The sequence below is a fragment of the Semicossyphus pulcher genome, unplaced genomic scaffold (genome assembly GCF_022749685.1).
Source record: "Semicossyphus pulcher isolate SPU_LCO1_2020_fin unplaced genomic scaffold, fSemPul1.0.p SCAF_8, whole genome shotgun sequence".
In the NCBI taxonomy this organism is placed as follows: domain Eukaryota; kingdom Metazoa; phylum Chordata; class Actinopteri; order Labriformes; family Labridae; genus Semicossyphus; species Semicossyphus pulcher.
In genome coordinates this window covers 24194468-24482825 of record NW_027211759.1, presented here as the reverse complement: position 1 = coordinate 24482825, position 288358 = coordinate 24194468, and the positions used below count along the sequence as shown (strand labels likewise).

Here is a 288358-nt window from a genome sequence, read left to right as displayed (position 1 = left end):
CGTTGCTGGCCCGCTCCGAATTCTTCCACCTGAGCCGACTCTAAGTGTCTTCAGAACCCATATCCTACAAAATGGACGACCATCTCTTCTCACACCTTGCCATTACAGCATCAGGTTAAAAGAAAAACCAAGCTACGGCGGGGAGCACAGGTGTGGTCAACTCACACGCTCATCAAAGCCTATGCCAGCTGAAGACCAGCTCCGGCTGGCAGTGTTTGAACATACAAGAAATGACAACAAGTGTGATATGTCTTTTGAGGATAGGATCTTTCTAAATATTATGGAGAAAGAAGTCCATCAGGATGAAAACAACACTTGGGTAGCTGTTATGACCCTGCTAACCTCAGGGGACGCTGAGAAAGCTGACGTGGCGCTCGCAGAGCCGGTGCCATCGGTCACCTCCGTTTCCACTGATCCTCCCATGTTGCTGGGGATGTCGGCTGAGGAGCTCAGACTGACCCTCCGCGTTAAAGAGATGGAGGTGAGGAATCGGGAGCTGGAGGTGCAAGCTATGCACCTGAAGGTCAGAGCTTTGGAGCTGGAACGCCAGCCCGGTGTCGCCAGTCAGTCCAGTCAGCAAACGCCACACTTCATCCGCAAGCAGTTTTGATGTGAGCAGACACATTGCTCTTGTTCCGCCATTCAGGGAGTCTGAGGTGGATGCTTATTTCAGTGCTTTTGAGAGGATAGCGGTTGCTCTGAATTGGCCGAAGGACGTTTGGTCCCTTTTGCTCCAGTGCAAGTTAGTGGGTAAAGCTCAGGAGGTTTGTGCCAGCCTCACAGTTGAGCAGAGCTTAAATTATGATGTGGTTAAAACTACTGTGCTGAGGGCATATGAGCTCGTGCCTGAGGCTTATCGACAAAAATTCAGAAAAAAGTGCCAACCAGACATATGTGGAGTTTGCTCGTGATAAAGGGGTCCTTTTCGATAAATGGTGTCAGTCCAACAAAGTCAGTCATTTTGCCAAGTTGCGTGAGCTTGTGCTTCTTGAGGATTTTAAAAAGTGTCTGCCGGAGCGCATGGTCAAATATTTGAATGAACAGAAGGTTGCGTCTCTGGCTGAGGCCGCAGTCCTGTCTGACGAGTTTGCTCTGACGCATTAAAGTGTATTTTTGACATCTGCACGCCGCGATTCGCCAGTAATGATTCTGCCACCGGTGAAAACCGGCAGTGTTATTACTGTCACAAATCTGATCACTTCATCGCAGTCTGCCCTGTGTTGAGACAGAAAGAACAGGCCAAGAGTAAAAGTCCATCGCCAGTGGCCTTGATTCATTCAGAAACAGTTGTTAGCCAGCATGAACAGCCGACTGAACGGCTGCCTAAAGAGGTTGATGATGACTTTAAGCCATTTGTGACACGCGGTTTCTTTTCGTTGACTGGCTGCGAGGTGGACAGAGTCCCGATTACCATTTTAAGAGACACAGCGGCAAAACATTCTGTGGCTCGACGTGGGGTCGTGCCGTTTTCTAATACGTCATATTGTGGGTCTGATTTGTTGGTGTGGGGACTTAAAATGAATGTCATACGTGTGCCGCTTCATAATATCACTGTCTTCTCCCCCTTAGTGTCTGGCCCGGTGCGGGTTGGCGTGCGGGATCAGCTGCCTATTGCAGGGATCGACCTCATCCTCGGGAATAACTTGGCAGGAGACAAAGTGTTCCCTAGCAGTCCAGAGGAGACAGAAAATCCCGCTGCTGATGTGTGTGTTGTCCCTGCTACGCCTGACATGCCACCTGTTTTCCCCTCGTGCGTCGTGACGCGTGCCCAAACGCGTAAGTTTGAAGAAGTGACTGATCTGTCTGATTCGTTTTTGAGCGCTTCTGATAACTCAGTTAGTCCCTTTTCCGAAAATGACAGTGTTCCTGTCTCTGTTGATGTGCAGCTCGATGAGAAGAATTTGTGTTTATCTGTAGATAAAGTGGAACTAATTAAGGCTCAGCAAGCTGATAGTACGTTGGTTGACTGCCTCTCTGCGGCACAGAAGCAAGAAAAGACAAAGCTTGTGTCTTACCTGTTTGAGGATGGTGTGTTGATGAGAAAATGGTCCCCGTCAGTTGATGCGGAGTGTGATGTGGGAGTGTATGCAGGTAGTTGTGCCAAAAAAGGTTCGCCAACAGGTGTTGAGTTTGGCCCACGATCACGGTTTGTCTGGTCATTTAGGGGTTAAAAAAACCTACCATCGGGTCCTCCGATATTTTTTTTGGCTGAGGTTAAAGTCTGACATCTCCAAATACTGTCGTTCCTGTCATGTCTGCCAGATGACAGGAAAACCGAACCAGGTTATTCTTCCGGCCCCCTTACATCCAATCCCAGTAATTGGTGAACCATTTGAACAGGTGCTAATAGACTGTGTAGGGCCCTTGCCAAAAACCAAGTCCGGTTTCCAATACCTGCTCACCATAATGTGCGCAGCCACTCGTTTTCCTGAGGCCGTTCCGTTACGCTCGTTAAGGGCTAAAGTTGTGGTCAAAGCCCTTGTTAAGTTCTTCTCCACTTTTGGGTTGCCTAAGCGCATCCAAACTGATCAAGGCTCCAACTTTATGTCCAAGATGTTTGCTCAGGTCATGTCCGAGTTGTCCATTAAGCACCATGTCTCCAGTGCGTATCATCCACAGAGTCAGGGCACACTGGAGCGTTTCCATCAAACGCTTAAATCCATGCTTCCTAAATTTTGTGTTGAGTCAAGCCGGGAGTGGGATGAGGGACTACCACTGCTGCTGTTCGCTATTCATGAAACCACACAGGAGTCGCTTGGTTTTAGTCCGGCTGAGCTGGTTTTTGGGCACACTGTGCGCGGCCCGCTTCGTTTGCTGCGCGAGAGGTGGCTTGCAGACAGACCCAGTTCCACGCACAACATTTTGGACTATGTGAGTTCGTTCAGAAAGAGGTTGCACAGTGCTTGTGAGCTGGCTGGTAGTTCCCTCTCCACTGCCCAGTCCAAAATGAAGGAACATTATGATAGGAAAACTCTCAGTCGCCACTTTCAGCCAGGTGACCGAGTGTTGGTCCTATTACCTGTGGTTGGTTCTCTTGGGGCAAAGTTCTGTGGTCCTTATGAAATAGAGAGAAAGTTAAGCGATACAGACTATGTTGTTAGCACTCCTGATAGAAAGAGAAAGTCCCGTGTGTGTCATGTGAACATGTTAAAAACGTATGTTGCTCGTGGGAATGATAATGTGCCACCTATTAAACCTGTAGCATGTGTCGCCCCTGTGGTGTCCCCCTCATACAGTCCGGAGGAGGACGGGCTGCGTGAGCTGCCAATTTCAGTTCAGAGTGCTCGCTTAGAAAATTCTAAGTTTTTGGAAAATTTGGAGGGGCATTTGTCATACTTGTCTGACCCTGCAAAAAGTGACATTTGTTGCCTCATTCGTAGCCACATACCGCTATTTGGTGACAAGCCCACCCAAACGACTGTTCTGCAGCATGATGTGAATGTCGGTGATAGCAAACCCATTAAGCAGCATGCGTATCGCGTCAACCCGGTGAAGCGGGCTGCGATGCGTAAGGAGGTAGAGTATCTCCTAGACAATGGTTTTGCGGTGCCCAGCTCTAGTCCGTGGAGTTCCCCCTCTCTCCTGGTCCCAAAATCAGACCAAACTCCTCGCTTTTGTAATGATTACCGCAAGGTGAATGCCGTCACCCAGCCCGACTCTTTTCCTTTTCCCCGTATGGATGACTGTGTGGATCGAGTGGGATCGGCCAAATATGTGACCAAGTTAGACCTCCTTAAAGGGTATTGGCAGGTGCCCCTTACCAAACGTGCGTCTGACATCACAGCTTTTGTCACCCCTGACCATTTTCTTCAATACAAGGTTATGCCATTTGGGTTAAGGAATGCGCCTGCCACTTTTCAAAGGCTGATGAATACAGTCCTTTCTGGTGTGGAGAACTGTGAAGTTTATCTGGATGACATTGTCTGTTACTCCTCCACCAAGTGTTTAGACGGTTCGAGGCTGCTCATTAACATTGAACTTAGCCAAGTGCGAGTTTGGAAAGGCTGTAGTCACTTACTTGGGTAAGCAGGTGGGACAGGGTCAAGTGCGCCCTGTCGGCCAAAGTCCAGGCCATCCTGGATTTTCCTGTGCCAGAAACGCGGCGGCAACTCCGTCGGTTTCTGGGTATGTGTGGCTACTACAGAGGGTTTTGTAAAAACTTTGCTAGTGTAGTTGTACCCCTCACTAGCTTAGTTAGCCCAGCTGTGAAGTTTATGTGGACTGGGGGGTGCCAGGAGTCTTTTGTTTCTGCCAAGGCTCTCCTGTGCAGTGCGCCTGTGTTGTCAGTGCCTGTGTTTGTGCGTCTCTTTAAGATTGAGGTGGATGCCAGTGCTTACGGTGCAGGTGCTGTCCTGTTGCAGGAGGATGATAAAGGCATCGATCATCCCGTCTGCTACTTCTCTAAGAAGTTTAATAAACATCAGGTAAACTACAGCACAATAGAGAAGGAAGCCCTTGCCTTGCTGTATGCACTACAACATTTTGAAGTGTATGTTGGTTCCAGTCCAGTTCCTGTCGTTGTTTATTCTGACCACAATCCCCTCGTATTTTTGTCCTGCAGCAGCAAGGACCAGCGCATAAGGCGCTGATTGTGGTTGCGCATGCAGGATTATAATATTGAGATCCGCCACATTAAGGGTGTGGATAATCTTGTGGCCGATGCGTTATTGCGAGTAAATTGTTAAGGTGAGGTTCGTGTTGTGTTCAGGGCTTTATTGTAGTGTTTGTAATATATTCAGGGGGTCAAACATTTCTTTTAGGGGAAGATATGTTTGATCTTAGGTGGGGGGGTGTTATGACCATGGGTCATATGGTTTTGCTCTGTATTTTTCAGTAACATAAATGTAGATAATCCTCCCTCCCAGTGGGAGGTGCTGTTCTTTTTTTGTGTGTGTCTCCCTTTTGTTTACCAGGTGGTGGTTGGAGCGCTGATTGGACAGCAGCTGATCGGGACAGCTTTTAAAAGGATGGCTGCTGAAGAGTTCTCCCTCTCTTGGCCCTTTTTCCTGACTTCCAGCCAGACCACATGTATTGTGTTTGTAAATTGATGGTGGAGTGTTAATTCTTTGTCTGATTGTTCAGAACCAGATACATTTTGTTATAGTGCAGTCCTGGTAGGTAGGGGTGAGTAGCCTTTTTCTTTGGGAAACCTTTTTCTCCTGTTTTGTGTTAGGGAGGCAGGTAAGATCCCTGTATTTTCTTTTATACTTATTGGTGTTGAGGTAAGTTAGTTGCAAAAAGAGATATTTTGTTTGTTGTTTTGGCCGTGCTCACCCTGAAAAGAACTACCTGTTTGTGTTAACAATAAATTGGTGTTGGCCTGCATATTCTGGTCTTAGTTGTTTCTGGGAGTTGGGAAAAGGGGAGAGCATTTTTGGTTCGTTCAGGTTACCCCTAGACAGGGGCGTAACAGTAGCTCCTTTGCCATTCAGGTCGCCTCGTCCCCTTCTGCCTAACAACAGAGAGCAAGTGTGAGAGACTTCCTAAACCATTCTGTGTTTGTATATCTTGACGACATTTTGATTTTCTCCCACAACCTCGAAGAGCACATTGTGCATGTGCGACAGGTTCTGTAGAGGTTGTGGGAGAAAAATGTGAGTTTCATTTCTCTTCTGTCTCCTTCCTGGGACACATTCTGGAGAGCGGGCAGGTGAGGACAGATCCTGCTAAGGTCCAGGTGGTGACAATATGGCCTCAACCCGAGTCACGCAAACAGCTCCAGAGGTTCCTTGGCTTCACAAATTTCTACCGGCGTTTCATCAGAAACTACAGTCAGGTAGTTGCCCCGTTAACCCAACTCACATCTCTTTCTGTGCCTTTTGTATGGTCTCCTGCGGCTGAGGAGGCTTTCATGGACCTGAAAAGACGCTTCTCCTCGGCCCCCGTCCTGGTTCAGCCAGATCCTGCCCGCCAGTCCGTGGTCGAGGTTGACGCATCAGATATTGGTGTTGGTGCAGTACTGTCCCAAAGAGCCACAGGTGACAACAAGCTACATCCCTGTGCATTATTTTCCAAGAAACTGTCACCTGCGGAGCGAAACTACGATGTGGGAGACCGGGAACTGCTTGCTGTAAAGTTGGCGCTTGAGGAGTGGAGACACTGGCTGGAGGAGGCGGACTCACCTTTCACGGTATGGACTGATCGTATAAATTTGCCTTACATTCAAAGTGCTAAACGGTTGAACTCTCGCCAAGCCCGGTGGACTTTGTTCTTTGGCCGGTTCAAGTTTAACCTTACTTACCTGCCAGGGAGCAAGAATGTTAAGCCTGATGCCTTATCCAGACAGTTTCACAATGACAGGGACAGTCCACCTGTGCCAGACACCATCCTCCCTCCATCTTGTATTATCGGCTCCCTGACTTGGGAGATTGAGTCCTTGGTAAGGACAGCTCTGCGTGCTAACCCAGATCCTGGTGGTGGTGGTCCCCAGGGTCGTAAGTTTGTGCCTGTCTCTGTCCGCCCTCAGGTCCTCCAGTGGGGTCACACATCCTGGTTCGCCTGCCATCCTGGTACTTTCCGCACCTTGACTCTGCTACAACGCCACTTCTGGTGGCCAACTATGTCATCGGACACCCGTGAGTATGTCAAGGCCTGTACTGTGTGTGCCCGAAGGAAGGCGACCCATCGGCCACCTGCTGGTCTCCTCCGTCTGCTCCCAGTGCCCGGCCGTCCATGGTCCCACATTGCCTTGGATTTCCTGACTGGATTGCCACCATCCCAAGGTAAAGACACTATACTAACTATTGTGGATCGTTTCTCCAAAGCTGTACATTTTGTGGCCCTTCCTAAACTGCCCTCTGCTGCTGAAACTGCGGTATTGTTGGTGAATCATGTGTTCCGGATCCATAGGATCCCAGCAGACATCATGTCAGACAGAGGCCCCGAGTTTACGTTAAAGGTGTGGAAGGAGTTTTGCCGGGCACTGGGTGCTACAGTGAGCTTGTAATCGGGGTACCACCCTCAGTCCAACGGACAAACAGAGAGAGCCAACCAAGATCTGGAGACTGCTCTTCGCTGCATATGTGCTCGGAACCCAGCCTCATGGAGTACTCACCTCGCCTGGGTGGAGTACTCACACAACTCCCTAACGTCAGCAGCTACTGGTATGTCACCATTCGAAGCCTTGGTAGGCTACTTACCACCTCTGTTCCCTTTCCAGGAGCAGGACATCACCGTACCATTGGTCCAGCTCAACCTTCACAGGATCCGCAGAATCTGGAGGGAGACCAGAGCGGCTCTCCTGTGCACCCAGGACCAGAACTGGAGGTTGGCTGACCGGCGGCATACTCCTGCCCCAGAGTACAAACCGGGACAAAAGGTTTGGTTGAATGTGAAGGACATTCCTCTCAGTGTGGCTTCAAAGAATCTCTCTCCCAGGTTCAGTGGTCCATTTGAAGTAGAGACCATTGTGAATCCCGCTGCTGTTTGCCTCAGGCTCCCTGCGTCTTTGAAGATCCACCCTACCTTCCATGTTTCCCAGTTAAAACCTGTCTCCACCAGTACATTGTGCCCTCTTGCCGTCGCCCCACCACCCCCCCGTCTTATTGAGGGACGCCCGGCCTTCACGGTCAGTCGCATTATGGATGTTCGACGCCAATACCTGGCTGACTGGGAGGGATATGGACCCGAGGAGAGGAGTTGGATTGCTCGGGGCCTAATCCTGGACCCCTCTCTCCTCGCTGATTTCTACCGGACACACCCCAACAAGCCTGGTAGACCGTCTGGACTCGGTCATTGAGGGGGGGGGTACTGTCATGATCCTCATCATGGCAGCCCTCCCTTCTCCCTATGTGTGTGTGTTGTCATTCCCTGTCTGTATTCCTCCTGTGTCTCTCCCCCTGTCTGTTCTGTGTGTGTGTGCAGGTGGGTGTGGTCCCCTTCCACAGGCAGCGCCAGGTGAATCCACTCCAGTAATCAACCCTTCCATAAAGCCTCTGGATTCCCTCCTGCTTGTCGCCAGATCGTTACTTCAGTCTACGTGGTTGTTTGCATCCTGGCTCCTCTGTGTTTTTGCCTTTGTGTCCTGTTGTTAGCTTGTGTAGCTAACACCTCTGTGTTCTTTCCACCTCGCCGCAGATTGCTTTGCTTGCCTCCTGATCTCCTGTTTGCTTCTGCCCTGCCTGCCTGTGGACCTGCCTGCCTGTTGCCTGCTCTCCTGTGTTTCCCCCCCTGAGTAAGTACACTCAAGAGACGGACCTCACTGCGCTGTGCCGCAGCGCCGCCATTACCCCGTGGCAGACGCCACACAGAGACACTCTCACCCTCACCTTCACTGGTGACTTCACGAACCACGTCAGATCCTGGGACCACGCACCACCCCTCCCCCTTACACTTGTTTTTTCACTTTAAAAATTAAAGACTTGTTATTTACTGTTTAAACCTGTTGTTTGAGTCGTGCATTTGGGTCCAGACTCCATCAAGTCTCAACACCTCCACGGCCAACACATTAGAACCAGCCTGACTACCATCCAACCCCCATCCTCATTCTAACACCTAACCTTCAAACTCCCTGGTCCTTTCAACCATCTACCGCCCCCCCAAACCTAACCCCGCTTTTCTCTATAAGACTTATCTGAATTTCTCACCCAACTCTGCTCCATCTCACCTTCCATCCTGCTGCTGGGCGACTTCAATATCCACATCGACTCCACAGACTGCAAATTAGCCATAGTATTTCTGGACATACTCAAATGCTTCAAACTCACACAACACATCAACTTCCCCACCCACAACCGCGGGCACATTCTAGACCTGGTATGCTCTACAGGATTAAGCATCAACCACCTCTCCAGCTCTGCCTCACCATCTCTGACCACCTAGCCATCATCATGAACATTGATATCCCCATCCCAGAACCCAAACACTCATGCACCATCACTTTCCGTAACATCAAGTCTATTTGCCCCTCATCCCTGTCAACCGGCCTTACTGAAAAACTTTCAATCCAGCTTCAGATCCCACCACAGCACAGAAACTGCCTTAATCAAAGTCACCAACGACCTTCTCCTCGCTTCTGATACTCACTCCCTCAATATCCTCATCCTTCTCGAACCTCAATGCTCGGTGAAGGTTCGGTGCTTGGCCCCCTCCTCTTCATCCTCTACATGCTTCCCCTTGGTCACATCATCCGCCGTCACAGCCTCCATTTCCACTGCAATGCCGGCGACACCCAGCTGTACATCTCCACCAAATCCATCACTGCTTCCACTCACTCCACCATCACTAACTGCCTCACAGAAATAAAAAACTGGATGCAGGCAAATTTCCCTCAACTCAACAGCAACAAATCTGAAATCCTTCATCGGCCCCAAATCACTCACTTATCTAGCCCTGACTTCTCCCTCTGCATCGATGGCTTCACTGTTCCCGCCTCCACACACGTCCGTAACCTTGGTGTCATCTTCGATCAATCCCTCTCATTTCAACGTCACGTCAACCCCTCCCTCTCATTCTCAGCAGCCGAAACACTCATTCACGCATTCATCATCTCACGTCTGCACTACTGCAACAGCATTCTCTACGGCACCCCCTTCAAAATCCTCAACAAACTACAATACATTCAAAACTCTACCGCCCGTCTTCTCACCCACACCCGCACCAGAGATCATATCACCCCAGTCCTTCTGAGGCTCCACTGGCTCCCCATTCAACAAAGAATCCAATTTAAAATCCTCCTCATCACCTACAAGGCCCTCCACAACCTAGCCCCCCCCCTACCTCACTGACCTCCTTCACCAATACACTCACACCTGTAACCTCAGATCCGCCAACAGCAACCTCCTCACTCCTCTCACCCGATCCAAGCAACGGACCTGGGGGGACAGAGCCTTCTCTATTGCTGCCCCCTCCCTCCCCCATCAAAACTGGTCTGAAAACCCACCTTTTCAAATCTGCTTTTAATCTGTGACCATCTGTGTTTTTTTCTCTTTTATATATACACGTTTTAACTTTATTTTTCTGCACCTTGATTGTTTTATACTGTATATTGCTTTTACTGTCTTTGCTATGTTGTTTTTACATGTAAAGTGTCTTTGAGTACCTTTTAAAGCACTATATAAATAAAATGTATTATTATTTATTATTATTATTATGTCAGCCATGACCAGGAAAAGTGATGTCCGGAAGTACTTTGACAAAAAAGACAACGATAACGTGCTGTGCAAGTTATGTGGTGTTAAACTTATATCATAGAAATACTAGTTCGATGCTTCACCACATGCGCTTAAAACACAAGGAGAAGCCAGGAGAGACAGACAGTCAGACAGTTTCGTATCACATCATCTGCTAGCCCTGTTAGCAGACGTTGTTGTGATGATACCAGAGTGGAGAAAATTAGCCTGCTAATAACGAACATGGTGACTTGAGATATGATCCCATTAAGTGTTGTGGAAGGAGAAGGCTTCCTTGAGCTGATGGTGTTTGTTGAGCCAGAGTACAAGCCACCATCAGGCCGGAAAACAGCTACGAGAGTGGAAAAAATGTGAGTTACATGCTAAGCAACACAGAACAGAAGTCCATACAGTGCGCTATGACATTCAATAAATGCATTTAAAATTGCACTGCTTTCCATTGTTGGCCATTTATTTACATTAATGTGAAGTGTTAGATAGTAGTGTTCTGTTTCAGGCATATAGCCTACTATTTCCGGGCCGGGAGGTCCGTGTCCAACATATGTTTTTTTAACAGTAAAAAATATATATAATTCGAATACTCGTTCATGAGGTAATTAGATTACTCGAACGTTGAGATTACTGGAAATGCCCATCCCTACTTACCACATTATTATGCTTTGCTAGCTAAATAGTAGCTTCATCATTAATCTCTGGTGTAGCTCACTTACCCACAGTTGGCTAAATATATTGATCTGTGTTTTAGCATTTTTGGGGGTTACTATTACTACAAAAGTGGCTTTTGCCAGCGACACCAACAAGGTATCTTGTGCGCACAAGATATATTTATCACCTTTTGGGACTTCAGGGGCTCCGTAGCGTGGTAAAGTTCTAAAAAATTCCAAATTGATCTAACCTTGTATCTAATGGTTGTCAAATTCACTCTGCCTTGAAATGACTTTTAAAAATGACCAATTGGCTATTAGTATGTAAACACAAAAGGACATGCACACAATGCCTGTCCAGATGGCCGCGAGGGATTTATTACGGAGTGTGTTCCAGTGTGACTTCTCTACGATGGAGGCCTACCTGCCGCAGAAGCACAGGGTGTCCAGCTTGTTTCTGTGGGGCGGAGTCGAGCCCTGTGCTCACCACCAGCCTTTCCTCTCACGCCTTGTGGCAACTTTAGCGACCCCTCTCGTTGCCGTCAGGCTTGTGTTTCTCCGGGCCTGCAGGGGGTGCAGGAAGCCTGCAGCCCTTACAGCCACGTGGTGTTGAAGGTAGTCCGAGTTCTTGAGCTGGAGTCGCTTTATCCGCTCTTCCAGGACCCAAGCCTGGATCTCCGCATCATCCACCTGGTCCGAGACCCCCGGGCTGTTATGCTCTCTAGATTGAGAACAGCGGGAAACTTCCAAATAGATGACCCAATATTTTGGAGCAAAGAAGCATACCAGCAGCAGAAGTGCAGTATCAAGTCGTGGAGGAGACATGCCGCAGCCATGTGCGCATCAACGAGAGGGCCATCCTGACGCCCCCTCCTTTCTTAAAAGGCCGCTACAAATGTATGAGTTTGTAGGTCTGGAGATGACCACACAGTTGGGTCACACAAAGACAACAATCCCTTTAAAGTTTCGCCTCGAAATGCTACTGACGTCTCCCAGGCTTGGCGTAGCATGCTGTCGCATGACAAGGTCAAACAAGTCCACGAAGTGTGTGAAAGGGCCATTTCACTGTTCGGTTACAGGATGGTTCACAGTGAAGAAGAACAGAAGAGCCTGGACATAGACCTTCTCGTGCCAAGGAAACCGTATCAGTTCAGCTGGTTGCCCACTTACAGAATATGAAGAAACATTTAAAAAATGAATCACTTTTATTTTTTCTTCATAGGATTTATTGGCTGTACAAGCCTTTAATGAGTTTTACCAGACAACACTGGCATAACGTCCAAGGTTTAAAGTCGAGGTTAAATGAAAAATGTCATTTCATTTCTTTTAGATCAGGTAATAATTGTGCATCTATTTGACAATATCGGCCAAAAAAAATACAGAAAATCAATTTCTTCGTATTCTTATATCAAAAACTGATCATTTTTTCTTCCTGTAAAACAAAATATCACGTGTGCTTACGTAAGCTTGTACCAACCAATTTCAACCAGTAATATCATGACATCCACCTGTCAATCAATCTGCAACATTTAGCTGCAGAGCACCAAGAACGCTCGGTCAGTTAGCTAGCTACTGCGCTGTGGAGAACGTCTGTCTACGCCCACTTCACATCAAATCAAATCCCTCTTATTATATGTCCCGCCTGCACATCCTGTTTCACTCGGAAATACGTCACGATACAGAAGCTAGATACTCTCGAAATGCCGTTTCATCTCGACTTTAAACATTGATTTGTGACAAATACAAAGGCTGTACAAAACTCAGATTTTTCTCAATTGAATCTGATTTGGCTTTTCAGTAAAACACTTTGACAAACAGAATTTACGTGGCATATGAGATTTTTTTAAGTGCGACTCATGGACATTAAAACATTTTCCAGCTGACTACTTTACTTTAACTAATATTTGACCCAGATGAACAGTTTCAGTCAGCTAGTGAGCTAATGTTAGCAACTCGGATTGAAGCCCCCAATCCCCATCAAGGAGCATTGGAGAAATGTAGATTTTTAACTTGAAACGGCTTTATTCAGTGTTTTTACTGTTTTTATCTTCGGGTCTGTTTGTTTGGAAGAGAAAATAATTCTTTCTCAGGTTAATGAACTCTAAAGGGTCCTTCTGAGACTTGGTTTGCTTTATGTGTATTTGGGTGAAACCCAAGACACAGAATGGAGGTTAAAGGTTACATTCAGTGTTGGGTAATGCCTGACAAAGTAATCTGTTAGAGTACTGCGATTACTTTTTTGTTTTAACGAGTAACGTAACGCGTTACATTTATATATTCTGTTACTAAATTCCTTTTTCTTTAAAAGTAACCTGTTACCATTTCCATTTGTCACCACAAAAAAGAAAATCCCCGAAGCACTGTTTCTGTTTCTCTCCTACTTCTTGCAGGTAGCTGCAGAAGGTAAACACAGCTGTGTCAGTGCACATGCAATGCAAGCTAACTCAACTAGCGAGATGGCAGAGAGGACAGCCTTTTCTTTGTGGAAATGTTCCCATTATTTACAATTTTTGGGGAAATTGACAAGAGCAACATAGCGGTTAAATGTAAGTTGTGTCTGGAGGATAAGTGCCTGTCATCTGCGAAGAGCTCTACTTCTGAACTAGATCTGCTGCTACTATCTGCTGCTCCGCAACATTGATGGGACTAAGAGCCTGTGTTGTATTGTTGTCATTGAAACAGCTGTACCTAATACTGTATGCGTCTGCCCAGTTAAATGTCAATTTGTTTTCACAATAAACAGCTGTAAAGGTTATATTGCCTTCCTGTAATTAGGCTACAGAGCCTAAACTAGGCTTCAATGACGGTAGAATCAATTAATTCAAAGGTAAACGTACAGGAGGCTCCTGACAATATAACCCACATGTGTAAAGAGTTGCCGAAGGGTCATTTTTAATTATTGTAATGCAAAAGTAATCTAACGCATTACTTTTCTCATTAGGAAACGCAGTAATGTAATGAGTTACTTTTTAATGCCAGTAACGAGTTACTTTTAAAAGTTATGTTACCCAACACTGATTACATTGCTGTGAACAAACACAGATAGCATCATGTTACAAAGGTAAACCTGTTAAACAGCTTTCCACTTTGTGTTCACAGTATGTTCATCATGTGGGCTCATTTTGGTGATAGAGTTGCTTTCGCCTGCTCCAGAGCCTGGGTTCAGTATTGTTAGGCTGCAACCTAACTGGCACCCCGGCATATGCTCACACCGTTATATTCTGACGGGCACAAGTTTTGGTGGAGGTGATAGATCAGAGAGTAGTCAGAGAATAATTAGCTATGTTGTATTCATCCAACACAAGAATTGCTGCAGATGTGTCAGTCTGAGAAAACCAGTGCTGATAATTCCATTCATTTGATGCTCATTGTTTAAAGCTGAGCACCATGCTAGTGTCCTCTGAAGGCCTTTTCTTTCCTGTCAGAGGATGTGTGTTAATGTTATGGATCTACATCTGCGATATGTGTGTATGTGTGGAGGCACACGTCCACTGTTGGCCAAAAAATGCAAAGACTCACCTAAAACCTTGTATTTTCTCCTAATTCTGTGTGGAAACTAAACTTACAATTAAAATGATTTAGTAAAAGATTTTAGGCTTGAACCAAGAGGCCTGGAAAGGCAAATGAGAAAATGCCTACAAAATGTTACAGTTTCATTTAGCAGACGCTTTTGTCCAAAGCAACGTACATCTGAAAGTTAATATAACACAAGGAATGATCAAGACAGGAGGGAACAAAGTCAGTAAGTGCCAACAAACAGCTTCAGGTGCGACCAGACATAGGTGCCGACAGGCAGAGTATAGGGCTATTTAAATAATAATAATCATCATCAGCAACATCGTTAATGTCATCATCATCATCAATAGCATCAATATCATTAAGTGCAGAGGTGTTCATGAAAGAGCTGGGTCTTTAGCTTCTTAAATGTGGAAAAGGACTCTGCGGACCGAATGGGTTATTTTTCCTTCATAATAAAAGCTTGGTTTGAGACTAAAAGGATGTGAAATCCTAACTTATTACAGATTCATATTCTGGATCTTCATCACTTTGAAAACTTTCCTGGGTGCTGCATTCAGGGACACTTCCAACACTCAGGAATAGAGAGTACTACTAACTACTTTCTTACAATAAAATCTTTGCTGACAGCTTAAAAAATCTTTTCAGGATGGGCCTCAAATTTGCCAATGACACATGGAATATGATTTTTATTTATAAAAAGTTTTAATTTTCAAAAATAATCATTAAATATTAAGTGATTTGGTATAAATAAAAGTGGATTTTAATTGTATGACAATTATTGATTTTTTGAGTAAAAAATTACCCCTTGCTTGTTAAATGTGAAAACAAAGGTGAACTATTGTAGTGTGTTCCAGTCTGGAGATGATCTCACATGACAAAACCTTAATGACTGGTTTACTGTTGCAACATAATATGATTGTTAAGCAAGCCTGAATAAATGTTTGAATGGAACCTGGATCTGTGGCTTAAATATTGGCAGCTGTGGATGAGAAGTGAGCCTGAATGATTGGGAGAAGGAGGAAGAAGGATCTGTCATGATGTTTGATGTTTACCTCTAGGGTTAAAATAACTTAACCGTTGTTACTTTTAAAAGTTACGTTACCCAACACTGAAGACGACTGCCTGGCTGAATAGTTTGTTTATCCTCTGAACACTGTAGTCTTCCCACTGATACTCATGGCTGTTCTCTGCAGCTGCACGGCATCCTGAAACAACCCTGAGGCTTGTTGAGCTAATATTCCCTCATGAAGACAGCTGAACACCAAAAGCAGCTTTATACGGCATGATTAACTTGGGTAACTGCATCCTCAGAAATGAGCAGAACAATAAAACCTTGAAATATAAAAGCTTGCATCTGGGACAATCTGACGTCAGGTTTTCAAGTTTAAACAAAAAAGGAGAGGACCCAGATGCAGACTTAGCAGAAATAAGTTTAATCAACAAAAGGAAAAAGGCAGAGCAAAAGGCTTACTTTTGGATCCAGGTAACAGAAATAATCTAAAGGAAAAGGTCCAACAAAATATCCAAAAAAGTGAGAAACAAGGAGAGTCCACAAAAAAAATCTAACCAAACTCACAGGGGAAAACACGGGAGACTTCACAAAAGGTTTCTATACGAAAGACGATGACGAACTTGAACAGGAGGGTAGGCACACACAGAGGGCCTTTCTCAAAACCCAAGAATGCAAAGAACAGACTTGTGTTCTCCGGGGACCGTTCTTGGAAGAATGAAGTCACAAGCTCACAAGCACACGAAACACTGTTGATGGTTTGAGACAATGCGTTCTTCCGGGTGTTGCGCAATAACCCCGGCAGCCTGTGGCGCTCCGAAGCCAGGTTTTAATGCCCAAAACAATCAGCCTATCCTAAGCTCAGCTGGGCACTAGTGTACACTTAAACAGAACTGTAAATGTATAATAGTAAAGCGACAGTCCCTTCCATACTGCTTCAGTTGTTTAATTACATTGTCATTTGTCCAAAGTGCTTCTAACCCCAGAAGCCAAGTATTTCCTGTACACCACAAGTCGACATTACATTACAAAAATACATTTATTTTTCAATCAGTTGGGATAGGTAAAAAGAATGGCATTAAATAACTATATTAATAAGTAGTTTTATGATTTCATTAAACGTAATACTATATACTCTATACACTTTACATCAAGAGGTTTCCACTCAAATACTTTGAACAATACATCAAGTAGTGACGTTCCCTCAACTGAAGCCACACGGATGGAGTCATGAACTTGAGGTGGCTGTCGCTCTCTTCTGGCTTGTTGTGTACCTCGTACAGGGTCAAAGCAGACATCTTTGCTGTACCACAGTGGCAGAATAGCCTGTGGTGTAGTGTGGAGGAGATGATGGCCATCCTTCAGAGGATTATTAATTTCCCAAGGCGAGATGGAGGAGGTGTGCTCAGCTCTTTTCTTTAGTTATACTTTAGGGTGTGTGAGACAGCAAGGGGACATTTTCTAGATACTTACATTGACAACACAGAATTGGTCCATGATGCCCTTGTTTACCAGGGATCTCAAATGTACAAAGAGTCCCTCTGTCCACCAGCTGGCTCTCTTCTTCTTAAGGACGGGGTGTACCCACACCTGCAGTATCCTGTCACCCTCATGACGCCATACCACCAGCGTGTAGAAGGTCAGAATACACAGAGTAAACATATTTTGTAACATTTGTTACATTGGATAGGAAGCTTTACACTGATGTTGTATAACCTTTAACAAGCACCAGGAACATTGTTGAGCGTGCCTTCTGCATGATGAAACCTGCTGGAGAGCAATCTCCCTGATGGCTTTAGAGATATTTGCCCCAACAGTGACATCACGGCAACCTCAACAACCTCCGTCTGTCAGCCTGGGATATTGTAGAGAACGAGGAGGAGGAGCAGGAACCTCAGGTGAAAGATTGATCAGGGGAACATTACTGATGATCAGCAGCTCTCAGGAAATAACGTCCGAGCATGTCTTGCTACACAGGTGTCAGCTCCTGACTGAGGGAGCATGACTGTAGCTGAGGTGGTAAACCCCAGAGTTAAAAGTCCAGTGAAGGGCCTGTGAAATTTAAATAAATGAGTTATCATTATTATTTAGTTAGTTATCCAAGTTAAAGCCTCAGGACAGAAAGTGTCATATGTTGTACAGACTGTAAAGCCCTCTGAAGCAAGTTGTGATTTGTGATTAGAGGCTATACAAATGAAACGAATGATATTTCTGCCTTCATACAAATCTGCATTTACATACGATAACACCATAAGTATCACTTTATCTATTTGTTTTGCCTGCCGCTAGAACTTTGCACGGTTTCATACCACACTAAAGTTAATATATGAATACATCATCAGTATCGATCTCATATCTATTAACCAGCTTACAATTTTAAAAAGGTTTCTTATTTTCAGTGGTATTGCCTAAATTTACAATTTGTTTTTGCCTTGACATAAGCATACCCGAGACACGAAAATACAATATGATCTGAAATCTCCAGCATTTATTTCTCACCTCAAAAAATTATCAGAAGTGTATTGAGTGATGAAATAGTGTACGAAAATCATAAAAAAAACCTACAGTTTTCGCCTTCTCCTCTGCTTCTCTCCGGTCCTCGGCTTGGATGCGGAAATGTATGCTGGGATATTTGTGCTGACAAGTTAACACAAGTAACCAACTGATGCATCCTCCGTGAAATGGGCATGTCAAGAACACTTCCGGTAATATTTACTGTTCTTGACAAAATGCAAACTTGCGTATTGGGACAGAACTTGGGCCACATAGGATGACGCTTCACGGGAACACAAGAACAGACAAGAACGCGTATTGAGAAAGGACTAGAGACTAAATACATGCGGGATAATCAGGGACTAATCAGCACAGGTGAAAACAATGAGGGCAAAGATCATACATGGCAGTTTGGTGTATTGAAAGTAGATTTTCCTGCATCAATGTTTTACCCAAAGTGATGTAAATGTAATTGATTGTCTAAAAGTAACATTATAATGTCTGTGGTTTCAAAAGTGAAGCCAGTGCAGAAATGCTGTAAACCTGCATTTCTTTCTAAAGACTGGCAGGGAGAGACCTCACTGGTTGCAAATAGAAGTCCAAGTTTATAGAAGCAGATTAGAAAATGAGCCACCCTGGTCTAGTGCATCTGTATTCTCTGTGTCAGTTTAAACAATACATCCTGTTGACATTTCAAATGACTCACCCAGAGGGCATAATTACATGCAAAACAAGCAAGTTTGGATTTGAGTGTCAATTATTCTATTGTCTTCAACGCTGAGGACAAGAGGAGACACGTCTTACTGTTTCAGGATAGTACTGTATATGTAACAGCATCCTTACTGCGACAGAAGGTAGGCTTTCTCCTGTTGGAGTCTTATTTTGATATTGAAGCAGGTTTTATAGTTGAGTTCTGCAGTTCTGTGTTTTCAACATTAGTCCAGGGTTTTATTTAAATTTGCTTTAATTGACTCTTTCTTAGCAGCCTGTTGAACAATCAAAATTAGGAAGGAGGAATTACAAAATGCTGCAGAGATTTACCATCGGGTTAAGATGCCAGACAGTTTCTCAACATCATTGAATCAAAGGCAAGAAATGAAAACCTCAAGATGTATACATGTTTGTTTAGACCTGAGTTTGAATTTGAAAATGTTAAAAAAGTGATAAGCCTAGTCAGTCCGTCAAAGTAAATTCTATGTCATGGAAACACCTGAGCTTAAGTGTCAGCTCTTTAAAGGTATTTCACCTGCTAAGCAAACAAGCTCTACGGCTACATGCAACAAGAAGCACTATTATAAATTATTTAATTATGCATAACAATTTATTAGATTTAAATCCATAAATTTATTTGTTACATTTTGTTTAACAACGTTTAACAAATGAAAGTACTGTTTAAGTCAAGCCTGAAGTTGGCTTGTACATTAAAGAAAGCTTCCAGTCTCTTTCATACAGCGTGGCATATTGCTCATTAATGAAACACTGGTACAGATCCAGACTCCATGTTGTTGGATATGTGTATTCCTAGCAAAGATATGAAACGCTGTAGAGTTAAAGTACAGTAATTGTGTTAAATGCACTGCACTGTTGAGCCAAATAAGGATATTAGAAATAGAGCTGAACAGATCTGGACTTTGTGGGATTGATGCTGATATTAGAGGAGAAAAGTTCAGTAGGTACCATTATGGCAGCTGGTAATGAATTTTTCAGATAGGCTGAAAATGGAGATTTTTTATGTGGCTTGTGCACAATATTCTACATTAGAGAATATTTAACATTTCAATTTAACTGATTTTACATGAATTCATCAATCAAATATTTTTTATTGCAAATGTGTGAAGGGATAGTTAGATAAATTGAGACCCGCCAACTTCCTCCCTTGTCTCCAACAACCTGTGGGATAATTTTCATGTAAAGCACTTGGGACGGTTTTTCAGGGAAACAAGAGGATGTGCATATCTGCACGTTCGCGAGTACCTCTGCTGAGAGCTCATTGTATGCCACTACAGTCAACATTGTGCAACAAGAGACAACGCAAGCTGTGAAACGAAGATGGATGCCAACAAACGACTGGCACCCACAACAACACCAACGCAAACTAAACACAAACAAAAATAAGTTTTATCTAATGAAGCCCGTCTGACCAAACAGGAATGTGATCGACGTCAGGGGGAAAACTAGAATCAACATAGGCAGGCCCATGACCTTCGACCTGCAGCGTTATCTCACCGGGTGCAGCATTTTTCTCTCACAGCACAAGTGCTTCATCCTAGCTCTCTCCAGCCGCCCTGCCCTGCCTGGCTAATGTTTGCTAATGCTTGTGATGATTTGCTGGTTCGCCTGCGTTATTTGCCGTTTGGTTATGAAGCACAATGCCAGAATCATGCGCATCATCCAGCTCTCTCCAGCCGCCCTGCCCTGCCTGGCTAATGTTCGCTAATGCCGTTAGCAAGCACAATGCCGGAGTCATGCTGTGTATTTAAGTTAGAGCTAGTTGGCTAACCTATCTGAGTGTGTATGTCAGTTATCTAGCTTGACACAAAACTTCGCCAGCTAACATGACAAACAGTGTTGATTTTGTAGATTATGTAGCAGAACTAAGAAAATGTGTCTAACTACAGATTGTTTTCTATTAGCTAATATCATTGGCATGATACCGGTCAACGAACACGTCTTGTCAGTGAAAAGTAAACAGAGCCAATGAGTTCCGACACTGAGCATGCTCAGTTTCGTGTGTCTTCGGCAAAAACCCTGGATGCTCAGTCATGCGTGTGCGTGTCCGCTCAAGCGCGTACAAGAAGGTTGACTGCAGTTTCCTAAACGGCCGACCGTGTGTCGCTAGGAATGAGGATTTTCTGAAAGTTAAATATAGCACCTTTAAATATTAAGTGATTTGGTATAAATAAAAGTGGATTTTAATTGTATGACAATATTTGTTTGACCTCATTGATCTTGTACAAAATGATCCCTTGCTCGTTAAATGTGAAAACAAAGGTGAACTATTATAGTGTGTTCCAGTTTGGAGTTTGGAGATGAGATGATCTCACATGATAAAACCTTGATGACTGGTTTACTGTTGCAACATAAAATGATTATTAAGCAAGCCTGAATAAATGTTTGAATGTAATCTGGATTCTGTATGTTCTTATAACAATCCAATACTTCACTTTTTGATTATTGATGACCGAACATTTTCATGTTTACCTTCTTTCACACACACTCAATCGCACTAAAGACACATGTGGCACATGTAGAGGGCTGCCATCAGGAATTTATGTTCCAGCTCATTCCACACCGTCAGTAAAGTTGAAAGCCCTCATAACATGAACTGCTGAGGTGTTAAAAGGTGTAATGAAACTTCCCACATTTACACGCAATATGTTTCTTCTTTATTATCCTCGTTACATTCAGGATCTCAGATTGAGTTTCTGTTTTGTTGCTACTAACTTTCATTTTTTCAAACCTTTATTTGTTTTGTGTCACTTAACACGTATGTAACCCCTCATTATTAGTACACAAAATAATGATATTGATTTCATATGAGGAGCATTTTCATATTTAGAACCATTGTTGCAAGAACATTCAGTCATTAGGAATGTAGAAAGTGAGCCACTTGAAATAAAAAATTACTTTGTTCCCAGTGTCCGTGGATGTGCTTCCCTGTGGCCCTTTTGCTAAGCAACATAACAACACATTCTACACCCGTAATCCAGCTAACTGTAGTAAACCTGGAACATCAAACTCATGCAAGATTGCTCAGAAAGAATTTTAGCTTTTAACTTGCATTATGTAAACTCATATTTCTTATTTAACCTATGCATTTCTTTATCATTCTCTCTCCCTCGCTCTCTTTCTTTCCTGTCATCGCTTCAGCTCTCACATTCACCCTCAGTCCTCTCTTCTCTGCAGCATAAAAGGAGTAACATCCACATCGGGCTCCTGCAGCTGACAGTGATCCAGAGCCATCATGCCGAGCTGTAAAGTGAACCTTCGCACCATGATATTAATGGTGATCCTGCAGGGGGCAGCAGTGGTGCTGTTCTGCAGCTGGTACGTGGAGCTCAGTCCCAACAACTTTATGCCCTCCAACGGCAAAGTCCACGTCTTGGTGATTTCGTCGTGTCGATCGGGCTCGTCCTTCCTGGGTCAGGTGTTCAATCAGCACCCGTCTGTGTTCTACCTCTTCGAGCCAGCTTGGCATGTGTGGACCCGCATACCGAAACTGGGTGCACGGATGCTCCAGATGGCCGTGAGGGATTTATTACGGAGTGTGTTCCAGTGTGACTTCTCGACGATGGAGGCCTACCTGCCACAGAAGCCCAGGGTGTCCAGCTTGTTTCATTGGGCTGCGAATCGAGCCCTGTGCTCACCACCAGCCTGTCCTCTCACGCCTCGTGGCAACTTTAGCGACCCCTCTCGTTGCCTTCTGGCTTGTAATGCTCCGGGCCTGCAGGGGGTGCAGGAAGCCTGCAGCACTTACAGCCACGTGGTGTTGAAGGTAATTCGAGTTCTTGAGCTGGAGTCTCTTTATCCACTCTTCCAGGACCCAAGCCTGCATCTCCGCATCATCCACCTGGTGCGAGACCCCCGGGCTGTTATGCTCTCTAAATTGAGAACAGCAGGAAACTTCCATATAGATGACCACATTATTTTGGAGCAAAGAAGAATACCAGCAGCCAAAGTGCAGTATCGAGTCCTTGAGGAGTCATGCCACAGCCATGTGCGCATCAACGAGAGGGCCATCCTGACGCCCCCTCCTTTCTTAAAAGGCCGCTACAAAATGGTCCGCTATGAGGACATTAGCTTCAACCCAATCAAAGAGATCAATGAACTTTATGAGTTTGTAGGTCTGGAGATGACCACACAGTTGAAGGAATGGATCTACATGTTGACCAGTGGAAAACGGGAAGACAACAATCCCTTTAAAGTTTCGCCTCGAAATGCTACTGATGTCTCCCAGGCTTGGCGTAGAATGCTGTCGCATGACAAGGTCAAACAAGTCCAGGAAGTGTGTGAGAGGGCCATGTCACTGTTCAGTTACAGGATGGTTCACAGTGAAGAAGAACAGAAAAACCTGGACATAGACCTTCTCGTGCCAAGGAAACCTTATAAGTTCAGCTGGTTGCCCACTGACAGAATATGAAGGAACATTTAAAAGATTAATCACTTTTATTTTTTCTTCATAGGATTTATTGGCTGTACAAGCCTTTAATGAGTTTTACCAGACAACACTGGCATAATGTCCAAGGTTTAAAGTCGAGGTGAAATGAAAAATGTCATTTCATTTCTTTTAGATCAGGTAATAATTGTGCATCTATTTGACAATATCGGTCAAGAAAAATACAGAAAATCCATTTCTTCGTATTCTTATATCAAAATTTAGATCACTTTTTCTTCTACAACATTTAGCTGCAGAGCACCAAGAACGCTCGGTCAGTTAGCTAGCTACTGCGCTGTGGAGAACGTCTGTCTACGCCCACTTCACATCAAATCAAATCTCTCTAATTATATGTCCCGCCTGCACGTCCTGTTTCACTCGGAAATACGTCACGATACGGAAGCTAGATACTCTCGAAATGCCGTTTCATCTCGACTTTAAACATGGATTTGTGACAAATATAAAGGCTGTACATAACTCAGATTTTTCTCAATTGAATCTGATTTGGCTTTTCAGTAAAACACTTTGACCAACAGAATTTATGTGACGTATGAGATTTTTTTAAGTGCGACTCATGGACATTAAAACATTTTCCAGCCGACTACTTTACTTTAACTAATAATTGACCCAGATGAACAGTTTCAGTCAGCTAGTGAGCCAAAGTTAGCAACTTGGTGTAGCGGTAACTACCTTTTTGGATTAGAAATTTACTCTCGTTGAAAGGGGCACCACCTCCGATTAGGAGGAAATTAAACAGATAGGATTACAGGAAAATGTATCAGCCTCGTTATCTTTTTAGTAAGATCTGAACACATTGACCATAGTTCTGTAATGACAAATATAGACAGACAACGACTTTGATCAGTAAATGAAGACCTTTTATTTATAATAAAATGATGATTAATAAGTGAATAAGTGAGCATACAATGAATATAAACACTTAAAGAAAACTGTTACCTGGTTATGAACTAAAGCACTAACTTGACGATAGTGACAAAGAATATGATTTGATTTAGTTTATGGCGGATAAACGGACGGGTCGGATATCACGTAGATCTCTAAATTTGGAATGGTGAAATTTCAAAATATTATACGCTACATCAACTTTTGATCACAGCAGTGTCGGGTGTTTTATGCCTACTTGTTGCAGCGTTGTCAGAGGGCTTCTCCGGTGGGTTCCAGCTGTAGTTCGCTCCAGTCGGCGGCGTCAAGGGCTCCGCAACGGGTCTCCACCCGGTGAAAGGCCGTCACTGCCGGTCGACGAATGCAAGGATCGAGGTTACTTTAGCTGGCCCGAGCATCCACCACGGTGGATCGGTAGAAGTCTCTGGTTAACTGCCTGGGCAAAACACGCTGGTCCCGCGTTCAGTGCTGGTAGTCAAAAGCCGAAGGCAGACGAAAACTTCTTAATTAACTCGTTTAAATAACTTAAAAGTAATCTCGCCAGCCGGACGATAATACCTTCAAAGTATAAAAGCGGGCTTTACTGATGTAGAAAAAGAAAGAAAATCAAGCTTGCTGAGCTGGATACAATTATGCGTTACTTTGACGGTCGAGAGGTTAAGGAAAGTACGAAACAAAAGAAGGTCCGGAGAAAATAATTAAGGTTAAGAGGAGTATATATGGCTCTTTGGTGGACCGTGAAAACCAAAGGGAAAAAGAAAAAGAAGCGCGGACAAAAGAAAGTTTGTGGTTTTATCAATGTTGTGACTCGTCACTTTGTGGGCGGTCTCGGGCTCTCATCTTACCGCTGCAAACTTTCTTCGTTTAAAATAAAGGAAATTTCCTATATAATCACGTAGTTACTCGTTTACTTAATTTTCGCACAAAGTAACATTCTTTATCACTTGTCAACAGATGTTAAGCAGTTGTTTTTAAAACACACATTAAATGAAAATAGGAACATAATCATGAACACAAGATAACTACGGCAAACATACTTTATAAGCATTATAGATTATTAAACGGTGCATGCAATTCCTAATCAATTGGTTGCCAGATCTAACTTTAGCGTTACTACACTAAAAGAAATAGGGGTTAAATGACTCGTTTTAACAAAGATCGCCGGATTATTAATAATTCACAGACGTATTTCAACATGTCCACTGGATGGCAGTATGACCACACGGTAGAAGTTACAGTATAATTGTAATTTTATATCTCAGTGAAAATATAACAGAAGCGGGAATTTAACCATTTTGCAGGGAAACACAAATTGAGTAACATGAACTTGTTTCCTGAATGATTGGACCACAAGTTTACCTTTATTCAGAACTGATCAAAAAGTACTTCAGAACACACACACACAAGAATGCTCTTAAATTTATGACTGGCGTCTGTTTTCACAGTGAGAGTAGGAGAGAGGAGGAGGTGTTGGGTGTGTTTATGTTGAGATGAGAGAGAGAGGAGAGACAGATAAAACATGGGAAAGGCAACCATTGTTATTCAGTGTCCTTATCAACTAATTCTTTTTGAGTCTCCTTTTGGTCGTGTCAGAGGGTACAGTCTTCTCATTCGAATGTTTCTGTGTTAATCCATTTGATTGTGAACAAAGACAATTCTACCCAGGCTCGACCAAAGAGGTCTGAGGGTCGTTGTTGATTCACCCCTTCATCTCCTAAAGGGTGGTTTCTTGAAGTGTCCGAGGACTTGATAGTCCACTGGGAAATGTTACTTTTGTCACCTTTATGACTTTGAGTGTAAAACCACTGAGAAGGTTCCAGGATGTCTGGTAAACATCCTCCCCGGTGTTAATCCAAAGGTCCATTAGTTGGAAAGGAATGCATTTAGAGTTAACACTCACCGATAAATGGCTATCAGTATGGCCACACTAGTGAGGTCCACCTCTGTCCTCGCTACATCGGATTGAAGCCCCCAATCCCCATCACGGAGCATTGGAGAAATGTAGATTTTTAACTTGAAACGGCTTTATTTAGTGTTTTTACTCTGTTTATCTTCGGGTCTGTTTGTTTGGAAGAGAAAATAATTCTTTCTAAGGTTAATGAACTCTAAAGGGTCATTTTGAGACTTGGTTTGAAAAGTTTTGGCAAAACCCATCATTTTGAGTCATTACAAGAATACTCCGATGCTGTATTTGAGCTCATGGAGAAAATCCTGAGAAATGCTCCTCAAGCTATACCCAATTCCGCTATTCTATTAAGAGACCAGTTTGTTGAACATGTTAATGATCCAGATCTCCGCAGGACTCTTAAACAGGTTGTTCGTTCTAAACCAACAGCCACGCTTCTGGATGTACGAAGTGAAGCTATCAGGTGGGAGAGGGAAGGTAGACCATCGGAAGGTAGGCCACGCAGTTTCTCCGTCCCCTCCATTTGTGCTGCTCATACATCTAGGATGTCAAATGACGTTAGCAATAATCCAGCTCCATTGGAGATGGCTGAGATAAAAGACATGTTAAAAAAACAACAGGAGCAACTTAATCAACTCTTTGCGCACCTTCTGCAGTTACAGAAATCCTCTAGATGGCCCCAGCCTCCAAATAGTGGCCCTATTATCTTTGGACGCTGTCAGCAGCCAGGTCATTTTGCCCGTAATTGCGACAATGAAAGGGTTACTCCTCAGGTTCAGCATCCCCAGTCCCGTCCCGCGCAAAGGCTGACTCTACAAGATCAGCCTTCGGAAAACTAATGCCCTCTGTTTTGCAGAGCCACAATTCAGAATGGTTCATTGCAGGCTCAGGTCTTCAGGGCCCAGTAGATGAACAATCTCTCTTCCAACTCGTGAGCCCCTGTCCTCATGTCACAGTACGTATGGCAGGGGTAGAAGTAAAATGCCTCCTTGACACCCGTTCCATGGTCTCTACTATCAGTGAGTCCTTTTTCCAGCAGCATTTTAGCAAATCTCCTCATGCATGCCACTGGTTAGAACTCAAAGCAGCTAATGGACTTGCCATTCCATATGTGGGCTATGTGGAGCTTGATGTTTCTGTATTGGGCACAGTCATTTGTAAGAGGGTTATCCTAGTTGTAAAGGGCCCCCCGGGGTCCTCCCCGGACACTGATATTCCTGGTATACGTAATACGTGAATGCTATGTGGAGTTGTTTGGAAAATATGCTCCAGCTCTTTTTGAGGTCCCGTTTACCAAAGAGGCTCCAGAAGTCTGGAAGCGAGCTCTACAGAAGTGCCATGAAGCCGGGGTCAAGACACCAGCACATGCCAGTGGAGTTGCTAGGGTGAGGGGGAGACATCCAGTATACATACCGGGGGGGACAGTCAAGTTGGTAGCAGCAACCTGTGTTCAGAAATGTTTTTCCTCTGCCCAAGCAGTTCTCTTTGAACCTTTTACTAAACATGACTCCCTCCCCTCAGGCTTGCTAGTATCACCTGCCATGGTTACAGTACACAGAGGTACTACATACATCCCGGTGGTGAATATTGGAACTACTGTCACTAAACTGTACCCCTGTTGTCCTCTAGGGGTGCTGAAACAGGCCGAGATAGTGAGCTTACCTGCAGGCATCAGTGAGGTCCCCAGGGAGCCAGAGGGGTTGGGTACCACCACAGCCACCATCAGGTCGCAGGCAGGGCAGGTGAGCAAAATCTCAGACACAATTGAGTCCCTTAATCTGAGCAATGTTCCAGAAACAGAACAAATTAAGGTCAGGTCACTCTTAAGGAAGCATCAGTCAGTCTTTTCGGCTTTTGATGGGGATTTGGGCTGTACGAACCTTATAGAGCATGAAATCCCCTTGCTGGATGATGTGCCTATACGGCAGAGGTTTAGGAGAATCCCCCCATCAGATTATGATTCTGTGAAGGCCCATATCAACAAGCTCTTAGAGACCCAGGTGATCTGAGAGAGTTGCAGCCCATGCTTCTTCCATCGTTCTTGTTAAGAAAAAGGACGACAGCCTGCGAATGTGTGTGGATTATCATCAACTCAACAACAAGACTCGCAGGAATGCCTTTCCTCTAACCCGGATAGAGGAGTCTCTCGATTCTCTGTCCGGTGCACGCTGGTTCTCAACGATGGATTTGGCTAGTGGCCCCTGTTTGGCTTGTTTGAATTGAACCACATGCCCTTCGGCCTCTGTAATGCACCAGGCACCAGAGGCTGATGGAACAGATTTTCGGTGCTCAACACTTTCAGACCCTGTTACTGTACTTGGATGATGTGATTGTGTTCTCATCCACAGTAGATGAACACCTGGAATGCCTTGACTTGGTCCTATCCCGCCTGCAGCAGGAGAAGCTGAAAGTGAAACTGGAGAAATGTTGCTTCTTTCAAACAGAGGTAAACTATCTGGGGCACGTGATCTCAAAAGAGGGGGTGTCCACAGATCCAGGGAAGATCTCAGCAGTTGTGGAGTGGTCAAGGCCAACCAGTGTTACAGAGTTAAGGTTAAGTTCTTAGGCTTTGCTAGTTATTACCGACGGTTTGTGGAAGGCTTCGCCAAGATCGCAGCCCCTCTTCATCGTGTAGTGGCCAACCTTGCAGATCCACACACTAAAAGGGCATCTCGGAAGTTAGTTGGAGAATCCTGGACTGACCAATGTGAAACGAGTTTCCAGGACCTCAAGTCCAGGTTAGTGAGTGCCCCTGTGCTGGCTTATGCTAACTTTTCCCTACCTTTCATTTTGGAGGTGGATGCCAGCCTCAGTGGATTGGGGGCAGTGCTCTCACAGGAACAGGATGGTAAAAGTGAGGCCGGTGGCTTTTGCCAGCAGATCCCTGACCCGGTCAGAAAGAAACATGCCCAACTACAGCTCCATGAAACTTGAATTTTGGCCCTAAAATGGGACGGACAGAGAAGTTTCAGGGGGAATTTGTTGGGCCAAAAGTGTGTCGTATGGACTGACAACAACCCGCTCAGTCACCTGAACACCGCAAAGTTGGGTTCAACAGAGCAGCGGTGGGCAGCCCAGTTAGCTGCCTTCGATTTCTCCGTTCGGTACTGCTCAGGCCGCTCTTCTGCTAATGCTGAGGCCCTTTCTAGGCAGCACCACGTTGCCAGTGCACTCCCAGATTTGGAAACCACCCTTCCAGCAACTGCCCTGCCTGAGTCCCTGATGTGCCAGAAGACCGAGAAACCACTACAGGTGACCCAAATGTCGATGTCTGTTCTCCCTTCTTACTCACCTAACCATCTTCTTACTCTCCAGCATACAGACCCTGGGCTGGGGACTTTCCTTCAGTTTTGGCAGCACAACCGTGCCCCTGACAGAGGGGGACGCCAGACTCTTTCCAAACCAGAGCGGGAACTGGTACGCCAGTGGGACAGAGTGGTGGAAAAGGAGGGGCTTCTGTATCCCCGTGTCCTACGACCAGATGGAGGGGAGGAAGTTTACCAACTGCTGTTACGTGTTTCTTTGAGAGCAGAGGTCCTGCAACAACTACATCAGGGTCACGGACATCAGGGGTGGGAGAGAACGACTGATCTGGTTAGACAACGGTGTTACTGGCCAGCACTGTACCGAGATGTCAAGAAATGGTGCCAGCAGTGTGACCGGTGCACTCTGGCCAAACCTGTACACCCTACGGTGAGAACACCTATGGGTCACCTGTTGGCCTCTCGACCAAACCAGATTCTGGCAATTGACTTCTCCTTTTTTTTTTACCACCCCCAGGGGAATGGTCAGTGCGAAAGATTCAATAGGACCCTGCATGGCCTGTTACGAACCCTGCTGCCTACCAAGAAGCTGGATTGGCCAAACTATCTCCCACATGTCATCTTTTCCTACAACACCACCACCCATCAGACCACTGGTGAGTCACCAGTTATCTCTTAATGTTTGGTCAAGAGCCAAAACTCCCTGTCGAATTTCTCCTTGGCAGAATCCAGGAGCCAGTGGAGGGTACTGTCAACGACTGGTTACGTGAACATCAACTGCGCCTCCAGACTGCCTTTAATGGTACCAAGGAACGTATCCAAGCAGGTGCTCGCCTCAGGAAGGAGCTCAATGACCGACATGTGTCCGGGAGCAACCTGATGGAAGATGAAGTGGTCTACTTGCAGGAAAATAGAGTGCGAGGCAGAGCCAAGATTCAGGACATTTAGCGTCCCAGGAAGTATCAAGTGGTTAAGGTGCCATCTGGTGGTGGAGCTGTGTACTCTATCACACCCCTGGATAACTCGGGAGAGACCAAGCATGTTCATCGAACTCTATTGAGGCCAGTTCCCCTAACCACTCCTCTTACCTGTGATATCAAGGTGGTGAGTGGTGGATTGTCTCCAAACCTAACAAGGAAATAACAGTAGTTCTTGGCCCATCTGCGTCTCCCCCTCAGCTATCTACACCAGCAAGGCCCACAGTTACCACCCCTCCACTGAGTAGGCAGGATGCCGATCCTATGGAAGGCTCCAGTGGTGTTGGAGCGAGTGCAGTCCCCCTTCGTAGAACTCGGCGTGAGACAGCAGGGAGACACTCCAAACCCTCACCATCTCCCCATGGTGATGGGGAAAAGAGGAAGAGGGGCTGCAACCTCTCAGATTCCTGGGTCCAGTAATATGATATCTGTTATTTCTAGGCTTTGGCAATAGCTCCCCTAGGTCCCTGTTTAGTTTATTGACGGGACGCCAATAGAAAGTGGGGGGTAGATTGTGATGGGTAAGCCTTCCCCTTAACATTTTGCCCCACCCCGTAATCATGACGAGGAGGAAAGAAACAAGTGTCAGCTGCCCCCAGTTAGTAGCCCCTTAAATGAAGCCATTTGTGGCTCGATGCGAGCTCACCTTGCCATTCCTCCCCTGTTGCGGTCGGAGGAAGATTTGGACAGTACTGCTTGCAGCATTAGAGTACGGTGTGAGTGTGTGTGTGTGCGTGTCGATCATACAGAAGCCTAGTTCGATCACCATAACTCGCAGGCTTCCAGGTATGCGTTGTTTGATTTAAACTTGAGATAGTTCAAATATGATTTGTACCGCTAATTATGTGTGCATCTCGCAATAGGAACAAGGACATGGTGTTGGCGTCCCTCATCATCTAGCGGTGCTGTACTTGGCCAAGGTAATCGGATAGAATCGCCTTGTGCTTCTCCGTTTATTTAAATAACAATTTTCTTTTTAAAAATATTTTTTTTCTTTTGCCCTATTAGGAGGAGCTCGGTTGCCACTGCTGTTTTTGTCCCTTAGTTAGTTCCTTTACTTAATTTCTTATTCGTTTGGGTACTTTGCATTTTATTTAGTTTGCTTATTTGTTTAACATTGTTTATTTACTCGAAGGTTTTGCTTATTTCTGCTTATTGTTGTTCTTGCTGTAGTACATTTTTTCCCCATTAAGTAGAGTGACACCATTTGGCTGATGTAAGGGAGGGCTTCATGGTATTTTATTCTTTTGTGAACCAACTGTGTGGGAAAACAAGAGGGGACAATAGTTCAAGGTCTCTATTGCCTTTTTGCCAGTTAATAGGACGGTTGGGTTGCCATATCTTACAGGTGGTGGGCACTGGGTGGAGGTTCTTTGTTGGGTCTGCTTCTTTTTGTGTGTTTTTCATATTTGGGGTTTCATTTATTATTTGCATGATTTTGCCGTGTCTTTTAACCGATGTGTTCTTTTGTCTTACAGTGTAAGTGTAAGAAGTTGTGTGCATTTCTGGTGGTGGTGAAGCACTCTGGAATCCCTCTTTCCCTCACACTCCTCCACCTGTGGGTTTCCCTGGCCCCCTTCCCCCTGTACTGGTAATGTGGTCAGCCTAGTAGATCTTTTTTTAAATGCATTTTAACTAGTATTTTTGTAATAAAGAAATATATTTTCTTAACTTGGCCTCTTTTGCAGCCTTAATCAATTTCTCTGATTAAAGTTAAAATAAAATCGAATTGATTTTGGAACTTGAAACTCACGTCTCTGCTCCTCCTCTTTGTTATAAGAACTTGTGTATTCTGTGAGTATTCTTTGGGTGAAATTACCAGAGTGGCGTTGTCAGGCTCTTGTAGTCTGGAGGCTTTGTTAGCCGCTAGGTTACACTTACAAAGCTACGAGGTTGGAAAATTAGTTACGCACATAGGTTACGCATCGCTTAAAAATAGAATGACTAATCAACAGATGGAGTTGTTAACATCTACCCTGACAGAACTGGAAAATAAACATAAACCTTCACCCAGAAATGACTATTCATATCAACAGTTAATTAAAGGTGAATCTGAACTAAATTCCCTGATGAATGAAAAGTTGAAATTTGTCCTATGCCCGTCTTCTCCCCCTTTTCATAATTTTCCCTTTTCAGTTGGCAAAGTACTTGCACGCAGACTGCAGAAGGAAAACACCTCTAGAATAATCCCAGCTATAAATCAGACTACCTTGTTATTGGAGATCCCCAAGGTATTAATAAAAGACTCAAGGCTTTTTGAAAAACTACATAAAATTTAAATCACCATCAAAACAGGATTTAGATTCATTTTTTAACAGTCAATTTACCTGTATTATCCCAAATTGAAAGAAATAATTAGATAAAGACATTACAAAAGTTATTAAAGCAATTAACTCTTCGTCCAGCAATAAAGCCCCTGCAGGGAAGACGGCTTCTTAACAAACCTCTGTAAGAACTTTGTTCATCTTTTGGCTGAAGAACTTCTTGAAGTATACATTTAGTCTAAACGTTATAATACATTCCCCCACAATATGAACACATCAATAATAAGAATAAATATAATAAAAAAATAATAAGACCATAAGATCCTCTGCAAAATAATGACAACAAGACTAGACAGTGTTTAAGCTCATCTGGTACACAAAGATCAGATCAGATAGCTGGTGATAATATGCGCAAATTAATACATACTTTATCAAACCCTGCAATTGTTGCCTCCCGAGATGCTGAGAAAGCATTTGACCGCATTAACTGGAAATATCTATTTAGAACTTTAGAAGAATTTGGACGAGGTCATAACATTAAATACATATCATATCTATAGTAACCCAACAGCGAAAGTGTCTACAAACTGTTTGATATCAGAAGGACTCCCTCTGCATAGAGGGACTCAACAAGGTTTCCCCCCCATCACCCCTCATGTTTATCCTTTCTTTAGAACCATTAGCCTGTCAAAAACGTTCCAACAAAGAAATCCAGGGTATTCCTTTTAAAGATCTTTCTATTAAACTTTTATTATATGCTGACGACATTCTGCTAACATTATACAGAATCCTGAATCTTCACTTACTCGTAAGGTTAACTAAAAAGCTTCAGCCAGCTGTCAGGCTAGAAGATGAACTGTGGGAAATCTGACGCTATGCCTTTGAATAGACACTGCCACAAAGAATGCTCACAGACAGTACCCTTCAAGTGGTCTCTTTAGGCTTGTTCGAGATGACTGCCGGCTCGCCTCGACAACAGGCGAGAGTAGCCGGTTGCAGTCGGGGGAGGAGTCATAAAGTCGGACACTTCTTTGTTGACAAGTTTGCTGCTCGCCTCGTCAAGCATCTATAATACCAACACCTCACTGTAAATTGAAGTGAATAAAGTCTTTTTTGTTGTTGTTGTTGTTGTTGTTATTATTATTACTATCATTATTATTTTAATTCGATTTAATATTAAGTTCTCATTATACTTTATTCAGGGCTTTTGATTTCGATATAAACGTCATTGTATGTATCTTTATTAAGACAGCGTTCATGAGGCATGAGTAAAGCATTACAATGTGAATGACAGTACTTTGATAAACCTGTTTGGTGTCTGTCTGACACTTAATTAAGTTTAATGAATAATGATGAATAAGACAGAAGTCTCATCACTTCCCTGTGGGGGGTGTCAAGGCTTTATTCAGCCAATAGGCGCTTCACTCAAGCCAGAGCAAGTCGTTTCCCATCATGCATGGAGTTGTGCAGTCGGTGGAGAGCAACTGCGGCGCCTGGCCCAGAAAATTGCAGCCCCACTCCCGCGGGACTTCAAAGCCTCGCACAGTCGGTTTTTCAGAGCAAGTCGGACAACAATCTAACTGTCATGCATTATGCCTGGCAAGGCGGCGATCGATTCTGCACAGGCCTCGCTCATCTCGAACAAGCCTATCGTGTGTCAGTCGGGGCTGGGCGTGGCCTTGCTGACTTCATTCTCAGAACAAGCTTTCACACCTGCCACTCATCAGCTAATCAAGCCACCTACACTCTGCTCTGTATAAAAGCCCGGTTGAGACAGTCATTCCTTGCCAGTTCGTCCATTCACCACATGTGGTATTCGACCAGGCTGCTCTTTGAAAGATTTTTGAAAGCTTTTTGACCGTTTATTTGTCGTATTGACTCTGTGTTTTTTGTGCTTATATCCTGCTTCTCCTGCCGTCTCCGCGCCCAGCTCCTGTCCTCAAGCCATTCTGGTCTGCCTTGCCCTGCTCAACTTCAGCCTTTCAGTTTGGAATAAATTACCTTTTGTCAACCTGCATTTGCATTTCCAGTGTGTTTTGCTGTTTGTACGTGGGTCCAACCTTTTGGTTACATTATAACATCAATAAAAATTAAAAAAATAAAATATATATCGATATTTTGATCTGGAAAGACTTGCCACTTTTGCTCTGGGAAAAACAGACACATTAAAAATGAATGTCCTACCACGTCTAATTTATACTATTACTGCTCTTCAACTCCCTACTGACAATGCTTACTTTATAAAGATCAACTCATTGTTTTCCTCCTTTATTTGGAATGGTAAAAGAGCCAGAATTAGTATGGGCTTATAACCACAATATAGACAAAGAAACAAGAATAATGCTCACTAGTTATTTTAAAATATTTCTTAAATCGATGTGGTTCAATCCAAAATCCATAATCCGGTTATTCAATTCTCTTGGGAAGCGGCAAAATATTTGCATAATCACTTAAACTTCAACAGCAACACCACAGCAAAGCAAGTGGTCATGATTGAGCTGACTGTCCCCTGGGAGGACAGGATTGAAGAGGCCAGTGAGCGCTAAAGGGCCAAATATTCGGAGCAAAGGCTTGAGAGCCCGCTGTGAGCCTGTTGAAGTTGGGTGCTGGGGTTTCGCTGGTCGCTCACTCCAGCATACACTTAAACTCCTGGGAATGAAAGGACTGGAGGACTCATCCTGGAGGCAGCAGAAAAGGCCTCACGGTGGCTGTGGATCTGGAGGGAGGATCCGTGAATTAGTGCGCCACTTGGACATAAGTCGGCACTGATCACCCCCGGCTGGGTCACCCGGGTGAGGGTGTCTGATCATCTAAGACCAGAAACACCCAATGACCACGGGACTCATCACTGAGGATATGTCCAAGTAGCACCAGCAGGTGTATATGTAGAACGGAACCACAAATGTAGAATTCATTTTGAATTAAATACAGAATTAAAGCCATAATTTCTGTTTCTACACTGACCTGCCAGTTTATATTTGAAAGTCATGAAAGTAATAAATATTTACATGTAACATTTGGCTTTTTAATTTAATCTTTAACTGAGAGCTACATGTGGAGTCACAACATCACAACACAACACAACATAGAAAGAGGACAAAATCATCTCAGCTGTACATCATTTATGTTTGGAGTCCGTTAAGTTGTGTGGAAAAAATTTTAACTTTTAATATTTAAGTCAACTGTGAATAAAAAGAGAAAAGCTTCAGCATGTAAAAACCCTGTAAGAACTTGGGCGTTGTATTGGGTAAAATAATGTTATAATAACCACATCCCCCCACAAAGTTGCAATTTCATTTAGCAGACGCTTTTGTCCAAAGCGACGTACATCTGAGCGTTAATAAAACACAAGCAACGATCAAGACAGGAGGGAACAAAGTCAGTAAGTGCCAACAAACAGCTTCAGGTGCGACCGGACACACAGAGGATTTTAATTGTATGACAATTATTGATTGTTTGAGTACAAAATTGCCCCTTGCTTGTTAAATGTGAAAACAAAGGTGAACTATTGTACTGTGTTCCAGTTTGGAGATGATCTCACATGACAAAACCTTAATGACTGGTTTACTGTTGCAACATAATATGATTGTTAAGCAAGCCTGAATAAATGTTTGAATGGAACCTGGATCTGTGGCTTAAATATTGGCAGCTGTGGATGAGAAGTGAGCCTGAATGATTGGGAGAAGGAGGAAGAAGGATCTGTCATGATGTTTGATGTTTACCTCTAGGGTTAAAATAACTTAACCTTTGTTACTTTTAAAAGTTACGTTACCCAACACTGAAGACGACTGCCTGGCTGAGTAGTTTGTTTATCCTCTGAACACTGTAGTCTTCCCACTGATACTCATGGCTGTTCTCTGCAGCTGCACGGCGTCCTGAAACAACCCTGAGGCTTGTTGAGCTAATATTCCCTCATGAAGACAGCTGAGCACCAAAAGCAGCTTTATACGGCATGATTAACTTGGGTAACTGCATCCTCAGAAATGAGCAGAACAATAAAACCTTGAAATATAAAAGCTTGCATCTGGGACAATCTGACGTCAGGTTTTCAAGTTTAAACAAAAAAGGAGAGGACCCAGATGCAGACTTAGCAGAAATAAGTTTAATCAACAAAAGGAAAAAGGCAGCGCAAAAGGCTTATTTTTGGATCCAGGTAACAGAAATAATCTAAAGGAAAAGGTCCAACAAAATATCCAAAAAAGTGAGAAACAAGGAGAGTCCACAAAAAAAATCTAACCAAACTCACAGGGGAAAACACGGGAGACTTCACAAAAGGTTTCTATACGAAAGATGATGACGAACTAGAACAGGAGGGTAGGCACACACAGAGGGCCTTTCTCAAAACCCAAGAATGCAAAGAACAGACTTGTGTTCTCCGGGGACCGTTCTTGGAAGAATGAAGTCACAAGCTCACAAGCACACGAAACACTGTTGATGGTTTGAGACAATGCGTTCTTCCGGGTGTTGCGCAATAACCCCGGTAGAGACGCATCCTGTGGCGCTCCGAAGCCAGGTTTTAATGCCCAAAACAATCAGCCTATCCTAAGCTCAGCTGGGCACTAGTGTACACTTAAACAGAACTGTAAATGTATAATAGTAAAGCGACAGTCCCTTCCATACTGCTTCAGTTGTTTAATTACATTGTCATTTGTCCAAAGTGCTTCTAACCCCAGAAGCCAAGGATTTCCTGTACACCACAAGTCGACATTACATTACAAAAATACATTTATTTTTCAATCAGTTGGGATAGGTAAAAAGAATGGCATTAAATAACTATATTAATAAGTAGTTTTATGATTTCATTAAACGTAATACTATATACTCTATACACTTTACATCAAGAGGTTTCCACTCAAATACTTTGAACAATACATCAAGTAGTGACGTTCCCTCAACTGAAGCCACACGGATGGAGTCATGAACTTGAGGTGGCTGTCGCTCTCTTCTGGCTTGTTGTGTACCTCGTACAGGGTCAAAGCAGACATCTTTGCTGTACCACAGTGGCAGAATAGCCTGTGGTGTAGTGTGGAGGAGATGATGGCCATCCTTCAGAGGATTATTAATTTCCCAAGGCGAGATGGAGGAGGTGTGCTCAGCTCTTTTCTTTAGTTATACTTTACGGTGTGTGAGACAGCAAGGGGACATTTTCTAGATACTTACATTGACAACACAGAATTGGTCCATGATGCCCTTGTTTACCAGGGATCTCAAATGTACAAAGAGTCCCTCTGTCCACCAGCTGGCCCTCTTCTTCTTAAGGACGGGGTGTACCCACACCTGCAGTATCCTGTCACCCTCATGACGCCATACCACCAGCGTGTAGCAGGTCAGAATACACAGAGTAAACATATTTTGTAACATTTGTTACATTGGATAGGAAGCTTTACACTGATGTTGTATAACCTTTAACAAGCACCAGGAACATTGTTGAGCGTGCCTTCTGCATGATGAAACCTGCTGGAGAGCAATCTCCCTGATGGCTTTAGAGATATTTGCCCCAACAGTGACATCACGGCAACCTCAACAACCTCCGTCTGTCAGCCTGGGATATTGTAGAGAACGAGGAGGAGGAGCAGGAACCTCAGGTGAAAGATTGATCAGGGGAACATTACTGATGATCAGCAGCTCTCAGGAAATAACGTCCGAGCATGTCTTGCTACACAGGTGTCAGCTCCTGACTGAGGGAGCATGACTGTAGCTGAGGTGGTAAACCCCAGGGTTAAAAGTCCAGTGAAGGGCCTGTGAAATTTAAATAAATGAGTTATCATTATTATTTAGTTAGTTATCCAAGTTAAAGCCTCAGGACAGAAAGTGTCATATGTTGTACAGACTGTAAAGCCCTCTGAAGCAAATTGTGATTTGTGATTAGAGGCTATACAAATGAAACGAATGATATTTCTGCCTTCATACAAATCTGCATTTACATACGATAACACCATAAGTATCACTTTATCTATTTGTTTTGCCTGCCGCTAGAACTTTGCACGGTTTCACACCACACTAAAGTTAATATATGAATACATCATCAGTATCGATCTCATATCTATTAACCAGCTTACAATTTTAAAAAGGTTTCTTATTTTCAGTGGTATTGCCTAAATTTACAATTTGTTTTTGCCTTGACATAAGCATACCCAGCAATCTCATGCAAAAACACAAAAGGCATACTCACTCCAATCCATTTCTGGAGGAATTCCTCGGTCCCGTGGAGAGGGTCTCACGGGCAGCCTGCTGTTTACTGATGGTTTCCTCAGATGTCCCTGTATGTAAGTGAAAAAGTAAACATTATCCAGAATGTACAGACACGAAAATACAATATGATCTGAAATCTCCAGCATTGATTTCTCGCCTCAAAAAATGATCAGAAGTGTATTGAGTGATGAAATAGTGTACGAAAATCATAAAAAAAACCTACAGTTTTTGCCTTCTCCTCTGCTTCTCTCCGGTCCTCGGCTTGGATGCGGAAATGTATGCTGGGATATTTGTGATGACAAGTTAACACAAGTAACCAACTGATGCATCCTCCGTGAAATGGGCATGTCAAGAACACTTCCGGTAATATTTACTGTTCTTGACAAAATACAAACTTGCGTATTGGGACAGAACTTGGGCCGCATAGGATGAAGCTTCACGGGAACACAAGAACAGACAAGAACGCGTATTGAGAAAGGACTAGAGACTAAATACATGCGGGATAATCAGGGACTAATCAGCACAGGTGAAAACAATGAGGGCAAAGATCATACATGGCAGTTTGGTGTATTGAAAGTAGATTTTCCTGCATCAATGTTTTACCCAAAGTGATGTAAATGTAATTGATTGTCTAAAAGTAACATTATAATGTCTGTGGTTTCAAAAGTGAAGCCAGTGCAGAAATGCTGTAAACCTGCATTTCTTTCTAAAGACTGGCAGGGAGAGACCTCACTGGTTGCAAATAGAAGTCCAAGTTTATAGAAGCAGATTAGAAAATGAGCCTACGTCTCACTTGATTTATTACCTTAAAACATTTTCTAATTAGTGTATTGTCTAAACCACTGCTTTCAATTCTTCCTCAATACAGCAACAAGAACATGATCCAAAAATTCAAATAATCAGCAGCCATATGGTTAAGATGGTGAATTTTGGTGATTCCCCCCCCCCTAAAATCTGCATGGTACGGAGCCTCTGAAGTCCCAGAGGCTCTTGTGCACACAAGTTATTATATTGTGCAAATATAGCAGTGTAAATGATTCCACGTCCATTGTCATTATTTGCCTCTATTGTCCAGTAATTTTCAATTTAATCATGTTGTGTGAGTATGTAATAAGCTATTCTAAAATAAATTTCAATGAGTGCATTTTCTGGGTTAACTATTTATCCGTATGGTATGTTTGAGAGAATCTCCAAATTCAATATCAAACGTTTTTTGATGATATTGATTCACTGATTTGCTTTGCTAGCTAAATTGTAGCTTCATCATTAATCTCTGTGGTGTAGCTCACTTACCCACAGTTAGCTAAATATATTGTTCTGTGTTTTAGCATTTTTGGGGGGTTAATATTACTACAAAAGTGGCTGTGAGAGACGCAATATGTTTCTGTAATTATTTGAATGAATGGATTGTTGGAGCCTGGAGAGAGTTGGCCCACACAACTGCGACACAAACAAGTTATGAACTTGTGCGCACAAGATATATTTATCACCTTTTTGAACTTCAGGGGCTCCGTAGTGTGGTAAAGTTCTCAAAAATTCCAAAGTGATCTAACCTTGTATCAAATGGTTGTCAAATTCACTCTGCCTTTAAATGACTTTTAAAAATGACCAATTGGCTATTAGTATGTAAACACAAAAGGACATGCACACAGTGCCTGGTATGGTCTAGTGCATCTGTATTCTCTGTGTCAGTGTAAACGATACATCCTGTTGGCATTTCCCCCACAGGACATAATTACAAGCAAAGCAAGCAAGTTTGGGTTTGAGTGTCAATTATTCTATTGTCTTCAACGCTGAGGACAAGAGGAGACATGTCTTACTGTTTCAGGATAGTACTGTATATGTAACAGCATCCTTACTGCGACAAAAGGTAGGCTTTCTCCTGTTGGAGTCTTATTTTGATATTGAAGCAGGTTTTATAGTTGAGTTCTGCAGTTCTGTGTTTTCAACATTAGTCCAGGGTTTTATTTAAATTTGCTTTAATTGACTCTTTCTTAGCAGCCTGTTGAACAATCAAAATTAGGAAGGAGGAATTACAAAATGCTGCAGAGATTTACCATCGGGTTAAGATGCCAGACAGTTTCTCGACATCATTGAATCAAAGGCAAGAAATGAAAACCTCAAGATGTATACATGTGTGTTTAGACCTGAGTTTGAATTTGAAAATGTTAAAAAAGTGATAAGCCTAGTCAGTCCGTCAAAGTAAATTCTATGTCATGGAAACACCTGAGCTTAAGTGTCAGCTCTTTAAAGGTATTTCACCTGCTAAGCAAACAAGCTCTACAGCTACATGCAACAAGAAGCACTATTATTCATTATTTAATTATGCATAACAATTTATTAGATTTAAATCCATAAATTTATTTGTTACATTTTGTTTAACAACGTTTAACAAATGAAAGCACTGTTTAAGTCAAGCCTGAAGTTGGCTTGTACATTAAAGAAAGCTTCCAGTCTCTTTCATACAGCGTGGCATATTGCTCATTAATGAAACACTGGTATCAGATCCAGACTCCATGTTGTTGGATATGTGTATTCCTAGCAAAGATATGAAACGCTGTAGAGTTAAAGTACAGTAATTGTGTTAAATGCACTGCACTGTTGAGCCAAATAAGGATATTAGAAATAGAGCTGAACAGATCTGGACTTTGTGGGATTGATGCTGATATTAGAGGAGAAAAGTTTAGTAGGTACCATTATGGCAGCTGGTAATGAATTTTTCAGATAGGCTGAAAATGGAGATTTTTTATGTGGCTTGTGCACAATATTCTACATTAGAGAATATTTAACATTTCAATTTAACTGTGGAGTCAGATTGTGCTCTGCTGGACAAACTATGTAATGAAACCATTTATAAATCATCCAAGCTTTCCTGCATTATATGTCCAATTAAAAAGGTTTTCAAAATTCTGCATTTCAGAAGACGTTTACGCTGATATCAATATATCTTTAACAGGCCCAATATTGGTCAGGCTTTTCAAAAATAATTTCAAATAAGGATGGGCATCATGACTCACTAAATTGTCAAATTTGCCAATGACACATGAAATATAATTAAAGCAATTCTTACCTTTCTGGCATGTCCCTCAGCACTTAGTTAAAATTTGAACAAGAACAACTCCGCCTCCCTTCAAAGTCCCACCCTCTTCCCCCTGCCTGACCTCTGACGCTCCCCCTCCCTCCCTCCTCCTCCATGCATCCCTGACGCGTGCGGTGAGAGAAGTAGCGCGAGTGAAACGGGTCAATGGAGTCGGAGTCAGAGTCAGAGTCAGAGGCACAGGTAAGTGAAAACTAACCAACAGTAATTAAATAATATTCAATTCTGCATGTGGTATAAAATAAAATTCCCTCCCTCGTAACGTTTAGTTACCTTTTGTAGTCTGACGAACTACCAACGTTTCTATCGTGATTATAGCATTTCATCGCCTGTTTGTTTACAGTCAAATGCGTCGTTTTTCGGCAGAATTAATATTTTCTTGCTGTCATAACGTCTTACCTTGCCTGAATTGTCCCGGTAACGTTTGTCATTAAATTCGGAGCAGTACAAGCAGTTTTGTTTACAGGTTAACTTTGTTGAGAACCTGTTTTGTCAGCTAACGGTAGCTAACGGTAGCTAACTTTAGCCCTCGTTCAGACGTTTAGCTTCAACGTTTTTTTCTTTTAACTTTATGTTATATAGTCACAAAGTAAAAGGCTTTTTTTAAAATTGTGGTGCTTCTTGGAGGAGAGTGTGGTTGGAGATCCCGACTACGTTCCGGATCTTCAGAGGCAGGGGCCGACAGCAGCAGCCTACAGCAGGAACCAGCACAGGAGGTGTAAGAGCCCCGAGAAGGGCAGGTCCTTCCAGGGGCTGCCAGGGTAGAAGCAGCAGGGGCCGTGGGGTGATGCGGAGTGGGGAATCTGCTGAGGAGAGGCCCGGAACCAGCAGACAAGCTGCCCCAAGATCCACAACAAGAGCCAGACGGAGGGCACGTGGACCTGCTGTACTCAGTCCTGACGATCTCATCCGAGTCCAGCAGTTCATATAGTTTTGTATTTTTTCTTATTCACGTTGTTCAATAAAACCTTGCATTGTATAATTACCTTTGTCTTTTTACTCACATAAAGTAATGTTTAGTATGCTTTACTTCCATTATGACCCTTGTTTCATATTCCCACTTCATCTGAATGAACTGCAGTGAATTACTAAAATCAATTTTTTTGAAAAACATTTATTATTGTACACAGTTTATCATTTTTTTTACAGCTGTCTTCTATAAGAAATTAGTTATTTGGTCCCAATAAAAAAGCAAATAAATAACATAAGGCACTTGCAAGATTACTGTTTAGTAATGCAAACAAATCTTTTAGATGTAACATTCAGCTCTTCATGAGTTCCAGGGGTACCAAGTCTTGGCTGGTGCTGGATGTCCTCCATTACGGTGAGAGTGGTGTACCTTGACAAAGAGTAAAAAAAAAATAGAAACGTGACAGGATATAAATTGCATAAACGCAAACAGGCTAGATTGTATATAGATCTTAGGCTGCTTTGGCACAGAGTGATGTTATCACAATGTACAGTAAGTGGAGCAAGTGTATGTATCAACTTACTACAATTTGAAATTCCCTACTGGTAAATAGTACTTCTTCCCAAGGATGGAAAAAGTCACAAACATAGACAGGTCGGTCTTATTTACACAGATGTCAGCTAGCCAGCATTATCTATTAGCCAGAGAAGTCTTCTAGCAATGTGCTGAACTAGCTCTGGTTACTGTACAACCAACCAAGTCAAACGCAACCCCGGAGTTATAATACTAAAACTGGGTTAATGACAACTTCACAATAAACACTGAGGCTAACGCTGAAGCTAACGTCACCGGTAGTGTAACGTTAAACAAACCAAGCTGTGGAGTCATTTTGTTTACACTACCGGTGCTAACGCTAGGCTAAATTTCCCTGCACAAATAACATAATATTACAGAACTACAGTAACTGGTAACTGATGTTATCACATGTAATGTTGTGTTTTAGGATTAGGCAAACTTAACGTACCTGTCCAGCAGAAACTCCGCGACCATCTCATCTCTTTTTAGCTCCGGATGTAGCTGCATTAGCCTCCTCCATTGATGGAAAGCAGAGCCAATGTTGACTCACGTCTTGCCTCTTGCCGCATCAAGCTCTTTCTTTAAGGCAGCTTTTTGTGAAATAGTCTTTTTTGTCCTGATAATTTTCTCTTTGGGGGCAGCTGATGATGGAAGTGGCGGCTCGCCTTGGTCAGTCATTGTCAGGTCTCCGTTCCTTGCTCTCTCTCGCCGCTCTACTGCGCTACCAGAGAGGCGCGTGACTTGAGAGGCGCGCGACTTGCGAGCCGTGACAGCGGAGCAACTGGGAGGGACGCAGCGACGGATGACAGACAGGAAGCTCGGCAAATCAATTTATTCGGACTGAATAAAATGATTGGTCAGACTTTTATCAGAAATATATGAGAATTAAATATTGATGAGTTTCAACGCCTAGTTGATTTCTTTTACATTTTATTGTGCTACACGCTTATTAGGAGCATTTTATGATTACAAAAAAAAGCGTAAAAATGCCAGAAAGGTAAGAATTGCTTTAATGTTTAAAAATCAAAGTGGGGATGGAGTGGAGGCTACAAGGACTCGAGTTAAGTTTTCAGTTTTAGAAATAATTAAAGGGGCTATATGTAAGATTTTACATGAATTCATCAATCAAATATCATTTTTTATTGCAAATGTGTGAAGGGATACTTAGATTAATTGAGAACCGCCAACTTCCTCCTTCCTAGTTTGGAGTTTGGAGATGAGATGATCTCACATGATAAAACCTTAATGATTGGTTTACTGTTGCAACATAAAATGATTATTAAGCAAGCCTGAATAAATGTTTGAATGTAATCTGGATCCTGTATGTTCTTATAACAATCCAATACTTCACTTTTTGATTATTGATGACCGTACATTTTCATGTTTACCGTCAGTAAAGTTGAAAGCCCTCATAACATGAACTGCTGAGGTGTTAAAAGGTGTAATGAAACTTCCCACATTTACACACAATATGTTTCTTCTTCATTATCCTCGTTACATTCAGGATCTCAGATTGAGTTTCTGTTTTGTTGCTACTAACTTTCATTTTTTCAAACCTTTATTTGTTTTGTGTCATTTAACATGTATGTAACCCCTCATTATTACTACACTAAATAATGATATTGATTTCATATGAGGAGCATTTTCATATTTAGAACCATTGTTGCAAGAACATTCAGTCATTAGGAATGTAGAAAGTGAGCCACTTGAAATAAAAAATTACTTTGTTCCCAGTGTCCGTGGACGTGCTTCCCTGTGGCCCTTTTGCTAAGCAACATAACAACACATTCTACACCCGTAATCCAGCTAACTGTAGTAAACCTGGAACATCAAACTCATGCAAGATTGCTCAGAAAGAATTTTAGCTTTTAACTTGCATTATGTAAACTCATATTTCTTATTTAACCTATGCATTTCTTTATCATTCTCTCTCCCTCTCTCTCTTTCTTTCCCGTCATCGCTTCAGCTCTCACATTCACCCTCAGTCCTCTCTTCTCTGCAGCATAAAAAGGAGCAACATCCACATCGGGCTCCTGCAGCTGACAGTGATCCAGAGCCATCATGCCGAGCTGTAAAGTGAACTTTAGCACCATGATATTAATGGTGATGCTGCAGGGGGCAGCAGTGGTGCTGTTCTGCAGCTGGTACGTGGAGCTCAGTCCCAACAACTTTACGCCCTCCAACGGCAAAGTCCACATTCTGGTGATTTCATCGTGGCGATCGGGCTCGTCCTTCCTGGGTCAGGTGTTCAATCAGCACCCGTCTGTGTTCTACCTCTTCGAGCCAGCTTGGCATGTGTGGACCCGCATACCGAAACTGGGTGCGCAGATGCTCCAGATGGCCGTGAGGGATTTATTACGGAGTGTGTTCCAGTGTGACTTCTCTACGATGGAGGCCTACCTGCCGCAGAAGCCCAGGGTGTCCAGCTTGTTTATGTGGGCTGTGAGTCGAGCCCTGTGCTCACCACCAGCATGTCCTCTCGCGCCTCGTGGCAACTTCAGCGACCCCTCTCGTTGCCTTCAGGCTTGTAATGCTCCGGGCCTGCAGGGGGTGCAGGAAGCCTGCAGCACTTACAGCCACGTGGTGTTGAAGGTAGTTCGAGTTCTTGAGCTGGAGTCTCTTTATCCACTCTTCCAGGACCCAAGCCTGCATCTCCGCATCATCCACCTGGTGCGAGACCCCCGGGCTGTTATGCTCTCTAAATTGAGAACAGCGGGAAACTTCCATATAGATGACCACATTATTTTGGAGCAAAGAAGCATACCAGCAGCCGAAGTGCATTTTCAAGTCCTGCAGGAGGTCTGCCGCGGCCATGTGCGCATCAACGAGAGGGCCATCCTGAAGCCCCCTCCTTTCCTAAAAGGCCGCTACAAAATGGTCCGCTATGAGGACATTGCCCACAACCCGCTTGAGGAGATCAATGAAATGTATGATTTTGCAGGTCTGGAGATGACCACACAGTTGAAGGAATGGATCTACATGTTGACCAGTGGAAAACGTGAAAACAACAATCCCTTTGAAGTTTCGCCTCGAAATGCTACTGATGTCTCCCAGGCTTGGCGTGGCATGCTGTCGCATGACAAGGTCAAACAAGTCCAGGAAGTGTGTGAGAGGGCCATGTCACTGCTCGGGTACAGGATGGTTCACAGTGAAGGAGAACAGAAAAACCTGGACATAGACCTTCTCGTGCCAAGGAAACCTTAAAAGTTCAGCTGGTTGCCCACTGACAGAATATGAAGAAACATTTAAAAAATGAATCACTTTTATTTTTTCTTCATAGGATTTATTGGCTGTACAAGCCTTTAATGAGTTTTACCAGACAACACTGGCATAATGTCCAAGGTTTAAAGTCGAGGTGAAATGAAAAATGTCATTTCAATCCTTTTAGATCAGGTAATATTGTGCATCTATTTGACAATATCAGCCAAGAAAAATACAGAAAATCCATTTCTTCGTATTCTTATATCAAAATCTGATCATTTTTTCTTCCTGTAAAACAAAATATTACGTGTGCTTACGGAAGCTTGTACCAACCAATTTCAACCAGTAATATCATGACATCCACCTGTCAATCAATCTGCAACATTTAGCCGCAGAGCACCAAGAACGCTCGGTCAGTTAGCTAGCTACTGCGCTGTGGAGAACGTCTGTCTACGCCCACTTCACATCAAATCAAATCCCTCTAATTATATGTCCCGCCTGCACGTCCTGTTTCACTCGGAAATACGTCACGATGCGGAAGCTAGATACTCTCGAAATGCCGTTTCATCTCGACTTTAAACATGGATTTGTGACAAATATAAAGGCTGTACATAACTCAGATTTTTCTCAATTGAATCTGATTTGGCTTTTCAGTAAAACACTTTGACCAACAGAATTTATGTGACGTATGAGATTTTTTTAAGTGCGACTCATGGACATTAAAACATTTTCCAGCCGACTACTTTACTTTAACTAATAATTGACCCAGATGAACAGTTTCAGTCAGCTAGTGAGCCAAAGTTAGCAACTTGGTGTAGCGGTAACTACCTTTTTGGATTAGAAATTTACTCTCGTTGAAAGGGGCACCACCTCCGATTAGGAGGAAATTAAACAGATAGGATTACAGGAAAATGTATCAGCCTCGTTATCTTTTTAGTAAGATCTGAACACATTGACCATAGTTCTGTAATGACAAATATAGACAGACAACGACTTTGATCAGTAAATGAAGACCTTTTATTTATAATAAAATGATGATTAATAAGTGAATAAGTGAGCATACAATGAATATAAACACTTACAGAAAACTGTTACCTGGTTATGAACTAAAGCACTAACTTGGCGATAGTGACAAAGAATATGATTTGATTTAGTTTATGGCGGATAAACGGACGGGTCGGATATCACGCAGATCTCTAAATTTGGAATGGTGAAATTTCAAAATATTATACGCTACATCAACTTTTGATCACAGCAGTGTCCGGTTTTTTATGCCTACTTGTTGCAGCGTTGTCAGAGGGCTTCTCCGGTGGGTTCCAGCTGTAGTTCGCTCCAGTCGGCGGCGTCAAGGGCTCCGCAACGGGTCTCCACCCGGTGAAAGGCCGTCACTGCCGGTCGACGAATGCAAGGATCGAGGTTACTTTAGCTGGCCCGTGCATTCCACCACGGTGGATCGGTAGAAGTCTCTGGTTAACTGCCTGGGCAAAACACGCTGGTCCCGCGTTCAGTGCTGGTAGTCAAAAGCCGAAGGCAGACGAAAACTTCTTAATTAACTCGTTTAAATAACTTAAAAGTAATCTCGCCAGCCGGACGATAATACCTTCAAAGTATAAAAGCGGGCTTTACTGATGTAGAAAAAGAAAGAAAATCAAGCTTGCTGAGCTGGATACAATTATGCGTTACTTTGACGGTCGAGAGGTTAAGGAAAGTACGAAACAAAAGAAGGTCCGGAGAAAATAATTAAGGTTAAGAGGAGTATATATGGCTCTTTGGTGGACCGTGAAAACCAAAGGGAAAAAGAAAAAGAAGCGCGGACAAAAGAAAGTTTGTGGTTTTATCAATGTTGTGACTCGTCACTTTGTGGGCGGTCTCGGGCTCTCATCTTACCGCTGCAAACTTTCTTCGTTTAAAATAAAGGAAATTTCCTATATAGTCACGTAGTTACTCGTTTACTTAATTTTCGCACAAAGTAACATTCTTTATCACTTGTCAATAGATGTTAAGCAGTTGTTTTTAAAACACACATTAAATGAAAATAGGAACATAATCATGAACACAAGATAACTACGGCAAACATACTTTATAAGCATTATAGATTATTAAACGGTGCATGCAATTCCTAATCAATTGGTTGCCAGATCTAACTTTAGCGTTACTACACTAAAAGAAATAGGGGTTAAATGACTCGTTTTAACAAAGATCGCCGAATTATTAATAATTCACAGACGTATTTCAACATGTCCACTGGATGGCAGTATGACCACACGGTAGAAGTTACAGTATAATTGTAATTTTATATCTCAGTGAAAATATAACAGAAGCGGGAATTTAACCATTTTGCAGGGAAACACAAATTGAGTAACATGAACTTGTTTCCTGAATGATTGGACCACAAGTTTACCTTTATTCAGAACTGATCAAAAAGTACTTCAGAACACACACACAAGAATGCTCTTAAATTTATGACTGGCGTCTGTTTTCACAGTGAGAGTAGGAGAGAGGAGGAGGTGTTGGGTGTGTTTATGTTGAGATGAGAGAGAGAGGAGAGACAGATAAAACATGGGAAAGGCAACCATTGTTATTCAGTGTCCTTATCAACTAATTCTTTTTGAGTCTCCTTTTGGTCGTGTCAGAGGGTACAGTCTTCTCATTAGAATGTTTATGTGTTAATCCATTTGATTGTGAACAAAGACAATTCTACCCAGGCTCGACCAAAGAGGTCTGAGGGTCGTTGTTGATTCACCCCTTCATCTCCTAAAGGGTGGTTTCTTGAAGTGTCCGAGGACTTGATAGTCCACTGGGAAATGTTACTTTTGTCACCTTTATGACTTTGAGTGTAAAACCACTGAGAAGGTTCCAGGATGTCTGGTAAACATCCTCCCCGGTGTTAATCCAAAGGTCCATTAGTTGGAAAGGAATGCATTTAGAGTTAACACTCACCGATAAATGGCTATCAGTATGGCCACACTAGTGAGGTCCACCTCTGTCCTCGCTACATCGGATTGAAGCCCCCAATCCCCATCACGGAGCATTAGAGAAATGTAGATTTTTAACTTGAAACGGCTTTATTTAGTGTTTTTACTCTGTTTATCTTCGGGTCTGTTTGTTTGGAAGAGAAAATAATTCTTTCTAAGGTTAATGAACTCTAAAGGGTCATTTTGAGACTTGGTTTGAAAAGTTTTGGCAAAACCCATTATTTTGAGTCATTACAAGAATACTCCGATGCTGTATTTGAGCTCATGGAGAAAATCCTGAGAAATGCTCCTCAAGCTATACCCAATGCCGCTATTCTATTAAGAGACCAGTTTGTTGAACATGTTAATGATCCAGATCTCCGCAGGACTCTTAAACAGGTTGTTCGTTCTAAACCAACAGCCACGCTTCTGGATGTACGAAGTGAAGCTATCAGGTGGGAGAGGGAAGGTAGACCATCGGAAGGTAGGCCACGCAGTTTCTCCGTCCCCTCCATTTGTGCTGCTCATATATCTAGGATGTCAAATGACGTTAGCAATAATCCAGCTCCATTGGAGATGGCTGAGATAAAAGACATGTTAAAAAAACAACAGGAGCAACTTAATCAACTCTTTGCGCACCTTCTGCAGTTACAGAAATCCTCTAGATGGCCCCAGCCTCCAAATAGTGGCCCTATTATCTTTGGACGCTGTCAGCAGCCAGGTCATTTTGCCCGTAATTGCGACAATGAAAGGGTTACTCCTCAGGTTCAGCATCCCCCGTCCCGTCCCGCGCAAAGGCTGACTCTACAAGATCAGCCTTCGGAAAACTAATGCCCTCTGTTTTGCAGAGCCACAATTCAGAATGGTTCATTGCAGGCTCAGGTCTTCAGGGCCCAGTAGATGAACAATCTCTCTTCCAACTCGTGAGCCCCTGTCCTCATGTCACAGTATGTATGGCAGGGGTAGAAGTAAAATGCCTCCTTGACACCCGTTCCATGGTCTCTACTATCAGTGAGTCCTTTTTCCAGCAGCATTTTAGCAAATCTCCTCATGCATGCCACTGGTTAGAACTCAAAGCAGCTAATGGACTTGCCATTCCATATGTGGGCTATGTGGAGCTTGATGTTTCTGTATTGGGCACAGTCATTTGTAAGAGGGTTATCCTAGTTGTAAAGGGCCCCCAGGGGTCCTCCCCGGACACTGATATTCCTGGTATACTAGGCATGAATGTAATACGTGAATGCTATGTGGAGTTGTTTGGAAAATATGCTCCAGCTCTTTTTGAGGTCCCGTTTGCCAAAGAGGCTCCAGAAGTCTGGAAGCGAGCTCTACAGAAGTGCCATGAAGCCGGGGTCAAGACACCAGCACATGCCAGTGGAGTTGCTAGGGTGAGGGGGAGACATCCAGTATACATACCGGGGGGAACAGTTAAGTTGGTAGCAGCAACCTGTGTTCAGAAATGCTTTTCCTCTGCCCAAGCAGTTCTCTTTGAACCTTTTACTAAACATGACTCCCTCCCCTCAGGCTTGCTAGTATCATCTGCCATGGTTACAGTACACAGAGGTACTACATACATCCCGGTGGTGAATATTGGAACTACTGTCACTAAACTGTACCCCTGTTGTGCTCTAGGGGTGCTGAAACAGGCCGAGATAGTGAGCTTACCTGCAGGCATCAGTGAGGTCCCCAGGGAGCCAGAGGGGTTGGGTACCACCACAGCCACCATCAGGTCGCAGGCAGGGCAGGTGAGCAAAATCTCAGACACAATTGAGTCCCTTAATCTGAGCAATGTTCCAGAGACAGAACAAATTAAGGTCAGGTCGCTCTTAAGGAAGCATCAGTCAGTCTTTTCGGCTTTTGATGGGGATTTGGGCTGTACGAACCTTATAGAGCATGAAATGATAGATAGATAGATAGAGTATGATTATCATCAACTCAACAACAAGACTCGCAGGAATGCCTTTCCTCTAACCTGGATAGAGGAGTCTCTCGATTCTCTGTCCGGTGCACGCTGGTTCTCAACGATGGATTTGGCTAGTGGCTACAACCAGGTACCCGTAGCTGAGAAAGACAAAGCAAAAACCGCTTTCTGTACCCTGTTTGGCTTGTTTGAATTCAACCACATGCCCTTCGGCCTCTGTAATGCACCAGGCACCAGAGGCTGATGGAACAGATTTTCGGTGCTCAACACTTTCAGACCCTGTTACTGTACATGGATGACGTGATTGTGTTCTCATCCACAGTAGATGAACACCTGGAATGCCTTGACTCGGTGCTATCCCGCCTGCAGCAGGAGAAGCTGAAAGAGAACTGGAGAAATATTGCTTCTTTCAAACAGAGGTAAACTATCTGGGGCACGTGAACTCAAAAGAAGGGGTGTCCACAGATCCAGGGAAGATCTCAGCAGTTGTGGAGTGGTCAAGGCCAACCAGTGTTACAGAGTTAAGGTCATTCTTAGGCTTTGCTAGTTATTACCGATGGTTTGTGGAAGGCTTCGCCAAGATCGCAGCCCCTCTTCATCGTGTAGTGGCCAACCTTGCAGATCCACACACAAAAAGGGCATCTCGGAAGTTAGTTGGAGAATCCTGGACTGACCAATGTGAAACGAGTTTCCAGGACCTCAAGTCCAGGTTAGTGAGTGCCCCTGTGCTGGCTTATGCTAACTTTTCCCTACCTTTCATTTTAGAGGTGGATGCCAGCCTCAGTGGATTGGGGGCAGTGCTCTCACAGGAACAGGGTGGTAAAAGTGAGGCCGGTGGCTTTTGCCAGCAGATCCCTGACCCGGTCAGAAAGAAACATGACCAACTAAAGCTCCATGAAACTTGAATTTTGGCCCTAAAATGGGACGGACAGAGAAGTTTCGGGAGTATTTGTTGGGCCAAAAGTGTGTCGTATGGACTGACAACAACCCGCTCAGTCACCTGAACACCGCAAAGTTGGGTTCAACAGAGCAGCGGTGGGCAGCCCAGTTAGCTGCCTTCGATTTCTCCGTTCGGTACTGCTCAGGCCGCTCTTCTGCTAATGCTGAGGCCCTTTCTAGGCAGCACCACGTTGCCAGTGCACTCCCAGATTTGGAGACCACTCTTCCAGGAACTGCCCTGCCTGAGTCCCTGATGTGCCAGAAGACCGAGAAACCACTACAGGTGACCCAAATGTCGATGTCTGTTCTCCCTTCTTACTCACCTAACCATCTTCTTACTCTCCAGCATACAGACCCTGGGCTGGGGACTTTCCTTCAGTTTTGGCAGCATAACCGTGCTCCTGACAAGGGGGAATGCCAGACTCCAAACCAGTGCGGGAACTGGTACGCCAGTGGGACAGAGTGGTGGAAAAGGAGGGGCTTCTGTATCGCCGTGTCCTACGACCAGGTGGAGGGGAGGAAGTTTACCAACTGCTGTTACGTGCTTCTTTGAGAGCAGAGGTCAGGCAACAACTACATCAGGGTCACGGACATCAGGGGTGGGAGAGAACGACTGATCTGGTTAGACAACGGTGTTACTGGCCAGCACTGTACCGAGATGTCAAGAAATGGTGCCAGCATTGTGACTGGTGCACTCTGGCCAAACCTGTACACCCTACGGTGAGAACACCTATGGGTCATCTGTTGGCCTCTCGACCAAACCAGATTCTGGCAATTGACTTCTCCTTTTTTTTTACCACCCCCAGGGGAATGGTCAGTGCGAAAGATTCAATAGGACCCTGCATGGCCTGTTACGAACCCTGCTGCCTACCAAGAAGCTAGATTGGCCAAACTATCTCCCACATGTCATCTTTTCCTACAACACCACCACCCATCAGACCACTGGTGAGTCACCAGTTATCTCCTAATGTTTGGTCAAGAGCCAAAACTCCCTGTCGATTTTCTCCTTGGCAGAATCCAGGAGCCAGTGGAGGGTACTGTCAACGACTGGTTACATGAACATCAACTGCGCCTCCAGACTGCCTTTAATGGTACCAAGGAACGTATCCAAGCAGGGGCTCGCCTCAGGAAGGAGCTCAATGACCAACATGTGTCCGGGAGCAACCTGATGGAAGATGAAGTGGTCTACTTGCAGGAAAATAGAGTGCGAGGCAGAGCCAAGATTCAGGACATTTGGGGTCCCAGGAAGTATCAAGTGGTTAAGGTGCCATCTGGTGGTGGAGCTGTGTACTCTATCACACCCCTGGATAACCCGGGAGAGACCAAGCATGTTTACCGAACTCTGTTGAGGCCAGTTCCCCTAACCACTCCTCTTACCTGTGAGTCAGACCCTGTGGAGCCAATGCGGCCAATCATCAGCGAGGAAGGAGAATATCAAGGTGGTGAGTGGTGGATTGTCTCCAAACCTAACAAGGAAATAACAGTTGTTCTTGGCCCATCTGCGTCTCCCCCTCAGCTATCTACACCAGCAAGGCCCACAGTTACCACCCCTCCACTGAGTATGCAGGATGCCGATCCTATGGAAGGCTCCAGTGGTGTTGGAGCGAGTGCAGCCCCCCTTCGTAGAACTCGGCGTGAGACAGCAGGGAGACACACTAACTCTCACCATCTCCCCATGATGATGGGGAAAAGAGGGAGAGGGGCTGCAACCTCTCAGATTCCTGGGTCCGGCAATATGATATCTGTTATTTCTAGGCTTTGGCAATAGCTCCCCTAGGTCCTGTTTAGTTTATTGACGGGACGCCAATAGAAAGTGGGGGGTAGATTGTGATGGGTAAGCCTTTCCCTTAACATTTTGCCCCACCCCGTAATCATGACGAGGAGGAAGTAAACAAGTGTCAGCTGCCCCCAGTTAGTAGCCCCTTAAATGAAGCCATTTGTGGCTCGATGCAAGCTCACCTTGCCATTCCTCCCCTGTTGCGGTCGGAGGAAGATTTGGACAGTACTGCTTGCAGCATTAGAGGAAGGTGTGTGTGTGTGTGTGTGTGTGTGTGCGTGTGTCGGATCATACAGAAGCCTAGTACGGTCACCATAACTCGCAGGCTTCCAGGTATGCGTTGTTTGATTTAAACTTGAGATAGTTCAAATATGATTTGTACCGCTAATCATGTGTGCATCTCGCAATAGGAACAAGGACATGGTGTTGGCGTCCCTCATCATCTAGCGGTGCTGTACTTGGCCAAGGTAATTGGATAGAATCGCCTTGTGCTTCTCCGTTTATTTAAATAACAATGTTCTTTTTAAAAAAATTTTTTTTCTTTTGCCCTATTAGGAGGAGCTCGGTTGCCACTGCTGTTTTTGTCCCTTAGTTAGTTCCTTTACTTAATTTCTTATTCGTTTGGGTACTTTGCATTAAATTTAGTTTGCTTATTTGTTTAACATTGTTTGTTTATTTACTTGACGGTTTTGCTTATTTCTGCTTATTGTTGTTCTTGCTTTAGTACATTTTTTCCCCGTTAAGTAGAGTGACACCATTTGGCTGATGTAAGGGAGGGTTTCATGGTATTTTATTCTTTTGTGAACCAACTGTGTGGGAAAACAAGAGGGGACAATAGTTCAAGGTCTCTATTGCCTTTTTGCCAGTTAATAGGACGGTTGGGTTGCCATATCTTACAGGTGGTGGGCACTGGGTGGAGGTTCTTTGTTGGGTCTGCTTCTTTTTGTGTGTTTTTCATATTTGGGGTTTCATTTATTATTTGCATGATTTTGCTGTGTCTTTTAACCGATGTGTTCTTTTGTCTTACAGTGTAAGTGTAAGAAGTTGTGTGCATTTCTGGTGGTGGTGAAGCACTCTGGAATCCCTCTTTCCCTCACACTCCTCCACCTGTGGGTTTCCCTGGCCCCCTTCCCCCTGTACTGGTAATGTGGTCAGCCTAGTAGATCTTTTTTTAAATGCATTTTAACTAGTATTTTTGTAATAAAGAAATATATTTTCTTAACTTGGCCTCTTTTGCAGCCTTAATCAATTTCTCTGATTAAAGTTAAAATAAAATCGAATTGATTTTGGAACTTGAAACTCACGTCTCTGCTCCTCCTCTTTGTTATAAGAACTTGTGTATTCTGTGAGTATTCTTTGGGTGAAATTACCAGAGTGGCGTTGTCAGGCTCTTGTAGTCTGGAGGCTTTGTTAGCCGCTAGGTTACACTTATAAAGCTACCTGTCGAGGTTGGAAAATTAGTTACGCACATAGGTTACGCATCGCATAAAAATAGAATGACTAATCAACAGATGGAGTTGTTAACATCTACCCTGACAGAACTGGAAAATAAACATAAACCTTCACCCAGAAATGACTATTCATATCAACAGTTAATTAAAGGTGAATCTGAACTAAATTCTCTGATGAATGAAAAGTTGAAATTTGTCCTATGCCCGTCTTCTCCCCCTTTTCATAATTTTCACTTTTCAGTTGGCAAAGTACTTGCACGCAGACTGCAGAAGGAAAACACCTCTAGAATAATCCCAGCTATAAGTCAGACTACCTTGTTATTGGAGATCCCCAAGGTATTAATAAAAGACTCAAGGCTTTTTGAAAAACTACATAAAAATTAAATCACCATCAAAACAGGATTTAGATTCATTTTTTAACAGTCAATTTACCTGTATTATCCCAAATTGAAAGAAATAATTAGATAAAGACATTACAAAAGTTATTAAAGCAATTAACTCTTCGTCCAGCAATAAAGCCCCTGCAGGGAAGACGGCTTCTTAACAAACCTCTGTAAGAACTTTGTTCATCTTTTGGCTGAAGAACTTCTTGAAGTATACATTTAGTCTAAACGTTATAATACATTCCCCCACAATATGAACACATCAATAATAAGAATAAATATAATAAAAAAATAATAAGACCATAAGATCCTCTGCAAAATAATCACAACAAGACTAGACAGTGTTTAAGCTCATCTGGTACACAAAGATCAGATCAGATAGCTGGTGATAATATGCGCAAATTAATACATACTTTATCAAACCCTGCAATTGTTGCCTCCCGAGATGCTGAGAAAGCATTTGACCGCATTAACTGGAAATATCTATTTAGAACTTTAGAAGAATTTGGACGAGGTCATAACATTAAATACATATCATATCTATAGTAACCCAACAGCGAAAGTGTCTACAAACTGTTTGATATCAGAAGGACTCCCTCTGCATAGAGGGACTCAACAAGGTTTCCCCCCCATCACCCCTCATGTTTATCCTTTCTTTAGAACCATTAGCCTGTCAAAAACGTTCCAACAAAGAAATCCAGGGTATTCCTTTTAAAGATCTTTCTATTAAACTTTTATTATATGCTGACGACATTCTGCTAACATTATACAGAATCCTGAATCTTCACTTACTCGTAAGGTTAACTAAAAAGCTTCAGCCAGCTGTCAGGCTAGAAGATGAACTGTGGGAAATCTGACGCTATGCCTTTGAATAGACACTGCCACAAAGAATCCTCACAGACAGTACCCTTCAAGTGGTCTCTTTAGGCTTGTTCGAGATGACTGCCGGCTCGCCTCGACAACAGGCGAGAGTAGCCGGTTGCAGTCGGGGGAGGAGTCATAAAGTCGGACACTTCTTTGTTGACAAGTTTGCTGCTCGCCTCGTCAAGCATCTATAATACCAACACCTCACTGTAAATTGAAGTGAATAAAGTCTTTTTTGTTGTTGTTGTTGTTGTTGTTATTATTATTACTATCATTATTATTTTAATTCGATTTAATATTAAGTTCTCATTATACTTTATTCAGGGCTTTTGATTTCGATATAAACGTCATTGTATGTATCTTTATTAAGACAGCGTTCATGAGGCATGAGTAAAGCATTACAATGTGAATGACAGTACTTTGATAAACCTGTTTGGTGTCTGTCTGACACTTAATTAAGTTTAATGAATAATGATGAATAAGACAGAAGTCTCATCACTTCCCTGTGGGGGGTGTCAAGGCTTTATTCAGCCAATAGGCGCTTCACTCAAGCCAGAGCAAGTCGTTTCCCATCATGCATGGAGTTGTGCAGTCGGTGGAGAGCAACTGCGGCGCCTGGCCCAGAAAATTGCAGCCCCACTCCCGCGGGACTTCAAAGTCTTGCACAGTCGGTTTTTCGGAGCAAGTCGGACAACAATCTAACCGTCATGCATTATGCTTGGCAAGGCGGCGATCGATTCTGCACAGGCCTCGCTCATCTCGAACAAGCCTATCGTGTGTCAGTCGGGGCTGGGCGTGGCCTTGCTGACTTAATTCTCAGAACAAGCTTTCACACCTGCCACTCATCAGCTAATCAAGCCACCTACACTCTGCTCTGTATAAAAGCCCGGTTGAGACAGTCATTCCTCGCCAGTTCGTCCATTCACCACATGTGGTATTCGACCAGGCTGCTCTTTGAAAGATTTTTGAAAGCTTTTTGACCGTTTATTTGTCGTATTGACTCTGTGTTTTTTGTGCTTATATCCTGCTTCTCCTGCCGTCTCCGCGCCCAGCTCCTGTCCTCAAGCCATTCTGGTCTGCCTTGCCCTGCTCAACTTCAGCCTTTCAGTTTGGAATAAATTACCTTTTGTCAACCTGCATTTGCATTTCCAGTGTGTTTTGCTGTTTGTACGTGGGTCCAACCTTTTGGTTACATTATAACATCAATAAAAATTAAAAAAATAAAATATATATCGATATTTTGATCTGGAAAGACTTGCCACTTTTGCTCTGGGAAAAACAGACACATTAAAAATGAATGTCCTACCACGTCTAATTTATACTATTACTGCTCTTCAACTCCCTACTGACAATGCTTACTTTATAAAGATCAACTCATTGTTTTCCTCCTTTATTTGGAATGGTAAAAGAGCCAGAATTAGTATGGGCTTATAACCACAATATAGACAAAGAAACAAGAATAATGCTCACTAGTTATTTTAAAATATCTCTTAAATCGATGTGGTTCAATCCAAAATCCATAATCCGGTTATTCAATTCTCTTGGGAAGCGGCAAAATATTTGCATAATCACTTAAACTTCAACAGCAACACCACAGCAAAGCAAGTGGTCATGATTGAGCTGACTGTCCCCTGGGAGGACAGGATTGAAGAGGCCAGTGAGCACAAAAGGGCCAAATATTCGGAGCAAAGGCTTGAGAGCCCGCTGTGAGCCTGTTGAAGTTGGGTGCTGGGGTTTCGCTGGTCGCTCACTCCAGCATACACTTAAACTCCTGGGAATGAAAGGACTGGAGGACTCATCCTGGAGGCAGCAGAAAAGGCCTCACGGTGGCTGTGGATCTGGAGGGAGGATCCGTGAATTAGTGCGCCACTTGGACATAAGTCGGCACTGATCACCCCCGGCTGGGTCACCCGGTTGAGGGTGTCTGATCATCTAAGACCAGAAACACCCAATGACCACGGGACTCATCACTGAGGATATGTCCAAGTAGCACCAGCAGGTGTATATGTAGAACGGAACCACAAATGTAGAATTCATTTTGAATTAAATACAGAATTAAAGCCATAATTTCTGTTTCTACACTGACCTGCCAGTTTATATTTGAAAGTCATGAAAGTAATAAATATTTACATGTAACATTTGGCTTTTTAATTTAATCTTTAACTGAGAGCTACATGTGGAGTCACAACATCACAACACAACACAACATAGAAAGAGGACAAAATCATCTCAGCTGTACATCATTTATGTTTGGAGTCCGTTAAGTTGTGTGGAAAAAAATTTAACTTTTAATATTTAAGTCAACTGTGAATAAAAAGAGAAAAGCTTCAGCATGTAAAAACCCTGTAAGAACTTGGGCGTTGTATTGGGTAAAATAATGTTATAATAACCACATCCCCCCACAAAGTTGCAATTTCATTTAGCAGATGCTTTTGTCCAAAGCGACGTACATCTGAGCGTTAATAAAACACAAGCAACGATCAAGACAGGAGGGAACAAAGTCAGTAAGTGCCAACAAACAGCTTCAGGTGCGACCGGACACACAGAGGATTTTAATTGTATGACAATTATTGATTGTTTGAGTACAAAATTGCCCCTTGCTTGTTAAATGTGAAAACAAAGGTGAACTATTGTACTGTGTTCCAGTTTGGAGATGATCTCACATGACAAAACCTTAATGACTGGTTTACTGTTGCAACATAATATGATTGTTAAGCAAGCCTGAATAAATGTTTGAATGGAACCTGGATCTGTGGCTTAAATATTGGCAGCTGTGGATGAGAAGTGAGCCTGAATGATTGGGAGAAGGAGGAAGAAGGATCTGTCATGATGTTTGATGTTTACCTCTAGGGTTAAAATAACTTAACCTTTGTTACTTTTAAAAGTTACGTTACCCAACACTGAAGACGACTGCCTGGCTGAGTAGTTTGTTTATCCTCTGAACACTGTAGTCTTCCCACTGATACTCATGGCTGTTCTCTGCAGCTGCACGGCGTCCTGAAACAACCCTGAGGCTTGTTGAGCTAATATTCCCTCATGAAGACAGCTGAGCACCAAAAGCAGCTTTATACGGCATGATTAACTTGGGTAACTGCATCCTCAGAAATGAGCAGAACAATAAAACCTTGAAATATAAAAGCTTGCATCTGGGACAATCTGACGTCAGGTTTTCAAGTTTAAACAAAAAAGGAGAGGACCCAGATGCAGACTTAGCAGAAATAAGTTTAATCAACAAAAGGAAAAAGGCAGCGCAAAAGGCTTACTTTTGGATCCAGGTAACAGAAATAATCTAAAGGAAAAGGTCCAACAAAATATCCAAAAAAGTGAGAAACAAGGAGAGTCCACAAAAAAAATCTAACCAAACTCACAGGGGAAAACACGGGAGACTTCACAAAAGGTTTCTATACGAAAGACGATGACGAACTTGAACAGGAGGGTAGGCACACACAGAGGGCCTTTCTCAAAACCCAAGAATGCAAAGAACAGATTTGTGTTCTCCGGGGACCGTTCTTGGAAGAATGAAGTCACAAGCTCACAAGCACACGAAACACTGTTGATGGTTTGAGACAATGCGTTCTTCCGGGTGTTGCGCAATAACCCCGGTAGAGACGCAGCCTGTGGCGCTCCGAAGCCAGGTTTTAATGCCCAAAACAATCAGCCTATCCTAAGCTCAGCTGGGCACTAGTGTACACTTAAACAGAACTGTAAATGTATAATAGTAAAGCGACAGTCCCTTCCATACTGCTTCAGTTGTTTAATTACATTGTCATTTGTCCAAAATGCTTCTAACCCCAGAAGCCAAGTATTTCCTGTACACCACAAGTCGACATTACATTACAAATATACATTTATTTTTCAATCAGTTGGGATAGGTAAAAAGAATGGCATTAAATAACTATATTAATAAGTAGTTTTATGGTTTCATTAAACGTAATACTATATACTCTATACACTTTACATCAAGAGGTTTCCACTCAAATACTTTGAACAATACATCAAGTAGTGACGTTCCCTCAACTGAAGCCACACGGATGGAGTCATGAACTTGAGGTGGCTGTCGCTCTCTTCTGGCTTGTTGTGTACCTCGTTCAGGGTCAAAGCAGACATCTTTGCTGTACCACAGTGGCAGAATAGCCTGTGGTGTAGTGTGGAGGAGATGATGGCCATCCTTCAGAGGATTATTAATTTCCCAAGGCGAGATGGAGGAGGTGTGCTCAGCTCTTTTCTTTAGTTATACTTTAGGGTGTGTGAGACAGCAAGGGGACATTTTCTAGATACTTACATTGACAACACAGAATTGGTCCATGATGCCCTTGTTTACCAGGGATCTCAAATGTACAAAGAGTCCCTCTGTCCACCAGCTGGCTCTCTTCTTCTTAAGGACGGGGTGTACCCACACCTGCAGTATCCTGTCACCCTCATGACGCCATACCACCAGCGTGTAGAAGGTCAGAATACACAGAGTAAACATATTTTGTAACATTTGTTACATTGGATAGGAAGCTTTACACTGATGTTGTATAACCTTTAACAAGCACCAGGAACATTGTTGAGCGTGCCTTCTGCATGATGAAACCTGCTGGAGAGCAATCTCCCTGATGGCTTTAGAGATATTTGCCCCAACAGTGACATCACGGCAACCTCAACAACCTCCGTCTGTCAGCCTGGGATATTGTAGAGAACGAGGAGGAGGAGCAGGAACCTCAGGTGAAAGATTGATCAGGGGAACATTACTGATGATCAGCAGCTCTCAGGAAATAATGTCCGAGCATGTCTTGCTACACAGGTGTCAGCTCCTGACTGAGGGAGCATGACTGTAGCTGAGGTGGTAAACCCCAGGGTTAAAAGTCCAGTGAAGGGTCTGTGAAATTTAAATAAATGAGTTATCATTATTATTTAGTTAGTTATCCAAGTAAAAGCCTCAGGACAGAAAGTGTCATATGTTGTACAGACTGTAAAGCCCTCTGAAGCAAGTTGTGATTTGTGATTAGAGGCTATACAAATGAAACGAATGATATTTCTGCCTTCATACAAATCTGCATTTACATACGATAACACCATAAGTATCACTTTATCTATTTGTTTTGCCTGCCGCTAGAACTTTGCACGGTTTCATACCACACTAAAGTTAATATATGAATACATCATCAGTATCGATCTCATATCTATTAACCAGCTTACAATTTTAAAAAGGTTTCTTATTTTCAGTGGTATTGCCTAAATTTACAATTTGTTTTTGCCTTGACATAAGCATACCCAGCAATCTCATGCAAAAACACAAAAGGCATACTCACTCCAATCCATTCCTGGAGGAATTCCTCGGTCCCGTGGAGAGGGTCTCATGGGCAGCCTGCTGTTTACTGATGGTTTCCTCAGATGTCCCTGTATGTAAGTGAAAAAGTAAACATTATCCAGAATGTACAGACACGAAAATACAATATGATCTGAAATCTCCAGCATTGATTTCTCGCCTCAAAAAATGATCAGAAGTGTATTGAGTGATGAAATAGTGTACGAAAATCATAAAAAAACCTACAGTTTTCGCCTTCTCCTCTGCTTCTCTCCGGTCCTCGGCTTGGATGGGTGCTGACAAGTTAACACTTGTAACCAACTGATGCATCCTCCGTGAAATGGGTGTGTCAAGAACACTTCCGGGAATATTTACTGTTCTTGACAAAATGCAAACTTGTGTATTGGGACAGAACTTGGGCCGCATAGGATGACGCTTCACGGGAACACAAGAACAGACAAGAACGCGTATTGAGAAAGGACTAGAGACTAAATACATGCGGGATAATCAGGGACTAATCAGCACAGGTGAAAACAATGAGGGCAAAGATCATACATGGCAGTTTGGTGTATTGAAAGTAGATTTTCCTGCATCAATGTTTTACCCAAAGTGATGTAAATGTAATTGATGGTCTAAAAGTAACATTATAATGTCTGTGGTTTCAAAAGTGAAGCCAGTGCAGAAATGCTGTAAACCTGCATTTCTTTCTAAAGACTGGCAGGGAGAGACCTCACTGGTTGCAAAGAAAAGTCCAAGTTTATAGAAGCAGATTAGAAAATGAGCCTACGTCTCACTTGATTTATTACCTTAAAACATTTTCTAATTAGTGTATTGTCTCAACCACTGCTTTCAATTCTTCCTCAATACAGCAACAAGAACATGATCCAAAAATTCAAATAATCAGCAGCCATATGGTTAAGATGGTGAATTTTGGTGATTCCCCCCCCCCTAAAATCTGCATGGTACGGAGCCTCTGAAGTCCCAGAGGCTCTTGTGCACACAAGTTATTATATTGTGCAAATATAGCAGTGTAAATGATTCCATGTGCAATCATTTGTCATTATTTGCCTCTATTGTCCAGTAATTTTCAATTTAATCATGTTGTGTGAGTATGTAATAAGCTATTCTAAAATAAATTTAAATGAGTGCATTTTCTGGGTTAACTATTTATCCGTATGGTATGTTTGAGAGAATCTCCAAATTCAATATCAAACGTTTTTTGATGATATTGATTCACTGATTTGCTTTGCTAGCTAAATTGTAGCTTCATCATTAATCTCTGTGGTGTAGCTCACTTACCCACAGTTAGCTAAATATATTGTTCTGTGTTTTAGCATTTTTGGGGGGTTAATATTACTACAAAAGTGGCTGTGAGAGACGCAATATGTTTCTGTAATTATTTGAATGAATGGAGTGTTGGAGCCTGGAGAGAGTTGGCCCACACAACTGCGACACAAACAAGTTATGAACTTGTGCGCACAAGATATATTTATCACCTTTTTGAACTTCAGGGGCTCCGTAGTGTGGTAAAGTTCTCAAAAATTCCAAAGTGATCTAACCTTGTATCAAATGGTTGTCAAATTCACTCTGCCTTTAAATGACTTTTAAAAATGACCAATTGGCTATTAGTATGTAAACACAAAAGGACATGCACACAGTGCCTGGTATGGTCTAGTGCATCTGTATTCTCTGTGTCAGTGTAAACGATACATCCTGTTGGCATTTCCCCCAGAGGACATAATTACAAGCAAAGCAAGCAAGTTTGGGTTTGAGTGTCAATTATTCTATTGTCTTCAACGCTGAGGACAAGAGGAGACACGTCTTACTGTTTCAGGATAGTACTGTATATGTAACAGCATCCTTACTGCGACAAAAGGTAGGCTTTCTCCTGTTGGAGTCTTATTTTGATATTGAAGCAGGTTTTATAGTTGAGTTCTGCAGTTCTGTGTTTTCAACATTAGTCCAGGGTTTTATTTAAATTTGCTTTAATTGACTCTTTCTTAGCAGCCTGTTGAACAATCAAAATTAGGAAGGAGGAATTACAAAATGCTGCAGAGATTTACCATCGGGTTAAGATGCCAGACAGTTTCTCAACATCATTGAATCAAAGGCAAGAAATGAAAACCTCAAGATGTATACATGTGTGTTTAGACCTGAGTTTGAATTTGAAAATGTTAAAAAAGTGATAAGCCTAGTCAGTCCGTCAAAGTAAATTCTATGTCATGGAAACACCTGAGCTAAAGTGTCAGCTCTTTAAAGGTATTTCACCTGCTGAGCAAACAAGCTCTACAGCTACATGCAACAAGAAGCACTATTATTCATTATTTAATTATGCATAACAATTTATTAGATTTAAATCCATAAATTTATTTGTTACATTTTGTTTAACAACGTTTAACAAATGAAAGCACTGTTTAAGTCAAGCCTGAAGTTGGCTTGTACATTAAAGAAAGCTTCCAGTCTCTTTCATACAGCGTGGCATATTGCTCATTAATGAAACACTGGTATCAGATCCAGACTCCATGTTGTTGGATATGTGTATTCCTAGCAAAGATATGAAACGCTGTAGAGTTAAAGTACAGTAATTGTGTTAAATGCACTGCACTGTTGAGCCAAATAAGGATATTAGAAATAGAGCTGAACAGATCTGGACTTTGTGGGATTGATGCTGATATTAGAGGAGAAAAGTTTAGTAGGTACCATTATGGCAGCTGGTAATGAATTTTTCAGATAGGCTGAAAATGGAGATTTTTTATGTGACTTGTGCACAATATTCTACATTAGAGAATATTTAACATTTCAATTTAACTGTGGAGTCAGATTGTGCTCTGCTGGACAAACTATGTAATGAAACCATTTATAAATCATCCAAGCTTTGTTTCCTGCATTATATGTCCGATTAAAAAGGTTTTCAAAATTCTGCATTTCAGAAGACGTTTACGCTGATATCAATATATCTTTAACAGGCCCAATATTGGTCAGGCTTTTCAAAAATAATTTCAAATAAGGATGGGCATCATGACTCACTAAATTGTCAAATTTGCCAATGACACATGAAATATAATTAAAGCAATTCTTACCTTTCTGGCATGTCCCTCAGCACTTAGTTAAAATTTGAACAAGAACAACTCCGCCTCCCTTCAAAGTCCCACCCTCTTCCCCCTGCCTGACCTCTGACGCTCCCCCTCCCTCCTCCTCCTCCATGCATCCCTGACGCGTGCGGTGAGAGAAGTAGCGCGAGTGAAACGGGTCAATGGAGTCGGAGTCAGAGGCACAGGTAAGTGAAAACTAACCAACAGTAATTAAATAATATTCAATTCTGCATGTGGTATAAAATAAAATTCCCTCCCTCGTAACGTTTAGTTACCTTTTGTAGTCTGACGAACTACCAACGTTACTATCGTGATTATAGCATTTCATCGCCTGTTTGTTTACAGTCAAATGCGTCGTTTTTCGGCAGAATTAATATTTTCTTGCTGTCATAACGTCTTACCTTGCCTGAATTGTCCCGGTAACGTTTGTCATTAAATTAGGAGCAGTACAAGCAGTTTTGTTTACAGGTTAACTTTGTTGAGAACCTGTTTTGTCAGCTAACGGTAGCTAACGGTAGCTAACTTTAGCCCTCGTTCAGACGTTTAGCTTCAACATTTTTTTCTTTTAACTTTATGTTATATAGTCACAAAGTAAAAGGCTTTTTTTAAAATTGTGGTGCTTCTTGGAGGAGAGTGTGGTTGGAGATCCCGACTACGTTCCGGATCTTCAGAGGCAGGGGCCGACAGCAGCAGCCTACAGCAGGAACCAGCACAGGAGGTGTAAGAGCCCCGAGAAGGGCAGGTCCTTCCAGGGGCTGCCAGGGTAGAAGCAGCAGGGGCCGTGGGGTGATGCGGAGTGGGGAATCTGCTGAGGAGAGGCCCGGAACCAGCAGACAAGCTGCCCCAAGATCCACAACAAGAGCCAGACGGAGGGCACGTGGACCTGCTGTACTCAGTCCTGACGATCTCATCCGAGTCCAGCAGTTCATATAGTTTTGTATTTTTTCTTATTCACCTTGTTTAATAAAACCTTGCATTGTATAATTACCTTTGTCTTTTTACTCACATAAAGTAATGTTTATTATGCTTTACTTCCATTATGACCCTTGTTTCATATTCCCACTTCATCTGAATGAACTGCAGTGAATTACTAAAATCAATTTTTTTGAAAAACATTTATTATTGTACACAGTTTATCATTTTTTTTACAGCTGTCTTCTATAAGAAATTAGTTATTTGGTCCCAATAAAAAAGCAAATAAATAACATAAGGCACTTGCAAGATTACTGTTTAGTAATGCAAACAAATCTTTTAGATGTAACATTCAGCTCTTCATGAGTTCCAGGGGTACCAAGTCTTGGCTGGTGCTGGATGTCCTCCATTACTGTGGGAGTGGTGTACCTTGACAAAGAGTAAAAAAAAAATAGAAACGTGACAGGATATAAATTGCATAAACTCAAACAGGCTAGATTGTATATAGATCTTAGGCTGCTTTGGCACAGAGTGATGTTATCACAATGTACAGTAAGTGGAGCAAGTGTATGTATCAACTTATTACAATTTAAAATTCCCTACTGGTAAATAGTACTTCTTCCCAAGGATGGAAAAAGTCACAAACATAGACAGGTCGGTCTTATTTACACAGATGTCAGCTAGCCAGCATTATCTATTAGCCGGAGAAGTCTTCTAGCAATGTGCTGAACTAGCTCTGGTTACTGTACAACCAACCAAGTCAAACGCAACCCCGGAGTTATAATACTAAAACTGGGTTAATGACAACTTCACAATAAACACTGAGGCTAACGCTGAAGCTAACGTCACCGGTAGTGTAACGTTAAACAAACCAAGCTGTGGAGTCAGTTTGTTTACACTACCGGTGCTAACGCTAGGCTAAATTTCCCTGCACAAATAACATAATATTACAGAACTACAGTAACTGGTAACTGATGTTATCACATGTAATGTTGTGTTTTAGGATTAGGCAAACTTAACGTACCTGTCCAGCAGAAACTCCGCGACCATCTCATCTCTTTTTAGCTCCGGATGTAGCTGCATTAGCCTCCTCCATTGATGGAAAGCAGAGCCAATGTTGACTCACGTCTTGCCTCTTGCTGCATCAAGCTCTTTCTTTAAGGCAGCTTTTTGTGAAATAGTCTTTTTTGTCCTGATAATTTTCTCTTTGGGGGCAGCTGATGATGGAAGTGGCGGCTCGCCTTGGTCAGTCATTGTCAGGTCTCTGTTCCTTGCTCTCTCTCGCCGCTCTACTGCGCTACCAGAGAGGCGCGTGACTTGAGAGGCGCGCGACTTGCGAGCCGTGACAGCGGAGCAACTGGGAGGGACGCGGCGACGGATGACAGACAGGAAGCTTGGCAAATCAATTTATTCGGACCGAATAAAATGATTGGTCAGACTTTTATCAGAAATATATGAGAATTAAATATTGATGAGTTTCAACGCCTAGTTGATTTCTTTTACATTTTATTGTGCTACACGCTTATTAGGAGCATTTTATGATTACAAAAAAAAAGCGTAAAAATGCCAGAAAGGTAAGAATTGCTTTAATGTTTAAAAATCAAAGTGGGGATGGAGTGGAGGCTACAAGGACTCAAGTTAAGTTTTCAGTTTTAGAAATAATTAAAGGGGCTATATGTAAGATTTTACATGAATTCATCAATCAAATATCATTTTTTATTGCAAATGTGTGAAGGGATACTTAGATTAATTGAGAACCGCCAACTTCCTCCTTCCTAGTTTGGAGTTTGGAGATGAGATGATCTCACATGATAAAACCTTAATGATTGGTTTACTGTTGCAACATAAAATGATTATTAAGCAAGCCTGAATAAATGTTTGAATGTAATCTGGATCCTGTATGTTCTTATAACAATCCAATACTTCACTTTTTGATTATTGATGACCGTACATTTTCATGTTTACCGTCAGTAAAGTTGAAAGCCCTCATAACATGAACTGCTGAGGTGTTAAAAGGTGTAATGAAACTTCCCACATTTACACGCAATATGTTTCTTCTTTATTATCCTCGTTACATTCAGGATCTCAGATTGAGTTTCTGTTTTGTTGCTACTAACTTTCATTTTTTCAAACCTTTATTTGTTTTGTGTCATTTAACATGTATGTAACCCCTCATTATTACTACACTAAATAATGATATTGATTTCTTATGAGGAGCATTTTCATATTTAGAACCATTGTTGCAAGAACATTCAGTTATTAGGAATGTAGAAAGTGAGCCACTTGAAATAAAAAATTACTTTGTTCCCAGTGTCCGTGGACGTGCTTCCCTGTGGCCCTTTTGCTAAGCAACATAACAACACATTCTACACCCGTAATCCAGCTAACTGTAGTAAACCTGGAACATCAAACTCATGCAAGATTGCTCAGAAAGAATTTTAGCTTTTAACTTGCATTATGTAAACTCATATTTCTTATTTAACCTATGCATTTCTTTATCATTCTCTCTCCCTCTCTCTCTTTCTTTCCTGTCATCGCTTCAGCTCTCACATTCACCCTCAGTCCTCTCTTCTCTGCAGCATAAAAAGGAGCAACATCCACATCGGGCTCCTGCAGCTGACAGTGATCCAGAGCCATGCCGAGCTGTAAAGTGAACTTTAGCACCATGATATTAATGGTGATGCTGCAGGGGGCAGCAGTGGTGCTGTTCTGCAGCTGGTACGTGGAGCTCAGTCCCAACAACTTTACGCCCTCCAACGGCAAAGTCCACATTCTGGTGATTTCATCGTGGCGATCGGGCTCGTCCTTCCTGGGTCAGGTGTTCAATCAGCACCCGTCTGTGTTCTACCTCTTCGAGCCAGCTTGGCATGTGTGGACCCGCATACCGAAACTGGGTGCGCAGATGCTCCAGATGGCCGTGAGGGATTTATTACGGAGTGTGTTCCAGTGTGACTTCTCTACGATGGAGGCCTACCTGCCACAGAAGCCCATGGTGTCCAGCTTGTTTCTGTGGGCTGTGAGTCGAGCCCTGTGCTCACCACCAGCCTGTCCTCTCACGCCTCGTGGCAACTTCAGCAACCCCTCTCGTTGCTTTCAGGCTTGTAATGCTCCGGGCCTGCAGGGGGTGCAGGAAGCCTGCAGCACTTACAGCCACGTGGTGTTGAAGGTAGTTCGAGTTCTTGAGCTGGAGTCTCTTTATCCACTCTTCCAGGACCCAAGCCTGGATCTCCGCATCATCCACCTGGTCCGAGACCCCCGGGCTGTTATGCTCTCTAAATTGAGAACAGCGGGAAACTTCCATATAGATGACCACATTATTTTGGAGCAAAGAAGCATACCAGCAGCCGAAGTGCAGTATCAAGTCCTGCAGGAGGTCTGCCGCGGCCATGTGCGCATCAACGAGAGGGCCATCCTGAAGCCCCCTCCTTTCCTAGAAGGCCGCTACAAAATGGTCCGCTATGAGGACATTGCCCACAACCCGCTTGAGGAGATCAATGAAATGTATGATTTTGCAGGTCTGGAGATGACCACACAGTTGAAGGAATGGATCTACATGTTGACCAGTGGAAAACGTGAAAACAACCATCCCTTTGAAGTTTCGCCTCGAAATGCTACTGATGTCTCCCAGGCTTGGCGTAGCATGCTGTCGCATGACAAGGTCAAACAAGTCCAGGAAGTGTGTGAGGGGGCCATGTCACTGCTCGGGTACAGGATGGTTCACAGTGAAGGAGAACAGAAAAACCTGGACATAGACCTTCTCGTGCCAAGGAAACCTTAAAAGTTCAGCTGGTTGCCCACTGACAGAATATGAAGAAACATTTAAAAAATGAATCACTTTTATTTTTCCTTCATAGGATTTATTGGCTGTACAAGCCTTTAATGAGTTTTACCAGACAACACTGGCATAATGTCCAAGGTTTAAAGTCGAGGTGAAATGAAAAATGTCATTTCAATCCTTTTAGATCAGGTAATATTGTGCATCTATTTGACAATATCAGCCAAGAAAAATACAGAAAATCCATTTCTTCGTATTCTTATATCAAAATCTGATCATTTTTTCTTCCTGTAAAACAAAATATTACGTGTGCTTACGGAAGCTTGTACCAACCAATTTCAACCAGTAATATCATGACATCCACCTGTCAATCAATCTGCAACATTTAGCCGCAGAGCACCAAGAACGCTCGGTCAGTTAGCTAGCTACTGCGCTGTGGAGAACGTCTGTCTACGCCCACTTCACATCAAATCAAATCCCTCTAATTATATGTCCCGCCTGCACATCCTGTTTCACTCGGAAATACGTCACGATACGGAAGCTAGATACTCTCAAAATGCCGTTTCATCTCGACTTTAAACATTGATTTGTGACAAATATAAAGGCTGTACATAACTCAGATTTTTCTCAATTGAATCTGATTTGGCTTTTCAGTAAAACACTTTGACAAACAGAATTTATGTGGCATATGAGATTTTTTTAAGTGCGACTCATGGACATTAAAACATTTTCCAGCTGACTACTTTACTTTAACTAATAATTGACCCAGATGAACAGTTTCAGTCAGCTAGTGAGCTAAAGTTAGCAACTCGGATTGAAGCCCCCAATCCCCATCACGGAGCATTGGAGAAATGTAGATTTTTAACTTGAAACGGCTTTATTTAGTGTTTTTACGGTTTTTATCTTTGGGTCTGTTTGTTTGGAAGAGAAAATAATTCTTTCTCAGGTTAATGAACTCTAAAGGGTAATTTTGAGACTTGGTTTGAAAAGTTTTGGCAAAACCCAGTCTTTATGTGTATTTGTGTAAAAACCCACATTTGCATGGCCACATGTAAAAATTTGGTTGGGAACAGGATGGAGGTTAAAATGTAATTACAGTCAGAGTTGGGGTAATGCGTTACAAAGTAATCTGTTAGAGTACGCGTTACATTTGCAATTCAAGTAATCTGTTACTAAATTCCCTTTTCATCAAAAGTTACCTGTTCTTATTCCGTTTGTCACCACAAAAAAGAAAATCCTTGAAGCACTGTTTCTGTTTCTCTCCTACTTCTTGCAGGTAGCTGCAGAAGGTAAACACAGCTGTGTCAGTGCGCATGCGTTGCTAGCTTACTCAACGAGCGGGATGGCAGAGAGGACAGCCTTTTCTTTGTGGAAATGTTCCCATTATTTTTAATTATTGGGGAAATTGACAAGAGCAACATTGCGGTGAAATGTAAGTTGTGTCTGAAGGATAAGAGCTTGTCATCTGCGAAGAGCTCTACTTCTGACGTAGTATCTGCAGCTACTATCTGCTGCTGCGCAACACTGGTGGGACTAAGAGCCTGTGTTGTACTGTTGTCATTGAAACAGCTGTCCTAATACTGTATGCCTCTGCCCAGTTCACTGTCAATTTGTTATCATAATAAAGAGCTGTAAAGGTTATATTGCGTCTGTCATTCCTGTAATGAGGCTACAGATTTACAGATTACCGTAAACTAGGATGCAATGACGGTAGAGTCCATTCATTCAAAGGTAGACGTACAGTAGGTTACACGGCATTCTGACATTATAATCCACATGTGTAAAGAGTCGCAAAGGGGTCATTTTTAATTATTGGTAGTAGTAGTTTGTAGTCCGAGTTGTACTGACCAATCACTTAACATCAGGCTTCAGTGTATGCAGGAAAAACAGCTTCGGTGTGTGCAGAGCAAAAGCAGGTGGAACGCAATCTGCCGTAATGGCATCACAGCTCTCAGCGGTGACCATCTGCATGCATGGTTAGCTAACGATCCGTTCCCGACACAAACCCAGTAACAGCAGTGCCTGACTATTCACTGAAAAGGCAACAACACCGTGAAGAAATTCTGGATCAATTACATGATAAAGGTCTTAAAACATGACTTCAGTATCCTGCATCACTTCAGGTATGGATTGATGATGAATGGCAAGAGTTCTCTGGATATCTCCCGTTAAGTAGAGTGACACCATTTGGCTGATGTAAGGGAGGGCTTCATGGTATTTTATTCTTTTGTGAACCAACTGTGTGGGAAAACAAGAGGGGACAATAGTTCAAGGTCTCTATTGCCTTTTTGCCAGTTAATAGGACGGTTGGGTTGCCATATCTTACAGGTGGTGGGCACTGGGTGGAGGTTCTTTGTTGGGTCTGCTTCTTTTTGTGTGTTTTTCTTATTGGGGTTTCATTTATTATTTGCATGGAGGGTGTTAAGTTGATGAGACTGAGCTCCATGTACCAGCTGCAGAACAGCACCACTGCTGCCCCCTTCAGCATCACCAGCAACATCATGGTGCTAAAGTTCACTTTACAGCTCGGCATGATGGCTCTGGATCACTGTCAGCTGCAGGAGCCCGATGTGGATGTTGCTCCTTTTTATGCTGCAGAGAAGAGAGGACTGAGGGTGAATGTGAGAGCTGAAGCGATGACAGGAAAGAAAGAGAGAGAGGGAGAGAGAATGATAAAGAAATGCATAGGTTAAATAAGAAATATGAGTTTACATAATGCAAGTTAAAAGCTAAAATTCTTTCTGAGCAATCTTGCATGAGTTTGATGTTCCAGGTTTACTACAGTTAGCTGGATTACGGGTGTAGAATGTGTTGTTATGTTGCTTAGCAAAAGGGCCACAGGGTCGCGTGTTAAATGACACAAAACAAATAAAGGTTTGAAAAAATGAAAGTTAGTAGCAACAAAACAGAAACTCAATCTGAGATCCTGAATGTTAAGAAGATAATGAAGATGAAACATATTGCGTGTAAATGTTGGAAGTTTCATTACACCTTTTAACACCTCAGCAGTTCATGTTATGAGTGCTTTCAACTTTACTGACGGTGTGGAATGAGCTGGAACATAAATTCCTGATGGCAGCCCTCTACATGTGCCACATGTGTCTTTACATGCGATTGCGTGTGTGTGAAAGAAGGTAAACATGGAAAATGTTCGGTCATCAATAATCAAAAAGTGAAGTATTGGATTGTTATAAGAACATACAGGATCCAGATTACATTCAAACATTTATTCAGGCTTGCTAATTTTTATGTAGTTTTTCAAAAAACCTTGAATATTTTATTAATGCCTTGGGGATCTCCAAAGAAACAGAAAAGCCTGGACATAGACCTTCTCGTGCCAAGGAAACTTGGCTGTACAAGGATTTAATGAGTTTTACCAGACCAAACTCATTTATCAGCCCACATGAGCCCACACACATTTTTTCACCTGTAAGAAACAGTATTTATGTGATGTTTGAGATTTATTTAAGTGCAACTGCTGGACATTAAAACATTTTTCAGCTGACTACTTTAACTAATAATTTAACCAGACGAACAATTTCAGTCAGCTAGTGAGCTAAGGTTAGCAACTCGGATTGAAGCCCCCAATCCCCATCACGGAGCATTGGAGAAATGTCGTTTTTTTAACTTGAAAGTGCTTTATTCAGTGTTTTTACTCTTTTTTTTTCTTTGGGTCTGTTTGTTTGGAAGAGAAAATAATTCTTTCTAAGGTTAAGGAACTCTAAAGGGTCATTTTGAAACTTGACTTGCAAAGGTTTGACAAAAACCAGTCTTTATGTGTATTTGTGTAAAACCCACAGCCCGTATTTGCACAGTTGGCAACAGGATGGAGGATAAAGGTAATTACATTGCTGTGAACAAACACAGAAAGCATCATGGTACAAAGGTAAACCTGTTAAATAGCTTTCCACTTTGTGTACACAGTATGTAAATCATGTGGGCTCATTTTGGTGATAGAGTTGATCACGCCTGTTGAGAGCCTGGGTTCCTCTGACGGGCACAAGTTTTGGTGGAGGTGATAGATCAGAGAGTAGTCAGAGATAATAAGCTGTGTTGTATTCATCCAACACAAGAATTGCTGTAGATGAGTCAGTCTGAGCAGCTGAGCACCATGCCAGTGTCCTCTGAAGGCCTGTTCTTTCCCATCAGAGGAGGTGTGTTAATGTTATGGATCTACATCTGCAATGTGTTTGTATGTGTGGGGGTGTCAGGAAGCACATTTACACTGTTGGCCAAAAAATGCAAAGACTCACTTAAAACCTTGCATTCTCTCCGTAATTCTGTGTAGAAACTACACTTACACTTAAATGTATCAATAAAGTATTTGAGGCTTGAACCAAGAGGCCTAGAAAAGCAAATGAGAAAATGTTCTGGTGATCCTGTTTTTATGTCTGGTCTAAATTCTTCTCTGCTGTGTATGTACCTTAAAGGACAAATTCACCCCTGGAAAAAACCACTGTCAGTCAAAGCTGGTAATCTCTACAATCAATAGAAGCATAATATTTTAAATTGGTCTTAGCTGTGGAGAAAGTTGCACAAACAGCTTGTGGTATCACCCATTCTACATTCCTACAACACCCAGCGTACACTGCGCCTCTCTCTCTGAAAGAAACAGCCCAGCGAGGGCGTGGTTATATCGGGCAGTTATAGGTATGCGCGAGAAGTCTGCCTGTTTGTTATGTTCATTCTCTCGACCAGAACAGTTGGTAAACATAGGAGGTAATTCACTCGTCTCAAGGTCCGATTTACAAAGCGCATTGCCCTGATGATATTGCAGCGCAGATCCGTGCAGTTTGCTCTTGTTTTGTGTCTGATTGTGGAGAGAAGCTGTCTGCAGCTCCACGCCTTGCTGTGCGGTGCTGTGCGGTGCTGTGCTATCAGCTGCGCGCAGAGCTACGCATGCACAGATCGATGAGGAGACGGGAGAGGAGGGGGCAGATCTTTGAACAGCTTAGTGTAAAGTCTAGACTTGACAGGTGTTTACTAATATTACTCTCTGTAACACAGCTTTATGTTTTTAAAACGAGCGTGCAACAGCAGCTAATGGTCCATCCTTATAATAATCCCCTTCCTGCGTAACGGCTCCAGACATGTGGACAAAGTGTGCCCGTGTGCCGGGGTTGAGCCTCATACAGCCCCGGACTGATTGGTCTCCACATTATAATAATAATGACAAAATATTATTAACAGATTATTTTTAGAGACAAAAATACATTTTTTGATCACACAAAAGGTGGAATTTTCATCATGATCACTGGAAACTCTGACAGCCCTTATAATACTTCAGCACAGCTCCCACCACCTGCTGTTTGTGCTGCCATTTGTGAACTAGGAGCTTTTTGCCAGGAGGCATAGAAAAAGGGACAAATTTGCCCCCAATGTTTGCACAACACAACTCATTGAAATACGCGCAAACGGCTCCAGAGCACTTTGGGGTATATTGGAGGATGAGGCAGAGTCTTTATGTCATTTGCACAGGTTTAACAGGCAGAAAATGCGTGCAATCCTTTAGTGAATTCCCCCTTAGAGTCTTACCAAATATATCAACAAAAAAAACAGAGCATCATTGTGTTCACCTGAGTGTAAGGAGAGCAAGAGGAAAAGAGACGCTGGAGTGAAACACTCCCCGTTTCCAGTCAAGGACATAGATTGATGCAGGCGATCAAAGGGGGTGGGCGTCCTGGATGGAGGAAGTGTAGTTTAGCAAGCTCCCCGGAGTCCGCCAGATGACACGTTTTACGTAGTCTGACAGAGGTTTTCCAGAGAAACGGATAACGTCCTCCAAAGACAGAGAGCGAAAATGTATTTTCGTTGTACCATAATGGCATTAGCTCCTCATAATAGCATGATAGGACTGAGGTTGAAAATCTGTGAATTTGCGCTTTAAACACAGGTCCAAAAATAAAAAAATAAAAACTTTTTCAAAAATTCATCTGTAAAAATTTTTTTTTTAAATTCAGGCATCAAAAACCTGATGATCATTTGTTTGTTGTTTTAATTTAGGCCACAAGAGGCTGAAGTCCACCCTGCCCAATTTTCTAATTTTCTGCAAGATGAGTTGGGATTCTTTATGAGACCTAGATCTAACCAAAGGAAAGAAACTTTGTGTCTTTGTGTCTAGCTGACCTTCCTTTTATTTCAAAGATCCTCGAGAAAGCAGGCGCTAATCAATTATGTACTTTTCTTCATAACAACAGTTTATTTGAGGACATTCAGTCAGGATTTAGAGTCCACCATAGCACTGAGACAGCACTTGTGCAAGTTTCAAATGATCTACTTATTGCTTTAGATAGAGGACTTCTCTCTGTACTCGTCCTGTTAGATCTTACCCTTCGATTCCACAGGATCCGTCTCCTATGCGTTCCGTGTGCGCCGCGACCTCCGGAGTCGATCGCGCCCATTCAAGTCAATGATAGTGATTCCACAGCACGTGTCGTGGCCCGTCTCAGGCGCGTCCCAGAAGCGTGTCTCCGCTCTGCGCCAGGTCTATTTTTGACGGAGGCCACTTCAAACACACATCAAGCTCCAAACAGGAAGTCACACAAGAAAGCAGAATACGGCATCCGGTCATTTCAAAATAAAACACCATGTTCCGACCTGTACAGACCAACACACTGAAATCTCGAAAAAGGACACTTTTAATTAAGTAGTGTACTCCTCCATGGTTGAAGCACAAAAATCACGGAATGATTTCCAAATGAGCAGATAATCAACCTCGGATGTGAAAACTGAACTGTAGTTTGTGTGTGCTCTGCTAACATTAATGTTATTGCATGATTTCTCAATTCTCGCGCGAAGATGTAGTTGTCCCGCGATCTTGTGATCTCGCGAATCCAGCTGCTTGGGCCAGTGCTCCGCTGCGCTGTGGAACAGACACGCTTCCTGTGGGCGAGGGCTCAGACAGAACACGCCGGAGACGGTTCCTGTGGGATCGAGGAGTTAGTGCTGCTTTCGACACGATAGACCATCATACCCTGTTACAGAGACTAGAACAGCTAATTGTCATTACAAGATCTGCATTAAGTTGCATTTATCAGATCGATCTCAGTTTGTTAATGTTCATGATGTGTCCTCTATGCACACCAAAATTAGTCATGGAGTTCCACAAGGTTCTGTGCTTGGACCGATTCTTTTCACTATATATATGCTTCCTCTTGGTAATATTATGAGGAAACACTCAATAACAACAATAATTTTCATTGTTAGGCAGATGATACTCAATTATACTTATCAATGACGCCAGATGAAACCAACCAGCTATCTAAACTAGAAGCATGACTTAAGGACATAAAGATCTGGATGACTAGAAACTTTATGCTACTTAAGTTATTGTGCTCGGCCCAAAACACCTTAGAGATTCTTTCTCTAATGATATAGCTGCCCTAGATGGCATCAGCCTGGCATCCAGCACTACTGTTAGGAATCTGGGAGTTCTATTTGATCAGGATATGTCCTTCATCTCCCACATAAAACAAATATCAAGGACAGCCTTCTTTCATCTCCGTAACATAGCAAAAATCAGACACGTCTCAAAATGATGCAGAAAAACTAGTCTATGGATCCGTTACTTCTAGACTGGATTATTTTAATTCGTTACTATCAGGCTGCCCTAATAAGTCACTAAAAACTCGGCAGCTGGTACAAAATGCTGCAGCACGTGTGCTGACAAGAACTAGGAAGAGAGAGCACATCTCTCCTGTATTAGCCTCTCTGCACTGGCTTCCTGTAAAATCTAGAATAGAATTTAAAATCCTTCTTCTTACTTACAAAGCTCTTAATGGTCAGGCACCATCATATCTTAAAGAGCTCATAGTGCCATATTACCCCTCTAGAACATTGCGCTCCCAGGATGCAGGCCTGCTTGTGGTACCTAAAGTCTGTGGGAGGTAGAGCCTTCAATTATCAGGCCCCCTCAGGAACAATCTACCAGTCAAGGTCCAGGAGGCAGACACCCTCTCTTCTTTTAAGAGTAGACTTAAAACTTTCCTCTTTGATAAAGCTTATAGTTAGGGCTGGCTCAGGCTTTGACCAGCCCATAGTTATGCTGCTATAGGTTTAGACTGCCGGGGGGATCTGACACACTGAGCTCCTCTCCCTCTGTGTGTGTGTGTGTGTGTGTTTGTGTCTCTCTCTCTCTCTGTCTATCTGTTTCCCTCCCTCTCTCTCCCTCTCTCTGTCTATCCGTCTCTCTCCCTCTCTCTCCATCTCTCTCTCTTTATTATATTAATACAGATCATTAACTCTGTATCTTCTTGTCCCATTAACGTTACTAACCATATATCTTCCCGGGAGTTCTTGTGCTCCCTTGTGTTGAAGGTTCCTGGGGATCGTTGCTGCAGACCACCTGCTGCTGTGGACCTGCTCAGCTGCAACAGCTACTAACATCAGTCTTCCCCATAGTATCATTATTGTTGCTGCTAATGCTAATAGTAAACCTGTTAACTCAAACTGTTACAACTACTATTACTACAGCCTTTATCATTACTGTGCTGTTCTTGCTAATTAATTATTATAAGCCTATTATCATGACTATGCTTCTCTTGCTAATTTATTATTTGCTAATCTTTACAAAGACATGCTTGTAAGGTTAATTGGTGACTCTAAATTGCCCATAGGTGTGGGAGTGAGTGCGAAAGGTTGTCTGTCTCAGTGGCTGCTTCCCAAGTCTCTTATTTGATAGCTCCCCGCCCGAAACCGGAAGTAGTTCGTAAGCCGCCATATTGAGGACCGCCTCAAATCTCTTATCGCTGTTGGAGGAGCGAGGAGAGAGGAGGGAGTTCCGAGGAGCGATAAGCGAGGATACACGAGAACAGCCTCCACAGAAGTCTTTTACTGGCCGACACGCCCCCTTATTAGATATCAGTTAGTGAATGGACGCTGCAGCAGATCGGACTGATGTGAAACTTCACAACATCACCGGAGTTTCATATCGCAGAGAGGAAGAAGCGGACCTTAAATCACACTCTACAGGGCGCCTTGAAACCGACTATAAACAATGTCGGTATAATGAGTTGGTATTTGACAAGCTGTGATCGTTTAGAACGAAATATTGATCATAACTTGTCGTAAAATATATAAAATAGTAGTAGTAGTAAAAAGTGAATAACTGCAGATTTGGTTTGTTTTCTGGGTCAACATCTGAGTAAAAATAAGTTGTCTAAAAATCAAAAGTAGCAAAAACAGATTCATTACTATTAAATTTAATCTAAAGAAATACCTCTGGTCATGATCAGTTAATTCCCTGCTAACTTTTATTACAGATGAATGAATGAATTCAGAGGGAGCAGGAGAGTCTCTCTGTCAGCAGGTAACACTACGTGTGAGCGTGATCATCAGTGAGGTCGGGTTTGATCAGCGTGACGTGATTTCTATTTATCCTGAAACTTTGAGCCTAATAAATCATTTTCATAGTTCATGAACAGACAGTATCTGGGCTTATTAAATAATTAATTCAGATCAGATGATCAGTGATCAAAAATATAAATAATGAATAAATAATATAAAGACACAGTGCTGGTAAGAAATGTCTGTATGGCTCTGCAGCAGGAACACAGAGTGCAGCCTGTTCTTCATGTGCAGGTGTTTGTTACACAGGTAACAGGTTACAGAGAGAAAACACTGTTACTGTGTGTTTTATTAGAATTAATACAGTGCACATGTGTGCAGACACAAACAGCTGTTAAAGCAGACTGACAGCTGATCCAGCGGTGATCAGCTGACGCGATCATCACAAACGGACGTCGCAGCACGTGGCGCTTCATCGGAAAGGACGTCTCATGTCTCTTAAAAAACATTCCCTCGTTTCCTCTCTCCTCTCTTGGTTTCCTCGCGTCTCTCCATGCATCTCTGGTGGGAGGGACTAAGACGCAAGTGAAGGAAACATGGATGCAATTTAAGAGACTTGGGAAGCAGCCATTGTGTCAGCCCTGTGATTGACTGGCGACCAGTCCTTCGCCCAATGACAGCTGGGATAGGCTCCAGCCCCCCGCGACCCTGAACAAGATAAGCGGTATAGATAATGGATGGATGTTCTTGTTTGTCCTTGCCTGATACACTGAACGTTAGCTTAACGCCAGTAACATCACTTGTTGAGTGCTGTCTGTGTTGTTTGAATAAAAATGAACACTATGAAAGATCGTGACTTATTTTGTCAAATAAACAACTGCCTGCCAAACGACTGCCTGTCAAAATCCCACAGCACCTAACAATAGACAGTAAAAGTTGACGTTAGCTAGCGTTAACATTAGCGTTAGCTCAATACAGTCACTGAGCAGCTAAAAATATTAATAATTATAAGCAGCCTGTCTGTTGTGTTGACCTAACGTTAGTAGATGTGTTTTCTAGCTGAAAACAAACCTCATAGCGGATCATAGAAAACAGCTGAGTGCCACACAGCAACAACACAGGGAGAAAGGACAAGTGTATGATCATGCCAAACAAAACCACTGTTGCTGTTTTCCACACAGGAGTATTGTTGCTTCCGCGGAAGTAGAAAGCCCCTCTTTCTTTTCTTAGCCTCATATGTTTGTTTTGCTGACTTTTTTTTTTTCGAGTACCAGTTAGCAGTGAAGGTGACTGACCAGTAAACTGGAAGAGGAAGCAGTTAACCAGCTCTTGTGTCTGTGTCTCAGTTTCCCAGTATGAACTTTACTTCCGCATTTTTCGCCGCTGAGTGCGGTCGGGCTCAAGCTGCCCTTCAGGGAGTGTTTTTTAAGGGTTTGTCAGAAGAGATCAAGGATGAACTAGCAGCTAGGGATGAGACCTCCAATTTGGAGGAGTTGATTGATTTAGCAACTCGCCTAGATAATTGCTTAAGAGAGAGACGCAGGGAAATAGCAGCTAGGCAGAGGGCCAATCTCCCTTCCTCCTCTACAAAGACCCACCTTGTGGTTCCATGCTCCTCGCTACCTCCTCATGTGACCTTCACCAGTGCCCAGTCTAACATGGTGTCAGCTGAGTCTCTTTCCCCCAGCCAGAAGGAACCTATGCAGCTGGGACGAGCAAGACTAACCCCTGTTGAATCACAACTTCAACTGCGCCAAGGGTTGTGCATCTACTGTGGCCCAGCACTACCAAAAGGGCAGGCTCATCAGCTAGCAGGGGGTGCTGGTGAGCCATACCTCTTTATCATCAAACCCCTCAAGTCGCATTCAGGTTCAAGGTATGTTACTCTGGTCACATGACACGTTGCCCATTCAGGTTTTGGTGGATTCAGGGGCTGATGACAACTTTGTGGACATTAATTTAGTGCACCAGGCTAACATTCCCACTAAGAAACTTGCTGAACCTAAAGAGGTATTAGCCATTGATGGTAGACTTTTGGCCAGGGTTACTCACCGGACTGAGCCCATGTCTTTGACTATTTCTGGGAACCACCATGAGAACATTATTTCCTCCCCTCTGTCACCGGTTGTACTTGGTTTGCCCTGGCTAAAAGTTCATAATCCTCAGATAGACTGGTCCACTGCATCCATTGTCAGTTGGAGCAGTTATTGTCATGCTAACTGTCTCAGATCTGCTATACCCACCAGTGTCTCCCTCTCCCACAACCCACCTGAAGAGATCGACCTGACTTCCGTACCCAGTGAGTACAATGACCTAAAACAAGTATTCAGTAGACAGCCAGTATTCTTTGCCCCCGCACAGACCCTATGATTGTGCTGTAGACTTATTACCTGGTACCCCCCTTCCTACCAAGAAACTTTACAACCTCTCCAAGCCTGAAAAAGAGGCCATGGAAAGCTACATTCAAGACTCTCTGTCCGCTGGTCTAATTCGCACTTCCTCCTCTCCAGTGGGGGCTGGGTTTTTCTTTGTTGATAAAAAAGACAAGTCTTTGCGCCCCTGTATTGATTACAGAGACCTTAACGACATAACTGTTAAACAAGTACCTACTCCCACTTATTGGATCCGCTTTTGGTCCCCTCTGTGATGCTATTGTGTTCATTAAGTTAGACTTGAGGAATGCCTACGACTTGGTCAGGATCAGAGAAGGAGATGAGTGGAAGACTTCTTTTAACACTCATCTAGGTCACTTTGAGTACTGTGTCATGCCTTTTGGCAAAATAACAAAATCAGATTAATGATGTTTTAAGAGATATGCTAAATCGCTTTGTTTTTGTATATCTTGATGAACACTTTGTACATGTAAGAACTGTTTTGCAGAGACTTCTTGAGAACAAGCTTTTTGTTAAAGCTGAAAAGTGTGAATTTAATGTATCTACTGTTGTTTTTTGGGGCTTTATCATTGAGAAAGGACAGATCAAGCCCGACCCTGCCAAAATTAGGGCAGTACAGGAGTGGCCAGTACCTACCACTCGCAAACAGCTCCAGAGATTCCTGGGATTTGCCAATTCCTACAGACGATTCATTCGTAACTACAGCAGGATTGCTGCCCCTCTCACTCAGTTAACCTCCACTAAAAGAGCTTTTGTTTGGTCACCTGAGGCAGAGGCCACCTTTTGTAAGCTAAAAGATATGTTTTCTAATGCACCTGTCCTTGTTCACCCTGACCCAGATCTACAGTTTATTGTGAAAGTTGACACCTTAGACTCTGGAGTGGGAGCCATTCTCTCTCAGCGCTCTCCCTCAGACCAGAAGCTCCTCCCCTGTGCCTACTTCTCCCGACGCTTAACACCAGCTGAGAGAAACTATGATGTGGGTAACCGAGAGCTGCTAGTAGTGGTGCTAGCTTTTCAGGAGTTGTGACACTGGTTAGAAGGTGCAGTGCATCCTTTTATTGTGGTGACTGATCACAAGAACTTGACAAACTTACGTTCAGGTGCAGGCTTAATTCTCATCAGACCTGGTGGGCACTGTTTCTGAGCAGGTTTAACTACACCCTAACTTACTGGCCTGGATCCAGGAATGTCAAACCAGATGCCCTTTCTCGTCAGTTTTCCCCCTTGGAGGAGACCCCCTTGGAAACCATTGTTTCCCCTGCCTGCGTGGGTGGAGCTGCCAGGTGGGAGATTGAGCAGGTGGTTCAGGAGGCCCTTCAGGTTCATCCAGCGGCAGAGGGGTGTCCACACTACCGGTTGTTTGTCCCAGCTCCAGTGAGATCTCAAGTGCTCCAGTGGGGGCACTCTTCCAAGGTGGCCTGTCATCCAGGGTGTCACAGAACCCTAGCCCTGCTTCAGCAGAGGTTCTGCTGGCCATCCATGTCTGCTGACACCAGGGAATTTGTCTCAGCCTGCTCCGTCTGTGCCCGCAGCAAGTCCGAGCACCGAGCACCAGCTGGCCTCCTTCACCCTTTACCCATTTCACACCGCCCCTGGTCACACATCACACAGTGGATTTTGTGACAGGACTTCCCCCCTCAGACGGTAACACTACCATATTCACTATTGTTGATCGATTCTCTTAGTGTGTGCATTATGTTTCGCTGCCTAAACTCCCTTCTGCCCTGGAGACTGCCAATCTTCTAGTCCTTCATGTGTTCAGACTTCACTGCATTTCCCAGGACATCTTCTCAGACCGAGGCCCCCAGTTCACCTCTCAGGTTTGGACGGCGTTTTGTTAGGCTCTGGGGGTCTCGGCCAGCCTCTCATCTGGCTATCATCCCCAGACCAATGGCCAGATGGAGCGGGCTAACCAAGACCTTGAGGCATCCCTGCAATGTGTTGCATACCTTTGCCTGCCTCCTGGTCCTCCCACCTGCCTTGGATTGAGTAGCCCACAACTCCCTGGTCAGCTCCGCCACAGGTTTGTCTCCCTTTATGGTCTCCAATGGTTTCCAGCCTCCTCTGTTCTCCAGTCAGGAAATCGGAGTGGCGGTTCCCTCAGTCCAGGCCAATCTCCATCGTGCCCGCCGAGTCTGGAGGGAAGCTCGAGCAGCTCTCACTCAGACAGTCCCCCGGAACCAGCGGTTTGCTGATCGTCAATGAACTCCTTCTCCTGACTACCAGGTTGGCCAAGAAGTGTGGTTGTCGTCAGGTGATCTGCCACTCCAAACGGATTATAAGCGCATCATGAACGCATTATAAACCCCAGTGTCGTCACACTCAAGCTCCCTTCTGCTCTCAAGGTTCACCCCTCATTCCATGTTTCTCTGCTCAAGCCAGTCACTACAAGCTCTCTTTTTTTTCTCTTTTGTGTTTTTTCAGTGTGTGTGCCCTGCTGCCACGTCAGACTTCTGATTCACCTGCCCTCTTGCCTCAGTGGTCAGCCAGCCTCCAGCCACCACCACCTGGCTCATTTTGGTTTTGCCCTTTTTTTTGGCTGCACTAAGAATTAAACACCTTTTAAACTGCTATCCTTGTCGGTCTCCTGCTACTGTGGTCTTAACACTAGACCAACCTTAACAGATTATCCTTGTTTTCTGGCGTCCCCCGTCCCGACTTAATTCTGCTTCTTCATGTTTTTGCTTCTTTGACGAGGATTCATGCTCCGTTGGTTTTTGCTTGTGCTAAATAATACGTATGATCCTCCATTTGTCAAACGTTGTGTTTTCGAACTTCTCACAACACAAAATGGCTAGCCAGCACCAGCAAACACTACTTTTTTCTTCTTCGTCTTCCAACCGGTACACACGCGCAACCAAGTTCAAGCTGCCACTTCAGCGTAAAAACACGCAAGGCCCTCCCTGTAGCCAGTGTACCGTTTGTCCATTCTGGGCTACTGTAGAAATATGGCGGAGCAACATCCAATTTGGGTTTAGTGCTGACTCCACTCTACAGTTTCAGTTGAACTTTTTAATGCTGCTGGTGTCAACATAACTCTATATATGTGCATGTGTGTACAGAATATGAGGTTGTTGTATGCTGAATGCAGGGCAGCACATTTGTGACTACTGTCTAACAAGCAAATGGCTTTTAGACAGGGAAGACAAACTGGTACCTCTCACTGGATTATCCTTTAAGGTAAACACTGTGGCACTTCCACTTCAGCAATGCTTCTTAGGTCTTCTAATGGCACCAGTGACTGAACAAAACATGGGTGTTATGGCAATAAAGGTTAAGTTTTGAGGATATGATTTGGGTTTATAGCTCATATTAATTATGCATGTTGTATTTTATGATTCCCTAAGGGCCACAACATGAGGCACTACCATACATGTCCAGGAAGTGGTAGCAATTAATTCAGAAAATCAATCCCAGTGACTAAAATCTTTCTGAGATAAAAAATCAATTACAGTTTATCCTAAATTCATCACTTTCCTGGGTGCTGCATTCAGGGACACTTCAATACTCAGGAATAAAGAGAACTCTGTACTACTTTCTTACAATAACATCTTTGCTGACAGCTTGAAAGCTCAGTTGTTGGGATGCATTAAATTTAACCAACAGTACAATCATGGGAACCAAAGGTTGCCAAACAGGTAGGAAATCTAAAAGAGCTGATTCAAGAAGTTCTTCAACCGATGTTCATAGTGAATATACAAATAGAGAGGGCGCACCGATCACTCACAGCCAAACCAAAAAACCCAGCGGCAGCTCTCAGGTCCTTGATTGTTAAGTTTGTAGACTACTCTGTGAAAGACGCGATCTTAGGACAAGCATGGAGTCAAAGACAGATCCTCTACAAAGCAGAGCCAATATTTTTTTACCAAGACTACTCCCCGGAGTTACAAAAGAAGAGGGCTCAAGCGCGGGACGCAATGAAACAACTGAAGCTGAAAAACATCTGAGCCAAATGCATCTATCCGGCAAACCTAAAAATATTTATGGACTCTGGCAAAAAGACCTACCCAACCCTCACTGATGCTCTCAGGTGCTTCAGGAGCTCGACATCCAGGTTCAGTTGGACGCGCCGGAGCAGATGGAGAGGGAGCTGTCCCGCTGCAGATGGACTGATGCCGGGGGGAGACGAGGGAGAGACCCAGCGGATTTCAAAGCATTTTTCAACGGAGCCAAGTGACCTCAGTACAAGCCCAGTTTTATTTTGTGGAGTTAAAAACAATCAACGTCAAAAATCCTCCTGCTTTCCCAAAGTCAACCAAGTGGCAACATTTTGCCATCTTTGGGGGACTTGATTGTCTTAAAGAAACATTGTAATGTCTCTGGTTTTAAAAGTGAAGCCAATGCAGAAATGCTGTAAACCTGCATTTCTTTCTAAAGACCAGTAGGTAGGGACTCCCCTGTTTGGAAAGAGAAGTCCAAGTTTATAGAAACAGATTAGAAAATGAGCCTACTTCTCACTTGACTTATTACCTCATTAAACATTTTCCTAATTTGCTTATTGTCTCAACAGTTGCTCTCAATTGTTTCTTAATACAGCAACAAGAACATGATCAAAAAATTCAAATAAACGGGAGCCATATGGTTAAGATGGTGAATTTTGGTGATTTTTCCCCACAAATGGTAATGGTCTCAAAAATTCCAAATTGGTCTGACTCCATATAACCTTAGATCAAATAGGTACCAAATTCACTCTGCCTTTGAATTACTTTTAACAATGACTAATTGGTTATCAATTAAATATGTACACACAATGTTATCTGCTGGATAAGTGACAACAACAGTATTTAAACAAGGACATGCACACAATGACTGTTATGGTCTGCTGCATCTGTATTCTCTGTGTCAATGTAAACTGTACAGCCTGTTGACATTTCAAATGACTCACCCTGACACCATAATTACATGCCATGCAAGCGAGTTCTGAGTTTCAATTATTCCATTCTTTAACATTGAGGACAAAAGGACACACATCTTATTCATTTATGTAACATCATCTCTACTGCGACAGAAGGTAGGTTTTCTCCTGTTGGAGTCTTATTTTGATATTGAAGCAGGTTTTATAGTTGACTTGAGTTCTGTGTTTTCAACATTAGTCCAGAGTTTTATTTAAATTTGCTTTAATTGACTCTTTCTTAGCAGTCTGTTGAACAATCAAAATTAGGAAGGAGGAATTACAAAATGCTGCAGAGATTTACCATCGGGTTAAGATGCCAGACAGTTTCTCAACATCATTGAATCAAAGGCAAGAAATGAAAACCTTAAGATGTATACGTGTGTTTGGACCTGAGTTTGTCAGGGCTGGAGCGAGGGGGATGGTCCACAAACAATTGCGGATGCTGATATTTTTTCAGACTGTTAAAAATGAGATAAAATAGATCACCAAATATAATTTTGGCAGTAATAATAAGCCTAGTCAGTCTGTCCAAGTAAAATTTGATGTCATGGAAACACCTGAGCTAAAGTGTCAGCTCTTTAAAGGTATTTCACCTGCTAAGCAAACAAGCTCTATGGCTACATGCAACAAGAAGCAGTATTATTGATTATTTAATTATGCATAACAATTTATTAGATTACCTAATATCAGTCTTTTCAAATAAGGATGAGCATCATGACTCACTAAATTGTCAAATTTGCCAATGACACCTGAAATATAATTTATATTTAGAAATCAAAGTCGGGATAGAGTGGAGGCTACAACGACTCACGTTAACTTTTTATTTTCAAAAATAATCATTAAATATTAAGTGATTTGGTATACACGACCAGTCAAACATTTGGACACACTTTCCCATTCACTTGTATGAGAAAATGTGTACAAACCTTTGACTGGTAGTGTAAATGAAAGTGGATTTTAATTTGGATGGCATTAATTGATTGTTTGACCATTACTGATCTTGTACAAAATGATCCCTTGCTTGTTACTGTTACGGTTACTGACCGTGAAAAAAACAGAATAGACGGAAGGGTATTGCAAAAATAAGTAAAGTAAAGTAAAGTAGCAGGCACTGCCTTAAATGACCTCCCAAATCTGCACAAGGTCTGGTCTCAAGATAAGGCCAAGTCAACTCTGGCTGATCCTCGTCTCCCCCTACATGGAGAGTTCTCATTGCTTCCGTCTCGCCGCAGATACACTTTACCAAGAAGAAGGACAAACAGACACAAAAACACGTTTGTCCCCGCTATGATTAGCCGTTTTAACAATGTGTGTAATATATGTAATGTGTTTATTATTATTTATCTGTTTTTTTGAATGGTATTTTCCACTCTTGTTCTGTTTGCTGTTTGTACTGCTGGCTGTGAAACAAATTGCCCTTTGGGGATAATAAAGTAACCTATAATCTTAAATGTCAAAACAATGGTGAACTGTTGTCGTGTGTTCCGGTTTGAAGATGAGATGATCTCACATGATAAAACCTTAATGACTAGTTTACTGTTACAACATAAAATGTTTGTGAAGCAAGCCTAAATAAATATTTGAATGGAATCTGGATCCTGTATCCGTGGTGTTAATATTGGCAGCTGTGGATGAGAAGTGAGCCTGAACGATGGGGAGAGACAGGAAGAAGGATCTGTCATGATGTCTGGTGTGTCATGAGTTATTCTAGTTTTGTGGAGTTTTAGATTCTGTTTTGCTCTGTCGATTTGTCTCCTGTTCTTGTTTTTAAGTTTTGCATTTATTTGAATCTGTGTTCTTGTCATTTAGTCTTGTTTAGTTAGGTTTTTCGTTTGTGTTCCATTGGTTTGATCATTTCCTGTTTTACTTTGTCACCTTTGCTGTGTCCGAAATCACACACTTATTCACTTCTCCCTACTCCCTACATAGTGGATTGATTGTAGTGGACTTGAGTGGACTAAAGTGAACTTGTTGGCACAATAAAAAACCCAATTTCGAACACTACTTGCTGTCTCGCCAGACGCCAATGATGGAATCATTGCTGTTGCACACATAAAACGGATCAAAAATAAATAACGACATGAATTTCAGTAACTAATAACTAATATACTGAGCATATTTCCACAAAATAGAACAAGGTATCATACATATAAAATACTATATTGTTAATAAAAAACTAAACTAGCTTTTCATGGCACAATATATTTATTTATATCCAACTCTAAAAACACAGCTCTACAACATGTAAGAACAAGTTATGAATATGTTAAAAACAAGACACACATTTATCAATATAACTATTAATGAAAATAGACCACATTTTTTTCAAGTAAATTGTACCTATGATAAATGACACATCACAATAAGAAACCCATTCAGAAGAATCTGACACATCTGATCCAGCTGCAGCAAAGTGCAGAATAAAATAAACTGACTATTAAAATTTCTCCAGAGCCAAATAGAAACATTTAGCATTTTAACGCACATTTAACGCTAGCAGCGCCGCCAATGACAATTACTATACATAGCAAAGCTAAAGGCTAACGTTAGCCGTCTGGAGCTAACGTTAGCCATCTGGATCGCTCGCCGTGATTAGTATTGTAGTGGCGTAATACATAAAATTCACAACTTATAATGCGGATAAGAAACCGGTAAAACACATTTCATGATAAAAAATTAAAGTTAATTAGAATATAGGAGAATTACTTACATCAGGGGTCATCAACTAGATTTGTCCAAGGGCCAGATTTCTTCTAAGCAGACACTGTGGGGGCCAGACTCTCAAAAAAATGGCCCACATGTCCTGGAAGTTTTCAATGTTTCAATGGGTGAAATTAAGGTCAAATATTATTTGCGTTTATTTAGTTTAAAGACAATTGATAGGCAGGCTATATCAAGGGCGTAGAATTGGATATGGAAATTTGTCAATTGCCCCTACTATAACTTTCTCCAAAAATTAATATATGATACACCTAATGTTGCATTTTCAACCTGCAGAGGAGTCAGCGATCACTCTGTGTTTGTCACTGTAAACAAGGACTCCCATTTACAGTTCACAGGAGCCGAGTGCACCAGCTGGGTGTAAAAAACACGTTTCATCTCTTATGTCCGACATAGTTATGATCGACTTCTTGATTGGAATTCATAAGGTGTGCAGCAAGTCTAACTGACACCGATCGTAGCTGCGCCCGGTCTCATGATGCGCGTCCACATGAACACACTTATAGAATAATATATATATACTCCTGCTCCCTGGGTCCAGTCAGCTTCCCGGCCGACTACAGCTCCCTGGCTCCAGACGGCTGGCCACCATCCTGAGAGGCCTTGCTTGCCTGCCTGCCCGTCAGGCCGCCCCCCAGATCAGCTCTGGCCATCTGCCCTGCCTCCAGGCCGCCTGCCTGAAGGCTCTTGGTCAGCCTCTGCCCCACCTACAGGTCATCCGCTTGAAGGCTTGGACTCTGCCCCTCAGCAGCCCCTGGCTGTACACTGAACACTGAAACTCGGAACTCTTGATCCTGAGTTTTATTTTATTTTCATCAGCACTACATTCAACCACACACAAACTGAAGTTATCTATTATCTGGAGAGGCTCAGGGGTTCCTCCACTGTAGACATAAGAATGGTCAGCTGTGTGTACTTTCATTCTTGTTCTTCTCCGTTGTCTTAGTTTGTTACTTGGTCTTGTGCTCAGTTTTTATCTGCTTGCTAACACAATTTTAAAGCTCCATGTATAAACTTACTTTCAGCTACTTCTGCTTTCAGCTAAACAATTGTTAATCAAAGACCAGATTTATCAGAGTCTCTGGTTATTTAAGGATAATTTTGATGTGGTCTCATTGTTCAGAACGTATGTATTATAACTGTAAAGGTGTATTCAGACCAAAACATAGCAATTCTTTCCAAAAAGAAGTCATTTTCATCTAAAGATGCAAAAAGAAGCGTATTTCATTGGGGGATTTTTTTGTTCTCTCCTGAAAAAATTGCGTGATGCTGTAAATGGTAAATGGTAAATGGACTGTGCTTATATAGCGCTTTTCTAGTCTTTGCGACCACTCAAAGCTGCTTTTACACTACATGTCACATTAACCCATTCACACACTGATGGCAGAGGCTGCTACATAAAGTGCCCAACTGTCAATCCGATATCACATTCATGAAGGCTGAAGGCTATCAGCATTGTGATTCTCCTGAAGTCCTGACTGTAAGAGAAAGATTTAATCTGAACTACATTTAAAAACAAACATTTTAAAAGTTGTTTGCCCACCTAGGAAGGAATTTTAGCTTTTACCTTGCATTATATGAATTCACATTTCTTATTTAACCTATGCATTTCTTGATCATTCTCCCTCCCTCTCTCTCTGGCTCTTTCTTTCTCCTCCTCACTTCAGCTCTCACATTCACCCTCAGTCCTCTCTTCTCTGCAGCATAAAAAGGAGCAACATCCACATCAGGCTGCTGCAGCTGACAGTGATCCAGAGCCATCATGCCGCGCTGTAATATGAACCTCAGGACCGTAATTTTGCTGGTGATCCTGCAGGGGGCAGCAGTGCTGCTGTTCTGTGGCTGGTACATGGAGCTCAGTCCTTCCTGCTTTACGCCCTCCAACGGCAAAGTTCACGTTCTGCTGCTGTCATCGTGGCGATCAGGGTCTTCCTTCCTGGGTCAGGTGTTCAATCAGCACCCGTCTGTGTTCTACCTCATGGAGCCCGCTTGGCATGTGTGGACCAGTCTGCAGAAACCAAGTGCACAGGTGCTTCGGATGGCTGTGAGGGATTTATTACGGAGTGTGTTCCAGTGTGACTTCTCAACGATGGAGGCCTACCTGCCGCAGAAGCCCAGGGTGTCCAGCTTGTTTATGTGGGCTGCGAGTCGAGCCCTGTGCTCACCACCAGCCTGTCCTCTCACGCCTCGTGGCAACTTCAGCGACCCCTCTCGTTGCCTTCAGGCTTGTAATGCTCCGGGCCTGCAGGGGGTGCAGGAAGCCTGCAGCACTTACAGCCACGTGGTGTTGAAGGTAGTTCGAGTTTTTGAGCTGGAGTCCCTTTATCCACTCTTCCAGGACCCAAGCCTGGATTTCCGTATCATCCACCTGGTCCGAGACCCCCGGGCTATTCTGCTCTCTAGACAGAAAACAATGGGAGCCTTAGGGAGAGATAACACCATTGTTTTGGAGCAAAGAAGCATACCAGCAGCCGAAGTGCAGTTTCAAGTCCTGCAGGAGGTCTGCCGCGGCCATGTGCGCATCAACGAGAGGGCCATCCTGAAGCCCCCTCCTTTCCTAAAAGGCCGCTACAAAATGGTCCGCTATGAGGACCTTGCCCACAACCCGCTTGAGGAGATCAATGAAATGTATGAGTTTGTAGGTCTGGAGATGACCACACAGTTGAAGGAATGGATCTACATGTTGACCAATGGAAAACGTGAAGACAACCATCCCTTTAAAGTTTCGCCTCGAAATGCTACTGATGTCTCCCAGGCTTGGCGTAGCATGCTGTCGCATGACAAGGTCAAACAAGTCCAGGAAGTGTGTGAGAGGGCCATGTCACTGCTCGGGTACAGGATGGTTCACAGTGAAGAAGAACAGAAGAGCCTGGACATAAACCTTCTCATGCCCACTAACAGAATATGAAGGAACATTTAAAAAATGAATCACTTTTATTTTTTCTTCATAGCATTTATTGGCTGTACAAGCCTTTAATGAGTTTGACTCAAGAACACTGACATTATGTCCAAGGTTTAAGCATTGATTTTTGACACAATTCTCACAATTATTTCCTTTTATGCAGTTTATCCCCAAACCAAACTCATATATCAGCCCACATGGGCCTAACTTTTTCACCTGTAAGAAACAGTATTTATGTGATGTTTGAGATTTATTTAAGTGCAACTGCTGGACATTAAAACATTTTCCAGACTACTGACTACTTGAACTAAAAATTTACCCAGGTGAACTATTTCAGTCAGCTAGTGAGCTAAAATTAACAACTCGGATTGACTGGGTTCTTCTGACGGGCACAAGTTTTGGTGGAGGTGATAGATCAGAGAGTAGTCAGAGATAATTTGTATTCATCCAACACAAGAATTGCTGCAGATGTGTCAGTCTGAGAAAACCAGTGCTGATAATTCAATTCATTTGATGCTCATTGTTTAAAGCTGAGCACCATGCTAGTGTCCTTTGAAGGCCTTTTCTTTCCCATCAGAGGATGTGTGTTAATGTTATGGATCTACATCTACATGTGTGTATGTGTGGGGGTGTCAGGAAGCACATTTACACTGTTGGCCAAAAAATGCAAAGACTCAATTAAAACCTTGCATTCTCTCTGAATTCTGTGTAGAAACTAAACTTCAAAATTTAAAGTTTAAAGGTTTAAATTCATTCTTAAACTATTTGACGCTTGAACCAAGAGGCCTGGAAAGTCAAATGAGAAAATGTTGGTGATCCTTTTTCTGTGCGGTCTGAATTATTCTCTGCTGTGCTTGTACCGTCAACACAGGTCCAAAAGGAAAAGATAAATGTTTTTTTTCATCTGTGAAATAACAGAAAAAAAATTAAGGCATCAGAAACTTTTTTTAAAATATAATTTGTTTGTTTAAATTTTGGCCACAAGAGGCTGAAGTGCACCCTGCCCAATTTTCAACAGGGACTCCAACAGGACTTAACATATTCAGCCGGTGGAAAGCAATCCAAAGATGTATTTATTTGCAGTAGATCTCTATAAACAGACATGTCCATGCATGTTTAGCTAACAATCTGTTCCACATCCAGTATTTCAACTTGAGCAACAAATCGGCTTGATGAAAGCAAATCAGCATTTAGATTTCCTCAAATGCATCAGAAATAATTGATCGGAACTCCATTCAACAAACAAGCATCTTAAAAGTTCTTTTCCTCTCCTCTTGAGGACAGACCTGACAATGATGTTGTAATTTTGACAAACTTAAGACCCATTCATTGGAAGCACATCACAGCACATCTTTTTCGGGTTCGTACCGCTGAATGGTAAATGAACTGTACTTATAGCCCCCTTTAGTCTTGCAACCACTCAAAGCTGATTTTACACTGCATGTTGGAAGGAAATCTTTATTTATTTATTTATTTATTTTATTATACCTTGTTTGATCATATGTTTAAATTTCTTTAGTGTTATAGAGTCAATAATCACGGTATGATCAGCTAAGGTTAATTTAATGATGCAGGCATATGATTATTTTAGACATAGTGGTTCTCTCCAGGGTCTTGTGCATGATTTACTGTTGCTCCTTCTGTCTTAGAGAGATAGTTGGTGGCCTTGTCTGGGGTGAAGAGCTCCAGGACAATGGGTAAACTCTAGATAGTCAGCTGCCTCAACTAAAGTCATAACAATACACATTGCGTTGTCTCTGTGAGAAGGAGTTCTTTCTGTAATGTATAACATACACTACCAGTCAAAAGTTTGGACACATTTTCTCATACAAGTGAAAGGGAAAGTGTGTCCAAACTTTTGACTGGTAGTGTACACTGTGAACCTTGATTCTGTGTCTGTATCTTCTATTATTCTTCAATTAAAGACATCAAAAGACATCTTTGTTTCTCAAAGAACTTTATTGGTCTCGCCATCAGAAATTGCCACCACAAACTTGGCGACGAGGATGGGATTTGACGCCTGATCGGAGCAGAGCCAGAGCCAGCGCTCGGATCCTATCAAAAGGAAAAGAACCAATCCAAAACTGCTTGCAAAGAAACAATATGTTTCTCAAAGAACTTTATTGGTCTCGCCATCAGAAATTGCCACCACACATGTCACATTCACCCTTTCACCCACACATTCACACGGCAAAGGCCTAAGTGCCAATCTCCAATCAGACCTTCCAATCAGTGTCTTGCCCAAGGACACTTCGACATGTGACTGTAGCAGTCGAACCCCCAACCTTCCAATTGAGAGACGACTCTTACACTCTGCCACAGCCGCGCCAACTAGTAACTAACTACACTACCAGTCAAAAGTTTGGACAAACTTTCCCTTTCACTTGTATGAGAAAATGTGTCCAAACTTTTGACTGGTAGTGTATTTACAGTGGAACTCAGACTCATCAGAAACAGGTGAACGGGCGCTCCTTTCGGGATGTAAGGTACCAAGAAATGGCGGCGTTAACTTTGCCGACATATCCTCAGGGGCGAATTGCACTTTGCTTTTGATCTGAACACATATTCACTTCTCAAGTTGTACTACTGTAAACAAGGCAGCACACAAAGAGGAAGTCTTGGGATGAAGTTTTAGCTTCCACTATAACTTGTAGTTGTAGCTAACCACTGGCTACACCAGAAATAGCAAGAAGTTGGCCATCGTTCCCAGGGGCATATATTCATCATCACACAATAGTCGATGGGTTCCAAGATTTCAAATGAGATTTTTTTTTTTTATTAATCAAATTTCCAAAACAGATTTCTCTCTTGCCTCTCAAGGCTTCCATAAGAAAACACCCAAAATACACTTTTGGAAATACACTCCCAGTCAAAAGTTTGGACACATGGCAAAGTGTGTCCAAACTTTTGACTTGTAGTGTATATTTGGGGAAATTTTTTCTGCCACATAATTTTTTTGTATACATTGCATACCGTTCTGCAACACAGCTATCCAGAAGATACCTGATTATTAGATTTGATAATTGCATTATAGATCGAGCTTACTACAATGTGTTAGGATATTAAGAAATTGTGGAGCCTTAGACCCCAGTAGGGGGTGCTGGGTGATTCTCCCCCAGGTTTTTTTTATTTTATAAAAAGCTCTATTTTGATGCAATTTTATCTCTTTATTTACATTCAATGTAATCACTGAAAATTTAAAATAGTTTATCTCAACTGCTTTCATTTAATATTCATTGACTAGAGTTAAAGAATGTATTTGTTGCCGTTAGTTTATTGGGATATTGAAGGTCCTTATTTTCCTTGATAAACAATCACTACACATTTTCAGATTTATAAATTGTAGTGCTGCACCTCTCATCATCTGCTACTCTCCTCTCTCTCTTTCTCCATCACATGCTGCTGTCTCTCTTTTCCCTCTGTCTGTTTATCTGTCTGTATCATCTGTGTGATTAGACGAGTAGGGCAGGCTAACTAAACAACAGAAAATACATGGCCTCCCCTCTGTCTATTAAAAGATTAAGTTTTTAGTCTTTCCACCTGTCCTGAATGCATCTCTCCTCTCGTAACTTGTGTCGGGAAGTGGGCAGTGAGTGAGTGGTCGAGCAAGTTAGAGAAGAAAGATCGGCAGAGTGACGGCATGCTAGCGGAGCAGAGAAAAAGGTTGGGAGTGAAGGTGTCAATCTTGCAGTAGACTTGAATTTAACATCGGGTTACATTCAAAACGTTTGAGGCTTAAGCCAGCGCCTCCCCAGAATGTGGCGCCCTATATTGCCTATGCCTTGAGCCTTGAGCCGGTGATGAAATTTGCTATGCACCCAAATCCTGGACAGAAGAAGTATGTAGTGTGGAACTGGGACACAGGGCTGGTGTAGCTTCATACACCAGTGCACAAGATGCATTTGGATTATTGCTGCAGGAAACTTACATTTTGTGATATCACGGAGCAGCCACAGAGCAGCTAGCATGAGGAGAACAGGACTTCAACACAGGCAACATGTCCTGAGCACAAATCTGTTACCATGTCACATTGTTTATAGTGTGGCTGTTTTTTTGCTTCATCAGACACATTGTAATGAAAGTGTTTCTGCACAGATTATGGATCAGCTGATCAGTTTACAGCTGCAGACACACAATGCACTGAGTTAGAAATGCTTACTGGCACAACAGGTACCTGCTTAAGTTGCATATTTGATTCAGTTCAACATAATACTGTCAGTATAGCTGAGGATAAGCATCTGTTTCTGTTCTCTGTCTCTGAAAAACTCATATGGAGCTGTGGAACAGAGTGTTTGCCGAGTATAAAAGATTTTATAGAGTGTTTTATTGCAAGCTTGGAATAATTGTTCTCTGATTTCTTGAAGTGAACAATGACCACGTGTCCCTGTGAAATGTGAAAGACATGATTCCTGTTCTTTTCTTTTCTGTTCTAGTTTGTTTAAGGAGTAAGATGACAATGTCAGAGTTTGTTTATCTGACTGACCTGCCGGTTTGTATTTATCTGAAGATGTCTCCTCAAACAGAAACTACATGGTACTAATGAAAGCAATATTTACATGTAACATTTGGCTGTTTTTTTATGTTACCTTTAACTGAGAGCTACATGCGGAGTCACAACATCTGTAAAAAGAGGAGAAGGCATCATTTATGTTTTGGTGCCATCTGTTGGCTGAGTCTAGTTGTGTGAATAGAATTTAAACTTCTCTATTTAAAATTGAAGTCTGCCCTGATTAAAAAGGGAAACGCTTCAGCAATTAAAGACCCTTTAAGAAATTGTTTTATATAGTAACTTCAACATTATTTTTAAGCATTGTATTGGGTAAAATGAATGTTTTAATTATCACATCCCCCCACAAAGGCTGTCAAAAAACTTTTCTTTTTTTCCCCCCAATTTGGGTTCAGTGCTGACTCCACTCTGCAGTTTCAGTTGTGGTGCTGGCTGCAAGGATGCTGCAACATGATATGCACAAGAAGCCAGAATAAAGCAGGACATTTGATTATTTTCCTTTATAATATACTCAAAAGATGTGAAATCATAACTTATTACAGATTCATATTCTGGATCTCTATAAGATTTTGGCTGCTTCACAATGCTGATAATATTTAGTATTCTCTGAGACTTATCAACCTTTTAATGGTGATAACTCTATATATGTGTCTATATACGTATGTACACTACCAGTCAAAAGTTTGGACACATTTTCTCATACAAGTGAATGGGAAAGTGTGTCCAAACTTTTGACTGGTAGTGTATATTGTATGCTGAATGCAGGGCAGAACATTTGTGATTACTGGCTAAATGGCATTTAGACAGGGAAGACAAACTGGTACCTCTCACTGGATTATCCTTTAAGGTAGACACTGTTGCACTCCCACTTCAGCAATGCTTCTCAGGTCTTCTAATGACACCAGTGACTGAACAAAACATGGGGCTAGCACCTGTTATGGCAATAAAGGTAAAGTTTGAGGATATGATTTGGGTTTATAGCTCATATTAATTATGCATGTTGTATTTTATGACTCAACATTCCCTTATTTAAGGACCACAACACAAAACACTACCGTACACATCCAGGAAGTGGTAGCAATTAATTCATAAACTCAATTCCAGTGTGTCTCAATGTTTTAAATTAAAATATAAAGTATTTTTCAGTCCCATACACATTATTCAATCTGCTCCAAACTCGATATGCATAATAAGAGTCCATGATTGTAGTTCCATTTTCAGTATAAAAATAGTCTGTTACACTCACAGCGAGAGCCGTGTCCATAGCAACGGTAAACTCTGTAGCCTTCTTAAAATGAGCTAACCTAGCTCAGTGGCTTAGTGGTAGAGTCGGTCGTCTCTCAATCAGAAGTTTGGGGGTTCAAACGCTGACTGCTATAGTCACATGTCGAAGTGTCCTTGTGCAAGACACTGAACCCCAAATTGCTCCCAAATGCATAGCCTACGATATATGATTGGGCATAGCATCCTGATTGAAGACTGGCACATAGGCCTTTGCCATTAGTGTTTGAATGAGTATGTAAATGGATGAATGTGACATGTAGTGTAAAAGCACTTTAAGTGGTTGGGAGACTAGAAAAGTGCTATAAGTACAGTCCATTAACTCACATTAAATGGAAACATTTAGGCAAGAGTCCATGATATGATGGACTGTGTAGGCAGGGTGATCGTCTTTAATATGGGAAGGTGGAGGTGAAGGGGCTGGGGTTTCAGATGGGACACATGGAATGAAGAGTGGGTAGGAAGGTACGGGGAAGTTTCAGGCGGACTACCATGAGATTTATGACTTTTTCCACAATAAAGGGTCCAATGAATCTGGGGGACAGTTTTTTGACATCAGATCTTAATGGCAGGAGAGAGGTTGAGAGCCCTACCTTGTCTCCATGGGTGTAGTTAGGAGCTGGGATGCAGCGACGGTTAGCCTGTTGTTGGTACTGACTCGAGGCTCTCAACAGCCTTGACACGTGGTCTTGTGGCACCACCCGAAGTGGGCTGATGGGATCAGGATATCCTCCTGAGATGGAAAGAGTGCTGGCTGAAAACCATAGAGGCATTGGAATGGTGACATACCTGTGGCAGAGGAAGGCAGGGTGTTATGGGCAGCGGAGAGTCTTCACGAGTTCCTGGTCTGCTCTTTCAGCTTGGCCATTGGTCCGCGGATGGAACCCCGATGTAAGGCTGACACCTAAATGTTCACAACATCAGTTGGTTACTGCTTAGTTGGCTCTGTTTTTTTTCAAACTAAGTGCTGGTGGTTTTGCCAATTAGAATTAGCTACCGTTCACAGTGTAAAAACACTTTCCGCTGGTTTGATGTGTATCTGCTTTGATAGTGTTGCTGGTGTAATACAACGGCTGCGGTTGTTGTCATTTCATGTTTTTACCAGTGTGTCCACTATTTTATATCTGGCTTCCTCAGTTGCCGTGGTTACTAGCCTGCTCGTGCATGACAGCCTCATCTGTGGGGAGGGCTTTGGAGGCAGGACTGAGTGCCACGGAGAGACAGGGGGAGGCACCTGGAGGTTGTGATCTTTCAAATTTTGAAGCAAAGTCCACTCTCTTCTCCATCTTACTTACTGCAGCTTTAAGGCCCTGCTCTGCTAAAGAGTAAATACATAAATTATCGTCTGAAAACCATTACCTTTATTGTAAGGACTATTATTAAGCAAATATATAAACTCGTCAAAAAAATTTTTGAATACGGTGTTTGATCGATCATATCTCTGTTGTCACTTTATCATTAGCATTGAATCTGGTATCATTGGAAAGCTTGTTCACTTCCCTTTCCAACAATGTCCCATTTGTAAGGATCATGCATTTGTGGGATGACCAGCATAATTAAACAAAAGCCAGATGAAACCAGCTATCTAAACTAGAAGAATGCATTAAGGACATAAAGATCTGGATGACGAGAAATTTTCTGCTAGTTAACTCAGACAAAACTGAAGATAGTGTGCTTGGCTATATGTCATCAACCTGGCATCCAGCACTGCTGTTAGAAATCTGGGAGTTCTATTTGATCAGGATATGTCCTTCATCTCCCACATAAAACAAATATCAACGACAGCCTTCTTTCACCTTCGCAACATAGCTAAAATCAGACACGTCTCAAAATGATGCAGAAAAACTAGTCCATGCATTCGTTACTTCTGGGTTGGATGATTGTAATTTGTTATTAGCAGGATGCTCTAATAAGTCTCTAAAGACTCTTCAGCTGGTACAAAATGCAGCACGTGTACAGTTGCTAAGTACTGCTCATGGTGGGTCTCTCTCCAAATAATATAACAAAGAGTACGGTCTATACCTGCTCTCCTTGTAAAGTGTCTTTGGTTATGATTTGGCGCTATACAAATAAAATTTGATTGATTGAATAAATTGAATATTGTCAGAAGTCACCAGGGGCACTTCCCACCCGGGCCTGAAGTGTCATAGTTATTTTAACCAGAGATCTTTTAATCAGGTCCTGCCCCTTTCTCTGTGCAGCCTTACTGCCACTTATAAACAACCTAAATTGTCAAGGGAAAAAGGCTGGGTGGGTCATATATTCACCAGGGAGAGATAGTGGCCCTCCTTTGTGAAAGGGTCATTATTCAAGAGTTTATTCACCACTTACAGAAGTAAAGAGAGATTTTCTATTTTCAGTTAATTTTCTTTATTCAAGAATTTTGAGCACTCATGTATTTGTGCCCTAAATGGTTTCCTGTGTGTTTTTTCCTTCAGAGAGGTACTTTAAGTCTGTTCTTGCTGAAATCATTTCCGGTTAAGGTAAAGCCTTGCCTTTTTTCCTTTTACAGTTATGGTAGTGATTCCAGAGGGATTCCCTGGCCTTCTAACCAGTAAGCTGAGAAGAGAAGGAAAAGAAGAAGAAACAAAGAAGAGAGACGCAGAAGAAGAGGGAAGAAGAGAGAAGACTAGGTGGAGCTCTGATATTTATTCTCTGGGCAAAAGGATGCAGGTGTTACATTGGGTGTTAGCACCCACACCCACTATCCCTTCTGCTTGTGTGCACACAATTACTGGTATGGTCCATTGCATCCGTATTCTCTGTCAATAAAAAACAATACACCCTGTTGGCATTTCACATGACTCACCCTGACAGCATAATTACATGCACCCCAAGCCGGTTCTGAGTGTCAATTATTCTATTGTCTTTAACATTGATGACAAGAGCAGACATTTCTTACTCATTTATGTAACAGCATCTCGACTGCGACAGAAGGTAGGCTTTCTCTTGTTGGAGTCTTATTTTGATATTGAAGCAGGTTTTATAGTTGAGTTCTGCAGTTCTGTGTTTTCAACATTAGTCCAGGGTTTTATTCAAATTTGCTTTAATTGACTCTTTCTTAGCAGCCTGTTGAACAATCAAAATTAGGAAGGAGGAATTACAAAATGTTTAGATTTGCCATCGGGTTAAGATGCCAGACAGTTTCTCAACGTCATTGAATCAAAGGCAAGAAATGAAAACCTTAAGATGTATACGTGTGTGTTTGGACCCGAGTTTGTCAGGGCTGGAGCGAGGGAGTCGGTCCACAAACAAACCAATTGCGGATGCTGAAATTTTCTCAGACAGTTAAAAATGATTTAAAATGTTAAAAAAGGTCACCAAATATAATTTTGGCAGTCAGTAATAAGCCTAGTCAGTCCGTCAGAGTAAATTCATGGAAACACCTGAGCTAAAGTGTCAGCTCTTTAAACGTATTTCATCTGCTAAGCAAACAAGCTCTACGGCTACATGCAACAAGAAGCACTATTATTAAAATTTAATCATGAATAACAAGTTTTTAGATATATAGTATCGGTATACTTGTTAAATGTGAAAACAAAGGTGAACTACTGTAGTGTGTTCCGATTTGGAAAACCTTACTGACTGGTTTACTGTTGGAACATCAAATGATAGCTCACCAAATTAAATATTTGAATGGGATCTGGATCCTGTATTTGTGGTGTAGGATCCGTCATATCTGTTGTTTACCTCTGTTTCCTCAGGGCTGGAGCATGATCATGTTAGTTTGCTTGCATGGATCCCCTCAGTCGGCAATGATCTTGGTCTCCCAATGAAAACTTCTTAGAACAGGCCAACACTTCACTTTTGTTCACATCAAACCATTAGAACATCAAGATTTGATTATTGATGACTGTACATTTTCACGTTTACCTTCTTTCACACACACTCAATCGCATCCACAGACACATGTTGCACATGTAGAGGGCTGCCATCAGGAATTTATGTTCCAGCTCATTCCACACCGACAGTAAAGATAAAAGCACTCATAAGATGAACTGCTGAGGGGTTAAACCCCCACACATTCATATCAGCATGGTGGGGTATAGGTGGTGTACAGCACATAAGGGGTGTTAAACAAGTGATTACAAGTAATGTCAGGGGTGCAAGATCTTCAACAGTGATCATGAACCAGTCAAAAAAAAAACCATCACCTGAGTAAATATCACTTAAAAAGGTTCTTTAATGAAATGATTCTGTTTTTAGTGGGATTTTTGTGGTTTGGTTTTATTGCATGATTTTAAGTTGGGATGGTGTTTTTATTTTGAAAAAGATTTTGTTATTACTAAGTTATTTGCATCCTGCCAGGATTTTGACTAATTAACAGCATAATTGTCTGCACCTGTGGAATTCTCTGCCTTTTAACCCCCCTGTCATGTTCAGGTCAAATCTGACCGATTTACAACTTCAGTCATAAATATTGTGTTTTACATTTGATTGCCTCAAGGTCTTACGAAATCCCCCACACTAGGCATTTGAACACATACAATTGCTTATCACCACTTTCATTGATATTTCAGTGGTTTAGTCAACTTTGTAACACCTGGGCTGTGTGTTCTCGGTATGTTCAACCATCAGATGGAAAACATCCCCATTCACACCCACACGTTCCCCCCTACATGACCCAACAACCGATTTTTTGAACCAGATGAAGAGGAGATTGAAGTTGAACTAGAGATAGAGGATGTCTCAGAAATGGAAGACAACTTCGATGGATTTTGGAATACATTTTCAATTTCTATTCTTTGTATATTTACTGCAGTTACTCATCTGAAACACTAGTCTGAGACATTGTTTACAGTTTAAACAGGTGTTTGGTGATTAATGGTTTTTGTGTTAATGTAACAGCGGTTAAAACAGACCAGTCAAATTTGACCAAAGTAAGGGGGGAGAAACAAACACGTTAGGAGGGTTAATAGACATTTGACCAAATTACACCCATAGGAGTTGAGAACATCTGTGGTCAGTGACCAGTTAGCGCCCAACGAGAGGGACTATCTGCCACAAACCTGGGGATAAGGGCAGCAGCGACGAGTGGAACACAAGGAGACAGCAGCCAAGCCGGTAAACAGCGTACTGCACAAGCAACACCAGTATCTGAAACAAGGGGACCCCAGGGGAGTCGGAGAGGTGGCAACAGAACTTGTGTTACGACTTGACGTAACAGCAGTGGCAGAGTAACACTCTTGTACATAAGGAAAGCAGGATTTTATTGTTCTGTCTGCACCTCCACTGTCGCTGCAATTTAATTTTCATAGGCGGCCTGGCCGCCGGGGTCCGTCTGTGAAGAGGGCGAGGAAGCTGGACAGGGACGGACACGCTAGAGTAAAGGATAGCCAGTATTTGTCAGGGTTTCGGTTTAAACAAAAAGGTGAGGACCCAGAAGCAGACTAAGACAATGGATTTAATTAAATAAAAGGCAAAAACTTACGAACAAAACCAGGAACCGGTAATCAAAGGAACATGAGGAAATCAGGGGAGGCACGAAGAATATGCAAAGTTACGAGGAACAAAATCACAGACATAGATTGAACTCCTGAAGGACGGCACAGGATGGACGACAATGAACAGGCCAAGAGACAGGGGAGCACAAAGACTAAATAAACTTAGGAGGTGAGGCTAATCAGACACAGGTGAGACAATCAAGGGGCAGGTGAAAACAATCAGGGCAGGGCACGTAATCAAACAGGCGGGAAACACACAAAGGCAGGAAGTAAAACAAGACAAAACATACATAGGGCAAGAACTGCAAAATAAAACAGGAAACACTAAAACCAAACTCAGGACTGTGGTAGCAGAACTCAAGCGGAAAATCTCTAGACAATAAAACACAAATTAATTACATAACTAAACAAGACTAAATCAAGACAAGAACACAATATATTAAATACAAAATTAAACAGTAAGAACTCATGACAGTATTTGGACTTTGTTTTTATTTACTCTTTGTATTAATGTTTGACTGTTAGCTTGTGCATTTTAGCCAAAATCTTTTAACTGTTTTTTGAACTGTTTTATAGATTTTAACTGGCTGATTTTAAAGGATATTTGTTAAGAATAATCTTTCTTGCAATCTTGGCCTTGCAACTGTTGCTGTTCATATATGTTGTACAACATATTGTAATACATTTCATTTTGGCTACATCTGAAACATTGTCTTCTCTTGGATTGAAGAACAATTGTGCTCACCATTTGATTTTAAAATAACTTTTACATAATTACCCCTACATTACATTTCTGCTATATCCTACATATCACAACAAAACAACTGCCACTTCCTGTTCCCAGTATCCATGGATGTGCTTCCCTGTGGCCCTTTTGCTAAGCAACATAACACATTCTACACCCGTCATCCAGCTAACTGTAGTAAATCTGCAACATCAAACTCATGCAAGATTGCTAAGAAGGGATTTTAGCTTTTAACTTGTGTATTGTGTAAACACATATTTCTTATTTAACCTATGCATTTCTTTATCATTCTCTCTCCCTCTCTCTCTGGCTTTTTCTTTCTCGTCCTCACTTCAGCTCTCACATTCACCCTCAGTCCTCTCTTCTCTGCAGCACAAAGAGGAGCAACATTCACATCAAGCTGATTCAGCTGACAGTGATCCAGAGCCATCATGGGGCGCTGTAAAGTAAAGTTCCGCACCATGATTTTCCTGGTGATCCTGCAGGGGGCAGCAGTGGTGCTCTTCTCTGGCTGGTACATGACGCTCAGTCCCCCCAGCTTTACGCCCTCCAACAGCAAATCCCATGTTCTGCTGCTGTCGACGTTCCGATCAGGTTCATCCTTCCTGGGTCATGTGTTCAATCAGCACCCGTCTGTGTTTTACCTCTTCGAGCCCGCTTGGCATGTGTGGACCAGTCTGCGTACACTGAGTGCGCAGATGCTCCAGATGGCCGTGAGCGATTTATTACAGAGTGTGTTCCAGTGTGACTTCTCGACGATGGAGGCCTACCTGCCGCAGAAGCCCAGGATGGCCAGCATGTTTATGTGGGCTGTGAGTCGAGCCCTGTGCTCACCACCAGCCTGTCCTCTCACGCCTCGTGGCAACTTTAGCGACCCCTCTCGTTGCTTTCAGGCTTGTAATGCTCCGGGCCTGCAGGGGGTGCAGGAAGCCTGCAGCACATACAGCCACGTGGTGTTGAAGGTAGTTCGAGTTCTTGAGCTGGAGTCTCTTTATCCGCTCTTCCGAGACCCAAACTTGGATCTCCGCATCATTCACCTGGTGCGAGACCCCCGGGCTGTTATGCGCTCTAGAGAAGGAGCAGCGAATGCCTTGATAAGCGATAATGCCATTGTGTTGGAGCAAAGAAGCATACCAGAAGCCGAGGTGCAGTATCAAGTCCTGCAGGAGATCTGCCTCAGCCATATGCGCATCAATGAGAGGGCCATCCTGAAGCCCCCTCCTTTCCTAAAAGGCCGCTACAAAATGGTCCGCTATGAGGACGTTGTCCGCAACCCGATTGAGGAGATAAATGATATGTATGAGTTTGTAGGTCTGGAGATGAGCACACAGTTGAAGGAATGGATCTACAAGTTTACCCACGGGAAAGGCAGAGGCACCCACTTTATACTTTCGCCTCGAAATGCAACTGAAGTCTCCCAGGCTTGGCGTAGCACTCTGTCGCATGACAAGGTCGAACAAGTCCAGGAAGTGTGTGAAGGGGCCATGTCACTGCTCGGGTACAGGATGGTTCAGAGTGAAGAGGAACAGAAGAGCCTGGACATAGACCTTCTTTGTGACAAATACAAAGGTTGTACATAACTCTGATTTCTCTTAATCAAATCTGATTTGGCTTTTCAGTAAAACACTTAAACAATTATTTCCTTTTATGCAGTTTAACCCCAAACTAAACTCATTTATCAGCCCACATGAGCCTAACTTTTTCATCTGTAAGAAACAGAATTTATATGATGTATGAGATCAATTGAAGTGTGACTGTTGGACATTAAAACATTTTCCAGCTGACTACTTGAACTAATAATTTATTCAGATGAAGGATTTCAGTCAGCTAGTGAGCTAAAGTTAGCAACTTGGATTGAAGCCCCCCAATCCCCTCCACAGAGCATTGGAGATATGCCGATTTTTATATTGAAACTGCTTTATTTAGTGGTTTTACTCTTTTTTATCTTTGGGTCTGTTTGCGTGGAAGAGAAAATAATTCTTTCTAAGGTTAAGGGACTCTAAAGGGTCATTTTGAGACTTGCAAAGTTTTGGCAAAACCAAGTCTTTATGTATAGAAACCAAAAGGTTAAAGGTAAGTACATTGCTGTGAGCAAACACAGAAAGCATCATGTTACAAAGGTAAACCTGTTTAATAGCTTTCCACTTTGTGTTCACAGTATCTTAATCATGTGGGCTCATTTTGGTGATAGAAGTGCTCTCGCCTACTCAAGAGCCTGGGTTCTTCAATTCTCCTCCAGAAAAAAATCATACTATATAAGCACTAGAATTACCGGAACATTTTGAACATTACCATGTCACATTGTTTATGGTTATGGTTGGGTTTTTTGGCTTCATCAGACACATTGTAATGAAAGTGTTTCTGCACAGATTATTTATCAGCTGATCAGTTTACAACTGAAGAAACAATGCATTCAGTAAGAAATGTTTACTGGGACGACAGGTACCTTCTTATATTGAATATTAGATTGAATTTAATGTTCCCTGAGTACACTGTGTTCTCTCTCTGGGTGTGTATAAGGTTGTGTATCTTTTTACTTTGAGAGAAGAAGGGCAGAGTGGTTCTGTGGATGATATAGATTGTTATATTGCTAGCTTGGAAAAAGTTGTCAGTGATTTGATGAAGTGAACAATGGCCACGTGTCCCTGTGCAATGTGAGAGGTATGATTTCTGTTCTGTTTTACCACCTGTCTGTCACGTCTGCTGTGTGAAGAGCTTGTTGATAATGTTGGAGCCTTAAAGAGCTACATGGCACTAATGGCAGCAATAAAGATTCACATGTAACATTTGGCTGGTTTTATTATACTGCCTTTAACTGAGAGCTACATGTGGAGTCACAACATCTGTAAAAAGAGGACAAGATCATCTCAGTGGTGCATCACCTGTGTTTGGCTGAGTCCACTAATGTATGTCCAGAGTGACTTCTCCACTTAATATTTAACATTATTTTTAATTGTTGTATTAGGTACAAATAATGTTTAAATAACCACATCTCCCCATCAGCCAAATAATTCATGTAAAATTACATAATTAAAATTAATTAACATAAAATTACAAACATAAATTATAATGTTTTAATGTTATATTGTGCTGTTCTTATAGAATATGATGCAAACTATCTGATAAATAGCATCTCTACCTAAAATTCAAAAGTTTCTTACGTGTTGGTGTATCATTGAAAATGATAATTAGGAGAATTTTTCTTCTTCTTCTGAACGAGCACTATTATCTTGTTCCTGGTTTGTCTGTTAAGACTGATGAGAAAAGGTTGGAGTTTTTGTCCAATCTTATCATGGAATAATTATACTGGTTTATCAGCCAACGAAAGAAGTGACGAACAAAATAATTATAAAATTCCTAATTTCAGTGATTAATAATCCGACAAAGGTCATTTCTCTTCATGAACATTAAAGCTCCTGTGAGGAACTTTCGGTTAGTGTTGATTTTGGCGCCCCCTGTGGACGAAGCTGTACCTCTTATCTCTTTGCTGATTTTGTCCTGTACATGCTTAAGTGGTGTTTTTTTACAAAAAATCTCATCCTGCTTTCTTTAACAGTCATACAGTTACTCAATTTAAAAGTTTGCCCTTGGAAATGTAAACAAAAGCATCGTTCAGCTAATCGCTTCGTCTGACACCTACACCCCCCCCCCCCCCCCAACCAGCAGTTTCAGGCATTAAAAATAACTATGACGGTCTGGTTTGCTTTTATGGGTCTAATCAGAATTAATTTCAGTCTGTTTCATAACTCCTCATAGGAGCTTTAAATGTGTAGATGTAGGTGTAACCCACATTAATTTCACCACCAACTAAATGGGTAATCTACTCTTGCAGTACTTAATTTTTGCCATGGGGAGGCGCTCTGAGTATGATTTAGATTTAGCCTTCTCCCTCAAAAAGAAAGAGAGAAGAAGAAAAACTCCTATCTCGTATTCCCTGTTTTTTGAACTGAATTAATGTTTTGGATTTATTTTTATTTCGCGTTTATCGAAGTATACTTCTGATGAGTAGCTAGTGCAGCTTGCTAACAGTTAGCATGCCGTCTGTGGGAATACGGCTAGGAGAGAACTTTAATTAATTCTGCCTAAAGTATACATCATTGTTAAGTACCCCCGCCTCTTTCTTGTGCTTTCTCCTCCTCCCTGCAGGTGCAGCTGGTCGGCTGATCAGCTGGTGGTGTATTTAAGTAGGAGGAGGTCTTGCTTTCTCTGTTCACCTGGCTGTTCCTGCCTGTTGGTGCTTTGGCACAATTTGTGTTTCTTTCTTTAATGGAGGCAGGAGGAAGGGTAGCTTTTCGTGGTTTTGCTTATTAGCTATGGAATTATTTGTTTATTAGTTAGATAAGGTTGTTCTGGGTCCGTCGGCCAACTGCGTGGTTGGCCCAGGCTTCCTTTTTCGTTTTGTTTTCAGCCTTAACAGACTCCAGTCTCCTTTATTAGTTTGCATTTCATAGTTTTTGTTAATAAACATTTTCATTTGTTTGGCAACTTGGTACGCATATTCTTCTTTTCATATGCTACAATATGAAAATGCAAGCCAAGGTTAATGCAGTCGTAACAATCATAAGTAACAAAAACCAATCGGAGATAAAAGTAAGAGAGAGAGGGTTATTTTCTTGGTAAAAGAAATGTGAATGTTATTGTGACTATATGTTTGTTATGGAGATAAAGTTTTAGCTGAAGTTCGGGGGCAGGACGACACCTCAATCACTCATTTCCTGTCATGTGCCTATGTAACACTTTGGCTATATAGATACTTTTTGATACTTTTTTTACCTTTTGATTCTATTTTGCTGTATGCAGATTGTTTTTTTATGTTCTTGGATCTTGATGGAGCCAGTGAGCCCCAGTCATCCCAGCACTGTGTGGAGCTGCGTGTGGACTAGCATCCAGGCTTCTTCATTCCTCCACCAGGATACAGATAAAAGCTCAATGCTTAAAGCCTATAGATATGCACTACACGGGTAGTAGACTGAAAGACAATCGACTGAAAGACATAAGATAGAACGTGTCCAATTGAGGGAAAAATACTGGTATACCTTTGGGTTTGGGATTTTTTATTTTAGTTTGTTATTTTCCATATTTAGTGTTTTTTTATGCCGTGGTTCTTTGTCAAAATAAAGAGCTAGTTGTGTTTGGCAAACTGAGAACATAAGCCTCATAAGTGGCTCATTCACCCCCAGAGCAACCTGAGAAAAAGTATCTTGAACCAACACTTTAAATCAAACGTGTTACATTTCAATTTGTGGTGAGCAAGCCCAGGAGTGGTTTAGGCACGGACAGTCTACTTCCACCAGCTTCCGATTTCTTAAAGCAGCTTGGTTCGTCAGCTCATCCCAGAGATTATGTAAAGTTGTTGGATTCTGCTCATGGCCTGGTGGAGGACAGTGAGGAGATATTCGCCAAGTTCCTGAACACCAACCAAAACAAAGGTGAGAGGCCATCTGAATACCTGCCGAGGCTTCAGGTCCTGCTCAGCACAGATGTGAAGAGAAATGGAGTGGAAAAAGTCTAATGCAATCCGTCATCTTTAAAACAGTTCAGACGTGGCTGCTGGGATAACACCCTTGTCTTACAGCTAGAGCTCAAAAGTGATGACAAACCACCTGATTTTGCAGACCTGTTGTTGCAGCTCCGTATAGAGGAAGATAGACGAGCCACCAAAACTGGATCGCATGCATCACCATTTTGGAATTGTTTTGGGGGGGATTTCAAATGTGAGTCACCAATTCCTGAGAACTGTGCCTATGCTTCACTTATCAGACACCTGCATAGCATTCACAAAGACATGGCAAAGAAAAATGGTGAAGTAGGGAGAGTCAAACTGCAGTGCAAGAGGGGCAAAGTCATACCAGCCTTGTGCGGCTACATAATGTCAAGTCCACATCAGACTTCATTCAAAGTCCCCATCCTTCTCAAAAATGAGACCATACACTACATACAGAAAGCTAAAGAATGCCACAAGGAGTGACCAATGCTCCTAGCACTTTTCAGAGGGTCATGGAAAAATGTATTGGCTACATGAATCTGACAAAAGTCATTGTCTTCCTTGATGACCTTATTGTGTTTTTTCCGACACTCTTGAGGAACATGAGGAGCGGCTCGTGAGAGTTTTGAACAGGGGAAAGAATTAAAACTCAAAGGAAGGAATAAAAACTGACCCAGGAAAGATAGAAGCACCCACGGCCATAACTGTTAAATGTTGTTTCCTTGACCTTGAAATGTGCAGCTCTGTGTCTCCTCCTCATGCAGTACGTGGGTGTGTATATGTAAGAACATGTCTGTGGGCATGTCTAGGTGGGATGCTGAGGCAGGTGCTGACTCTCATTGGTCGGCTTAGAAGAGACTGCTCCTGATGGATTGGCTGCTGCTGGAGGCTGCTGCCGCTGGATTGGACAATCAGTGGAATCACAGCTTTTAAATTCCAGCTGACTGCAGCCTTCTCTCCCCTTCTCCTTGTGTTTGACAATCAGAACTGTGTACTGTGTGTAGTATCTTGGGTAGGCCTTTATTCTATGTTGTGTGGATTAGATTAAAGAAGAAGAATTGCTGAGGGTTGTACATTTTGTAAATGGGTCACTGTAAATAATAATAATAATATTAATTTTATTTATAAAGCACTTTTCAAGCTTCAAGTGCTTTCCAGGTTAAAAGATTTGTATAAATAAATTCTTGAATGTATGAAAAATAAAGTGCATAGAAAGTACATAAATGATTAGACTACGGCAAGCGCAATGACAACAACATTTACATAAAACACAATAAAATGGTAGGTAATATAGAGCACTGTAAAGCAGTTAATGTAGCAGTGAGAAGCACTTTTTGTTTGTTCCTTATTTCGCATGTTTCAGTTAGGAGTTCAGGTAAGTATTTTTCTGTTCAGCTCATTTTTGTTTGTTGTTTTGGGCACTGCTCACTCTGAAGCCAATTAAACTCCTGTTTGAATCTGAATTTTACTGTGCTGCTGTTTTTTCTTGGGAGTGGGAAGAGTGGGGTCGCTCATCATGTTGTGTCTAGGTTTCCCCTAGACCGGGGACATAACAGATAAGATTTGAAAGTGAGAGAATCAGTCTTAGACGTTGGAGACCATGTCCTTGTCAAAACCTGAGTGGAGAACAAAGACTGAATAAAAACTTACCTGTGTATGTACAAAATGATCCTGAGGAAGACTTACTGGTCGGTGCTGTTCAGGAGGAAAGGGAACCAGGGGTCAGAAGGTCAACAAGAGACGGGACATAGCCTGACAGACTATCATACAAGTCACTAGAGAATCCCTTAACTTTAGTGATGCACTCTATACTAAGTAGTCTTGACCAAGTGTGTTCTAGATTTATCTAAAGAACTTGAGTCAACACCTTCCACAGACATTGGTCAGAAAATTAATGTTTAAGTTGTGCATGTAGGGACACATACAGATTCAGAACTAAATGGGCAATCTACACTTGCAGTACTTAGCTTTCGCCATGGGGAGGCGCTCTGACTTTGATTTAGATCAGTGATCTTCACTATTTTTTCCATGAGAGCCACACTGACAAGACAAAGTCCATAGGAGAGCCACAATGACCGCACAAGAAAGTTGAAAATCTCCTGGTGCTCATTCACATCACTGAATCTGGATTCAAATTCCCAAAGGTGTATCAATTGAAACGAGGTTGTTTTAATCATACAGTCTCCAAGTCTACTGGTAAGAGGAAGTAAAAAAAAAAAATGTGACAAACATCTTTCAATTAACATTTATTTTACCATTTACATTCCACGTTTCAATATACCCCAAACTGCAAAAGAGAGCAACACTTCTGGCAGCTTTAACTGTCATTATTTTTAATTTGGTTAACAGAAATATTTATAATACAGTGGTTAGTAGTGGTTAAATTACCAGAAATTAAACATGCCCTGAAATGTTGCCTTCAATGTGCAATTGCTAAAACATGGAGAACATTTTAAATAGCCAACACATGCAGAAAATATGAAATGTAATTTATTTATTTTTTGTTTTGTATGGTGGTAAATAATATCAGGTGTTTGAGATTTACTCAATTTAAACAAGTTTAATCGTTGAAATGTCCCAGCATGCTACTTTATTCTTTACCAGGGTGTCTCCCACTTTCCATATTACCCTTGAAACAGTGATAAATAACTTTTTAATGACATAAAACTGAATAATCGATTACAATATTTCCAACAACTTTTCTCCTCCTCCCCGCCTCTGGATGGTTTCTCCCTTTAAGATCGTTGACATTTCCCGCAGATACAATCGTCTCTCGCATTCGCTGATATGGTAACAAGCTAAGTCAACCATAATTGGCCAGACCATAAACGGAAACGTAGTCGCTCTACTTTCAAATTAAAAGCACAAAATGTAACCGGCTATCATTACAATATGCACCTAAATGTTCGCCTCTGTAATCCTATGACTAAAGATTCATGGGGTTCTCTTGTTCACCTAAACAAGGTTTGGTTGAAGTTGGAGCAGCCTACAGCATAGACTATGTACGAAGAGGATGTAGCCTCTGTGACATATTGGTTGATTAAAGCTTGGATATTGGCATTCTGGCCATCTTTAGTTTTTTGGAGCCAGAGAGGACCATAAAGTAGGGGTTGGTTATGAAATGTTTCAACTTCAGGTCAACAAGTGGTAGCAACATGTCAAACAAAGATAGCCACGTCTACCTTACTTTATCGTCTACTTTTTCTTTACATGGGACCACAATTTACAAAAACAACATCCTCCTGAATTAAAGAAGACTTGAAACCCAGGGGGTATAGTCCATGAATCCATTAGGCAAATTAATCAAGTGATAAGCGGGGTCATTTTGTCTTCTCAACAATGAGACTTTTTTTTGCAACCAGTCCAGGAGCTCCCTGCTGGCTATGAGAAAGAACGCAGGATTAAGTCACTTGCACATTTGCTTAAGACGCTACATCCACCTTTAACATACAGTCCAGGGTTTAACCAAAGTGAAAGATAGGTGTAGTACTGTTAATGGAAGGAAAAAAATCACAGTCTGCTTCATGTGCTAAACAAAACAGTATCCTAATTTGGTTAAGAATGTTACGAAAATTTAGGGAATAAAAAAAACATCGTCATCAACCAAAAATTTATTCAAATTGTAAAAATCAATGAATTAATAAAAAATTGCAACTGTTGATTAACAATGTTTTTTTGTTTTGATAGGTTTTATTTTTGAATCCTTGGACCGGAAGTGCATAGTTAAATATGGCGACTTTGACGGTGTTGTGATAACGAGGTGCAGCTGCGGTAGTTGAAGAGAGGTAGACGTGAAAAAAAAAAAAAAAAAAAAAAGGACAGGAGACTGGGCCGAACAGCGGACGCGGACATCGTTAATGGCCTCGGTGTGTGCGGAGTGAAGGATGGGCTCCATGGTATCGCTGCCATGGCCAGATCCACCAACAGAAGTGCCGAGGACGGGGACTCACGGGTAACCGCCCCCACGGACCGCGGAGAGGCGCGGGACCTGGCCGAGCCCCGGGAGCTGTCTCTGGAGGAGGTGCTGAAGTCTTACGAGCAGCCCATCAACGAGGAGCAGGCATGGGCGGTGTGCTACCAGTGCTGCAGCGGGCTAAGGGTGCCCCGCCCGCCGGCCGTGAGAGTCAGCCGGGTGAAGGACCCGTCCTCCATCCTCCTGCAAAAGGATGGAACTGTGACATTAAAGCAGGAGCCCCGAAACAACGGTAGGACAGCTGTCCGTTAATGTCCCAAACTTCCACCCGCTCTGTCGCATGTTTCTAATATGTCTGACACAGAACCCGATTATAAAAAAGTTCATTCGGATAATGTGTCTGTTGTGCAGAGTAAGTTGACTACAATAGTTTAACAAAACATTGCGTTTTGATTTTTAAAAGGCAATTTTCAATTCGGCGTAAATTTATGTCCACAAATCAACACTGTTTTTGTAAAATCTCAGATTTTTTCAACTAGTTTGCCTGATTCCTGCTATCTTTCTCCGGCACACTACTCCGCGGTAGACGGCATCTATACGTTTGGAACCAATATTAATGTTAAAGGTTTTACTAAATTACACCCTCTTAGCTAACTATTTCAAGGCGGAATGTCCGATACTCTACCGGGGTTTCATAAAAATGTATTAAATAGTTTTATGTCCAGTGGAAACACGAAGCTAAAAACATTGTTGCATAAAATCATCGAATTTCAGACGGAGTTTGGTATGCAGGAACATCCTGTTCACAGAAGAGAGAAACGACCGCCTTAATGCTATCTTGTCCTGATTCCAAATAACACGATATTCCGCCCTATTTGATCTTTAGTTATTGTATTTGAAAATTTGTGGAACCATAGACTACCCTTCCAAAACCCATAACTGTATGAATTCGCACAGCTTAGTCTTTATTTTGTCGCACTCCCCATGCCAACAGGGATGACTTGTATTTGCCGGTAAATGATTAATTATTCAGAGAGCACAGCTTCTTCCTTGCATCCCCTCTTGCAGAGACTGTTTTGGAGACTTCAAAGGGTGCACGGAAGCCCAAAGGATTATGCAAGTTCTTGTTGTTTCCCCACTGAATGGAGCCTGCACCTGCATAATATACTACTGGATGTGATGTATTTATGTTCTCACTGTGGGCTGGGCCTAATAAAAAAAGTCTCACCAGCACACAAGCAACTTCAGGCCAAACTTAATTTGAAAAAGGTTTTAATTTGGGCTATATACTTACAAGTCTATGGTGAACTTGCTACTTTGAGACCTCTGACAGCCACTTTGAATGAATCCAATAAACCATATAGCACTTGTTTGACCGTTTTCCCGAAGTCCTAGCGAAGTCAAAGGTGTTAAGTCTTATTCTTGACTATTTCTACCGTACCATGCTGTAAAGCAACATACAGCCAGGACATTTAGATCTACCTTGGCTTATTCCTCGCCAAAGGGCCATGGAAGGCCTAATAAACATTTATTTAAAAAGCAGATTTGTCAGAACAAGTCCCTGCTCTTGTCCAAAAGTCCTCCAAAAAAAGCAGCTTTTGTACTGCTGTTCACCTGTTAAAAAACAGGGCAAATGTACAGTTTGTCTCCAGGCGATGCTTGATGCTTTTCACTTGGCAACACAATGGCATCTATCTTAAAGCATTATGTGTTTGTCTGTTGGTTTGTAAAATTAAAGCTATTAAATTTAAGTCTCAGACTTAATATTCCATAACAGTTAAGCTGATTTTAAAAGGTCACATACTGTCTACACAGTGAGGAAGTAACAGTGGAGAGATTGTAAAAATTGCCTTTGTTTTCTGCACAGTCAGACTAAAGTGCCATTAAAGTGTTCCTCATTTAGCTTGGGACCCATTGGACCGCCCTCATGGACCAAAGGGGGACTACTTAAGATCCTGGTGAACAAAGTTGACCATTTAATCGCTACAAACACTTCACTGCGCTCATTATTTCTCAGCTCTCACTCAGGACGTGTTTAGCTCTCATTAACAGGCCTGTTTATCCTGGTAGACTGTGTGGGGTTGCGCTCTGCTGATCCATAAGTAAACACAGTCTTTATCAAGAAGCAGTGGAACAAATCCCTTAACCAGCATCAAGTGACTCTATTACAGTGAGTCTGTGTACATTATTAATGCAGCTAGAAGACCATTTACATTCTGTAAGTGGCTGAAGTCATCCCAAAACATCATCAGTTTGAGACAGCCGGGCTACAGAGGGGACAGCTACTAAACAATAACCTGAGGACCATGCAGGCCTCGTTGTTATACAGACTATATTGATTGATTTGTTTGACCTTTGACTCATCAATGCTAATGTAGGATCACAACACCTGCCACTGGGCCTTCTTTTACATAAGTGAAATTAAAGTTATGAATAATGAGAGAGCGCTCAAGTACAGAAGCCCTTAGGGGACATGCATTCATACGTTTTATTTACTCAGCACCACCAAAACGTCAGAAGTTCATAACTTGTATCCCCAGAGTTGTAAAAGCACAAAACAAACATAGAAGTACGTTTATCTTACGTCATTAGTGTGGGCAATGGCAGCGTGGCATATCCTGGTCTGTAATCTCACAGTGACCAGCCTGTTGTTTTCTACGGAAGCCCTGAGCACACATGCATCCATACATTTTATTTATTCTGTTTTCCGAGATAACGAGTTATTTCTGGTCGTTTTCTCGAGATCTCGACTTATTTTGCTCGGGGAAAACAAAGCTGGCTTTACCATTATAACGGATTCATTTTGCCCATTATCTCGAGATAACAAAGCTCATTTTGTTGTTGATAACGGGATAATTTTCCGGCGATCTAGAAAACAAAACAGGCTGCTCACTGTGATATTACAGACCAGGACATGCCATGCTGCCATTGCCCACACAAATGAGTTAAGTTAAGCCTGTTTCTATGATTGTTTGGCGCTTTAACAACTCTGTTATGATCTTCTGACATTATGGTGGTGCCGCGTTTCTTATCTCGTAACGTGATAAATAAGTCGAGATGTCGAGAAAACGACTCGTTATCACAGGAAAATAGAGTAAATATAATGTATGGATGCATGTCCACTAAGGGCTTCCGTAGTTTTGTTTTCTAGATTGCCGGAAAATTAACACGGCTTGTTTTCTTATAATAATGGGCCGAATTAATTATAATGGGAAAACCAGCTTTGTTAACGGCAGACAACGGCAAAAAAATGACCAGAAATAACTCGTTATCACAGGAAAACAGAGTAAATAAAATGTATGGATGCAGGTCCGCTAAGGGCTTCCATACTCAAGTACACTTAACACGATAAAAGTGGTCATAGAAAACCTGATATAAACATAAAACACACATCAAGAGCGATCAACTGTGAGATTGATCATTAGATCAGAAGAAAATCTATTGCCAACTATTTTGTGAAAATTTTACAAGCAAAAATGTGAAACATCTTCTCTTTCCAGCATCTAAAATCTGGGTTTTACTGCTTCTCTTTGTCATTTGATGGTAAATGAAGAGTCTTGTAACGGTGTTTTGACAAAATAAGCGTCCATTTGGGCTCTGAGAAATCGTGATGAGCTTTTTCAAACATGGACAGACAGGTGCAGATATTGAGAAGGGGAGGGGAGGTGGTTCGAGCAGATCAGTGAGGTGGGAAGGGGCCTCGTTAGCAAGAGCTTTATGAGTGAAGAGAAGGGTTTTAACTTGGATCTGTTGTGGGACAGGGAGAGAGGAGAGATTCAAGAGGACACAGATTTCCAGGCAGCAGAGTTCTAATTATACTAAAGGTTATTCAGGACTTTTAAAGATGTGCTATAAAGAAGGATGTTGCAGTCTTCCTCTCTGGATGTGAGGAGTTAATGGGTCAAAGTTTTTCAAAAGTATGGCAAAGGATAAAGGACAAAATTAAGACTATTGAGAGGCCGAAGGAGGCTATATGGATATGTTTGTGCACATGCACGTTCTAAGCAGCAATACTGTACATAAATTGTCAGCAAAGGAAAGAGGAAATACTATGTTGGTAACCACAAATAGACTAATTTAAAGAATCTAGATCAATAATACGTGTCGACAGTTGGTGGCTGTAAAGCAACGCATTTGGCTCCAATCCGCCAATAAAATACAACTGAAGAAAATGACCAGCCAAGGCAATTCTAATGTAGCTAGCTTCAGCGTGGTAGTCGCCAGCCTTGGAAGCTTATGACCAGCCTAGCCAGTAGCCGATCCAGTGGGTTGCTAGCTTCAGCGTGGTAGTCGCCAGCCTTGGAAGCTTATGACCAGCCTAACCAGTAGCCGATCCAGTGGGTTGCTAGCTTCAGCGTGCTAATCGCCAGCCTCGGAAGATAATGACCAGCCTAGCCACTAGCCGATCCAGTGGGTTGCTAGCTTCGGCGTGCTAGTCGCCAGCCTCGGAAGATAATGACCAGCCTAGCTAGTAGCCGATCCAGTGGGTTGCTAGCTTCAGCGTGCTATTCACCAGCCTCGGAAGATAATAACCAGCCTAGCTAGTAGTCGATCCAGTGGGTTGCTAGCTTCGGCGTGCTATTCACCAGCCTCGGAAGATAATGACCAGCCTAGCCAGTGGCCGATCCAGTGGGTTGCTAGCTTCGGCATGCTAGTCGCCACCCTCGGAAGATAATGACCGGCCTATCCAGTAGACGATCCAATGGGTTGCTGGCTTCGGCGTGCTAGTCGCCACCCTCGGAAGCTAATGACCAGCCTAGCCAGTTGCTGATCCAATGGGTTGCTATGTTAGACGCATGACTTGCCACCCTGGTCGAATGAATAGGCGGCTTCTCATTTACCACTGCCGGCCTCTCAGTTACCAGCGCTGCCTTATCATTGGCCAGATCAGTAGCTGGCTCCGGCAAGGATATAGCCTCCTTCGGCCCCTCAATAGTCTTAATTTTGTCCTTTATCCTGCGCCATATAAAAGGAGAGTTATGGATGGAGACTTGCTATGATTTTTAACATGATGATGATTTTGATGATGATGACTTTAAACCAATCAAAAGCTGGTTTGAAGTCAGTCAATCACAAGAAAAACAAGTGAGCTATTTAGCACCATCTCTAAACTGCCTTCGAATAACAGTCTGACTGAGTGTTTGTGCGTGTACCTGCTACTCCTTCCTGTGCATATAAATACCTGAATAGAGTCTGTTGTAACATCAGTATTCACAGCAGGTAACCTGGCAGTCTAAACTCACTGTCTATTTCCTGTGTCTTAACTTCATCAGGTTGTACATCAGTCTGCAAAGGAGGAGGAAGTTAATGTGAATCCAAATATAACCTGGCTCTGAAGCTGCTCTACACAGCGGTTTAATGTAAACTTACACCTGATGTATGAGCCTGAGTCACTGCTACAGAGACACACACATCTCCTCCCCTCTGACACGCTGCATTCTGATTACCAAATGAAATTTTGCTGTCTGCTACAAACAGGAAGTGAGGAAATAAAAGCTGCAATGAGAGACAGCTGATCCCACAAACATTTCTGTTTTCATGTCCTCAACTTTAGTGTCCTTGGTACGAAACACGACAGACCGTCCCTGCTGGAGAACATGGGTGCGTGTGTGCAGATTACTGACGTCACTGACATCATCTGTCAGTGACTATCTGGCCCGCTCCCTCCACAGAGAGACCAAATTGTCGTACAAACTGACTCACGGTACAGCAGTAAGCTCTTGCAAAACATAAATGTTTTTATCTGGCTACATAAGATGTGTTCAGGAGCCAGCTGTCATCAGGCACACACGATGCACAATGTTTGTTTACATAGTTTTGCAGTTTTAGTGGAGGATCTGTGTTTGGAAACTTCAGTAATAGCCAGAAAAGGTCTTGTTGTGTAGAAGCTAATGAATGAGCCACTTCTTGCTTGATTTAATACCTCAGTAGACATTTCCTAATGACTCTAAGGTCCTATAGCTGGTTTCAAGTCTTCTTTAAAACAGCAGGAGTTTCATTTTCTAAATTATTGTCCAATTTAGAGTAAAATCGAGAGATAAATCAGGGAATGCTTTTGCTCCCACAGCCACCTGAAAATGTCCTGTTCAGTGTTCGGTTGTACTCAAAGACACTCTGCATCTTATGGATACACTTTGCCATCCAGGATAGTGTGAGTGTTAGCTGATAGCTCATAGTTTGCTAACTCTCTTGCCCAAATATGGTCACTTCTGACGCCAAACAAACAGAATGGGGCCGGCCACCAAACTATTAAACTCGAGTCCAAACATTAGTCCACAAACCAATTATGTAATAGTCAGCCATAAAATAACTTTTCCTGAATGAAATAGTTAAAAATTCAATTATTAATTTAATTAAAGTTAAAGTACTAATTTTGAAGATTTTCATGTAAATAAATGTCTGTTAAGTCACTATCTATCGCCGAATGAGGTTGCTAGCTGACACAATGGTGATACAGCCTATGGCCTGCTGATGAAGCCTTTTCTTTTGCAGACTTGTTGACTGGCTGTCTGTGGTGACTTTTGCGGATAAAATCATAAGCAGAGCACAGTTAGTGATGCGTTTTCCATCACCCAGGAGTGGTTGGTCTGCCAGAGAGGGTAGGCGGAGCTAAGCGGCTGCTTTTCCGGTCTCTGCAAGTGTTGCGAGTAAACAGTAATCTACTATGGCTGAACAAACAAAGAAAAAATCGATGACTACAGATACAACTTCAAAAATTGAAGTGAAAATCCAAAGAAAAAGAAACAAATTCGATACTCAGATGATGCAAACATTCTAAAAAGGAAAGCGACCATCAGTGAGGAAAATCAAGAGTTACAACCGAAACCAATCGTGGACGTCACACATGCATGTCTGATATCTGGGAAGTGTGCTCCCGCAAGTACCGTTTATCGCCATAGGTGCCGCCAAAGAGAACGAAACTGAGATCTTCGAGGCTACCACTTTAAAAATTAAAACATTTATATTTTGATGAAAGTTAGCTTCAAATGTATTTGTAAATTATGAGCATGGTAAGATTGTTAGTTATAAAATGGCATTATTAATGCAATAGAATGAAGATAATTGCTGGAAAGTATGGTTTAAGAATCTATAAGTGCAGGCCAAGCACAGCTAGGGCAGATTCATCAGCTATTTGCTTTTTCCAGACCATAAATATCCGAACATACGAGATTTTAAAAATCCTCTGTTGCTCTCTACTATGTACCAAAACAAAATAAAAACACAATACTTTTGATTGTAACCTTTACATTTGTCCCATCCCTTAGAGGTGCAGTGTTGTTCCTATGTGAGTGAGCATCACTTTAAGCACAGTTCATGCAGCCTCATAATAGACTAATGTGGCTGGGTCTAATGTAAATCATACTGTCCCTCGTAAAAAACTGCAGTGTCCCATAATCCCACTGTGCTGAGCTGAGGCTGTGTTGGATCAGCGCGAGGTTCTATAAAGCTCCTGATTTGTCATCGATTCAACTTTGGCAATCCTCCTCCTGCATCGACTGGGCTGCGTCCTGATCTGTGCACACTAAACACACTGAGTAAGAGATGAGATAAGAAGAGCTCCAGATATGTGGTAATGAAGGTTAACAGTGATTCACTGAGTGCACTTGAGATCAGCAGGAAATCAAAGTCCAGTTACATATCGCTCCTCTCAGATAAAAACGCTTGCTCACCTAAATGTCAACTGCTTTTTTTTCCAGTGTGAAAGACAAAAAGCAAAACAACAAATTCCTTCCACACAGAGGGAGCTTTGATGTAAGGCAGGAACTCTCACAAGAACAAAAAATATGCAAGAAAATACAAACAATATACAGTATTCAATTTTAGCTTTATTTTTGTAAATGGGAAGTTTTCATTGCAGTGATTTATTTTCCCCCGACTAATGCCCTCCTGCAATAAATGCTCTCAATATGATTTGAAAGTTCAAAGGTCAACTCTGGCTTGACATGTAGGTGAAGGTGAGAGAGCTACACCCTGCCTGAAGTGTACTTTATGATAAAGGTATTTCAGTTGACAGCTGTAAATGAAAATGTTCTTCTTCCGTAATTTCTCGCTCTGCTCTCGCCAGTCCAGTCTCGCTCTCTGTCAATCTGTGGTCTCATTTAATGTAGTCTGTCAGACCTTATTACCATGGCAACAGATGGCAAAGTCCATCTTGGGAGCGTTTGCATGTAAGTGTGCGTGCAGACTTATTCCAGCTAAAGATTTTCCATCTCCAGCCTAAATAAAGTGTGTGTGACTTAAAGCTAATGAAAGAGAAGGAACACTGTGGCTGTGGAGGGTTGGGGCTGAGAGGCTGTCACAGCATTAAGTGATGGACAAGTTGCTACCAGGGCGACGTTAACAAATGTCTTCAGTTGTACTTAAAGACTCTAAGAAGTCAGGTGGTCATTCTTTGTTGAGTACATTTTGTGTAAAGCCCGTTTTTGGCTAGCAAAAATTACCATCCCAATTTTGACCTCACTTAGCATGAATTATGGATGCACCTTGTTGGCTAACTAGGCTAGCACTAGCATTAGCTAATAACTCATAATTAGTGGGCTGTGCAGCACAGCCCACAATGGCCCCCTCTATAGCGTAGCTATAGGGGTCCATTGTGGGCTGTGCGAAGCACAGCCCACTATTGTTATTGCTCGCGCCTCTTTTTTATTAGTGGGCTGTGCAGCACAGCCCACAATGGCCCCCTCTATAGCGTAGCTATAGGGGTCCATTGTGGGCTGTGCGAAGCACAGCCCACTATTGTTCTTCACTGCGCCTCTTTTTATTATTATTCTTCCTACCTAATTTTCGGTTTCTTTCTTGCCCCGCAGCTTTGAGCGCACACCAACAAAAAATACATCAAAACGTGCGGCTCGGTCTAACTCGCTATGCTATTATTTTTATCTCCAGAATATTAATTTTTCGCGTCGTAAGACGCGAAAAACTGGGAAAAAATTCCCATCTGGAATGAATGGGACGAGGTACAAAAAACCTCGAAAATCTGCGACGTTTTTCAAACATCTCCTGCTCTGGCCTACGTTCACCTAGAAACACCATTCAAACTTTAAAATGTAGGCACGGGTCTTGTCTATTTAAGTTGTATTTGAACTTTTTTCCTACCATGTTTCGTTTTTGAACGGTGACCCTTTAAAGATGGTGAGTTATTTTGGAAAAATTCAGGATTTATAATGGGTGTGTATTGCGGAATGTTCGTGCAGAGCTAACTGACAGAGTGCGGAGACTCAAAAAAAACTCTCAGAAATTCTCTCTCTCTCTCGCGACCCCAGCCACAAATTACACAGTAGAACTGTGATTTTTTCACAGAGTTGTAGCCACACTTGTCTTCTTTCTCCCAATGTGTCTACTTTATCAGTAGGATGTACGGTTTTTCATTTATCTGCCCCTAACCGACAAGAGTAGCTCTCAACTGCTCCATTTACTCCAATGTTAATCGGGAGGAGGATTTTCCAGGATTTTTGAAAGTGCACCTGTTTTTAACTCGCTCCTATTACCACATTTTAGAAGCTAGGACCACAAAAACTTATGTCTGTGTTCTTTAAGGCCTTTCTGGCTTGATGGTGAAGAAATTTTGACGATATCATGTTTGGTTTGGAAGAAATGGCAGTAGTTTGACGTCCTAAATGTGAGCCAGAAATCACGCTCAGATCAGCTGCCACAGACACCAGCTTTGGTCGTTGCTAGGGAGTAACGACAACCATCTCCGCGGCAACCGAGCTCAGCTGGGCCAATTAATTCTTCAGACTCCAAAAAACTCTCAGAAATTCTCTCTTTCCGTGACTCACCCCAGCCACAAATTACACAGTAGAACAGCGATTTTTCACAAAGTTGTAGCCACACTTGTCTTCTTTCTCCCAATCTGTCTACTTTATCAGTAGGACTTATGGTTTTTGATTTATCTGCCCCTAACCGACAAGAGTAGCGCTCAACTGCTCCATTCACTCCAATGTAAATCACACAGACAGACAGACTGCAGCAGAGTATGATCGTCCGGCGTCTGTGTCAAGTGCACAGATATCAGCCATCTCATTGGACAAATCACCTCGGATACAGATGACAGACAACACAGGAGGACTCTGATCGGACAGTTGTGTGTGTGTGGTTTTTTCTGCCATGATATAACCTTCTGCTCCGTGCTGATCGATCTCATTGGACAAATCACCTCGGATACAGATGACAGACAACACAGGAGGACTCTGATTGGACAGTTGTGTGTGTGTGGTTTTTCATATTTCACGTGTATGACAAGAGTCCCAGCCTGAACACAATTACATGAAAATATTTCCCATCAGGCCTAGCGCCCGCTACTGGAAACAGGAAGTGACATATTTTACTCTACAAGCCCCTCCTCCAGGGTGGTAAGACATGTTAACCTCAAATTCATGTCAGGAAACTCTTAAGACCTTGATTAAGGTCTGTGACAAAACTTGCTCAGGTTACAACAGAGGGCGTGACCCTGGTGGCGCGGCGCATATAACCTTCGCCATGATGCCTCGCCATGTCATTTAGGCTGCGATAACTCGCCTGTACTTCATCCTGTCTGCACCAAATTTCACATGCTTGATCAGAGTCCCACCCTGAACAGATCTACACACTCCTTTCCTCACCAATACTATAGCGCCACCCACTGGTGACAGCCTGTATCAACTCTCATATACATTGTCCAATCTCCACCAAATTTCACAAGTTTGATGAGGGTACCGCCCTGAACACATCTACATATACATTTCTCACTCATAGTCATAGCGCCACCTACTGGGCAGAGCCTGTATAAACTGTCATATACATTGTCCAATCTCCACCAAATTTCACAGGTTTGATGAGGGTACTGCCCTGAACACATCTACAGATACATTTTTCACTCATACTGATGGCGCCACCTACTGGGCAGAGCCTGTATCAACTCTCATATACATTGTCTGATTTGCTCAAAATTTCACAGGTTTCATGAGGGTACTGCCCTGAACACATCTGCATATTCATTTTTCACTCATAGTCACAGCGCCACCTACTGGTAAGAGCCAGTAGTAACTCTCATATACAATGTTCAATCAGCTTGAAATTTCCCATGTATGATTACAGTGTCGGACTGAACAGTTCTACAGAATCATTTTTCGCTCATACTCTTAGCGCCACCTACTGGCAAGAGCCAGTACTACCTGTTACATACAATGTTATATCAGCTTCAAATTTCACATGCATGATTATAGTCTCGGCCTGAACAGATCTCCATAGGAAATTTCCCAACAGGGGTTAGCAAAGCTATAGGCTATCCATAAGTACAGAATGTGTCTGTCTAGACTGTTAGCTAAATGTTATCATATGATCAATGTACGCACACAGACATGCAGCGCAGCACAGCCCACTCTCGCGATTTCCCAACGGGGAATTGTCTAGTTAGTGGGCTGTGCAGCACAGCCCACAATGGCCCCCTCTATAGCGTAGCTATAGGGGTCCATTGTGGGCTGTGCGAAGCACAGCCCACTATTGTTCTTCACTGCGCCTCTTTTTATTATTATTCTTCCTACCTAATTTTCGGTTTCTTTCTTGCCCCGCAGCTTTGAGCGCACACCAACAAAAAATACATCAAAACGTGCGGCTCGGTCTAACTCGCTATGCTATTATTTTTATCTCCAGAATATTAATTTTTCGCGTCGTAAGACGCGAAAAACTGGGAAAAAATTCCCATCTGGAATGAATGGGACGAGGTACAAAAAACCTCGAAAATCTGCGACGTTTTTCAAACATCTCCTGCTCTGGCCTACGTTCACCTAGAAACACCATTCAAACTTTAAAATGTAGGCACGGGTCTTGTCTATTTAAGTTGTATTTGAACTTTTTTCCTACCATGTTTCGTTTTTGAACGGTGACCCTTTAAAGATGGTGAGTTATTTTGGAAAAATTCAGGATTTATAATGGGTGTGTATTGCGGAATGTTCGTGCAGAGCTAACTGACAGAGTGCGGAGACTCAAAAAAAACTCTCAGAAATTCTCTCTCTCTCTCGCGACCCCAGCCACAAATTACACAGTAGAACTGTGATTTTTTCACAGAGTTGTAGCCACACTTGTCTTCTTTCTCCCAATGTGTCTACTTTATCAGTAGGATGTACGGTTTTTCATTTATCTGCCCCTAACCGACAAGAGTAGCTCTCAACTGCTCCATTTACTCCAATGTTAATCGGGAGGAGGATTTTCCAGGATTTTTGAAAGTGCACCTGTTTTTAACTCGCTCCTATTACCACATTTTAGAAGCTAGGACCACAAAAACTTATGTCTGTGTTCTTTAAGGCCTTTCTGGCTTGATGGTGAAGAAATTTTGACGATATCATGTTTGGTTTGGAAGAAATGGCAGTAGTTTGACGTCCTAAATGTGAGCCAGAAATCACGCTCAGATCAGCTGCCACAGACACCAGCTTTGGTCGTTGCTAGGGAGTAACGACAACCATCTCCGCGGCAACCGAGCTCAGCTGGGCCAATTAATTCTTCAGACTCCAAAAAACTCTCAGAAATTCTCTCTTTCCGTGACTCACCCCAGCCACAAATTACACAGTAGAACAGCGATTTTTCACAAAGTTGTAGCCACACTTGTCTTCTTTCTCCCAATCTGTCTACTTTATCAGTAGGACTTATGGTTTTTGATTTATCTGCCCCTAACCGACAAGAGTAGCGCTCAACTGCTCCATTCACTCCAATGTAAATCACACAGACAGACAGACTGCAGCAGAGTATGATCGTCCGGCGTCTGTGTCAAGTGCACAGATATCAGCCATCTCATTGGACAAATCACCTCGGATACAGATGACAGACAACACAGGAGGACTCTGATCGGACAGTTGTGTGTGTGTGGTTTTTTCTGCCATGATATAACCTTCTGCTCCGTGCTGATCGATCTCATTGGACAAATCACCTCGGATACAGATGACAGACAACACAGGAGGACTCTGATTGGACAGTTGTGTGTGTGTGGTTTTTCATATTTCACGTGTATGACAAGAGTCCCAGCCTGAACACAATTACATGAAAATATTTCCCATCAGGCCTAGCGCCCGCTACTGGAAACAGGAAGTGACATATTTTACTCTACAAGCCCCTCCTCCAGGGTGGTAAGACATGTTAACCTCAAATTCATGTCAGGAAACTCTTAAGACCTTGATTAAGGTCTGTGACAAAACTTGCTCAGGTTACAACAGAGGGCGTGACCCTGGTGGCGCGGCGCATATAACCTTCGCCATGATGCCTCGCCATGTCATTTAGGCTGCGATAACTCGCCTGTACTTCATCCTGTCTGCACCAAATTTCACATGCTTGATCAGAGTCCCACCCTGAACAGATCTACACACTCCTTTCCTCACCAATACTATAGCGCCACCCACTGGTGACAGCCTGTATCAACTCTCATATACATTGTCCAATCTCCACCAAATTTCACAAGTTTGATGAGGGTACCGCCCTGAACACATCTACATATACATTTCTCACTCATAGTCATAGCGCCACCTACTGGGCAGAGCCTGTATAAACTGTCATATACATTGTCCAATCTCCACCAAATTTCACAGGTTTGATGAGGGTACTGCCCTGAACACATCTACAGATACATTTTTCACTCATACTGATGGCGCCACCTACTGGGCAGAGCCTGTATCAACTCTCATATACATTGTCTGATTTGCTCAAAATTTCACAGGTTTCATGAGGGTACTGCCCTGAACACATCTGCATATTCATTTTTCACTCATAGTCACAGCGCCACCTACTGGTAAGAGCCAGTAGTAACTCTCATATACAATGTTCAATCAGCTTGAAATTTCCCATGTATGATTACAGTGTCGGACTGAACAGTTCTACAGAATCATTTTTCGCTCATACTCTTAGCGCCACCTACTGGCAAGAGCCAGTACTACCTGTTACATACAATGTTATATCAGCTTCAAATTTCACATGCATGATTATAGTCTCGGCCTGAACAGATCTCCATAGGAAATTTCCCAACAGGGGTTAGCAAAGCTATAGGCTATCCATAAGTACAGAATGTGTCTGTCTAGACTGTTAGCTAAATGTTATCATATGATCAATGTACGCACACAGACATGCAGCGCAGCACAGCCCACTCTCGCGATTTCCCAACGGGGAATTGTCTAGTTAGTGGGCTGTGCAGCACAGCCCACAATGGCCCCCTCTATAGCGTAGCTATAGGGGTCCATTGTGGGCTGTGCGAAGCACAGCCCACTATTGTTCTTCACTGCGCCTCTTTTTATTATTATTCTTCCTACCTAATTTTCGGTTTCTTTCTTGCCCCGCAGCTTTGAGCGCACACCAACAAAAAATACATCAAAACGTGCGGCTCGGTCTAACTCGCTATGCTATTATTTTTATCTCCAGAATATTAATTTTTCGCGTCGTAAGACGCGAAAAACTGGGAAAAAATTCCCATCTGGAATGAATGGGACGAGGTACAAAAAACCTCGAAAATCTGCGACGTTTTTCAAACATCTCCTGCTCTGGCCTACGTTCACCTAGAAACACCATTCAAACTTTAAAATGTAGGCACGGGTCTTGTCTATTTAAGTTGTATTTGAACTTTTTTCCTACCATGTTTCGTTTTTGAACGGTGACCCTTTAAAGATGGTGAGTTATTTTGGAAAAATTCAGGATTTATAATGGGTGTGTATTGCGGAATGTTCGTGCAGAGCTAACTGACAGAGTGCGGAGACTCAAAAAAAACTCTCAGAAATTCTCTCTCTCTCTCGCGACCCCAGCCACAAATTACACAGTAGAACTGTGATTTTTTCACAGAGTTGTAGCCACACTTGTCTTCTTTCTCCCAATGTGTCTACTTTATCAGTAGGATGTACGGTTTTTCATTTATCTGCCCCTAACCGACAAGAGTAGCTCTCAACTGCTCCATTTACTCCAATGTTAATCGGGAGGAGGATTTTCCAGGATTTTTGAAAGTGCACCTGTTTTTAACTCGCTCCTATTACCACATTTTAGAAGCTAGGACCACAAAAACTTATGTCTGTGTTCTTTAAGGCCTTTCTGGCTTGATGGTGAAGAAATTTTGACGATATCATGTTTGGTTTGGAAGAAATGGCAGTAGTTTGACGTCCTAAATGTGAGCCAGAAATCACGCTCAGATCAGCTGCCACAGACACCAGCTTTGGTCGTTGCTAGGGAGTAACGACAACCATCTCCGCGGCAACCGAGCTCAGCTGGGCCAATTAATTCTTCAGACTCCAAAAAACTCTCAGAAATTCTCTCTTTCCGTGACTCACCCCAGCCACAAATTACACAGTAGAACAGCGATTTTTCACAAAGTTGTAGCCACACTTGTCTTCTTTCTCCCAATCTGTCTACTTTATCAGTAGGACTTATGGTTTTTGATTTATCTGCCCCTAACCGACAAGAGTAGCGCTCAACTGCTCCATTCACTCCAATGTAAATCACACAGACAGACAGACTGCAGCAGAGTATGATCGTCCGGCGTCTGTGTCAAGTGCACAGATATCAGCCATCTCATTGGACAAATCACCTCGGATACAGATGACAGACAACACAGGAGGACTCTGATCGGACAGTTGTGTGTGTGTGGTTTTTTCTGCCATGATATAACCTTCTGCTCCGTGCTGATCGATCTCATTGGACAAATCACCTCGGATACAGATGACAGACAACACAGGAGGACTCTGATTGGACAGTTGTGTGTGTGTGGTTTTTCATATTTCACGTGTATGACAAGAGTCCCAGCCTGAACACAATTACATGAAAATATTTCCCATCAGGCCTAGCGCCCGCTACTGGAAACAGGAAGTGACATATTTTACTCTACAAGCCCCTCCTCCAGGGTGGTAAGACATGTTAACCTCAAATTCATGTCAGGAAACTCTTAAGACCTTGATTAAGGTCTGTGACAAAACTTGCTCAGGTTACAACAGAGGGCGTGACCCTGGTGGCGCGGCGCATATAACCTTCGCCATGATGCCTCGCCATGTCATTTAGGCTGCGATAACTCGCCTGTACTTCATCCTGTCTGCACCAAATTTCACATGCTTGATCAGAGTCCCACCCTGAACAGATCTACACACTCCTTTCCTCACCAATACTATAGCGCCACCCACTGGTGACAGCCTGTATCAACTCTCATATACATTGTCCAATCTCCACCAAATTTCACAAGTTTGATGAGGGTACCGCCCTGAACACATCTACATATACATTTCTCACTCATAGTCATAGCGCCACCTACTGGGCAGAGCCTGTATAAACTGTCATATACATTGTCCAATCTCCACCAAATTTCACAGGTTTGATGAGGGTACTGCCCTGAACACATCTACAGATACATTTTTCACTCATACTGATGGCGCCACCTACTGGGCAGAGCCTGTATCAACTCTCATATACATTGTCTGATTTGCTCAAAATTTCACAGGTTTCATGAGGGTACTGCCCTGAACACATCTGCATATTCATTTTTCACTCATAGTCACAGCGCCACCTACTGGTAAGAGCCAGTAGTAACTCTCATATACAATGTTCAATCAGCTTGAAATTTCCCATGTATGATTACAGTGTCGGACTGAACAGTTCTACAGAATCATTTTTCGCTCATACTCTTAGCGCCACCTACTGGCAAGAGCCAGTACTACCTGTTACATACAATGTTATATCAGCTTCAAATTTCACATGCATGATTATAGTCTCGGCCTGAACAGATCTCCATAGGAAATTTCCCAACAGGGGTTAGCAAAGCTATAGGCTATCCATAAGTACAGAATGTGTCTGTCTAGACTGTTAGCTAAATGTTATCATATGATCAATGTACGCACACAGACATGCAGCGCAGCACAGCCCACTCTCGCGATTTCCCAACGGGGAATTGTCTAGTTAGTGGGCTGTGCAGCACAGCCCACAATGGCCCCCTCTATAGCAAAGCTATAGGGGTCCATTGTGGGCTGTGCGAAGCACAGCCCACTATTGTTATTGCTCGCGCCTCTTTTTATTATTCTTCCTCCCTGATTTTCGGCACCTAACTTGCCCCGCAGCTTTGAGCGCACACAAATAAAAAATACATCAAAACGTGCGGCTCGTTCGGACTCGGTGTGCTATTATTTTTATCTCCAGAATATTAATTTTTCGCGTCGTAAGACGCGAAAAACTGCCACAAATTTCCCATCTGGAATGAATGGGACGAGGTCCAAAAAACGCACAAATCTGCCACGTTTTTCAAACATCTCCTGCTCTGGCCTACGTTCACCTAGAAACACCATTCAAACTTTAAAATGTAGGCACGGGTCTTGTCTATTTAAGTTGTATTTGAACTTTTTTCCTACCATGTTTCGTTTTTGAACGGTGACCCTTTAAAGATGGTGAGTTATTTTGGAAAAATTCAGGATTTATAATGGGTGTGTATTGCGGAATGTTCGTGCAGAGCTAACTGACAGAGTGCGGAGACTCAAAAAAAACTCTCAGAAATTCTGTCTCTCTCTCGCGACCCCAGCCACAAATTACACAGTAGAACTGTGATTTTTTCACAGAGTTGTAGCCACACTTGTCTTCTTTCTCCCAATGTGTCTACTTTATCAGTAGGATGTACGGTTTTTGATTTATCTGCCCCTAACCGACAAGAGTAGCTCTCAACTGCTCCATTTACTCCAATGTTAATCGGGAGGAGGATTTTCCAGGATTTTCGAAAGTGCACCTGTTTTTAACTCGCTCCTATTACCACATTTTAGAAGCTAGGACCACAAAAACTTATGTCTGTGTTCTTTAAGGCCTTTCTGGCTTGATGGTGAAGAAATTTTGCCGATATCATGTTTGGTTTGGAAGAAATGGCAGTAGTTTGACGTCCTAAATGTGAGCCAGAAATCACGCTCAGATCAGCTGCCACAGACACCAGCTTTGGTCGTTGCTAGGGAGTAACGACAACCATCTCCGCGGCAACCGAGCTCAGCTGGGCCAATTAATTCTTCAGACTCCAAAAAACTCTCAGAAATTCTCTCTTTCCGTGACTCACCCCAGCCACAAATTACACAGTAGAACAGTGATTTTTCACAAAGTTGTAGCCACACTTGTCTTCTTTCTCCCAATCTGTCTACTTTATCAGTAGGACTTATGGTTTTTGATTGATCTGCCTGTAACCGACAAGAGTAGCGCTCAACTACTCCATTCACTCCAATGTAAATCACACAGACAGAGAGACTGCAGCAGAGTATGATCGTCCGGCGTCTGTGTCAAGTGCACAGATATCAGCCATCTCATTGGACAAATCCCCTCGGATACAGATGACAGACAACCCAGGAGGACTCTGATTGGACAGTTGTGTGTGTGTGGTTTTTTCTGCCATGATATAACCTTCTGCTCCGTGCTGATCGATCTCATTTGACAAATCACCTCGGATACAGATGACAGACAACACAGGAGGACTCTGATTGGACAGTTGTGTGTGTGTGGTCTTTCATATTTCACGTGTATGACAAGAGTCCCAGCCTGAACACAATTACATGAAAATATTTCCCATCAGGCCTAGCGCCCGCTACTGGAAACAGGAAGTGACATATTTTACTCTACAAGCCCCTCCTCCAAGGTGGTAAAACATGTTAACCTCAAATTCATGTCAGGAAACTCGGAAGACCTTGATTAAGGTCTGTGACAAAACTTGTTCAGGTTACAACAGAGGGCGTGACCCTGGCAGCGCGGCGCATATAACCTTCGCCATGATGCCTCGCCATGACATTTAGGCTGCGATAACTCGCCTGTACTTCATCCTGTCTGCACCAAATTTCACATGCTTGATCAGAGTCCCGCCCTGAACAGATCTACACACTCCTTTCCTTACCAATACTATAGCGCCACCCACTGGTGACAGCCTGTATCAACTCTCATATACATTGTCTGATTTGCTCCAAATTTCACAAGTTTGATGAGGGTACCGCCCTGAACACATCTACATATACATTTCTCACTCATAGTCATAGCGCCACCTACTGGGCAGAGCCTGTATAAACTGTCATATACATTGTCCAATCTCCACCAAATTTCACAGGTTTGACGAGGGTACTGCCCTGAACACATCTACAGATACATTTTTCACTCATACTGATGGCGCCACCTACTGGGCAGAGCCTGTATCAACTCTCATATACATTGTCTGATTTGCTCCAAATTTCACAGGTTTCATGAGGGTACTGCCCTGAACACATCTGCATATTCATTTTTCACTCATAGTCACAGCGCCACCTACTGGTAAGAGCCAGTAGTAACTCTCATATACAATGTTCAATCAGCTTGAAATTTCCCATGTATGATTACAGTGTCGGACTGAACAGTTCTACAGAATCATTTTTCGCTCATACTCTTAGCGCCACCTACTGGCAAGAGCCAGTACTACCTGTTACATACAATGTTATATCAGCTTCAAATTTCACATGCATGATTATAGTCTCGGCCTGAACAGATCTCCATAGGAAATTTCCCAACAGGGGTTAGCAAAGCTATAGGCTATCCATAAGTACAGAATGTGTCTGTCTAGACAAATACAGACATGCAGCGCAGCACAGCCCACTCTCGCGATTTCCCAACGGGGAATTGTCTAGTTAGTGGGCTGTGCAGCACGGCCCACAATGGCCCCCTCTATAGCGTAGCTATAGGGGTCCATTGTGGGCTGTGCGAAGCACAGCCCACTATTGTTATTGCTCGCGCCTCTTTTTTATTATTATTCTTCCCCCTAAATTTTGGCACCTAACTTGCCCCGCAGCTTTGAGCGCACACAAACAAAAAATACATCAAAACGTGCGGCTCGTTCGGACTCGGTGTGCTATTATTTTTATCTCCAGAATATTAATTTTTCGCGTCGTAAGACGCGAAAAACTGGGAAAAAATTCCCATCTGGAATGAATGGGACGAGGAAAAAAAACCTCGAAAATCGGAGACGTTTTTCAAACATCTCCTGCTCTGGCCTACGTTCACCTAGAAACACCATTCAAACTTTAAAATGTAGGCACGGGTCTTGTCTATTTAAGTTGTATTTGAACTTTTTTCCTACGATGTTTTGTTTTTGAACGGTGACCCTTTAAAGATGGTGAGTTATTTTGGAAAAATTCAGGATTTATAATGGGTGTGTATTGCGGAATGTTCGTGCAGAGCTAACTGACAGAGTGCGGAGACTCAAAAAAAACTCTCAGAAATTCTGTCTCTCTCTCGCGACCCCAGCCACAAATTACACAGTAGAACTGTGATTTTTTCACAGAGTTGTAGCCACACTTGTCTTCTTTCTCCCAATGTGTCTACTTTATCAGTAGGATGTACGGTTTTTGATTTATCTGCCCCTAACCGACAAGAGTAGCTCTCAACTGCTCCATTTACTCCAATGTTAATCGGGAGGAGGATTTTCCAGGATTCTCGAAAGTGGACCTGTTTTTAACTCGCTCCTATTACCACATTTTAGAAGCTAGGACCACAAAAACTTATGTCTGTGTTCTTTAAGGCCTTTCTGGCTTGATGGTGAAGAAATTTTGCCGATATCATGTTTGGTTTGGAAGAAATGGCAGTAGTTTGACGTCCTAAATGTGAGCCAGAAATCACGCTCAAATCAGCTGCCACAGACACCAGCTTTGGTCGTTGCTAGGGAGTAACGACAACCATCTCCGCGGCAACCGAGCTCAGCTGGGCCAATTAATTCTTCAGACTCCAAAAAACTCTCAGAAATTCTCTCTTTCCGTGACTCACCCCAGCCACAAATTACACAGTAGAACAGTGATTTTTCACAAAGTTGTAGCCACACTTGTCTTCTTTCTCCCAATCTGTCTACTTTATCAGTAGGACTTATGGTTTTTGATTAATCTGCCTGTAACCGACAAGAGTAGCGCTCAACTGCTCCATTCACTCCAATGTAAATCACACAGACAGACAGACTGCAGCAGAGTATGATCGTCCGGCGTCTGTGTCAAGTGCACAGATATCAGCCATCTCATTGGACAAATCACCTCGGATACAGATGACAGACAACACAGGAGGACTCTGATTGGACAGTTGTGTGTGTGTGGTTTTTTCTGCCATGATATAACCTTCTGCTCCGTGCTGATCGATCTCATTGGACAAATCACCTCGGATACAGATGACAGACAACACAGGAGGACTCTGATTGGACAGTTGTGTGTGTGTGGTTTTTCATATTTCACGTGTATGACAAGAGTCCCAGCCTGAACACAATTACATGAAAATATTTCCCATCAGGCCTAGCGCCCGCTACTGGAAACAGGAAGTGACATATTTTACTCTACAAGCCCCTCCTCCAAGGTGGTAAAACATGTTAACCTCAAATTCATGTCAGGAAACTATGAAGACCTTGATTAAGGTCTGTGACAAAACTTGTTCAGGTTACAACAGAGGGCGTGACCCTGGCGGCGCGGCGCATATAACCTTCGCCATGATGCCTCGCCATGACATTTAGGCTGCGATAACTCGCCTGTACTTCATCCTGTCTGCACCAAATTTCACATGCTTGATCAGAGTCCCGCCCTGAACAGATCTACACACTCCTTTCCTTACCAATACTATAGCGCCACCCACTGGTGACAGCCTGTATCAACTCTCATATACATTGTCCAATCTCCACCAAATTTCACAAGTTTGATGAGGGTACCGCCCTGAACACATCTACATATACATTTCTCACTCATAGTCATAGCGCCACCTACTGGGCAGAGCCTGTATAAACTGTCATATACATTGTCCAATCTCCACCAAATTTCACAGGTTTGATGAGGGTACTGCCCTGAACACATCTACATAGACATTTTTCACTCATACTGATGGCGCCACCTACTGGGCAGAGCCTGTATCAACTGTCATATACATTGTCTGATTTGCTCCAAATGTCACAGGTTTCATGAGGGTACTGCCCTGAACACATCTGCATATTCATTTTTCACTCATAGTCACAGCGCCACCTACTGGTAAGAGCCAGTAGTAACTCTCATATACAATGTTCAATCAGCTTGAAATTTCCCATGTATGATTACAGTGTCGGACTGAACAGTTCTACATAATCATTTTTCGCTCATACTCTTAGCGCCACCTACTGGCAAGAGCCAGTACTACCTGTTACATACAATGTTATATCAGCTTCAAATTTCACATGCATGATTATAGTCTCGGCCTGAACAGATCTCCATAGGAAATTTCCCAACAGGGGTTAGCAAAGCTATAGGCTATCCATAAGTACAGAATGTGTCTGTCTAGACTGTTAGCTAAATGTTATCATATGTTCAATGTACGTGGGGTTCACACACACACGCGCACACAGACATGCAGCGCAGCACAGCCCACTCTCGCGATTTCCCAACGGGGAATTGTCTAGTTATTATTCTTCCTCCCTAATTTTCGGTTTCTTTCTTGCCCCGCAGCTTTGAGCGCACACAAATAAAAAATACATCAAAACGTGCGGCTCGTTCGGACTCGGTGTGCTATTATTTTTATCTCCAGAATATTAATTTTTCGCGTCGTAAGACGCGAAAAACTGGGAAAAAATTCCCATCTGGAATGAATGGGACGAGGAAAAAAAAACTCGAAAATCGGAGACGTTTTTCAAACATCTCCTGCTCTGGCCTACGTTCACCTAGAAACACCATTCAAACTTTAAAATGTAGGCACGGGTCTTGTCTATTTAAGTTGTATTTGAACTTTTTTCCTACCATGTTTCGTTTTTGAACGGTGACCCTTTAAAGATGGTGAGTTATTTTGGAAAAATTCAGGATTTATAATGGGTGTGTATTGCGGAATGTTCGTGCAGAGCTAACTGACAGAGTGCGGAGACTCAAAAAAAACTCTCACAAATTCTCTCTCTCTCTCGCGACCCCAGCCACAAATTACACAGTAGAACTGTGATTTTTTCACAGAGTTGTAGCCACACTTGTCTTCTTTCTCCCAATGTGTCTACTTTATCAGTAGGATGTACGGTTTTTGATTTATCTGCCCCTAACCGACAAGAGTAGCTCTCAACTGCTCCATTTACTCCAATGTTAATCGGGAGGAGGATTTTCCAGGATTCTCGAAAGTGCACCTGTTTTTAACTCGCTCCTATTACCACATTTTAGAAGCTAGGACCACAAAAACTTATGTCTGTGTTCTTTAAGGCCTTTCTGGCTTGATGGTGAAGAAATTTTGCCCATATCATGTTTGGTTTGGAAGAAATGGCAGTAGTTTGACATCCTAAATGTGAGCCAGAAATCACGCTCAAATCAGCTGCCACAGACACCAGCTTTGGTCGTTGCTAGGGAGTAACGACAACCATCTCCGCGGCAACCGAGCTCAGCTGGGCCAATTAATTCTTCAGACTCCAAAAAACTCTCAGAAATTCTCTCTTTCCGTGACTCACCCCAGCCACAAATTACACAGTAGAACAGTGATTTTTCACAAAGTTGTAGCCACACTTGTCTTCTTTCTCCCAATCTGTCTACTTTATCAGTAGGACTTATGGTTTTTGATTGATCTGCCTGTAACCGACAAGAGTAGCGCTCAACTGCTCCATTCACTCCAATGTAAATCACACAGACAGACAGACTGCAGCAGAGTATGATCGTCCGGCGTCTGTGTCAAGTGCACAGATATCAGCCATCTCATTTGACAAATCCCCTCGGATACAGATGACAGACAACACAGGAGGACTCTGATTGGACAGTTGTGTGTGTGTGGTTTTTTCTGCCATGATATAACCTTCTGCTCCGCGCTGATCGATCTCATTTGACAAATCACCTCGGATACAGATGACAGACAACACAGGAGGACTCTGATTGGACAGTTGTGTGTGTGTGGTTTTTCATATTTCACGTGTATGACAAGAGTCCCAGCCTGATCACAATTACATGAACATATTTCCCATCAGGCCTAGCGCCCGCTACTGGAAACAGGAAGTGACATATTTTACTCTACAAGCCCCTCCTCCAAGGTGGTAAAACATGTTAACCTCAAATTCATGTCGGGAAACTCTTAAGACCTTGATTAAGGTCTGTGACAAAACTTGTTCAGGTTACAACAGAGGGCGTGACCCTGGCGGCGCGGCGCATATAACCTTCGCCATGATGCCTCGCCATGACATTTAGGCTGCGATAACTCGCCTGTACTTCATCCTGTCTGCACCAAATTTCACATGCTTGATCAGAGTCCCGCCCTGAACAGATCTACACACTCCTTTCCTTACCAATACTATAGCGCCACCCACTGGTGACAGCCTGTATCAACTCTCATATACATTGTCTGATTTGCTCCAAATTTCACAAGTTTGATGAGGGTACCGCCCTGAACACATCTACATATACATTTCTCACTCATAGTCATAGCGCCACCTACTGGGCAGAGCCTGTATAAACTGTCATATACATTGTCCAATCTCCACCAAATTTCACAGGTTTGATGAGGGTACTGCCCTGAACACATCTACATATACATTTCTCACTCATAGTCATAGCGCCACCTACTGGGCAGAGCCTGTATAAACTCTCATATACATTGTCCAATCTCCACCAAATTTCACAGGTTTGATGAGGGTACTGCCCTGAACACATCTACATAGACATTTTTCACTCATACTGATAGCGCCACCTACTGGGCAGAGCCTGTATCAAATCTCATATACATTGTCTGATTTGCTCCAAATTTCACAGGTTTCATGAGGGTACTGCCCTGAACACATCTGCATATTCATTTTTCACTCATACTGATGGCGCCACCTACTGGTAAGAGCCAGTAGTAACTCTCATATACAATGTTCAATCAGCTTCAAATTTCACATGCATGATTATAGTCTCGGCCTGAACAGATCTCCATAGGAAATTTCCCAACAGGGGTTAGCAAAGCTATAGGCTATCCATAAGTACAGAATGTGTCTGTCTAGACAAATACCATAGATGAAGACGCTGAGAATGAATGGTAGGTGGTGAAATGAATACATTGTAGCATTGCATTGTAGTATAGTATCATAGCATTGGCAATCCTCATTGACAAAAAAAATGAAACGTTGTTTTTCAAAAATCATATGATCAATGTACGCACACAGACATGCAGCGCAGCACAGCCCACTCTCGCGATTTCCCAACGGGGAATTGTCTAGTTAGTGGGCTGTGCAGCACAGCCCACAATGGCCCCCTCTATAGCAAAGCTATAGGGGTCCATTGTGGGCTGTGCGAAGCACAGCCCACTATTGTTATTGCTCGCGCCTCTTTTTTATTAGTGGGCTGTGCAGCACAGCCCACAATGGCCCCCTCTATAGCAAAGCTATAGGGGTCCATTGTGGGCTGTGCGAAGCACAGCCCACTATTGTTATTGCTCGCGCCTCTTTTTATTAGTGGGCTGTGCAGCACAGCCCACAATGGCCCCCTCTATAGCAAAGCTATAGGGGTCCATTGTGGGCTGTGCGAAGCACAGCCCACTATTGTTATTGCTCGCGCCTCTTTTTATTATTCTTCCTCCCTGATTTTCGGCACCTAACTTGCCCCGCAGCTTTGAGCGCACACAAATAAAAAATACATCAAAACGTGCGGCTCGTTCGGACTCGGTGTGCTATTATTTTTATCTCCAGAATATTAATTTTTCGCGTCGTAAGACGCGAAAAACTGCCACAAATTTCCCATCTGGAATGAATGGGACGAGGTCCAAAAAACGCACAAATCTGCCACGTTTTTCAAACATCTCCTGCTCTGGCCTACGTTCACCTAGAAACACCATTCAAACTTTAAAATGTAGGCACGGGTCTTGTCTATTTAAGTTGTATTTGAACTTTTTTCCTACCATGTTTCGTTTTTGAACGGTGACCCTTTAAAGATGGTGAGTTATTTTGGAAAAATTCAGGATTTATAATGGGTGTGTATTGCGGAATGTTCGTGCAGAGCTAACTGACAGAGTGCGGAGACTCAAAAAAAACTCTCAGAAATTCTGTCTCTCTCTCGCGACCCCAGCCACAAATTACACAGTAGAACTGTGATTTTTTCACAGAGTTGTAGCCACACTTGTCTTCTTTCTCCCAATGTGTCTACTTTATCAGTAGGATGTACGGTTTTTCATTTATCTGCCCCTAACCGACAAGAGTAGCTCTCAACTGCTCCATTTACTCCAATGTTAATCGGGAGGAGGATTTTCCAGGATTCTCGAAAGTGCACCTGTTTTTAACTCGCTCCTATTACCACATTTTAGAAGCTAGGACCACAAAAACTTATGTCTGTGTTCTTTAAGGCCTTTCTGGCTTGATGGTGAAGAAATTTTGCCGATATCATGTTTGGTTTTGAAGTAATGGCAGTAGTTTGACGTCCTAAATGTGAGCCAGAAATCACGCTCAGATCAGCTGCCACAGACACCAGCTTTGGTCGTTGCTAGGGAGTAACGACAACCATCTCCGCGGCAACCGAGCTCAGCTGGGCCAATTAATTCTTCAGACTCCAAAAAACTCTCAGAAATTCTCTCTTTCCGTGACTCACCCCAGCCACAAATTACACAGTAGAACAGTGATTTTTCACAAAGTTGTAGCCACACTTGTCTTCTTTCTCCCAATCTGTCTACTTTATCAGTAGGACTTATGGTTTTTGATTGATCTGCCTGTAACCGACAAGAGTAGCGCTCAACTGCTCCATTCACTCCAATGTAAATCACACAGACAGACAGACTGCAGCAGAGTATGATCGTCCGGCGTCTGTGTCAAGTGCACAGATATCAGCCATCTCATTGGACAAATCCCCTCGGATACAGATGACAGACAACACAGGAGGACTCTGATTGGACAGTTGTGTGTGTGTGGTTTTTTCTGCCATGATATAACCTTCTGCTCCGCGCTGATCGATCTCATTTGACAAATCACCTCGGATACAGATGACAGACAACACAGGAGGACTCTGATTGGACAGTTGTGTGTGTGTGGTTTTTTCTGCCATGATATAACCTTCTGCTCCGTGCTGATCGATCTCATTTGACAAATCACCTCGGATACAGATGACAGACAACACAGGAGGACTCTGATTGGACAGTTGTGTGTGTGTGGTTTTTCATATTTCACGTGTATGACAAGAGTCCCAGCCTGAACACAATTACATGAAAATATTTCCCATCAGGCCTAGCGCCCGCTACTGGAAACAGGAAGTGACATATAAGCCCCTCCTCCAAGGTGGTAAAACATGTTAACCTCAAATTCATGTCAGGAAACTCGTAAGACCTTGATTAAGGTCTGTGACAAAACTTGTTCAGGTTACAACAGAGGGCGTGACCCTGGCGGCGCGGCGCATATAACCTTCGCCATGATGCCTCGCCATGACATTTAGGCTGCGATAACTCGCCTGTACTTCATCCTGTCTGCACCAAATTTCACATGCTTGATCAGAGTCCCGCCCTGAACAGATCTACACACTCCTTTCCTTACCAATACTATAGCGCCACCCACTGGTGACAGCCTGTATCAACTCTCATATACATTGTCTGATTTGCTCCAAATTTCACAAGTTTGATGAGGGTACCGCCCTGAACACATCTACATAGACATTTTTCACTCATACTGATGGCGCCACCTACTGGGCAGAGCCTGTATAAACTGTCCTATACATTGTCCAATCTCCACCAAATTTCACAGGTTTCATGAGGGTACTGCCCTGAACACATCTGCATATTCATTTTTCACTCATAGTCACAGCGCCACCTACTGGTAAGAGCCAGTAGTAACTCTCATATACAATGTTCAATCAGCTTGAAATTTCCCATGTATGATTACAGTGTCGGACTGAACAGTTCTACAGAATCATTTTTCGCTCATACTCTTAGCGCCACCTACTGGCAAGAGCCAGTACTACCTGTTACATACAATGTTATATCAGCTTCAAATTTCACATGCATGATTATAGTCTCGGCCTGAACAGATCTCCATAGGAAATTTCCCAACAGGGGTTAGCAAAGCTATAGGCTATCCATAAGTACAGAATGTGTCTGTCTAGACAAATACCATAGATGAAGACGCTGAGAATGAATGGTAGGTGGTGAAATGAATACATTGTAGCATTGCATTGTAGTATAGTAACATCATAGCATCAATGTACACGCGCACACAGACATGCAGCGCAGCACAGCCCACTCTCGCGATTTCCCAACGGGGAATTGTCTAGTTAGTGGGCTGTGCGAAGCACAGCCCACTATTGTTATTGCTCGCGCCTCTTTTTATTATTCTTCCTCCCTGATTTTCGGCACCTAACTTGCCCCGCAGCTTTGAGCGCACACAAATAAAAAATACATCAAAACGTGCGGCTCGTTCGGACTCGGTGTGCTATTATTTTTATCTCCAGAATATTAATTTTTCGCGTCGTAAGACGCGAAAAACTGCCACAAATTTCCCATCTGGAATGAATGGGACGAGGTCCAAAAAACGCACAAATCTGCCACGTTTTTCAAACATCTCCTGCTCTGGCCTACGTTCACCTAGAAACACCATTCAAACTTTAAAATGTAGGCACGGGTCTTGTCTATTTAAGTTGTATTTGAACTTTTTTCCTACCATGTTTCGTTTTTGAACGGTAACCCTTTAAAGATGGTGAGTTATTTTGGAAAAATTCAGGATTCATAATGGGTGTGTATTGCGGAATGTTCGTGCAGAGCTAACTGACAGAGTGCGGAGACTCAAAAAAAACTCTCAGAAATTCTGTCTCTCTCTCGCGACCCCAGCCACAAATTACACAGTAGAACTGTGATTTTTTCACAAAGTTGTAGCCACACTTGTCTTCTTTCTCCCAATGTGTCTACTTTATCAGTAGGATGTACGGTTTTTCATTTATCTGCCCCTAACCGACAAGAGTAGCTCTCAACTGCTCCATTTACTCCAATGTTAATCGGGAGGAGGATTTTCCAGGATTTTCGAAAGTGCACCTGTTTTTAACTTGCTCCTATTACCACATTTTAGAAGCTAGGACCACAAAAACTTATGTCTGTGTTCTTTAAGGCCTTTCTGGCTTGATGGTGAAGAAATTTTGCCGATATCATGTTTGGTTTGGAAGAAATGGCAGTAGTTTGACGTCCTAAATGTGAGCCAGAAATCACGCTCAGATCAGCTGCCACAGACACCAGCTTTGGTCGTTGCTAGGGAGTAACGACAACCATCTCCGCGGCAACCGAGCTCAGCTGGGCCAATTAATTCTTCAGACTCCAAAAAACTCTCAGAAATTCTCTCTTTCCGTGACTCACCCCAGCCACAAATTACACAGTAGAACAGTGATTTTTCACAAAGTTGTAGCCACACTTGTCTTCTTTCTCCCAATCTGTCTACTTTATCAGTAGGACTTATGGTTTTTGATTGATCTGCCTGTAACCGACAAGAGTAGCGCTCAACTACTCCATTCACTCCAATGTAAATCACACAGACAGAGAGACTGCAGCAGAGTATGATCGTCCGGCGTCTGTGTCAAGTGCACAGATATCAGCCATCTCATTGGACAAATCACCTCGGATACAGATGACAGACAACACAGGAGGACTCTGATTGGACAGTTGTGTGTGTGTGGTTTTTTCTGCCATGATATAACCTTCTGCTCCGTGCTGATCGATCCCCTTTGACAGCCACCCAGCCACCCAAGACCCCAGCCACAAATTACACAGTAGAACAGTGATTTTTCACAAAGTTGTAGCCACACTTGTCTTCTTTCTCCCAATCTGTCTACTTTATCAGTAGGACTTATGGTTTTTGATTTATTTTTAATCGACAAGAGTAGCGCTCAACTGCTCCATTCACTCCAATGTAAATCACACAGACAGACAGACAGACAGACGACAGACACACACAGACACACACATGCACAGACAGACAGACAGACAGACAGACAGACGACAGACACACACAGACAGAGAGAATATTTCTAAACATTTAAACTATATTTAATGATTATCTTTTCATTCATTCAAGCCAGGAACTCCATTGAAATATTTAAATGTTTCCAATCATCAATATATCGAGATTAATTGAATTTCTCTGTCTGATTCAGAGTATTTGACTCATTCTCACTGTAATATCTCTTCATACTCCATCAGCTGATATAATATAAATAATATATTAATATAAGAAAAAATAAATAAAACATATACTGTTTTATGTTATGTATTTAATAATATATAATATAATAATATATATATAATATAATAATTCAATATTAATCAATTAATATTACTATTAATTAAGTGTTCTAATTAACATTGATGTTTTTTTATATATATATATGTATATGTATTTTTTAATGTATTGTACATTCATAAAAATAAATATAAATGATGAACTGCAGCAGAGTATGATCGTCCGGCGTCTGTGTCAAGTGCACAGATATCAGCCATCTCATTGGACAAATCACCTCGGATACAGATGACAGACAACACAGGAGGACTCTGATTGGACAGTTGTGTGTGTGTGGTTTTTCATATTTCACGTGTATGACAAGAGTCCCAGCCTGAACACAATTACATGAACATATTTCCCATCAGGCCTAGCGCCCGCTACTGGAAACAGGAAGTGACATATTTTACTCTACAAGCCCCTCCTCCAAGGTGGTAAAACATGTTAACCTCAAATTCATGTCAGGAAACTCTTAAGACCTTGATTAAGGTCTGTGACAAAACTTGTTCAGGTTACAACAGAGGGCGTGACCCTGGCGGCGCATATAACCTTCGCCATGATGCCTCGCCATGACATTTAGGCTGCGATAACTCGCCTGTACTTCATCCTGTCTGCACCAAATTTCACATGCTTGATCAGAGTCCCGCCCTGAACAGATCTACACACTCCTTTCCTTACCAATACTATAGCGCCACCCACTGGTGACAGCCTGTATCAACTCTCATATACATTGTCTGATTTGCTCCAAATTTCACAAGTTTGATGAGGGTACCGCCCTGAACACATCTACATATACATTTCTCACTCATAGTCATAGCGCCACCTACTGGGCAGAGCCTGTATCAACTGTCATATACATTGTCCAATCTCCACCAAATTTCACAGGTTTGATGAGGGTACTGCCCTGAACACATCTACATAGACATTTTTCACTCATACTGATGGCGCCACCTACTGGGCAGAGCCTGTATCAACTCTCATATACATTGTCTGATTTGCTCCAAATTTCACAGGTTTCATGAGGGTACTGCCCTGAACACATCTGCATATTCATTTTTCACTCATAGTCACAGCGCCACCTACTGGTAAGAGCCAGTAGTAACTCTCATATACAATGTTCAATCAGCTTGAAATTTCCCATGTATGATTACAGTGTCGGACTGAACAGTTCTACAGAATCATTTTTCGCTCATACTCTTAGCGCCACCTACTGGCGAGAGCCAGTACTACCTGTTACATACAATGTTATATCAGCTTCAAATTTCACATGCATGATTATAGTCTCGGCCTGAACAGATCTCCATAGGAAATTTCCCAACAGGGGTTAGCAAAGCTATAGGCTATCCATAAGTACAGAATGTGTCTGTCTAGACAAATACCATAGATGAAGACGCTGCAAATCACGCGCACACAGACATGCAGCGCAGCACAGCCCACTCTCGCGATTTCCCAACGGGGAATTGTCTAGTTAGTGGGCTGTGCAGCACAGCCCACTATTGTTCTTCACTGCGCCTCTTTTTATTATTATTCTTCCTACCTAATTTTCGGTTTCTTTCTTGCCCCGCAGCTTTGAGCGCACACCAACAAAAAATACATCAAAACGTGCGGCTCGGTCTAACTCGCTATGCTATTATTTTTATCTCCAGAATATTAATTTTTCGCGTCGTAAGACGCGAAAAACTGGGAAAAAATTCCCATCTGGAATGAATGGGACGAGGCACAAAAAACCTCGAAAATCTGACACGTTTTTCAAACATCTCCTGCTCTGGCCTACGTTCACCTAGAAACACCATTCAAACTTTAAAATGTAGGCACGGGTCTTGTCTATTTAAGTTATATTTGAACTTTTTTCCTACCATGTTTCGTTTTTGAACGGTGACCCTTTAAAAATGGTGAGTTATTTTGGAAAAATTCAGGATTTATAATGGGTGTGTATTGTGGAATGTTCGTGCAGAGCTAATTGACAGAGTGCGGAGACTCAAAAAAAACTCTCAGAAATTCTGTCTCTCTCTCGCGACCCTAGCCACAAATTACACAGTAGAACTGTGATTTTTTCACAGAGTTGTAGCCACACTTGTCTTCTTTCTCCCAATGTGTCTACTTTATCAGTAGGATGTACGGTTTTTCATTTATCTGCCCCTAACCGACAAGAGTAGCTCTCAACTGCTCCATTTACTCCAATGTTAATCGGGAGGAGGATTTTCCAGGATTTTCGAAAGTGCACCTGTTTTTAACTCGCTCCTATTACCACATTTTAGAAGCTAGGACCACAAAAACTTATGTCTGTGTTCTTTAAGGCCTTTCTGGCTTGATGGTGAAGAAATTTTGACGATATCATGTTTGGTTTGGAAGAAATGGCAGTAGTTTGACGTCCTAAATGTGAGCCAGAAATCACGCTCAGATCAGCTGCCACAGACACCAGCTTTGGTCGTTGCTAGGGAGTAACGACAACCATCTCCGCGGCAACCGAGCTCAGCTGGGCCAATTAATTCTTCAGACTCCAAAAAACTCTCAGAAATTCTCTCTTTCCGTGACTCACCCCAGCCACAAATTACACAGTAGAACAGTGATTTTTCACAAAGTTGTAGCCACACTTGTCTTCTTTCTCCCAATCTGTCTACTTTATCAGTAGGACTTATGGTTTTTGATTGATCTGCCTCTAACCGACAAGAGTAGCGCTCAACTACTCCATTCACTCCAATGTAAATCACACAGACAGAGAGACTGCAGCAGAGTATGATCGTCCGGCGTCTGTGTCAAGTGCACAGATATCAGCCATCTCATTGGACAAATCACCTCGGATACAGATGACAGACAACACAGGAGGACTCTGATTGGACAGTTGTGTGTGTGTGGTTTATTCTGCCAGGATATAACCTTCTGCTCCGTGCTGATCGATCTCATTTGACAAATCACCTCGGATACAGATGACAGACAACACAGGAGGACTCTGATTGGACAGTTGTGTGTGTGTGGTCTTTCATATTTCACGTGTATGACAAGAGTCCCAGCCTGAACACAATTACATGAAAATATTTCCCATCAGGCCTAGCGCCCGCTACTGGAAACAGGAAGTGACATATTTGACTCTACAAGCCCCTCCTCCAAGGTGGTAAAACATGTTAACCTCAAATTCATGTCAGGAAACTCGTAAGACCTTGATTAAGGTCTGTGACAAAACTTGTTCAGGTTACAACAGAGGGCGTGACCCTGGCGGCGCGGCGCATATAACCTTCGCCATGATGCCTCGCCATGACATTTAGGCTGCGATAACTCGCCTGTACTTCATCCTGTCTGCACCAAATTTCACATGCTTGATCAGAGTCCCGCCCTGAACAGATCTACACACTCCTTTCCTTACCAATACTATAGCGCCACCCACTGGTGACAGCCTGTATCAACTCTCATATACATTGTCTGATTTGCTCCAAATTTCACAAGTTTGATGAGGGTACCGCCCTGAACACATCTACATATACATTTCTCACTCATAGTCATAGCGCCACCTACTGGGCAGAGCCTGTATAAACTGTCATATACATTGTCCAATCTCCACCAAATTTCACAGGTTTGATGAGGGTACTGCCCTGAACACATCTGCATATTCATTTTTCACTCATAGTCACAGCGCCACCTACTGGTAAGAGCCAGTAGTAACTCTCATATACAATGTTCAATCAGCTTGAAATTTCCCATGTATGATTACAGTGTCGGACTGAACAGTTCTACAGAATCATTTTTCGCTCATACTCTTAGCGCCACCTACTGGCAAGAGCCAGTACTACCTGTTACATGCAATGTTATATCAGCTTCAAATTTCACATGCATGATTATAGTCTCGGCCTGAACAGATCTCCATAGGAAATTTCCCAAAAGGGGTTAGCAAAGCTATAGGCTATCCATAAGTACAGAATGTGTCTGTCTAGACTGTTAGCTAAATGTTATCATATTATCAATGTACACGCGCACACAGACATGCAGCGCAGCACAGCCCACTCTCGCGATTTCCCAACGGGGAATTGTCTAGTTATTATTCTTCCTCCCTATATTTCGGCACCTAACTTGCCCCGCAGCTTTGAGCGCACACAAACAAAAAATACATCAAAACGTGCGGCTCGTTCGGACTCGGTGTGCTATTATTTTTATCTCCAGAATATTAATTTTTCGCGTCGTAAGACGCGAAAAACTGCCACAAATTTCCCATCTGGAATGAATGGGACGAGGAAAAAAAAACTCGAAAATCGGAGACGTTTTTCAAACATCTCCTGCGCTGGCCTACGTTCACCTAGAAACACCATTCAAACTTTAAAATGTAGGCACGGGTCTTGTCTATTTAAGTTGTATTTGAACTTTTTTCCTACCATGTTTCGTTTTTGAACGGTGAGCCTTTAAATATGGTGAGTTATTTTGGAAAAATTCAGGATTTATAATGGGTGTGTATTGCGGAATGTTCGTGCAGAGCTAATTGACAGAGTGCGGAGACTCAAAAAAAACTCTCAGAAATTCTCTCTCTCTCTCGCGACCCCAGCCACAAATTACACAGTAGAACTGTGATTTTTTCACAGAGTTGTAGCCACACTTGTCTTCTTTCTCCCAATGTGTCTACTTTATCAGTAGGATGTACGGTTTTTCATTTATCTGCCCCCAACTGACAAGAGTAGCTCTCAACTGCTCCATTTACTCCAATGTTAATCGGGAGGAGGATTTTCCAGGATTCTCGAAAGTGCACCTGTTTTTAACTCGCTCCTATTACCACATTTTAGAAGCTAGGACCACAAAAACTTATGTCTGTGTTCTTTAAGGCCTTTCTGGCTTGATGGTGAAGAAATTTTGACGATATCATGTTTGGTTTGGAAGAAATGGCAGTAGTTTGACGTCCTAAATGTGAGCCAGAAATCACGCTCAGATCAGCTGCCACAGACACCAGCTGCGGTCGTTGCTAGGGAGTAACGACAACCATCTCCGCGGCAACCGAGCTCAGCTGGGCCAATTAATTCTTCAGACTCCAAAAAACTCTCAGAAATTCTCTCTTTCCGTGACTCACCCCAGCCACAAATTACACAGTAGAACAGCGATTTTTCACAAAGTTGTAGCCACACTTGTCTTCTTTCTCCCAATCTGTCTACTTTATCAGTAGGACTTATGGTTTTTGATTAATCTGCCTGTAACCGACAAGAGTAGCGCTCAACTGCTCCATTCACTCCAATGTAAATCACACAGACAGACAGACTGCAGCAGAGTATGATCGTCCGGCGTCTGTGTCAAGTGCACAGATATCAGCCATCTCATTGGACAAATCACCTCGGATACAGATGACAGACAACACAGGAGGACTCTGATTGGACAGTTGTGTGTGTGTGGTTTTTTCTGCCATGATATAACCTTCTGCTCCGTGCTGATCGATCTCATTTGACAAATCACCTCGGATACAGATGACAGACAACACAGGAGGACTCTGATTGGACAGTTGTGTGTGTGTGGTTTTTCATATTTCACGTGTATGACAAGAGTCCCAGCCTGAACACAATTACATGAAAATATTTCCCATCAGGCCTAGCGCCCGCTACTGGAAACAGGAAGTGACATATTTTACTCTACAAGCCCCTCCTCCAAGGTGGTAAAACATGTTAACCTCAAATTCATGTCAGGAAACTCTTAAGACCTTGATTAAGGTCTGTGAGAAAACTTGTTCAGGTTACAACAGAGGGCGTGACCCTGGCGGCGCGGCGCATATAACCTTCGCCATGATGCCTCGCCATGACATTTAGGCTGCGATAACTCGCCTGTACTTCATCCTGTCTGCACCAAATTTCACATGCTTGATCAGAGTCCCACCCTGAACAGATCTACACACTCCTTTCCTTACCAATACTATAGCGCCACCCACTGGTGACAGCCTGTATCAACTCTCATATACATTGTCCAATCTCCACCAAATTTCACAAGTTTGATGAGGGTACCGCCCTGAACACATCTACATATACATTTCTCACTCATAGTCATAGCGCCACCTACTGGGCAGAGCCTGTATAAACTGTCATATACATTGTCCAATCTCCACCAAATTTCACAGGTTTGACGAGGGTACTGCCCTGAACACATCTACAGATACATTTTTCACTCATACTGATGGCGCCACCTACTGGGCAGAGCCTGTATCAACTCTCATATACATTGTCTGATTTGCTCCAAATTTCACAGGTTTCATGAGGGTACTGCCCTGAACACATCTGCATATTCATTTTTCACTCATAGTCACAGCGCCACCTACTGGTAAGAGCCAGTAGTAACTCTCATATACAATGTTCAATCAGCTTGAAATTTCCCATGTATGATCACAGTGTCGGACTGAACAGTTCTACAGAATCATTTTTCGCTCATACTCTTAGCGCCACCTACTGGCGAGAGCCAGTACTACCTGTTACATACAATGTTATATCAGCTTCAAATTTCACATGCATGATTATAGTCTCGGCCTGAACAGATCTCCATAGGAAATTTCCCAACAGGGGTTAGCAAAGCTATAGGCTATCCATAAGTACAGAATGTGTCTGTCTAGACTGTTAGCTAAATGTTATCATATTATCAATGTACGCACACAGACATGCAGCGCAGCACAGCCCACTCTCGCGATTTCCCAACGGGGAATTGTCTAGTTATTATTCTTCCTCCCTAATTTTCGGTTTCTTTCTTGCCCCGCAGCTTTGAGCGCACACCAACAAAAAATACATCAAAACGTGCGGCTCGGTCTAACTCGCTATGCTATTACTTTTATCTCCAGAATATTAATTTTTCGCGTCGTAAGACGCGAAAAACTGGGAAAAAATTCCCATCTGGAATGAATGGGACGAGGAAAAAAAAACTCGAAAATCGGAGACGTTTTTCAAACATCTCCTGCTCTGGCCTACGTTCACCTAGAAACACCATTCAAACTTTAAAATGTAGGCACGGGTCTTGTCTATTTAAGTTGTATTTGAACTTTTTTCCTACGATGTTTCATTTTTGAACGGTGACCCTTTAAAGATGGTGAGTTATTTTGGAAAAATTCAGGATTTATAATGGGTGTGTATTGCGGAATGTTCGTGCAGAGCTAACTGACAGAGTGCGGAGACTCAAAAAAAACTCTCAGAAATTCTGTCTCTCTCTCGCGACCCCAGCCACAAATTACACAGTAGAACTGTGATTTTTTCACAGAGTTGTAGCCACACTTGTCTTCTTTCTCCCAATGTGTCTACTTTATCAGTAGGATGTACGGTTTTTCATTTATCTGCCCCCAACCGACAAGAGTAGCTCTCAACTGCTCCATTTACTCCAATGTTAATCGGGAGGAGGATTTTCCAGGATTCTCGAAAGTGCACCTGTTTTTAACTCGCTCCTATTACCACATTTTAGAAGCTAGGACCACAAAAACTTATGTCTGTGTTCTTTAAGGCCTTTCTGGCTTGATGGTGAAGAAATTTTGCCGATATCATGTTTGGTTTGGAAGAAATGGCAGTAGTTTGACGTCCTAAATGTGAGCCAGAAATCACGCTCAGATCAGCTGCCACAGACACCAGCTTTGGTCGTTGCTAGGGAGTAACGACAACCATCTCCGCGGCAACCGAGCTCAGCTGGGCCAATTAATTCTTCAGACTCCAAAAAACTCTCCGAAATTCTCTCTTTCCGTGACTCACCCCAGCCACAATTTACACAGTAGAACAGCGATTTTTCACAAAGTTGTAGCCACACTTGTCTTCTTTCTCCCAATCTGTCTACTTTATCAGTAGGACTTATGGTTTTTGATTAATCTGCCTGTAACCGACAAGAGTAGCGCTCAACTGCTCCATTCACTCCAATGTAAATCACACAGACAGACAGACTGCAGCAGAGTATGATCGTCCGGCGTCTGTGTCAAGTGCACAGATATCAGCCATCTCATTGGACAAATCCCCTCGGATACAGATGACAGACAACACAGGAGGACTCTGATTGGACAGTTGTGTGTGTGTGGTTTTTTCTGCCATGATATAACCTTCTGCTCCGCGCTGATCGATCTCATTTGACAAATCACCTCGGATACAGATGACAGACAACACAGGAGGACTCTGATTGGACAGTTGTGTGTGTGTGGTTTTTCATATTTCACGTGTATGACAAGAGTCCCAGCCTGAACACAATTACATGAACATATTTCCCATCAGGCCTAGCGCCCGCTACTGGAAACAGGAAGTGACATATAAGCCCCTCCTCCAAGGTGGTAAAACATGTTAACCTCAAATTCATGTCAGGAAACTCTTAAGACCTTGATTAAGGTCTGTGACAAAACTTGTTCAGGTTACAACAGAGGGCGTGACGCTGGCGGCGCGGCGCATATAACCTTCGCCATGATGCCTCGCCATGACATTGAGGCTGCGATAACTCGCCTGTACTTCATCCTGTCTGTACCAAATTTCACATGCTTGATCAGAGTCCCGCCCTGAACAGATCTACACACTCCTTTCCTTACCAATACTATAGCGCCACCCACTGGTGACAGCCTGTATCAACTCTCATATACATTGTCCAATCTCCACCAAATTTCACAAGTTTGATGAGGGTACCGCCCTGAACACATCCACATATACATTTCTCACTCATAGTCATAGCGCCACCTACTGGGCAGAGCCTGTATAAACTGTCATATACATTGTCCAATCTCCACCAAATTTCACAGGTTTGATGAGGGTACTGCCCTGAACACATCTACATAGACATTTTTCACTCATACTGATGGCGCCCCCTACTGGGCAGAGCCTGTATCAACTCTCATATACATTGTCTGATTTGCTCCAAATTTCACAGGTTTCATGAGGGTACTGCCCTGAACACATCTGCATATTCATTTTTCACTAATAGTCACAGCGCCACCTACTGGTAAGAGCCAGTAGTAACTCTCATATACAATGTTCAATCAGCTTGAAATTTCCCATGTATGATTACAGTGTCGGACTGAACAGTTCTACAGAATCATTTTTCGCTCATACTCTTAGCGCCACCTACTGGCAAGAGCCAGTACTACCTGTTACATACAATGTTATATCAGCTTCAAATTTCACATGCATGATTATAGTCTCGGCCTGAACAGATCTCCATAGGAAATTTCCCAACAGGGGTTAGCAAAGCTATAGGCTATCCATAAGTACAGAATGTGTCTGTCTAGACAAATACAGACATGCAGCGCAGCACAGCCCACTCTCGCGATTTCCCAACGGGGAATTGTCTAGTTAGTGGGCTGTGCAGCACAGCCCACAATGGCCCCCTCTATAGCAAAGCTATAGGGGTCCATTGTGGGCTGTGCGAAGCACAGCCCACTATTGTTATTGCTCGCGCCTCTTTTTTATTATTATTCTTCCCCCTAAATTTTGGCACCTAACTTGCCCCGCAGCTTTGAGCGCACACAAACAAAAAATACATCAAAACGTGCGGCTCGTTCGGACTCGGTGTGCTATTATTTTTATCTCCAGAATATTAATTTTTCGCGTCGTAAGACGCGAAAAACTGGGAAAAAATTCCCATCTGGAATGAATGGGACGAGGAAAAAAAAACTCGAAAATCGGAGACGTTTTTCAAACATCTCCTGCTCTGGCCTACGTTCACCTAGAAACACCATTCAAACTTTAAAATGTAGGCACGGGTCTTGTCTATTTAAGTTGTATTTGAACTTTTTTCCTACCATGTTTCGTTTTTGAACGGTGAGCCTTTAAATATGGTGAGTTATTTTGGAAAAATTCAGGATTTATAATGGGTGTGTATTGCGGAATGTTCGTGCAGAGCTAATTGACAGAGTGCGGAGACTCAAAAAAAACTCTCAGAAATTCTCTCTTTCTCTCGCGACCCCAGCCACAAATTACACAGTAGAACTGTGATTTTTTCACAGAGTTGTAGCCACACTTGTCTTCTTTCTCCCAATGTGTCTACTTTATCAGTAGGATGTACGGTTTTTCATTTATCTGCCCCCAACTGACAAGAGTAGCTCTCAACTGCTCCATTTACTCCAATGTTAATCGGGAGGAGGATTTTCCAGGATTCTCGAAAGTGCACCTGTTTTTAACTCGCTCCTATTACCACATTTTAGAAGCTAGGACCACAAAAACTTATGTCTGTGTTCTTTAAGGCCTTTCTGGCTTGATGGTGAAGAAATTTTGACGATATCATGTTTGGTTTGGAAGAAATGGCAGTAGTTTGACGTCCTAAATGTGAGCCAGAAATCACGCTCAGATCAGCTGCCACAGACACCAGCTGCGGTCGTTGCTAGGGAGTAACGACAACCATCTCCGCGGCAACCGAGCTCAGCTGGGCCAATTAATTCTTCAGACTCCAAAAAACTCTCAGAAATTCTCTCTTTCCGTGACTCACCCCAGCCACAAATAACACAGTAGAACAGCGATTTTTCACAAAGTTGTAGCCACACTTGTCTTCTTTCTCCCAATCTGTCTACTTTATCAGTAGGACTTATGGTTTTTGATTAATCTGCCTGTAACCGACAAGAGTAGCGCTCAACTGCTCCATTCACTCCAATGTAAATCACACAGACAGACAGACTGCAGCAGAGTATGATCGTCCGGCGTCTGTGTCAAGTGCACAGATATCAGCCATCTCATTGGACAAATCACCTCGGATACAGATGACAGACAACACAGGAGGACTCTGATTGGACAGTTGTGTGTGTGTGGTTTTTCATATTTCACGTGTATGACAAGAGTCCCAGCCTGAACACAATTACATGAACATATTTCCCATCAGGCCTAGCGCCCGCTACTGGAAACAGGAAGTGACATATAAGCCCCTCCTCCAAGGTGGTAAAACATGTTAACCTCAAATTCATGTCAGGAAACTCTTAAGACCTTGATTAAGGTCTGTGACAAAACTTGTTCAGGTTACAACAGAGGGCGTGACCCTGGCGGCGCGGCGCATATAACCTTCGCCATGATGCCTCGCCATGACATTTAGGATGCGATAACTCGCCTGTACTTCATCCTGTCTGCACCAAATTTCACATGCTTGATCAGAGTCCCACCCTGAACAGATCTACACACTCCTTTCCTTACCAATACTATAGCGCCACCCACTGGTGACAGCCTGTATCAACTCTCATATACATTGTCTGATTTGCTCCAAATTTCACAAGTTTGATGAGGGTACCGCCCTGAACACATCTACATATACATTTCTCACTCATAGTCATAGCGCCACCTACTGGGCAGAGCCTGTATAAACTGTCATATACATTGTCCAATCTCCACCAAATTTCACAGGTTTGATGAGGGTACTGCCCTGAACACATCTACATAGACATTTTTCACTCATACTGATGGCGCCACCTACTGGGCAGAGCCTGTATCAAGTCTCATATACATTGTCTGATTTGCTCCAAATGTCACAGGTTTCATGAGGGTACTGCCCTGAACACATCTGCATATTCATTTTTCACTCATAGTCACAGCGCCACCTACTGGTAAGAGCCAGTAGTAACTCTCATATACAATGTTCAATCAGCTTGAAATTTCCCATGTATGATTACAGTGTCGGACTGAACAGTTCTACAGAATCATTTTTCGCTCATACTCTTAGCGCCACCTACTGGCGAGAGCCAGTACTACCTGTTACATACAATGTTATATCAGCTTCAAATTTCACATGCATGATTATAGTCTCGGCCTGAACAGATCTCCATAGGAAATTTCCCAACAGGGGTTAGCAAAGCTATAGGCTATCCATAAGTACAGAATGTGTCTAAATGTTATCATATTATCAATGTACGCACACAGACATGCAGCGCAGCACAGCCCACTCTCGCGATTTCCCAACGGGGAATTGTCTAGTTAGTGGGCTGTGCAGCACAGCCCACAATGGCCCCCTCTATAGCAAAGCTATAGGGGTCCATTGTGGGCTGTGCGAAGCACAGCCCACTATTGTTCTTCACCGCGCCTCTTTTTTATTATTATTCTTCCCCCTAAATTTTGGCACCTAACTTGCCCCGCAGCTTTGAGCGCACACAAACAAAAAATACATCAAAACGTGCGGCTCGTTCGGACTCGGTGTGCTATTATTTTTATCTCCAGAATATTAATTTTTCGCGTCGTAAGACGCGAAAAACTGGGAAAAAATTCCCATCTGGAATGAATGGGACGAGGAAAAAAAAACTCGAAAATCTGAGACGTTTTTCAAACATCTCCTGCTCTGGCCTACGTTCACCTAGAAACACCATTCAAACTTTAAAATGTAGGCACGGGTCTTGTCTATTTAAGTTGTATTTGAACTTTTTTCCTACCATGTTTCGTTTTTGAACGGTGACCCTTTAAAGATGGTGAGTTATTTTGGAAAAATTCAGGATTTATAATGGGTGTGTATTGCGGAATGTTCGTGCAGAGCTAATTGACAGAGTGCGGAGACTCAAAAAAAACTCTCAGAAATTCTCTCTCTCTCTCGCGACCCCAGCCACAAATTACACAGTAGAACTGTGATTTTTTCACAGAGTTGTAGCCACACTTGTCTTCTTTCTCCCAATGTGTCTACTTTATCAGTAGGATGTACGGTTTTTCATTTATCTGCCCCCAACCGACAAGAGTAGCTCTCAACTGCTCCATTTACTCCAATGTTAATCGGGAGGAGGATTTTCCAGGATTCTCGAAAGTGCACCTGTTTTTAACTCGCTCCTATTACCACATTTTAGAAGCTAGGACCACAAAAACTTATGTCTGTGTTCTTTAAGGCCTTTCTGGCTTGATGGTGAAGAAATTTTGACGATATCATGTTTGGTTTTGAAGAAATGGCAGTAGTTTGACGTCCTAAATGTGAGCCAGAAATCACGCTCAGATCAGCTGCCACAGACACCAGCTTTGGTCGTTGCTAGGGAGTAACGACAACCATCTCCGCGGCAACCGAGCTCAGCTGGGCCAATTAATTCTTCAGACTCCAAAAAACTCTCAGAAATTCTCTCTTTCCGTGACTCACCCCAGCCACAAATTACACAGTAGAACAGCGATTTTTCACAAAGTTGTAGCCACACTTGTCTTCTTTCTCCCAATCTGTCTACTTTATCAGTAGGACTTATGGTTTTTGATTAATCTGCCTGTAACCGACAAGAGTAGCGCTCAACTGCTCCATTCACTCCAATGTAAATCACACAGACAGACAGACTGCAGCAGAGTATGATCGTCCGGCGTCTGTGTCAAGTGCACAGATATCAGCCATCTCATTGGACAAATCACCTCGGATACAGATGACAGACAACACAGGAGGACTCTGATTGGACAGTTGTGTGTGTGTGGTTTTTCATATTTCACGTGTATGACAAGAGTCCCAGCCTGAACACAATTACATGAAAATATTTCCCATCAGGCCTAGCGCCCGCTACTGGAAACAGGAAGTGACATATTTTACTCTACAAGCCCCTCCTCCAAGGTGGTAAAACATGTTAACCTCAAACTCATGTCAGGAAACTCTTAAGTCCTTGATTAAGGTCTGTGACAAAACTTGTTCAGGTTACAACAGAGGGCGTGACCCTGGCGGCGCGGCGCATATAACCTTCGCCATGATGCCTCGCCATGACATTTAGGCTGCGATAACTCGCCTGTACTTCATCCTGTCTGCACCAAATTTCACATGCTTGATCAGAGTCCCGCCCTGAACAGATCTACACACTCCTTTCCTTACCAATCCTATAGCGCCACCCACTGGTGACAGCCTGTATCAACTCTCATATACATTGTCCAATCTCCACCAAATTTCGCAAGTTTGATGAGGGTACCGCCCTGAACACATCTACATATACATTTCTCACTCATAGTCATAGCGCCACCTACTGGGCAGAGCCTGTATCAACTCTCATATACATTGTCCAATCTCCACCAAATTTCACAAGTTTGATGAGGGTACCGCCCTGAACACATCTACATCTACATTTCTCACTCATAGTCATAGCGCCACCTACTGGGCAGAGCCTGTATAAACTGTCATATACATTGTCCAATCTCCACCAAATTTCACAGGTTTGATGAGGGTACTGCCCTGAACACATCTACATAGACATTTTTCACTCATACTGATGGCGCCACCTACTGGGCAGAGCCTGTATCAACTCTCATATACATTGTCTGATTTGCTCCAAATTTCACAGGTTTCATGAGGGTACTGCCCTGAACACATCTGCATATTCATTTTTCACTCATAGTCACAGCGCCACCTACTGGTAAGAGCCAGTAGTAACTCTCATATACAATGTTCAATCAGCTTGAAATTTCCCATGTATGATTACAGTGTCGGACTGAACAGTTCTACAGAATCATTTTTCGCTCATACTCTTAGCGCCACCTACTGGCAAGAGCCAGTACTACCTGTTACATACAATGTTATATCAGCTTCAAATTTCACATGCATGATTATAGTCTCGGCCTGAACAGATCTCCATAGGAAATTTCCCAACAGGGGTTAGCAAAGCTATAGGCTATCCATAAGTACAGAATGTGTCTGTCTAGACAAATACCATAGATGAAGACGCTGAGAATGAATGGTAGGTGGTGAAATGAATACATTGTAGCATTGCATTGTAGTATAGTATCATAGCATTGGCAATCCTCATTGACAAAAAAAATGAAACTTTCTTTTTCAAAAATCATATTATCAATGTACGCACACAGACATGCAGCGCAGCACAGCCCACTCTCGCGATTTCCCAACGGGGAATTGTCTAGTTATTATTCTTCCTCCCTAATTTTCGGTTTCTTTCTTGCCCCGCAGCTTTGAGCGCACACCAACAAAAAATACATCAAAACGTGCGGCTCGGTCTAACTCGCTATGCTATTACTTTTATCTCCAGAATATTAATTTTTCGCGTCGTAAGACGCGAAAAACTGGGAAAAAATTCCCATCTGGAATGAATGGGACGAGGAAAAAAAAACTCGAAAATCGGAGACGTTTTTCAAACATCTCCTGCTCTGGCCTACGTTCACCTAGAAACACCATTCAAACTTTAAAATGTAGGCACGGGTCTTGTCTATTTAAGTTGTATTTGAACTTTTTTCCTACGATGTTTCATTTTTGAACGGTGACCCTTTAAAGATGGTGAGTTATTTTGGAAAAATTCAGGATTTATAATGGGTGTGTATTGCGGAATGTTCGTGCAGAGCTAACTGACAGAGTGCGGAGACTCAAAAAAAACTCTCAGAAATTCTGTCTCTCTCTCGCGACCCCAGCCACAAATTACACAGTAGAACTGTGATTTTTTCACAGAGTTGTAGCCACACTTGTCTTCTTTCTCCCAATGTGTCTACTTTATCAGTAGGATGTACGGTTTTTCATTTATCTGCCCCCAACCGACAAGAGTAGCTCTCAACTGCTCCATTTACTCCAATGTTAATCGGGAGGAGGATTTTCCAGGATTCTCGAAAGTGCACCTGTTTTTAACTCGCTCCTATTACCACATTTTAGAAGCTAGGACCACAAAAACTTATGTCTGTGTTCTTTAAGGCCTTTCTGGCTTGATGGTGAAGAAATTTTGCCGATATCATGTTTGGTTTGGAAGAAATGGCAGTAGTTTGACGTCCTAAATGTGAGCCAGAAATCACGCTCAGATCAGCTGCCACAGACACCAGCTTTGGTCGTTGCTAGGGAGTAACGACAACCATCTCCGCGGCAACCGAGCTCAGCTGGGCCAATTAATTCTTCAGACTCCAAAAAACTCTCAGAAATTCTCTCTTTCCGTGACTCACCCCAGCCACAATTTACACAGTAGAACAGCGATTTTTCACAAAGTTGTAGCCACACTTGTCTTCTTTCTCCCAATCTGTCTACTTTATCAGTAGGACTTATGGTTTTTGATTAATCTGCCTGTAACCGACAAGAGTAGCGCTCAACTGCTCCATTCACTCCAATGTAAATCACACAGACAGACAGACTGCAGCAGAGTATGATCGTCCGGCGTCTGTGTCAAGTGCACAGATATCAGCCATCTCATTGGACAAATCCCCTCGGATACAGATGACAGACAACACAGGAGGACTCTGATTGGACAGTTGTGTGTGTGTGGTTTTTTCTGCCATGATATAACCTTCTGCTCCGCGCTGATCGATCTCATTTGACAAATCACCTCGGATACAGATGACAGACAACACAGGAGGACTCTGATTGGACAGTTGTGTGTGTGTGGTTTTTCATATTTCACGTGTATGACAAGAGTCCCAGCCTGAACACAATTACATGAACATATTTCCCATCAGGCCTAGCGCCCGCTACTGGAAACAGGAAGTGACATATAAGCCCCTCCTCCAAGGTGGTAAAACATGTTAACCTCAAATTCATGTCAGGAAACTCTTAAGACCTTGATTAAGGTCTGTGACAAAACTTGTTCAGGTTACAACAGAGGGCGTGACGCTGGCGGCGCGGCGCATATAACCTTCGCCATGATGCCTCGCCATGACATTGAGGCTGCGATAACTCGCCTGTACTTCATCCTGTCTGTACCAAATTTCACATGCTTGATCAGAGTCCCGCCCTGAACAGATCTACACACTCCTTTCCTTACCAATACTATAGCGCCACCCACTGGTGACAGCCTGTATCAACTCTCATATACATTGTCCAATCTCCACCAAATTTCACAAGTTTGATGAGGGTACCGCCCTGAACACATCCACATATACATTTCTCACTCATAGTCATAGCGCCACCTACTGGGCAGAGCCTGTATAAACTGTCATATACATTGTCCAATCTCCACCAAATTTCACAGGTTTGATGAGGGTACTGCCCTGAACACATCTACATAGACATTTTTCACTCATACTGATGGCGCCCCCTACTGGGCAGAGCCTGTATCAACTCTCATATACATTGTCTGATTTGCTCCAAATTTCACAGGTTTCATGAGGGTACTGCCCTGAACACATCTGCATATTCATTTTTCACTAATAGTCACAGCGCCACCTACTGGTAAGAGCCAGTAGTAACTCTCATATACAATGTTCAATCAGCTTGAAATTTCCCATGTATGATTACAGTGTCGGACTGAACAGTTCTACAGAATCATTTTTCGCTCATACTCTTAGCGCCACCTACTGGCAAGAGCCAGTAATACCTGTTACATACAATGTTATATCAGCTTCAAATTTCACATGCATGATTATAGTCTCGGCCTGAACAGATCTCCATAGGAAATTTCCCAACAGGGGTTAGCAAAGCTATAGGCTATCCATAAGTACAGAATGTGTCTGTCTAGACAAATACCATAGATGAAGACGCTGCAAATCACGCGCACACAGACATGCAGCGCAGCACAGCCCACTCTCGCGATTTCCCAACGGGGAATTGTCTAGTTAGTGGGCTGTGCAGCACAGCCCACAATGGCCCCCTCTATAGCGTAGCTATAGGGGTCCATTGTGGGCTGTGCGAAGCACAGCCCACTATTGTTCTTCACCGCGCCTCTTTTTATTATTATTCTTCCTACCAGATTTTCGGTTTCTTTCTTGCCCCGCAGCTTTGAGCGCACACAAATAAAAAATACATCAAAACGTGCGGCTCGTTCGGACTCGGTGTGCTATTATTTTTATCTCCAGAATATTAATTTTTCGCGTCGTAAGACGCGAAAAACTGGGAAAAAATTCCCATCTGGAATGAATGGGACGAGGAAAAAAAAACTCGAAAATCGGAGACGTTTTTCAAACATCTCCTGCTCTGGCCTACGTTCACCTAGAAACACCATTCAAACTTTAAAATGTAGGCACGGGTCTTGTCTATTTAAGTTGTATTTGAACTTTTTTCCTGCGATGTTTCGTTTTTGAACGGTGACCGTTTAAAGATGGTGAGTTATTTTGGAAAAATTCAGGATTTATAATGGGTGTGTATTGCGGAATGTTCGTGCAGAGCTAATTGACAGAGTGTGGAGACTCAAAAAAAACTCTCAGAAATTCTGTCTCTCTCTCGCGACCCCAGCCACAAATTACACAGTAGAACTGTGATTTTTTCACAGAGTTGTAGCCACACTTGTCTTCTTTCTCCCAATGTGTCTAATTTATCAGTAGGATGTACGGTTTTTCATTTATCTGCCCCTAACCGACAAGAGTAGCTCTCAACTGCTCCATTTACTCCAATGTTAATCGGGAGGAGGATTTTCCAGGATTCTCGAAAGTGCACCTGTTTTTAACTCGCTCCTATTACCACATTTTAGAAGCTAGGACCACAAAAACTTATGTCTGTGTTCTTTAAGGCCTTTCTGGCTTGATGGTGAAGAAATTTTGACGATATCATGTTTGGTTTGGAAGAAATGGCAGTAGTTTGACGTCCTAAATGTGAGCCAGAAATCACGCTCAGATCAGCTGCCACAGACACCAGCTTTGGTCGTTGCTAGGGAGTAACGACAACCATCTCCGCGGCAACCGAGCTCAGCTGGGCCAATTAATTCTTCAGACTCCAAAAAACTCTCAGAAATTCTCTCTTTCCGTGACTCACCCCAGCCACAAATTACACAGTAGAACAGTGATTTTTCACAAAGTTGTAGCCACACTTGTCTTCTTTCTCCCAATCTGTCTACTTTATCAGTAGGACTTATGGTTTTTGATTGATCTGCCTGTAACCGACAAGAGTAGCGCTCAACTACTCCATTCACTCCAATGTAAATCACACAGACAGAGAGACTGCAGCAGAGTATGATCGTCCGGCGTCTGTGTCAAGTGCACAGATATCAGCCATCTCATTGGACAAATCACCTCGGATACAGATGACAGACAACACAGGAGGACTCTGATTGGACAGTTGTGTGTGTGTGGTTTTTTCTGCCATGATATAACCTTCTGCTCCGTGCTGATCGATCTCATTTGACAAATCACCTCGGATACAGATGACAGACAACACAGGAGGACTCTGATTGGACAGTTGTGTGTGTGTGGTTTTTCATATTTCACGTGTATGACAAGAGTCCCAGCCTGAACACAATGACATGAAAATATTTCCCATCAGGCCTAGCGCCCGCTACTGGAAACAGGAAGTGACATATTTGACTCTACAAGCCCCTCCTCCAAGGTGGTAAAACATGTTAACCTCAAATTCATGTCAGGAAACTCTTAAGACCTTGATTAAGGTCTGTGACAAAACTTGTTCAGGTTACAACAGAGGGCGTGACCCTGGCGGCGCGGCGCATATAACCTTCGCCATGATGCCTCGCCATGACATTTAGGCTGCGATAACTCGCCTGTACTTCATCCTGTCTGCACCAAATTTCACATGCTTGATCAGAGTCCCGCCCTGAACAGATCTACACACTCCTTTCCTTACCAATACTATAGCGCCACCCACTGGTGACAGCCTGTATCAACTCTCATATACATTGTCTGATTTGCTCCAAATTTCACAAGTTTGATGAGGGTACCGCCCTGAACACATCTACATATACATTTCTCACTCATAGTCATAGCGCCACCTACTGGGCAGAGCCTGTATAAACTGTCATATACATTGTCTAATCTCCACCAAATTTCACAGGTTTGATGAGGGTACTGCCCTGAACACATCTACATAGACATTTTTCACTCATACTGATGGCGCCACCTACTGGGCAGAGCCTGTATCAACTCTCATATACAATGTTCAATCAGCTTGAAATTTCCCATGTATGATTACAGTGTCGGACTGAACAGTTCTACAGAATCATTTTTCGCTCATACTCTTAGCGCCACCTACTGGCGAGAGCCAGTACTACCTGTTACATACAATGTTATATCAGCTTCAAATTTCACATGCATGATTCTAGTCTCGGCCTGAACAGATCTCCATAGGAAATTTCCCAACAGGGGTTAGCAAAGCTATAGGCTATCCATAAGTACAGAATGTGTCTGTCTAGACAAATACCATAGATGAAGACGCTGAGAATGAATGGTAGGTGGTGAAATGAATACATATTAGCATTGCATTGTAGCATTGCATTGTAGTATAGTAGCATCATAGCATCAGTGTACGCACACAGACATGCAGCGCAGCACAGCCCACTCTCGCGATTTCCCAACGGGGAATTGTCTAGTTAGTGGGCTGTGCAGCACAGCCCACAATGGCCCCCTCTATAGCAAAGCTATAGGGGTCCATTGTGGGCTGTGCGAAGCACAGCCCACTATTGTTATTGCTCGCGCCTCTTTTTTATTAGTGGGCTGTGCAGCACGGCCCACAATGGCCCCCTCTATAGCGTAGCTATAGGGGTCCATTGTGGGCTGTGCGAAGCACAGCCCACTATTGTTATTGCTCGCGCCTCTTTTTTATTAGTGGGCTGTGCAGCACAGCCCACAATGGCCCCCTCTATAGCAAAGCTATAGGGGTCCATTGTGGGCTGTGCGAAGCACAGCCCACTATTGTTATTGCTCGCGCCTCTTTTTTATTATTATTCTTCCCCCTAAATTTTGGCACCTAACTTGCCCCGCAGCTTTGAGCGCACACAAACAAAAAATACATCAAAACGTGCGGCTCGTTCGGACTCGGTGTGCTATTATTTTTATCTCCAGAATATTAATTTTTCGCGTCGTAAGACGCGAAAAACTGGGAAAAAATTCCCATCTGGAATGAATGGGACGAGGAAAAAAAAACTCGAAAATCAGAGACGTTTTTCAAACATCTCCTGCTCTGGCCTACGTTCACCTAGAAACACCATTCAAACTTTAAAATGTAGGCACGGGTCTTGTCTATTTAAGTTGTATTTGAACTTTTTTCCTACCATGTTTCGTTTTTGAACGGTGACCCTTTAAAGATGGTGAGTTATTTTGGAAAAATTCAGGATTTATAATGGGTGTGTATTGCGGAATGTTCGTGCAGAGCTAACTGACAGAGTGCGGAGACTCAAAAAAAACTCTCAGAAATTCTGTCTCTCTCTCGCGACCCCAGCCACAAATTACACAGTAGAACTGTGATTTTTTCACAGAGTTGTAGCCACACTTGTCTTCTTTCTCCCAATGTGTCTACTTTATCAGTAGGATGTACGGTTTTTGATTTATCTGCCCCTAACCGACAAGAGTAGCTCTCAACTGCTCCATTTACTCCAATGTTAATCGGGAGGAGGATTTTCCAGGATTCTCGAAAGTGCACCTGTTTTTAACTCGCTCCTATTACCACATTTTAGAAGCTAGGACCACAAAAACTTATGTCTGTGTTCTTTAAGGCCTTTCTGGCTTGATGGTGAAGAAATTTTGCCGATATCATGTTTGGTTTGGAAGAAATGGCAGTAGTTTGACGTCCTAAATGTGAGCCAGAAATCATGCTCAGATCAGCTGCCACAGACACCAGCTTTGGTCGTTGCTAGGGAGTAACGACAACCATCTCCGCGGCAACCGAGCTCAGCTGGGCCAATTAATTCTTCAGACTCCAAAAAACTCTCCGAAATTCTCTCTTTCCGTGACTCACCCCAGCCACAAATTACACAGTAGAACAGCGATTTTTCACAAAGTTGTAGCCACACTTGTCTTCTTTCTCCCAATCTGTCTACTTTATCAGTAGGACTTATGGTTTTTGATTGATCTGCCCCTAACCGACAAGAGCAGCGCTCAACTGCTCCATTCACTCCAATGTAAATCACACAGACAGACAGACTGCAGCAGAGTATGATCGTCCGGCGTCTGTGTCAAGTGCACAGATATCAGCCATCTCATTGGACAAATCACCTCGGATACAGATGACAGACAACACAGGAGGACTCTGATTGGACAGTTGTGTGTGTGTGGTTTTTTCTGCCATGATATAACCTTCTGCTCCGTGCTGATCGATCTCATTTGACAAATCACCTCGGATACAGATGACAGACAACACAGGAGGACTCTGATTGGACAGTTGTGTGTGTGTGGTTTTTCATATTTCACGTGTATGACAAGAGTCCCAGCCTGAACACAATTACATGAAAATATTTCCCATCAGGCCTAGCGCCCGCTACTGGAAACAGGAAGTGACATATTTTACTCTACAAGCCCCTCCTCCAAGGTGGTAAAACATGTTAACCTCAAATTCATGTCAGGAAACTCTTAAGACCTTGATTAAGGTCTGTGACAAAACTTGTTCAGGTTACAACAGAGGGCGTGACCCTGGCGGCGCGGCGCATATAACCTTCGCCATGATGCCTCGCCATGACATTTAGGCTGCGATAACTCGCCTGTACTTCATCCTGTCTGCACCAAATTTCACATGCTTGATCAGAGTCCCGCCCTGAACAGATCTACACACTCCTTTCCTTACCAATACTATAGCGCCACCCACTGGTGACAGCCTGTATCAACTCTCATATACATTGTCCAATCTCCACCAAATTTCACAAGTTTGATGAGGGTACCGCCCTGAACACATCTACATATACATTTCTCACTCATAGTCATAGCGCCACCTACTGGGCAGAGCCTGTATAAACTGTCATATACGTTGTCCAATCTCCACCAAATTTCACAGGTTTGATGAGGGTACTGCCCTGAACACATCTACATAGACATTTTTCACTCATGCTGATGGCGCCACCTACTGGGCAGAGCCTGTATCAACTCTCATATACATTGTCTGATTTGCTCCAAATGTCACAGGTTTCATGAGGGTACTGCCCTGAACACATCTGCATATTCATTTTTCACTCATAGTCACAGCGCCACCTACTGGTAAGAGCCAGTAGTAACTCTCATATACAATGTTCAATCAGCTTGAAATTTCCCATGTATGATTACAGTGTCGGACTGAACAGTTCTACAGAATCATTTTTCGCTCATACTCTTAGCGCCACCTACTGGCGAGAGCCAGTACTTTTTTACACGTGGGGTTCACACACACACGCGCACACAGACATGCAGCGCAGCACAGCCCACTCTCGCGATTTCCCAACGGGGAATTGTCTAGTTATTATTCTTCCTCCCTAATTTTCGGTTTCTTTCTTGCCCCGCAGCTTTGAGCGCACACAAATAAAAAATACATCAAAACGTGCGGCTCGTTCGGACTCGGTGTGCTATTATTTTTATCTCCAGAATATTAATTTTTCGCGTCGTAAGACGCGAAAAACTGGGAAAAAATTCCCATCTGGAATGAATGGGACGAGGAAAAAAAAACTCGAAAATCGGAGACGTTTTTCAAACATCTCCTGCTCTGGCCTACGTTCACCTAGAAACACCATTCAAACTTTAAAATGTAGGCACGGGTCTTGTCTATTTAAGTTGTATTTGAACTTTTTTCCTACCATGTTTCGTTTTTGAACGGTGACCCTTTAAAGATGGTGAGTTATTTTGGAAAAATTCAGGATTTATAATGGGTGTGTATTGCGGAATGTTCGTGCAGAGCTAACTGACAGAGTGCGGAGACTCAAAAAAAACTCTCAGAAATTCTCTCTCTCTCTCGCGACCCCAGCCACAAATTACACAGTAGAACTGTGATTTTTTCACAGAGTTGTAGCCACACTTGTCTTCTTTCTCCCAATGTGTCTACTTTATCAGTAGGATGTACGGTTTTTGATTTATCTGCCCCTAACCGACAAGAGTAGCTCTCAACTGCTCCATTTACTCCAATGTTAATCGGGAGGAGGATTTTCCAGGATTCTCGAAAGTGCACCTGTTTTTAACTCGCTCCTATTACCACATTTTAGAAGCTAGGACCACAAAAACTTATGTCTGTGTTCTTTAAGGCCTTTCTGGCTTGATGGTGAAGAAATTTTGCCCATATCATGTTTGGTTTGGAAGAAATGGCAGTAGTTTGACATCCTAAATGTGAGCCAGAAATCACGCTCAAATCAGCTGCCACAGACACCAGCTTTGGTCGTTGCTAGGGAGTAACGACAACCATCTCCGCGGCAACCGAGCTCAGCTGGGCCAATTAATTCTTCAGACTCCAAAAAACTCTCAGAAATTCTCTCTTTCCGTGACTCACCCCAGCCACAAATTACACAGTAGAACAGTGATTTTTCACAAAGTTGTAGCCACACTTGTCTTCTTTCTCCCAATCTGTCTACTTTATCAGTAGGACTTATGGTTTTTGATTGATCTGCCTGTAACCGACAAGAGTAGCGCTCAACTGCTCCATTCACTCCAATGTAAATCACACAGACAGACAGACTGCAGCAGAGTATGATCGTCCGGCGTCTGTGTCAAGTGCACAGATATCAGCCATCTCATTTGACAAATCCCCTCGGATACAGATGACAGACAACACAGGAGGACTCTGATTGGACAGTTGTGTGTGTGTGGTTTTTTCTGCCATGATATAACCTTCTGCTCCGCGCTGATCGATCTCATTTGACAAATCACCTCGGATACAGATGACAGACAACACAGGAGGACTCTGATTGGACAGTTGTGTGTGTGTGGTTTTTCATATTTCACGTGTATGACAAGAGTCCCAGCCTGATCACAATTACATGAACATATTTCCCATCAGGCCTAGCGCCCGCTACTGGAAACAGGAAGTGACATGTTTTACTCTACAAGCCCCTCCTCCAAGGTGGTAAAACATGTTAACCTCAAATTCATGTCGGGAAACTCTTAAGACCTTGATTAAGGTCTGTGACAAAACTTGTTCAGGTTACAACAGAGGGCGTGACCCTGGCGGCGCGGCGCATATAACCTTCGCCATGATGCCTCGCCATGACATTTAGGCTGCGATAACTCGCCTGTACTTCATCCTGTCTGCACCAAATTTCACATGCTTGATCAGAGTCCCGCCCTGAACAGATCTACACACTCCTTTCCTTACCAATACTATAGCGCCACCCACTGGTGACAGCCTGTATCAACTCTCATATACATTGTCCAATCTCCACCAAATTTCACAAGTTTGATGAGGGTACCGCCCTGAACACATCTACATATACATTTCTCACTCATAGTCATAGCGCCACCTACTGGGCAGAGCCTGTATAAACTGTCATATACATTGTCTGATTTGCTCCAAATTTCACAGGTTTCATGAGGGTACTGCCCTGAACACATCTGCATATTCATTTTTCACTCATAGTCACAGCGCCACCTACTGGTAAGAGCCAGTAGTAACTCTCATATACAATGTTCAATCAGCTTGAAATTTCCCATGTATGATTACAGTGTCGGACTGAACAGTTCTACATAATCATTTTTCGCTCATACTCTTAGCGCCACCTACTGGCAAGAGCCAGTACTACCTGTTACATACAATGTTATATCAGCTTCAAATTTCACATGCATGATTCTAGTCTCGGCCTGAACAGATCTCCATAGGAAATTTCCCAACAGGGGTTAGCAAAGCTATAGGCTATCCATAAGTACAGAATGTGTCTGTCTAGACTGTTAGCTAAATGTTATCATATTATCTGTATGTACACGCGCACACAGACATGCAGCGCAGCACAGCCCACTCTCGCGATTTCCCAACGGGGAATTGTCTAGTTATTATTCTTCCCCCTAAATTTTGGCACCTAACTTGCCCCGCAGCTTTGAGCGCACACAAACAAAAAATACATCAAAACGTGCGGCTCGTTCGGACTCGGTGTGCTATTATTTTTATCTCCAGAATATTAATTTTTCGCGTCGTAAGACGCGAAAAACTGGGAAAAAATTCCCATCTGGAATGAATGGGACGAGGAAAAAAAAACTCGAAAATCGGAGACGTTTTTCAAACATCTCCTGCTCTGGCCTACGTTCACCTAGAAACACCATTCAAACTTTAAAATGTAGGCACGGGTCTTGTCTATTTAAGTTGTATTTGAACTTTTTTCCTACCATGTTTCGTTTTTGAACGGTGACCCTTTAAAGATGGTGAGTTATTTTGGAAAAATTCAGGATTTATAATGGGTGTGTATTGCGGAATGTTCGTGCAGAGCTAATTGACAGAGTGCGGAGACTCAAAAAAAACTCTCAGAAATTCTGTCTCTCTCTCGCGACCCCAGCCACAAATTACACAGTAGAACTGTGATTTTTTCACAGAGTTGTAGCCACACTTGTCTTCTTTCTCCCAATGTGTCTACTTTATCAGTAGGATGTACGGTTTTTCATTTATCTGCCCCCAACCGACAAGAGTAGCTCTCAACTGCTCCATTTACTCCAATGTTAATCGGGAGGAGGATTTTCCAGGATTTTCGAAAGTGCACCTGTTTTTAACTCGCTCCTATTACCACATTTTAGAAGCTAGGACCACAAAAACTTATGTCTGTGTTCTTTAAGGCCTTTCTGGCTTGATGGTGAAGAAATTTTGACGATATCATGTTTGGTTTGGAAGAAATGGCAGTAGTTTGACGTCCTAAATGTGAGCCAGAAATCACGCTCAAATCAGCTGCCACAGACACCAGCTTTGGTCGTTGCTAGGGAGTAACGACAACCATCTCCGCGGCAACCGAGCTCAGCTGGGCCAATTAATTCTTCAGACTCCAAAAAACTCTCAGAAATTCTCTCTTTCCGTGACTCACCCCAGCCACAAATTACACAGTAGAACAGTGATTTTTCACAAAGTTGTAGCCACACTTGTCTTCTTTCTCCCAATCTGTCTACTTTATCAGTAGGACTTATGGTTTTTGATTGATCTGCCCCTAACCGACAAGAGTAGCGCTCAACTGCTCCATTCACTCCAATGTAAATCACACAGACCGACAGACTGCAGCAGAGTATGATCGTCCGGCGTCTGTGTCAAGTGCACAGATATCAGCCATCTCATTGGACAAATCCCCTCGGATACAGATGACAGACAACACAGGAGGACTCTGATTGGACAGTTGTGTGTGTGTGGTTTTTTCTGCCATGATATAACCTTCTGCTCCGCGCTGATCGATCTCATTGGACAAATCACCTCGGATACAGATGACAGACAACACAGGAGGACTCTGATTGGACAGTTGTGTGTGTGTGTGGTTTTTCATGTTTCACGTGTATGACAAGAGTCCCAGCCTGAACACAATTACATGAAAATATTTCCCATCAGGCCTAGCGCCCGCTACTGGAAACAGGAAGTGACATATAAGCCCCTCCTCCAAGGTGGTAAAACATGTTAACCTCAAATTCATGTCAGGAAACTCTGAAGACCTTGATTAAGGTCTGTGACAAAACTTGTTCAGGTTACAACAGAGGGCGTGACCCTGGCGGCGCGGCGCATATAACCTTCGCCATGATGCCTCGCCATGACATTTAGGCTGCGATAACTCGCCTGTACTTCATCCTGTCTGCACCAAATTTCACATGCTTGATCAGAGTCCCGCCCTGAACACATCTACATATACATTTCTCACTCATAGTCATAGCGCCACCTACTGGGCAGAGCCTGTATAAACTGTCATATACATTGTCCAATCTCCACCAAATTTCACAGGTTTGATGAGGGTACTGCCCTGAACACATCTACATATACATTTCTCACTCATAGTCATAGCGCCACCTACTGGGCAGAGCCTGTATAAACTCTCATATACATTGTCCAATCTCCACCAAATTTCACAGGTTTGATGAGGGTACTGCCCTGAACACATCTGCATATTCATTTTTCACTCATAGTCACAGCGCCACCTACTGGTAAGAGCCAGTAGTAACTCTCATATACAATGTTCAATCAGCTTGAAATTTCCCATGTATGATTACAGTGTCGGACTGAACAGTTCTACAGAATCATTTTTCGCTCATACTCTTAGCGCCACCTACTGGCGAGAGCCAGTACTTTTTTACACGTGGGGTTCACACACACACGCGCACACAGACATGCAGCGCAGCACAGCCCACTCTCGCGATTTCCCAACGGGGAATTGTCTAGTTAGTGGGCTGTGCAGCACAGCCCACAATGGCCCCCTCTATAGCGTAGCTATAGGGGTCCATTGTGGGCTGTGCGAAGCACAGCCCACTATTGTTCTTCACTGCGCCTCTTTTTATTATTATTCTTCCTACCTAATTTTCGGTTTCTTTCTTGCCCCGCAGCTTTGAGCGCACACCAACAAAAAATACATCAAAACGTGCGGCTCGGTCTAACTCGCTATGCTATTATTTTTATCTCCAGAATATTAATTTTTCGCGTCGTAAGACGCGAAAAACTGGGAAAAAATTCCCATCTGGAATGAATGGGACGAGGTACAAAAAACCTCGAAAATCTGCGACGTTTTTCAAACATCTCCTGCTCTGGCCTACGTTCACCTAGAAACACCATTCAAACTTTAAAATGTAGGCACGGGTCTTGTCTATTTAAGTTGTATTTGAACTTTTTTCCTACCATGTTTCGTTTTTGAACGGTGACCCTTTAAAGATGGTGAGTTATTTTGGAAAAATTCAGGATTTATAATGGGTGTGTATTGCGGAATGTTCGTGCAGAGCTAACTGACAGAGTGCGGAGACTCAAAAAAAACTCTCAGAAATTCTCTCTCTCTCTCGCGACCCCAGCCACAAATTACACAGTAGAACTGTTATTTTTTCACAGAGTTGTAGCCACACTTGTCTTCTTTCTCCCAATGTGTCTACTTTATCAGTAGGATGTACGGTTTTTCATTTATCTGCCCCTAACCGACAAGAGTAGCTCTCAACTGCTCCATTTACTCCAATGTTAATCGGGAGGAGGATTTTCCAGGATTTTCGAAAGTGCACCTGTTTTTAACTCGCTCCTATTACCACATTTTAGAAGCTAGGACCACAAAAACTTATGTCTGTGTTCTTTAAGGCCTTTCTGGCTTGATGGTGAAGAAATTTTGACGATATCATGTTTGGTTTGGAAGAAATGGCAGTAGTTTGACGTCCTAAATGTGAGCCAGAAATCACGCTCAAATCAGCTGCCACAGACACCAGCTTTGGTCGTTGCTAGGGAGTAACGACAACCATCTCCGCGGCAACCGAGCTCAGCTGGGCCAATTAATTCTTCAGACTCCAAAAAACTCTCAGAAATTCTCTCTTTCCGTGACTCACCCCAGCCACAAATTACACAGTAGAACAGTGATTTTTTCACAGAGTTGTAGCCACACTTGTCTTCTTTTTCCCAATCTGTCTACTTTATCAGTAGGACTTATGGTTTTTGATTGATCTGCCCCTAACCGACAAGAGTAGCGCTCAACTGCTCCATTCACTCCAATGTAAATCACACAGACAGACAGACTGCAGCAGAGTATGATCGTCCGGCGTCTGTGTCAAGTGCACAGATATCAGCCATCTCATTGGACAAATCACCTCGGATACAGATGACAGACAACACAGGAGGACTCTGATTGGACAGTTGTGTGTGTGTGGTTTTTCATATTTCACGTGTATGACAAGAGTCCCAGCCTGAACACAATTACATGAAAATATTTCCCATCAGGCCTAGCGCCCGCTACTGGAAACAGGAAGTGACATATAAGCCCCTCCTCCAAGGTGGTAAAACATGTTAACCTCAAATTCATGTCAGGAAACTCTTAAGACCTTGATTAAGGTCTGTGACAAAACTTGTTCAGGTTACAACAGAGGGCGTGACCCTGGCGGCGCGGCGCATATAACCTTCGCCATGATGCCTCGCCATGACATTTAGGCTGCGATAACTCGCCTGTACTTCATCCTGTCTGCACCAAATTTCACATGCTTGATCAGAGTCCCGCCCTGAACAGATCTACACACTCCTTTCCTTGCCAATACTATAGCGCCACCCACTGGTGACAGCCTGTATCAACTCTCATATACATTGTCCAATCTCCACCAAATTTCACAAGTTTGATGAGGGTACCGCCCTGAACACATCTACATATACATTTCTCACTCATAGTCATAGCGCCACCTACTGGGCAGACCCTGTATAAACTGTCATATACATTGTCCAATCTCCACCAAATTTCACAGGTTTGATGAGGGTACTGCCCTGAACACATCTACATAGACATTTTTCACTCATACTGATGGCGCCACCTACTGGGCAGAGCCTGTATCAACTCTCATATACATTGTCTGATTTGCTCCAAATGTCACAGGTTTCATGAGGGTACTGCCCTGAACACATCTGCATATTCATTTTTCACTCATAGTCACAGCGCCACCTACTGGTAAGAGCCAGTAGTAACTCTCATATACAATGTTCAATCAGCTTGAAATTTCCCATGTATGATTACAGTGTCGGACTGAACAGTTCTACAGAATCATTTTTCGCTCATACTCTTAGCGCCACCTACTGGCGAGAGCCAGTACTACCTGTTACATACAATGTTATATCAGCTTCAAATTTCACATGCGTGATTATAGTCTCGGCCTGAACAGATCTCCATAGGAAATTTCCCAACAGGGGTTAGCAAAGCTATAGGCTATCCATAAGTACAGAATGTGTCTGTCTAGACTGTTAGCTAAATGTTATCATATTATCAATGTACGCACACAGACATGCAGCGCAGCACAGCCCACTCTCGCGATTTCCCAACGGGGAATTGTCTAGTTAGTGGGCTGTGCAGCACAGCCCACAATGGCCCCCTCTATAGCGTAGCTATAGGGGTCCATTGTGGGCTGTGCGAAGCACAGCCCACTATTGTTCTCCACCGCGCCTCTTTTTTATTAGTGGGCTGTGCAGCACAGCCCACAATGGCCCCCTCTATAGCAAAGCTATAGGGGTCCATTGTGGGCTGTGCGAAGCACAGCCCACTATTGTTCTCCACCGCGCCTCTTTTTATTATTATTCTTCCTACCAGATTTTCGGTTTCTTTCTTGCCCCGCAGCTTTGAGCGCACACAAATAAAAAATACATCAAAACGTGCGGCTCGTTCGGACTCGGTGTGCTATTATTTTTATCTCCAGAATATTAATTTTTCGCGTCGTAAGACGCGAAAAACTGCCACAAATTTCCCATCTGGAATGAATGGGACGAGGAAAAAAAAACTCGAAAATCGGAGACGTTTTTCAAACCTCTCCTGCTCTGGCCTACGTTCACCTAGAAACACCATTCAAACTTTAAAATGTAGGCACAGGTCTTGTCTATTTAAGTTGTATTTGAACTTTTTTCCTACCATGTTTCGTTTTTGAACGGTGAGCCTTTAAAGATGGTGAGTTATTTTGGAAAAATTCAGGATTTATAATGGGTGTGTATTGCGGAATGTTCGTGCAGAGCTAATTGACAGAGTGCGGAGACTCAAAAAAAACTCTCAGAAATTCTGTCTCTCTCTCGCGACCCCAGCCACAAATTACACAGTAGAACTGTGATTTTTTCACAGAGTTGTAGCCACACTTGTCTTCTTTCTCCCAATGTGTCTACTTTATCAGTAGGATGTACGGTTTTTGATTTATCTGCCCCTAACCGACAAGAGTAGCTCTCAACTGCTCCATTTACTCCAATGTTAATCGGGAGGAGGATTTTCCAGGACTCTCGAAAGTGCACCTGTTTTTAACTCGCTCCTATTACCACATTTTAGAAGCTAGGACCACAAAAACTTATGTCTGTGTTCTTTAAGGCCTTTCTGGCTTGATGGTGAAGAAATTTTGACGATATCATGTTTGGTTTGGAAGAAATGGCAGTAGTTTGACGTCCTAAATGTGAGCCAGAAATCACGCTCAGATCAGCTGCCACAGACACCAGCTTTGGTCGTTGCTAGGGAGTAACGACAACCATCTCCGCGGCAACCGAGCTCAGCTGGGCCAATTCATTCTTCAGACTCCAAAAAACTCTCAGAAATTCTCTCTTTCCGTGACTCACCCCAGCCACAAATTACACAGTAGAACAGTGATTTTTCACAAAGTTGTAGCCACACTTGTCTTCTTTCTCCCAATCTGTCTACTTTATCAGTAGGACTTATGGTTTTTGATTGATCTGCCTGTAACCGACAAGAGTAGCGCTCAACTGCTCCATTCACTCCAATGTAAATCACACAGACAGACAGACTGCAGCAGAGTATGATCGTCCGGCGTCTGTGTCAAGTGCACAGATATCAGCCATCTCATTGGACAAATCACCTCGGATACAGATGACAGACAACACAGGAGGACTCTGATTGGACAGTTGTGTGTGTGTGGTTTTTCATATTTCACGTGTATGACAAGAGTCCCAGCCTGAACACAATTACATGAAAATATTTCCCATCAGGCCTAGCGCCCGCTACTGGAAACAGGAAGTGACATATTTGACTCTACAAGCCCCTCCTCCAAGGTGGTAAAACATGTTAACCTCAAATTCATGTCAGGAAACTCTTAAGACCTTGATTAAGGTCTGTGAGAAAACTTGTTCAGGTTACAACAGAGGGCGTGACCCTGACGGCGAGGCGCATATAACCTTCGCCATGATGCCTCGCCATGACATTTAGGATGCGATAACTCGCCTGTACTTCATCCTGTCTGCACCAAATTTCACATGCTTGATCAGAGTCCCACCCTGAACAGATCTACACACTCCTTTCCTTACCAATACTATAGCGCCACCCACTGGTGACAGCCTGTATCAACTCTCATATACATTGTCCAATCTCCACCAAATTTCACAAGTTTGATGAGGGTACCGCCCTGAACACATCTACATATACATTTCTCACTCATAGTCATAGCGCCACCTACTGGGCAGAGCCTGTATAAACTCTCATATACATTGTCCAATCTCCACCAAATTTCACAGGTTTGATGAGGGTACTGCCCTGAACACATCTACATAGACATTTTTCACTTATACTGATGGCGCCACCTACTGGGCAGAGCCTGTATCAACTCTCAAATACATTGTCTGATTTGCTCCAAATTTCACAGGTTTCATGAGGGTACTGCCCTGAACACATCTGCATATTCATTTTTCACTCATAGTCACAGCGCCACCTACTGGTAAGAGCCAGTAGTAACTCTCATATACAATGTTCAATCAGCTTGAAATTTCCCATGTATGATTACAGTGTCGGACTGAACAGTTCTACAGAATCATTTTTCGCTCATACTCTTAGCGCCACCTACTGGCAAGAGCCAGTACTACCTGTCACATACAATGTTATATCAGCTTCAAATTTCACATGCATGATTATAGTCTCGGCCTGAACAGATCTCCATAGGAAATTTCCCAACAGGGGTTAGCAAAGCTATAGGCTATCCATAAGTACAGAATGTGTCTGTCTAGACTGTTAGCTAAATGTTATCATATTATCAATGTACGCACACAGACATGCAGCGCAGCACAGCCCACTCTCGCGATTTCCCAACGGGGAATTGTCTAGTTTGCTATATTCCCCCTCTTCAGCTCCACCCTCTTATGCATTCTCTACTTCAACGTCTATTTTACTCTTAACTGGACCATAATTTACAAAATGAACATCATGCTGTATTGAAGAAGACGTAAACACATTGGGAAAATGCCTGATTCAATTTAAGGTCCTACATCGTCTACATCTCACAAGAGAGAAACCGTCCCACGTTCACATGCCAATATGGATCCTACTTGTGTAGGTGCCACCTCAACCCAGCTCCAGCTGGACACTTGTTTTGGGAATGTCCATCCTTGCGCATATTTTGGAGCCACATTTTTGAAGCCTTTTCCAGTATTTACCATAAAAGAATTGAACCCTACCCAATCACTGCTATTTTTGTAGTCCCAAATGAGGGCGTAAATACCACCACCCCCCAAGCCAACTTTATGGCATTTGCCTCGCTTCAGGCTTGGAGACTTGTTTTCCAACATTGAAGGTCAGACCAGTCCCCATCATTTGTAAATTGGATCAAAGAAATGTTATCCCTAATTCGACTAGAAAATCTCATTGACACCTGGGCCACATTTAAAGATTTCATCTTTTCCTTCGATCCTATAAAAGATCTGTCTCCTCTGATTCGTTTTACTTCCTACTGATAGTTGTGTGGAGATTATGCAAATGTTTGTACGTATTTTCCCAATAAGTCGGTGTACTAACGAAAAAAACTTGTACTCACCATTATATTCAACTTCAACATTCCCTTTTTATTTATTTGTTATTTATGTTTTTATTATTCTTTTTCTTAATGTTAATAATAATAATAATAATAATAACTTTAATTTTTATAGCGCCTTTCATGGGACCCAAGGTCGCTTTACAAAGAGGAACACAGAAGCACTCACAAACAGACTAGACACAGTACATTGAATGACTGGAGTTAAAGGCTGTAGGCTGTGTTGAAAAGATGGGTTTTGAGGAGTTTTTTGAAAGAGTCCAGTGTGGGAGCATTGCGGAGGTCGGGAGGGAGAGCGTTCCAGAGGGTGGGGGCTGCTACACTGAACGCTATATCCCCGAAGGTCCGCAACCTGGTGTGAGGAATGGAAAGCTGGCCGGAGGTAGATGAACGGAGGGTCCTTGACTGGGTGTAGGGATGGAGGAGGTCAGTGAGGTACTGGGGTGCCAGACCATGGAGGGATTTGTATGTCTCGCCTCTCGGGTGTCAGGGGAGGGTGGGGGATTAGTATGTTTGTTTATATACGTTTGTTTATGTTCTCTGAAAAGCAAAACTTTGAGTAAAGTTTGAAAAAAAAAGTACCAATAAGGATTTAAATTTTCTGATACAGAAAGAATGCAGGTTTAAGGCACATTGGCTTCACTTTGAAACCAAGAGGCGACGTCCACTTCTTACAGTCTATGGTAAACTGTTGAGTTTGTATTTGGGGAAAAGATACCCTGCCTGAAACAAAAAAAAAAGTTTTCTGTGAAACCTGGTGTTTCAATTGCTTCCAAATAGATTCCACTGTGTCTGAAAGGCCCAAACATTCTCGTCCGTGTGGCTTAATGGGTTATCGAGTTTTCCAGGATCTGAGCTTCAGGGCTCCTGAAAGTGTTCTCGGTGCAGATTCCTCGCCTCTTTTGTGTTCACTGACCTGTAACCGTGGGAAACTGGCACAGGTATTATTTGAACCTGTCTGACAGGTTTGCAGGGCTTCATGTTAGCTCACTCCTTTGGGGAGGGGGGGTCATAATGGAGCGTTTCTTTGCCCTCCTTCAGTGTCAGTTGCTCCTTTTGTTGCAGCAGCTTCTGTTCACGCGGGGAACACGGTGACGTTTATGTCCTGTTCTCAGCACTTTGTTGTTGACAGGGGAGGATGCTGTGGCAGGCTGACCCCCCCCCCATCACCGCACCTACACCCCCTACTCTTTTTTTCTGCTGATCTCTCTCATCCCTCTCTCATCCCTCTCTCTCTCTCTCTCTCCTTTCATCTCTCTCTCCTCTTTCTCCCTGATGTTTCCACGAGTCCTCTCTCTCCCCGTCTTTGTCTCTGTCTCTCTTGTCCGTCCCCTCTCGTGTTTCTCTGCAGTGCGAGCTGCTGACCGAGGGCTTTCAGGCCTCTCGGGTGTCATTACTGACATCTGAGCTGGGAGAGAGAGCTTTTTCACTCCAGCATACACACACACACACACACACACACACACACACACACACACACACACACACACACACACTGATACACCAAACCTGACTGCACAATAACACATGTCTAGTATGACTGCGGGACATATGGAGTAACACATTAGCTTTTATAATAAAGATTGAAAGCAGCCTGACATATTTTTTTATTACTGCTATAAAGTTCAGAGCTTGACTGTGAGTGGCACATATTGAGTTTTCTGCAGGCAACTCGCTGACTAATCAGCCGGATTGTTTAAAGCTGCCGCTGGCAACATTTTAAAGTCATATCTGCTTTTATCTCCAACCACAAGAAGCGACAAATCAAATTTAATATCAAGTATAAATCCCTCTTATTCCGACATTAGGCAGAGAGCGCCATCTCTTCCTTAAAAGCTTTATTTTGAGGAAATCATGAAAATCAGAGAAGCACAAATCTTTAAGCATTATTCCAGCTCTTATTTTGAAAAGTTGACCCTATTTTTTTTATATATCTTTTGGGGTCATAGTGAATATGTAAAAATAGGGCCCGGATTTAAAACTACAAGAAACCACAAGTTTTACCTGTTGTCCTAGATTGATATAAAAATCTGATTAGTAAACCACAGCTTTCAGAGATTTGAACAAAGCTGTGACCGCCTTGGCAGAAAAACTTAATGAGCATGTGTAAGATGCAAACTATTCCAATAAATTCTTCCAATTAAAATACGTAGCAAAGTTTTGAAAGTGTTGTAAAACTTATTATTTTATGTTACAGTAAAATCTAGTGTTCACTAATTAAGTATAAAGGACACTAACCCATAAAGGGAACAAAAGGTATTGAGTTCTGTAAAACACGTCCAAGACTTCACAGCAGCTGTACAAACCTTTGACTCAGGTTATAATCATTGATGTGCATGTCCCTATCAATTAAATAAATGCATAAAATATAAGAAAGAAGCTAAATTTCTTACAGAATTCCAAAACTATTAGGCAAACAGTGAGAACATAATAAAACAATATGAAATATGTGGAGACAGAACAAGAAAGAGAATTTAAACTGCTTATGAATCAATCTGTTCTTCAGTGTTTTATTTTTATATACTCTCACCTTTTCTTCATCATGTTCATATATAATGTTTTATATCATTTTTTAATGTTATTTATGTTTATTTTTATGTATTCATTGCAGATATTGAAGGGACTACAAATTACCCTTATTTAGAACTATCGGTTGTTTATTTTCTGTATTGATCGATTAGTTGTTCTTTGTTCTATAAAGTATCGTATGATATGGTCAAATGTTGATCAGAGTTTTTCTATAACAATGAGATCATCAGTTTGATGTGACAGAGGAGGAAAGAAAACAAAAAACATTCATGTTTGAGAAGCTGGAATCACAACTTTTTTCTTTTACAAATGACCAAAATTGATTATCAAACTAGTGATTAATTGAATAGTTGACAGCTAACCAATTAATTGTTGCAGCTCTAGTTATAGACATTTCTCTGTATATTGTACAATTTACTCTTTAGCCTCATGTTTTATAAAAAAAGAGTGAATTGAAACTATTTTCAGAAAGGGAAACTTTATGATCTTATATAAACAAGTCCTTTTTAAGTTGTTCATCTCTTCTTTGTCTCCTCAGATGACACTGATGGATCTCCACCTCCACCTGCAGCTGAATGTCAGGTGAGAAAGAAAGAAGTGACGCAAAGCACTTCCATTCTGTTGAATAATGGCCCACGTCACCTGGATGTATTTCATGAATTTGATAGAGTCACTATGGGAATGTTTTTGGTAAATGACAACCTGTTTACTATGGCCTGGTTGTAGGGACTAAATTGGCATGTCCCAGCTAGCAGGGAACGTTCCCATAACATTGGCTAATATTCAAAGAACGTTTTAAGGATCATTTCAAATAAAGTTCTTCTAACGTTAAAACCTAAACTAAGACAAAACATTTTAACTGCAACATTTCGAAGATCTTTTCAGGATGGTAGTTCGTCAGAACGTGATTTATAAAACTGTCCTGAAATGTGATTTGAACATTCTCACTGCAGCTTTCTGAAAATGTTTTTAGAGAACGTTCTCCTACTATTTAAAGGAACATTGTGGGAACCAAAGAAAAACTTCCCGCTCAAAACATTACCAGAACATCGTACGTAACATTCTCAGAACGTTCTTAGAACAAAACATTTCCAGCTGGGGTGGTCCATATCCTCCTACTTTCTGTATTTTACAATACCAGTCACCTCTGTGGAAACATTTGTATAATTGTCTTTTATAAAAATTGGGAATGTTTTCCCCCTTTTTTAGTTCTATATGTATTGCACCTTGTTTTTTGTTGTATGCTTTTGTAACTAAGGGAGCTTGAGTCTGACAATACAGATGAACTGAACTGAACATCTCTGCCAGTAGAGGCTTTAAAATAAGATTTTGGAATCGGACCCGAATGAACATCTCTGCCAACAAACAGATAAGATGATGCTTAATTATGTGCATAAAATGCAAGCCATTTTTCAGATGATGTTACATAAAAACAAATGGTATATTTTACATGAAAGTGTAATACGTCTAAGTTGTGGTAGTCTTCTTACGTTGTAGAGCCTGACTGATATATCAGACATCCAATATCATCAGCTGAAACGGGTCTATCACAGATCTATATCTGTATTTGTTTTACCGTATGAGCTGATGAGCTTTTTTACTGAAATTATAATGTAGAATTGAATGCTTAGGTTGCATCACGGCTGAGCAGACAGTTCTTTAGAGCAGTTATGTGTTTAAGAAAGCAGCCCTGTGAAAACTTTGGTGCAGAATCAGTGCACAATCCATGCAGGAAAGATCTATTCATTCTGGCTCAAAAATGTAACATATATTAGTCGCCATAATGGTAATTAGTAAAAAGCATTTTTCCCAGTTAATGTGTTTATTTGGAAATAGAAATAAACATCCATATATTACATACATATAAATAAATAGAGTAAAAATGAAAAATCAAGGCAAATCAGCAAAATTCCAATCCCTGCTTTGTCGTGTTTCCTCCCTCTAGGTGGTGCAGTCGCTGGGTGTGGCCATCTACAGAGCTCTGGACTGGGGACTGGACGAAAGCGAGGAGCGGGAGCTCGGCCCGCAGCTGGAGCGCCTGATAGAACGCATGGCAGCGGGGGACCAGGGCGGGGAGGGCGACAACACCACCGGGAGCGGTACAACGGATGAGGGCTACAGCGGGCAGGAAGAGGAAGAGGAGGATGAGGATGAGGAGGAGGGAGCAATAAGGCCGGTGTGTACTTTCCGCCAGGTGATGGCGCTGTGTGCGTCTCGGCTGGCCAACCCCAGCTTGGCTCCGGAGCACTACCAGGCCGTCTGCAGGGCTCTATTTGTGGAGACTCTGGAGCTGCAGACCTTCCTCATCAAGATCAGAGATGCTAAGGAGGTAAATCGGCTCGTCACGTAAACTTTATATCCTTCAGAAAGAACGCCTGCTTGCTTTCATAGCAATGTAGCTGAGAACATAAAGAAGGTAAATACAGGAAAATGGATGCATGACCTGCTTTCATCTATTTGAGTGTTCTTGTGTCTCCAGAGGCCTGAACCTCACTTTGAATTTGAATAGCTTATACAATTCTGCATAAATATTCCTGTTTACATGCTACAAAGCAAACACTGATGAAAGACTAAACCCGCCTCCACACTTTCCTTCCAGAGCTCAACCTCAAATCTCAACTTATGTTGTGTCACTGCAGAAGTTTCCCCTTAATTAGCCGTAGCAGAACCTCTGGGCAGGAAGCTGTCTGCTGTTTTACATGTGTGCTTGCTGAGGGTTGGTACTGTGTCATCGAGGGGACGTGGCACAAAAAGTCGAATAGAGTCAAAGTTAGATTCAAATGAATGCTGTTTAATATATGAAAAATGTCTGCTTTTGTTGCACAGATGCTGAAGAAGATCACAACAGAAGAAGCTCTGGAGGACAAATCCACAGCCGAGCTGGACGCGCTGAAACACAGAGACTGGGTGAGATGAAGCGAGCGAGGGCACAGTGTGACAGGGAGAACAATACCACTGTGTGTTTGACGGAAGAAGGATGTGCGTTGTGGTGTTGACTCATGCAGATGTGTGTGTTGTTGTTTCCATGCCAGGCCCGTCTGTGGGTGCAGCTGATGAAGGAGCTCCGGCAGGGAGTGAAGCTGAAGAAGGTGCAGGAGCAGCCGTTCAACTCGCTGCCCACAGAGTTCAGCCTCACTCCCTTTGAGATGCTGATGCAGGACATACGAGCCCGCAAGTTCCAGCTACGCAAAGTCATGGTGAGAGATAAGAGTCTGATTTAAACACAAAGCAGAGCATTAATAGACAACTGTTGGAATGTCAGTGTCCATGTCACGAGAGGAGTTGTAGGCTTATAATGATATTTGAAAAATGACCATGATGATAATAATATTTTATTTTTGAAGAATTTTTAATTCAGGGGAAAACGCGTGCTTTACAATGAGGTGAAGAAGTGGGAGAAAAAAAGCAAAGCGGGCAACAAGTTCAAATAATAAAATAACACCAAAAGGGTTAAGGTTAATTTATCCAAAAATATAGAACATGTGAACCATTTGAAATCATAGGGCTGCACAAGATGAATTAAATATGTAAAAGATAATAATAAAACAAAGGAAGAGTGACAGCTAGATAAAGGCAATGTGGAATAAATACCTCACAAAGTATTTGTCTATTAAAGGCCCTGGAAACTCGGCTTGAAATAGCAAAAATGCATATATGATATCAGAGTTGAGTGTGTCATAAAGCATCCAAAAAAATCTGAGAGAAAATAAATGTTAAGAACCACTCTTCTTGAAAAACAGCTCATTGGGCTATTCAGACCATTTCTCAGGACTCTGAAGGCGTGGCAGATCCCATGTTGATGACGGGTCTGCCTGTCTGCATTCTCATGGCAACTGTCAAAACAACAATGGTGCATGGGAAAGCAGTGTTTCCTCTTGGATTTTTTTCAGCAGCAGGGTAGAGGGTTTGTTGTACCACCCAGGTATGTACACATGTGCACATCATATCAAAACTATTGCTGTCAGGTGATTAAAAAAATGAATCTAATTAATTACAGGCTTTGTAATTAATTGATTTCAATTAATCTCATATATCAATGATTTCTGTGAGAAGCACATAACATGTAACTTACCCTCTTTCTAGATGGTTATTTCTTACTTAGAAACTCTAATTGTACTCTCTTCTTCACCTCATTAAGTTTTAATGACCCCTAAATGACATCACCTTTTGTAAGCTTTATAAACAGCGACAATCAATGTATTTACAGTCGGGACGTACGGAGTTAGAGAGACAATATCTCCTCATTTCAGTATGATATTGTGAGTTATGTATGAAGTATGAACTATTGTGAGAGTTCAATAACTTTGGTGCAGAGTCGAAAAAGTCTCAACTCCCTATTTTCTTTATTATTCGATAGTGTTTATTTAGGAAACTGGCTGTGAAGGATCTCAGAGGCAGTGAAGGATTATTATTATAAGATAGGGGGCCCAGTGCAGGTGAGCTTAAAGTAATAATCTCAAAGATTTTCATTAAAATAAATGTCTGTTAAGTCACTATCTATCACCGAAGGAGCCCACTGATGAAAACCTTTGCATTTGCAGTATTACAGACTGGGTGTCTGTGGCGACATTCACGAAAAAAAATCACAAGTGGCGCCCAGTTAGTGACGTGTTTTCCATCACCCAGCAGTGGTTGGTCTGCCAGCGAGGGTAGGCGGAGCTAAGCGGCTTCTTTTCCGCTCTCTTCATGTCTCAGTATAGGAGAGCACCCAGGCTGATGACTTCTGACCAAGTGTGTGCATTGTAAATTGTTGCATGATCAGTATTCTGTGTAAATGCTGAAAACAACTGAATTATCAGTTTTCACGTTGGCTCCTATAACAGCTGAAAAGAAGAAGGAAGAGATGTTAACTTCTTCAAGCAGTTAAATCAAGACGTCCCTGGTCTTAGAGGAGGAAACATGAAGTCTCTCTCTCTTTGATGAAATATTAAATCTGCATAAAATATTTTCCTCATCACTTTTGACTTTTTCCAAATGGGGCACGTGAATGACTGAGACTCTGACTCAGTCCAGGCAGTCCACTGCACCATACACAATATGCTTTGTTACAGAGGAAAATGTTATGTAGCAGGCGTACATGTTGCAGTCACCTTCAGGCAGATATATAATTCAGCCCCAGAATACCAATATTAATGAAGCCCTCTCAGCCTTCTGTTTTTCTGGTAGCAGTGGCTAGGAAGGAATTTAATTCAGCTCTACAGAGCATGTTAGCTTCTTTCAGCTCTTTGTTTTGGGTTTACATCATTCATTGATTTACATGAGCGACGTAGCAGAGAACACATCAGTCTCTCTCTTACTGTGTTACTCTGCAATCGTAAGTAGTCTCTTTACACGACAGGTTAGCGAGGGGTAGAGAGTGAGAGAAGAATGTCCACTAATCAGTGGATACTCGGTTGCTCATTCACTTTGACGGATACAATTTTTAAATACAAAATGCTGAAATGGGTTGATAAATATACTTCAGTGGCTGTTAATATTCCTGGGCGGCTCCCCTATGTGAAGTCTGCTCATTTAAATATCACTAAAATTAAGATATAAATAATTTGCATTAACAGAAGAATCTTGTGGGTTCCACCACATACAGAGCTGTCACTACCCCATACATCACTGGGAAATTCCTTCTCTGCAACAGCCTTAATACAGGACCAGAACTTCGTCAAATGACAGCAATGGTGGATTGAAAAATGACAGACACACAGAACATCTGGTATTTTTCACTCTATTAGAGTCAAATAGATAGAAATCAGATTAAAATCTTTCTGACCACAGTAGACTCATGATGTAACTACTTCTCTCTAAAACCTCTGAAGAGCTGAGAGTGTCTCCACCTTACTGTTTGAATTAACAGACTCAGTGCTAGTGTTGATGTTGTGTTTCTTGTCTTTCCCAGGTAGACGGTGACATTCCTACTAGAGTGAAGAGAAATGCCCATGAAATGATCTTGGATTTCATCAGATCAAGACCTCCACTCAAACCAGTAAGTGTTGTTTAGCCTTATAGGTTCTGTACAGCAGTGAGATTAAGCTCATATACCAGTGTGAAACTGTTCTTGTGAGTATAACCTGAAAACCACTCTTGTGATATATGTGTGATACTGAAGCAGAGAAGAATTCTGTATACAAGGCTTAGAAACAAAGACAGATGAGTAAATACAACTTAAGAATCTTATCAGGTAGATTTGTCTGTTAATGTAGCTCAATGGGGTAAGTATAAAAATAAACCGCCTTTGTCTTTGGCCCACCCATGGTTGATCTTCAGCATAACATAGCCTGTAGCATTAGCCTTGATAGTTACTAGCTAGCTAACTATCTATTAGCTATCTACTATCTATTATTAACAGTTTACAAGAAAAGCAACCAACTGTAACTGCCACTATGAATTCACATCAATAGTTTCTACTTGTAATATAACTGATAATTGTACTGATAAAAGCTGATATTGATTTGATACGAAATTAATGCAAGTTTATGATTTTACTACCACTAACTTAAAGGAGCAATTCACCACTGGAAAAAGCCACTGTCAGTCAAAGCTGGTGTTCTCTGTAATCGATCAACAATATTTGAAATTGGTGCCACAGGAGAAAGTTGTACAAACAATTCGTGGTTTCAACCATTCTACATTCTTACAACACCCAGCGTGCATTGCGCCCCTCCCTCTGAAAGGAACGGCCCAGTGAGTGACGCTGGAGTGAAATACTACCGTTTTTGCTGCAGGCAATGCCTTAGAGCGGTACAGAATCGGAAATACGACAAGAATATACTGGTGGACAGGTCTGCAGTCTACATTTCAAACCTGACGATGTTGAACGAGACATGACATCGGAGGCGGCCGTCCTAAATTGAGGAAGTGTAGTTTAGCAAGCTCCCTGGTCTCTGCCAGATGACGTGTTTTGCGTAGTCTGGTGGAGGTTTTCCAGGGGCCATTGCGGATAGCGCCCTCCAAAGGCTCAGAGCGAAATTGCATTTTTCCTAGCATAATGGCATTAGCTCCCCATAATAGCATGATAGGACTGAGGTTGAAAATCAGCGAACTGGCCCTGGATTTAAAGGATACATAGCTAACATCAGCTTCTCCCCGATACATGTATCCTTTTATTAATTCATTACATTAACTCCAGCCTCTAGTTAATAACTGATAAACTACTAACACAGAAGTCAATATAAATAAAAATCAAGGAAGTCTAATACATTGATTCATATAACAACTATATAAAATTGCACACCCAAGGATTTGTTTGTTAACTTGATAAACCTCTATGTACACTTATATAATACAAGTAAAGAACTGCAGTACTACACATTATTCTCTCTTTCATTGGAAAGTTTTATTGTCCAATGTAGGTCGGATGGCTGTCTCAGAAGCTTTACCACCCAGCCAAAAACACTGGAGAGGTTTTATAATGGGCAATAAAGTATGAACAGATTTTTTCATGTCTTTTAGATTTCTCAGATGTGTGGATGTGTTCCCCTTATCTGTCCTCATTAGGTTTCAGAGCGCAGCCTCCCCCCTCCTCCCCCACAGCAGCCGTCCCTCCATGACCTGGTCCTGGCTGAGATCAAGCAGGAGAGAAAGCTCCGGCCCGTGGACCTTTCAGCCTCCAGACGTAAGGGGACGATCATTTACAACTGTTTAAAATAAGATAAAATAAAATAAGAAAAGATAAGATAGAACTTTTTCAATCCTGAAGGAAATTATAGTTTGATTTTACACAAACATAATTAAATCAGTCATAAATGTGCTAACTTTAATATAGCTTTAACAAGAAAAATCTGTGTATTAGAAACAAAAATTGATTAATGTAAAAGTCCATTATTGGCTGAACTGTAGCAAAGCATGAGGCCGGCCCTCTAGTATGTCACTGAGTGAGTTTGTGATAAGGTTAAAACTTTTGTCTGGTGAGCATTTGGGTTTCCTCACTGGCCTTTGCTCTCTCAAAACGGTTAGATATTAACAGTTAAAGTTACATATTGTGGGTTTCAATGCTATCAGTACACACACAGCCCTCAAAGCCACCCCTAGTGTGTTCCTCCCTCACTCATGCTTGCCAACTTTCTATGTTGGGCCAACTGTGGTCAGAGAACACCTTGGTCTCACCTTGGGTATATGTTTAGCTTTTCCTGCAGCTAGTTAAAGGAACCAGTGGGATCCAAAGCTATGAAGGCTTCATCCATACTGCTTTTATCTGGAGTTGAAGTACCTAACTAGCATTAGCCAAAAAACACACCACAATAAGTTATATTTGTCATCAGCTCATCAAACCAAAACGCATAAACCTGCTCTGTGAGAAGCGGAGACGATTGTTATGCACTCTCTGTTTGCAAACTCTCTGTTTGCAAAAAGCCATCAGAGAAAGTGCATTAAAAATATCACATATTGTGTCAAAACAGAGCGAGTTTAAAAATGTACTTCTCGTTCTCTTTGATTGCACCTAATGCCAATAAAAGATAATTGCAAGAGTACACTTCAAACATAACCAGATGTCCATGGTTGGCTCCGGTTGTAACTCTTGATTTTCCAAGCCGACGGTCGCTTTCCTTTTTGGACTGTTATTATTATTTATTTTTGAAGTTGTATCTGTAGTTATCGATCTTTTCTTTGTTTGTTCAGCCACAGTAGATTACTGTTTACTCGTAACACTTGCAGAGACTGGAAAAGCAGCGGCTTAGCTCCGCCTACCCTCTCTGACAGACCAACCACTGCTGCGTGATGGAAAACGCGTCACGAACGGGGCGTCGCTTGTGATTTCTTCCACGAATGTCGCCACAGACACCCAGTCTGTAATACTGCAAATGCAAAGGCTTTCATCAGTGGGCCTTAGGCTCAATCACCATTTGGCGATAGATAGTGACTTAACAGACATTTATTTAAATGAAAATCTTTGAGATTTTTACTTTAACAATTTAAATAAATTAGAATAGGTCTCTTTCAAATCAAATCTTAAAGAAGAATGTTGAAGAAGAGTTTTTTGTTCTTTCGACTGCATTTAAAATATATATTTGAATCAACAGGTTACATGACATGCTACTTCAGTACGCTTTCAGAACAAATATTAGTGGCACCACTCCAGAACATTTACCATCCAGGAAGTCATATTAAAGACAAAAACACAATAAACAACAATAATTTGGCCACAGCACAGACCACACTTTGACCATACACTGTTCGGTTGTACTAGGCTTGACATAGTCTTGTTTCCTTCAGCCTGTGCGCCTATGCAGAATCAAAGCGGGCCTTTTTTTTTTCTCACCAGACAGACATGGAAGTAAGATGGTCTCATATTGTATTCAAATGTGCTGTATCGTATGTATTCACAACAATAGTTTCTAGAGCTTTTATCTATCTACAGTCACTGCTTGACATTCAGTGTGAACATTGTTATGCTCTCGCTGTGCTAAAGTGAAGGTGCTACTGGAGGTGAAAGGACCACCCACTCTGTTAAATAATGACCCTCTAGTCTGTTCACTCTGTACTGGAGCCTGTGAGTCCCTTCAGTTAAAGTTGGAAGCCATTGTTTGTAACCAGAGTATTTTCCATTTGGAGCTTCAATACATGATGAGCTTGTATCGCCTTTCATAAATATTGACCAGACCAGCTATTTACAGAACAGGGTCGATGTGATTCAGGTTGTGGGTGGTGAGGTCACAAAACACACTAAACAAACAACACAGTGAGCGGACGTATTACTTTGTTTAAAGCTGCTTGTGTAATTTCTGCATATTAAATATTAGAAATATTGTAACACCAGTGTTACTGGTTTACAGTGGACATTTTACAAGAAAATGTATGAGCAAAATGTGAACATTTAAAGAAGTGGTTAGACCAAAAGTGAAGCATATTTTCCGCACAGAGCAGTTAAATACCAAGTAAATGCTAAGATTGGACAAACCTATCAGCATTGAGATTGTTATGATTTAGTTATTTCTGCAACTTTTGAACAGTTTATTACTGTACAAAATACTAATTTTATTAGGGTTAATACCACTGTAGTAAGCCAGATGGCCACTGGTCAGCCTTAAATAGTGCTGTAAGCAGCAGTAAAGTATCAAAAAGGTTTTTTAATCTATGTCTGTACATTGCATGAGACTATGAGGCTCAGGTTTGTATCATATTTGTTTTAGCTTTTTTACTAGAAATAAACAGTATTATACACAGATGCAATAGTTCTTAAAAGGGCAGTAAAATAAATTGGGCTCTGTAAACTTCCAGATGATGTTGTACAAAATGGCTTTTGGTATTAGGATCTCATTGAAAGGGCTAAGAGAGAAAGAGCTGTTTAAGGATGTGTTTAACCAATGCAAATAATCCCTTATTATTCCACAATCAAACATACCTCCATCAGCCATAACATTACAACCACCTGCCTAATATTGTGTCGGTCCCTCTTTTGCTTCTAAAAGATCCCTGACCCGTCGACCCCTCGTGCTGAGGTATCCGGCACCAAGACGTTTGCAGCAGATCCTTTAAGTGCTGTAAGTTGCGAGGTGGGGCCTTCATAGACCGGACTTATTTATCGGGCACATCCCACAGATGCTCGATTAAGTCTGGGGAATTTAGTGGCCAAGTCAACACCTTGAACTCGTTGTCGTCTTCCTCAAATCATTCCAGAACCAGTTTTGTAGTGTGGCAGGGCGCATAATCCTGCTGGAAGAGGCCACTGTCATTAGGGAATACTGTGTCCATGAAGGGGTGTAGTTGGTCTACAACAATGTTTAGGTAGGTGGTACGTGTCAAAGTAACATCCAAATAAATGGCAGGACCCAAGATTTCCCAGCAGAACATTGTCCAAAGCATCACACTGCCTCTGCTGGCCTGGCAAGGTAGGTACAGACCACTGCAGACCGGGAACACCCCACAAGAGCTGCAGTTTTGAACATGCTCCGAGCCAGTCATCTAGCCATCATAAATTGGCCCTTGTCAAAGTGGCTCACATCCTTACACTTGCCCATTTATCCTGCTTCTAACACATCAACTTCGAGGACAAAATGTTCGATTGTTGCCTAACATATCCCACCCACTGACGGGGGCCATTGTAACGAGATAATCAATGTTATTTACTCGACCTGTCAGTGGTCATAGTATTATGGCTGATCGGTATATATGGAAGTAATGTTAGACAGAAGTATCATCCAGCTGCTTCTAGTCCGAACAAAAATTCATACAGACTCTAGCTTTACTTTTAGCTCTGTGTTGGTCTCCACCAAAGTATTGAGTAGTATTGTCCTTTAGCTACTAAATACACAACTTTTTCCACCACTATTCTTTTTTTTTGCTGTTTTCTGGTAAGCAGGTGAGACTGAAACACAATAATGAGCTGGAAGGAGCTAAAAAAAACACTCATAGAAACCCAACTCAAAATATATATCAGTGCTGCTTTAAGTTCTGTCTGTACTGGAGAAGGGCACTTAATGCCACAAAGCAATACAGCATCTCGTAATGCACCCAATATGATTTACAACAACATTACATGCAATTGGAAAGCTGTAAGGGGGCCACAGTCCAAGTTCTAGGTTTATATTTATTGTATTCAAGTCTTAAAATGAGTTTGGTAATGCCTTATTGATGCTAAATGCTGCACATCTCAGGATCCCTGCCCTCTCTGACTTATTTGTTCTCTGACTGTGTTTTTGCTTTCTCCTCCCTCAGCGTTTGGCTCTCTGCCCTGCCTCGCTCACACTTGTCCTTGTAATGTCAAATCCACTTCGTGCATCGACCTGTCCGTGTCGGAGCCTGGGAGCCGCCCGCTGTCCCGCCCTCGCATCCTGCTCAAGGCCCCGACTCTGGCCGAGATGGAGGAGATGAACATATCTGAGGTGAGGCCAGACGCCATTAGAGATATTAGATGGAGAATCAGTGGAGTCATTGTTGCTGTCTCACAGGGCTGATCCACAGCAGCACATGCTCAGTGTTCCAGCTTAACTGGGTTAACATGCCTCTGCGCTGATGGAGGATAGGACAGACGACAGAAAGTGGAACAATGATTGGGATGAATCCTCTTCTCTCTTGCACTTAACAACTTGGGAAATAAAAACTTGAAGATGTGTTTCTCCCTAAAAAAATGTTCCAAAGGGGGAGCTAGCTGCAGGTCAAAACTAATTCTGCTCCCTCCAGGGGGAAAGACATGTTTACTTTGTGCGGTGCCTTCTGGGGTCTTTTTCAGCTTAGTTTCAAATTCATGTTCTTTTTCTAGTTTTTCTGCACATTAACTGGGACAAATCTGGGTTAGAAAAGGTAGCATGTGTGCAGCTCATCTTCTCACTTCCTCTTCTACTTTTCTTTGGTTAAATTGTAGCAAATATTTTGTATAAAACACAGCAGTGTATGCGTCCACTGTGGCCCCAGCCAGGCGCTCTAAATGCAGTAGCCATGTCTGTTGTTCATTAAGATTAACATTAACATTTAATAAAGAACAACTTTGAGGTAATTCTATTTTACTCGAGTATTTCCATTTCCAGCTACTTTGTGTTCTCTTCTTCTCTAATTCAGAGCCAAATATTGCACTTTTTATAACACTAAATATATTTGATACCTTTAATTTCTGGTAACTTGCAGATTTAAAATACATTATGGTAGTTTTGGAAGACTGACAGGCCTCTAAAGACAATATTTATACGCTATTATATTGCATTCAACAGGGATGTGATAACCAGTTATTCAAATGATGCCCAGCAATCATTAAATTAGATGCTCTCGGAAGAAGGGAAAAAAAAGCTGCCTGTGCCAACACAGGCCTGTAATAAGTATGTTTTTTTATTTTAATAAAATGGTTAAATAGCTTACCTGCAAGTGCACTCATTTTGCACGAGAAAAGATAGTGAGCTAACTAGATGATGACGATACTTTTCCAAAGGCTCTCTCTCGTCCTGCGCCATAAATGAGGCAGAGCACATTCATGTGTTTGGAAGGATTGGCTTTGACATGTCTGCGGTCGTACACTGACAAATTGTGGTTTACTCATACTTTTTTATGTCAAAGTTGTCTCGCTAATGTTGAACCAGGCTTCTAAAGGTGGTTTATAAAGACAGACTCAAAGGCAACCTGTGGAGTTTTCTTATTTCCGCTCAGTGTTACTCTGCAGAACTTGATGTATATTGTCAATTACTTTTCTTATTAGTCAAGTCAATTTATTTATAAAGCACTTTTAAAAACAGCAGCAGCTGACCAAAGTGCTGTACAAAGCATAAAAGAAGCAATACATAGAAGGAAAAGAAAACAGAACAGAACAAAAGGAAACACAACAGGCGGCCTGTTCAGGACCTGGGGGCTCAAAAGCTAACATGCACATGTATGTTTGGAGGCGAGCCTTAAAAGACTCAACAGAGGGTGCAGACCTGACCTAGGATGGAAGGCTATTCCACAGTCAAGGGGCCTTGACTGAGGATGCCTAGTCTCCTCTGAGTTTAAAATTAGAGCGGGGGACCATTAAATGTATTCATAACTGTATTTTAATCTAGCATGCTTTACATCCATGTTGAGTAGCTTGCAGTCCTTTCCTTCCCTTCAATCCTTGAGAGAAAGGTATTCTTTCTATCCGTATCAAGTTTTCTTAATCTATGTCCATATGTTGCATGAGGCTTTGAGGTTATTTTCAGGTTTGCATCAGATTTTTTAGAGCTTTTTTACAAACAATGAACAGTATTTTACAATAAACACGCTGTTCTAAACATTTTTATGAGTGATATGGTTCTGTGCGTTTTTCTTTCAATTTTTATTCATCAACAATGTGCTGCTCTGTGGTTGCAAACATCAGTTTATTTTGACATGTGTCACCGTCACTCCACCTTTTCTTCATCTGACCTTCCTGTACCTTCATTCTCACATCATGTTGTGCACTTCTTTCTTTCTACCTCCCCTTTTTCTTCCCTCCCACCCGTATTCATCCCTCTCTCCTCCATCAACCCCCTGCAGGAGGAGGAGTCCCCAGACAGCGGGGAGCTGAGGAGGACAGAAAGCTCCCCCACACCTCTGAAAAGAGATCGCTCCTTCTCTGAGCACGACCTGGCTCTGCTCCGTGGTGACATGCTTCCTTCGCTCTCTGAGTCCACCCAGCTGAGCGGGGGGGTCAGGCTGAGGGGGGAGAGGCCGCGGTCCAGGACGCTGACCGGCGCCGGGCCACTTCCCAATCACAGAGGTCAGTATGTAAATATAGACAGGTTATCTTTTGGTGATAGTTCTTCAGTTCGTTAGTGGTGCAAAAGCAAAATGTGCTCTGATTTACAGCTGATGTCTCCTTTTCAAAAGGGGTCCCACTAATGATCACTGAGTGAGTCAGTAAAGGTGATGTAAAAGTATCATGTTTCCATAGTGACACTGAAAGGCAGCTTGCAATTACATTTTTGTAGGGTTGCGTGGACCAGCGAGTGAATGTCATCTAAATTTGATTATACACTGCGCCATATGTCATTGTGAATTTATATGTGACTCAATGAGCTGTGTATCAAATATCCAAACTATTTGGTTCAACGCTGCTGAAGCTCATCAAGCAAACACGTCAAATCTAAGATGTGAAAAGGCTCATCTTGCAGCTCGAGGTAACTGTCAGTAAAACAGCAAAGCCTTGTGTCTCTTGTGTGTAAAACTTCTGTCAGTTTGAGCCCCAGAACAAAAGTGAAAAGAAAATCTAGTTTGTGTTCTGAATCATTTTATTGAAATTCTAATCTACTTTACTCCTTTAGTTCATAGTTTCCCCAGTAAGAGTTTGATAAAAGCAGCGGAACATGTGTTTGAGGACTGAAGTGATGTGTTAAAATTTTCTTGTACGTACGGCTGCTGCCAGAGTCCTCACACTGTGGAAAAAAGTGCAGCACTAATCAAGGATACATGGAGGCAATATTGATGCTTTACTAATGCACTGAAATTAGTTGATTGATAAAATGAACAGAACTGACTTGAAGGTGATCAGAAACAGATGTGCTTTTCCTATTATGACAAAGTCAAGTTGCTGTCACCCAACTGCAGCTGCACGTCTCTTTTACGGTTATGCTCAATCATCGCGTAGATACAGGTTTCGTCACTTGATGGATCCCAACCCAACAATGCTGCAGCTCACATCATTGGTTAACTTCTCCTGTCTGGCTGAAATAAGCATCATCAATGAGATCAGTTGCTGTCAGTGCTGAAAGCTGCAGACTCTCAGCCCACTGCCTGCAGTTTTAATTCAACTCCCACAGAGGGAGACAGCATGCCAGTTATACTGCAGTACAATCTGTGCTCTCCACAGGCTCTGTTTAGTTATGTAGTAGTGATCTGGACATTTGGAGCAAGTTCCGAAAGTTTCCAGCTCCTCAGCATTGATGCATGGAAGGAAAGCTGTGGTGCTTTAACCATAAAGTTATAACATAACTACATATTTGTATTGCTATATTTAACACAGAGTCTTTCTATACTTCTTTTAACCATAGGACATATTTTTAATGGTCTAATTTCTACCTTCAGGGCAATAAAAGTAGTCATTTGTTTTGTAGACATTATGTCCGCACTGCTTCCCATCTATCCGCTGTTATGTCTCAGCACTAACCTCATTAAATTACTGTTAACTCGCTGAAATAAGAGTCCACTGTGATAAAGTCCTTACAGCCTCGCTGACAGGGACTTGGCAGGAGTTGCATCAGCCATGAATCTGTCGGGAGTGTTGTGATGGATTCTAATCAAATACAAAGATGTGCTGATAAAGTGTAACCGAGTAAAGCTAATGGGTTAGCCACGGGGAGGTCGTTATCTGTTTGATCATTCATGCATTAGCAGCCTGCGTCTCCATATCCAGAGGTAATTGTTTGAAAAAACAATCCAGACTTCATTCCTGCTGCGAGAGATCCACACAGCTGCCTGACACAAGCTTTACACCAGGCCCAGTCATATCTGGATGGAGGTTCATGGTGTTGTGCAGCTGTTTACCAGTAGGTGGCTCTCCGTCCTTCACTAAGCCTGTAAGCTGTCATCAACAGCTGATCCAAATTATATGTGCTGATGATGTTTACCGGCCATCCTCTCACTCTGTTTACTTTCCATTAGAGCCAAATTGACACCTTCCATTTGCAGGATGGAAGAGGCTCCCAGTGTGTGGTCTGTTTTTGACCCCCCCTCCCACCGTGAGTCTCCTCTGAGCTCCTCTTTTAGATCCGCCACTGAGCAGGCCTCTCACTGTGATCTAAGTTACAGATGGAGCAGCATGGGCTGAATCACTCCACTGAAGTCAGATGAATAATACATGGCAGAGTAAGAGTCGATCGACAGGCACTCTGAAGGCTGAGATCTGAGACGCAGCTGAATGAAAGAGACTGATGTGTAATTCATGGACTTGTTAGACCGGATTTGTGGCTTTCTTAGTTTCCTTTCAGATTTTGTCCTACTTTGATTCTGTCGTGTTGGGTTCCCCTGATAAACTGTCACTTTTCATCCACTTTCATGCACCCTCCCAGCTTCCTTCCCCGTTCACGGCTGGGTGCCCCCCTCCCCGGCCCGTCTGTCTCTGAGTTCAGTCGATGAGACCACAGAGACGTCAGAAACCTGGTCTGGCTCCAGAGCTGGAGACGACAACCAGTGGATGGTGAGTTAGTGCTTTGCTTCATGTGAAGTCTTAGTGGTTCCTCTAATAACACTGCAAAGTATTCATCCTACTAAGTTAGTTTAATCTTATGAGTCTTTTAAAGATGAATTGTCCTGAAACAAGTGGAAAAACCTGCCGGTTAAGTCAGATTATTTCAATTTGGTTCTCATACAAATCAACTCTTGGCATTTTAGCATTTTTCCTATTGACTTGGCCAAGTTAAAATTGTAGTCTTTTATCCTCCTTAAGTTCCATTCAGTGAGTTTTCAGTCATATAATATGATCCTAGTGTGCCCGGTGGCTATTAAAATTGTAGATTTTAATTTAGATGCTCAGATTTCTCGTCCACGTTGGCTTCCAAATGGGGGTTCAAGGTTAATGTTTGACTTTGGAAACAGCAGTCAATGCCTTTGCTTTGAAAGACTTCATTGCAGCTTGTTTTGTGACCGCAGGCTAAAGAGATCTACTGGAGTAAAACTTTTTGGTCAGTTAGACCAAAATATGTAGGACATTGACCTAGGATAAAATATACCAGTATACCCCTGTTACGGCCACAACAAAGGAAATGTTTGGCTCACCATGTGGCCATTAACACATGAAGAAGGACACCATAACCGAGTACAAGTTTCAAAAAGATAAGGAGTTTTTATTTATGAAGAAACAATACTTTGATAATTACCAAAACTATGGGAGTCTAGAGGTCTGGCAAAAAAGAACAAAAGGAGTGAGGAAGTCTGGGCCAACCACACAATAGGCCGTAGGACCCAGCTCTTCCCCTCCTAACCTAGTAAAAGTTCTAAGTAGACTAAACTGGAAATGAAGCCGCGAAACCAGACTACCAGACCTCCAGCATCAAAAGGCAAAGAAAAACCAAAGTAACTTAAGTTCTAAACATGCATGGTGTGCAGGCTTGCAGGATCAGGGAGAGAGACTGAGCTCCTGCTCCAGCCTCCCTTATATAGGAGGGGCAGGGCCAACAGCAGCAATCAAGCCACCTGAGGGAAAGAAAACAGAAGGGGGAGCGCGTAACACCCCTTTGAATCGAATGGATAAAAAGTGCTAAAAAACTTTCTCCAGCGCTGGGCTAACTCCATCTGCTAATGAAGATCATGTGACATGATCAGATGTGCCTGAAGAGCCATTGGCTCTTGTGTAGAGATTGTTTTATTAACTGCTATAATCGAGAATAAACTTGTAACATTAGTTGCTCATTATAAAGTTCAAAGCTGTTGCTTTACTGCACTCCAATACCCAGAAGCCACCAGTCTGTAAAAGCCATACTGTGATGTGTTCCTCACCACAGTGTCAGCGGTAATGGACCCTCTGAGGTAGTTTTTTTAACTGCTGTTTCAAGGTTACAAAAGAAGAAAACATTTTAAGTTGTTAAAAAAAGTCTTCATTGAATTGTAAAAACTGGCTACTGTACTTTGAAGGACTGAATAACAATTAAGGCTTTAAACCTTCATTGTGACTTATGTGTCTGTTTAAAGGGCAGCAGAACTAGCTGTTAGCTGAAGTTATTGTTAGCAAAGATATGCCTATTTACATGTCAAGCAGACATAAGAGATACAGTTTATTTGCATTTATTTGGAGATGTTAAGCCTAATTGTAGTTCTGTTTTGGTCTCCACCAAATGCTGGGGGGAAATATTTAGCTGGTTAGCTGCTAAAGGTACACTTTCTTTGTTTGGAGTTTGCTACTGGTCAGATGGCCCAAAGATTGTTTATTTAAATGTATTTGGTTGAAAGCAGCTGCCGTTGATGCTAATGAAAGCTTTCAGATTCGACCAAAACAGTAAAGTAGTGGCAATAGAACCGAAACATTGTGATGAAAGATGCTAAAATGCTCAGTAGAGCTGAGGGGAACTACACGGTAAATAATGCAAAAATTAATGAGTGGAATGAGTGATGGCTCTGATTTCTCTCTTCCTCCTCTGTCCGCTGTTTTCAGGAGGAGTTCAGCCACCCTGTAGAGAGTCTCGCCTTAACAGTGGATGAGGTCATCAATGTGCGCCGAGTGTTGGTCAAAGCAGAGATGGAGAAGTTCCTTCAGAGCAAAGAGCTCTACAATAACCTGAAGAAAGGCAAGGTAACAGAGCGGGGCTTCCCTTATTGCTGTTTTTAACTGTGCTTTGCTTACAGTAAATTAACTTAACTGTGTGTGTGTGTGTGTGTGTGTGTGTGTGTGTGTGTGTGTGTGTGTGTGTGTGTGTGTGTGTGTGTGTTCTCTCAGGTTTGCTGTTGCTGCAGGGTGAAATTCCCTCTCTTCTCATGGCCGTCTACCTGCTTACTGTGTAAAAGGTATGACAGAAAAAATGTATTTAATCTGTTTTGAATTCCTGACGTGTTTTGTAGCATTTTAAGGGAAGTTCCAGTGTTTTCCAAACAAAGGCCCTATTTTTAACATTTTGTTAAGGTGAGACACCTTTTTAACCAGAAACAGACAGATCAACATTTGTCTCCTCAAAGCCATCATGCTCCATGGACAAATGCATCATTTTACCTCTCAGAACATGGGAGAGGCTTTTCTACCACTGCCTTGATCATTTAGTTTGTTAGTGTTTTTTATGTGATGTTGGCATATTAAAGGCCAGTTCACCAATTTTCAACCTCAGTATTGTCATGCTATTATGGGGAGCTAATGCCATTATGGTAGGAAAAAAAATGCAATTTCACTCTGTGCCTTTAGGGGACGCTATCCGCTTCTCCAGTGGGCTCTCGAAAACCTCCGCCAGATGACGCGTTTTACGTAGTCTGGCGGAGGGAGGACAGGGAACTTCCTCAATCTTCGATGTCATCTCTCGTTCAAAATCGACTAGTTTGAAATATAGACTGCAGAACCAAAGATTTTGTGGACAATCCACCGGTATATTCTCGCCGTATTTCGGATTCTGTTCCGCAGTATTTCACTCCAGGGTCTCTTGCTGGTTCGTCCCTTTCAGAGGTAGGGGCGCAATGCATGCTGGGTGTTGTAGGATTGTAGAATGGGCAAAACCACAAGCTTTCTCAACTTTCTCCACAGCTATGGCGCCAATTTCAAATATTATTGCTTCTATCGATTACAGAGAACACCAGCTTTGACTGACAGGCTTTTTCCAGGGGAGAATTGCTCCTTTAACAAATATTGTGTTTAATCTGAACTAACCATTTAAACAGACAATGACATACACAAACTAATCTAGATAGCAGTAGAGGTATCCCGTGTTTTACAAGGTAAAATTACCATAATTTTGTCAATCGGGTCTTGTGGGCTTTGAAGAAAGGAATGTTCAGGGCGCAGATTTAAAGGACCAGGATGGCCCTTTAACTTTGTGAGTTAAATGTTATTACTACTACAAGCCTGTAAAAATAAAAACCCAGAAACCAACATTTCCTTTTAAGGAAACTACTTTATGGCTTCAATTATATTTAATTAGCAACCAATAAAACTTGCAACAACATTAACAAGTCTACAGCCTACACACGCTCCTCTTAGTCACTCTAAGCTATGATGTCCTCAAATTAACATCTTAAACCAGTTTAATGGATATCCAAGCTAATTTTAGTAAATGACATTAATCAACAGCCCCACCCCTTCACAGATGTGTCATAGTCATTAACTGATACGGCCGAGTCAAAAATCTTTCCTCTTTCCAGTTTGACATTCAGGAACATGTGTATTTCTGACTCACTTTTGTTTCTCTTACAGATCCGTGTGCAGCTCCTGCAGTGCAAAGGTAACTTAAAGAACTTGTTTAGTCATGGTAATTCATCAAAAGCTTTTTGAGTTATTATTTTAGAATGCTTCTGTGCTTATTTTGCTACATATTGCTTTGTTTAAATGTACCAGGAGCTGATTTAAATGGGATATTGAACCACCTGTTAACGTATTATTCCAGTTCGTCAAGCACATCATCCAGTGAAGTGGCTGGTATTTCTGTTGACGTCTTCTTCTGTTGTTCTTTTGTTGGTTTTGATTCGTTGCCTCGGTGCCAGGCCGTGTTGGATGTGTGGGTCTGTGCTCCGTAGGTTTGATGTCCAGGCTGTTTGGATTTTGTGCGTTTATTTTGTGATTTTTAACTGATGTGTGTAGTGCTGTGTGTTCGGGTGTTGTGACAAATTTGTGTAACATTATTTTAGTTTGTCTGTATTGAAATATGTGTTGTTTTGTGACTGCGTGAAGTTCATGTTCATGGTTATGTGGCGTGTAAATGTAGAGTCCATAGTGTTTAAGTCTCCAAATAGATTCAAATATATTTTTAAGAAAGTATTTTTGTCATCAAGTCCAATGTGCCCCCTCTCAGTGTACTTCTCTCCCGCTTTTTGTCTTTCTCCTGTGATGTCACTTCCTGTGCTGCAGATGAAAATCCCCTCGAAGAAGATGGCCCATATTCCTGTGTACACTGTCGGCTTCCACAGCACTCCAAAGAGCCATGGACACAAAAGCCAAGTCTATAAGTGAGTCTGCATGTAGTGATATTATGATGTCGTAAATCTTACTTAGAGTAAGAGATTTGAAAATAAAAAAGTACAATTGATTTATAATAAACAGTGATAAAGATTTTCTGGGTTTTTGGCTCATGATCTCCCGCCCCTACTATCCGTGGTAAAATATCATTTTTGTGAGAGGGCCACCACCCTGTGACATTGTTACCAGGTTGCAGACATAGCTTGAGAGTCATTTATGCTCCTCAGAGGATGCACCCTCCCCATTCATCCAATCATATCCTTATTGAACTCTCCATTGAGCCAAAATGATGCTACCTTTTTTCCACTTTTTTCTAATTTTACTCCTTTAGAAATCTGTCTGATAATCTAATAGACAAATTACCATGAAGTTTGTCCTTGCTTGCTTGATACATATTTTGTTCCCATGGCCTTTCTTCTTGTGCCTTATCGTGACGGACCAATGACTGTATATATAGATAGACGATGCGTCTCCATCTTCTCTCGTACAAAAATGAAGCCAAAATACCCCCTGTGACCGGCGCTGCCATTTTGCGCTGGTGACGTCATTTGGAGCCAGAGCTGCACAGTAGAGATCTGCTGGTGGAGCAACCGTAGCCACTTCAGCTAACCAAAACACACACTTAAATTACCAAAAAAAACCAGCAAGGATCCCGCACGTCGACGTGTTTACCAGTAGAACAGCTTCTTTGTGTTGCTATGAAGCAGATTTTCACGGATATGTAAACTTCAATGACTGTAGTGATTGTTTTAGTTACATTTCCTCTCTCTGTTCCTCCTCTTCTCTGCTTATCCAAAACAGATCGGCTGCAGGAGCCGTATTTGTCAACTGAGCTGTCAATCATCTTTTTCACAGCGCCACATTACTAAGTAAAAATAAACTTGTCAGTAAAATTAACACTTGGGCATAAATCTGCATGATAATAAGTAACTATAATGACAGAAACCATGTAAGATGAAAAATTTAATTGCCGTGTATTTTCATTTTATAGTTTGACTCATGTCCCATCTGTTAACATGGAGGAGGCAGGCTTTATGACCTATACTGCAGCGAGTCAGCAGGGGGTGATAGACATGTTTTGGCTTCACTTTTAGGGAGCTGTCATGTCGTCCATCTCTTGATACAGTCTATGTGACAGGCCATAGATTGTATGTATTGGTTTGTTGATGGTGGCTTCTTGTCAATCAAAGCCATGCCCTCAAGCATACCCTGCTTTACTGCCTGTTTTACTCCTAATGGGACCAAAATGAATTTCATGCTGTTTAGACTAGAGGATGACTTGAAACTAGGGTAGGATATGTAAATCTTTACTTTCATAATAAATAAACTAAGAAGTAGATTCATATTCTGGAGCACTTACATTCAATCTGACTCCTGTTTGAGACACTTGGAGGCGCCCCCTGCTTTCCATTAGAATGAAGGCTCAACTCAACTCAACTCCACTCAACTTTATTTATATAGCACCTTTCATACATACAAAGATACAGAGTGCTTCACAAAAGAACAAACAGACAGAAAATAGAACAGAAATCGATAACAACAAATACAATTTTAAAAGACTAGGACAAAGAAGTAGAAAGTAAAAACAATTAAAAATAATTAAAAATAAGAAATTAAAGATCTAAAAATTAATCACTTCGGTAAAACCAATAAAATGTTAACAGTAAAAAGTTGAAGACAAAATCATTACCAGAGATAAAACTTTGTATAAAACTATAATAAGAACTTTGTAAATAAAATAAAGTTCATACGAGGTAAGGTTGATGTGACACTTGGATGGCCTCTTTAGTTGTGGTTTCCCCACAGAAGTCCAAGCCAAGGACGAATGCCCTCGCAGGGTTAAGAACACAGGTTTAATCTATTTAAGTCCACCTGCCCCGCCCTCAGGCCTCTGATTGCTAACCTTCTCCAGCCTAAGCAGATACAGCCTCTGTGCTGACCTCAACCAATCACAGATTGCCTACTCAATCCAATCACACACACACACACACACACACACACCCTCCTTTCTTTTGTTACATAATCAGTGCAGTGCCTCTTCTGAGGCCTCTAAGCAGCCATTATGTAATAATTACCCAGCTGTCATTAATATCCTCACTCCTTGTGCCCGTGTGAAGACAGACATGGATATAGAGAGTGAGCATGCACAGACAAGGTGTTGTGCTGATCTGCTGCTTAACACCTGTCATTACTACCGCAACATATTCTATTACAACATGACTATTCAGACAGATGTAGTCAATGGGCAAATTGGTTTGATTTTCAGACAGGATGACCTAAATCTTTTGGATAGTGACCATGGAGACCACCTCAGCATGTCTTTTTTTAAAATATAATCATGTTGTGTTTGAGATAAACAAAGCACAAAAATATGATCAGCTGATTTACAGAGACATAGGGACATGGGATACAGTAAGAGTCTGTTTATAATGGAAGAGTTATTAAGTTATAAGGTCCTTAGAGGTCCCTATAAGATGCTTCATATGCATTAATAACACACTACAAGTTTAAATAATTGCATCAAAAGCATGTTTATTGTACATTTATAAACATTTATAAGCACTTAATAATAACTTCTTTGTTGTTTATTGACAAAACAACAGACTAAAAAGCCTGTCTTTGACTGTTAATAATAGCATTAAAAACACATTTATTGAGTTTTACATACTTTATTACCCATTTATTAGCAGGAAACTATGTCCACATATTATTTTCACTTTATTTTGAGTTTCATGAAAATAAAAAATAATCCAACTATGTTATATTTGCACCTCCATGTTATTACTTCCAATTTTGTGGCACTCGTCAGATACAGAATTAAAAATTAATGGCCAGTAACAAGCAGAAAGATATCCTTCGCTTTAGTTCATTTTAGCATCTTACATTTTTTATAATCTGACTCGACTGCATACTTCTTTTAAGTTCTTGTCAAAACAGAAAGTGGCACAGCAGGGTTTATCCTTGTATCCTCCCACAGTTTGTGCTGCCAGAAGCTTGGTGAAACTACAGTGAGAGTGGTTGGTAAGCTACGAGCTAACAGGCTGATGTGCCAGGAAACATGGTAGTGCTACCATAGACGCTATAAAAGTTTTTTACAGTCTGTGGTCACATGAGCTCTTCAAACTAGCTTGCATAATAACTGTCAATGAAAAAAACTAACGGCAGGATATGAGTTTATTCAGGAAATCTACACTACCAATGAATCTTTTCTGTTGGTGTAATACAGCTGATGCGCTGTGATAGTTTCCTGTGTTTGAACTCTTGAAGCTTAAAGTTCAGCACGGTTGAGACACTTTGCTTTTTATTGGCAGCGGTTCCATTGAAATTAATTGATTTGCTCCAAATTTTGTCAGCTTTAAATGCTATTACAAGCCGGACATTAAACGTTATTTTCTCAGACTTAATGAAAAATGTCTTAGAGGGGCGATGGTTTAGCTCAGTTGGTAGAGCAGGCGCCCCATGAACAGAGGCAGTCCTCAACGCACTGACCACAGGCTCAACTCCCTGTCTGCCGGACATTTGGGGCATGTCATCCCCCACTCTCTCCTCCCCACACATTTCTTCATTTTTCAGCTATCCTATCCAATAAAGCCCCCCAAAAAATTCTCAGAGATCTCTTCGAAGAATTTGTTCCAAATATTAATGTCAGGAAAATCATAGAAGTAAAACTCCACTGCATCAACTGGTATCTCTGCCCTTTCCTGCACCTCTGCTGTCAGACGAACTCTAAAAGCTTTCCTTCCTGTCCCTCTGCAGGTCCCTGCGCAGCTTAACCCGCCGCTCGGTGGAGGAGGAGTTCCCCCACCTATACGCACACGGCTGCACGCTGCGCGACATCTGCGCTGAATGCACCAAATTCGTCGCTGATGTCATTTCCTCCAGCCGTCGCAGCCTGGACATCCTCAACAACACTCCAAAGAGGGAGGCCAAAGCTGCTGCTGCTGCTGCTGCTCCTCCTCTGAGACCACAGCTGCAGCGTCAGTCCCACCTCGAGACTTTTCCTCCACCTCCCCCTCAGTGTCACCCCCAGCTCCCCCACCAGCCCCGTCATCAACAGCTTCTTCATTCATCGTCGTGTCCTTCGCCTCAGCTCCACAACAAGACCATCAACAATGTGAACCAATGAACAGACGGACTGACTTTTTGTCCCTTTCTGCACACATACACACTCCTGCACTACACTGTACGCACACACATGCACAGGAAAGTGGGGTTCTTTAAGGGTTCTAGCTTGGACACATCAGATAAATAGAAGTATTAAATGAGAACATATAATCCAGTTAAGGTTGCTGGGTTGGAGCATTAAATTTTATTTAGCGGCTGTGCTATGATATGTAAACCTTTTCTGGAGCTGTGTAGAACCCTTTTAGTAAGAATTTAGCGACTCTAAACCACCACCACCTCACCCATCACCCACTATCCAACTACATCACACACACATGGCACATGCACAGATCCCCCCACTCACTTTAAAGGTTTGAGTAAGAAACAGTTGTGTGTGTATCTGCTGTAGCTACAGCACCATGGCTTCCCTCCCTGCTGCTGACAGCTGCTGTGAGGCAGCCGGATGGAGGAGAGGGCAGAGGAGGACAGCACTGGTGGTCGGGGGAGTAAACACTGAGAGAGAGGGTGGAGGGGGCGTTCGGTGGTGGTGGAAGTTTGAGGAGGATAAAAACTACGCAGCATAGAGTCAACATGTAACCCTTAGCATTTTAGCTCTCTGTGGTTGCCTTGTTTTTGTCATGAATGTAACTTAGAGACACAGAAACAGAATTGTAAAGTTATAAGCTCCTACAGCATAACGTTTATTTTTAATCATCCATAAAGGGATTTCAAACAAGTGGCTGCTGCATAATGAGGCCTCTTTTGCGTTTTGGACATGCTTGTAAGGTCCCAGGTTCAGCTGGATGGGGTAAGATAGCGGCGACACTGTGAATGTAAAGGGGTGAAGCTGCACCTTTAACTGCTGCAGCATGATGATGCTGATTTGAAGCAAGCAGATGAATCTCCCGCCTCTCACTCCCCTTGGACGCTTGCAATCTGCTCTGGTTTTGTAAACACTCTGTAAACCTCAACTGCAATAAAATCTAAAGACAAACACGACCAATGCTGCGTCTGCCAGTTTTACTGTTCCCTCTGTATGCTGCGTTCAGCTGCTCTGTGCAGCTTCAGTGCTCACAGTGCTGCACTTTATTTTTTACATAAATGCAAAAATAATTGTAGATTTTCTTTTTTTCATTCTTGGGAAAAAAAATCTGAACTAATAGCAACTGAATCTACAGGTGAAGGCTGATTTTAAAATAAAAAGCATATTGTTGGTTAGTATAAACCCCTGAACAAAAGTGTTAAAGTTACATAACCATCTGAGGGAGAGCTGCAATGGAGGACAACTGAGCAGGATAGCTGTGAAACATTATTGCGATTTACCATTATCACAAGGCAGCCATTTTCCTCTGTCACGTTCAAATGGTGGTATAAAGTCATACAGCTGTGTTGGTATAAAAAAAAGGGTACCTACAGCACCACCACAGTAAAGACAATGAACAGTGAAACATCTGATGAAACATCTGGCCTCATATCAAGTCAAAAAAACACATTTGACAGAGAGTTAGCTAGTGGAAGCTAGGTAGGAAGTGAAACCACTTCCTAGCTAGCATTACGTTAGCTCGGAATTCACATCTTTCCTTAGTGTATTGTTTAACACTACCAGTATTAATATTAGCTTTCAAGCACTTCCTACCTAACAGTTATATTATCTAGGAAGCAGCTGAATGCTAACATTAGCTGTTGTCTGACTGTAGCTAACAGTTTTTATAACTGTCTCTTTAAGTTTTAATGAAGTTGGGAAACCAGTTAAAATTTGCATCACAAATTGCATTAGACCATATCCAACGTAAACAGTTGACCCACAAAATTCAATCAGAATGGAAAAAAAAGTTTGCCTGTAAGTTAATGAGAACCAAGCTTTATAGTACACTACCATTGTTGTGTTCTTCACACAGAGGTTGCCAACCCAGGTGTTATATTAGAAACATCTGGTGTTGGGATTATAGACTGATGAGCAGACAGAATTTCCTCATCATTTTACTTCAATTATTGAGCCAGACATCCTGTTCATATCAGCCTATTTTAGGGAGGGGAACAACCTTTTAGTAGCGAGTTAATGATCTGTTTTACTAACATCTTTCTGACACATGCAGTTGTGGTTTCGCTATCAAGTTAACTCAGTGATTTGCAGGACAACTGAAGAAACGTCAAAGTTATTTCTGTGCATTGATTTAGAACATTTTTTTTAATTCACCAACTGTTTTTCTAACTTGGGAAAGCAGTAACATAAATAATGCAAAATATAAAACCACAATAAATCATACATAATTTCCAGTTAGATCATTAGAAAGATGGTGATTCCAGTGTAAAGTCATTTCTCAGGTTTGTGTTGCCCTTGAATAAGATCGAGTAAGATTTATACTGACAAATGGCAGGACATTTGTGCAGTTGTTATGCAGTTGTCATATGAAGAAAGAGCTCTTCCAACACGCCAGCTGCAACAGTGGAGCTGCTGTCGTGGAAAATTGGATGGAGGTAAAATGACCACTTAGTAAAATGTTCACAGATGTGACTCTGCTGCTGTAGAAGAAAAAAGGCACAAGAAGGACTCAGCCATGTTGTGACCCCACTGATGCAGCATGTATCTCTGCACTGCAACCAAATATAGTCAGTTATAATGCATGGAAGATTGTTTGGATGTTTTACTCAGTGTCCAGAATATTACTACAAAGTGACAACAGGTGACCATGTGATCAGCTACATTGAGTTCCACATATATTAATGCTAGTCTATCAAATGCAATTGCTCTATCCAATTAATGTTTAAGCATTAAAAATCATTCACCTGTAATTTCAAGAAATCCCTTGTTGGCATCAATCCACAGAAGACATGGGAAAAATGTTTCGTGAGCTCACATTAAGATTTCAACATGCATATTATGTGAACCAAGAAAACAGGAAAACAAAACATTTGAAGACATAAAACTTGTGGCCCAAGAGATTTCTTGCTTGTGATTAACTTTCAGTCTGACATTGAAAGGACCTACTTGTCATTATTACCTTTGAAGTTTTCTTGTGGAATTGTTTTTTTTATTTCAACTTCACAGCCTTAATTTTCCTGGGATTTTAAATAGTTGTTCTGTGGCACACTAAATTGGTTTTGACAGTTTGTGTCTCATGTGGCCCCTAGAAAATACCATGATAGACTTAAACTAGCTCTATAAAAATATTTTAAATATTAAATTGCATTATTCATTATTCATTATTTTCCAGATAAATATTTACTCCAAAATCCTAGTTAATTAAATATTTTAACACAACAACAGAGGCACAGGAGGGTAAAAAACACATAAACAAACATAAAAGTATTTTTTCGGAGGCTGTTTCCATGCTCTTGTCATCTGCTTCATGGCTGTCACTTGCAGTGTTTTAAAGATATGTATAGCATATATGTGATTTTATCTTTCCTAGTAAGATAATAAGCAAAACCTATTATGTCAAAGGTTTGTTTAAAGGTTTGTTTAATTAAACATACACTTTTGGTTATTCTCAACCTTCCCCCACCCAAAATTGCTTTGATATCGGACATGTTAAGAAAGTGCTACTTGTTCCCCTAATCCTCTCCAGGAACTGTCCTCTCCTAAAGGTGAATATTACCCATACTGATACTGTAAGGCATAATAAAGTTTATCATGCCCAGTTTGAGAACACAACACAGAGAGCCCAAACAGTGAGGGATCTTAAGAAGGCTTTGAGCAGAGTCAGTGGATCCATAATGCTGTATGGACGCCCCGCCCCTATCATCATAAATAAATAATCTACAGGTCGACATGTCTATTGGCTGTTTCCGTCTGTCATCCGGCTCTTAGTTCACTCTTCAAACACACAAACTGCGTAAAAACACACTGCATTACATAGCACAAAACAGGAAGTCGAGGGATTATACTTTCGAAATAAAAGCCTAAAATGTATCCTACTTCATAATTGTTATGTAGCCAATGGTCCATAAATCCTCATTTCCACCACAGGAACTTTCCCCTGGGACTAAGAAGCTTTGGTTGAACCTTGAGCTTTTCCACTGCCAGCATCAAGTTCTAAATAAGGTTCCAGGGAGATTATTTTACCCCCCCTCGAGGGATATAACTTTTTCAAAATTGCTGGACGTCATTGTAGGAGCTTGCAGCGCTGAGCATTTGAACTCGTTGGCCGCTTCACAGCTAGAGAGTTTCTGGTTCCAATCCCGGTTAGCATGCGGGGAGCCTTTCTGTGTGAAGTTTGTATGTTCTTCAGCCCCCTCCACGACCCTGAACAGGATAAGTAGTATAGATAATGGATGTTCTGCAAATGTTACTTTCCTCCAAACCTGTTTGTTGCTACTTACAAAAGTTTAGTTTTTTTTCTTGAAAAACAAAGTTAATAAATCATTTTATATTTAGAAACTATTCAATCAAAGAAAACTTCATTTGGACAACTAGTCAGGAGACTCTGATAATGTATCCCTTTATAAAAATCTTGTTTATTGGGTTTCAAAGGAACATACAATTGTGTCATCAGGGGATCTCTAGAAAGTGAACATTTTTCTATTCAACTTTATTCTAAACAGTTTGACATTATTCTTGAAATACAAAATAAACAAAACAAATACTCAATATACCCAAAATACAGTAGTATTACGCGCAAAAAAAAATCGTGGACATGAATTTTATTTTGAAAAATTTGAACGGATATCCTTATGTGTTCTTGCTAACTTTGCAGTGGAAGTCGGACAGCTTTACAATCTGAACTCAACAACAAGCCCTGTTAGGCTGCCCCATCACAGCCAGTTGTGCTTTTCTTTTCCTCTCCCTCTCTTTTTTTTGGAGTCCCTCTGTTTTTTCTCGCCCTCCGCCTGCAGCCACAGTGTAGGAGTGGGTGTGTCGACGCGGGCCAGTGTAGCCTCGTTGCTGCTTGTGCGCACTCTGAAAAAGAGGAAAAAGTTGATGATGAGTTTAGTGTGAAAGCGGCCCGCCTCGGAGCAGGCTAACCGTCCAGGAATGGCAGTTTGGACCCGAGCGGACAAAAACGGTCAACTGGACCTTCTGCTCCGCGACCGCTGGATCCGAGTGGCCGCCGAACTCACCCGAGAAACGCTGACTTTAACGGCCGAAGCCGATGTGACCGGACAGGGGGGCAACCACTGGGACTACAACAACTCTTCGGCGGGCCTGCGAAATGGTATGTCGAACGGAAACGACCCGGGAACGAGTCCGGGGAACTCTGGCCGTGGTCCGTCCTCGGGTCAAGACCAACTTCAAAACCAGAACCACGGGGGTCGGGGGCGCAGCGGCAGCCCGGGGCGCGGAGCTGCCAGTCGGGGTCAATACGACGGCAACTACGGTCTAAACAGTCCCGGAAAGTACCCAAATAACGGCACAAACTCTGACTTTGGAAGTCCCGGCTCCAGCTACGGCAGCCCCGGGTCAAGCTTTGGGTCGAGACAAGGCGACCTTCCCGTCAGTGTGGACGGTTCTTCGGAGGCGGTGCGGAAAGTGCGAGTTGTCAAACAAGAGTCTGGCGGGCTGGGGATCAGTATCAAAGGGGGACGCGAGAACCGGATGCCCATCCTCATCTCCAAGATCTTCCCAGGGCTCGCTGCAGACCAGAGCCGAGCGCTCCGGGTGGGTGATGCGATCCTGTCGGTGAACGGGAACGACCTCCGGGAGGCAACGCACGACCTGGCGGTGCAGGCGCTTAAGAAGGCTGGGAAAGAAGTGACGCTGGAGGGTAAGTTGTCCAACGCGAGAGCGGGGATTTACTGAGGCCGAGATAAGACTCCTGTGGTGGGGTAACACACCTCTGTGCACTCCTTCTTTTTCATATTCCCACCTATTGGCATGCGAGTTAGCTGAGTTTGGAACTTTTATACACTTAACATATCAATGTCAGTCTAAACTGAACTTGCAGTATATAATCAGGCAATAACTAAAACATTAAACATTATAACGCAGTCTAAAACAATGGAGCATGCTTTTAATAAAAATCTGTAGAGCCTCACCGATATTGGATTTTGGGGAATATCTGACAGAATACCGATATGACTTGAATCAACTTGAATGTAAATAGACCTTTTCTAATTGAACTGTGCATCTTTTTTTGCAGTGATGTAACTATGCTATGTACCATACAAGACTGCTTGTTTGAATAAATAACTTTATTGAATTGGCCCATATCAGTATGATAATATCAGCCAGCAGATTGTTTTAATTTTAATGTTATTTGCTCAAACTTTATTCAACCAGGATGTCTTATAAGATTGAAATCTCTTTTCCGAGAGGCATATTGTGATAACTAAAACATGGAACATTTTCTCTGGCCTTTAACACATAAATTATTCTTTTTGCAAAACATCACGATACAGAACAGCAGAAATACTGACACAAACAAACAGACTCACAGTCAAGGCTGATCTACACTCTGCAGGAGGAGGAGCAGCCTTAAATAATATCAACAGAACAGAAAGCCTTTGATTAGTGTAAACAGGAAAGTAACCACAGTTGTGGTCACAGTCGGAGTTGGATACATTGTGTCTGTGTATTTAAATGGCTGTGGGATGCTAAAGATAAGAGGTCACTGTAAACATAAGCAGAGGAGATTTGTCTGTGTGACTGCACTGATGCCGTCCAGGACAGAGAGAGAAAGAGGAAAACATGTAAATGATGGGTGGAGAAACAGAATGTGACCAGTTATATCTTTTGGGAAAGTAAAAACAGAAGTGTATTAAAGTACAACTGTATGAACAGGTCCAAAACACCAGCAGTGGAACAAACTGACCAATGTGAAGGATATGAGACAAAAAACACCATATAATACACGCAACGTGTCATTTTTGACGTGTCGAATCAGTATAACAACATTTTATTAATTTGGTCAATATATGTAAATGTGTCCAGTATCATTTTTACTACTGGCATGGAGTAGGCTGTGGAGTTAGCTTTTTAAAAACAAGACAGTTTTTCTGTCATGTAATGCACGGTTCCAGCGCTCTCATTAAGCCCTGTAGGTAGGCTGCCTTATTAACCCTCAGTATGTCTGACCGACAAAGTTAGCCACTAGCAGATGAAGAAAGTCAAACATCTAGCCACCAAAGAGAAACATATTCTTCTCAGGTTTTGGTGGAGACCAAAAAAGAGCTAAAAGCAGAGTGACTATTGGACACATTACAGAAACATGACTGTCTGTGCAGCATGTAAAACTAAAGTTCCCATGAAACAGCTCACAGAACGCGCTTTGATTCTGCAGAACAGAACATTAGGGAGGTCTTATCTGGGATATTGATTGATTTACAGTAGTCAATCATCTCTGTCTGCTTGTGTGTGCTAGACTGTCTGTTCTCTGTCTCTCTGTTTTTACACAACTTAAAATCTCTGGAATAAGTATGTAATTTAAAAACACAAACACGCTAATACTATACTATTTCTAATAGATAGGGATGCCGGATATCGTCACGTGAATATCTATCTATCTATGAGTATCTGCAGATAATGGCTTGAAAATGTCATATCAGCATCGGTAGATATGTTATTTTTCTTTTTATAAAAATATTATGCCTAAATGCTCCATGATTCCCTAAAAATGCTTGCCCTAAAAAATGCTACGTCATTAACTTGGCGCGAGTGTGCGCACGCACTGCCTGCACCACGCCTCTTCCGTCAAGCGTGAAGAAGGCTGCAAGATGTCTGCGGTATGGCAGTTTTTCAAAGTTTCCGAAACGGACAGCGACGTTGATTTCATTGTATGTATTTGTTCTGTGCAATAAGTAAAATTTGCCCTGGTTGTGGCTATTGTCAGGATTGTCTCAGGGAGAGCATCATCCAAGCCTGTCTAAGTTGTTTGAATATTACTGTTTTATTTGAAAGAAAATGTTACATAAATATGGCATTTTGTACATAACCTAAGTTTAAGTACTTTTCTTATACAGTATAATGTTATTTCTGCATCTGCCAGTGGGCCACTACAATAAGTGTAGGCATGATATTAATTCCACTACAGGAGAGACTTGATGTTCTCTGCAATTAGGTGAAAAAAAACGTGCCCAATATATCGTTATCGAAATCGTCAAAAAGGGTTGGAAAATATCGGCATATCGGATATCGGCAAAAAATCCAATATCATGCATCCATACTTATAGTTATAATGGAGGGGCAGATTTTAGATTTCTTTAATGTAGGAAAAAAAATAGGGGATTTGAAACTCCAGGAAACAGCAGGGAGAGGTAAAAAAAATCAAAAGACTAATTTAGCAGGGAATAACCTTGTAGCTAGCTTATACTCCGCTTTATTAGGTAACTCACTGAATGTGAAGTCAAGGTGGAGGGATGTAAACATTTGAGAAATGTATTTCATTGGACACAATATTGGTGTACAATGTTAGACAAAATACTCTCAATAAGTGACGATCAACGTTGACATGAAAAATCCTAAAATCCTTTTAACTTCGTGGTAACTTTAAGCAAATGTTTGCTAATGTGCTAGCTGTAGCTTTCTGAGCTTGTTATGCAGTGGCTTCTGTGTTCATTTAATGTTTTCTGCTCTGTAGTGGCCAAATAATGATTAATGCAGTGCAACAAACTGCAGTGATGCGCTTAGAAAAACTAATTCGACTCTCAGATGTACGTCGCTTTGGACAAAAAGCTAAATGAAATTGTCACATTGTATCTGGTGTCATTTAATGTTGGAGTTTATTGTTCGGGGTTTTGTCTAAAAGGATGCTAAACAGTGCATCACACATGCCTATTCATATTTTCACATCACATTAACTGAAGGTTGGCTGTGAAGACATTTCGTACCTATCCACATATCAAACAACCTACTGAACTGCAGATGGAATCGGGACAATACATGTAGTAAGACATGTGTTACTTATAGTGGCTCATTATGGGACTGAACAGAGCTCCATGGAGATGAGTTCAGATGCTTAACCGCGCTGATGTAAAACACTTCAATGTTTGGAAAAGTGGAAAAAAGAGTGAATTGGAGGGAGTGAGGCCACAGAGCCCCGGGGGTTCGGAAACTTCAGCCCAGGAACGGCTAAATACAGTGTTTAATGGTTCGGAATGAACGCGGGATGAATACTGACGAGCTCGGATTGTCGGAAGTAATCAATGTGACACATTTACACTCAAGTCAGAATTAGACCTGTTTTTACCTCCCAAAATAACACTCTCTAAGCAGCATCACCAGTGCTTATTACATATGATTGTATCAAGATGACTATTTCTATCATCTGAAACAATCCAGTACGTTGCGTTGTTAGAGTCAGTTGGTGTTTCTTGATGGAGATCTCCATATAAGTAAGCACTTCGGCTAGACCTGACTAATTTAGCTGTTCAGTATGAAGCTTTAACTCTTCGTTCCTTTCCTTTTCAGTTTCGATAGGCACCTTTTAAGGGGACAGCCCTGCAAATGTTGCACAGAATGCAACCCAGTGCAGAAGAATTGCTTTCACTAAAAGATAAAAGAGGAAGGTTTCGTCTTTTGCAGCTGACACTGATAGATGATCATTTCCAGTGAAGCCTGAAGCGCAGACAGGAGGATGTGCTGCCTCCTGCCACAGTCCAGACATGGGCCTCTGTTTTAAAGAATGTGTCAGCTGCCTGTCACTGTTTGTCAGTTTGACAGCCAGTGAGCTGTGTTGTTTGTGTACCGGCTCTTCCTCCCAGTAGCCCCCTGTCTCTGTCTCCGCCGGGCTCCCACCTCTCTGAGAAAGAAGCGGCAGTCGCAGAGAGCGAGGCTCGACTTTCCAGAGCGCTGTGCCGTGCAAACAATACATAAACCCCCAGATATTCTCACAATTAGCTTAGGTGCCCCACATTCCTGACCTTCGCTTGCATGTGCGTATTTAGGCCAAAGGTCAACACTGGCGGCTCCGCATGGGATGAATCATGCTGCTCCACACTTGCAGAACACTTTTTGATTTTATTTCAGGAGGGAGGAGAGTGAGTGATCGGAATCACCCTGTTTTGTTTGAATGATTGAGACACTTATACTTGCTAGAGAATGTTCTCACTTTCCTTATTGTTAATCAAAGGAAGTCACATGTAGCCCGCCATCCCTGTCAGAGTTAATTTCTTGCTTTCTGAGGCTGCTTTGACTCTCAAAGGTCACAGAAATGATTGAATTAGTTCTGTTTTTGCCCATTAACACGTGACATACATCACAGACATGCCACTGGTTAATCCCCCTCCACAGGCCAGCTGACTGATAGACATAACATCCCATATGTTCAAATGATTAGTTGGAGCTTTCTGCGGCAGCCGCTCGCGTCTTATTGGGTTATCCCGCCGGACGGTGGAAGGAGACGCAGGTTGATCCTTTTGTGGGAGTAATTGGAGAGATAAAAAGAGCACATACCAGACACAGAGGCCATTGATGAGACGGGGAACAGTACTTTTCTTTTGTTCCGAGGCCAAAACTAGCCGAGCGTTCGTGCGCTGTGTCGTATGCTGTCCTCATGGGCCGAGATGTGCCACAGAGCATGAATCTGCACATCCTGAAATAGGCCACGTTTGTCAGCTCTGTTTCTCTGTGTCAGTATGAACTCCATTACCTTTGATATCCATCTGCAGATGTGGCTCTGGTATCCCGCTGTCAGTTTACTTTTGATGGGCTGATGCTAAAACAATTGGCTTTTCATTAGAAGTTCTTAATCGGAAAAAAGGGTTCGTATCAGACCAGTTGTTCCTAAAAAAAAGAAACAGAAAATGCCTGCTTTCATCTGTCTCTCAGATTGTCTGATGCACGAACAAATGCTTGTAAAGGGACATTTTTAAGTATTAAGTACCAATGAGGAAACTGTTTACACTAAGAACTATTCTGAGAATAAATCAGAACAACAAGATGCTGTTGACTTTTTTAGGTTTGGTATTTTTCATTGCTTTGAGGGGCACAAATACAATTCCATTAACCTGAACCTTCCATTGGGTTTGGTGTGAGAAGCTGATAGCTAAACATTTTGACCCATGACACCTGAAATATATCTGCATGGTGGGATCTTACTTTGGATTAGGGCTGTGCAGTTTTGTATTACATAAGCAGAAAACACATCGCAAAAGACTGAAGTTATTGCAATATATAAGAAAAATTGATTTATGTAAACAAGCCGTTCTTCCTCACCCAGCATGTGAAGATTTTACATATTGGATGGAGCCCTAAATATAATGGCCATGCTTTTAATTTGATGCGATCAGGTGGAGCCCAAGCAGCTATCAGCTAACCTCAGATTAACTGGTGTCAGTTTAGAGGTGAAAAACAGAACAAATCATCTTTTGAATGATTTTGGATTCTGGAGTGACATGTTGCACATACGGGTCTTGTATAAAACATGACAGCTAAAATGCACTCTTAAATATTAATTTATTTATCACACTTTATATCATTCATATCGTGCAGACCCGTTTTGGATACTGTGTTCGTTAAGGTTGGTTGTTGGATCCCCAGCTCCCTCAGGCTACATGTCGAAGCGTCCTTGGGCAAGACACTGAACCCCAAATTGCTCCCTGTGGCATAACCATCGGTGTGTGAATGTGATGACTGATTGACAGTTGGCCACTTTAAGTAGCAGCCTCTGCCATCAGTGTGTGTTTGAATGGGTGAATGTGATATGTACTGTAAAAGTGCTTTGAGCGGTTGCCGGTTTTACCATTTATAATTTGGATTAACTGACCCTTGAAAGCTGCACTTATCGTAGTTTCATAAAAATCAGTGGCTGTTTCGTTCAGACGAAGTCACTTGTGTTGATAAAGCTACAAAAAATTGACAAAATTATAGACTCTGCAATTTTGTGACAGGCTGAACCACAGTCAGAATTTTGTCAGTAGCATTAGATTTGGCTGTTTACAAACCTTTGTTATTTTATGTCAGTTAAGCTCCACACCAAACCTCTATATGAGCCCAAATGAGTCTCATGTTTTACCTGTAAGAGGCACGTTTATCGTGGCACCAGTTTTTTTATTGCTGCTTAAAGCTGAGCAGAAAATTGTAATAGTAAAATGTACTTAGTGTTTATTTGTTACTGCTGTGTGGTTTTTAAGTCATGCTGTGAGAGACACTGTGGATAAACCAGCATCAATCTGTGCCCTCATATGATGGATAGACATTTGTAATCTTTTGACAGTAGAGAATGATGAATGTGATTATTTTTGTCCATAATCTGCTTTATCCTTTGTAGACAGTTGGCACACATATTCAAACACACTTTCAGGTCATACCGTGGATACTCTGACCGTTAGAGAAAACAGACTAATTTCATAAATGTTACAGCACTGCAGATAAATGCGCTCATGTGTTTGTTTTTCCTATGATTTCCCAGTAGGGCTTTTTCTTTGATCAGGTGAGAGGACAACAAAGAGGGGGCAGGTGTGACTGTCTTTTTTTTGTTGTGTGTGAGAGATGGCCTAAAGCTTGTCCAGAATGGTGGGTGATGCGATGTAGTCTTGTGTGTGCAGTCATGTACATTTGCGTGATACAAAGGGTAATTTTGTCATTGATGCTTTAAAATAGTCACTAGTTTAGAGAGATCCAGATCAAGGTTTTTGTCCTGATTCTCATCTGAATCAATTCATATTGAGGATTTCTGTCCACATTTAGGCCTATATTAACTTTGAAGTAGGACAACGCTGAATTTGTACGCCCAAATTTAGATCTGATTTGATTGATTGCTCAATAGTTCTGTAGAGAAGTGAACTGTCCTGTAGATTTGGGCAGAGTGGATGAAATGTGGTGTCATTTTATATACAAAAGCGATGTAAAAAATTAGGATTAAATTTTAATTTTTTTCAAATAGAATTTCATCTTTTTTTTCTCTTTATTTATTAATCTTACTGTTCAGATACAAACAGGAAATATGGGGAAAGAGAGAGAGCTGTATGACATGCCAGGACCCAGCCAGGTATGTTGCAGATAGGCTATACTGTGCACATCTTAACCATGAGGTCAGCAGGATTTCCCTGATAGAAGACTTCTATGAAATTTAGTTACATTTAATTAAAAACTATTTAGAGGTTAATTATCCTCATGGAATAGTTATTGTGTTCCATGAGACTAATTTGGGCTTATATAGGGGCTTGGTAACAATGTAAAAGATACGTGACTTCATCACAGTGATGTAAAAATCCCTGTAAATGCCTTATTACCAAAAAGCAGCCCTGCTCTTGACATGCGACGAATGCAACCAGAGATATTTAAGGGGAATTTAATTATTTTTACACCTGCTAGTCAGACTGTAAACATGTCCAGTGAATCGAAGATGAACTCAGATATCCCATACAAGCATTGTTGGGAGGGTTACTTGAAAAAAATGTATTCCGATACAGTTACTAATTACCTGTTAAAAAATGTAATCAGTAACCTAATCCAAGTATTTTAAAGTAACTGATTACTTTCAGCTACTTTTGGATTACTTCAATACTAAATCTGCAAATAAAGACAAGAGAAAAGAAATTTCAATACTTTTGTAATGCGTTAATGCCCGTTTAAATAAATAGTGCTAATTATGTGCATTTAAATGTTCTTTGGTAAGTATGTTATTCACACTACTTCACACTCAAACTTGAAGTAAACTTATTCCAGTCTGGGGCTTGTGTTTTTACCCACACCATCCCGGCCGCGGCTGTCACCACAGTCAAAATATTTTTCAGTAGTAGTAGTAGAAGACGACAGGTTAACTAACATTTTTAACTGGAATTCTGTGCAGCTAACGTTAGCGGTTGGTCTTAGCTGTAAATGTTTAAATTAGACGTCGAGTCGTTGGATATTGACAGCATTTTCACAGCAGGAAGGCAGAACTTGCAATGCACTGCAATGTTGCTCCCTTTTTCTCCCTTGAAGACAAAATGATGGCGAAATTTCCACTAAGTGAAAGCATTTTTTTTCACCAAAAGCCATTGCAATCATAGACTGTTGCCAACTTTGAGGAGCAGTGTTGTGAGACTTGTGTGTCTTGAAGTGTCGTAACGTGTGCGCGCAGGTGCATTGTTTTATCAGAGACGGTCAGACGGACGGTTTAGAAATGAGACGCCAGATGTTATAGAGCATGTTTGGTATTATATCGTCGTCATTTTAAATTGTATTTTAAATTGTAATCCTGCTAGTAACCCCCATTTTTATAGGAATACCTTTTTTTTTCTGTAAATGTAACACAATACAGTTGCCTTTTTTTTCGTATCCTGATTACGTAACGCCTTTACTTGTATTCCGTTTCTCCCCAAGCCTGCAGAAAGTTATGTGGATATACACTGGCTTCATCGGGACGCTTTATTTCAGTCAGATGATAGTTGATGGGTTCTTCAAGAGATTGAAAATTCTTCAAGTATTAAACTTTTAAAAACCATTGAAGTGCATGGTAAAAGCCCTTTCAATAGAATATCAGCATGTAATTAATGAACAGTACTTTAACAACTGTTCTGTGCAGCAAAGCCACTTTATACACTTAAAAAAATGCTATTGTTAATATCACGCACACATGTGGGTAAAAGGGGACCCTATGTGCACACACATGCTGTCTCTATTGGGGCTGCATTCAGACACATTGTTCTCATTAGGTTTCTGGCAGAAACAGACTTTGAGGGAGGGGGAGGAAGAGAGGAAGAAAGAGAGAAGCAGTGGACAAGAAGATTAAGAAGGTACAGACAGAGGTAGGGAGGAAGGACTTAATTAGAGGTGTGGGAACGGAGAAGAGAAGGATGAACAAGGGGGAGAGAGGGGGAGGTCAGTAGATGGACAACGTTCTGAAGAAGGGAGGAGAGTAAGAGAGGAATGAGAGGAGAGAATTAGGAGAGAGTAGCAGGCCAAACCACAGGGGAATTTCTGGCCAGTTTGGGGGGAAAATACAGAGGCTGGGGTCTGACTGCATGACTTGCAGCTCTGTAAGCTATTATTTGGTTATTTCGACCATACCAAAAGATTATTACTTGAGTGTGTTATGAGAAAGAAGAGAAGGAGACGGTTTGAAGGCGGTTTATAGCTTTGCGCCACAACTAACGCCACAATCAAATATGTGTCGAGTCAGACTCTTCTGCCTTTTGCGCTCCTCTTCTTTTTCATGTTTGTCCTTATGTTCACTCTCTTCCCTGTTTTTCTTCTTCCCCTCTGTTAGTGCAGGCAGTGAGGTGTGAAGGAGGCAGATGAACTGGCCTCGTGGGATGTTGGTCTTTCGGGAATCTCCCTTACACACGTTAATGTAGATAAATACATACAAAGAGTTAAAATGTGATGCTCTCTCACACATGTGCGATGAGCCTGTAGTCCTCTGTGTACAGGCCTAATTAGCGAAAGTGGAGCTGAGTGGCAGGCCTGACAGAGCTAATGAGTTCATTCAACAGCACCAAAGGAGAGAGAGTAAGGCCGACAAACAGAAAGCACTAAATCTGTAATGATGAAAAGGCAGAAAAAACAGGCTGTGAAGAGGAAGAGTTATTAGTTCTGGCAGGATAAACTGGGGAAATTTGTAACATGAGGAAAAGCTTTAACAATGCTGCGAACATATGAAGTTCTGCTGGCATCTTGGAAAAACCCACAATTGTTGTTGATGGCGGAGTAAGGCTGGGGACCACGGTTGGGGTTGATTCACTATTTGCACAGATTTTTAATACATTTGTGTGTTAATAAAAGCCTGATATCTGCACACATCTGGCTAGCTAGCATTGGATATGGAACACGTCAAAGACGTAACAGAGAAGTATATTTTGAGCTCGTAATGAAAAACAACAAAGAGGCATTCACAAGGACAGCTATGTATTCTCTTCCTGTTTTCAACAGCCACTGTAACTACAACAACCACAGACGTATTCGGCTGAAAGTCGCCAGTTAACATGATCACTCGTTGAACCAAAACACCGGTCCCGGTTGTTTACTCTTCCACTCTAAACTACTGCTGCAAGGTAGGTGCTCATGACATGACATGCCAGCTCCCCCTGGGACAGTGGCTGTTTAGGGAGCACTCGATTTGATATGCAGCAGAGCACACATTTTAGCGTCAATATCGCCGTCAATCAATTACTTATCGTGGGAAGCCAAAATCTTGATCAGGATTAATATTCGATTAATTGTGCAGCCCTAAGAGAGCCCTTTAAGAGAGCCCTATATCCTTTTACACATTAGCATATTGGTATTGTCACTGTGAACATGTCAGCATTAAATTAGCATTCATCTCAAAGCCCTGCTGTGCAAAGGTACACGTTCTCAGAGCTGTAAGCATAGCTTTAGACTCTACGTATGATAGAGAATCATTGCAACAATTTTTCTTGACACATTCAGGGTCACAATTTGGTACAATATTAAAACTAGGGTATCCTAATAGCACCAACATTTAAAAACAATCTCCAGCCTATTGATATGGATTGTGTTCAGAGACGTAGTGGTTCAAGTGGTATCACATACTTCTTAATGGATGACAGATGAATCTTCATAGTGCAGCTTTAATTGTGATAGTAACAATGAGGTAATGGTGCACTAGGTAGAGACAGCACAATGGATAAGAATGGCTGTATGTTTGCAGCATCTCAGCTGTTAAAAGCTGCTACATCCCATGAGGATGGATTTGATTTCTGTGGCCACATCAAAGACTGCAACTGCTGCCAGCCCTTTCATTTACAAAAAAAGAAAGTGAATAGAAACAGATGTACAATAGTCAGCTCTGCAAACAAAACACTCAACAGAGCATTCATAAGCACAGCAGCAACCAGCATGATTCAAGAAACTTTTAGTCATAGTATTTAAGGTGTCAAAGATGCTTTTTAAAATATTGTGCATGAAGATTTTAATTCCAACTCATTGATTGTTTGATTATTTCTTTTTCAGTTAAAAAACTCAAAATGTCTCCTTGTCTTGATCTTTGTTCATTGTTAGTTGAATGTCATAACAATCAGACAGGTCTCAGCAAATAGAAGCAATTTTAGATGTTTCAATAGTGCAAATGCACTACCTTATTAGGTGTATGATGTTAGTAGAATAGGCAATACATATTAATAGTATCATTATGTCACTTGTTTTTCCAAAGAATTGGACCTTGAATATGGTGTCAAATAGTTACCAGAGGCATCTGTAACTATTGTTGATATTGAAGGGGCATTGTTAGCTGGAGGTCATCATAGCTAACCTGCAGAATCTTTAAGTCCATGGGGTAAAAACATTTCAGGATATGAAACTGAAACTGTAAGCAAGCCTGTCCAGTGACATTTGTCACTGCTTTAGTAAAATGATCATCCTGCTGATAAATTAGTTCTTGTACTATCTCTTCCAGAGAACAACCATCATTGTGAAACTCCCCACCGGTGCTGGGAAATGAAATGTTTCCATATCCTCTTTTTTTTCCTGATTACAAGGCTTGTTCTTCTAACATACTAACACATACGACATTTAACCCAGTGTGTAGGCTATTTACGGCATTTTCAGTCTGGCAGTGTATGAGTCAAATTTCCAGTGAAGTCAAGAACTATTAACTTCTTTTAGCTTTATTTATGACTTACTTTTTTCTTTTCTTCAGGGGAACATGTACAGTCACAAGCCTGCATTTGCTTTCTATGTTGTCCCATCCAGTTTTACTGCTCTGGGGTCCCTCAGGGCTTTATTTTGGGTCCTTTACTTTTTTCTGCAAACTAGATTTTAGCTGTATTAACACTTTCCAAAACTTTTTTCCCTGCTAGGAAAAACTTAAAGGGGGGAGAAAGATTGTTTGAAAGATTTGAACAACATAACACCTACACCCCTCCCTGCAGTGCTTCTTTCAGATTCTCCACCCCCCCCCAAAAATTCATGTACGCACATTGCCAGGAAGTGATTCCAAAATTTGCCAATATAGCAGAATCTAGAGCCTCTGCTGCCCAGGGGTCCAGGGGTAAGTTAGGTTTAATTTGGGAAGGAATTATCCCTATCATGGTGTCGCTACAGTCCTTATTAGCGAGAGCGGGAAGAGAGTTGCCAGCAAATAGGCATAAGCAACCTTTAATGTTAATCTCAGCTTTGACACCCAGGTTCAGGCATGCCTGAGTGTCTCTCTGACATCTACAGTTGGATTTATGCCCACTGAGTCTCAACAAGAGTCAGGCGTTGCTTCCCTAAAATAATTCTCCCTTCAGAAAAGTCAATATTTAAAGTTACACAATGACTAACCTGCCAGAAATATCAGCATATTATCAGAGGCCACTCTGTCCTGCAACGTTTTTCTATACATACTATTGTTATATATTGGCGTGTAATGCATATGTATATGCTTGTTATGTTTATGTCTAGCATAATCGAGCAGTATGGTACATTTAACCAAACGGGTTACAAATTCATATATTTTGATATGTTCATAATAATAATGATAATGATAATAATAATAATAATGTTGTGATGTGTTGCAATATTGTAAGCAGGGTAATATATTGCAATTGCCTTTATCTAAGTTTAGGGAAACTGTCTTGTATAAAGTGAAGCTCTGCCAGCAGCTGACGTGAATGCTGATAACCACAGTACAGTGATACTCAGTGCGCTGTTCAGTATTTGAAAATATAAACATGTACAACCACAGAGAGCCCACTGGGTCTGCAGATGGAAAATATCTCAGCTCAACATCTCTGCACCAGATCTGATTATTAGGCTGAAAGTAGCTGCAGAGACATCCTCTTCCCCATGACCGAGACACAAACATGGGTCTTCAGGAATGCTCTCACACTCACTTACTTACTTACTCCAAACCACTTACGTTTGCAGAAATGATCCTCGACCTTGTTGGTATGGGCGGTGTGGTTAGGAGGGCCGGTGAGATGAGGCTCCATTTCTTGGCTTGTTGCCTCAGCATTACTACCAGCCCCTCCCGTCACTCTGAGTCACACGTAGAGTAATGTACACACAGTACACACTTGAGCACTGTGCAGCTCCCTTTGAGTCTATGTATCTCTTGCTGAGCTCATTTTAGAGTCATGCACAAGCACACACTGTTGTAGTGTAGACACACACACACCTTCACAAACCTAATATCTCAGTCTACGTTCAACAATGACCTCACCTCCTAAGAGTCTTGTCTCAGGTTTCATATAGAGCAGATGGGCCAACACACACACACACACACACCCAGAAACTCATATTCACACTTACACTTGTAGTGCGCTCAAGTAGACTAAAGGAGCATGCGTTGAAGGAAAAACTGAGGAGATAAAATGGGCATGTACAGTACAAGGGAGGGTAAAGTAGTGTGAGTGAGGAAATGTGACTGTGTGCCAGGAGATGTTCAAGGCCACTGGACCAAACTTGGAAAGTAAGTCCATCCCATTACAGCAAACAGCCGCCCTGCAGAGCTCACAGCTGTACGACCGAGTCAACTCTTGTTTTGCAAAGATAATTTCACACAAGGGACCACTATGTCCTTTAAAGACGTACTGGAAGACAGCAGGAGCTGTTTACATTCCAAGTTCTTGGCCCCCGAATATGATCAGTGTCTTTTCCATTAGAAAAACGTACCGTATAAATAATTAGGTAAAATAAACACAGGCCAAAATCTATTTTCCATCCCACATGAAATTACACGCAGATTGTTGAGAGAATCAAACCACAACCTTCTCCAACCATGTTTAAAATGTCTTACCCTAACCCTTCAGAGTGTTTCCTTATGGCTTGGTTTATGACTGGCCGCACAATATATCCTGAGTTGACTGGCTGTTATTGAGTTGAATCCCACAGATGGTCAAACTATCAACACACTATTTGTTCTAGATGTGTAGATATTCAACAGCTGCCTTGCTGACGGTATACAGTTTGCTTTACAAAGTACAGCACACTCAATGTTTGTTCTAGAACGACAACAAGAATTATCTGTGGATCTCACTTATTTGTAGAAGATAGGGTTCAGCATGAGGGTGTTTTAGCCATATACACTTTATAAAGTGATAAGTTGTGAATGTTGTATTAAGAGACTGTAGACATATTGGTATCAATGCATACGTTTTCATTTATGCATGGATATGAAACTAAAGGTGATTTAGAAATGATGTCATCACGTAGGTTGTCAAGAAGAAAACACTCCAACTTCACAGTTGCAACACTCTGAGCACTGTCTGCATCACATGTAGCAGAGCATTACAGCTGAGCAGACAGTGATCTGCACTAGAATTAGGTGACAACATAGTATAGGCCTAATAATGATAATAATCTTTCATAGTTGTTGGTTGTTTTAGAAAAAAAGCCTTCTGAAACCTGTTGCATAGTCATTATTGTGCAAAATTCGTGCTCAATCTACATATGGAGATTGTGGATTTTCCCCCTGTAAAATTGAGACCCATACTGGTCTAAAAAAAACATATCGGTTCGGCTCTGGCTGCACGGCGGTGCACTGGTTAGCTCTGTTGCCTCAAAGCTAGAAGGTGATGATCGAGTCCCGGTTCAGACGAAGTGGGCCTTTCTGTGTGGAGTTTGCATGTTCTCCCCGTGCATGTGTGGGTTCCCTCTGGGCGCTCCGGGTTCCCTCCCACAGTCCAAAGACATGCTTGTTAGGTTCATTGGTGACTCCAAATTGCCTGTAGGTGTGAGTGTGTGCGTGAAAGGTTGTTTCTGTGTGTATTTTATTTAAGGTAAAAAGCATCTCAAGCATCTTAACCCTGAAACTCTCATATTACAGTATAGCATAAATCAGCCAACCTAAGGGCCACTGAGTCATTGACATTGTTTTGTCCTGTATTAAATATAAAATTGGTTGATATATAATCCTCCTCTGTGTTCCTTTACAGTAAAATACATCCGCGAGGTGTCTCCGCTCTTTAAGAAGCCGTCCCTGGTGGCCGACCTGCCGTGGGACGGCGCCCGCCCACAGTCTCCCAGCTACAGCGGCAGCGAGGACTCCGGGTCACCCAAACACAGCAGCTCCTCCTCCAAAGACAGAAAGGTCATCAGCCTGAAGATGTGCTTCATCAGCCGGAACCTCACCATGCCAGATCTAGAGAACAGGTACCGTATGAGACTCTTCAATGTTTGTGTGTTTGTCAGAGAGAAGTAGCATGTGGGACTTAAGGTGTGGCTGTGTGTGTGTGTGTGTTTTTACCGCTGGGTGTGTGTGTGTGAGTGTTTGATTCACATTCTGTTAATTAGATTGGAATGTTTGGTTTGTGGGAGATAATGATCGTGATCAAAATGCAAAACACATGAGTGACAAAATTAAATAGGCACATTGTTATAAAGGACCTTTATTATTATTCATAGACATGTGGGTCATATTTAACTGCCTTATAATTATTTAAAATGTCAAGCCGTTATATTGTGCATGCATCTGTCATTATCCTGATGGTTAGTTTTTGTTAGGGGTGGGAATTGCAGGCCAACTCACAATATGATAAGATTCCCGATACGATACGTTGCCCACTATGATGATAATATCACAATACAGCGATTCTGCTCTAATTGATATATTGCAAGACAATCATATAACGATACATCACGATATCTGATTAACTGAAGAATACAAAATGCCCCTAAAAAGGTAAAGTGCAGGATTCATGTATTTATTCACTGCAACTTGGTGTCACTTTCTCAGAGTTTGATACAAACTGAGATGAAACAATGTGCATGTTTTGAGTCTGTAAATTACATTTACAGAACTATAGAACAACTGTAAAAACAAATCAGGACTTTAAATTTTGAAGTGGCTTTGTAAACTGAAATATCTATATTTGGCGTCAGCCTATTGATGATTGTATTGCACGAGTCAGGACTACCATATATTTCCGTAGTGATATTTTGTCCCACCCTTAGTTTTTACTCTATTCCTCTTTGTTACTGCAGTTTGTTTATGTGTTTTTTATATGTTCTCACCTTTTGCGGTTTTGTTAACATTTACAATCATTTAATAGGTTTGCGAATGATACACCTTTTACTATCAACCTTAATGGGTTATTCCAGTAAAGAAGTATTTAATTCATTTGACACAAATCACACCACAAACATACACCGTCTGCTCATAACTCAGTCTAATCAGAGCACAGTGAAGTCATGTACATACTACTGGAATTAGCTGATCTGTTGTCCATTGATTATATTAACAAAATTCCAGCATCTTTTGATGTTTTATTTCTTAATCAGAAGTAATCCAGCAACATGACTGTGATAATACTTTAGTTGGCTGTACATCCATGGCACAGATTCACCCAAACAGAGAGTAATAAAGCATCAGATAAACTCATGATGCTCACTTCCACATTATACATGACCAAAACCAAAAGCAATTTCAATGTCAATCTGATACACTGTTAATTCTATTTGCAGCCACAGAACATGTAAAGTACAGCTCTCATGGGAAATGAAAATATCTGTATATATAATGTGTGTCATGTTTCAGCCGCCAGAATAATAATTTAACTTGTCAAGTTGTCATGTGAATCTCACTATGCAATAATTATATAGTAATCATAATAAAGTTTATAGAGAGAGCACTTTTCAAAGTCCATGTCACAAAGGCAGCAAGTGATAAAATCATCATGTTCTATAAGAAGACGCATACCAACACAGTGAAGGAACAAAATAACAAACGCTTATAAAGAAATCACTCACTTGGCTAACCTGATTTCCTCGGGCACATTGTCCCGGAGTCTTGGAGCCCTGACAACAGATGCCCTTTATTTTGCAGTTGGGCCTCTGGAACAGACAAAAGAGCTCTGCCCGAGGAACTCAAAGCATGTATTGGGTTGTACAGTACGAAGAGGTCAGAGACAAAGCAGGGGGAAAGACCATGCAGAGCCTGAAAACATAAATCTTCAAATGTTTTTTAAAAGATACTGTATGTGTCAATGTAAAGTAGCTATGTTTGGAGAAGGCTTCATTGGTCAAGGGCATGGACAACACATTTCAGTCTAAAAACAGCTACCACATGCTGTTTATCAGGCTTTTGGAAAACGTATAAACTCTCTCTTTAGTTGTCCTCTTTTGTGATTATAATTAGTTTTCCTTAAAGTGTGTAAATTAATTTCTCTGCTGCTTATATGGGGCCTCATAAACTTCCTTTGTCCCCTTCAGACTGTTGGAGCTCCACTCCCCTGACGGCCAACACACGGTGGTGCTGCGCTGTAAAGACGGCCCCTCTGCCAACTCCTGGTTCACTGCCATCCACACCAATATCGCCGCCCTGCTGCCACAGACCCTGGCTCACATCAACTCTTACCTGGGGGCCTCGTCTTCAGCCTCCACACACCCCCATCTCAAACACATCGGCTGGTTGGCTGAACAGGTATTTTCAGCGATGATTGATTTAACAGCTGCATGCCATCTTATCCAGGTGATAATCCTGTGCAGTTGCTCAGGGCTTACTGCTAATCTTTAAATATTAGATGCTGTGCATCATCACAGAACAGGATAAAGACAAGAATAACACATATGGAGAGTCTGAAACACTCAAACATATTAATATTAATACATCAAATAACTACAGAAATAGACTGTTGACTTTGGCAGATTCCAGTATATTGATGTACATTTAATCTCTGAACATCTGTTAGTTTGAAAGCTGGCAGGGGATAGATGCTAATATTTTTTTAGTTTAGCCATAAAGCTGCTGAATTTGGTGCCCAAATTACATTTTTACGGGCACAAATTTAAGCTTACATTTAAACTATACAGAAATGCAATGCAACACAGCCTTCTTCAACTTAGAAACTTAAATTTTAGAAGAGAAATTAATGGAAATAAAATGTATTTTATAATAATATATTTAAATGAAAAGTTCCTTGTAAACATATTCTACCTACAGTAAATCTCTCACAGCATCTGAGGCCCCTTTTATTGCCTGTTCAAGGCGGGATTATTACACCTGAAAATAGAGGCGAAATGGTGGGGCGAAGTCGTTCTGCCTCTGAGCCGGCGTCAGAGGTAGTAACACAGCATCAGTGTAAGTAGCGGAGCCAGCAGGGCGGAACAACGCTGTGTGTGTGTGTGTAAGTGAAGCACACGCTGTTTGTTTACACATCCCATACGTTTTGCTTCTGCAACACCAGAATGCTGTAAAAAAATTGTTCAAAGTAAAATGACAAAGGCAACATGACGGCGGAGCTTCGTTACGGCGCCGTGGCAGAACTGCAGTGTAAAAAGGGCTTTAGTTTATTTCCTATGCTGCATTACCCCTATTTACAAAGTGTGTACATAGTTGGCTATTTTACCAGAATTAATGGGCTATTTGAGCAACTGTTTAAAATGTTAAACAGCATGTGCCTGTCAGAACACATATTTTAAAAAACTGTTTAAAATGTGCAACTTCAATTAATTCAAGTGACGGCGTCATAACATCAGTTCTAACCTCTGGTCAGATATAGCTGTGGAAATAGATTATCAGTGAGAAATAATTTAATATTATTCACTTTAAAGGCCTAAAATCAAACAGAATAGCAACAAAACATGAAGGAATGTGCTAGAAAGGCTGACTTGAAATTCGTTTTGTGTCATCACCATAAGGAATCTGGAAGTCATGTCAAGATCAAATATGGCTTCCAGATTCCTTATGGTGATGACGAAATGATGATGATGATGAAAGTAGCAGAAAATTGCTGGTCATCCATGTCTTTATTTCTTTAAGGCCTGCTTCGAGTTAAGTTGAGAAACTGGTTTCATCTCCCATCATTGATTAGTATCATTGTGTATCATCTGCACAAAAATGTAACATTATAGAGTGTTTCCTGTTTTTTTTTTAACCTGACAAAAGCATAGGGTGAATAGAATCAGCCCGAGCAGTGAACCTTGTGGAACTCCGTGACTAACGTTGGCTTGGAAAAGGACTTTCTGTTAACATTAACAAAACTGAGATCAATCTGAAAAATAAGATTTAAACCAACTTAATGCCAATTAAGTTTTACCCTGGTAGTATAGAGAAAAGTCCTCTGTCCGAGATCGTACATAACTTACACCAGTGCTGTCTCAGTGCTATGGTGGAGTCTAAAACCTGACTCGGTGTGCTTAAATGAAGAATATTACTTAGCTGATTGGCCATTGCTTTCTTCAGGATCTTAAAGACAAAGGGAAGGTTATATATATGTTTCTAGTTGGTTAAAGCACCTTAATCAATAGTAGGCTTTCTGAGATAAGGTTTGTTTAAGGGTACTTTAAATGACTGTGGAACATAGCCTCTTGATAAAGACAGAATAATCAAATCAAGTAAAGACGTGTTAGCTAGGGTTCAGGCAGCACCATTTACTGCGGATCTATGAGACTGTTTGATGGTTTGTTTAGAGGTTTCCAAGGTTCCTGTGTTCAAAGGACATTTTAAACGGTTCAGGGCACAGATTACATGCTCTGTCTGTAATGTTTAAAATGTAATCATTAAAGAAGTTCAATTCAGCTTTACTTTTGAGTTCTAAAGGAATACATGGCTCAATGGAGCAATCACTTCTCATCATGGCTCCAGTGCTGAAAGATACTGAGTGTTCTTCTTATGTTCTGCTGTTCATGAGAATAGGTTTGTCTAGCCTTTCAGAGGGCCTTACTATGTTTCTCAGACTCTTTCCAGACAAAATCAGAATACTTCAGTTTGGTGGAGCAGCATCTCCTTTCAAGTTTACGCAATGTTTGTTTTGGTTTGCGTGTTTTGAAGTCAAACCATGGAGATTTCATCATCTTGTTTTTAGAGGGGTAATAGAGTCAAGGATCATTAGCAGTGAGCACTGTCTACAAAAACATCATGCTAAAGTGGCTAACGTTAGCTTTAGAGCTTTCTGTTGTATTGAGACATGGCATTGATGCCGCTGGAATCGCAACCCTTAAATTTAGCTACAGATTTTTTTTGTCTCTTGGTGTGTCATCACATTCAATAATACTAAATAAATACAAAATAAGGATCAAAAAGAGGATTATTTGAAGTAACTTTTAGATGTTCAGTTTTAATGCAATGTGCCAGAACAAGTTCAAGGGTGTGGTTTAAAAAGAGAGATGATTTATTAACGCTCTGAGAGAAGCCAATTGAGTCCAATAAAGAGATACATGCATTGCCATGGCCATCATTATAAACGTCCACATGAAGTCAATATTTTGCCTGCTGCCATGCTTTCCCTAAAATCCCTGACCCCAAACTCAGATGGTCTCTGACTGCACTTAGATTTGTTACGCTTGAACTAAAACTGTATGCTTTTGTGGCTTGCACAGACTCCCTGCGCTCCAGCTTCAGCCCCTCTCCTCACACTCAGAATGCTTTTGTGCTCCCATGAAACTTCTGCCCTTAGATTTATGCTCTGCACCTGGATTTTCTGTGCAACAACCCTGTCAAAATCCTCCAACCGATAGAATAACAGGTGTTTTGTGGACTTTTCTTTTCATTTTCATTTCTGACCTTCACAACTTTATTTTATGTACTTCCCTTTTTTTTCTTCTCTTGTTTTTCATTTTCTTTATTTTACAACTTTTTTGGGGGAAAAGAACAGAATAAGAGACAGTGGCATTCCTAAAACAACTTGGTTTCATCACACTTAGTAAGGGAAGATTAAAAGTGTCAATAAGACATATTTTGAGACCAGCTCCAATCATGTTTTAAGACATAAAAAAATGCTTTGCTTGAATAATTAATTAAAATACCTTATAAAAATCCTCCCTTCTCCCTCATTGAAAATTCCTGGATCTGCTTAGTCCCTGCCCACTATGCAAAGGTCCAACCGCCCCCTCCGCTGCCAAAACAAAACATGCCTCTGCCGTCGTTTAGTGGCAACTTGTTGAAACTTAGCTAGCTTGAAATGTATTAATTAGTAGTAGTAACGTTAGTAGTCAGTACAAAGTTTGCAAACATTACAATGATGGTTACAGCTGGCTCGCGCATTGCTGAAGTGGTTGCCATAGGTTACACATAATGATATGCATAGCGTCACTCTATCCATTAACGGGATTGGCTCCTTAGGTTTGTGACTTCTCAAACCTGCCAATCTGAAAACGTGTTGTTCAGCCTGTCCTTGGTACACTGCAGTTTAAAAGCAGACAGGCCCAGCCATGGAGATGACTGCTGATGTTGTCCCTGATATGTCTTGTAGCACATGAAGAACACCACATGGAGATGTTAACAAGGTTAAAAACCAGATTTTCACTGGAGGCGGGTCTTTTCTTTTCTTCTGTTTTGATGAAACCTTTGAATTGTGGTACAATTAAATTTAATTTTAAGATTAAATACATAACAAGGTAATGTCATATATCTTGTAATATTTGGCCAAACACATTATAAAGTGTTTTATCAGCACATGCCTTTATACTAGGGGAATATAGTGCATTTCCAGGTTAGATAAATATATAGTTGAAACACAGGATGCTCTTTAAAATGAAACTGTTTCAGTGGGTTTGTAAGCCTAGTTTGCTACAGTACATGTTTCATTACACCTACGTCAGTGCACATTAACCAGACCTCAAACATACACTGGCATTTCTGCTGTAGCGTAATAACTTCTGCCACACACAGGAAGTGTGTGTTTTCTTGAATGATTTGAACCCGGGCCAGGAACAAGACACTTACTGTGAATGTAATCTTTCGCTTTGATGAAGTGTTCATTCAGGGTCCTGTTGAATGTATGGATGTCTGGCTGTGTTTATCTAAACCAGGTTAACACAGGAAACACCAATGCAAGTTTCCGTTGCATTGCACTGTTTCCTGTAAAGCCCACCTACACACCACTGTCTGGGTTAATGTCATTACTTTTCAGTGTAACTCCAACAATACTCCAGTCACTCAGCCATGACTCAGCCTATTATACACCCACCTGTTTTTACAACTGTGCTATAAATTCAGGTCATACTGTTAGGGTAAGAAAGCAGCTGTACACTGTTAAAATACATCATTATACCAGCACACTGTGAAAGTACATCTCTATACACTAAACCTGTTCCCCATCAAACTACTCTAACTGTAGCCCTTACTATGTAGTGATAAGTGGTCACTGATGTATCTCTGTCTTTAAATAGTTGATTCTCACAAAGACTAATATTAGAATTGCAAATTAAGGAACAAAACATGAAGTTAAAAATATCATTTGGAGTTTTTCCATGGTTTTGATTTAATAGTTTAACCACCTTTTACTTTCTTCTTTAGGTCCAGCTGGAAGGTGGACGGCAGCAGTACAAGCCAGTGGTCATGGCCCTGACGGAGAAGGACATCCTGCTGTTTGAATCTGTGCCGTGGAGCAGAGAGTCCTGGTCCATGCCGCTGCTAACACACCCGCTGCTCGCCACGAGGTAGAGACAGCACACAGCAGGGTGACACAGCTAGAGCCTCACACTGCCAGAGAGTTCAGATGTTAACCTGACTAGTCTGCTCTACTTCCAAACATGACTCATTTCAAGACTTGACTGATCTATTTCATCAGAATTGTGAAATGGGTTCACTATTTCTTGCTTAGTACAGGTGCTCTACATTAAAATAAATTTGTATGAGACATTTTTTTATGTCTACTGTTTTCCTGCGCAGTATTTTATTTGGTTTTAGTTATTTCCAGGTCTTAATGATTATGGGGAACAAAGGCAGTATGGGGAAATATTTGTTGCCATAAATTATTAGAGAAATTAATCAAATCAGTTTTTCATGCACTTTGGACTAGGCAACTACCGTAGCTATAATGTTTACCATTGTTTGAGTATGGACCAAAGCTAGCTTGATGTCCAGATCGAGCTCCTGTGCAGATCTGCTGTTGCACCACAACCTGTAAAACAGTCTGTCCCCTCAGGCGCCTTATAACTGGACCACATTCAGATATTTGTGACTAAAATAGTTTTTTATTAGTTTTATTACTGTACATGTTATGAAAAATATTAAGCTTGTCTGAACATTTAAGAGCCATCAGAATAATTAACAGCCTGTCTTTTCTGTATGATAAATACACACTTATTGCTGCATTCTTGGCCTTTTTTTATGGTCAGTGAATAAACCAGGTTGCACAGATGCCTTAAACATCAGTGATGATGAACAACATCAGTTATTATTTATTAAAATGACAAAAAAATATGGGGGGAATTATAAGATAATATTATTTGTTCAACATGTTAGGGGAAATAATGAGTACAGGTTGCACCGTTAAGTTTACTTCCTCTCTGAGCAGAAATGTTTGTCAGTGGAACAAACATAGTCCCACTCTCTGTGTAGGAGTTTGGGCTACAAGGCCACAACTTGTAAATGTACACAATATCATGACTTTAGGTATGCTCTTACAAACATACAGAGAGTCTGAAAATTGTGGTCTGGAAATGGAAAGTATGTAGGAAGTAAGTACAGTAAGTATTCAACAGCATACAAGCTGACTGTTTCAGCAAGCTTTCAGTTCAGGACTTTTCACCTACAGCCAATATGTGTACATACTGTGGTTAATGGAAAGTACCTGGAGGTTTATAGACACTCACATGATACTAGAAGTGAAATACATTGTGAAGTTATGGTAAGGTCAGTGGTACCTTGTTCAGGGAAGTTTCACAATGCAAACATGAGTCTTATTTCACTATTTTGGGAAACTTCAGCTGGGAACCCCCACGGGTAAAAAAACCCAAACACATATGTCACTACGGAAGCCCTGAGAGGCAAGTGAGAAAACTACTTTCAGTCCTATTAAGAACATGGAGTAGTAGTGCAATTCAGCCAGTGAAGAAATCAGTATTACCAATAAAAAAAAAAAAATCCCTTGCCAAATTGTTTTCACCTGTTTCACTCCTTTCAGAATATTTAGAAATCTAGAAAGATTATACAGCCTAAAACTAGCACCCCTTGACAACTTTATTAAACAGGTTAATAAGAGCTAAGAAATTACAATAAGAAGTCTTGTAGCCAATGTAGAATATACTGTATATGGGATCGTGTTGATATCTGACTTTTCATGTGTCTCTCTCCCCCTCCAGACTGGTTCATTCTGGCAACGCCCGGGGTTCTCCCGCCCAGGGTGCAGACCTGGTGTTCGCCACACGGACGGGCACAGGGCGGGGCATTGAGTCCCACGTCTTCAGAGTGGAGACCCACTGGGATCTGTCTTCATGGACGCGAGCCCTCGTGCAGGGGGCACACGCCGCTGCTGAGATCATCAAAGAGGTCTCCATTGGTGGGTGACAGAAGACTGTCGATCAGTCAATGTGATTTACACAGACTAAAAATATTAATAGTGCTTATAAACTCCGTCTGTCTCGCTTTTTATTCCAAGTAGGAATTCTGATACAAAACATGCGATCAGTTTATGTCGCATCACTGCAATTTGACATCACTGACAGGGCAACACTGCTGCATAGTGAGTACTTTGGTACTTGTTTTTGTTGTTTTTTAATAGTGTTTTAATCTTTAAATTCAAATGAAATTTAAATGAACCTTATCTAGAGGTTCCTCTATATTTTCTATCTTGTGTTAATATTTCTTTGTCCACTGGAAACATTTGATTTTATGGTGAATTACAGCACCGAGACTACACCTCAAAATTACCACAGAGTTGATTCAAGCACCTTGTGCATGTGAATGCATTTGTGCTTGTCTCATACCGTGTGTGTTAGGTGACAGTACACACAGTTTGCAGCCGTGTGGTAGAATGAGTAAACACACCCCTAACCACAGATTTTGGTTTCACCTTTTTCCAAATCAGCACACTTACAAGTTGATGTCACCTAGTTTTCTAGATAAAATGTTTCACAAACCAAATCCTGTAGATCACTGGTATATGTGTGTTTTTGTTGTAGGTTAAGCACACAAGAGGAAATGTAGTTATGTATACAGGCCTGTAAATGTCTATACAAATAAAAAACGGTGTAACAGGATGCTGCTCTTAGCAACTGTCTCTCACCAGCAGTGTGCAGCAGCTCAGAAAGAGCAGCTCTGTGCTGGAAAAGCAGAGTAGGAGCCAGCAGAGGGGAATGATTTCACTCCGTGCAGAACAATAGTTGGCTGCCGGAACAGCACTGGAAAGCCTCAGCCTGTTTTTTTTTTCTTCTCCCCTGTCCTGCTGCTACACAAACGCACAGTTGTGCAGGAACATTCAGGCCAGTCGAGTAACAGTAAGACACATGGAAATGCTTTCAGATCAAATTACCTCACAGTTGCAGAAGGCAGGGTTTTAATAATAAAGATACAGTTGTCTTTGGGGCTGCAGGAGGGAGGAACATCCCATCCAGATTAAGAACGAAAATGTAGATTTACTTTAAGTTATTATTCAGGGGACAGATAGTGTTACAAATTTAATATTTTATCTGGGCCATATTTTTACATATATTGGGGTAAATGGCTTATAGGTACAAAAAGGTTCGGAATGACTCCAGTAGACTGCCTCAGCTTGCGACTGCAACATAATTCTTGTGGCAAACGGGGCAGATTAAAGTACTTCCATTAAAGGTGCTTGTTTTGTTGTGCCTCACAACATTACAGAAATGATCTGACAGAGGTATAAACCTTTTTGTTAAATCGAAGGATGTTTTTTTTTAACAGCTGTTACATCGCTCTCTTCAAACCTACCAGACTCAACTGTGATTTGATCTTGCTCAACACTGTAAAATGTGTTAAAAATAGAGCCCAAGTTCAAAAATACGTCTTTCAAAAGGGAAGTTAAAAAAGTCTTTCTGTCAGACACTAAGAGGAAGACTGCAATCAGCTATCATGCTGTGACTTCAGGGTCATTAAACTTTCTTTGGCTGATGTGTTTACATGCACTTTATATATTACCCACCCTGCACTCACCCACACACCTGCTATTCTTAAGCTCTTCTCTCTCTCGCCCCCTCTTCCAGGTTGCACGCTAAACAGACAGGATGTTCGCCTGACGCTGCACTATGAGAAGGGCTTCACTGTGACTAGGGAGCCAGTAGAACCAACAGGGGGCGCCGTGCTGTACAGATACCCCTACGAGAAGCTGAAAATGTCTGCAGACGATGGAATACGCAACCTTTACCTTGACTTTGGAGGCCCAGAGGGAGAAATGGTGAGTCAAGACAATAAGCAAAAAAATGAGTATAATATTTTAGATGGTATCACTTTATTTTAATTTTACCATTATATGTTAATTTTACGCTCCAGCCAGAGAATTGTTTGATTAGTTGAGTATGCTATAGGAGCTTATTGTCACTTTTCATCATCCATTTATCAATCAAATATTAATTCATCTCCAACGGTGACTTTGGTGAGTGAGGGAACCAAGTGTAGCCCGATTTTCATGGATGTGGGAAGTTTTGGCAGCCTGCTGATGTGACTGTCTAAGAGAAGAAGATCTGTTTGAGTTTCATTGTGGGCGAGAAACTGGTGCATGACCTCCCTTGCAGCGCCAACAGCACACTTGGGGTGGTCGGTTATGGCTAAGTTGGTTTGGACGGGTAGAGTTTTCTCTGTTAGGTGGCCGAGCAGCAGGAGGCAGAGCAGCAGCAGATTCAGAGGCAACAGGCTTGGATTTTTTTGTCAGTGAATATATGAACAATATTGATTCCTGGCTGGTTGGGGATTTGTCATTCAATGTGGGTGTACATTTTATATGTCCATCCATTGCATGGTTGGATTTAAACATAACTGAAAAACGAAACAGCTGACTAATCTTAAAAACCGTTTTCCCACTGGTCAAAAAAACTAACACCCGGCTTTTTTGCTTAATGGGAATGGCTACAATCGGCATTCAGACCTGGGTCAAATGACTCTGCAGTAGACCCGGGTAATTATTGCCTCGGCTCCAATCGGCATAGATGGGAACACAAAGCCTGTGTCGACACGCTAATCTCAGCCCCCTTTCGATGCCATGCTGCGTCTGTAATTTCTGTGACTCCCCGTCATCTCAGCTACAAATCTCGATCAATGCTCGAACATCGTTCCAAATTCATAGGCGCTGAGTTTGATACACAGACTGAATGTGTAATAGATACTATAAAGACCTAACCACAGTAACATCTTCACTGTTTACTAACCCTGTTTCCATCGTTTGCGATGTCAGACAGTGACGCAGCAGAAAAGAGGCAGGAGTATACTCCACTGGTAATGGGAAAAAAGACAATCGGCATCTATAAACGGGTCTTCCCAGGTCTGAAAAACACGCGTCGATGTGCGAATTTCAGTGGGAAAAGAGTATTACATGCCAGGAGAGAAACCTGGCTGGCACCCCTAACAAAATAATAAAATAAAAAAGTCAGACTGTCACAGTTTGATTTCAAAACACCAAAACATTTTGAAGATTGGCGACAAATTATCTGCAAAGCAAAAATAATTTATATTTGAGCTTTAAAAATATCTTACATTAAGTTTAACAGAGAGGTGATGTCCCAGTGACATATGCGGCAGCTTACCATATCCTAGTCAGTTATATCTCACAAGTTTGATTGAAAACCTTTGTGCCTTTTTGTAATTAAGAGCCCACTAAAAATATGTAATATAGTGGCAGAATTCCCCATTAAGGTGACATGAGAAGCCACCACTAGCAAAACAAACCCAAACATCCAACAGGCATGTCAGCTGTGAAGTTGCGTTTAGAAAGGAATAAAAAGGCATATAATTAAAAACAAAGTTTCAAAAATGTATTTAAATTTAAAGTCCCACGCGTACAACTCCTCACAACAGTTACGTATGTAACTACACTTCTAAATTCTGGGTGACAGCAGGAGATGGTATCTTATATCTGGATTACCACTGTCTCTGGTAGTCGGGCATACAGGGGGGTTTGCTCAAATTGAAGTGATGTGATATTGCCTTGTACTTGGAGCTTGTGGAGTAATGGGCAATGCCAGAGACTCATTGTTTTTGTCAATGGCACAGAACAACTCACTTTTCTCTTTTACCACATAATGAAAACCAAACAATCAATATTTAGTCCTAAATATTAACAAGTTGTGTACAGATAAAAAGAACTTACCAACAGAGAAATAAGGAGTGGACAAATTTCAAATGTAAACTAGTAAGCTAGCATCGATTGTTGCTTGTGCTGTATTAACTCTCAAATGTACGTCACGTTGGCCAAAACTGTCTGCTAAATGAAATTGTAACATTGTAGCATGATTGTCCGATATTTTAGATTACATAATTACTACCATGTTTTAACATCCTTATGTCTCTCTTTTCCTGTTCTATCAACCTTTCTATTTTCCTTCTTCCTTTTTCTCCCTCACTTCCTCCCTCCTTCCCTCCCTCCCTCCATCCTCCAGGTATTTGACCTCCACTCTGGTCCAAAGCCGGTTGTGTTTGTCCTCCATTCCTTCCTGTCGGCCAAGCTCACTCGTATGGGCCTCCTGACGTGAAACAACCAGCAACAGCAGCGTGGATGAGAGGATGGGCCCGGGCACAGCAAGGAGAGTTGGAGACGCTCCTAAAATTATGATACTGGTGGATGATTTTTTTATTTTTTTTATTCTTCCGTTCGCTGCAGACGTAGGCCTTAGGTGGTGCTGCTGGGAAGAATTAAGCCCCAAGTCGTTTTGTTGATTGTCTCAAAAATGTGCCTTCTCTTCCAACTTGTTCTCGGTCCTTGTGCAGGCATTTCTATTGCTGGGTGAGGTGAAAGGAAGAGGCGCTTTGCTTGAAGTTGTCACGTGTTAGGAGACAGTAACAAAATGCAAAAAATTGCTTTTAAAAATCTTTTAAATGTGCAAGTAAAATATCGGATACATTGTTAAAAGAAAAACAAACTAAAGAGCTCAGTTGTTCTTAGTAGCAATGCATTTCAAGCAAAGTGTTACTGACATACACAAAGGAAAGGAAGGATTTTTTTAGACAATTAATACACAGCCAAGCACAGTTTGGTGAATGCATCCTGTTTTTACTCTATGCCTATCATTCCATGACAGCCTTCCAGTGTACTTTTAATGTCTGTATGTCGACATGAGAGTGAAAGGAGCAGCTTTAGAGTCCGAATGCAGTTCATTGAGCAGAGATTGTGTGAATGGAGAGAGGTGTGTGTGTGTTTGTGTGTGCGCACGTGTGTGTGTATGTGTCTTTATACTACACGCTTCTGTTGGCTTGATAGTGTGCCTGCTGTCTAACAGACTCACCTTTTAGCACATTATCCCAAACTACTGTTGTAATCAGGATTTGCCAACGGTGCCTTTTCCCGTGTAGTCACAGACACTCTTTGTAAAGTTTCCTTTTTTTTTATTTCAAACACAATAAGAGAATTTGAAGCTTTCGACATACGCGAGCAATAGTATTACTCTTATAGTGTAAAACGTGTTACTCTGTCGTTATGTTTGTTTTTATACGTGTATATCTCATGATAGCATGACTTCCTTACATTGAACTCTGTATCAGATGATGATATATGACATGACCGTGTGTTACTTCCCCTTATTGACCTACACTACCACGTCGATGTCTCAGTGTCACTGTCATCACATTCCACTTTGCCTGAGATTACTCGTCTCTTGTTACCTCTCATACATACAGCAGCTTTTCTCCGGCTAAAGACTGTTTAACAGGCTGGTTTCTTGTATGGTCATCACATGACAGGGTGTGTTTTAATAATCCCAACTGTATAACACAAAGTCAACTCACCTCTTTAAGGAAGACAGTTACAGTACATTTTATGTATTATAGACTTTTCCTTCTATTTCAGTCTCACAAATGTGAGTTTGACAAATAATCTTTACTCAAAGTTCACATCCTTGCTTTTATTTTGGCGCTGTCAGACCTGTCTCATGGTCTTTGCCCAGGTTGCTTGATTACAGCTGAGACATCTCTAAGAATTCTAAGCATGAAACTTAAGCCAGTTTTGTTCCACAATGAACGTTAACACTTTTTTCCAGCTTAAATCAGATCTCATGATTAATGTCATTAGCATCAAAAGTTTGTTTCTACAGTGTCCCTACATTAGGTTCATTTTTGCCTCTAAAGTCTTGGTAAGATCAGCCAGTGCCTGTGTTAGGACTTCACTTGTTAATGAGAACAACATGACATTAGTGAAACCATTTTCCTAACCTTCATTTGGTGCATGATGCTAAAGTAAGCCCTCAGTAGAGTCTTTGTTTTCGTTTTGGGCCTCCAACAATGCAGCATTGTGCAACAGAGGAAAACAAGATAACCCTTCTGTCCTCCAGTAAGGACACAGTCACCAGTCTCAATGACCTCTATTTTATTGGGCTCTGATATCCTGATTTGAAGAACATTTTGTATGAAAGAGAAAGTGTCTAAACATATAGCTCCTATATCTATAAAGGTCCCTTTTAAAGCTAGGGTTAATGGGTAGCTGTGTCAAAGGAGAAGCAGCCTTTTTTGCTTCCCTTAAAACGTGTATGTGGGAGGGTTGAGTTATATTTGGCCTCTCATGAAGTCTCGTTCCTGCAACATTTGAAGCAATACGTGTGTTGCGCTCCATCATCCACTTTTCCAACACACTTTTCATATAACGTTAATCATGTCCCCTCTAACCCGCTGCACCAATCTGATTTCTTTAAAGTTGGTCAGCCTTCAATAATCTACAGGCTGTCCCTCTTTGAGCTTGACGCACTAACCATTCAAACCCCTTCAAATCTGTGAATGTACACCTCCTGTTCCTCGTTTTTGATTGTTTTTAATCTCCTTTTCTTGGCTATCCTGTCTATGCAAAGCAATGCTTCAAAGAAGGGGTTTTAAACCAAAGGTAATATATCTGTTGCAGCTTGCGTCCAACACAATCATTGAACTGAAAAGTCACAAAAATGCTGCTGCTGCAACAACCTGTCATATGCAAAGTATTTTAGACCTTTTTCCAAGATACAGTACACAATGTATGATAGCAATGTAATAATCTCAAATGTAAATACCTATAAATAAAACTGTTACAAATAACATCAGTGCATGTGTTGTTTGTCATGAGGTTTCATATTTGCAGTAAAGATTATATTTACATTTCATTTGATATAGGCTATTTACTGTTTCACTGAGTACTGGAGTGCACTCATGCAACGTATATTTAATGTTATTGGTTTACAACTGCAACAGTTATAAGATCTGCTGGTCACTGCCAGGTCATAATGGACACAGGATAATTATACTTTTGCTCAGTCCATAGCTTCTGTTCATCTCTTCTTAAAACGTGTTGCTTTTGAAAGCTTTAGGAAAATGTGTTTTAATCTTAAATAGTTTTATTTACTTAATGCTATCAATTTTATGGTCTATATTTTCTCTGTGTTCTTGCGTTTAGTTCTGAATGTATCTTCCTAACTGGTTGTATTATAAAGTTGCTATTCTTATAATAATAAAATAATAATATAATCTGTTATCTGGCATAAATCAATGCACACTGTGTTTTTACTATAAATACTGGAAACTATCTACCTCATGTAAATTATCCCATCTGTTACATAATAACATATTTTTTCTAAATCATATATCTTTCAGCATTGTTGGCCTCCTCGTACTTGCACTATTTTATTTTGCAGGCTTGTAGATACTAGTTTATTCAATGTTTATTGTAGGCTTGTACATATTAGTTTAATTTTTAATATCTAATGTTTAAGTGAACAAAAAGAGCAAAGTTAAACCGGAGTCAAATGCCTTGCATGTGTGCATACCTGGTCAATAATGCTGATTCTGATTCTGATTATTACAAATCTGACCGCTGGGTGGCGGTCGCAGCAGGCTTGAAGCATCTGCCACTGTTGTTACCGTTCGTCGAGTTGTAAGTTTTAGCCTTACGACCGGAAAATATCTATGAAAATAAAAGTAATTTAAACAAACAAAAAAAAGTTGAAATTTAATAAAGATCCTATCAACAAAACGTTTTTGATTGTAATGGTAGATATGTGTTTTCTATGATTTTCAGGGCATATGCTTTCGCATACGCCGTTATATTTTGAAAGTATCAACCGGAAGTTATCTGTATATCAGCTAGCTTGTCTGTAGCCGCAGTGTTGTTGCTGTGGTTTTGTTAGGTCGTGGCGGAGCTGTCATATTCGCTAGCTAACGTAATAGCCACTGTTTTGTCATGTCAAGAGCAACCCGCCCCCTCACAATACAGGGCTTTTAACGAGTTTATTTCTTCACATATCTACCTTTGGGGAGGGTCAGAGGATAGAAGTCTGGGCGGAGAGCAGAAGAGGGAGATGAAATGACAACGTCAACATTACAGGTAGGCTGCTATGAGCTAGCCAACGTTAGCTTTCTTCAAGTTGGCCCATAAAGTAGCTTGAATCCAAGCTAACTGCCAGAACAGCTGACGTTGTTAGCAACCCAGTTTAGCTAAGTGAACCTGCGAACAGTCGTTTCATTACATTGAAAATAAACAGCGTTAAAATTCAATTTAACGTTAGTCTACTAGCTACTTACACAATCAATAACAATATTATTTGGTAATTCCTGTGTGGGGTCATGAAATTATGCATTGCTAACACTAAGTAAGCTAGCGTTAAACCTCAACTGTTTATAACGGTAGCAGCACCGTTAGCTGGGCTGTGGCTCCTGCTAGACGTCAGTTCACATTAAAGGACAAATATTTATTTCGTTTTTGGACATTTAAGTCTGCTTGTTGGCTAAAGAAACGTCAAAAAAGATTTTGCTGTTTATTCCAAGAAACTAATAGGATGTGGTTTTATTTCAGGTTAGCTCTATGTCTTGTGTTTTGTTTTGGTTGAAGCTTCAGTGTTGACAGGTGCAGACTGATATGAAGATGACTAATATTCAGGGAATTAAATTAGCACCTGCCAAATATAGGGTAATTATTGGCTGTGGCAGGTCAAAAAATGTCTCTGCCATCTTGGCAGAGAGGTTGTTCTGAAATTATTAGTATTTTCATAAAGTAATTCTTAGGTTAAGAGGATTTAGATTACATGATACAGTGTATTCCATACTGCCACTGTCACATACCACTGGCTCTGTGCTCGCAATTTTAACTCTGAATACATTCAAGAAGAAAATATTTGCTTTTACAAATATTCAGTGATCTGCCCCTTGTCAATTGGAAAAATACTAAACTTTTCGACCCTGCTAACATGTGTAGCTACATCATTTGCCTCCTATTTTGTGTTTCCGTCCCAAATCCATCCAACACCTCCATCCGTCCTCTGACTGTGTTTCTCTGCATCTATTGCAGAAAGCGATTGATCTTGTCACCAAAGCCACAGAGGAAGACAAGGCAAAGAACTATGAGGAGGCCTTGCGACTATACCAGCATGCTGTGGAATATTTCCTACATGCCATCAAATGTGAGTCCCGCAGCCTGACAGGCAGTTGTAATACTTATACACACTTCTGTTGTATCATTCACATTGTTGTATGGAATTTTGTCTTTCCTCCAGATGAGGCCCACAGCGACAAAGCAAAGGAGAGTATACGAGCAAAGTGCATGCAGTACCTGGACCGAGCGGAGAAACTGAAGGACTATCTGAAAAACAAAGACAAACAGGGCAAAAAGCCCGTCAAGGAGGCACAGAGCAATGACAAGTATGCTGTCTCTCTTCTGTCGTGTCAGGCCTGTATTTTATTTTTTAATTACTGTGTTTGTGTTAACCACCCTGTGTGTTTGTGTCTGCTGTAGGAGTGATAGTGACAGCGAGGGTGAAAATCCAGAGAAGAAGAAACTGCAGGAGCAACTTATGGGTGAGTCAACTTGGATGGGTGCAGCTAGTCTTCAGATTGTTGGAATGGTTTGACTGATTAGTGTGTTTAATTGAGTAGTACGTCACTGCTTCTCCAAGTAAAGATCTACAGCTGAATGAAGAAATTCAGTTAAATGTCATTTTGCACATCTTTTATGGCAGGAGTTAAGTAGAGTTATTTGGTCTTATTTGTGGTTTGGTTACAGGTGTACAGTCACCTTTAAAGTGTGTCCCTCTTAATTTAAGAATCTTAACCGTGCTCTGCCTGTGTGTCCAGGTGCCATCGTAATGGAGAAGCCCAATGTCAGGTGGAACGACGTGGCTGGACTGGAAGGAGCTAAAGAAGCTCTGAAGGAAGCCGTCATCCTGCCAATCAAATTCCCTCACCTCTTCACTGGTAATGTGGGCTCTTCTTTCTTCAACTCTGTATACACCTATTAATAATTATACACTGAATCAAACTGTTTAAAATGTACATCATTCATCATCAATCATCATATGATAATGACCATAGATATAGCGCTGGAACAATAATCGATATCAGAATGTTATTCAGCTGTAATTTCTGTGTATAATCAACAATTATTAAGAAAAAACATTTTGAGAATTTTTTGTTTTATTTTATTGTAAATCTCTTTTGATTTTGGCCTGTGGGTCAAAGCAATCACACATTAAAGTCAGTTTTACTTGATCCTGTGAGTGCCGGAGCTTTTTGTTTTTTCAGAGCAGTCAAGCAATCTAAGGATGCCCGCTTCATCTCAGGGATTTTAGAGTTGAATCTATTGTTGTAATTGTTATTTGCAGCTACGGTACGGCCATATGACTTTCTATAACTATATACAGGATCGTGATTTGGACTTTTTTCTTTTTAGATTGTGTTTTTGGCCTTTGCCTTTATTGGATATGACAGTGGATAGAGTCAGAGATATGGGAAGAGAGGGTGGGGAAGACATGCAGCAAAGGGCCGATGGTTGGAGTTGGGCCCCGGGCAGGTGCTTCGAGAAGTGGGCCTCTTTGCATGGGGTACACGTTTTCACCACTGAGCCTAACCGGCTCTCCAACTTTGGACATTTTTTTTAACATAATGTATTGATCAAACAGCCTATCACCAGCCAGTCAGTTATGAGCTTGCACTTGAAAGTACACGCTCATTTTCCAGCGTAAAGCATTGCTTGAGCTCGAAGAAAGTGAATGTCCTCTGGAAAAGAGGAAAACAATCACTTCAAAAGAAATAGTAGAAATAACACAGATATTTTTTAACATGAAACTGCTTTATTAAGTGTTATAACCTGTTTTAAGTACATTTATTGTGTGGAGGAGACCAGGACACGCTTTCTTTGCTAATGAGCATCAGAGAAACACTGATTTGTAACATGAAACCTCTTTATTGTATGTATTACCTGTTTTAAATAAAAAAAATGTGTGAGCGGAAATTTTACGACACAATATTGAACTTTGTTCTAAAGTTAAACAAATTAACCTTCTGGTGTCGTCGGGCCTCTGTCATAATCAGGATTTTACTCAAACTTTAGCTCTAATGTTAGTAAAAAAACGTCTGCTCTTGTATTCTCAGGAAAGCGGACTCCGTGGAGAGGCATCCTGCTGTTCGGTCCTCCAGGGACGGGGAAGTCGTACCTGGCCAAGGCGGTGGCCACCGAGGCCAACAACTCCACCTTCTTCTCTGTCTCCTCCTCAGACCTCATGTCCAAGTGGCTGGGAGAGAGTGAGAAGTACGTCTCCAGTCTGAAGTGTAAAACTAGACAGAGAGTTTTTCAGAATGTATCTGACAGGAGAAACCTGACTCTTCATCCCTTTTAATTAATGTCAACAGTCTGTAAAAACAAATCTTAATAGTAAATCATGCTAACACACATACAAGTTGCAATATGGCGTATTCTATTTTTAAAACTGCCTCATCGCTGTCACTCATGGACTGTAAGATGCCTACAACTCCCAGTAAATCTGTTTCATATCCTGACTGGCAGAACTCTCAGGGAAACATTCACAAAAGGAGTGCATGCCTTTGGTGGTTGATAAACCTGCAAATGAATAAAAGAAACAGAGCAATTGTCAGTGCACCCCTAACTGGGCTGCATACACTTTCTATGCAAATGAGCCATGGTGCAAACACCAGTGCTAATAGCCACATGCCATTATCAGCGTCTTCAAACAGTTGACTGTAGCACATTTACAAGGTATGTCAGACTTTCTATTGATCCTAGCAGAAAAGCTGCCTTGGTGTGACCTAAAAAAAAACATTGTCTGTAAATTATATCTTGACATAATTGTTTAAAACAGGAGATGAATTGGTCTGGGGCTCATCATCAGTGGCCTTCCTCCTTGGACACAGTCTCATTGTCTCTTTGTCTCGCAGGCTGGTGAAGAACTTATTTGACCTGGCTCGCCAACATAAACCCTCTATCATCTTCATCGATGAGGTGGACTCACTGTGCGGCTCCAGAAACGAGAATGAGAGCGAAGCCGCCCGACGCATCAAGACAGAGTTCTTGGTCCAGATGCAGGGTAAGCCCAAATGAGAGCAATTAGAGTGAAAAATTCGTTCTATCAAATAATATATACTGAATGTACCGAATGTATAAGAGAAGAAAACCACAGAGTAATCTTTAATATTCAAGTACAGGGCCCTGAACAGACACTGAGGGAAACAGGAAGTGCTCATGTGGAGTGAACTGAAGCTCTCTGGTTTTGCAGGTGTGGGGAACAACAATGATGGGATCTTAGTGCTGGGAGCCACCAACATCCCCTGGGTGCTCGACGCTGCCATCCGGAGAAGGTCAGAGGTCACTTCAGTACTCCATGGTTAAATTGTCTCACCCCTATTTGTGTTATAGGGTTTTTTGAGTTACATGCACATGCTGGTAGTAAATGAGTTTTTCTATCCTCTTTATTTGTTCTTCATGTTGAGATTATATCCTGGTCTCAGAAAACGGAGCAGGAAAACCATTTCAGTTTTGAACAGCTGGTGAATGTTCTTGTCCTCTTTTGTGTGTCAGATTTGAGAAGCGCATCTACATCCCTCTGCCGGAGGAGCCGGCTCGGTCTCAGATGTTTCGTCTTCACCTTGGCAACACGCCACACAGCCTGAGCGAGGCCGACCTGCGACAGCTCGCCCACAAAACAGACGGCTACTCCGGTGCTGACATCAGCATCATCGTCCGAGACGCTCTCATGCAGCCTGTGAGGAAGGTCCAGTCTGCAACGCACTTCAAAAAGGTGACTGCATTAAACACCCAAGAAAAAGAAGAAAAGACAAGTCCTAATATATCTAATAATTATCCACTGGCAACTGAGCTTTTTGTGTGTTACATCTCCTGCAGGTTCGCGGGCCGTCTCGAAGCAACAACCAGGTGATGGTGGATGACCTCCTGACTCCTTGTTCCCCTGGCGACCCCGCAGCCTTGGAGATGACCTGGATGGATGTGCCTAGTGATAAGCTACTGGAGCCTATTGTCTGCATGGTGAGATACTTTTTCCATTGTCTCTATAGTCACAACTGGACATGATGATTCCACTAAAGCTGGACAGCCTGGCCTTAAACATTAACCTGTGAAGTTAGGCAGGAGGTAAACTCAGATCTAGGAAGAACTAAACTGACTTGTATCCCTTCCTCTTTTGCAGTCGGACATGCTGCGCTCTCTGTCCACCACCCGTCCCACAGTCAACACTGAAGATCTGCTGAAGGTCAAGAAGTTCACAGAGGACTTTGGGATGGAGGGCTGAGAGACAGAGCCCCTCCTCTTACCTGTCCACCCCAGGATCAAACTACTCTCCACATGCTGCCCCCCTGAACCCCCTTTAACTGCTGTACCATCCTGTATGCTTTCTCTCAGCCAAGCGTTGGTTCACTTCCTCTCATGGATTTCAAAATAAATGACCGGTTTGATTGAAGGAAGAGCAAATCAACCAGGCCAGTGTTTTTTGAATCCTTGGAGGGAAGTTGGCAAAATGCTACAATAAAAAAATCTCGGTGTGATTTGGTAGTTGGACAACAGAGCTCATGTCCCTCAGCCGCTAGTCACTACAAGAACTTTTCATCTAACCCGCATTGACGTGAAGAAACTGAAAGTTCGCCCCTCTGAGCCGACACTCCCTGACTGAAGGACTGTACATTTTGTTGCCATTGTGCACTTTGCTTTGGATCGCCATGAAGGACAGTGACGTTTTTGAAGAAACAAAAGATAGTTCTCCTGCCTGGCATGCGAGTGCGTGAATGCATCTAAGTGTTTTTATTAAATTGTGTGTCTTATTGTACGTGTCTATACGTTGAGAGCCCTGTTATTTTGTTATTTGATGAAGAGTTAAATTAATTGATCATCTCTGCCTCAGTGTCCCTAAACAGCTCTGTGTGTGTCTGAGCAACGTATTCATGTTCCTCATTTACAGTATGAGAGATGTGCTTTATTGAGAGCAAAACATTATATTTCCTTTATCTGAAAACCACATGGTACATTTAGTAGCTGTTCTGGAGCTTCCTGTCATAATTCATGACTTTGACCACATGTTGTGGGATTGTAAATTTTAAAATGCAATTTTATTTTATTTTAGGACTTCTGATCCATGTCAGCTTAAAGTTCCTAAAAACAGCTTTCAGAGAGATATTTGATTCTGCCTATTTTTCTGTTATCTTTCAAAACAGTATTCTAGAGAGGGTGTGTCCCAGGTTTTGATTGGCATTCACAGCAGCCAATAGCGCCGAATGTGAAAATATCCGATCACAAACAAAGTGACAACCTTTAACTATTAGCTAGCTTGGAAACGTTTAATTAATTGCAAAATTAGTAAACGCCCTGAGTGCAGGATGAGTCATTGTTTTGCTATTCTGGTTAAGATAAGCCTAAGACAAGTGATAGAAAACATAATGGGAACTTCAATCAGCTGATGAAGGTCATGTGAAATGATGGAACGCTCCAGAACATCTCCTGTAACAGATGAAGTGATGAGACTGTTTACTCAACTGCTGTTTTAAATGTCAAGACTGAACTTTTAACCTCTATTTAAATAAGTTTCAACACTACATTTCCCAGAATACACTTGTCTGAGTTTGAGCTGAGCTGTGATGTTATTGAAGTTTGTGTTCCTGTAGCCGTCTGTAGAGCGTTGAATCCTTTAAAGAAAATCAATGAAGCACATCTCTTTCAAACGATCTTGTTTTGTTCAACAGTGTTACTGCACATTATTTATACAACATGTTTGATGACACATGACATGTAACTTGACTGACTATATTAGCAATGTAGTATGTTTACAATTGAAGTATTTCTTTTGTTGATGTTTCCTGATAGAGCTCCAGTGATAGATCTGTTTTTTGTGTTTTGGGAGGCATACACACTACGTTCTCCTCTGAGGCAGACATCACCATATTGTTTCATAACTGTCTGTTCAGGGCTGACTGTCATTCTCAAACTGGACCACACAGGCGGTCCGTTTAAAATCAAACTGCTAGTGGATGTTTGTTGTGTACCAACTCTCTGACCTCTCACTGTCGCTTCAGAACCACAGGCTCATCTCCCTGTGACGGCGCTTCATGAGTGCTACTGCTGCTCAGTGCTGTGTGTCTGTGGAGGTACAGACCGGTTCAGTGGGAGGTCAGTTATTACCGTCCCTGTAAGGGGGCTTAACCTGCCGCTGGCCCTGTAACCATTACTACTAATTTATCCTGCATTAATAAAAACTGACATTTCAAATGAAAGAAAAAACAGCTGCTGGTTGCACATTTTTATTATATTCAATAGCTGCTTGTTTAAACATATTTACAGGCTTTCCAGTAACATTTCAATGACAGTCACACGTCAAACACAAGTTCACCAGTTAACTTTATCTTCTCTGCGAGTCCATTCTTATTTGACAGTTCAAGTTCAAGCTGACGCAAACATTTTGGTAAATAAGCTGAATTTTGTAATTCGTATCAGATTTCTGTTCAAGACAAAGCTTCGACTATCTAATGCTTCTTCAGTTCGATGATGCATGTTTATCAGAGTGTTCAATAAGCACCATCTGTCAGCCAGATCATTTCCAACTGACAACTTTCTTAGTATTTCAAGTCAAATTACCGTCCTTTTTAACTATAACACCAGTGAAGGTGTAATGAAGGTTTTAGTAAGCTAGTGAGTTAAGTTAGAAGCAGCTCGGCTCACAGCCCTGAAGCCCCGCTGAAGAGCATCAGAGAGACACCGGCAGTGTTCGAAATGCCGTACTATATACCACCTGCTGTATGCTGCATACTGCGTTCGGCGGTAGTATGTAGTATGGAGGAGCTTTTCAAATTCATTTTGCAGTATGCTACACCAGGTGGAAGTAAACAATAACACCCGCTTCTTTAGCTAAAGCGCCTACACCTGCTGGAATGCTGCTGCTGTCCGTGATTTCAGCTGCCGCTGTGACGTTCCAGCGCTTTGCATTGTGGGATACAGTTGGCAACGCAGACTGGTCCGATGCATACTCTCTGAGTCAGTACGACATCCGGGCATTTTTGGCATACTGCACATTTTGCTTTTGTTTGCATACTACATACTACAGTTTGGCCAAATCAGTACGCACTGCTAGCTTAGTATGGCATTTCGAACACAGCAAATGGTTTTTCATATGCAACAGCCTTACACTTCTTTTCCAGTTTATTCACCCCTTTGTTGTTCTGGAAGGAGAAGACTTGTGGGAATTCACCTCCTACTAGCACTAAAGGGATCCTGACTTAGAACAAGCTGAGCCCCTAAATATAAGCTAGCAGCTGCTCTCCAAGCAGCCCCTCCTGATGTCTAATGTCTGCCCAAGAGGAGCGTTGAAGAAATGCTCATTTTTAACTTGAGGTCTAGGTCTGTTTGTTTTCAGGAGTAGTAAACCTGGTAAGGATAATATTGAGACTAAGTTTGTGAAGTCTTGTGCTGCTGAATTACTCTTTAAACAATGATGCATTAAAAAAAACAAGTTCAAAGATACGACTGTGAAAATTCAAGTAGACTCAGGGTTTCTTTCCACGCATAACCTATTTAAAAAATGTCCAACAATGACTTTAACAGACAATAAAAAGCAAACAAATTCATGGGTTCAGGATTTTAACTGAAGGACACTTTGACCTGCCTTGTGGCTGGTCATTGACACAAACTGATGGTTTTGAGGATAAAACCTGCCATCTTAACAAAGCTGCCCTTCCATTTAACAAACCCTTTGAATCGTACAGGCACATTCTTCCACTTGACTCGTCTTTTCCCCTGAGAGACGTCTTCACACAGTCCCTGATTAGCAGAGGACAAAGCTCAAGAGAGTTGGTTCCTGGATCGCTGCATCTACGTCACAGAATGTGTGCTAACAGCCTTTTAAAATCGACCACATGATCTCTGGAACGTTGTACTGAACAGAGGCTCCAAAGTAAAACCTCCTCATGAGCAAGTTCATGCTCCATCCACACAGTGTGAGTGCACTTTCCTGAGACTGCAGCCAACACAGGGTTTGACTTGGAGTCCAGTGTCTCACTGTCCTCCTCACACTTTGCTCCTCTTCGAGTGGCTCTCTGCTGAAGCAGCAGCTGCACGCTTGTTGCGATGGTGAGGGAAGGTTGGCATCAGATCTGGTTCACAGGCTGCACAGAGAAGCAGAAAGACAAGATGAATGAGTGATTATTGATCAGAGGAAAGCGATTACAGCTGATTTAAAATGGTTTCACTCACGTAGAGGTTTCTCTTTGAAGTAGGAACTCTCCAAACAGTCTTTGGCAGTAGCTCTGAATCAGGAAGGCACAAAACAATTGGTCATTGATATTATAACTTTAAAGAATTTAAAAGGTAATTTCTCTTATTTTTAAACTTGGGCCCCAAAAATACCAGCACATCCCATTACATGCAGGCATATTTTCCAGTATGAAAATCCTCATGCTAACAAAATCACATCAACTGAAGGAGCACAGACAGTTACTCTGCAGTTACTACGTGGACTGAGATGGTTTGACAAACATTTTGAGTAGTAATAGTAGGAAACGCCCTGTGATACTAACATAGACTGTATAAAAAGATGGTCGACATGACAGCTCCCCAAAAGTGTCGTCCAGCTATATATACAGCCATTGGTTACTAATAACATTGACCAATAACTATTAAGTAAAAAAAAAAAAAGCTAAATGGCATTCAACCATCTTTCATTTCATTTTTACATTTACATTTTCACATTAAAATGTCTTCTGTGAAAATCATGTGCACACAAGTAGACGTGTTTTCAAAAGAAAAGATGACACACATATGAATTAAAGCCAGAATCCCAGCCAGAATCCCACCACCCCTATAGTGTGTGAGTGTGTACCTGCGCTGTGGGTTGTACATGAAGAGCAGGTTGAGCAGTCTGTGTCCAGCATCGGACAGCCAGGTGAATTTGTTCTTCAGGTTGTTGTACGGCTGCTTCCTCAGACTGTACTGACCGATTAGGGGCAGCTGAGAGAAACCCTGGGACACACACACACACACACACACACACACACACACAAAGTTTCATATTCCTTCATCAGATGTCTGAGACACGTAGAGTTGGGTTTAAGCTGAAGTCATGTTCAGAGCTGAAGTCTCACCGGCCAGATGTTTTCATTGGGAGTCCCCAGCAGCTGAACGATCAGGTCCACCTGCTGGATCTCAGAGGTTCCAGGCAGCAGAGGTTTGTGAGCGAGCAGTTCAGCTAAGATGCAGCCGACAGCCCTGCAAAGGAAACATCACCGCTGGTTCAGTTTGCCCTGATCCCATCCATCTTGGACTGGATTCTTACATTTTTGAATTGTTTTTGTGACATACTTTGTAACATTGTAAAAGAAAAGTGCTAAAAAATTATGTTTGTTATTATCGTTATTATGCAAGTGTAAAGGAAATGCTGTAAAATCTCTGGGAACAAATACGACCTCTTATTAAGTTTGTCAAATGCAGATATTCAAATTACAATTCTCCTGTTAAAAGCACATTCACCTAGGTGTATGTTCCTTATGTTGTAAGTGGCATAAGTACATTAAGTGGACCTGTATGTGTGGATAGCTATTCTACTTTCTCCTCACCACATGTCCAGGGCTGTAGTTTGGCTCTTGGTCCCTAGGAGGAGCTCTGGAGCTCTGTACCTGCAGACAGATGAAGAAAGGGAAGGAGCACATATGGGTATGGAGTTTCCACAAAGTAAATCAGTGGTTATCTGCAGTGTACAACACACTCATCCATACAAATGAGGCTTAATACACATGTAGAGGACACATGACTATGAGGCCAAGCAGACACTCACCACAGTGTGACCACTCGAGGTGTCATGGGCTGCTGGGGGATGCCGTACATTCTGGCCAATCCAAAGTCAGCTGCAGACACAAACAGGAACCAGATCCTTTATAATACTAACATTACTTATTATCTATGGACTTAATATATACAAGGCCAGTGAGTCAGAAATATTTTCATTATTAAGTGATTGTTTTAATTAATCAGAGCAAAAAAAAAGTCAAAAGTGTAAAATCAAATTTTCCTGGGGGACAAATAACATTAAACTTTCTTATTAACTGAAACTCACAGTTATGTAGTGATCACTCTCAGACTGGACAGACATAAACAGTCTAAGGCATCATTATCAGAAAGAGGTCAAAGGTCAAAGCTGCAGGGTTCTGGGATGTATGTCAGTTCAGGTATAAAGTGATTACAGCGCAGTGGTAATGGTAACAGTGATGACTCACCGATCTTTACGCAGCCTTTGTCTGTCATCAGCAGATTGGACACCTTCAGGTCCCTGTTAACCAGATTACAGAAGGTAATGAACCATCTCAGCCCCCCCTCTGTGTGCCATTCATTTGTTGTTGTGACATGATAACTGCTCTCCAGCTACAGATTTAACTCCCTCTTAAGATATCTGCCTCAGCACATCTTCGCTCCTGACAGATCTGTTTAAGCTTAGTCAGGCTGAAGGGGGAAAGATAGTAAACAGCTTAACATCATTCCCCTGACAATTAAAGACCCCCCGCGCTGTCTGGCTGCTGTAAACTCTCTGTGGAAGTTTATCGTCATTTAGGCATTGTGGCTGTATCAACAAGAGCTTTCCAGAAGTGCTGGCTGTTGGAGCAGCCAAAAAACACTGATCAGAAGACATGTTGTTGCCTCTGCATTGCTCTGCGTACAATGATGCAGCTATAAAAAACAGTGCAGAGATTCGACAGAGGGCATGAGAGTCGACTTGGTGTCCTCTTATTCAAATAATCGCCCTAGTGGGCAGCCCGACTGTAAATGTTGTGTTATAAAACATGAACACACAACACATTTCTTAATTTCAAATATTCCACACTACAGTGATATCTGAATCTGAAGTCTCAGTACATTGTTTGCTATAAATGGGAATGGCGATCACCCTTCCTAACCTAAACTAATAGATTCCTGCGTCATTAACTGTTAATCTGCAGTTACACTACCCTAAGCCTTTTTCCAACTGACTAAGAGCAGACCTATACCTCTCTCTGAACTCTGAAATCATCTTATTAGCTTCATCAATTGCTTTTTTAACTCGGCCTTAGATGCAACGACAGCTTTAAAACCAGATCAGTATACTTAGTTAATCAAACTTCCTGGCCTACTGATGAGGAGCAGGATGAAGGAGAAAGAGAGGCTGAGATACGAGTGATGACCTGTTACCTGTTTTTTTTAATGCACTGATGCATTTCTTTGTTTACAGCGGACGATCTCACACGGATTAAATATCTGCAGTCTACAACAGGCTAGCAGGTAAAAGACTCTTTACAAAATTAAAGCTGCATGCAAGCGAGATTTAAACCTCTCACTGCTGGACATCGTTTTGGATTCAATCTTTAAGCTGATTAATTCCACATGCCTCTGTGCCGGCCACTGTTACAGTGTAAAGCTGTGCACAGGGCCCGCGTGTCCGAAGCCAGACTATCTTGTATCTACCCAAATGTGATTCCTCAACCTCATCCCCAAACCTCATTTTTGACCTAAAACCCGACACAGCGATCGCCTTTTTATGGCACCAGTGTTGAGGATAGCGTGACTCCAAACAAATGCGGCACGCTGGCCTTGGCCTCTTTTTGGCTGGATGTTTAATATTATTAAGATGAAGGGATGTCCATCGTGTCCCGTTTTAACCTCATAAGATCTGTTTATCAGTTTATGGCAGAAACTAAATGTGAGGACGATTTATTCCCTCAATATGTTTATTATATACTCAGTCACATAATATGTATTAATTAAATCAGTATCAATTTCTAAACCCCCTCATCTTGTATCTATTTATATACCAATTCTTCTCAGACATCCAGCACCCTCCTGTATAATTCCTGGGATACAGTCTAAATGCGGACTTGTAGACAGGGAAGTTGGGAGGCAGGTGTTGGCTACAAGATTACACAACATTCTCTGTTAAGCTGTTATGTCTGTTGTGCACTCAATATCCTGTCTATATTTTGATTAATCATTCAAAATGAATAAAAAATACCCTTTACAAATGTCTTAATCATTATGCATAAGGCTTTTGTGAAAAAGTCACATCAATTTTGTTTTTGTGGCACCATCGTGAAAATCTGAGAAATAAGCTTTCACTAATAACAACTAAATACAGATGTCCAAAACACTTTGAAGTCCATTTATTAAACCTAAACAAATAGTAAGCGTACTAACTAGCCAGACTGTATGAGGTATTAGAGTGTGGGACTAACCTGTGTATAATGAAGTTGTGGTGGAGATACTCTAAACCTCTGAGCAGCTGAAGGACAATACACTTCACCTGAGAAAGGATAGAAGAAAAGAACATATGTTACACAGGTGCCACCGTAGCTCATCCTAGTAGAGTTTGTATCCTCTGAGGCTGAGTCCTTACTGCAACTGTCCAGAAAGTGCCCCAAAATAATAGTGTTATATTGCACAAACCACAAACTGACACAGCAATTAAGAAGTCATGCAGACAAAATCAATAATGTCTAGTTAAAAGCATGTGAGGATCTTCAAAGCATCCTCATGAATATGCCATTTTTATATTTGTCTGTAACTGAATTTAACACAATTTCATCCAGTTTACATAAGTCTGTTAATGACTGTAATCCTAAAACAGCGTTCAAACTGCGTGCAAATAGTGACAATGAACAATTACTTTGATAATTAATTACAGTGCAAATTATATTCAAAGTATTCTTAATAAAATGACACAAAAAATGAAAAATGTTCATCACAATCTCCCAGAGCCCAAAGAGGGGTCTTCAAACTGTTTCTTTGATGAAACAAACCCAAGTCTCTTCAATTACCATCACATCATATGACAATGCAATGCAGTAAAAACTTAACAAGCAGAACAAACCAACTTTGACCACAAATGACTGAAACAATTCATCTCTTATCAAAATGCAATGCCCTGTTGACGTGCCTCAGTGCCCGAGCTGCAGCTCAACTTCAGATTGTGCAGAACTCTGCAGCCAGACTCCTCACTAAGACAAAGCGTTCCTCTCACATCACCCGAGTTTTAGCTGCACTGCACTGTTTACCAATTCCTTTTAGAATTCATTTTAAACTTTTACTCATCACATGCATGGCTCTACATGGCCTGGCACCTGAGTATATACGTGAGCTTTTAACGCCCAAGAAGGCCACTTGGATCAGCCGCATTAGGCCTGCTAACCATCCCAGAGTGGAGGTTGCGGTCAAAAGGTGATGGAGCTTTTTCTGTAACGGCACCTCAGCTCTGGAACAGTCTTCCACTTGTGCTCCATTTGTGCTTTTAAACCCTGTCTTAAGACACATTACAAACTTGCCTTTTTAACTGACAGTTAATTGTATTAGAGCTCTGGTGGTCATACTTTTATTTAACTACTTTTTGCTTGTTTTGTTTAACATTTTCTTTTAAATAATTTTTAAACTGCATGCTTGTATTTTATGTTTTTTGTTTTTTTATCTACATTCGTGATCCTGTCTTGAAAAGTGGTATACAAATAAAGTATTATTATGAATTTCTATGATTCTAATTTGTTTTTGAATCATGTTTAAGTATTTTTCAGAGCCTCTCCTTCCTCCTTAAACGAGCAATTTTACCAAACCTTAGCCACGATTGGCTGACAGTATTTAGAGTGCCCGTGTAGCCCCTCGCCCACGTGTGCGACCCCACGTGCACTGCACTGTCACTCAAAGTTGTAGAAAACATGGCTGCTCTAGGATCGGTTATTTGGCCTTTTACGAGCCAGAATCGCCAGGAGGTCGCAGAATGGTAAGCTGAAATCTTGACTACGACTTGACTACAAGCTAGTGCAAGAAGGCAGCCTGAGGTGAATGACGATTGGTCGATTTCAGCTAAAGCGAGGTTCTACGTAGAAACCTGCAGCTGTTCTGAACGGCCCATTTCAGAGGCTGCCTCTTTGAAAATCACTTTTCACTGAGAACAATAAACACTCAAAAATGTGAAACCCATTCAAATAATATCCATTTAAAAGATGTGGCCACATCTTTAACAGTATGTATTAAACAGCTGCACTGCTTTATCTGCTCTTTCTGCAGTGGCTTACAATCTTTATTGCTTGTGGCACTTTTACAGAACCCTTCACAAAAGGTCATGACCTTAGGGTTGAACGCAAATGTGAGTGGTTAACCAAATATTTTGTATCAGGTTGTTTCATTTAATGGATTTTTACAGGTCAGAGAATATAAAAATGTGCAGTAATTAAATGATTGAAATAAAAATGGTGGTCGGACCGCTTGAGCTTGGTGCCACACACAAGGAACTCTCTTTACTGCCTCACAGCCAAACTTTATCTGCAATTGTTAAGCAATAGAATCTGTTGTACATGATTATTGGGGCTTCATGGCATTTAAGCAATATCACATAGAGGGAGTGCTGCTGCTGTACTGAACATCAGCATGGCTGTGATTCGGTCATAGACACACGGCGGCAGACAAAGTGCTGTAGATAATCACAGCGTGCTGATATTCAGTGTTGTGTTGACAGTTGACTTGTTGCTGTGTGTGGTTGGAATCCCTCCAATCAAAGTTACTGTCGGGAATAACTGTTGCATAAATCAAACACAAATGAGGCAAACATTAGATTGAGGAACTGTCCTACCTGAGCCTCAGAGAACGGTGTCTGCATGTTCTCCAGCAGACTGGCCAAGTCCTGTTCACAGTAACTCATCACCAGAAACAGACTGAAAAAAAAAAAAGGTCAAGTGTTACAGGGAAACTCTGGTAGTTTTAAATCTGGGCTATATTTCTACATATTTTGGGATGGTTCAATGAATCCCGACAGAGATAGACTTTTTTTGTTACGACAAGATCCTTTTGTTTAACCAGAGACAGCCGTTATTTCATTAAAGCCGCCTGACTCCATTGACGAAAAAGGAGGTCAGCCGTGCAGACTCAGGAGCTATACTATTGGTCTATTTCTGCCTCGGTGAATTATTAATTATTCTGTTATGGTGTGTTATACACATATGGTGTGTTTAAACTGAGCTGACCCTTTAACACATAAAAGTAACACAACAATACAAACAAATTAATCAGTCGAAGCAGCAGTAGACCAGCTACTCCCATGTAGGTCAAACTACTGTTTCTGTCAGTTTGGTGGCTTTGAATAGAGGGATGTACCGGTTGCCCCTGGTGTAGATAAAACTCTGAAACAAAAATTCCTCTCTTCTCTTTGGAGATCATTTCCGTAATGTTATCAGACGTTTACAAAAGTAACATATTTATCACCCAGATTCCATTTTTGAGGAGTGTGAGTGTGTGTGCTACCTCTGCAGTTGGCTGCCAACAACAACTTCTTTCAGCTCCACTATGTTGGGATGTCTCAGCCTCAGCAGCAGGTTGATCTCTCTGAGGCTGCTGATGGGGATCCCTGATGGAGAAAGAGCAACCAACAACCAAAGTTCAGAATCAATAAGAAACCCAGGAATGGCAATATTTTCGTAAATTAACTTTGGATTCATATTATTAATTCATATATCAAAAGATTGGGACTGGAATGACAAAGACCAATGAAGCTCCCTACATTCCCCAAATGCTGTGCAAGCAACTCATACACAAATACAACAAATGCTGGATTAATAAACACACACAAGACTCCGGTAAGCGCTCTTACCGTCCTTCTCTTTGTCCATCCGGACCTTCTTCAATGCTACAATCTCATCTGACTTGGTGTCTCGGGCTCGGTCTGTATCAAAGACAGGAGGCCATTACTCTACTGAGCAGTTAAGGTGATGTGCTGTTTTGAATCTGTAGTCTTCAACACGAATGACTTACACACAATGCCGTAAGTTCCTTCTCCTATGCGGTTGAGTTTCTCAAACTCCCTGACGCTCCTGCAGCTTCCAAACTAAAACAAGAGAAACAATCTGAGAATTGGCACAGATTTTTTGTTACACTGTCAGAATTTCAAGTTTTCAGAGTGGTGCATTGCACTGTGAAGACAGGGGAATTTGCCATCATCTGAATGAAAAATGCACCTAAGTTTACTAAATCCTAAAAAAGGTTTGTTGAAGGTGAGAAGAGCAGAGTGAGTATTCACAGAGGAATCAATGGGTGCAGTGGGTAATTGCGTGATTTTCAGGCAGGCTTAAAGGGTTGGTGGAAGCCAGTAACGAGATTGGCTGCTGCTGGAGACAAATACTGGCTAACTTTACGTCACAACAAAGGTGCAACACTAACTCATTACTTTTCCACAATGTTACCTCATAAGCTCAGGTAACAAGGGTCACTGAAGGGCTATCTTAGATGAAGAGACTGTTAACTCTTAAAAAAGTTGTTGATGGTTTTTAAGTATGTGAGTATCCATTAAATATTAACTTGTACAACCAATATTTCATTGGGCTATTGCAAGCTATTAAGTTAGCAATATAACGTTTTGTATGTAGATGAACTGAGCGAGGACAGTTGGATAAACATATCATCGTATTATCTTTAAATGATGCTTTCCTATATATATGCCAAATATGTGACAAGGCGATGTATATTTGTGCAAGTCCTTAACAGGGCTTAGTGTCCCCTCTAGGACTAGCTAATACACTTACCCTGTCATTTTGAGGCACAGTGAAAGTTTTATTATTCTTGATGGACTTGAGCTTTATTGGGTCCGGTTCGTCCTCCCCTATGGTGTCCATTCGTTCCTTCATTTTAATCTAAGGCAAGAGTGTCGTCTGGTGTAGTTTTAACTCGACAAGCAGCAGCTGAGAACGTCGGGCGCCGCCATGTTGTTTTGTTTCCGGTCCGGCCCACCAGAAGGACAATTAAATGCTTTCACGGAGTTTTAGCAGTCAGGGACCCCGCGTATCTGCATCTGGGTGGTGTTTGTGAAGCCCATTATAAGTCCTTCTAGGAAGACTGTAAAAAAGAAACAAAAATATGTATACATATATGACATACAGGAAAAACATGGAATATACTACAGCTACAGTTACAGTTGTTGAAGGGTGAAGTGAGCAAGAAGTGATCATGGTTGCAGTAGGCCTAACAGTTCTGAAGTCCAGGACTACAGCAATTTAGAATTGTAGTCTACTTCTATAAGCTGGGCTATTTACAAGCAGTGTCGGGAAGTTACTTTAAAGCCATGGTTCTAAACTGGTGTGTCGGGACCCAAAAGTGGGTCATGGTGCTGTTTTCAGTGGGTCGTGGAAGTATGCTTAATAAATAAAAGTTGTGGCAAAACGTCTATGCTGCGTCCCAGCTACAGTTACATTTGAATTATTGAGACTTGATGAGCCTTACAGAAGTTGCATTTATTTTGCTTTTTTAGTTTATTTCTATTGGGAAAAAAGGCTGTTAAAGCACATGTGAGGAGTTTTTCACTGGTTATAAAACAGACTGAAATTCATTCTGATTATGACCTACAAAAGCAAACCCGACCAACAGCAACAAGATTGATTATTTCTATATAGTTATTTTTAATGCCTGAAACAGCTGGCCGGGGGCAGGTGTCACACAGGTGTACAAACTTCACCGATTTTAATTAAAGAAATTGGAAAAATGTTCATCAATTTGGGTCGCGATTTGTCATTAAAGAGGTGGTGGTGGGTCCTGAGGCTAGACCAGTAGAGAACCACTGCTTTAAAGCTATCAAAACTGGAATAACTCCACTCCACCTCTTTATGTTGATTATATCATCAGGGTCTCAGGCCAAAACTTATATAGGGCCACAGAAGAACTCAAATAAGTCTTTGAGACAATGAGTAGCCTCCTGGAGTAGTAAACTGATCTTTGTGTGCACTAAGAAGTCGTTCACACTCTATATCTGTATTCAGTATGTGAAAAACAATAGCATTATGTGGGCTTTTATTTCTTACACTTGGGTAAAATTTGCTGCTAACTCTGCTGTTCCTTAATGATGTTTGTTAAAGTATTTCTACCTGTTCTACGTCAAAGTTTCAGGGCATGTGCTGTTCAATCTGATCTTACCTGATGCTTACTTTTACTTCTATGGCAGGACATGTTAGGTCACTTTCCGGTCACTAGTTTATTTCCCACTACAAAGGGTGTGGACAGAGGCCGCCGCTCTTTGACGGCCTCAGCTATAGTCACGGTGGTCGGTGAGGCATTGATGTCTTCTCGGGATGGAGCTGTGATGAGGATGGTGGGTGGAGGTCGAGAGATGTAAGCTGAGTCTGACTCAGGCCTGGGCGGTGACAGTGAAGGAATCTCTGTATCTAAGAGGGAGAAAATGACACTGAGGTACAAGATGCACAGTGACAGACACCAAATATTAGTCAGATGTACTCTGCCATTAACTATGGTGGCCCTGAGAGGTCAACGCACTGCAGTTAAAGAAGACACATGAAAAATACAAACAACAAAAATATCAAACAAACATACCTCAACATAATAAAAATGCCTTAACACAACAAAATACATCTAGGCCAATATGTGTTACACAATTTGGACGCATTTGTAATATTCTGCTGTGTTGTGTTCATATTTCATTTTGCTATATTTCCAGTATTTTTTTTTAAATGCTTCGCATGTTTTGTATATTAGATTAAGATTTTTTTCCTAATTCAGTTTGTTTTGTCAATTCACAGGTGTCTTATTTAAGTGTTTTGAGCTTCTAGAGCCACCATAAAATAAGCCATTAAAACAAATAATTTGTTTTCGGGAAGGTCAGCAGTAAAGGTCATGAACCAAATAAAGCTATAAAAGGTGCTTTTAGGTACGGCCCATGTTCCTCAGCTTCTATTTAAACCCCTGTCCAATTAACTTAGCTGCCTCACAGATATACGAGGAATCAGCTGGACAACTGGACTGTCATTGGCCTGCTGCTGACCTACACGTCATGTGAGGAACCTGCTGACTATAGGACTTAAGGCAGTGTTTGTGTGTGCGTGCGCGCATGTGTCTGTGTGTTGGTGTGTGCGCTTAGGTGTCTGATCACAGCGTTTCTGTATGAAGAGCAACAGCACATTTTAAATTGGATTGGGCTAATTTCTTAAGAGCTTTAGGTGTGTGTCTGTCTCTGATAAGGAGAGGCAATGATAATCACTACACATGATTAACAATACGTTTTTTTAGGGAGCTTTGCCAGAAGAAACTGTACAAACTAATATCAACACACAGAGAGCTCTGTGTACGTAGACTGCTTTGTTCAGCATTAACTGAACAATAAAGAAAAGTAACCATCTGCACCTTTATCTCAGGGGACACATCTAACCTAACATCTGTACTGATGATAGATATTAAATGTCCGATGAATTCTGACCTTGATATTACACTTCTCTAACCATATTTAAATTATTTTAATGCTGGTACACCTGAACTGGGACGGCTAATGCCCCATTACTAAAAGCATTTTATTTCCCAAAGGGAAATTCACTTGTCTGGCATCTCATCTACCATTTATTAAAGAATTAACAAGTCTGATGGCTGTGGGTACAAAAGATCTTCTATATATCTCCGTCCTGCAGCGAAGAGAGAGGAGCCGTCCACCACCATTGTTTCTTTGATCCATCAAGGTGTTATGAAGTGGATGATCCGTGTTGTTTAGAATGGCCTCATCCATCTTCAGTGTGCATCTCTCCACCACAACCCCCAGTGAGTCCAACCTGGCTCCAATAACAGAGCCAGCTTTTTTCACCAGTTTGTCCAGTCGCCCTGCATCCTTGTGTCTTATACCACCTCCCCAGCAGACTGCAGTATACCATATAACTGGTAATTTAAAGAACTAAAAAAACTCAGAATAAAGACAATAAATCTATGCTTCTTATCTACACTCCATATCTTAGATGTACTGTATCTGATACCTTAGGACAAACAGAATATCATGTATCTGGGTAAAATGTAATCCATCCTTTAAGCAGCATTCCTTAACTCTATCCGTACAAATCAAAAGCTTGTACTGATTAGTCAGTCATGTCTTTGGTATCTACATTCGTAATCTATTCCCAGAGTTTTCTACTGGAATCATTTGAGGTCATGTGTATTTCATCCCTACCTATAATTTCCTTGTGGCTTGGTCCAGACCCCATTGGCTTCACTCAGCTGTTGTGCAGTCCTTACATGTCCACACACACGGAGCTCACATTTTGGTCAGTATTAACACCAAGTTCACAGTCTGCATTTAGGAGTTCGTGCTAGGTCTGAGGCTAGTTTGTGCCAATCTTCCTCTCCGTGTCTCTGCCACGCCCTTTCTGTGTCCGTCACTCACTCTGTCTGGGTAACAGACACTAATCCTGAGCAGTAGTAAGAAGTACAGGCTTTCAAGGGTAAATAAGGATAAACTAAACTTTTGTTTTGTTGTAAAAACAAATGACATTATAGCCACGTGATTACTGCTAGACGCAAGTAGAATAATGTACAAGATGCAAGAGGATTCACAATTACACACGTTCACACATCTACATTTGTTCCAAACATATGTTCAAGAATTGAAAGATATATTCATTCTCCACGTAAAAAAAAATCAAATTTATTATACCGTGTCTTTGAACGCACACCATTTTCAGTTTTAAATAAACTGTATGTACTGTGTATTATATCCAATTAGCAACCTGCACAAGCTGCAGGATAAGTGTTTCATTGTTGATGCAAATCTTTCCTTGACTTGAATTTGTAGAGCCTTACATATATACAGGTCAGCTGTTATCATCAACAGATATGTGCCTGTCAAAGATATATTGAAGTTCATGGAAATAACAGGTTTTTTTACCGAACACTTAATGCACCAAACTATTCCCGAGTATTTTTGGAAACATGTCATCATGTAGTTTGTCCAACAGAGGGAGCTCCTACTCAAATGTTTCCAATACTCTCAGCACTGTCTGACGCCAAGACGATCTCATCAATTACTTTCAGTCAAAACTCGTTAGTGTCTAATTCAGACTCACAACACTGTAGTACTTTGAGATTTGCTTCAAAGTTTCCTATTAAGTGCGTCATAAATAAAATGGTTACACATGGTTAACTGTAGCCTGCTAGGGAAAATCCCATTCGTGAACAATGTGAGAAAGCATCGTTATTCTTCACCTAAGAAATCTGCTGCATCACAGGTAGCAGAGCATCACAGCTGTGCAGACAGTGGTCCCCACCAGAACTCGCTGACCATTGTGTATATTTTTTAATTAAGTTATTTGTTTTTGCAGCTTTCTGAGTAACTTTGCCAAGTCATATTAATGCAGAATACTTAGGTGCAGAATCTTTTTTTCATTCCTGCTTAAATATTCTTTGTCCTCCTCCATCTAAAGTCAGTATCTGTCTCCAAAATCCCACATCTGTCACGCTCCAGTTGACTGGTGCAAATTCTTGTGAGATGATCCTCTTTGATTTCATTATTTTCACCATAAAATAAAATGGATAAAATGAAATGCAAACATACACCTTAGTACTAATGGTTAGTTCTAAGTCATTTGTGAGGGAATGAAATATTAGACTTTCACAAAGGCCCATTTTGACAAATACTATGTAATGCCATAAAACTTAAAGAGGTTAAAGCAGTCACATGCTTTTGTATACCAGCCCTTTGTGCTTACGTTGTATTTTGATGATTTATATGTATTTCATGTTAACAAACTCTTGTTTATTTTTTAAACATTCAGCAATTTTAAACAGAAACTCTTAGAAGAAGGATGCTGATGGGAACACTTGAACAAAACATGAAGTGAACAACAAAACTGCATATTTAAAAATAATTTGTAGTAAGAAAAGATTAGAGCCACTGGTGAAGGTGAAGGATTTTAAAGTCAGCACCAGTAGCTATAACAATGATGGAGTTTTAGGGGAAGGGAATACATCTTGCCAAGTTTAGAAAACATCAGGTGGTGTCATAAAGTCATTAAGCAATGTTAACAATGACCTAATTATGTTGATATAATAGTACTGTATTACAGAGCTTGAACTTACTGGTACTACAATATCAACCCTGTCGTTTCCACATTACCCTGTATGCCTTACATTACGTGGAACTCCAGTATTTTTAAACTCGGGCATCATTTTTACATATTCTGGGTCTAAATGACGTAAAGGAACAGAAAGTTTTGGAATCGCTCCAACAGCTTTCTTCAGCCAGGAGCTGCCTAACAGGCTTTGATGGCTGCAATGTAATCCCTGTGGGCCAATCTGCCATTCAAAGCACGTCAACTTAAAGTGCTCGCTGTGCCACTGATTTTTATTCTTAAGAGAAGATCACTTAAACAATCCCTACAGAGATAGACCTTTTTGTAAAGAAATGATCCTTCTTTAACCAGAAACAGCTTCTATATGTTTTTTTTTTCTCCAGCAACCACACACACAGGTTAGTTAGTTTGTGTCATTGTTTGACTTTGGTGCTTTAAATGTCTTGTTTGGATCATTTTTATGTCATGTAGACCCCAAAATATGTAACAATATATATATATTTATATAGCTCAGGTGTTTTCCAGGAAATAACAAAGTCTCAAATACAATTATGAATACATACAAAATGACTTTTTGGTGTTGTTGTAGCAGACAAAGTACAAGAAACATGTAACAAACAAACAGTTCAATTTTGATTTGATGGGAACACTCCTGAACAATAACATATAACGTTTGGCTTTTTATTTCATCCTTCACGTTCCTCTTCTCCTTTCAATGCTGGTTCGTTGGGGCTGATGGTGTGTTCATGAGGAGTCATTCGCCCAGCGCCGCAGATACTCTAACTCATCCTCCACCTCGTCTTCCTCCGTCTTTGCTTTGGGAGCGAAAAAAACAAAAACTGTGAGAAGTTTGCATTTTGCATGAACTCAAACTTCTTTTAGAGTCTTTATCATTTGAAGTCAGCTACAACTGGCTTTATGTTCACATGACCCCTGATCTACGGTGCAAGTCACCTGCTTTACGAGCAGAGGTAATCAACAATGTTTGGTAGTTGTTCTTCAGAGGGTTCTTACCTGGATGGGAAGGTGATGCAGTGGACAATTCTTTAGGACAAGAGTCTCCCTCCTCCGTACTGTCCTTCTCATTGAGACCTTCATCCAGATTCTTCTCCAGCCTCTCCAGCTCTGCCAGCAGAACATCCTGATGGGAAACATACTCACACTTACAGGCTAATATTACCATAAACATTAAGTTAATGTTTTTAAACTAAATCCTCCTAAGCATGGGGGATGTGGTTGATAAGCCTGAAATCAATTTTCCTTTTCTGATATTGACATCATGATGTTTCAAATGATGATTGATCAGAGTGCACACATTTGAGGCTTATGCTTCTTGCACTCACATCCGACATTCCTAGACAAGCGAAAAAAAACAGGCTAATTGGTCTCCATCAATTGTTATTACAGTATACTCTTTACTTTACCACTACTACTACCACTACTACTTATAGCAATCATTTTATTTTTATTATTATCCTTATAATTAGTATTATTTTAATTGTAGGAGAGGTTGTTTTGTTGCTGTAACATTGTATCTGTAATAGGAAGTATTCCTTTGGAAATTTGGTTTGTTACATAGTGGTACATAGTCTAAAAGCAAAATGATGCCACACAGTGACAAAGGGAAGAGGGAAAAGAGCTTCAGAACACAGGGGAGACATGTGACCCACGAGCAGTTACTGATAGTTCATAAAAATGCAGTGCAGTAAGGATACAGACATTAAATAGAGACGATGATCTAAAATAAGCAATCGGTCATTTTTCTCACTTTGAACAGAGACTCCAATCTGCAGTGAAGTTTATACACTTCGCGAATAAACCAAAGAACTATAGGGTAACATAAGGCTACATGGTCAAAGAGAGTTTTATATATTGTAGACACTATATTGTACATTTGCCATTGGATCACTCGCTACAAATGTTAAGTCCATGTCTAAAGGTACAAAATAATAAAATACACATAATCCCTGAGATAATTACAGTCATTGTACCTCATCAAATTCCAACCCGAGGCTCAGGCAGGGGATGAGACTGTCTGACATGTCCTGAGTCTCATCCTGCTCCTCCGTGAAGTCCTGGATGAGGTCATTCACCTTGTTGACGATATCTCTGAAACAGGCAGCAGAAAGGTTCTGTCTCCATTCAAAGTTCAAAGTTTGTGTCAGTCCTTGCTGAAATCTCTTTATGCTTAAAAGTTTCCCCTTACGTGTGTTCGTGAGCAGACGCCATGGCCTTTATAGCACAGTCAATGAAATTGAGGTTTTTCTCGTAGCACTTCTTTCTTCTCAGCGCCAGCAGAGCCACTGGGAGGAGAGCAAGGTGAGGTACAGTGTATGAGTGGGAATGTCTTAAACTCAACAACGATTAAGACCTGAGCACACAAATACAGGCACACACAAACATTTTTGTTGTTCAATATAGTATTAAGATCAAGTATTCTCCATTGCCACGCTTACAACTCGTGACTCTTTTCAAAGCAGACATTTTGATTTTTTACAGCAGGAAGATTCCTTATAATAAACAGATATAATGGCTCAGTTTCTTTAAGGGTCTAAATAATTCACACATTCTGGTGAGCCACCAGGACTCTATATATGGCACAGGTGTAAGTGATGTAGTTGGGAAGTGTTTAGGGTAGTTTGGCTAGCATGATATGGGTGTAGGGGTGATTAGGGGTGTAAATAAACAAGTTTCATCATAGTACAACATTTTAACTATTCATATGACATCAAAATGACATTTGCTGGTAGAACATTTTATGCCACTTTACAATTTTGATTTGATCCATTTCAGTGGCCTACCATCGATGTGCCGTAAGACAATATCATAGGACAATTTAATGCTATAATTTACATTTGTTAGTTTTATTAAAAGCCACCCATTGTTTGTTAGATTTCGCAATGTGGTTATGATGTCATATTCTGTATGGGATAAAAAAAAAAAAGACAATACTTTTTAGTATGAGTTGAAGGTGATCTTAACCTTGGACTACAAATCAACAGATGCTTAATTTGTTAATTCGCCAAAAATAGATTCAGAGTTTCTAAATTGATATTTTTGTGAAAATAGTTATTGTATATATCCCAACATTTCCTTATATAACATTATTGTTATAGATAATTAAATTCGTATTATATTACCTACACCTGCACCTTTTCTCGGATGACAGGCCAACATTTCCTCAAGGATTTCTTTAGATTTATTAAGAATGATGGATTTTATATTTATATTATTGTAAATATATATTTTATTTCATATTTATCTATACCACATCCAGCCTTAGCAGGCTATCCCAAAGCAAATCTTTAATTGTAATTAATAACTTTCCACTTCTTTTCTTAAAAAACGTATTAACCATTGTTTTCCATGAGGCACTCGGTCATCCTGGTTATCTTAAATTAGCTGTCATTAACTCTTCCTGCATCTTACTTTAATGAATTAGCTAATGTGACTGTAATACAACAGCCATTCATGTAAGCTACACTGAATTGCAATCATAAATGTGTTACAGCAATACACGCTAATTTACTTCCCTGTTACATTACTGCCTGGGTTATCCTGAAATGCTTTGTGATGCTAATGTCAATTACCAGTTAGCTCAGCTAGCTTAATCAAGCTAACTTAAAAAGTGCTGAATCTCACCCTTTCTGTTTTTTCTGCTGTTTTTCTTGACAAACAAAAGTTCCTGCTCAATCTTTTTCTTCAGATATTCTTTCTTCTTCATCAGCAGGTCCTCTCTCTCCTGAATTTTCTCAAGTTTTTTTTTTTTTCCTGTACTGAACGTCTTCACAAACAGAGACATGATGATCAGGTTCAGTCCAGGAATAACTGTATAGCTAACGTTAACTTGTAGCTATCCCTCTCTTAACACATTTGCCGGTAACTTGGAGACAACTTTCAAAACAAAATAAGCTTTTTACACCTGTTACTTTATATAGCTGGAGATTAATTTATTTACTTTTATCCCTCTTTTTGAAATAGGCTGTAAGTGGCAAGTTATGACTCAGGAAAGTGTGAAATTAATTTATTACAAAGAGCCTTTTATTGCACACAAGATACACGACAGGATTTAATTATGACAAACTATTAACCTTTGTCAAAAATCGCTGAATGAATGTGATGATGATATGAATATAATTTAAATTAAAAAAAACAGGAAAAAATAAGGATATTACTTTTTTTTTATGGATAATGTTAAAGGAATGTTATGGTTACAATGTTTGACGGTTGTTTGCTAGAGAAAGGGATAAATATAATCTTACACTACATAGTTTAATAAATCATATCAATAAATAAAATACTGAAAGCAAGACACAAAAGTAGATGGCAGTATTGCACACACAGAATAATCTTTATTTAATGAAAAAAAAGACCACAAACCATAGGGACAGTCTAGATCTTTTTTGATATAAAGACGGTCTATGACATTATGTGGAAGGAGGTATTATTAGTCAAGATCAGTAGATTAAGTTAATCTGTTTAGGTGGATCAAGGATGTCTTAATTGAAAGATCAATTTAATTTGGAAGAGCTATTCTAGAAACTTTTGTTGAAAATGAATGAGCCTTCTTCAATTTTTGTGTTGCCTTAAATGTTTTCTACAACAATAGATTTTATATTCAATAACAAATAGAATTGGATTGGAGTTTGTCTTTGTGCAAACAAAGAGAACATTTACAAAAGAGGAAGAAAATTTTATTTTGACGAATTACATTTGAGGAAAAGTTGAGAAGTGGTCATTAATAAGAGGCAGGTTTTAGATTTTCAGTATGCAAACCATAAATGTTCTTTGAAAGAAAGACAATACGCATTAATTTAAAACTAATATAATCATGAATTATGGAGTGGAAACAAACTTGTCAGTGTCATAAGATGTCCGAATGAAAGTGACTCTGGTAAAAGATTTCCATTGAGGAATATTTTTATCGGATTAATTAGGTCAGTATTAGATAACACATGTGTGATGTAAACATTTTGATCACATTCAATGCCAGACTTTCACTTTATATTTAGGTGCATTTGGAACAACTCCAACATCAGCATTGATAAGATGTTTAACTTAACAATAGACTTCATTAACAGGGTCAACGTCAAGATTGTCCAACACAACACACGCATTAAAGCATGGCTGGGAAAATAAGAGGAGGGAAATGCTTTGGATAGGCAATTACTCCAGAAGCTACAGAACTGGAAATATATCAATTGAAATTAGTCTTTCCGTTAATGCGCTAATCCTACATAATTCATCAAATAGGTTACTAAAGATAGTTTGATACTTTAGGAAAGGTGACAGAAGCAGAGGGGAAACAAAAGAAGGGTATATGATTCAAGCTCTCTGAGAAATGAAAACTAAGCCCACAGATAGAAGCATAAAAAAGTAAACAATATATCTCTATTCAGATTTACTTATACAGGACAAAAACACATATTATTTAATACAATATGTGACTTCTTTGGACAAGGAAAAACTGATTAATTGTAAAACCAAAAAAAAATATGAATTTATATTTTAATTTATGTTATATGGTGCAGTCGAGGGTATGAATGATTTCAGTAAAACACATCTGATTGAAAGTATATGAATATTTTGTTCTTGGTTATTTCGAGTTTATTTTTTTTATAATTTTACCAATGCACACTCCATACCACTTGGTGGCGGTAATATACCATTTCGTTGTTTGAAAACCACTTAAAAATATCAAATAGAGGAAGAAGAACCACTCCGAACCAGGAAGTGCGTTGTCAAATACTCGGTTAGAGCAAAACAAATCAAGATTAGACTGTTGGGCAGCTGAAAATATTTTCCCTGTGACCAGCTGGAATATTAATCGTCTTAACATGGATGGTATGATGTATTTTAACAGCTGAATGGTCAATCTGAATTAACGTTGCCCCTGTTTTAAGCTATTCGACTCGACTAGTGACATATTGCTATTATTAGCTGGTTAGCTTGGGTGGGTGTTAGCTAGGTTAGCTGTCAGACCTGTTTTTGGTTTTCATCTTATTCGTTTGTCATAATATTGTTATAGCGAGACAGACTATTAATTTTACCTTTGCTTTGAAAAAACGTTTTGTTTTAATGCTAAATGTTGTCATAGAAAATAACTTTTATTTAAGGAATGTCACACTCCAAAATGTGATTGGAGTAGCTTCGACAAACTTAGCATTCAGACATCTGTCGTTTGCACTTGAACTAAAAAAACACGATAACTTATAATTAAACAATACAGTATCTTATTGCATTCGACGTAGAGATTGTTTTGTTTGTATAGTAGTAGAATTACTATGAAACAGTCAATACAATAGTATCAGTGTTTACATTTTACATACTCCATATTCCTAATTCTGTCTCTATTCGTGCCTCCACAGAAATGATCTTCAATTTAAGGGTATGTATCTATGAAACGTTTTATTTGTATCCGCTTGATGTAGCCTGTAAAACTGGATTGTTTGTTGATTTCCCTTGCATCTTTACGTTTGGTTCACAGTTCACTTCCAAGCAGCTTGAGAGGCTTGCTAAGAAGGCAGAGAAGGACTCTGAAAAGGAGCAGGCCAAGGTTAAGAAGGTGAGCACATGTGACGTTGAGCTGCATACCACATACTGTGATCTAAATGTCCCACAATGTTGTCCATCCCTCTGAAGCCAGTTTTGTTCCATGTCATACTCCTTCCTTTTTATCATACTCCTTCATCTTGATCATCTTTACTGTGACCTTTCTAATACAGGCAAAATGCAAATACATTATACAAAATAAAGCTAATCTTCATTTGGTCCTGGTATATAAGTGAGGGGAAATATGGATTAAATAGAAAACTGAAGGTGGGGGTTATTTTTAAAGGTTGTATTTAAAGTAGTCTAACCACCAGCACTCTTTCTGGTTCATGAACTGCTCTATGTTTAGTTCAGGTGAACCATAAATCCCTCAGTATTATCATATGTATTACAGAACATCTCCCAGCCATCTTTTGTCTTTCTTGTTTTTTTCTGTATTAGTTATGTAATGTGCCATGCATTCCGTGCACTTGGCCTGTAGAGGGTGATGATGATGTTTGGGTGTGGCTGTTTGGGGTTGTGCTCTTTTTTCCAGACACATGAAGTCATTCTATTTGCGGCACCAGAACTGCCTAATGGCAGCAAATTCTTGTCAAACAAGTCAAACACAAAACTATACACTTTATGAGAATATAGTGAATTAGATTACTTATATTGTTTGTAAAAAAAAACAAACTAAAAAAAAACAAAGCAGATTTAAGTTTTTACTATTACAACCAGTCAGTGGCTAAAAAAGAGAAACACTTTTTACTTAAGGTTTTTACTATATTCTTTCCGTTATCTCTCATAAGTTTAAGTTATAAAAAGAATTAGAACTATATTCTTCATTTTATACATTTTGTAGATGTGCTTGATTTAATTTGTCCTTTCTTTAAATGTCAAACTTATCTGTAAACATCTTTTAAGCGCTACCTTAATTTGTTTGCCTGAGCATACTAATTGAAACCCTTTTTTTAAACTTTTATTTATGAACATTTTCAATTGTAAGGGCCGTATGAAGATAAGAATCAAAACAAGCAAAAAGGAAAAACAAACCAAATGAGGTCATGGGTTGGATTACTCATGGGAACATTTTTTCTATTGGTGCAGTTTAGAAGTGCATCAGGAGCAGAGCTCAACACTAACTTTTAAAAGTTGGTTGCTCGGCTGCCATCCTGCTGAGCTGCCATGCATCAGGTATTAGTTGGATGTCATCTTTATACACCTTGTGGTTAAATTGAATAATATGCAGTAACACATCAGCTAAATAATGAAAGTGTGACATACAAAACCCACTGACAAATGCAGGACATTTTGGAAATGTATTTATTTTGGGGGGACTTTTTAGCTGTTTCCTGTCCTTATTTATTTTTATTGTTAAAAAGTATTTGTCAACCTTTGCAACAGTTTGCTTTTTGAGTAAGTTAGCAGTCAGGTAGCTGGTAAGGCTGCCGCTGCTGAGAGGGTTTAACGACCAGCAATATTACATATTTTGAGCTTCACTGTCTTCACTCTTGCTTTGTTTATAAAAAACAAAAAAAACATGCATACGTTCCCATCCGAGACCAGTGGATGAAAATATAATGAGCTGGTATATAGATAAACAGGCAAATAATAATGCAAAGATGAAAAAATGTTTATGTTTTTTGGGCTCCATGATTGAATGTTTTTTTTTTTATAGTTATAGATTATTTATATTCAGACTGATCAACGACAGTCAGTAGGTGGCAGCAAAACATTAGCATTAAGCAAAGAGCCTTCGTTGTATGCTGAAATGTACATGTCTCTGTTTCAATGATGGCATAATTTATTTTTAGAGGTTTGTTTTGGAGATTACAGAGAAGATATTCAGACTACTCCTCTTGTGGAACATTATCATTTCATCCATCGTCCAGTAATATTTCCCTTTTGACTCATGATAGTCTCCACTTCTCATATCCGGCCTAACAGCTCTCAAATGCATTTGAAATGAGGAGGAAGCAGCTGCTAATGCTGCTCTTTGTTTTTATGACTGTTGAAAGCATTGTGGTCGGTTTTATTACAGACTTCATGTGAGACACACTCTCTGTCTTTGAATCTATTCACATACTGTATTAAAACTACTTGTAAAGAAACAATGTAAATATATAACAAAAAAAAGTACAAATTATATTTTAAAGTTCCAAGACAACTGAAGCCTGATCAGTATAAGTGTATATGTATGTATAAGTAAAATCATTTGCATGTAAAGTGTCTGACTGCTAACATTGTCTTTGTTTCATCAACAGGCTTTGCAACAGAAAAATGTGGAAGTTGCCAGAGTCTATGCAGAGAACGCAATCCGGAAAAAAAATGAAGGTCTTAACTGGCTGCGCATGGCGTCTCGAGTGGACGCGGTGTCCTCTAAAGTCCAGACTGCCGTCACCATGAAGGCAGTAAGTTTCTGTTCAGTCAGCTCACTTATATGAGCTGCCTTACACAGTTTTACTATACCTTTTAAAATGTAGGATTATAAAGCCTCTGTTTCTGTAATACCGTAATACAGACCTTTCTTTCATCAGGTGTCCAAAAACATGGGCCAGGTGACCAAGGCCCTGGACAAAGCTCTGAAGTCAATGGACCTCCAAAAGATCTCTGCAGTCATGGATAAGTTTGAAACCCAAGTGGAGAGCCTCGACGTTCACACCTCAGTGAGTGGATGCAGATCATGTGCATTTCTTCTTGTATATTAAATAGTTTTTGAAAATTTCAACATGTTTAAATATTTTATAGTTAAATTACCGAAAAAAAATCATAAACCAGGTCTGAGAAAGTAGTCACTCTTCTGTCCTCTCCCTGTCTAATCCACCCTCTCTTTCCTTCACCAGGTGATGGACGACTCCATGAGCTCAGCGACTACACTGACCACGCCTCAGGACCAGGTGGATGACCTGATCCACCAGATAGCCGAAGAGAGCGGGCTGGAGGTGATGGACCAGCTCAGCCAGCTGCCTGCAGGAGCCACCTCAGTGGGTGCAGAGAGCTCACGGAGCCAGGACAAGGAGGAGCAGCTGTCTCGACGGTAAGGACCGGCGTCTGTAGATGATATGTGGCATCTGGTAACTACACAGTTACAGCTTACAAATAGACTCTGGCGTGTGTAGGGAGAAGGTTTCCTGAAGCAGGACATTAGAGTTCTCCTCTCTTCACTTGGTAAAACTGGTTTCATTCTATCGATTCAGACTAACAAGCAGCACATGAGCAGGAAATTATAATGAATCATAAGATCAGGAAATTAGATTACACAGCACAACCCCTACACACACACACACACACACACACACATAGCTGAAGGCAGACACACTGGGTCCTATCTTTAAACCAATGCAAAGCGATGCAGAGCGCGGCGCAACTGTCACTGCTTGTTTCTGACCAAAGCAGTCGCCCACCCGTGAGCCAACAGGTGTGTAGGCATTGCACGAGCTTGTACACATTCACTGTACGTGGGCACAGTGGAAAGATAGAAGTTAAATGAGCCTTAGTCCAACCTGAGCACAGTTTGTTAAAATTTCAGCATGTAAATAGCAATCTGCAGGCACACCTGGCTTTTAACGGTAATGGCAGTTGACACTGACTGGTTTAAAATCATTCAACAAGCAAAATGGGTTGGATACATCATGCATGGATAGCACCATCATAGCACTTGCTATGCACGACAACCAATGTGCCAAAACCAAAAGTTTTCAGACTGAGATTATCTGCAGAGTGACAATACAAGTGGAAAAAGACTGATGTTCATAGGTTGAAATAATTGTTTAGTTTTTGGTTGACAGAATTTCCTCAGTGAAGGGAAAGCCCTGTTCCCGAGAGACGTTAGTTTGATCATTAATATTTTTGACAGGCTTTTTTCTTTGACTAAAAAGAAGTATTTGATGTGAGGTTAGATAAACATTCGCTGCTTCAGTGCTTCTCACATGTTCGAGGTTGATACTTCGCTCTCTTTTTTTTAATATTTAATATGTTTGGGATGGTGTTTGTGCCAAACAACAACAACTTCTCGCCATGGGCTCAAAGGGATTGTATTGCTTTTCCACTATTTGTTACACTTTTTAAAAAGAATGATAAAAATCATCAGATTGTTTCTTTAATCATTTTAATATCCGTGTTTAGCCCGGGAAGACTAGTTAAAAGGATTGTACTGCTGTAGATTTCAGTGAAATGCTTCTTTCTCTGCTGTGTTGTTGTGAAAGATTTTCTGACACAATCACAGGATATCTCTAGAAAATAGAAAAAGTAAACTGGGACAAGATTAGCTTTCACATGCCAACCTGCCAGTTGCTCATTAAGGAGGTGTTAAAATAAAGAGGTGATGTTGTTTCCTCATTATTGACAGGTTTCTGGCAGCAAACGTGTCGCTAGGCTCGAAGAGTTTGTTCTTGCTTCGTGTTGAAGCATCTTTAAGCTTTAAGATAACAAAAGTCTGGAGAAGCTTGCTGTAGATTTATCATTTTTTTGTGTGTTTTGTTGAAAAATAAGGTGCAAAGTGAAAATGTTTATATCTACAGGGAGAACTGTTTCTCCTTTTTAGCTTCACCAGTTCCCAGTTAGTGAGACATGGCTGTGTCCACATACTTAAAGGGGCATTACGTTATATTTTTTACATGTTTTGGTGTGAAAATGACTAATGACACATTTTGAAACTTGGTCTAGTAGACTGCTTTAGCTGGCAGCAGCAAGATGACTGCACTGTGTCCACTTAAAGTGCTTGTTTTTGCCACTAACAGCCTTAGATTGTTGATTTAAGTGTGAGACAACATTACAGAAGGATCCCTAGAGTCATAGACCTTTTTGGTCAAGAGTAAGATGCTTTCTGAAGACCAGAAATAGCTGTCAACATCACTCTCTTCAAAGCCACCAGACTCCATTGACAAAAACAGTAATTTTACCTCTCAGAACAGGAAGTTTCTGGTCGACTGCTGCTGCCAAAGGTTTTTTTTGTGTGTGTTACACTGTTTACATATTTTGGAAACACTAAAGACTCTCGTAACACAAACCTCCGATAGAGGAAAAAAGAGTTACTTCATATCACTGACAGATGGGTAATGTAGTTTAGTGCACCTTTTTAGGCTTACATCTCATTTCACAACAACTCCAAACAATTAAACTCTCCCTCTTCTTCTCACACGCTGCAGGTTGGCTGCTCTGCGGAACTGAGGGCTCCTCCAGGAGAGGTGACGGCCGCTTACAGCTGTGTGGAAGCAGACGGGCTTAATGATGGCAACACGAGCTGTGTGTGTTTCTATTGAACTGTTCCTACCGGCAGGACTTAATGAGCCTATTGATTACCATCCCCCTGCTCTATAAATACACACACTGGCCAGAAATACCACCTGAGAAGGCATGAATCGCTCTCTGGTTCACCTTCCCGTTTCGATCCATCTATTTCTCCTTCTATCTTCCCCTCTAATTCCCCAATGCATCTCATTTTACCTCTCCCTCTTCCTCCTTTTTCTTTTTTTATCCCCCTTCTCCGGCACATCCTCCACTCTCCGAATCTCCTGTCACACACTTTTGGATGTATGCTATGTACAAAAACGATCTTAAAACCTGTATAATGTACAATGATAATTATGTAAAAGTTTTAATACGCAGTTAGAGTGATTATAAGGCGCAGGGTGGGTTAAAGATGTATCTACATGTTGTTTCTAAGATTATTTGGGCTCCGTCAGTGTGAGGTGGATTGAATGGATTCTGTTGCTAGGAAGGAGACGCCAACATTTAATCCAAAAAGAAATTCTAGCTTGAGCTATTTAGGTAACACTACGGCTACATCCACACTACTATGTTTAATTTGAAAACACAGATCTTCTGCTATGTTTACGCCTAACATCCACACTACTCTGGCTAAGGCTTTTGAAGATGGTGCTGACCGTTTAAGAAACGATGTAGATACCCAAATACGCTTGCTGATGGGTTCTTACTGATTTGCCACGCTCCTATCATGTGACCCTTTTCAGGAAGAAAAATAAACATCGTGGCTGCCAGCAGTGGCTTACCAGCACTGCTGGCCTTGCCCGCTAAGCTAGCTGCTGTTGTGCAACTCCCATGGGTACCAGTGCCTGTTTGTGTTCCTGTTTACACCGAGATGAATGGTCATGTGATATGCATTTTCAGGCATGTTAGATTTTTGAAATTAAAATGTTGCAAAAACACTTGAAGATAAAATGAAATCATAGTAGTGTGGAGGTAGCCTAACAGAGTCTCCTTCCCTCATCAGATTCATCCATTAACTCCTGCTTCATGTTCTAACACTGTAAACATCAAAGGACAATCTTCTGTGTCTCGGTGTCAAAATGACTCGTTTGGTGTTCTACTTTATGTTGAACCTGGTTTGTTGTTGTTTTTTTCTCCTGCCTATATTCATATTTTCTTTTTGCTTTGAATGCCTTATTTGGGATGAAGGTGATTGCATAGGTGCTTGCCTCCTCAGTGCCTGAAGGATTGTAGCTTAAAAGGTGAACAGCAGCAAACTGAAACTCCACACACATCCATCAGTCAGATTCACAACAAGGAATTTTCCGATCCGCTTCCATCCAGACGAGCTCGAGCTGTTTTGGTCTCGGTCTTTGCCAGCGTCACTTCGACACTGACTGTGATGAGTGTGAGCTCCGGTTGCCGACATTGTCAAAGGTGGATATCATTATCATTATATTATATTTTCTCTTTGAGTTTGTATAGTGTGCTGTTTGATCTCTTTATGGTGTTTGATTTAAAGTGTCTGAAGCTCTCCCACACCAACACTGAAACCTCACACGGATGTTTTGAAACTCAAGTCTAAAAATAGAGTAATCTCGTGTCTCGGCCCCGTCAGGAGAAGACATTAATGTATCTATAGCAGGGATGCTCATGCTGGACCTTTTTTTAACATGACAAGAGTGTACTGCTGCCCTTATTTTGCCTTGTAAACCACCTACTTGCTTGGGATTTCCATTTGTAATATTTCAGGTAAATGCAGAGGATGTGGTTTGCATTCAGAGCAGCTTATGTTAAAGAGAAAAGAACCAAAATGTATATTGGCGACCGCATGAGTTGACAGAAAACTGGTTCCTTTTTAGGTCTTGTTTTTTTTATATCATCGTCTGTGTTGAGTTTACTGTTTGACTGGTCTTGATGCTTCCTTCATTGAGCTGTCGATGTAGAAGGCAGCCAGGCTGTTGTTACACATCCACCTGTGACGGAGCAGCTTCACCCTCTGACAATGTTTTCAGTTTTTTCTGCCATTTTAATTACACGGAGGGTTTATTTATACACGAAGTTCAGCAGAACTTTGCAGCACTTTTGTTTTGTATATTTCTCTTGTGAAAATAAAATCTTGCCCTCTGACGCATTCAACTTAAGTGGTTTGTGAGTTAAGTGCAGGCAGACTTAAATAGATGTGTGAGCTGTGTATATACTAGTATGATGTGTTCGATCAAATGTCAAGCAACAGAAGATTCGGGCCGCTGGTGTAGCTCAGTTGGTAGAGCAGGCGCCCCACGAACGGAGGCTACAGTCCTCGATGCACCGATCGCAGACTGAACTGCCGGTCTGCTGGTCATTTGGTGCATGTCATCCCCCACTCTCTCCTACCAACATTCCCTGTCTCTCTTCAGCTATGCTATCAAAAAATGCAAAAGCCAAAAAATAGTATCTTTAAAAATGAGGGCAGCAGTAGATTCTCCAAATGCATGAAGGCAAAGGTGTAACATCTTCCCACATCAGCGTGGACACAAACATCACCTTATGAGGTCAACTTATTCACTTATATTTGTACATTAGTACATCTCATATACTTCCACATTATACTTCCTTTAATAGATTTAATTATTCAATACATTTCATTAAGAAGTAATTGTTGTAATTTATATTCTGTTTATATATTAATTTGTTAATCTCTAAGTAAACACAAAATAAAAAGTAGGGCACTTTATGATATTTTAATGGCCAAGAGAAAGGAATTGAGGGAAGATGTTTTTATATTTTATTCATGAATTATTTTTATGATTCCTTCTCTTTATTGCCGAATTCCGATTAGCTCTTTAATAATGAATTTTGGTGCTATTTTGATGGAAGCACAGTTGAAAGTTTTACTACGTGGACATCTTAAACTCCAAGTTGACCTAAATGTCACGTATAAAGCATTGATGGAAGTTGGGTTAACTTTATTGCTCCTCTGGTTCCTCTGGTGAACTGTTAGTTCAAACATGCCACAAAATTACTTAAATATATGCACACAAAACAAAACTCAATTAGAGTTGATTAGACTCTTGAACGTTGACTACTTTTGAGGCAAGAAGGAACAGCCGTAATTTAAAGAAAATGAAGGGAACATTTATTTATTTATTTTTTTATAATTAAGTGGATTAAACACCCCTCTAGCCAGGTTCGTGTTTGACTGGGAGACGTTGGCCTCCTGTCCCCAGTGTTTATAAAACCCTGGCTCCGGCCCTGTTTCTGCCGCACTGCCAGTCCATCTAGCAGAGGATAACTTTGTGTGGACTGGTGCTTCATTGGCATTTCAGGACAAAGCTTTTGGATTAGTCATCATAGCTGCTTATGATCTCATTTGCAACACAACACAAGGCTGATCATAACTGCTGCTCTCAGTTCATGAATATTCACACTGATGCTGTTTGTTCACACACAAAGGCAAACACAGGCGGCTGTGCTCTCAGGGTAAACAGTTCAAACTGCAGCATCAACAACAAATATTCCTGTAATATCTCACTAAAGCCTTTTCTGGGAAAAGTGTCAAGATGAGCAAGTGATGTGAAACTGAGAGGCTGTTTTTGGATCCTTTTCACTCTTTCTCTGTCCCTCTCTCCTTCCCTGTTTATGAAATAAGTCATGAGGTAAATTATCATACCTTCAGTAAGTAATTAGACAGATGGGGGAGGGGAGAAGCGCAGGCAGGCAGGCAGGCAGGCAGGATATGTGCGTGCCCAGCAGCCCCATAACCACTGGCTGTCGTTTCATTAAATGTCAAAGAGGAGGCCAGAGCGATCACCCAGCAGGTTGTCTTGGCGTGCACTGAGTGTTTCCACTGTGGACTCCCCCGCCTTTTCTCTCTATGGAAACCTTGACTTAGCCATGCTGACAGAAGGAGGCCGCACAACTCATGATAACACAATAGATGATGAACAAGCCGTCCCAGGGCTGACTTTAAAACAGTGAGTGGAGTGGTGGGTGGCCTGGGTGGTGTTCTCACTGGAAAATACTGACCCGGTGACCTCGCTGACCCTAGGCTAAAAAAAAAAACCCCATCATGTTATGAAATAAAAATGGCTTTTAAATATGTGAGTGACTCCCAGCAGGAGCCTGTTACTATAAAAAGAGATGCTCACAGGGTTATGCTGACAGAATGGGAGTTCCCCTTTAAAGCTACATTCCCTATCACGGCAGCAGTGTCAGGTTTCCCCGTTGTGTCTGCTGTTTTATGTACGACAAATAAGCTATAGCCTACTTGGCAGCCAGTGTGTAACTGGAAACTGCTCAGGGAGTGAGGAGTGTGAGCATAATGGATCAGTGTCACAAGATACTACATGGATCTGAGGACAGGAAACAGAAACTTACAGTGAAAGTATAGATTAAGTGGGCAATAGGGAGGACTATTTACATATTTGCAGAAGACAATAGGAGAGGAAGTGAGAGATGAGCTAGAACCAGTATCATCACCAACACCAAACATCCCTCTGGTCTGCATGACTTTAACAAGCTTTACTATTAGCTAAATAAAGACTTTATTATGATCGCAATTCCGCCATTTTACTTGCAGGAAAGAAAATTAAATGCATGTCACCCTGTGTGTGAGATGGGTAATCCCTGTCTGCCCCCCTACCCCCGCCCCGGCGGATAGAAATCACCGTGTTCCCTCTACCATGTGACCGCCCCTGCTCATTGGCTGAGAGACGGGGAGAGTGTACAGTTTGTGCTGCTCCGATTGGATTAATGAAGGGTTACGTCAAGGTAGTCATAGTTACCCAGAGGGAGACAGGAAGTAATAGGGGTTTCTGCTAAAATAAGCGAATACATATATTTATCATTAATCAGTAAACGGATATTTTTGAAAAACAATATTCATATAAACAAAATAGCAATGATCCACTTGTGTTAATTGTTCAAGAAAAAAATGTAAATGATAGAAAAGTGACCTGACACAGATGTAGGCCCACTGTTCATGAATTTAGAAATATCCAATACAAAACTGAAAAAAATAAACGATGAGGGAAATCTCTCTTTTCTACGTGTGTCTATCTATTGTCCTAGGTGGTGGGCTGAAGCATAGGCAACAACTTAATTTTAGTATAACCCAAGATGTATTTTACGTACATTAAATTATTTTTTTCAATCGTTTCAATTCATTCATTTTGACTTAAATATTCCTAGCATTGATGCAAAATGCATTTTTACTTTCAAAATATCGTTTATATCTCAGAATTCCCGGTATTTGAGAATTCACTCAAATAACCTATGTGGAAAATGTTCATACTATTGTGGAATTACATTCACATTTTTAAGTTTAATATAGTCCCCTACAATCTTCCATACAGCTGACATTCAGTCCAACCTAGGGTTTTGGGAGCCTCTCGGAGTCTGGGTTGGGATATTGTTGCTAGATTTACTCAGTGAATCCAGTTTAATCCTACCAAACTCCTCAGTTGAACAGGAGCTTTTATTTTGGCATTTCAAGAACGGAAGTCTGACTTTTAATCAAGCTAGCTTAACCGTCACGGCTGTGAGCAGCAAGTAATCGGCAGCTGAGCTACGATGCTCTCAGTTTCCATCAACCGGGGAGATATTAAAATTAGAAGAGCAGAAAAGGTTTTAGTTTTCCGAGACGGACATCTTAGTATCGAGTAGACGCGGGGGAAACCACGAGAGACCTGTGGGAGTGTGTTTCCTGTGTTTCGGGGGCTGCTGCTGTTTAGCTGGGCTTGGACAGGACAGGGCGGGGTGATGTTTAGGTTCCGGTATAAAGGCAGCGAGAAAATGGGAATCAGACGAGATGTGGAGCCGGCCGCCGACGCTGTCGTTTTTTACCGGAGACTAGAATGAGAAGTTTACCGTCCTGGTGTAACAGGGCGGCGGTGTAACCGTCTGGGGAGGCCGCTGGCGGGGGAGATTGGTGTCTCTGCGGCGCCACTTCGCCCCCTGTCCGTCAATAAGATGAGGACGCTATTTACATTCTGTTGTCTCTTCCTTATTACTGGCGGAGAGAACCGGGCGTGGGCGACCGGAAACCTGACAGTCGACGGCAGCAACGACACCAACCTGACGGCCGACAGCAGCAGCAGGTATATCAGAATCGGAGACGGTTCATCGCAGGAATTTGAGTTTCCTGAAAACACCAACGGCGTGATTGTAATCTCCAGCCGGTACCGGAGCTCCGCGGCCAGCAGAAAGGGCCGCCAGAGCTGGAAGCAGACTGTGAAAGTCCGCTCCCTGGACCCGGAGGTCCTCTCAATCCTTAATGTGACAGATAGCGGCCACGCAGGACCAGCCAGGAGTTACATTATCAGCATCCGCTCCGGGTTCCCGGGCAGGGCTCAGCTGCAAATCCAGCTTCTGGACCTGGACCAGGATTCGGTCCCTGTTCTGATCGAGGAGAGGACAGATTATTCCATCAGAGTGGCGCCTGGGAGTGATGACCCGGCCACCCGACTCATCCAGTCGGGTGGCCTGTCCCATTTCTCTGAGAACCCTGTGCTGTTTGCCTTGCTGCCCCTAATCTTTGTCAACAAGTGTGCCTTTGGGTGCAAGGTGGAGGTGGAGGTGCTGCGAGGTCTCCTCAAGAGCCCTGTGCCTCTGCTCCTAGGGGTGCTGGGTCAATTCTTGGTGATGCCATTATATGCCTACTGTGTATCCAGGCTGGCTGCACTGCCCAAAGCGCTCTCGCTGGGTCTGGTCATCACCTGTTCCGCCCCAGGAGGAGGTGGGGGTTACCTGTACAGCCTGCTGCTGGGTGGAGACGTCACCCTGGCCATCTCCATGACCCTGGTGTCCACTGTGGTGGCAGCAGCAGCCATGCCTCTGTCATCAGCTCTGTACGGGTGGCTGCTGGGGGTGCATGCCGCCCTGCACGTACCCTTTGTAAAGATCCTGGGCACCCTCCTCTTCATCGCCATCCCCATCTCACTGGGCATGCTGGTGAAGCTGCGGCTGCCTGCCCTCACTAGCGTCCTCCTGAAGCTCATACGACCATTCAGCCTGGTGCTCATCGTAGGCGGAATCTTCATGGCTTACCAAATGGGCGCCTCCATCCTGGCCAACGTCCAGCCGCAGATCGTGGCTGTCGGGGTGACAGTGCCTTTGCTGGGGCTGGTGGTTGGAGCCGTCCTGGCCAAACTGGCAGGCCTGCCCCCACCTCAGAGGAAGACAGTCAGCATCGAGGTGGGGGTCCAGAACAGCCTGCTGGCACTCGCCGTCATGCAGCTTTCTTTCCGAAGGGAGGAGGCGGACTTTGCGTCCCAGGCGCCCTTCATCGTGGCCCTCAGCAGCACCTCGGAGATGCTGCTCATCGTCCTGGGGTACTTTGCCCAGCGGAAGTTGTGTGGTTCTGCCGTCCCCACGAGTGACGCCTGATTGTAGCCGCAGTCCTTTTATCTGAACTTTTTTCAAGAATGAACCCTTTCAAACCTGTGGAAGTTTGGTGTCCCACAGTCTGGGCTACACAAAGCCCAACAATCACCGACCCATTCCTCACTGTTGTGGTGCGCAGGACAGTGAATGGACTTTTTTGTGTTTTGTCGTTGTTTTCGTATTTTTCATGAAAACCAAAGGCCTTTTACCCCTCTGAGACCTTTTTTGTGTTTATTTTACAATATGTACTTTTTAAAATCAGATTATACTGTGAGGTACGTAATGTAAATATTCCTAAGCAGAGAAATACCTATAAAACAAAAGATATTTTTGTACCAGATTACTTTTTGTAATCAAAAAGCAAAGATTGATTTGCATCATGTTTACAAGAGGTCCATGTGTCTTAGCCTGGGGAGAGTTTTTGGGGTTAAGTGGAATCGTTTGTGAATCAAACAGGAACATGATGATGGTGTTTTGAAAGTATTTGCTACTGATTGTGTTTCCTGGATCTGCGAATCCATGTACTTGAATATCGGAGAGGAGAGGTGAAGAAAAAGTAAATAAAAACATTGTCAAAGCAGACTTCAGTTTGTCAGCAGTGTGTGTGCAGAGAAACATGTTGAACAGGTCACTGTAGCTGCAGAACCAACAGGCAAAACTGCAGCCTTGCTGTGCTTTATCAGAATACCAACACGTGGCTGCGTGAACAAGGTGAAAGGTTGGCTTCACTTTTCACAGGGGATAGAACAAGTGATTGTTCAGTGTTATGCATATGAAAGGAAAAGCTTCACAGTATGTGTTGAAATTCTCGTGGTATATTTTGTCTTATCAAAAATCTGATATTTTTGGATTAAAGCTACATCTATCAGTTTAATGTTTATATTGAACATATGTGTAACACCTCATGTCTTTCAAAGCCCATGAAACAGCATTGGAGGTGAATGGAATTTACTTCAGTGCTGTTATTGTCTTCCTGGACAATGTGTGGTTGTTTCTTTAAATAATCCACAGAACACATTGTTAACACGTTTCCAGGGGTCTATTTCTTTTATGCTCTGGATGATACAGATCACTGAAAACATGTTGCGGGAGAGTTTTTACAAATATATTTTTTGTACTGCCTCAAGCAACACAAAGACATTGTTTGGGTTAGTGGCATGAATGTAAATGTCAGACATGTGAAAACCTGTCAGACCTGTATTGTTTATTCATTTGTTTAGAGGACTATGTACGAACACATAAATGTCCAACAAGACAAAATGTGCTTTGTTTAAGATTTAAATATTCGCAAAATTTAATCTGTAGTTCATGGTTTAACAAAAAACAAATCTAAATCTAAAAACTATGTACTAGTAGTGGTAAATGAGAAAATATGTGTACACAGTGTTTAAACAAGAAACATACTCAAGGGAAATTGAACACAGGAACCAAAGAGAGTCGATTAAATGAAGCCCAGAAAGGGAAAGATTTTGAAAAAAGTACATGAAGAAACCTTCAGTTTAGTAACTTATTTTACCAGAGGACAAGGTCCAGGTTTTATCAGTTTACTCTTGTAAAGCAGAATGTGTTGCGGTGAACTATTGACAGCAGGTTCAAAAATCAGAATATGCCCCCACTGTTCACAATCAGGACAAGAAGCTAAACTTCCCACCCTCAGAAACCACAGCCCACAGCTCCAGTGAATGAAGGGGGAAGGTTTGATTTCCAGGTATAGAGACTGCATTTCCTGTTTACGTGTCGGGCAGCAGACTTCTCTGTCCTTCCTGTCCTGTTTCATTAACAGGTTTTCTGAGGGAGTTTAGTGGCGAAGAACAAGAGGGTTGAGACGAGCTGTTTTGGCTCTGTAGATTTGCCTGAGCTCTCAGGAATGTAGCACAGCTGTAAAGCCTCCAGGCTGAGCTGAAGCTGCTGCTTCTCAGTCGGCGCTGGTGTGTTTCTACTCCTGTGGTCGACTCGCAGAGGAGGGGAAGTCCACGTCTTCAGTTGTGTTTCTAAAAAGAGAAAAAAAACTAACAAGAACGACATGATCTCTCTGTGTCATGACCGCTCCCCTCTTTGTCATATGTTAAAACACGTCACCTTTTAGTTGGTCTGATTGAATTACCATTGATTTTTTGTCACTAGAAGCATAATGGACAGAGCCTGTCCCTGACCTACATCAGTTAAACTGTAACCTAATACAACAATGCAATGATTGGAAACTGAGTACACAACATGGGATAAGATCAGTTTTCTTTTTATATCTATGTTTTTTTATGTTAAAGCAGGAGACAGAAGCAAAGGTGCAGAAAATATTATTTTTCTAGTCCCACAGTACAAAATGACCCAAATGCTTATGCATATGCAGGGATTGCTTAAAGAGTTGTTTTGTGACCTGCAATCATAACATCAAAGTTTTCATGTGATCACAGTGACATCATCATGTGTTCATCATGACACCTCCTTCTCTAACTTTATTACAGACTCACAGGAAATCCTGCTGAGGTCCAGAACCGGTCAGTCCTTAATCAAAACTTTGCCCTGCAGTGACAGAGGCTTGCTTATGATTCAGAGCTGCCACTGTAAGTGAACGTGTGTGTCGGTGTGTGTGTGTGTGTGTCCTCAGGTGTCACTGTGTGTTTTTCTTCATGGAGGCTGAGAGGTGATGACGCCTTGCCTTGCTGGTAGGTTTGCACTCAGCGCCGTTTGCACATCAGCACTCCTGTTTATGCTACTATCCTGCACATTAGTGGCACAATAGGAGGAGAGAGCTCTTAAAAATTTATGAGGACACATTGCATTAAGTTTTCATGAGTTCCTCTCACCAGCTCCCATGAGACAGTTTTCCTGCTGCCTGCCGCAATGAAGCCGGGAAATCCAGAAAACACATGAGTGGGGAGAAGGACGCTGTATGCACACTGAGAGAAACTATCCAACACACCAAGGACAAGATGGAGCATGCAGCCGCACAGTCATGGCTACTCTGTGGGGTTTGGCAAGGTGTGGGGCTCACAATGCAACACTTGAACTGAGTCAACATCTTATTTTTTATAACAATGTTATTTTTCACAGTTTTTAATCTTTCACATTACACAAAGGTTTGAGAAAACACCCCTCGGAAGTTACCACATGACATAAAACAACCCTTTAGGCCTTCAAAACAAGGTCAGACCTCTATTATGTAAAAAGGGATGCGTCTTACAGTCACACCTTTCCTTTAATAACCCACATCCTTAATACAGTACACACCCATCATTAATGTTGTCCGCCTATGCGACATAAAATTGAAATAGAGATGATCAAAAAGTTGGAGACAGAAATAAAAAGTTATAGCTTCTATCACCACACTTCAAAACAGCAGAGTCCACAGAGTACATATACTCAACTACAGTACAATGTCAGGGTACTTGTGATTTAACTTGGCTATTATTTCTCTTACTTTACGTTGCCTTCTGAAATCGTCTGACAACTATCGTTACTAGTTATGTTACAGATTTACATTTCACATACATACATACATACATACATATTGTCTCATCTGACAAAGACTAACAAGATACAATAAAATCACGGAAAAGAAACAGAAAAACACAACCCAGGAAGATAGAAATAGGGCAAAGACTCTGGTATAGTGTAATCTGCTGCCTCTATTGTCTATAGCTGTGTTTAAAAGGAGGGGAAGTAGGCGACACAACAGAAGTTTAGAATTGGGTTTCAAAACCTGTTCCACAATGATTCCCTCAGCTGATTTCAAGGTGCACACAATGCTGCTCTGCAAGTTCGAGTGGAGCTCCCTGTATTTCCCAGAGTCACAGAGCGTACTTTTTACGTTACTATTTTTCTCAAAAAAACAAAGAGAATTAATTAGATCTAAAAACCTTGTCGTTTTTAAAATACTGTTAAATAACCCAGAGA

General features: G+C 41.8%; 12 protein-coding genes and 1 pseudogene across 12 annotated transcripts; 11 read left to right on the top strand and 2 right to left on the bottom strand.

The window, feature by feature from the left end:
* The first annotated feature begins 11123 nt into the window (after positions 1-11123).
* LOC138612733 (carbohydrate sulfotransferase 6-like) lies at positions 11124-11953 on the top strand (annotated as a pseudogene).
* A 9806-nt stretch (positions 11954-21759) lies between these two features.
* On the top strand, positions 21760-22935 carry LOC138612731 (carbohydrate sulfotransferase 6-like). Its single transcript, XM_069686136.1, has one exon. The coding sequence runs from the start codon at positions 21760-21762 to the stop codon at positions 22933-22935; it is 1176 nt and encodes a 391-aa protein (XP_069542237.1).
* Positions 22936-45099: 22164 nt separating this feature from the next.
* On the top strand, positions 45100-46242 carry LOC138613455 (carbohydrate sulfotransferase 6-like). The gene has a single exon (XM_069687131.1). The coding sequence runs from the start codon at positions 45100-45102 to the stop codon at positions 46240-46242; it is 1143 nt and encodes a 380-aa protein (XP_069543232.1).
* Positions 46243-68457: 22215 nt separating this feature from the next.
* LOC138613401 (carbohydrate sulfotransferase 6-like) lies at positions 68458-69600 on the top strand. Its single transcript, XM_069687068.1, has one exon. The coding sequence runs from the start codon at positions 68458-68460 to the stop codon at positions 69598-69600; it is 1143 nt and encodes a 380-aa protein (XP_069543169.1).
* Positions 69601-90655: 21055 nt separating this feature from the next.
* LOC138612730 (carbohydrate sulfotransferase 6-like) lies at positions 90656-91801 on the top strand. The gene has a single exon (XM_069686135.1). The coding sequence runs from the start codon at positions 90656-90658 to the stop codon at positions 91799-91801; it is 1146 nt and encodes a 381-aa protein (XP_069542236.1).
* Positions 91802-104203: 12402 nt separating this feature from the next.
* LOC138612729 (carbohydrate sulfotransferase 6-like) lies at positions 104204-105352 on the top strand. Its single transcript, XM_069686134.1, has one exon. It carries the CDS (start codon positions 104204-104206, stop codon positions 105350-105352), a length of 1149 nt encoding a protein of 382 aa, XP_069542235.1.
* Positions 105353-112996: 7644 nt separating this feature from the next.
* Positions 112997-205665, top strand: spire2 (spire-type actin nucleation factor 2). Its single transcript, XM_069687126.1, has 15 exons — positions 112997-113462; positions 180114-180157; positions 181521-181904; positions 182402-182482; positions 182608-182772; positions 185466-185552; positions 187064-187181; positions 191222-191388; positions 193484-193706; positions 195994-196121; positions 198072-198209; positions 198354-198421; positions 199809-199836; positions 200460-200557; positions 204324-205665. Exons 1-15 carry the CDS (start codon positions 113165-113167, stop codon positions 204691-204693), a joined length of 2397 nt encoding a protein of 798 aa, XP_069543227.1. The 5' UTR covers positions 112997-113164; the 3' UTR covers positions 204694-205665.
* Positions 205666-209594: 3929 nt separating this feature from the next.
* sntb2 (syntrophin, beta 2) lies at positions 209595-239430 on the top strand. The gene is made up of 7 exons (XM_069686573.1): positions 209595-210376; positions 225351-225567; positions 227626-227836; positions 232652-232794; positions 234442-234638; positions 236302-236492; positions 238687-239430. The coding sequence occupies exons 1-7, from the start codon at positions 209647-209649 to the stop codon at positions 238777-238779; spliced, it is 1782 nt and encodes a 593-aa protein (XP_069542674.1). The 5' UTR covers positions 209595-209646; the 3' UTR covers positions 238780-239430.
* A 2948-nt stretch (positions 239431-242378) lies between these two features.
* vps4a (vacuolar protein sorting 4 homolog A) lies at positions 242379-249770 on the top strand. The gene is made up of 11 exons (XM_069686052.1): positions 242379-242582; positions 243543-243654; positions 243748-243892; positions 243987-244048; positions 244325-244444; positions 245621-245777; positions 246422-246570; positions 246760-246841; positions 247062-247281; positions 247386-247526; positions 247687-249770. The coding sequence occupies exons 1-11, from the start codon at positions 242562-242564 to the stop codon at positions 247786-247788; spliced, it is 1311 nt and encodes a 436-aa protein (XP_069542153.1). The 5' UTR covers positions 242379-242561; the 3' UTR covers positions 247789-249770.
* On the bottom strand, positions 249739-260224 carry cdk10 (cyclin dependent kinase 10). Its single transcript, XM_069686054.1, has 13 exons — positions 260054-260224; positions 259287-259359; positions 259126-259197; positions 258780-258882; positions 258112-258193; positions 255728-255795; positions 253745-253797; positions 253306-253375; positions 253088-253147; positions 252617-252740; positions 252355-252494; positions 251730-251782; positions 249739-251641 (listed from the first exon to the last, which is right to left on the bottom strand). The coding sequence occupies exons 1-13, from the start codon at positions 260153-260155 to the stop codon at positions 251544-251546; spliced, it is 1098 nt and encodes a 365-aa protein (XP_069542155.1). The 5' UTR covers positions 260156-260224; the 3' UTR covers positions 249739-251543.
* A 1249-nt stretch (positions 260225-261473) lies between these two features.
* On the bottom strand, positions 261474-269159 carry LOC138612727 (charged multivesicular body protein 4b-like). Its single transcript, XM_069686132.1, has 5 exons — positions 269000-269159; positions 267564-267660; positions 267349-267466; positions 266372-266498; positions 261474-261682 (listed from the first exon to the last, which is right to left on the bottom strand). The coding sequence occupies exons 1-5, from the start codon at positions 269157-269159 to the stop codon at positions 261474-261476; spliced, it is 711 nt and encodes a 236-aa protein (XP_069542233.1).
* Positions 269160-271089: 1930 nt separating this feature from the next.
* Positions 271090-278058, top strand: chmp1a (charged multivesicular body protein 1A). Its single transcript, XM_069686233.1, has 7 exons — positions 271090-271201; positions 271726-271745; positions 271845-271922; positions 274156-274302; positions 274429-274557; positions 274735-274928; positions 277039-278058. Exons 1-7 carry the CDS (start codon positions 271195-271197, stop codon positions 277058-277060), a joined length of 597 nt encoding a protein of 198 aa, XP_069542334.1. The 5' UTR covers positions 271090-271194; the 3' UTR covers positions 277061-278058.
* A 4557-nt stretch (positions 278059-282615) lies between these two features.
* On the top strand, positions 282616-285040 carry slc10a3 (solute carrier family 10 member 3). The gene has a single exon (XM_069686232.1). The coding sequence runs from the start codon at positions 283052-283054 to the stop codon at positions 284465-284467; it is 1416 nt and encodes a 471-aa protein (XP_069542333.1). The 5' UTR covers positions 282616-283051; the 3' UTR covers positions 284468-285040.
* The last annotated feature ends 3318 nt before the right edge of the window (positions 285041-288358 follow it).

Bases quoted from the DNA above. Each gene is read 5' to 3' on its own strand.
- LOC138612727 (XM_069686132.1), bottom strand. From the start codon at position 269,159: ATGTCTCTGTTTGTGAAGACGTTCAGTACAGGAAAAAAAAAAAAACTT. The intron at 267,661-268,999 runs GTGAGATTCAGC...CTCTCCTCCCAG, and splicing joins CAGCAGAAAAAACAGAAAGG to TGGCTCTGCTGGCGCTGAGA. The intron at 261,683-266,371 runs GTAAGAACCCTC...TCTCCCTCTTAG, and splicing joins TGCATCACCTTCCCATCCAG to ATACAGAGATTCCTTCACTG.
- LOC138612729 (XM_069686134.1), top strand. From the start codon at position 104,204: ATGGGGCGCTGTAAAGTAAAGTTCCGCACCATGATTTTCCTGGTGATC.
- vps4a (XM_069686052.1), top strand. From the start codon at position 242,562: ATGACAACGTCAACATTACAG. The intron at 242,583-243,542 runs GTAGGCTGCTAT...CATCTATTGCAG, and splicing joins TGACAACGTCAACATTACAG to AAAGCGATTGATCTTGTCAC. The intron at 247,527-247,686 runs GTGAGATACTTT...CCTCTTTTGCAG, and splicing joins TGGAGCCTATTGTCTGCATG to TCGGACATGCTGCGCTCTCT.
- chmp1a (XM_069686233.1), top strand. The intron at 271,923-274,155 runs GTGAGCACATGT...TTTCATCAACAG, and splicing joins AGCAGGCCAAGGTTAAGAAG to GCTTTGCAACAGAAAAATGT. The intron at 274,558-274,734 runs GTGAGTGGATGC...TTCCTTCACCAG, and splicing joins GCCTCGACGTTCACACCTCA to GTGATGGACGACTCCATGAG.
- slc10a3 (XM_069686232.1), top strand. From the start codon at position 283,052: ATGAGGACGCTATTTACATTCTGTTGTCTCTTCCTTATTACTGGCGGA.
- spire2 (XM_069687126.1), top strand. From the start codon at position 113,165: ATGGCCAGATCCACCAACAGAAGTGCCGAGGACGGGGACTCACGGGTA. The intron at 185,553-187,063 runs GTAAGTGTTGTT...TGTCCTCATTAG, and splicing joins CAAGACCTCCACTCAAACCA to GTTTCAGAGCGCAGCCTCCC. The intron at 196,122-198,071 runs GTGAGTTAGTGC...CGCTGTTTTCAG, and splicing joins GAGACGACAACCAGTGGATG to GAGGAGTTCAGCCACCCTGT.
- LOC138613455 (XM_069687131.1), top strand. From the start codon at position 45,100: ATGCCGAGCTGTAAAGTGAACTTTAGCACCATGATATTAATGGTGATG.
- cdk10 (XM_069686054.1), bottom strand. From the start codon at position 260,155: ATGAAGGAACGAATGGACACCATAGGGGAGGACGAACCGGACCCAATA. The intron at 253,798-255,727 runs GTTAGTCCCACA...TCTGGTTAACAG, and splicing joins CACAACTTCATTATACACAG to GGACCTGAAGGTGTCCAATC. The intron at 253,148-253,305 runs GTGAGTGTCTGC...ATCTGTCTGCAG, and splicing joins CCTCGAGTGGTCACACTGTG to GTACAGAGCTCCAGAGCTCC.
- LOC138613401 (XM_069687068.1), top strand. From the start codon at position 68,458: ATGCCGAGCTGTAAAGTGAACTTTAGCACCATGATATTAATGGTGATG.
- sntb2 (XM_069686573.1), top strand. From the start codon at position 209,647: ATGGCAGTTTGGACCCGAGCGGACAAAAACGGTCAACTGGACCTTCTG. The intron at 210,377-225,350 runs GTAAGTTGTCCA...GTTCCTTTACAG, and splicing joins GAAAGAAGTGACGCTGGAGG to TAAAATACATCCGCGAGGTG. The intron at 234,639-236,301 runs GTGGGTGACAGA...CCCCTCTTCCAG, and splicing joins CATCAAAGAGGTCTCCATTG to GTTGCACGCTAAACAGACAG.
- LOC138612731 (XM_069686136.1), top strand. From the start codon at position 21,760: ATGCCGAGCTGTAAAGTGAACCTTCGCACCATGATATTAATGGTGATC.
- LOC138612730 (XM_069686135.1), top strand. From the start codon at position 90,656: ATGCCGCGCTGTAATATGAACCTCAGGACCGTAATTTTGCTGGTGATC.